At 58.2% G+C, this 219,576-nt stretch overlaps 8 protein-coding genes across 16 annotated transcripts; 4 read left to right on the top strand and 4 right to left on the bottom strand.

The window, feature by feature from the left end:
- Positions 1–22,710: 22,710 nt before the first annotated feature.
- OAT (ornithine aminotransferase) lies at positions 22,711–36,063 on the bottom strand. Of its 2 annotated transcripts, XM_084904560.1 has the most exons (11): positions 35,981–36,063; positions 32,788–32,857; positions 31,531–31,757; positions 30,086–30,310; positions 29,917–30,012; positions 28,749–28,876; positions 28,029–28,151; positions 25,801–25,929; positions 25,078–25,191; positions 24,451–24,595; positions 22,711–23,374 (listed from the first exon to the last, which is right to left on the bottom strand). In XM_084904560.1, the coding sequence occupies exons 3-11, from the start codon at positions 31,727–31,729 to the stop codon at positions 23,214–23,216; spliced, it is 1,320 nt and encodes a 439-aa protein (XP_084760686.1). In that variant the 5' UTR covers positions 31,730–31,757; positions 32,788–32,857; positions 35,981–36,063; the 3' UTR covers positions 22,711–23,213. The 2 variants fall into 2 exon arrangements, with proteins under 2 accessions (XP_084760686.1, XP_084760687.1); XM_084904561.1 differs by lacking the exon at positions 35,981–36,063 and having other exon boundaries at positions 32,788–32,860.
- Positions 36,064–43,366: 7,303 nt separating this feature from the next.
- On the bottom strand, positions 43,367–45,742 carry NKX1-2 (NK1 homeobox 2; the record flags this gene model as incomplete). The annotated part of the gene is made up of 2 exons (XM_084904380.1): positions 43,367–44,223; positions 45,529–45,742. 2 exons carry the CDS (start codon positions 45,740–45,742, stop codon positions 43,367–43,369), a joined length of 1,071 nt encoding a protein of 356 aa, XP_084760506.1.
- A 3,303-nt stretch (positions 45,743–49,045) lies between these two features.
- LHPP (phospholysine phosphohistidine inorganic pyrophosphate phosphatase) lies at positions 49,046–74,306 on the top strand. 3 transcript variants are annotated; one of them, XR_014796822.1, is made up of 8 exons: positions 49,066–49,924; positions 59,143–59,330; positions 59,478–59,631; positions 61,126–61,189; positions 61,834–61,926; positions 65,030–65,121; positions 73,476–73,783; positions 73,975–74,304. XR_014796822.1 is itself a non-coding variant. In XM_084904609.1 (7 exons), exons 1-7 carry the CDS (start codon positions 49,800–49,802, stop codon positions 73,570–73,572), a joined length of 813 nt encoding a protein of 270 aa, XP_084760735.1. In that variant the 5' UTR covers positions 49,066–49,799; the 3' UTR covers positions 73,573–74,306. The 3 variants fall into 3 exon arrangements, 2 of the variants coding, with proteins under 2 accessions (XP_084760736.1, XP_084760735.1); XM_084904609.1 differs by having other exon boundaries at positions 73,476–74,306; XM_084904610.1 differs by lacking the exons at positions 61,834–61,926; positions 65,030–65,121; positions 73,476–73,783; positions 73,975–74,304 and adding an exon at positions 61,285–61,558 and having other exon boundaries at positions 49,046–49,924.
- An 848-nt stretch (positions 74,307–75,154) lies between these two features.
- Positions 75,155–119,469, bottom strand: FAM53B (family with sequence similarity 53 member B). 3 transcript variants are annotated; one of them, XM_084904564.1, is made up of 5 exons: positions 119,280–119,469; positions 107,889–108,112; positions 101,978–102,032; positions 92,532–93,283; positions 75,155–78,784 (listed from the first exon to the last, which is right to left on the bottom strand). In XM_084904564.1, exons 2-5 carry the CDS (start codon positions 107,970–107,972, stop codon positions 78,422–78,424), a joined length of 1,254 nt encoding a protein of 417 aa, XP_084760690.1. In that variant the 5' UTR covers positions 107,973–108,112; positions 119,280–119,469; the 3' UTR covers positions 75,155–78,421. The 3 variants fall into 3 exon arrangements, with proteins under 3 accessions (XP_084760690.1, XP_084760692.1, XP_084760691.1); XM_084904566.1 differs by lacking the exon at positions 107,889–108,112; XM_084904565.1 differs by lacking the exons at positions 107,889–108,112; positions 119,280–119,469 and adding an exon at positions 102,693–102,736.
- On the top strand, positions 85,455–91,618 carry LOC311632663 (uncharacterized protein; the record flags this gene model as incomplete). The annotated part of the gene is made up of 3 exons (XM_084904379.1): positions 85,455–85,543; positions 87,165–89,229; positions 89,423–91,618. 2 exons carry the CDS (start codon positions 85,455–85,457, stop codon positions 88,144–88,146), a joined length of 1,071 nt encoding a protein of 356 aa, XP_084760505.1. The 3' UTR covers positions 88,147–89,229; positions 89,423–91,618.
- An 18,237-nt stretch (positions 119,470–137,706) lies between the features above and the next one.
- Positions 137,707–148,507, bottom strand: EEF1AKMT2 (EEF1A lysine methyltransferase 2). Of its 3 annotated transcripts, none has more exons than XM_084904622.1 (6): positions 148,349–148,507; positions 146,517–146,582; positions 145,586–145,700; positions 144,408–144,515; positions 141,453–141,669; positions 137,707–139,009 (listed from the first exon to the last, which is right to left on the bottom strand). In XM_084904622.1, exons 1-6 carry the CDS (start codon positions 148,474–148,476, stop codon positions 138,915–138,917), a joined length of 729 nt encoding a protein of 242 aa, XP_084760748.1. In that variant the 5' UTR covers positions 148,477–148,507; the 3' UTR covers positions 137,707–138,914. The 3 variants fall into 3 exon arrangements, with proteins under 3 accessions (XP_084760748.1, XP_084760750.1, XP_084760749.1); XM_084904624.1 differs by having other exon boundaries at positions 145,582–145,700; positions 148,349–148,467; XM_084904623.1 differs by lacking the exon at positions 144,408–144,515.
- A 5,024-nt stretch (positions 148,508–153,531) lies between these two features.
- On the top strand, positions 153,532–168,743 carry ABRAXAS2 (abraxas 2, BRISC complex subunit). Of its 2 annotated transcripts, none has more exons than XM_084904544.1 (9): positions 153,532–153,660; positions 157,001–157,091; positions 159,834–159,870; positions 162,144–162,210; positions 162,732–162,922; positions 163,743–163,862; positions 164,526–164,610; positions 166,144–166,258; positions 166,682–168,743. In XM_084904544.1, the coding sequence occupies exons 1-9, from the start codon at positions 153,562–153,564 to the stop codon at positions 167,146–167,148; spliced, it is 1,272 nt and encodes a 423-aa protein (XP_084760670.1). In that variant the 5' UTR covers positions 153,532–153,561; the 3' UTR covers positions 167,149–168,743. The 2 variants fall into 2 exon arrangements, with proteins under 2 accessions (XP_084760670.1, XP_084760669.1); XM_084904543.1 differs by having other exon boundaries at positions 162,690–162,922.
- Positions 168,744–173,406: 4,663 nt separating this feature from the next.
- On the top strand, positions 173,407–217,816 carry ZRANB1 (zinc finger RANBP2-type containing 1). Its single transcript, XM_084904471.1, has 10 exons — positions 173,407–173,552; positions 190,569–191,419; positions 206,257–206,444; positions 208,706–208,859; positions 210,122–210,193; positions 210,674–210,872; positions 214,705–214,825; positions 215,775–215,904; positions 215,988–216,217; positions 216,681–217,816. Exons 2-10 carry the CDS (start codon positions 190,606–190,608, stop codon positions 216,897–216,899), a joined length of 2,127 nt encoding a protein of 708 aa, XP_084760597.1. The 5' UTR covers positions 173,407–173,552; positions 190,569–190,605; the 3' UTR covers positions 216,900–217,816.
- Positions 217,817–219,576: the final 1,760 nt, after the last annotated feature.

Raw genomic sequence — 219,576 nt, 5'->3', positions numbered from 1 at the left:
CCGGCTCCGGCTCCTGGCTCCCGGCTCCGGGCTCTGGCTCCTGGCTCCCGGCTCCCGGCTCGGCTCCTGGCTCCCGGCTCTGACTCCCGGCTCCGACTCCTGGCTCCCGGCTCTGGCTCCTGGCTCCCGGCTCCCGGCTCCCGGCTCCCGGCTCCCGGCTCAGACCCAGCTCTGCAAGGTCACTCCAGCGGTGACCCGCGGGCGCCCCCGGGGAGCTCCGGAGGGGCGGGCTGGCCAGGCAGCACCGTCCCGTCCACAGGCCGGGCGGTGAGCGGTGGCGGCCGGATACGGTGTCCGCGGTGACGGGGAAATTCGGAGCTCGCCCCGCACTGAGCCCCTCCAGGGCCCGGCGGAGCACGGGGCACCCACAGCAGAGGGAGCCCCGACAAGCAGCCTGGTCCGTCCTCCACTTTTGTTGTTGTTACTCCTCCCCCGGGGCTATTTCCCATTGACTTTAGAGAGAGGGGAGCGGGGGTGCAGAGAGGAACAGCGATGGGAGAGAGGCACGTCGGCGGGCTGCCTCCCACACGCACACTGAGCAGGGCCCTGGCCGGCCAGGAGCCTGCAACCGAGGTACAGGCCCTTGACCAGGATCGAACCTGGGACCCTTAGGCCCACAGGCCGATGCTCTATCCACTGAGCCCAACAGGCTCCGCCTCTCCTGCCCCTCCGTGGGCCCATGGCGGCTTCAGCTTGACACAGGTCGCCATGGCGCCCTCCTGGCCACGTGGACCCGCCCCCGGAGCTCTGCCCGCCCTCCAGACACAACACGGAGATAGGCAGGGCCGACCAGCCGCCAGCCTTCGCACGGCCCCTCCGCACCGCCCTGTGAGATGTGCCCGGGTTGCCCCGGGGGTGCGGCACCGCCCTGCCCGCCCTCAGCACCGGCCCGCCCCCCCTGTCCGGCAGGTCTAAGACCGTCCCACCGGATTTCCTCGCAGGGGCTCCTCGCTGCCTGGAGCCCCAACACCACGGTCCTGCCCGTCCCTCCGCCCTGAGGAGCCGGTGGTGTGGACGAAGAACCCGGTCAGGACGGGCACCGTCCGGGCTGGGCCCTGCGGCCCCAGAGGAGCTGTCATCATAGCCCGTCCGGTCAGGGAGGCGGGTGTGGGGACCTGCCCGCCGGACGCCAAGCCCGACCCCCTTCCAGGAGCCCCAGACGGTATCGGCAAATGTTCTTCGGTCCCTTCGATGCCAGAAGCAGGTGCCCTCCTGCCCTGCCCAGACGCCCCTCCTGGCCGGCCCACCTGCAGGCGGAGCGGAGGGCGGGGAGCGGAGGGGGCTCTGTGTTCGCTGCCGGACAGCCTGTCCCAGGAGAGCTGGTCGAGAAGTCAGACGGCCACGGTCCCCTCCGGCCCTGCCCCTCGTGTCCTTCCGTCTCTCTTCCCACGCCGAGGCAGAGCGCCCAGAATTAGACCGCCCGAAATAGACCGGCCGCCCAGCGGCCAGAACCGCTCCGCCGCGCTGGACCTCGGCGGCCCGCGCCCCTGGGAAGCTCGGGGGCCAATCATGGCGGCTCAGGCCGGGCAGAGGGTGAGAGGAGAGGGGCGGCCGGCCAGAGGGAGTTCCTGTCCCCACTCGCCCCACCAGCTCCCCTCCCCACGCCCATCTCCTGGACAGGATGCCGGGGCCTTGCAGCTTCCAGGCAGGTTCGCAGAGCGGGGGGAGGAGGGGGCCAGGCGCCCAGGGGGGCTCCCCGAGGCCCAGCTGCTCCCCCAGGCGCCCAGGGCCGGCGGCCGGCCTCAGTCTGGAGTGAGGTCACACTGCGCGGGACAAAGCTCGCTCTGGTCTTGCCTCCTTGGTGGCTTACGATGGATCTGAAGGCTGAGCACCAGACTAGCCCGCAGGGAACAGACACTCACACCCCAACCCCGCCCCATCCCTCCTGCCTGCAGCCGGGCCTGTGCAGAGAGAGGCCGGGGCAGGGCCGAGGGCTCGCAGGCCCTTCCTGTCTCCCTGAGGAGCCGGCACGCCCGCCCCCCGCCCCTCCGGGCTGGGGATCCCCGTCTGCTCCGAGAGAGCCGGGGTGGCCACGCCACAGCTCGCTGGGACTCCCAGGGGGCCGGGCAGGGCGGGGCCGGCACAGGCCTGGCCTGAGGCTCCGCGCTGCAGGCGCTGCTGCTGGGGAGGCCGTGCGGGACCAGAGGGGGGACAGGGAGGAGGGCGGGGGTGCGGTCTCCGGACAGGGCCCCCGGGGAGGGGCCCGGGAGAGTGGGAGGGGGCGGAGGCTCGGGAGAGGCTGGGGCCAGAACAGAAGCCCGTCTCCTCCCCGTGGGGTTGAAAACCTCGAATTCCTGCTGACAGAGAAGAAAGCAGAAGCCCCAAGCACACCTATCCCATCCACGCCTCCTGCAACCTCACTGTCGGCCTTCCCGGCCCGGAGTCCCCTCCCGCCGGCTCCCCCCTCCCCGCCTCCCCTCCTCCCTGCCCGCCTCCCCTCCGGGGGAGTCCCCCCCATCCCGCTGGCTCCCCCTCCCCCCTCCTCCCTCCCCACCTCCCCTCCAGGGGAGTCCCCCCCATCCCGCTGGCTCCCCCCTCCCCCCTCCCCGCCTCCCCTCCTCCCTCCCCGCCTCCCCTCCGGGGAGTCCCCCCCATCCCCTGGCTCCCCCCTCCCCCCTCCTCCCTCCCCGCCTCCCTGCCCGCCTCCCCTCCGGGGGAGTCCCCCCCATCCCCTGGCTCCCCCTCCCCCCTCCTCCCTCCCCTCCTCCCTGCCCGCCTCCCTCCGGGGGAGTCCCCCCCATCCCGCTGGCTCCCCCCTCCCCCCTCCCCGCCTCCCCTCCTCCCTCCCCGCCTCCCCTCCGGGGGAGTCCCCCCCATCCCGCTGGCTCCCCCCTCCCCCCTCCCCCCTCCCCGCCTCCCCTCCTCCCTGCCCGCCTCCCCTCCTCCCTGCCCGCCTCCCCTCCGGGGGAGTCCCCCCCCTCCCCTGGCTCCCCCCTCCCCCCTCCCCCGCCTCCCCTCCTCCCTGCCCGCCTCCCCTCCGGGGGAGTCCCCCCCATCCCGCTGGCTCCCCCCTCCCCCTCCCCGCCTCCCCTCCTCCCTGCCCGCCTCCCCTCCGGGGGAGTCCCCCCCTCCCCTGGCTCCCCCCTCCCCCCTCCCGCCTCCCCTCCCCCCTCCCGCCCTCCCCTCCCCCCTCCCCTCCCCCCTCCTCCCTCCCCGCCTCCCCTCCGGGGGAGTCCCCCCCTTCCCTGGCTCCCCCCTCCCCCCTCCTCCCTCCCCACCTCCCCTCCGGGGGAGTCCCCCCATCCCGCTGGCTCCCCCCTCCCCCCTCCCCGCCTCCCCTCCTCCCTGCCCGCCTCCCCTCCGGGGGAGTCCCCCCTCCCCTGGCTCCCCCCTCCCCCCTCCCCCCTCCCCGCCTCCCCTCCCCCCTCCCCGCCTCCCCTCCCCCCTCCCCTCCCTCCTCCTCCCTCCCCGCCTCCCCTCCGGGGGAGTCCCCCCCCTTCCCTGGCTCCCCCCTCCCCCCTCCTCCCTCCCCACCTCCCCTCCGGGGGAGTCCCCCCCTCCCCTGGCTCCCACTTCCCTGCCCCCCCCCTCCCCCCTCCTCCCTCCCCTCCTCCCTGCCCGCCTCCCCTCCGGGGGAGTCCCCCCCCATCCCGCTGGCTCCCCCCTCCCCCCTCCCCGCCTCCCCTCCCCCTCCCCGCCTCCCCTCCGGGGGAGTCCCCCCCATCCCGCTGGCTCCCCCCTCCCCCCTTCCCGCCTCCCCTCCCCCCTCCCCGCCTCCCCTCCGGGGGAGTCCCCCCCATCCCGCTGGCTCCCCCCTCCCCCCTCCCCGCCTCCCCTCCCCCCTCCCCGCCTCCCCTCCGGGGGAGTCCCCCCATCCGCTGGCTCCCCCCTCCCCCCTCCCCCCTCCCCGCCTCCCCTCCCCCCTCCCCGCCTCCCCTCCGGGGGAGTCCCCCCCTCCCCTGGCTCCCCCCTCCCCCCTCCTCCCTCCCCACCTCCCCTCCGGGGGAGTCCCCCCCTCCCCTGGCTCCCACTTCCCTGCCCCCCCCTCCCCCCTCCTCCCTCCCCTCCTCCCTGCCCGCCTCCCCTCCGGGGGAGTCCCCCCCATCCCGCTGGCTCCCCCCTCCCCCCTCCCCGCCTCCCCTCCCCCCTCCCCGCCTCCCCTCCGGGGGAGTCCCCCCCATCCCCTGGCTCCCCCCTCCCCCCTCCCCCTCCCCGCCTCCCCTCCGGGGGAGTCCCCCCCCTCCCCTGGCTCCCCCCTCCCCCCTCCCCCCTCCCCCCTCCCCGCCTCCCCTCCCCCCTCCCCGCCTCCCCTCCCCGCCTCCCCTCCTCCCTCCCCCTCCCCCCTCCCCCCTCCCCGCCTCCCCTCCCCCCTCCCCGCCTCCCCTCCCCGCCTCCCCTCCGGGAGAGTCCCCCCCATCCCGCTGGCTCCCCCCTCCCCCCTCCCCCCTCCCCCCTCCCCTCCCCCCTCCCCGCCTCCCCTCCGGGGGAGTCCCCCCCATCCCGCTGGCTCCCCCCTCCCCCCTCCCCCCTCCCCCCTCCCCCCTCCTCCCTGCCCGCCTCCCCTCCGGGGGAGTCCCCCCCCTCCCCTGGCTCCCACTTCCCTGGCCCCCCCTCCCCGCGCTGCAGCCCGGCCTCCCCCGCGCCCCCGGGGAGGAGGAAAAACACAACTTGGACGTGAACAGCAGAAGCAGCATCAAGAAAGCGCCTCAGCCCGGGCCTGTTTGTTTAAGCGCCAACGGGAGATGAATAATTTATAACCAGGAGGGGGCGGCGGACAAACTGTTGACAAGTCACAAAACCGCGGCGTCGCACTCGGGAGCTGCCGGCCGGGGACGCGCTCTCTCTGTTTCCTCTGATCAGACGGAGCGGGTGGCGGCCGGAACACGTGCCACCTGAGCAGAGCTCGGGCTGAAGTCCATCCCCGAGGAATTAAACTGCTGCTCCCCGTGGCAAAGATGCACAGCCACGGGCGGCGGCCGCAGCCTGGCGGAGGCGGGAGCGGGCCTCGGGGGCCCGGCCGGGACCCCTGGCCTCCGGACCCGTGGGGGACGGTCCGTGGAAAGCCCCGGGGCGGCCGAGACCTGTGGCAACAGCTGTCCTCCTCCCAGGTCACGGCCACAGGGGCTGGAGGAGGCGGTGACCTCCGACCCAGCCGCTCGGGGTCAGGCCCCCGCGGAGCCCACGCCGTGCCCGCCCGCACCATGTCCACGCCCGCTCCTTCCTGCCCGCAGGAGCGCCGGCCGCCGCATCTGCCCAGCTGCCCGGCCGGCCACTGCGCTCCCTCTCTTCTCTGGTCCTTTTTTAAAAACATGTTGTCATGGATGTCAGAGAGGAGGGGAGAGGGAGAGAGAAACATCCGTGATGAGAGAGAGTCGCGGATCGGCTGCCTCCTGCACGCCCCCACAGCCTGTGCCCTGACCGGGAACCGAACCCTGACCTCCTGGCTCCTAGGTCGACGCTCACCCCTGGGCTGAGCAGCCGGCGCGGATTCGCTTTCTGGAAAGCTGCGCCCACCACGCCCTCGCCCCTCCCCTGCGCGCCCGTCCGGGCTCCCAAGCGGGTGTGGCCCCGTGTGTCTCCGGCCCAGCGGCCTCCGCCCTCCGCCCCGAGGACACGCTGTGGGCCTCGGCGCCCGGTCTCACCCGCTGTCCGCCCCGTGGCCTCCCCTCGCAGGTGCACGGCCAGGCCGGGCCGAGAGCCGGGCTCCAGAACGGCCGTGGCTGTCAGGGATGGCGGGAGGGGGAGGGGAGGGGCAGAGAGAGGGAGGGGGAGAGGGGGATGACGGCTTAAATCAGAGATCAGTGCCCTCCAGCCCCGGGCCGGGCGCCCGCTCTGCCTGTGGATGAAGCGATTGGCACGTGGACAGGTATCGGCTGCTCTGACGGGCGGAGGTGAGGGAGCATGGCCTCAGCCACGCCGGGTGTGCCTGTGCCTGTGCCATGGAGAAGTACCCGCAGGTGCCGATCGGCAGAACAGCCTCATTCACGCCCAACCAGGCTGCGGGGCCTGAGGGCCGCGCCCGCCCCGGCGTCTATCGGCCTTTTCCTCTCTCTTTTCTTTTAAACCCTCCCCCAAGGAGTGTAGGTATTTTTTCCTATTGATTTCTAGAGAGAGTGGAAGGGAGGGGGTGGGGACAGGGAGAAAGAGGAGAGAGAGACGTCGACCTGAGAGAGACACACTGCTTGGTTGCCTCCCACAGGAGCCGCAACCAGGGCCGGGGATTGAACTTGCAACTGAGGCATGTGCCCTTGACTGGAATCGAACCCGTGACCCTTCGGCCCACAGACTGATGCTCTAACCACTGAGCAGCCCGGCCCGGGCAGGGCCTGGTCCTTTGAGGCCAGTTCACTCAGCCTCGGTCGCACAGACAGGCCGGTTTCTTTACACACGCTCCCTCTTTCTCCCTCCCCCTCTCCCTCTCCATCTCTGTCTCTCCCCCTCTCCTTCTCTCTCCCTTTCCCCTTCCCTCTCTCCTCTCTTTCTCCCTCCTCCCCCTCCCCTACCCCTGCTCTTTCTCTCTCCCTCTCCCTTTCCCTCTTTGCCTCCTTCTCCCTCTCCCTCTCTCCTTCCCCATTTCTGTCTCTACTCCTCACGCCGGGAAGGCCTGGGTCACCCCCGTCTGTCTCTCTCGGAAATGACGGTGAAGCTGGAACCGTGTGCCAACAGACGTGTAAATACAGGGCGAGCGGCACCCATCTCAGACGGGGGTGGAAGTCTCCAGGTCCGCTCTTCCTGCCAGCCACTCGGTACCCCAGCCCAGCGCTGCACCGCACCACAGCCTTTGCCGGCACAGCGCCCCCAGCAAGCCCTCCGTCCGGGGGTCAGGGGTCATGAGAGACAACAGGAAGCGTGTGTGTGAGACACGTTCACCAAAGGACATCGCTCCATCACTGTCCTCTGTTTATCACGTTTGCTCTCTGCTTCATGGCATCTTTTCTGCTGACGGTGCTCGAGTCCGCCAGACCTTACTCTGCCCCGGCTCCTCTTCACGGCCAAGCATTTATTTTTTTTATTTTTTTATTTCACACTTTGTGTTGTTGTTCTTCCCAGTTCTACAACTCCCATGTGTTTGCACTTTAGAGTTTCCACTTCTCTAGCAAAATCCTCCATCTGTCCAACCACACTGCCCACTTTCCCTCTAATGTTTAAAACGTTTATACCCGCGCTCCGTCTGAAAGGTCCTGTCTGTCCAGTCCAGCATCTGGACCATCTGTGGGTCTGCTTCTAGTCACTGTTTTTCCCCTTGATTCTGAGCCTGGTCTTCCTGCTTCGTTACGGGCTCTGTGAGACATCGCACAGTAAAGAAAGGTCGAGGTGAGGTCCGAGAGCCGGTGTCCGTCCCTCTGTCACGGGCCCAAGCAAGGAGGTGGTCACTCGGGTGCAGTCAGGGCTGGGTTGGGTGTGCTCTGGAGTGTACCTCGTTTCTGTTTACTTCTGGCTTCAAAATGTTCGGGATCGAAGCCAGGCCTTGCCGACCGGCACAGCTCTGGGCCAGGCATCAGGAGGCCCTGGGACTGCTGTCCAGCCCCCTCAGCTCTGGGAGGCAGAGAAGATGAGTTTTGCATGTGGCACTCTCAAAATCCCCACCCTCATGCCAGCCCACATGGTGGTAAAGGCCTAGCTATTTTAACTTACAGTCAATGTGTAAGTTATATAAATGTCTGACCACTGTGCTGCACGCCTGGAACTAACGTTGAATGTCAACTGAAATTTACATTTTTTTACATTTTTTTTTAAGTTTTGCTATTTTATTCCAGCAAAAAGCCTTTACCTATAGCAAACTGACTCCTCTGCCCACCGTACGCCTCTGGAGACGCCACCCGTATGCCATCTGAACACCACCTCCCAGGTGCAAAACCAGCCTTGGTCTAGCTCATCCAGGAAGGACTGGTCTGTCTCCCTGGAATATATATATATATTTGCAACCACAGCTCTTCAATGGCTTTTTAAAAATATTTATAAACATTATATTAAAACAACGTTTTTGCCCAGCTGGTGTAGCTCAGCGGATGGAGCCTCATCCCCCCAGACCAGTGTTTCCCAAACTTCTCTCATGATGAGAATCACCTGGTGGAGTTGTTAAACTACAGATTCCTGAATCCCAACTAAGAAGTGCTAAACTAGAATTTTGGGGAACACATAGGTAAAATTATATACTTAACTTAGTGCTCTGTCTTAGAGGGTCACCAGGTGATTCTCATCATGAGAGAAGTTTGGGAAACACTGCCCTAGACCAAGAAAGTCCCGGGTTCGATTCCCAGTCAGAACACATGCCCAGGCTGCAGGCTCCATCCCCAGTAGGGGGTGTGCAGGAGGCAGCTGACCCATGTGTCTCTCTCAATGTCCTGATCTCTTTCTCCCTCCCCCTTCCTCTCTATATGAAAACCAATAACAGCATGTTTTTTAAAATCATTTTCATCCAGTGTCTTCCTAGCATTTCCTCGGGAAGACAGTCTTTATCACGTCCTACGTCCTCATTGAAAGGGGGACGCGCATTGTATTCACTTTCAATTCCAAACGGCCATGTTCTTGGACAGAAAATGAAGCTGTCACTGCTCACGTGTTGGCTCCACTAGGAAAACTACACAATTAATTAAGAATGTGTGTTATCTCGGTGGCGTCAGATTCTTCAACTAGAAAACCAGTTTGTGCCAAAGGTTTCCGTGACTTCCCGCCAAGCCGTGGGCTCGGAATGAAGCTCTGGGGCTCTCTCCCCCCGTGCGCTGCCGGAGAGCATCCCGGCGCTGAGCTAAACGCCCGGCTTTGCCGGGAGAACACCGGTGCCGAGTCTGCGGAGCGCCGCGGCCGGGGAGAGCCGCCTGCCTGAGTGAAGACGCTGCTGAACCGTCGGGGGACGTGGGCGGTGCCCGTGAATGTCACGACCAGACCCTTCAGAGCGCGACCGGCTACCGGCCAGATAAAAGCCGCCGTTGCCAAAGGAAAACCAAAAACAAGAAGCACGTGTCAGCCGTAACCAGTTTGGCTCAGTGGATAGAGTGTCGGCTTGCGGACTGAAAGGTCCCGGGTTCGATTACGGTCAAGGGCATGTACCTTGGTTGCGGGCATATCCCCAGTAGGGGGTGTGCAGGAGGCAGCTGGTCGATGTTTCTCTCTCATCGATGTTTCTAGCTCTCTCTCTCTCTCCCTTCCTCTCTGTAAAGAATCAATAAAATACATTTAAAAAAAAAAAAAAAAGAAGAAGCACGTGTCCGCTCCCTCCTCGCTGCCCGCCGTCTGCCCGGTTTCGGAAAGGGCTGAGCGTTTGAAGTCAGTCAGTGCCCTCCACGGCGAGCCGGGGTTTGGGTAAACGGGTCCTCTACATTCTGGTGTCTGTTGTTCCAAATATTGGCGATCCTTGATCAGACTGTTCAACACGTGGCTTTCGGTTTTGAGGCTTTGAAAGAATCACGGTGATTGAAAACAAAGCTGCCAATTACAGAGACGCTGGAATTCATCCCTGAAAGATAAGGAGAAGCAGAACACGTTATCGAACAAAAGCTCAGTATTGAGAACCTACACGGGTGCTTCCACAGATCTTGATGTACACGAATCTTCTGATGGAGCTCGTTTATTTTTTAATGTGTTTGTATTGCTTTTAGAGGAGAGAGAAACATGGGTGAGAAAGAACCACCCACTGCCTGCCTCTTGCAGCCCCACGGCCAGCGGCCCCGATTGTGAGCAGGCCCAAACCGGCAGTCAGACCTCCCCCTGGGGGTCCCGGATTGGAGAGGGTGCAGGCTGGGCTGGGGGACACCCCCCCCCATGCACGAATTTTGTGCACCAGGCCTCCAGTGTCACAGTAAACCCGGGAAACAGGCAGCCAGCCCAGCCTGGAGGTGCTGTCCCTGAAGCTCTGCTCACACAGGTCTGCACGTTCAACAGTAAGTGGCAGCCCCAGAGCCTACGGACTTACTAGGTGTACTGGTTAGTGATGAGCATTGACCCATTACCGGTTAATAATGAGGATTGGCCCTTTACTGGTTAGTAATGAGGATTGGCCCTTTACCGGTTAATAATGAGGATTGGCCCTTTACTGGTTAGTAATGAGCATTGGCCCTTTACCGGTTAATAATGAGAACTTTGTCATCAAAGAAAACACAATAATTTCAAGAGAAACATCGAAAGTGCTTTGTTCAAAGTAATGTCCATTGCTAGCTACACATTCCCCCATCTTTCAGGTAATTTGCGGGTACTGTCCCCATAGAACTTGTCTTGCTTTGAGGCAGACCATTCAGAGACCCCATTTTCCACTTGTTCATACCTTTTGAAGTGCTGCTCAGAAAGTGTGTGTGTGCCATCGACCGGAACAAGTGGTCCTCTGAAGGAGCAAGACAACAAAGCAGCACACATGTCAAATCCCATGTATGTCAGCATACGTGTGACTCCGTCGATGGGAAGAACCCGCATTATTAACCGGTGCACCCCCACTCCGGTCCTCGGCGCAGGGCAGAGGGCAGCAGTGGGCCCGGAAAGCCTCAGCCCCTCGGCTGCCCAGCCAGACCAAGACCCAGGCCCACGAGCAGCCAGCACAGCCCCCGTCCGCACAGCTCTCTGCGAGCATCCTGAGGTGGTGGTTGGGGGGCGGGGTGGATAGAGGGAACCTCCTGGCCAAATTCCGGGGAGAAGCCGGCCAGGGCCGGTTCCCGTCCAGGCAGGAGCTGGAGCCCCTCTCCCTCCACTGCAGGGTCAGGTGTGCAGCCAGCGCGGGAGCTGGGCAGCCGCCCATGTGGGGTCCTCCTCCTGGCAGGCGGCCGGCCTTCCTGGTGCTCGGGGGCCGCCTCCATCGCTTCTGGTTCTCTAGACGCCTCTCCCTCCGCCTGACCGAGGCGCCTCTCTCCGCACCCGAGACCGGCGTCGCCTGCTTCTCCACACGTCACGCCACGCCCGGCCTGCACCGGCCTCAAGGTCGCCCCCTGGGCCCCATGGAACCGCTGACTCTCCGTTCTTTTGTTTTTATTCTTCCTTTTTAAAAATACATTTTATTGATTTTTTTTTTTTTTTTTTTACAGAGAGGAAGGGAGAGGGATAGAGAGCTAGAAACATCGATGAGAGAGAAACATCAACCAGCTGCCTCCTGCACACCCCCTAGCGGGACATGCCCGCAACCAAGGTACATGCCCTTGACCGGAATCGAACCTGGGACCTTTCAGTCCACAGGCCGACGCTCTATCCACTGAGCCAAACCAGCTGACTCTCCATTCTTAAATCACGTGTGGACCACATGACAGGTACCCCGAGGAAAGTGCAGCCGCATGGGGAACACGCACTCAGACCCCACCCCATGCCCTGCTGTGCTCATTTTCATCGCCCGGTCCCCCCGCATCTGCCTCCCGTCAGCCTGGCATCCTTTCTCTGCGGTCCACCTCCTCCCAGTGTCACCTCCGCCTGCAGCCATTTCTGCCTCCTGTGAAATCTCGCACCCACAGCAGCTTCCGAACTAACTTAATTATAAAAGCAAATTAACGAACGTCCTCTGCATAGCAATCAAATTAACGTATTCGATGCATCCGATGCATCCGAGAGGAAGCCATCAATTACGCGGCTGTGGTCCTTTGTGCGACAGCGTTTATAATCCCGGCTCCTGTAACGTCTCCTCCGGCGAGACCTGCCACCGCGGCGTCTGCGCGGCCGTGATTTACGAGCGACGTGCACCTGCTCCGCCCGTCTCCTCAGCCTGTGTCCTGGGCCATGGTCGGCACACTGCGGCTCGCATGCGGCTCCTTGGCCCCTGAGTGTGGCTCTTCCCCAAAATGCCACGGCCTAGGCGAGTCTATGTTGAAGAAGTGGTGTTAGAAGAAGTTTACGTTTAAAAAATTTGTCTCTCCAAAGAAATTCCGATCGTTGTGCTGTTGGTATTTGGCTCTGTGGACGATGAGTTTGCTGACCACGGCCCTGGGGATCCCCCTCGGTGAACAGTGAGGCACGCTGTTCCCATCGGGGTGGTCTCTGCCCTCGGGGTGTTTCAACATGGGACAGTCTGTGCTGGGACAGCTGCCAAGATCTTAAAAGTGCCTCCCGCCTTCCGGTTCTGTTCCCCGAGGCCCAGGACAAACTCAGCACCATGGCCACCCACCTGCAGCCTCAGACCCGATCGGATTCACTGGGGGCCCACGTGGCCCGTCCCAGGGCGAGGGGGACGCTCAGAAAACCCAGTCTGGCCTCCCCGGGCCCTCATGGCCTTTTCGGGAGCTCCGGTTCCCTGTCCAAGCCGTCCTCACCCCTCCCCTCCTCCCCCCAATCCTACGTCACCCCAAGACCCACAACCAGCCAGACCCCTCCCTCACTGCTCCCCAAACCTCCGGGACCACAGCTGGAAGGTATCTAACCGTCATGGCATCCCGCTGTCTGAGGAGCGCCCGCAGGGCGATGAGAAAAGGCAGACACCCCAACTTCACCGGGGGCGAGGCCCGAGAACAGGCAGAGGGGAGGCAGGCCGCTGCACAGGGAGAAGGTGCCTCGCTTCACCGGTCCCGGGGATTTGTAAATTAAAGCCACAGGGAGACTGCCCTGGCTGGTGTCGCTCAGTGGATAGAGCCTCAGCCTGCAGATCGAAGATGACACCCAGCTCATTTATTTTATACCCCAATACCAGCAAGTAACTCTAACTTATTTGCATTCTTTTTTTTAAAATATATTTTATTGATTTTTTACAGCGAGGAAGAGAGAGGGATAGAGTCAGAAACATCAATGAGAGAGAAACATGGACCAGCTTACTCATGCACACCTCCTACTGGGGATGTGCCCACAACCAAGGTACATGCCCTTGACCGGAATCGAACCCGGGACCTTTCAGCCCGCAGGCTGGTGCTCTATCCACTGAGCACAACGGTTTCGGCTATTTGCATTTTTAAGCGGGCCCTAGGATGCCTGGATTTACATATCTGTCCCGCCCCTGCCGACACCTGGGCGTGATGACGGCCAAGCTGACCACATGTCCGCCGTCGTGGGGAAATGTGTTCCCGGGGCGTGGCTCTGCCCATCGTCTCGGTCTCAGCTGGCAACGATGACAGGAAAAGCCCGTGTGCCTTCCCAGGCGGCCGGCCCTGCGGCCAGGCACCACCTCCGGCCGCAGCCGGCTCCCCGGGCTGCCTGGTCCGCTCCCGCTCCGGGATGGAGCGTGTGAAGGCGTTGGGGGCGGGGGGAGGGCAGGGGGCGATGGAAACGTGTGCATTCTGATCATGGTGCCGCTGCGCAGGCCTGTCCCCATATTAAACTGTCCGCCTCACAGCGGCTATCTCACTGCACAGTCATTTTAAAGTAAGATTTAAAAAAAAAACTATTATAAATATGCTTCGTATGCTCAAATATGTAACAGAAAATAAGAACATGACAAAGAGAGAAATGGAAGATGTAAAAAAGAAACATAAACTCCCAGACACACACACACACACACACACACGCACACGCACACGCACACGCACACGCACACGCAGGCGCAGGAAATAAATGGGAACCGGCGGCACTGATTAATCGCTGCAGGAAAACAGCCGTTCATCCCCGTAAAGCTGTAGCAGGAGAAACGGTCCACAGTGAAGCAGCGAGAGGAAAGGGCTGTGAGTCGGACCCGGGTCTGAGGGTGTGATGGAGCCGAAGGAGAGGGAGAAAGGCCGTTGGGGAGTAATGGCTGGGATTTTCCCAAGTCCATGGAAATTACCAGCTCACAGGCCCCAGTGCCCCTGGCTCCCCGCAGGATAAACGGACGCCCCCAAACGGACACACAGGCACACGGCGGGGACCGGGACTCAGAGGGCAGCCCGAACGCCATCGTCCCCACGTGGGCCCGGGACCGGAGACAAGCCCTCTGCAGGTCACTCCCGCCCCCACGCACCCGCGCCCTGACCCCACGCAGACAAGCCCTCTGCAGTCATTCCCGCACCCGCCACACACCCGCGCCCTGACCCCACACCGCCGGTTCCCATGGGCCGGTCCAGGCGGGGCGGCAGCTCCGCGGTGGATCCCTCTGGCCCTGACCTTGTACGGCTTCCAGCGCGGACATTCCTGGGCCGTGACCTGCGGCTTTCCCGGGGCTTGGCGAAGGCTCTCTCCCGGTCGAATGTTTACTTTCCAAACACGTATGTTTCTCTAGGCACACTCAGCCAGCTCCCTGCTGGCAGCAGGTTTCCAGAGAGGCCTGCTGTGGGCCACAGCTGCTGGGGAGCACCAGCGCCTCGGCCACACACACAGGCACACAGGCACATGTACATACATGCACAGGCGCACAGGCACACAGGCACACACGCATGCAGGCACACGTGCACACAGGCACACACACAGGCACATGTACACACATGCACACAGGCACACGTACATACATGCACGTGTGCACACGGGCACACATGCACACAGGCACAGGCACACAGGCACACAGGCACATGTACACACAAGCACACGTGCACACAGACACACATGAACACAAGCACATATGCACACAGGCACACAAGCACACATACACACATGCACATGTGCACACAGGCACACAGGCACACGCAGAGGCTCACGCGGGGGCTCAGACGGCGCTGGGGTCCCTGGCATCCTGGTGCAGCCAGGCCTCGGTAAAATGGCCCTGGGCCTCGGCGACCCAGGACAGGGAGGAGGCCCGGAAAGGACACTGTCACTGGCCAGGACACCACCCCCTTGGCCAGGGAAGAGGCCAGGCCGTGCACAGCCGGCCCGGGTCCCAGGCCTATCGGCCTGTGGCCAGTGCAGCCCACACAGCTGTCAGCAGCTGGGGCCCAGCTGGCTGCACCCACCACCCCGCCCACCAGCTCTCCCCAGCAGCTCCCCCTGCTCTGTAATTACCGGCCACCCCGCCCCAGCGGACCCCGCCTCTCTCCCGCCCTCCTGCCCTCCTCCTGACCTTACGTGTCCCCCCAAATGTGGAGAAAGCCTGCTGCCCCCGGGGCCCCTACAGCCATGCACGTGGGGGAGCCGGATGCATCCTCCTCGCCTTCTGTCCTGGCTGCTCAGAGCCACGCGGGACGGGAGGAGCGTGGGGGCCCGTGCTGGGCCGGGGCCTCTGGCTGAGCAGAGATAGGGGGCTCAGGGCTCAGGGCCGAGAGGTGGGGAGCCCAAATCTCCGCTGAAAAGGGGTCAGAGCCCTGGGCTCTTCCTGAGCTGCATCTCCTCCCCACGCCCCAGCTGCTCCTCCCCATTCGCCCCCTGCCTGGCCCTTAAATGTTGGGGCTCCCTCAGGGTCTGTCCGTGACCTCCTTCCGCCTCTGCCCTCTCCCTGGGCCCCTGTCACCTGCCCCAGCACCCCGGCGTCTCCCCCACCACAGGCTGCAGACCCACTCCTGCAGCTGCCGGCTCTGCTCGGACCCGGACCCGCTGCCCCAGGGGCCCTGGGGCTCCGCGGAGGCTGAGGGACCCGAGAACCACTCACTGCAGACACCAGACACTCTGGTGGAGGCTGAATAAGTCTCATCTCTCCTGTCACCTCGACGGCTCTTTGGGGTCGAGCTCCAGACCAAGATGCCGCCCGCCGCCCTGTCCACCAGGCGCCGCCCCTCGGGCCAGCGAGCAGCTGCCCACAGCGCCCGGGAGCATGGGCGGAGGATGAATGAATTAATGAGCTGGTCCCACGAAAACCATCCGTGTGGCCGAAGCAGTGAGAGTCACGGGCTGTCCTGGCCGGGGAGGCGGTGGAAGGTCACATGGCCGTGACCTTGGTGATGGGGGGGGGGTTAACACCCGTGGGAGGTGCCCCCGCCCCTGTGGGGCGGTGGGGCAGATTACAGAGCGGAGTGGAGGGCAGGGGCCACGCTCGGCCTGGGCCTGGGACGGAGCGGCCGTCGGTGTGCGAAGAGCCTCCGTCCCCTCGGGTGTGCGGGAGGCCTCCTCCTCACAGAGCACGGACCACGGTTTCGGGAACCTCGGCCGGACAGCGCCTGGCGAAACCAGCGTAGCACCAAGGCAGGTGCCATCACGCCCTCTCCCCGCGAGAGGAGGGCCGTGTCCGGGGCCGCGGGAGGGAGGGCCGTGCGCCCTGCCTGCGGCCGCCGCGGGCTCCCCCAGGGCAGTGCGAGCGGCCGGTCACGTCCCCGTCTCCGGACTCTCCAGCGCTCCGGCCCGAGCTGTGCTCCTTCAGGCCCGGAAGGAAGCTGTCCTGGGAAACCGCGCGGCTCTCACTCCGTGACTGACAGCTCCACAGCCCGGGCTCAGCAGGGCGGGGCCCGCCGTCTCGGTCCCTGGGACTTGACCACCTCGCACCTGCCCTGGCCTCCGGGCCGGAGGCTCTGCCCTGCGGGGCAGCCCCGCGGGGGGCGGTGTGAGGATCCCTGGGAGACCCTGGGGACGTCCCAGGGCCGAGGCCGAGGCCTGGCCGGGCAGACCAGCCTCCGCAGCAGCTCTGAGCACGCCTGGCTGGTGGCTCAGCGGCTGGAACGCCGGCCCAGGGCTGAGGGGTCAGGTCTCACCCTGGTCAAGGGCTGGGGGCTTGATCCCGGCCCCAGGCGGGGTGGTGGCGGGAGGTAACCAACCAAAGTCCCTCCCACATCAATGTTTCCCTCTCGCTCCCGCTCCCTCCCTGCTGTTCTCTCTGGGAATCATGGGAATTTTAAAAAAAAGAAGTCGGGGCGCCACTACTGTTGTTGGCACAGCCTCCTGGGAGGAGCTTCACTCCGGGGTCTGTGGCCCTCCAGCCCCTCCCACAGGGGGGAATCCTGACGCAGGTCCTGCTGATCCCCACGCGCCTCTCCTCAGTCCCTTCCCCCTCCACCCCTCCACCCTCATCCCTCCAACCTCACCCCTGGGCCAGCCAAGAGGACCCTAATTGGAGGCCTGCACAAAGCCTGTGGGCTCAGCCACCCGGCCCCAGCTGCTGTCGGGACAGACTTAATGGCCTGGGCCGGAGGCGCCACCAACAGAAGGTCCCCTTGTTCCCGGCGAGGTTTACGGGTGTTTATGGCCGGGACAGCCGCGGACAGCACTCGGCTTCTGGGGGCGGCTGCCCAGACAATGGGGCAAAGAGGCAGGCAGGTGAGGACAAGGGCCCGTGGTGACGGGCACTGGGTGTTTGCACGGAGCCTGGGAGCCTGGGAGACCTCTGAGGACTGCCCCGCAGCAAAGCACCCTGGGAACACCTCCAGCTCCACAGACCGCCCCGTTGTCTCAGACGGCCTGTGTGCCTCCAGGCGATGGCTCGTAGGTGGGGACGGCCACAGCGGCCCACGGGGTGTGAGCCACGCACACAGGGAAGCCGTTCTGGCCGGGCAGACACATGGTACTTTGTTCCCGGCTCACAAAACTGAGAGATTCCCAGGTCATTTGTACGCAGCCACCATCCACGGAGCGCTAACGTGTCCCAGGGCTCCGTGTGGGCTCCTTCAGGCCGCTCCCCGCCTGGCTGCTCCTCACCCTCACCCGCCCCGGCCACAGGAAAGGGGCAGGTCCAGCCCAGCCCAGCCCAGGCCCCGTGCTGGCGAGGGACAGGCCAGGGTGTGACACATCCGCTGGAACTGACCGCGCAGGTCAGCTTCTGACACGCACCCCTCCCCTTTCCCCGCGGTGGTCCATGCAGGGTCCGAGATGAGGGCGGGGGGGGAGGGGCCCACCTCCCCGCTCCTCTGTTAGTATTCTCTCTTTCCCCGAGGCCAGCGTGGCTAGAGAGAGGTTCATGGATCCTGAGTAGGGGCGGCTGGGGACTGAGAGAATGAAAGAAATAGACTCAGAACTAGGAGGGGAAAGCGGGCCCAGGTGGGAGAGCCGTCCTCTGATGGAGAGACAGTGGCCCAGAGCCGCACAGCACGTTTATTTTCCACACCCTGAAACCAGGAAGTTCTACTAAAGCTTAAGGCACAGGAAATTATGTGAAATCTTGGTTAAAGATCAAACTGGAGTTCTCCAGTCTCGTGGCTTCCCTGTAATCGTCACTCCTGGCCAGGCCTGGATGACTGTGTCTGTTCCTGGCACCCGGCTGAGCTTAGATAATGAGACCTACCCTCTGGGCCCGAGCTAAAGGTCAGGCTGACAACACACCTGCCTGCGGCAAGGTATGTTTCCTGCCGAGGCCGATGCATTCAGATGACAATCAGCTCAGGGGCCGTTCCCAGGCGCGCTCTCCACTCCGCATACGCTCCCCTCGGGCCCTCCGGTGTCCCCCGCCCACCCCTGCACAGAATAAGTCCGCAGTTCCCTGCAGGCGTCAGTGCTGTGAGCACAATACACCACTGGGAACAAGAGGCACCTGCACAGCGGGAGGGACCTGCCATCTGAGCTCTGTCCGGAGGCTGTGACATCGACAACGCCCGTCAGGGGTCAGGGCTGAGGGACAGCGAAGCCCTTCCCACGGAGGATCCTGCTTAACTGAGGCTCCAATTCCTGTGATTAGGTGGCAATGCAGGTGGGAGGGTCATGTGGTGCCGGGGTCACATGACCTGCCACCTAGACACCTGCTGCAGAGCCTGAGGGTGCCGCCCAGGAGGATGCTGCTCAGGACCCCCACCTGCGTGGGCAGGAGGCCCTCCCCCAGCCCCACCCCTCGCACTGCACAGCCCCAGGCCCGAAGCCAGGCAGCTGCGTGCCCTCCTCTTCCCCGCCTTGGGATCCTCGTACCACCCCCCAGACAAGCCCTGCCACGCACCAGCCCGCACAGAGGGCGGGCCCCGTCAGGGGCCGGCAGGATCCCCTCCCACCATCTCCCAGCAAACGGGCCGACGCGTCTCCGGGAAGGAAGGTCCTGAAGTGCGGCTCCGCCACCGCTGCCTGTGGGACAGCCCGCAGCGCCCAGGAAGTCCGGGCCTCGAGCCTGTCCCTCAGCACCTCCCGCCCGGAGCCCTGGAGCAGGTCCTGGGGGGCTGTGCAGCCGGTCCCCGGGGCTGTGCTGTGCCATGCCGTGGGGGCACGGGGGAGGCAGCGAGAGGCTCCAGGCCGGGGGCTGGGACAGGAATGCACCACGGGATCCCTGGGCGGTGCCCACAGCGCCAGTGCCCAGGCCCGGCTGCCCCACAGGCAGAACCATGGGGAAAGGCTGGTCCAGCTCCCCTGTGGGGCCTCAGTTTCTCTCCCCTGTGCACTGGGGATAACAGCACCTCTGGGCTGTGAGGGAGGTGGCAGCTCGTCTCTCCACGCCTTTCTCACCACGGGGCAGGGGAGCACTGAGAGCATGTGCCAGCGCTCTGAGGACAGGCACAGCCGCTGTGGGGTGTGCCCTGCGCCTGGGCCCCCAGCCACCGCAGAGCCGAGGGGCCCCTTCTCAGTGCCTGTGCCCCAGCCCGGCAGCAGGATGCTGAGGGGCAGCAAGCAGAAGGCACAGGCAGGGTCTGGCAGACGCTAAGCCCCGCCCAGCGCCGTGCTCTGTCCACTCATGGGGGATCCCGGAGGGACAGGCCGTCCTCCCGGCTCCCTGCCGGTCTGGAGCTGCCAGCTGGTGGGCAGGGCTGGCCTTAGGCCCTGGTCTAGCTGGTGGGACCAGCGGGCTCCTCCCCACGGGCACAGCGCCCCCGCCCCCCTGCAGCCCACCCACCAGGGTTCTCCCCCCTAATTAGCAGGCGCGTCCCGCCCTGGGAGAGTGAATGGGCCCTTCTGCCGGGCCCACAGTGTCCCTTTGTGGCCGCCCGCCTCCCGCCGCCCGCGAGCTGGGTCCTGGGCTGTTTACTGCGGGCGGCTCGGGCTTGGCCTCGGGGCCCCTTCAAAGCTGCGCTCCGAGCCCAGGGGGAGTGGGCTCGCTTTCCTGGGGAAAGTGTCTGGAGAAGGGTGGGGCCCGGCCGCAGACAGGCCGGCTGGCTGCTCGCAGGGGTGTGCTCACAGGAGTGTGTCCGCAGGGAGTGTGCCCGCAGGGGGGGTGCCTGCAGGGGGTGTGCCCGCCAAGCCGCCTGCTCTGGAGGTGGGAGGGCATCCAGCCAGCCGGGCCAGAGGGAGCCCGCACCCCAGAGCTCCCCAAGGACCCAGAGCCCCCAGCCTGAGACAGAGCAGCTAAGGAGGCCCTCCAGGGCTCCTCCCCCTGGCCAAGCCCTTCCCACCGCCAGAGCCCAGGTTGTGCCAAAGGGCCAGCCAGCAGGTCCTCTCCGGAGAGGGTGACCCCCAGGGGGGCTGGGGACCCTCCAAGAGGGTGACCCCCCCAGGGAGGCTGGGGACCCTCCCAGAGGGTGACCCCCAGGGGGGCTGGGGCTGGGGCACAGGCAGGGCATGGGCAGGTGGAGACTCCCTCCCCCACCTCTGGAACCGCTGGGGGCCGGCTCACCACCCTGCCGGCCACTCGGGTTGGGGGCCTCCGGTCACTGCCTCCCTCCACCCCACAGGCCGGCTGTCTGGCAGCAGGCTCTGTGGGGCTGTGGGCGGGTTCGGGACTGTGGGCACGGCTGGGGGCGATTTGCTTTTACGTTTTCGAATTTCCTACAAGGAGCACCTTTAAAAGTCTTTCCCCTCCTCCTCCTCCTCCTCCTGCTCCTCTTCCTCCTCCTCCTCCTCATCTTGTACAAAACACATTGCATTCCCAGCGCAGTGCCAGGCCTGGGCGGGCTGCCCAGCACCCTGCACCTCCTGCACCGCCCGCCCCTGGCACACGCTGCAGCTCCAGGTCGCCCGAGCAAAGCTTTGCGGACAGCGCCCCCTGCCGTCTGCAGGGGCTCTGGCGCAGGTTTGGTTGGGTTAGGGGTGCTGGATCTGGGGGGTGAGGGGCACCTGGCCACAGCCCTGCCATTCACCCAGAGCCCAGAGCTCCCCCCCGACACACACACACACACACACACACACACACACAGAAATGGGCCTCCCATTTGGGAAGAACTGATTCTAGGGGGAACTGAGGCACAGGAGGATCTTAAACCCTGCCGTCCCTGTGGAAGCCTTCTGCGGGGCCCAGGCTGGCCGCTGGTGGGTCCCAGGCTGCTGATCGGAGTCAGACCCAGACCCCCTCCGGACCCCAAACCAGCTGCCGGACCACTCGTTAGAGATACCAGCCGGCCTGTCCCAGGGGCTGCGCCTCGACCTAGAACCAGGAGGTCCCAGTTCGATTCCCGGTCAGGGCACAGGCCCGGGTTGCGGCCTCGATCCCCAGTGTGCGGCGTGTAGGAGGCAGCTGATCAGTGTTTCTCTCTCTCTCTCTCTCTCTCTCTCTTTGAAATCAATAATTTAAATATTAATTGAACCAATAATTCAAATATATATATATTTTTTTAGGTGGAAGAGATTGGGGCTCCCTTTCCCTCTCAGGGAGGAAGGTCTTCCCACCCCCTCGGGAAAGGCCGCCGAGACCGGGAGCCCCAGCCCTCCACTGCGTTTCCCCGGGAGCCGGGCTCTGCCCTGCCTGCCTCTTCCCCTGCCGTCTGCTCTGTCTGGCGATGCAAACCATGAAGCCCAGATGCTTCAGTAACGACGTGAGGGACTGGGCCGTGCATGGGGGGGGGGGGGGGGGGGGCGCTCGCCGCACGTTCGGGGAGGAGAAGTCTCATTTGCAAGTTCATCAGAGAAAGGCTGGGAGCTGGCGAAGCCCGGAGCTGTTCCCGAGCAAACGCTGAAATGCCTTCTACAGGTTCTCCTACCACTAGGCTGCCCTTGCCTGTGCGTTATTCATTTAATAGCTCCTGGTGGGGTCTTCAGGAACCCAGCCCCCGAGCGAGCACCGAATTGGAATGCTTTTACACCCCTGAGCTTCTCAGCCAAGTTCAAGGCAAAGGGAGCGTGCCCAGCCCCCCTTCTCCCCCCGCCGCCCCCGGGCGCACAGGGACAGCCAACTGCCCGCCCCCAGAACCTTGTCCAGCCCACTGGGGCCCGGGCCCACCGCTCACCATTTCATGGATCCCTGCCTCCTGCATGCCTCTCCCTGGGGGTGAGCCCACAATCTGGGCCTGTGCCCTGACCAGGACTCAAATCCTGACTCCTGTTCATAGGATGAGTTCAACCACAGAGCCACGCCGGTCCGGCTCACTACTTCCTGTTCCAATGACCTAAGGCAAGTGTCCCTCTCTGAGCCTTGGTTTCCTCATCTATGCAATGCCACCTGACCTTCGTGTGTCATGTGTCTTATAACATGTCTAGTCCCTGCAGCCATCCAATCAGAAACCCACCCAGACCACAAGCCGCTGTGAGCGCCCTCCTCCCCACCGGCTCACCTGGCATGCCCAGATGCTGAGAGGCCGCACAGGTGAGCCCCAGGAGGCCGCCCCAGGAGCTGTGCCCCCCGGAGGCCGCACAGGTGAGCCCAGGAGGCCGCAGAGAGGCCGCACAGGTGAGCCCCCAGGAGGCCGCCCCAGGAGCTGTGCCCCCCGGAGGCGCTGAACGGCCCGCCCAGAAAGGCGATGGCCAGGGGAGGGGTGGCGTCACAGAGACTTGTTTCTTTGTTTTGTTTTGTTTTTTAATATATTTTATTGATTTTTCTTACAGAGAGGAAAGGAGATAGAGAGCTAGAAACGTCGATGAGAAACATCGACCAGCTGCCTCTTGCACACCCCCTACCGGGGATGTGCCCGCAACCAATGTACATGCCCTTGACCGGAATTGAACCCGGGACCTTTCAGTCCACAGACCGACGCTCTACCAGAGCCAAACGGGTTTTGGCGAGACTTGCTTTTCAGTGTCTGTTCTTCAGAGATCACCCAGAGACCGAACTGCTCTTAGAAACAGGAAGCTAAGCAAAGCCCATTCTCAAAGACCTGCAGAGCAGCGGTCAGCACATGCACGCTGATCACAAAGCTGATGTCTTAAATATCAGCTTTATTTTAAGTTTAAAGAAAAACTGAAAACGAGTATTTTTTACAAATTATACCAACACTGAAAATGTAATTTGGGAATGTTGAAGATTAATTCTTCATTCAAAATAATGACACATCTTGGTGTTGGCTAATGTCAAGTTTATTTAAACCTTGTACTTTATATAAGCTTAACCATTTAATCCCTCCTAAAACTCAGTGATTATGATTCAACTTTAAAGGTTAAAGCAGTCTTCTATGTAAAACGACATACAACTTTTTTAAATATAGTACATCCACACCAGCACTAACTGATAAAACCTGCAGAACCACACGGGCTTGACGAAAAGGCCGCCTATATACAGAGGGAGCATTTCACTCCGCACACAGCCGTGATCACAGACGGCATCGCCTTCTTACACAGCAGCCAGCGTGGCCATAAATGCCCTGCTAGTGCGTGAGCTAAAAAGGACGTCTATTTAAAAAGGTCCTTGGAGACACGGGAGTGAAAAGTGCCCGCGCTGAGAGCAGCACTGAGAGCAGCGCTGAGGCTCTGAGGATGTGGCACAGCTGCCAGCCCAGCTGGCCCCGCCCCCGGGGAAGCTGGCCCCGCCCCCGGGACGCTGGCCCCTAAGAAAGCAGGGCCCCTCAGAAGGACAGGATGGTCTTGTTGATGATCTCCACGGCCTCCTGGACCTCGTCCTCCTTGATCACCAGCGGGGGCGCGAACCTGATGATGTCGCCGTGGGTGGGCTTGGCCAGAAGTCCGTTATCGCGGAGGCGCAGGCACACCTTCCACGCGTCATAATCTAAGGAGAAAGGCCCGCAGGCGCGGTCAGAGAAGCCGATGGCGCTCAGCACTCCCTGAAGGGCCTCCCGTCCGCTCGAGCAAGGCGGCGCTCTGCCCTGGTCTCAAGGGAAGCTCCGTCACCAGCGCAGACGAGGCCAAGTGGCCTCATCAGACTCAGCGTTCTCGTCGGTTTTTCATAAAGAAGAAACTGCATGCAGGGGCTGCTGCACCCTTTCCAGGAGGAGCCGGTGCAGAGAGAACGAGGGCGACACGGACTGTAACTAGCACGGAACGAGTGATGCCCCAAACCCAGCAGCCACCACCTCAACAGGGCTGCCCCTCCTGGCCTGTGGGAGGGGTCAGGTCAGAGCCAGCGGGCTGGGGTGAGGCCCGAGGCCCCCAGGTGGTCTGGGCGCAGCTGAACTCCCCTCTTTGGAGGAAGCGTTGGCACAGGAGCCCAGCCGGAGCGCTCAGGGCCCGGTGCTCCGCTCTGACCCTCTAACCGAGCAGCCAGGCAGGGCCGCCGCTGCCTCACGTCCTCGACATGGCGCAGGCCCCTCCCGTCCCCGCAGCCTCTGCAGATGAGGTCACAGCGGCGGCAAGGACGGCAGAGGTTACGTAGGGCAGGTGTGCCGCGAGGACTGACAGCACAGCTCCCAGTCCTCACCGGCGGAGGCCAGACCAGCCTTTAGCACAAAAGCAGGGCAGGTGCCATCCAGGTGCCGTCATGAGGGAAAGACTGTTAAGTGCATCAGGGGACCCGCAGCCTGAAGAGCTGGCCCCTAGGCGGCCAGGCAGCGGTCTCCAAGGAACCCCCAAACCAGACAAAACGCCCCGTGTCAGCCTTCCTGTGAGAACAACGCCTTCCAGCCCGGCCGCGTGCTCAGCAGCTGGAGCGCTGGCCCCCGTACCCAAGGGCCCTGGGTTTGGTTCCCAGTCAAGGGCACGTGGCTGGGCTGCAGCCAGGAGATGTCTCTCTCTCACAGCTGTTCCTCTCTCCCCCTCCTCCTCCCTCCTCCCTCCCGCTCCCGCTCCCTCCGGTGCTCTGGGGGGAGGATGGGGGTGGGGGGACTGCAGCAGCTGAAGGGAGGGCACCTTTGGTCTCCCGGATGACGATGGCGTTCAGCAGCCCCTTCCCGCGCACGGCCGTCACGATGTCCGAGGGCAGCTTCATGAGCTCGTTCCGCAGGAGGGCGCCCATGCGGTCCGCGTTCTCCGCCAGGTTCTCCTCCTCCAGAACCTGCGGGACCCACAGCGGGCTCAGCGGAGGGAACGTGGGGCGCGCGCAGGGGAGGGCGAGCAAAGGCTCCAGCTTTTCCTTCTCGAGCCCAGGCCACACCCCTGGGCGCAGAGCCTGCCTCGTCACCACCCACCAGCCTGCAGCAGGCACACCTGGGCCAAATGTGGTAACACAACGAACACAGCTTCTCAGCAGCTGACTAAACCAATGGGCTAGACAGCTTAACTTTTTACCTGTAACAGTTCACTTACACTTTTCTCTAAGAAACCCGCCTTAGGGGTGACGTAACTTTACGTAATAAATCAGATACACACGGAAAAGCGCCATGCGCACGGAGCCAGAGGCCTGCCGGGCCCAGGGAGGCCCCGTGCCCACGGGACCACAGCCGGCACTGTGGAGGGCGATGCCCAGGGGACACCCCAGTGGCTCACGCCAGTCACTGCTCCCTGCCCCGCGGGATGGGTGCACTGCCCCAGGCTCACCTCGAGGGCGGCGATGGCCACGCGGCTGCCCAGAGGGTTGCCCCCGTACGTGGAGCCGTGCTCGCCGGGCTTGATGGTCAGCATGATCTCGTCGTCACACAGCACCGCAGACACCTGGGGGAGAGTCAGTGCTGCCACCCCTCCCACCAACTCCGGGTTCCTGCCCCCGCAGCAGACACCCCCCGAGCCGCAGACACCCCCCGAGCCGCAGACACCCCCGAGCCGCAGACACCCCCGAGCCGCAGACACCCCCGAGCCGCAGACACCCCCGAGCAGCAGACACCCCCGAGCCGCAGACACCCCCGAGCCGCAGACACCCCCGAGCCGCAGACACCCCCGAGCCGCAGACACCCCCGAGCCGCAGACACCCCCAGCTGACAGCGAACCGGACAGAAGCTCCGGCAGCAGGAGCGGCACGTTGCCACCTTCCCTGCAGACAAGCCCGCACGCCCAGCCGCCCCCGGGCACCTCGCACATGTAAGCAGTCAGTCATGTTCTGCCTCTGACAACCGGAGAGAGCATGGGGCCCACAGGGACACCTCCGCGGTGCAATGTCCAACCAAAGCTAATGCCGAAGCCAAGCCCACGGCCCACCGATTCTGCGGTTACAATTGACCAGTGAGTCGCCCACGGGTGGCACGTATTACGGGTGACCGACACACCACGTGGACCTAAACCGCAGGAAAGTCGGCACTGCAGAGGGAAGAGGGTACCGGTTCTCACCGGGTACAAGCCCCCGGAAAGGGCCTTGCCCAGGAGGACGAGGTCAGGCCTGACGTTTTCATGGTCGACCGCCAGCCATCTGCCCGTCCTGGCCAGTCCCGTCTGTATCTCATCGGCGATAAACAGGGCCTGTGGGAAACCACACCAACGTTATCATCCGCCTCCTTCCCCTAGGGAAGTAGTGACCGTCATTCCCTGATCCCCACACAGAGGATGGTGAAAACGCTGTCACCAGCCATGCAATTTCAATCGTGTGCTCTGAGCCCTGGCCACTGCAGCTCAGTGGGCTGGGCACTGTCCTGTGTACCAGTTACATACCAGTTGCCAATTCCATTCCCAGTGAGGACACAAGCCCAGGCTGGGGCTCAATCCTCAGTAGGCGGTTTGGCTCAATGGATAGAGCATCGGCTTGGGGACTGAGAGGTCCCGGGTTCGATTCCGGTCAGGGGCATGTACCTTGGTAGCGGGCATATCCCCGGTGGGGGGTGTGCAAGAGGCAGCTGATTGATGACTCTCTCTCATCGATGTTTCTAGCTCTCTATCTCTCTCCCTTCCTCTCTGTACAAAAATCAATAAAAATATATTTTTTTAAAAAAAAGTTTCTTTGTAGGAAGTGTGCTATGGAATTCAGAGGGAAGGCGGGGTGTGGAGATTGGAGAGGAGTGATTAGCCGGGGAACTTACGTACATACTAGAGGCCCGGTGCACCAATTCATGCACAGGCGGGGTCCCCCTGGGTGGCCTGCAGGGATCAGTCCAATGCCGCCTGCAGCTCCTGCCTGCTGCCCGCTCACCCCGGCCCCTGCTGCAGGCCCGCGCCCGATCAGTCCGATCAGGAGCGGCTCCCGCTGCTACAGCAGTGCTCACCAGCCATGAGCCCTGCGTCTGGTCCCCTCCCACGGGGAGTGGCCTGCAGGATCGGGCTGAAACCAGCTCTCTGACATCCCCCGAGGGGTCCCAGATTGCGAGAGGGCGCAGGCCAGACTGAGGGACCCCACAGTTGCATGATTGGGCCAGGGAGGGACCATGCGAGGCCTCCAGGGCATGTTCTGCCCATCTCGCTCAGTCCTGATGGGCCGGACCACAGCAGCAAGCTAACCTACCAGTTGGAACACCTGGCCCCTGGTGGTCAATGCATGTAATAGCAACTGGTCAACCGGTTGATTGTCTGCCCCCGGTGGTCAGTGCATGTCATAGCAAGCATTTGAGCAGCCTTAATACATTAGCATATTAGGCTTTGATTGCTCAGTTGTTCTGCCATTCAGTCTATTTGCTTATTACCCTTTTATTATATAGGACTAGAGGCCTGGTGCACAAAATTCATACACAGGTAGGGTCCCTAGGCTTGGCCAGTGATCAGGGCCAATCAGGACCTTCCGGCTGCCAGCTGGGGCCTTCCTTCCCCAGCTGCCAGGTGCTGGCTGGGGCCTTCCTTCATTCTGCACTGCCCCCTGGTGATCAGCACATATCACAGCAAGTTATCAAACTCCGGTCTCCTGGTTAAACTCCCAGGGGACACTTTGCATATTGGCCTTTTATATACATAGAATATATGCATAACCCACAGACACAGACAAAGTGGCGAAGGCCTGGGAAGTGGGCACGTGGCAGAGGGGGTCAATGGGAAAAAAGAAGACACAAACAAAGGGACATCTGTAACACTTCCAACAATGAACACCAAATAAAAAGATGCTTTAAAAAGAAAGACAGACGTGTGCTCTGAAACTGGACGCGCCACGACTCCTGGGCCGGCCCCCAGCCCTAGGCCATCCGCTCAGTCCCCCAGGGAGGAGAGGAACTAACGTCAGGTAAGGCCTTTGAGGGCTTTCAGAATAGAGCTAATCTCTAGAAACAATTAATTCTCTTGTTTATTCCACCAACAGTTATTAAACATCAACTTCCTATTAAATATTTGCTAGCTTGGTGGGAAGAGGCGGAGAGAGCTTGAATGCTGGCACAGAGGACAAAGGTTGGGAAGAATCAGGGGCAAATGCTGAGAAGGGGAAGGAAGGGGGGTGGAGGGCTGCAGCTCTGCAGCCCAGGGCCCCCGGTTTCCACAGCCATAAAAGTGGGCTCTGGGCCAGCTGCTCAGAGCTCTGAAGCTCCAGGAAGGATGTCTCCCCCTAGTGGAAGGTCAGGCACTCTGCATGTGTCCCCGCTGAACCCCAAGACGCAGGCAGGTGAGGAAAGGGGGTGAGGCGGGAAAGGGGGTGAGGGAGGGCGGCCCACCTGGTGCCTGGTGCAGAGCTCACGCACGCCCACCAGGTAGCCTGGGTCGGGGACAATGACGCCCGCCTCACCCTGGATGGGCTCCACCATGAACGCCGCCACGTTCGGGTCCTGAAGAGCGCGCTGCAGAAAGCATGTGAACACGGGTTAGCCACTCCCTTCCCAACCATTTCACATCTGAACTCACAGTGCACGTACACAGCTTCCTGGTAAGAATAAGCATACACATTACGTTTTCCCACTAAATTATATTCTAACTTCAAACTATAACACTTCTGACATTCAATTACCAAAAACTCCAGCACGTCAGCCTGAAGTTATTCTACCTTACGTTTTCTAGTAAATAGTAAAATGTTACTAACGTTAGAGAAAGTGGCCTTTGTAAAAGCCATTTTAAGTGAATCCTCCATTGTAGAATCCTCCGCTCACATTTTTAAAAAGCTAGCTGAAAACTGAGTGGTTTTATCTACCAATGGAGCAGCTACTCTGCATGTTAACGCTCACATAGGACACACCCTAACGTGGCTGGCTGGCTGACGGGTTAGACCACGGACCTCGGTGCCCCCACTGGAAACCAGGGACCGTCACAGAGTCTGAGTTCTGGCCGACTTAGTGAGATGGGTGTTCTCGGTCACATGACCATGTGTAACTCACACACACACACACACACACACACACCAAGTTTAAGCCCATTTACTGTGCACAGGCAACGGCCGGTACCTCAAGAGCGGGCAGGTCGTTGTAGGGAATGATCTCGAACCCTGGCATGAAGGGGCCGAAGCCGTCGTAGCTGCTGGGGTCTGTGGAGCTGGAGATGGCGGACAGGGTCCTGCCCCAGAAGTTCCCAGCTGGAGGAGAGACAGCGATTACCTCCGCCCCGCGTTACCAGCAGCCCCAAACGCCGCAGCAAGTCTGAGTCCTGAAAGCCCAGGCTTTGCCGGGAGAGCTTCCAGGAGCTCCCGCTGTGACAAAGCTGGTCTGGGACCGCATGGTAACGGGACACCAGGCCGCCCTGCGAGTGCCAGGCAGGCGCTTCACCGACGCCCGGCGCAGAGCAGCCGGGGCAGATGCTCCCCCAACCACCCGGACCCGAGGCCCACGCCGACACCCAGCCCCCGAGCACCCGTGGAAACGTGTGTGAGGCAGCTCCACGGGGTCTCCCAGCTCCCCCGTCAGCAGCCACGCCTCTGGCCGCTGCTGTGGGGTGAGTGCACACGCCCCGCGGCGCGCTGTCACTGGGGCCGGCCTGGCACAGAACGTCCGCCCTCGGGAGCTCGTGAGAGAGCAAGAGGGAGCCCAGCTCTGGGGGCTCTGCCCCGGGGGCTCACAGACAGATGGAGACTGTGACTGCACGCCTGGCCCCGGGGTCCACGCTCTAGCAGGGAGAAACATCGTGACACACAGCACACGCGTGAGCGCCCTCCACCGGGTAAATGCGAGGAAGAGAAACAATGCGGGTAAGAGAGTGACTTGGAGGTTCTCTTTTCTTTTAAACAGTGATGTGTCACTTTGTATTTTTCAATGATGTCAGAGAGGAAGGGAGAGGGAGAGAGAGAGAGAGAGGGAACCATCAATGAGGAGAGTAATCATGGAGTGGCTGCCTCCTGCAGGCCCCTCTGGAGATGGAGCCAGAAGGTGAGCTCTCAAAGCTCAGAACATCACTCGCCCTCGGGAGAGAGGAGTACGAAGTTATTTAGGAGAGAAAAATCCCGTATGTGAACAATATTTGGAAAGAAACCCACGAAAAGAAAATGTTTATGAAACATTCAACCAGTCCTGCGTCACCCCCTGCAGGAAGCGAGCACTCAGAGCATTCATTCCATCGGGCAAACGCAGTGTGTGCAGTGTGTGCAGTGTGTGCAGTGTGTGCAGAGGCGAGGGCACTGACCTGCGAACAGGATCTTGGCTTTGTACTTGGGAATGCCCTTCACGGTGTAGCCCCACCGCCGCGCCAGCTTGCAAGCCGTCTCTCCGGCCTCCACGCCTGCGAGAGAGAACGGCGTGGTTAAGGTGCTGGTGGCAGCCCGGGAGGGCCCTGGCGGAGGCCCGCAGCTCACCGGTGTTCATGGGCAGGACCTTGTGGTAGTTGAAGAGCTTGGTCACGTACTCCTCGTACTCGCCCAGCACGTTGTTGTAGAAGGCCCGCGAGGTCAGCGTCAGCCGCTCCGCCTGGCTCTTCAGCGCCTCCACGATCTTGGGGTGGCAATGGCCTTGGTTGACGGCGCTGTACGCGCTCAGGAAATCGAAGTACTTCCTGCCTTCCACGTCCCACAGGTAGATCCCTGAGACGCACAGGGACGGATTTAGAAAAACCACAAAGGGGGGAATAGATAAAAATAGGAATGACTTTAGATAATCATACAAAGTTGGAAAATTAAAACTGCCAGCACTGCGGTTAAGGCATGTTTTAGTTCAACTGTAATACACCCTGGTTTATAAAAAAAACTTCTATTGTATCTGTCCAGCTTCAAGTTAACATTGAACAAGAACAGCAAAGCATAAAAGGTTTCATAAACTCCGGAGTAAAAGCTTTACTCCTACAAAACGGGAGTTTGCAATTTAAAGTGAGAATTTCAAGGCAGAAGATAACATAGGAAGTCACGATTAGTTGACTGTAACAACCCATCAGGTAACAAATCGTTTACCTGATCGGGAGCTAGTATCCAGCACTCTTATCACTCAACCAAGACTTACAACCCAGAGGAAAAAGGGCAAAGAACCTGAGCGGACATTTCTCCGAAGTAACTGGCACACAAACACGTGCAAATGCCCGAGGGCACATGGGCAGGTGCTCCACATCGAAATCGCTGGAGAGACGGAAATCCAACCACAGCAGCAGCCGGCTGTGTGCTCAGTGGTTGAGCATCAACCCTGAACCAAGGGGTCGCTGGTTTGATTCTGTCAGGGCACGTGCTCAGGTTGCAGACTCGATCCCCACAGAGGGCGTGCAGGAGGGATGTTTCTCTCTCATCGTTGATGTTTCTCTCTCCCTCTCTCTCTCTCTCTCTCTCTCTCTCTCTCTCTCTCTCTCTCCCTCTCTCCCCCCCTTACCCCCTCTCTAATAATCAATAAAAACATATTGTTAAGCAATCACAACAGCATTCACACCCAGTGAGAAGGTTATAATTTTTAAAAAGGGAAAGCCAGCGTTGGCGAGGTGGAGAGAAAGAAGAACCGTGCCCTGCTGATGGAGGCAGCGGTGCAGAGTCCGGCAGGAAAACCTTCGCCCCGGTGGCAGCTGCCTTCTCTGCGTCTGAGGGACAGTGGCAGCTGCCCAGCCTTTACTTGCATCTTCCTTCTGCCGGCCAGGAGCTCCCCACCAGGACCGACCGAGCTCACCCCTGTGCCCCACGGCACCCAGCCCAGCGAGCAGCGACCCCAACAAACGTGAGCTAACCTCATCCACAACAGAGACACTGAAGGACGCTGGGAAATGCACACGGAGAAAACAGAGCATTTCTAACGAGGTTTCAAAGCGAAAAAGAATGAGTTCAATACGTGCCTTTCCCTCGCTCCAGGGCGACGGGTAAGGGATGGTAGTTGTGAGCGCCGTACTTGGATTCGCGTTCAAACACATAATCGGAGGATAGAGGGCCTTGGACCGTTTTCTTAGCCGCCACCGATGTAGCAGAGGCCGCTGACGTGTGAGCGCCCCGACAGAGCCCTGCCACGGCCTGCAGACGAGCGAGTTTGGAGAGCATGGTGTCCTCGGAGCAGGAACGCACCCACCTGGCCACAGAAGGGGGAGCACCGAGTCAGCATCCTGCCCGCCGGGTATGCTGACTCACTAACCATCACTGAGCACGTGCCGTCATCCACCAAGAAACCAAGAAATGAGAGCACCCTGGCCAGACTGCTCAGTGGTTAGTGTCAGCCTGAGCACTAAAAGGTCAAGGTTCAGATTCCCAGTCAAGAGCATGGACCTGGGTTGCAGGTTCATTCCGGCCAGTAAGGGGGGGGGGGGGGGGGGGCGTGGGCAGGCAGCTGGCCGATGTGTCTCTCACATTAGTGTTTCTTTCTCTCTCCTCCCTTCCCGCTCCCCCCACCCGCCATTCTCCCTCCCTTGCACTCCCTCTGAGACTCAGTGGGAAAACATATCCTCAGTGAGGAAGGAAGCAGACTAGAGCACAAAGCCTCCGGGAAGCGCAAGGTAAGCACGGGAGCAGCATGTGAACATTGACAGTCACGCCTGACACGCACTGCGGTGGATGGACACATAGACACTCAGTCTGTGTCTGACACGCACTGCGGTGGATGGACACATAGACACTCAGTCTGTGTCTGACACGCACTGCGGTGGATGGACACATAGACACTCAGTCTGTGTCTGACACGCACTGCGGTGGATGGACACAGACATGCACTGCGGTGGACGGACACACAGTGCCACGGGCTGGGTCCACAGAGTAAGCAAGATAAACAATGCGGGTACTTCTCAACCCACCACCGCCCCCCCCTCGTGCAGCTGGTAATACACACACACACACACACACACACACACTTTTAAGTCCTTGGTGCTGACAGTGCATCAGGGACAAGAGCGCCCTCTGGGGGTCAGGCTGGGTGACCCACCGGCAGATGGAAGGGCTGGTGCTGACCTCGTGGGCTGAGCAGCCACTCAGAGGCGCTCACAACCGCCCAGCCTTCAATGAGCAGAACGTACCGTGTGGACCCGACGCACTCCCCTGAACCTGCCCCCCCCAAAAAAAAAAAACCCGTGTTCGGGAATTAGGAAGCCCCAGCGCTCGCAGCCACTCACCAGCTGCCCTTCCTTCCGCAGTTCAGATGCAAACAGACTGTGAAGCGGAGACCCAGGGGCCCAAGGATTCCTGAAATGAGACGCAGAGTGGTCAGCATGGCTGGGGAGGAGGCCCCTCAGGTGCATCAACAACAAAGACAGTCATGTGAACACGTCAGCGGCTCCGGCCGGGCTCGGGGGCTGCGCACCCTCTATCGCCCGCAGGTCATCACGCCCCTCCCGGTCAGGGTACAGAGCCAGGGCGGCTCCCCCAGGCGGGGTGGCGTGCAGGGAGCAGCTGGATCAATGTTTCTCTCTCACCAACGATCTCTCCCCCCCCTCTAAGATCAATAAAAACCTATTTTTTAGAGAAACTGTAACGGAATTGAGATGGACTTGAACTAGTCGGATCAACAATCTCCTCTCCCAGAACGCCGGGGAGACGGGGAGCAGAGCCCTAAGCTACCGTGTCCGTCCGAGCATCCTGAGTCGCCGGCCCTGCGGGCAGAGTGAGGAGTGAATGCGATGATTGAATGTTGAGTGCCAACCGGTCAGGTGGCCACTCCCCCAGGGCCCTCCTCCTCCGCCTGTAACAGAACTGGCAACTTCTACACGGTACGTACCACCAGCCGTGGCTCCGACTTTTAAACTAGAGATTTTCTTTAGTGAGAGTAAGATGTTTCTACTGATAGAAACACAGACAATTTCCAGCAATTCCACACTTTGGAGATAACCACTGAGCTTTATCTGCAGAAGGACTACAGAGCTGCGTCTTTTCACCTCCTCCACAGACTTCACCACAGAAACCCTCCTGGGCCCTCCCAGGTCACCTCGCACAAACTCTGTCCCAGGTCCTGCCCTCCCGCCCCCCAACCTCCCAGAATCCCCTAGGCTCCTGAAAAGGACAACACCAGGCATGACATTCCCCCTGCCTCCCCAGAACGCGGCCTGGCTGGGCATCCTGCGAGCGCGGCCGTCCAACGCCTGAGGCCAGAGGAGGCACACGCAGACTCAGGACTCCCAGGGCGTGCGGCGGCGAGAAGGGCCCTACAGGGCTAAGCCATCCGGACACGCTGGGGCAGCCCTAAGGGGAGACCTTAGATTGTAAGTGATTAATCTTTCCATCGAGTTCACTTCAAATAAACACATACATAAAGTTTAAAAGCGTTCACTCAGGCCTGGCAGGTGTGGCTCAGTGGTTGGGTGTCATCCTGTGCACTGAAAGGTCACCAGTTCGGTCCCCGGTGGAGTACAGGTTGGATCCCCGGAGCGTACAGGAGGCAGCTGATCCAGGCCTCTCTGTCTCCCTCTCCCCTTTCCCTTCCTCTCTCTATAATAATAATATATGTATATTATTTTAACATGTATATTTTTAAAAAGAATTCACTCTGTTAGATTTAACGACCTTCATGTGTACAGATGTGAGCATGCCAGGCTACTGTCATGCTTAACCACACCCAGGTCCTGAAGAAGAGAAAAAAGTTGCTCTTGACCGCAAAAATGTTCACCTCGCATGTTTTCAGCAATCCACGGAATTAACAAATCCTTCTTCAAGACACTAAATCACTCTCTCCTGTCTAATCCCTCCTATTTCCATCAGAACATACCTAAAATAGAACTTCCACAAAGGCTGCATTTTGAAGTTAATGTAGCATACACTAGGAAATATTTTTTAATTCACTGGGGGGGGGGGCTGTAAATCCAACAACAATAAAAATAAAAAAAAAACCTTGAACTATCCACTTGAATAAATTTGGCTTACTCTATTTGTCCAATATTTACTTTTCTTGAGGTAACCATTCACAACAAACAGAGTCCTTTTCCAAAAGTCCTGCCAGTAAGCGCTGGGCTTTTACATAACCTGGCTGCCGCTCAGCTGAAGTGCGTCACTGGCAGCAGCACTACTGAAAGAGACTGGCTCAGCCAGACAACACCCTCCACACACCCCCAGCCAGCCCATTCATCACTCCCCGAACGGACTGCCCAGCTTGTGTGGCTCAGTGGTGGAGCCCCAGCCCAGGAACCTCGAGGTCACCGGCTCAATTCCCAGGCACATGCCTAGTATCGGGCCTGCAAGAGGCAGCTGATCAATGATGTTTCTCATTGATGTTTCTATCTCTGCCTTCCTCTCTCTAAAAAAAAAAAAAAAGAAAGAAAAGAAAAATCAATAAAAACATACACTTTTTAAAATGTATAAGATCAACCCATCCTCACAAAATCAGTCAAGGGTGGGGGAAATACAAATAAGTCAGCCTCTTTGAGGGGGAAAAAACGCTTTTAAGAATTTTTACCATTTAAAGATCACTGGGCTTTGGAAGGCAGAGGATGCGAAAGTAATCTCAAACATCATGAAAAACTGTAAACCCAAAACAAGCAACTTTTTCATTGAAGTCTTGTTTTTAATAAATAAAATCTAAAAAAAACACCTTGGCTCGTGTTCTCTGCAGGAGCCGGTGCCCATGAAGGGATCTTTCATTCCGTCCAGTGCTCCTTTCCGGGGTGAGGGGAGGAGTTTGGCTCCTGCGCCTCAGGGCCTGGAGCCTGCAGAGCCCCCTCCTGAACCCCGGAACCTGGAGTGAGGAACCCCCAGCTGCAGCCTTCACCCCAAAGGCACTGCTTAACCCCCTCGGGTGTGACCACGGACCCCTCAGCTCAAACCGGACCCCACGAAGGCCAGCGACCTGGGGCCAGGGGGGCGGGCAGGGGGGCGGGCAGAGGGGCGGGCAGGACAGCGGAAGGACCGGGAGGACCCCGGCGCCCCGGCACCTAACCTCGGGGACCCACTGCGGGCGGCTCCGCCCTGGGGGTCCGATCGGGACCGCGGCCGCAGGAAGGGGCGGCGGGGAGCGGAGACCGCAGGTTGGGCCTCAGGCCCCACGGAGCCGCCGCTACCGAGTCCTCGCCGCGTCCAGAGCGGCCCAGGCCGGCCTCCGGGGACGGGTGCCGGGTGCCCGCGGCCCAACGCCTCCTCCGGGACCCGGGCGCGCGGACACCCGGGGCTCGGGCCGCTCCGCCCGCCGGAAGGCGGAGGTGCCACGTCCACAGCCTCCGGCCTCCCTCCCCGCGGCCCCGGGCCCGTGGCGCCGCGCCGGGTGCGGGGCGGAGCCCGCCGCCCGCGGAGGCCCAGCGCCCCTCCGCTCCCGGGCCCGCCCCGCGGCCCTCGCCTCCGCCGCCGCGGGTACCGGACCCGCCGGCCGCCTCCCCGCGCGGGTACCTGGCGGCGCCTCACTCCCGCTCCGGCGGCTGCGTCCCGGCGGCGGCGGCGCGGCGTCACGCACTTAAGACGCGGCGTCCGCCACGCCCCCGAGACGCCCTCGCCTCCCATTGGCTGACGCGGAGGGCCGCGCGCCAATCGCCGTGGGCCCCGTAGCCCCGCCCGCCCCGCCAGCCCCGCGGGCCCAGCCGGGTCCCTGCGCCCCGCGCCGCCGGCCGGCCCTGCGGACCCGCGAGGAGCGCCCAGCCCCCCAGACGGGCTGCGGGCCCCTGGCCCTCGAACCCCGGCGGCTGCGGCTCTGACCCGTCCCCAGAAGCCACCGGGGCAGCTGGGAACCCTAAATGGTTGCAATGCACCTGCGGTGACAAAACTCAGACTCAATCTCCCTGAACTCGGAGGGGACTGGACCTCCTGTATGGGGTGTTGGGTAACAGACAGGAGAGGACAGGCGGTCTGGCCAGTGTTAACGTGAAAAACCAATGAAACCTGTAAAGAATCTTTGTGAGCTTATTTGAGCCATACTGTCGACAGATGCTAGAAATTGAGATAATGCTCCGGAAAATGGCGGGTTACATCTGTATTTACACATTGCCATCAGAGGAGGGACATGGGTGGGTTACATGAAATCCATTGGTGGTAGATTAAGGAGATGGGATAAAGCAAAGCAGAGGAAACCCCTGGGATTGGATAAAAAGTGAAATGATGGACACATACTTAGGTGGGTGCAGGAACAATTAACATCATGAAGGACTTTGTGGCATCTGGCCTGGCGCCCACCACATTAGGTTGTGCCCCCGAAGGGTCCAGAAAAAGGCAAGTTACAAGTTATCCAGACATTTCAAGGTGCAAAAAGACAGGCTCAGTTAAGGTAAAGGCTGACCTTGTCGGTGAAGATACCGGCCTCGGATGTAATTGATAGTAAGGTTTCATTTCAGACCGTCCTTTGTGGTCCCTTCAGGTCTGAGCTTGCAAGACCGCCATGCAGGCCCCCCTGAGCTGTCAGGGCAGCATGGAGCCCCTTCCGTCCACAGCAGGCTATCCCCAAGGGGAGGCCGGCCCCGCCTGTGTGCAGACAGGGACAGAGGACCGAACTGGGCCCCACGGTCCGCTAGACCCACGTGCTCAGTCTGGCTCCCGGCCGGAAAGCAGCAGGAGCTCCAGAATGTAACTCTGGGTCTGCTTGGTCATCACTTCGCTGGGGACAGGTCAGCCGGGGGTGGGGGAGTGAGCTGGGCCAGTGCACCTTTGTCAGCCCAGGCCTAACAGGAGAGGTTTCCAGAGCCCACACCTGCCTGGGCCTTGCCATGGGTGACCCCCGGGGTGGAGCTGGGCGGTCCCAGGCTGAGCCACCGGAGGCCAGAGAGCCAGGTGCCAGCCCCGGACAGCAGTACTTGCAGGTGAGCCTCCTGGGACACAGACAGAGTGGGGAAGGGTGGGGAGACGACAGGATAGGAGGGCAAATGGAAGACATTGGACATACATAAGCCGCTGAGCAGGAAGTAGTCACAGCTGCACTGCAGGGGCCGGAGAACGGTGTGGGCACAGAGGTGGGGCCGTAACAGCAGGACCAGGTTGGCAGCTGTCCAGAGCAAGACCCCAACGGGACCCAGAGCAAGACCCCCAGGGATTGTCCTCCTGGGCCCACCTGCCGGAGACCAAGGCCACTGACTCCCACGGTTGGGGCCACTGAACTGCTGAGAGCAGGCCTGTGCCTTTTCCTTTCCTTCTCCTTTCTTTTCTTTTTCTTACTTTCTTTTTTCTCTCCCTCCATTCCCTGAACAGTGAGATTCATTACTGGAAGTTAGCTGGCTCTGCCCCAGGGGTCAGAGAGAAATCTTCTCCCCATGTTCCTGCTCTTCCAGCCCGGCCAGGTCTGTGAGCCAAGCCCGGCTCTCGGAATGACGGCAAAGCCAGGGCCAGGCCATGCCTCTGTGGGCAGGAGCAGGTGCTCTGAGCTCACCCGGGGGCGGGCTGGGCCGGCCAGCGTGAGTGGCACAGCCTGGCACGCCCCGGGACGCCCAGACAAGGTGCTCTTTAACAAAAGTGCTTCCGTGAGCAAGAAACGGCTGAGAACGTCTGGGTTTTATCTCTTCTTTCTTATCGGAAACAGGCGGCGGGACAGAGAGCAGGGTGCTATCTCCCCGTTCCTCTCCTAACCGCCTCACTTGGCCTTGGAGACGGAGACTTGAAAGCAGCCTGTTTGCAGCCAAGAAGCAGAGCCAGCGGCTCCGTGGGCATGTGCTTTGTGCACAGCCTGGACACGTGTAAGGGCAGAGCACACACTGCAGAGATTTCCAGCCTCAAAAACTCTCCATGGCCCCAATATTTAACTCCCCGGGAGCCTGAAGCTGACCGAGAGAGACTGAGCCCGTAGCAGATGTCCCTCCCTGCAGTACCCCCTCCGTTCAGTCACACACATCAGGAGAAGACGCCAGGAGAGGGAGGGCGGCCAGCCTGGCGGGGAGGCCCGCTCAGCTGGAGGGGAAGTCTGATGAAGTCAACTCAATAGCCAATGATTAATAAGAGACTGGCTCCTGGAGCCGAAAAGTCAGCTAATTCTTTATGTGAAAACATAACAACTAGGTTGTTTTGAACAAGGGAATTACAGATTCCTGTGCAGGGTAGGTTTTAAAGCTGAAAAGCTATAAAGGCCTAACTAACATTTTTTACGATGGGGAAATCCAAGGTCCCAGGCGAAGGGCCCCAGCCGGTCTTATGAAATAGGACGGAGCCAGGGGGTTTACCCATCATGCTCCCTGCTCAGGGTATTTAATCAGCAGAAAGAACTTCAACTCAGAACAAAAAATGGTTGGAGTAAACATTTTTTTTTTTTTTTTTTTTTTTTACAAAAAGTTAAGGAGTGAGTCAATAGTCAATAGCAACATTTATTTGAAAAATATTTACAGTGCTCATTGACTTAAAAATAAAGTAAGAGAAGCCTCGAGTGCTAGTTAAATATTCACATCCTTATCTGTTCGGGACGAGGTAGCCCAGTGTGTTTTGCAACGACGTTTTACGGACGGCACGGAGGCGAACTCGGAGTGCCCGGAGTTGGATGCCGTTTGTTACTTTTCTCTGCAGAACTCCAACCCTGGCTCTTTGGCGTTGAACTATCGTGAAGATAGTAATTGATTAATGTAAACTAATTCAAAGTTTTCTCCTAAAATTGTTGACTTAAATAAATTGGTTTTTAAGGTGTTTTTTAATTTCGAAGTTAAACGCTATTAAATAAATGTAATGCTGTATTACACATCCTTTCCTCTTTGTTGAAAACACTGAAGGTTTAGCGTGCTCACCGTTTCAGACAGCTGAGTCACAGACACAAGCAGTGCCGCCCTGGGGGGCAGTCCCCCGGGCAGGCTGCATGTGTGGCAGGCCCAGGCTCTGCGTCTGTGGCTGCCACCCCTTCACAGAGGCATCCGGGCTTTCTCTTTTCTTTGGACGTAGATCCTCCCCCCAGAAGGATTTCGGTAATAACGATGAATTAAATCCTTAAATTAGGGCTGAGAAATGGCATGCTTCCCTGCCACCTCAGGTGTGATTTATTGCATTGATTAAACTGACTTACATCTGTTTCTGAGTCAAAATAAAAAATAATAAACAATAAAAATAAAAAGCCCACCCTGGAGAGACTTCCTCTAGCCCACGCCCCTCAGCCCACGCCCGTGAGGACAGCCCGTGTGGACAGCCCGTGTGGACAGCCCTCTAGCCCACGCCCTGTGCATCAGCTTCCTACGTGTCCTTCCTCTGACGGTCCATGCCATAGAAGCTGGCACAAACACACCAGTCTTCACCGCTGTGTGGCACCTGCCCCTGCGGGTTCTGTGGGCTCCGTGGACCTCGCTGCCGCCAAGCCCGCGCTCTCCGCTCTCCGAGGTCCCAGGAGAGGCCCCTGCCGTCTGTTTACAGCCCGTTAACAGCCCCATATTGCAGAGGGCGGGGTGGTTCAATCTTGCTGAGCAGCGCCTCAGCAGATAACCTTGTCTGCGACCCCACACGAAGGCATGTCTGTGGGTTAAAGTCCCAGCAGTGCAATCGCTGGGTCGGAAGCCTGGCTACACGTCCAGTGTCAGGCCGCCTCAGGCAGGGCCGGCGGGGAGGAGAGCGGGTGGCCCGGTGTGGGGGGCAGGATCGGGCTGACCCCGTGACAGAGGTCCCTCACCTAAATCAGCTCCCTCAGTTCCGTCAGCACGTGTGCCTGAGTGCCCAGCGCCAGAGCTGCCAAGGCTTCTCACCAGGAGAGCATGCGGCCTCTAACAGGAGGGGGAGTGGGGAAACACACGGTCAGCAGGTGTGCACGGAAACCTCACACCTCTGATCGTGGGGAGAAACAGATGCCACATTTACAGGAAAAGCATTCTTTTTGGGAAAAAAAAAATGTTTTTATTGATTTCTTTTAGAGAGAGAGGAAGCGGGGGGGATAGATAGAAACATCAATGAGAGGGTCAGAAATGAGAAAGCCAGAGCCGCCTGCCACGGGGGCAGCCCAGGCGTCAGTGTTTCCTATAGAGTCGATGTCTATGGATGCCCTCCCCCCGTGAGGGCGGGAGAGAAAACAAACGCGTCTATGGCAACGGAACTCGGCACCGCTCTCATAATGTGACGCTTCCTTCCCAGTCATTTCAAGCTCAGTACAGTTTTGTGGACTAAAAGGGGGCCCATGCGAACCCTGACAAGCTCAGGGGAGGCCTGTGTGCGGCTGTGCGAACTCAGAGCGCCAGTGTGCCCCCAGGATGGTCTGAACCCGCGGACAGTGAGTCGTGGCAGGTGGTCCTGTGGCGGCCGGCACCCTCCTTGCCAAAGGTCAGCCCTGGCCTCAGCTGCGCCCACCTGTGGTCTCTGCATCTGAGAGAGCGAACCTTTGGAAGGTCCGAGCCACCTCCTTCCCCCACCCCAACCTCCCCAGGGCAGCCACCACAGAGCCCCACCCACGTGAAAGAAGCAGGTGTCTATCATTTTACTCATCAGCCAATCCCAGAGGGTTCCCGCTTGGCTTCCTCCCTCCCTAATCTGCCACCCGTGCATTTCATGGGACCCCTTGGGCCCCGCCTTTCATTCTAAGGTCTAACTGCCCGTCTCAGTCCTTTGCGACTCTGCTTCCTGGGAATTGCCGTCTTTTTCCCTCTCTCTCATCCTCTCCAATCAATACAAACAAATGTTAACAGAAATCAATAAATAATCAGTAAACTCCCATCACCCCAATCAGCGCTGGCACAGACTCGGGGCTCACTTTGTGCAGATCGAGGAGGGGGAGGGGACTATAGAATCACCTTTCTGTCCGGTGCTGACTCTGAGCAGGGAACTACAAAAGGCCCTAACAGCTCTCAGGTCGTTCTTAAAGATTTTAATCCAATATTCCTCACGATCGGCAGCCCCGGGCGCACTGTAAATCACTCTGGAGTTCTCAGGCCACGGCTCAGGCCCTGGTCTCTTCCCCGCGGCGTGGCCCTGGCACCTCGCCGGCCTCGCTGTGTCTGGTTCTTCGGTAACGTGGGTGGCTTTGGACAAGTCACTCCCCTAAAAGTCAGTTAACCGACCAGGAAATGAGGGGGTAGAAGATGTGACGAAACACTCAAGGAGACGGATACGGAAGTGGCCAGTGGGCACAGGAAGAGGCGGGCAATGTCATTGCCATCAGGAGGTGGACAGTGAGACCGCGCTGCGGACTGCCCTGCCTTCCGGTCACCGGGCGGAAAAGGCAGCCAGTCCTCGGGCTGGCAGCTCGCTCGCTCTCCTCCTCCCCCCGGCAGGCTCTGGGCTCTCCTCCCCGGGGCCAGGCCCTCTCTCCACCCGGAGTCCGTGGTCCTGGCACTGAGGGATGCCGTCGCCCACACCTGAGGGAAATCCAGCTCCTTGTCCCCGTCTCGCCTCTGTCCCCTCGGCTGCCGGGACACATGGACGTGACTTTTGAGAAACCAAGAATCGTTCTGAAGGAGGTGGATCCGCATGTGAGAAGGAATGAGAGAACCGCCTCTCTACTGCAGTAACCGCCCTGTCTTTATCTCACCCGGCACCCACTGGCTCTTAGAAAGCACAGTGCATTGTCTGGGGACACTGTTCTCCCTTAGAACAGAAGGAAAAGGGTCGAAGCGGTAAATCTTACAGAATTAAAGAATTAAATAACAGATGTGTTCATACCTCTTAGGTCCCGTGAATAGGAAGTCTGCACTTAATCTGAGAGGAAGGAAGGCTATTTTCTATCGTTCCTGATCATAATAGAACTTGCTATTTCAGGATGGCCAGGCCGGCGTGGCTCTATGGTTGAGCAATGACCTATGAACTAGGGGGTTACGGTTCAATTACCATTCAGGGCACAGGCCTGGGTTGCGGGCTCGGTCAAGTGCGGGAGGCAGCCGATCAATGATTCTCTCTCATCATTGATACCTCTCTCTCTCTCCCTTCCTCTCTGAAATTAGAAAATCAAAACAAAAACAAAAACAAAAAGATGGCAATAGCATTATGGGTTCACACCAGCAGTGTGCTTTACTTGATAAGAATGAAGTCTTCGACGATTAAACGTAATGATTGATGGCACAGGCTACCGAGAAGGAACAGGAGCATGGTATTCCTGTAGATCCCCGTGGACCTCCATCAGCAAAGGCGAGCATAAGACACACATGGCCTCGCTGCCTGGGGACGCCTGGGCTGCGGACTGCGGGCTGGCCACAAACCACATCACCTGGAAAGCCAGCGAGAGGAGACCAGACACGGCCGGAGGCGAGGTCACGGAGGAGGCAGTGTGGGCAGATGGTCACATCGGCAGTGGGTGCCCCCGGGGAGGCGCCTGCAATGGGGTCCGTGAGGAATATGCTTCCGTCCCAAGCAGCTCCCACACCCAGGCGTGCGTCCGTCACGCCCCCTGGAGCCGTCTGCGTGCTCTGCAGCCTCCACGGCGTCCGTCTGAGCCAGACCCAAAGAAAGGTCTCAAGCCGAGCTTCACGCATTGAAAACGGGGTCCGTTTCCAGCGCCGGGCGCGCTCAGGGCCGCAGCGGCCCAGCCTCGGGGTCCCGGGGAGAAACCCCCGGGTTTGGCCGGTGACCCGGTGTGAAAGGGGGACCGTCCGCTGCAAAACGGAGCTCCCCACCCTGCGGGTGAGCTAACATCCCGGAGGACTCGGTCCCGGGGAGCAGCTGGTAGACCGGATGGGGGTGGCGGCTCCCGGACCCCCCAAAGGGGCCCTGGGCGGAGTTAGGCCTGACCGACCGACCGACCGACCGACCGACCGGGGAGCCAGGTCCAGGCGCGGGAAACCCGAGGACGCTAACCACGTGGCCTCGGTGGATCCAGCCGGTCAGCGCCCGGCCTCTCCCGGCCCCTGGGGCGCCCCTGGTGGGGAGGGGCGCTCAGACACTGGGTCCCGGTGCAGCGGGGCGCGGGGCGCCGGGTCACAGGTGCGGGGCGTAGAAGGGGGCCGGGTAGGGGGGCGCGAGGAGGGGCGCGAAGGGGGCCCCGGCGGCCGCCAGCGGGAAGGGGGCGGCGGGGAGGAGCAGGTGGGCCGCGGGGAAGGAGGGGACCGTCTGGAAGGCGGGGGGCCCCGGGCTGCCCGCCGGGCCGCCGCCCCCGCCCCCCACCGCCGCGGGCCCCGGGGATCCGGGCGGGGCCGGGGCCGCGCCGCCGGCGGCCGGGTGCTGGCGCTTCCACTTGGTGCGGCGGTTCTGGAACCAGATCTTGACCTGCGTCTCGGAGAGGCGGAGCGCCAGCGCCAGGCCCAGCCGCTCGCACACCGACAGGTAGCGGCCGGCGCGGAAGCGGCGCTCCAGGGCGGCCAGCTGCTCCGCCGAGAAGGCCGTGCGCGCGCGCCGGGGCCGGGCTGCGGGGGGCCGGGCGCGGGGCTCGGGGCGCCGGCGCCGCGGGGAGCCCGGGGAGCCCGGGGAGCCGGCGGAGCCCGGAGCCCCCGCCTGGCAGAGCTCCCCCGCCGCCGCCGCCGCCAACGCCTCCGGGGAGCCGGGCTGGAGCGCCGCCCGGTGCCGCCGCCGCCCGCCCGCGTCCTCGGGGTCCTCGGGGTCCTCTTCCTCCGCCGCCGCCGCCGCCGCCGCGCCCCGGGCCGCAGCACCTGGGGGAGCAGGGCCGTTATCCGGGGCCGGAGCCCGCCTCCGGTCCCCCCAGAGCACGCAGCTCGCCCCGCTCAGCTCGGCCGGCCCTTCTCGGAGCGGCAGGGGTGAGGTGCGGTGCAGGGGTGCAGGGGTGCAGGGGTGCAGGGGTGCGGGGAAGGGGTGCGGTGCAGGGGTGCAGTACCCCTTGCCTTTCACGGGGGGAGGGGGGAGGGCGGTCATTGCACCTTAAGACGTGGGGACGCTCAGCGCGTTTGGGGCGCGTCTCCGGTTCAGGCCAGGACCCCACCCCCGCAGTTACCCCAGAAGTGCCAGGCCCCCCTCCGGGAGCAGCCCCTTCCATCTCCTCAATCCCGCGTTAATAGAGTTTCAGATTTGTGCAGGGATCGATAGATGTCATCTATTAGAGGTAAGTTCTAATGGAGCGATATTGGGATCAGACAGGGGAAGGGCTGGACGCCGGTACCTGCCAGCTGCAGGCGGGAGATACCGGCGGCCAGTAATAGGATATCGATCATGGGGCGGGGGCGCCCCTCCGAGGGCGGTCCCAACAATTACCGGCTGACCAGCCCCAGCGGCCGCCAGGGGCCCCCGAGCCCCAGGCAATCAGCGCCCCGAGCCCGGACAATCAGCCCAAACCCTAACCCGGGGCGGGAGGGGGGTGAGGGGAGACGGAGAGGATGGTGCATCCAACTCCGCCCCCCCCCCAGCCTGCGCCTCTGACCACGGCGCCCCCCCCTCCCAGGGAGGGTCCTGGGCCCTTTGTCCTTCCGGACACACGTCCCTGGACCCTCCAGGTGTCCACCGGTGAGGAGCAAATCCAAGAGGGACTGGAGCCCTGGCCAGTGTGTCCCAGTGGACACAGCAGCAGCCCGCGGACTAAAGGGTCTTGGGTTCGATTCCAGCCAAGGGCAGGTACCTGGGCTGCAGGCTCCATCCCCGGCCCTGACATGCGGGAGGCAGCCAATCGCTATGTTTCTCTCACAAGATGTTCCTGTCTCCTTCCCTTCCGCGCTCTTAAATAAGGGGGGGTGGGGAGACTAAAAGCCCCCCCCTGAGCTGGGGGTGGGTGGGCAGCGGGTCTGCAGGTGTCTGGGCAGTTGGCAGTGGCCACCAGGATAGCCCTTTTCTAACCCCATCCTCAGCTAGAACTCAGCTTCCTCAGCCGTAAACCGGGGGATGCCGCTTCCCGACTCACCCCGGCCCCGCAGCTCCCGCACGTGGCGGAGCGGACACGCCGGTGGATGGTGGATGGACGGGGCCGGGCCGGGCGGGCGCGGGGTCCGTTCCCACCGCCCTCGCCTTCCTTCCCGGCGCAGAGCCGCCTCCCTGGCCGTCCCCGCGTCCCGGGCCCCCTCCTCCTCCCCGCTCCACGAGCTCACACCTCTCCTCTCCATCGCACCACCTGAGCCCCCCGCCCCCCAGCCCGGCCTCCTCCATCCTTACCGGGGCTCCCCCAGCCCGGGGCCCCCCAGCCCGGCCTCCTCCATCCTTACCCGGCGGCTCCGGCGGGCGGGCCGGGTCCCCGCAGCCGGCCTCCCCCCGCGCTCCGGCCGCCGCCAAACTTTCCCCGGGCGCGCGGGGCGCGGGGCGCGGGGCGGGGCGCGCGGCGCGGGTGAACTTGCGCGGGTCCAGGATGTCCAGCACGGAGAAGGGGGTCCTGTGCGGGGCGGGGGCCGCCTGGGCCCCGCCGTCCTGCCCGGCCAGCATGCCCGCGCTCCAGCTCGCCTCTCCGTGTGTCCGCGGTCTCCCGCCGGAGGGAGGGGGGGAGGGCCGGGCGGCCGGGGGCGCCGGGGAGGGGGGCGGGAGGCGGGGCGCAGGGAGCGGCGGGGGGCTGCGCGCCGATTGGCACCTGCCGGATCGAGGCCCCCGCCGCCCGCAGCCCCGGACTGCCAGCCCCAGCCAGGGCGCCTCGGTGCGGGCCGCTCACGCGCTCCCAGAGCGCCTCCGCGCCCGGCAGAGACCCCCGGAGGGAGGAGAGAGGGAGGTTGGGGAAGGAAGGAGGGAGAGAGGGGGACAGATGGGGAGGGAGGGCTGGGCGCGCACCCACGGACACGCACAGGCGGCTTGCGCCCTCTCCCAAAGCGCCCGCCTCGGCGTTGGGGCTGCGGTGGAGGCAGGACTAGCGACCACGGCCCCGCTCAGCCCCCTCCCGCCTCACCAGGGAAGCACGAGAGGGCCTGAGACCCGGTCACCCCGGACGTGGGCCCTCGCGTCCTCACAGTTCACAGAACCGGGCGGCTGGAGCTCCCCGGGTCCTCCGGGTTCTGAGCGTCCGGGGAGGTGGGCTGGCCTGGATGGACTAGTCTCCCCATTCTAAAGATGAGAACACTGAGGCTCAGGGACACTGCCGGCTGGTGACACAGTCTGGACTCAAACCCCGTCCTCTTCTGGACAGGACCTTCCAGCACCTCCTGCCGGCCCGGCACCGGCACCGAGGACAGAACCCTGCCCGGCCAGGCCTTCCCTCCCCCTCAGAGCGGGGCGTGGAGAGAGACTCCAGGCCCCGGAAGGCGGCCCGCGGCTACGGAGACCGTGGCAGGTCCCAGGTTCAGAGCCGGTGGGCCCGGTGAGCATGGTGAGGGTGGCTACCGGGCTGGCTAAGCCATCACGCACAGCCCTGGCGCCTGCAGGCCTCCCCAGCCCGGACCTGGTCATCTCCAACAGGACCTGGGCCTCCGGGGAGCAGGTGGACTGCCCAACCCCCACCACTCCCAGCCCCACGCAGATGAAGGTGGCAGATGTTTGTCCGGTCTGAGTGTGCGGTCAGGGGCCGAGACCACTGAGCTGGCCCCCATACCTCACCGAGTCCCGTGGGAGAGGGGACATCCGTCCAGGGGAGGCGCCCCTCTCCCTCCTGCCCCTCTGGCACCCCCTGAGGCCGGCCTCGCTCTCACGCCCCGGAGCTTCTCCAGCCGCCCGCCCAGAGGCGCCCCCAGCCCGGGCCCCTTTCTTCCCGCCCCCGGGGTGTGGCACAAAGGCCGGGCAATCACTATTGTCCCAGCAGGGGCGGTGGGCAGGGGCGGGGACCCCATCAAAGTGCGGGCTGCGGACCCTCCTGTGGCCAGAGAGCGGCCTCGTTGCCTTTCTCATTCAAACCCCGGGCTCCTCCCAGGGGCGGCACGGGGTCCCCTGGGGACTTGAAAGCCCTGCCGCCTGCAAGCCGGCCATCCCCAAGCCCAGATGGACGTGCGTGAAAAGGAAACCGGAACTGAAGGACCAGCCTCCCGCCAGAGGGGCCCACCTGTGAGAGCCCGGGACAGGCCGCCCGCCGGCCGGGACCCCGCAGCTGGCCCGGAGCCCCACAGCGCGGCCCTGAGACAGAGCGGGGCCTTCGTTTCTGTTTCACAACTCTCCTCACTCTGTGCTCACTTGTTTACTGTCTTTCATCTTCCTTTTCTCTCTCCCGCCCCACACTGATCTCCCCGCCCCCTTTACTTTTTAACAACCACGTTCATCTTTTTTTTTTTTTTTTTTTTTTACTATATTTTGATTTTTTACAGAGAGGAAGGGAGAGGGAGAGAGAGTCAGAAACATCAATGAGAGAGAAACATCGATCAGCTGCCTCCTGCACACTCCCTACTGGGGATGTGCGCACAACCAAGGTACATGCCCTTGACCGGAATCGAACCTGGGACCCCTCAGTCTGCAGGCTGATGCTCCATCCACTGAGCCACACCGGTTAGGGCCTGTGTTCATCTTTCCGGCCAGGTGCGTCCTCAGGCTGGCCGGAGGTCCACCTCCTCAGGCCGCTCCATAACGGGCCTCTGTGGCTTCCCAAGGTCCCTCTTCCCATATGTCCACCGGGAGAGCGGGGAGGCCGTCTTCACGGAAGGCGGGTGCTTTCCGGAGCCCCCCTGTACCCCGCAACCAGAGGGACAGGGACGGTCAGGACACTTTCACTCTATAAATGCTCAGACTTGTCTGCAGGGTGGGAAGCACTGTCCCCGGAGGCGGGGGCACGGGTGGAGCCACAGGGAGGAGCCGGGAGGAGCCGCGCTGGGAAGGCAGGAGCACTCCCTGCCACGCGCTTCAGACAGCGGGTCCTGAACTCCTTCCCGTCGTTCTAAATGGTGCTCGCCCTGTACGGTGCCTGCATCTCCGACACGTGTGTTCGGGGCAGCGTGAGCACTTGGCTGTGGAAACAGCGGACCCAGAAGAAGCGCGAGGGGTCTCCCACCAACGGGAGGAATAGAACCCCCCTTACTCACCCACTTAGAGAGAGACCCCTCGCCCCCGACCCGCTGGGTTCCGCAGTCCGGTGGGCGGAGAGAGCCTGGGGAACAGTTTTCTGACCACCTGCCTGAGGCCCCGCTGGGATGTGGAGGCTTGTTCGTACCTGTATTCGTACCCGAGGAGTTCTATAATAAACGCATCCGTGCCGGGCCAGCTCCCCCCGCCCGCCCCGCCCGTGCGTGGAGGGGTTTGTTTTCCCCGTGGACATCAGCATTCCGCTGAGCGCTGCCTTCACATCGCTCCCACGCTCCACCCTGGCCTGCGACAGCAAGTGACGGCTGCACCGGCTGGGGATCAATATTCACGGTGGGTGTCCCGAGCCGACAACAACACACGAGACGATGCGCCTGTGACGGCAGCTGAGAGAGGGCGACGTCCAAAACCTCACTGTTACCATTGTAACACTCCCATCCTCTCCCGCCGTTCCCACACCTCCGACGTCTGCAGGGCTGTGGTCTGTGTACTGCGTGGCATCTGCTTATTCACATAATGTGGTAGCATGAGCATTTCCCATCTTGCTACCCAGTCTTCATTTTTAAAATATATATATATTATTGATTTTTTTACAGAGAGGAAGGAAGAAAAATAGAGAGTTAGAAACATTGATGAGAGAGAGAAACATCAATCAGCTGCCTCCTGCACACCCCCTACTGGGGATGGGCCCACAACCAAGGTACATGCCCTTGACCAGAATGGAATCTGGGACCTTTCAGTCCGCAGGACGACACTCTATCCACTGAGCCAAACCGGTTTCAGCCAAGGTACATGCCCTTGACTGGAATCCCACCGGGGGCCCTTCAAACCGGTTAGGGCTTCAATATGTTTTTATTGATTTCAGAGAGGAAGGAAGAGGGAGAGAGACAGAAACATCTATGAGAGAATCATGGATCGGCTGCTTCCTGCAAAACCCCCACTGGGGATCGAGCCCACAACCTGGACCTGTGCCCTTGACTGGAATCGAACCCAGGATCTTTCAGTTTGCAGGCCAACGCTCCATCCACTGCGCCACACCAGCCAGGGTCCCGTTTTTCCTTTTTGGATGGCACGGTCTTTCTTTCAGCAGCCATATTATCACTCCTGGGACCATCCCGCCCTCACACTATTCTTCCGGCTGGTTCTGGCGTCGAGGCTCACAGCCGCCATCCTCTTCAGCATCCCCGCCTGGGCCTCGCTGGGCAGATGCGGGGCTGTGTGGTCCACGGTCCGGCTCTAAGGCTCCCGCTCCCGCCACGCAGCCCGGGGCCTGCGGTGCTCTCACTCCGGCTGCCTCCGCAGGTGTCTGTCTCCTGCGAGCATTCCACATGGTCTGACTTTTACCCCGGGGTTTGCGGAGAGGACGCCCATTTGGGAGCACGTGACCCCCAAGGCCAAAGGCAGAGCCCGCCTCTTCCCCTGGGGACCCGCCCCGGCCCAGCCCCGCGGAACTACACTTCCCAGGCGCCCCTGCGCGGCGGCGCAGCCGCAGTCTGCAGCCGGGGCTGGGACGAGCTGTCGGGCCGGGACACGCAGTCGGGGTTGCGCGGCGGGCGCGATGGCCGCGTGGGGAGACCGGCTGGCCGGCGTGCGCGGGGTGCTGCTCGACATCTCGGGCGTCCTGTACGACAGCGGCGAGGGCGGCGGCAGGCCGATCGCCGGCTCCGTGGACGCGGTGGCGAGGTGAGTGCGCCGCGCGGGCCGCCTGGGGCCGGGCCACCGCTCAGCCCGGTCCGGTCCCTCCGCCGCTCTGATCGCCGCGGGGGCGGGGCCGGGGGCGGGGCTGATGACTTGGCCCTGCCCCTCCCGGAGCCCTAGAACCCGCCTGGGAGGAGCCTGCGCCCCGGGGGAGCGCCGGGCAGGTGGCCAGTCTGCTGGGGATGAGCCGTCCGTGTCAAATCCACGCGGGGCCTATAGTTCGTATTGATTGCATGTTGATATGATAATCAAAGGAATATGTTAGGTTTAAATAAAACCTATCAAGTTGATTCCATCTGTTTCTTTTGACTTGTGTTAAGGCGGTTACCAGGAAACTTTGAATTACGTGTGACTGGCATTGTAATTCAGTGGGACTGTATTTTTTTTAAAAAAAATACGTTTTTATTGGTTTCAGAGAGAGAGAGAGAGAGAGAGAGAGAGAGAGAGAGAGAGAGAAACATCAATGAGAGAGAATCATGGATCGGACACATCCTGCACGCCCACTTCTGGGGATCGAACCCACAACCTGAGCATGTGCCCTGACCGGGAATTGAACCCTGACCTTCTGGTTCAAAAGTCCATGCTCGCCCAGCCACATGGCTCAGTGGGCTGTGTGTGGGCCTATGAGCACAGAGGTTGCGGTTCGATTCCCAGTCAGAGCACATGCCTGGGTTGCAGGCACAGATTCCCAGTGTGATCCCCCGTGTGGGGCCAATCAGTGATTCTTCCCATTAATGTTTCTCTCTCTCCCTTTCTCTCTGAAATCAATACAAATATATTAAAAAAAAAAAAAAAAAAAAGGTCTATGCCTAACCACTGAGCCATACAGCTGGGCAGGTGGACTGTGTTTGATCATCTGTTAGACAGTCGGAGGGGTCAGCGCATGGAGGACGTGCCAGGACCGCGGGGGCACACTGGACCTGGGCTTTGTCACGGCCAGGGCATCGCAGGCCGTGCGCCACGATGGCGACGGGCAGCTGGCCAGGGCTGACTGCACAAGACGTGGCCTCCCACCTGGGTCTGAGCTGGTGGGACTCAGTTTGCCCACCTGTAGACGGCGGCTGAGGGAGCCACCTCCCCTGTCTGTGCCGCAGCTACAGTGCCCTCATGGCAAGGCCAGGCCAGAGGTGCTGGAGGGGCCGGGAACTCAAAAAGGGGGGCATGGCGCCCAGGAAAGAACCCCAGACCCGGGTGCCTCCCCGGGCCCTGGGGGCACAGGTCCGAGGGCCAGGCCAGTGCCTGCGTGGCCTCTGTCTTGGTCTCCGTTTGCCCCACGGTCAGCTTCAGGCTGGCCCCTTCACAGGCACGAGGTGGGGGCACCTGTGGGAGCGGCCAGCGGGCACCGCGCTGCCTGTGGGGGGACCGGACCTCGGGGCCTGACTGAGGCAGACAAGGCCTCGTGGGCGCGTGTCCGGAGGGCAGGTGGGCAGTAAACTGAGCACAGATGAGTGACCAAGTCGCCAGGTTGGCATAGCGACGGGAAGAAAGGGACGCTGAGGAGGGGGGCAGAGTGCGGCGGGGCTGGGCTGGCGGGGAGGAGGTGAAGGGTCTGGGCTGAGGGAGCAGGGCAGTCGTGGAAGATTGAGTGGATGGATGGGAGTTAAGGTTCAAACGCATTTCAATGTGAGAGGGAAACCCTGTAGGAACGGAGCCCTGAGGCCCCAGAACCCACATAACCAGGGCCAGTCTGCACTGTGTGTCCCCTTGGTCCCCCAACTCCCCCTCCACACCCCCCGCAGCTCCCGCTGCCGTGGCGACGAGGCCCTCCCCGCGGCCCAGCCTGGTGGCCGTGCGGGGCCCAGGAGCCCCACACGCTGGGCTGCCTGGGCCCGGGCGGAGGCCAGGGTGAGGCGGAGTGAGTGTAGTTCCGGAAACTTCCCCCAGGAAAACAGGCGGCTTCGGGCTTTTCCCTGGGATGTTTCAGTAATGTTCCCTGGGGAGGTGGGGGGACTATGTCCTTCCGCAGTGGCTGAGCCAAGAGAGGACTCCACCAGGAGGTTTCCGGAGCAGGCCCTGTGTGCCTAGCCAGTGGTCGGCAAACTCATCAGTCAACAGAGCCCAATATCAGCAGCACAATGATTGACATTTCTTTGGAGAGCCGAAATCCAACTTCTGCGCATGGGCCACGAAGTTTCAATCGCACTGTACGTGCGTGGCCGCGCGTGGTATTTTGTGGAAGAGCCACACTCAAGGGGCCAAAGAGCCGCAGGTGGCTCGAGAGCCGCAGTTAGCTGACCATGGGCCTAGGTGAATGGCCCTGGGCATGGGCCTCTGCAGCCCCCATCCCCCTGAGGCCCCTCTGCACCTCCCTCCGCGGCTTTGAAGTCCGGGAACTGGAGGAAGCGCCTGGGGACAAGGCCCCTCCCCAGGACCAGTGTGGTGGGCGGAGGGGGACCCGGGTCCTGGGGAGACCTGCCTCCACCCCGGCCCCCCGCACCAGGCCGGCTCCCCACCCCGGCTCCCCGCACCAGGCCGGCTCCCCGCACCAGGCTCCCCGCACCAGGCTCCCCGCACCAGGCCGGCTCCCCGCACCAGGCTCCCCGCACCAGGCCGGCTCCCCGCACCAGGCTCCCCGCACCAGGCCGTCCATGCACCCCAGGGAGGGCAGTCCCAGCCTCTTCCTGGGCTTTCTGTGTGACAGCTGTCCCTGACTTCCTGAAAAGGCCCGCCTTTGCGGACAGCCCATGGGGAGGATACACTCTGCTCTTTAAAACCGTTCGACCCCAGCAGCCGTCGCCACGGAGTGAGGGCGGCCTGCCCAGCCCCACGCGGGTGCGGGGCCTCACAGCCACCCTCACAGCCAGCCCCAAGGGGGTGGGCCCAGGCTCAGAGATTGGGAACTGCTGGGATCCACCCCCATCTGCCCGCCTGCAGAGCCCGGCTCTCCCTGCCAGCTACACCGCCTTCCTTCACCCCACCCTGCAGGTGCCTGCTCACTCTGAGGGCTCCCGTCCCCCAGCCCCCCAACTGCCGGTCCCATAAAGAGCACCCAAAGGCTGGTGTCTGGGGAGAGGTGGGGGGGGGGGGATGGGGACTCGGGGGGCGTGGCCTCACAAGTCCAGTGATGCAGGGTCTGAAGGCTACACCTGGACTGGCAGAGCCCGGATGGGAGGGCGGGAGGCACTCTGCCCCTGTCCTTCCTGGCAGTGTGGTCCCTCTGGAGCCACCAGGACGGGGTTTCCTGCCTGGACCGCGGGGCGGGGCGGGTCCTGGGACATCCGTAACTGCCTGGGTCCCGGCGGGCGCTTTATTGGGGAGCCATTCAGAGCACAAAGCGCCCCAGCATCTGCATGTGAAAGGCCCGGCTTCCTGCCTCGGGGCGGGCGGCCACTAAAGCACAACTGTCCGGCCGGAAGGTCCAGGCCCTGCGGGGCCCAGGCGGCCTCATAAAGCAATTCCCCCGCTCATCCCGCCCGCCGCAGCCCCTCCTTCCCGGGGCCCTCACAGCCGGGGTGCCCCCGAAGCCGGGCCCCACGGAACTCAGGCCCCGCCAGCAGGTCTGAGCCAGGAGGTCCGGCCCGGGGCCCTGTCTGGAGCCGGGCAGGCGCAGGCCCCACCTCCCCGGTGCTGGTCATCGGCCACTAAAGGGTCCCGGGAGGCGGCCTGCAGGGACCCTGGGCGGCCCGGAGCCTCTCGCCCGCTCCATCCCCCCCCCCTCCGCGTGGCCGGCCCCTGCCTGCGGCCTGCACTGTGGGGGGCGGGCTGGCGAGTTTGTTCAGGCAGCGGGCACCTCCTGACTCAGCCCGGACCTTGGACGGGGCGTTGGGAGAATGTCCTGTCCTGTCTCCCTGCTGGTCCCCGTGGGGGTGACGTGCCAGCTCAGGAGGGAGGTGGCCAGAGCGGGCCGCTCACCCCGCTGTGTTCCCATCTCCCTGCGGTGCCGCCTCCTCTCACATCCCCCCCAGCGTGGATCCCGGCTCCGGCGTCCACACCCCGGTCCCGGCTCAGTCATGTCCTCGGGGGCCACGGGGGGCCTCGGGGCCTGCTCCCCTTTCCCTCAGGGATGTGGGGGCCTCTGGGCCTGCTCCCCTTCCCCTCAGGGATGTGGGGGCCTCCGGGCCTGCTCCCCTTTCCCTCAGGGATGTGGGGGCCTCCGGGCCTGCTCCCCTTTCCCTTGAAAACGCGGAGGGTGCAGGGTGCACCCCCTTTCCCGAGCCCGTGGCGCCCAGCACCCCTCACGGCCCCGCCCTGAAGCTCATGGGTCACAGGTCACAGGAGCCGCCGGAGCCCCCCGCAGATCCCAGTCCAGGGAGTTCACACTCTTATCCCCAAATGAACTCGGGTGGAACCCCCAAATGAAACAAATAAAGGAGCGGTGTCTGAGTAGTGTTATTTTTTAGAAATATGTTTTTATTGATTTTTAGAGAGAGGGAGAAGGAAGAGATGGAAACAGTGATGAGAGAGAATCACGGATCGGCTGCCTCCTGCACCCCCCACACTGGGGATCCAGCCCTCAACGTGGGCCTGTGCCCTGACCGGGAATCGAACCCTGACCTCCTGGTTCGCAGGTTAATGCTGAACCCCTGCGCCACGCGGCCGGCTGAGTGGGGCTGTGTTTGAGGTTCACACCTGCAGCGTTGGTGTCGAGGCCAGGCGGTGAGAGGGCGGGTGTGCGGGTGGATGCAGGATGGGCGCCTGGCGGTGAGAGGGCGGGTGTGCGGGTGGATGCAGGATGGGCGCCTGGCGGTGAGAGGGCGGGTGTGCCGATGGATGCAGGATGGGCGGCCAGGCGGTGAGGGGGCGGGTGTGCGGGTGGATGCAGGATGGGCGCCTGGCGGTGAGAGGGCGGGTGTGCGGGTGGATGCAGGATGGGCGGCCAGGCGGTGAGAGGGCGGGTGTGCCGATGGATACAGGATGGGCGGCCAGGCGGTGAGAGGACGGGTGTCCGGGTGGATGCAGGATGGGCGCCTGGCGGTGAGGGGGCGGGTGTGCGGGTGGATGCAGGATGGGCGCCTGGCGGTGAGGGGGCGGTGTGCCGGTGGGTGCAGGATGGGCGCCTGGCGGTGAGGGGGCGGGTGTGCGGGTGGATGCAGGATGGGCGCCTGGCGTGGTAGACCGCCCGCCTGGTGCAGGCGTCCACGGCTGAGGTTTGTGTGTGTGTGTGGGGGGCCTGCCACGTGTCCCTCAGGGGGGCGACGAGGGAGCGGACTGTGCCCTGTTAGGATGTGGGCTCTCCGTTTGCTGTTGGCTTTGGTTCCTGTGACACGTGCCCGTAGCACGTGACAAAGCCGGGGAGCGATGTGTACGAACCCCTTCTGCTCAGAAAGAGAGACAACAGAGAGGACAGGTAAACCCGCCTGCCTCTGGGGGGGTGACCGGGCGGAGCGTTTGGTCTCCACGTCGGTGGGCAGGGCCACTGGTCAGTGATTCCCTCTCCCCGTTGACGTTGCTATCTATCTATCTATCTATCTATCTATCATCTATCTATCTATCATCTATACCTATCTATCTATCATCTATCTATCTAATCTCCCCCTCTCCCTTTCCCTCTGAAATCAATAAAGACATATTTTTTAAAAAAGAGAGAAGGAACCTGAGGCTCAAAGACCCCCCCAGAGCGGGATGGTGGCTGTGCACTCCCCAGGCCGGGCTGCTCCCCAGAGAAGGTGGGTCACCGGGGCCGGGGTCTGGTCCAGCGAGGCCCCCTGAGGCGGCCACTCCCTGCCCGCCTCCCGCTGGAATTTGTGAACAGACGCCTGAGGTCTGCGGCTCCGCGTGTCTCCGACCTGCCCCAGCGGCTCGCCGGTCAGCGCGGCCGGTCAGCGGGGAGCACTGGGGCGGGGCGGCCACGGGCAGGGAGGTGAGCCTGGTGTCCCAAGGCCCTGCTCTGGGCCTGTCCAGTCTGTGTGACCTCATCACCGTCCTCAGGCCACTGGCGGGCGGCCCGGGCTCAGCCGTGTTCTTACCACCGCCCGTCCCCTCCGCTCTGTCCAGACTCTGGACTCTGCCCACACTCTGCCCACAGCCAGCGGGAGGGGGCGGTGCTGCAGGGAGAGGGGGCACAGCTGGCTCAGCAGAGATCCCGGCAGCCAGGCCCCGCAGTGACCCAGGGCGGCGGTCACGTGTGCCCGCAGTGCCCGGCCCCGGGGAACCGCCAGCGGGGGTGGGGGTGGGGGGCCAGGTGCTGTGTCACCACACGGCCTGGCTGAGGCTCAGGACTCCGGGAGCCCAGGACACGTGTAAGCGCCAGCCCCAGCCCGGGGCGGGAAAGCCCGGGCTCCTGGCCCTGAGCTGCTGCCGTCGGCACGCTCGGGAGCTGGGCCGGACCCTCCGGAGTCAACGTAGGTGTCCCCTGTGGGGGGGTCCCCTGTGGGGGGGTCCCCTGTGTGTGGGGGGTGTCCCCTGTGTGTGGGGGGGTCCCCTGTATGGGGGGATGTCCCATATGGATGTGGGGGTGTCCCTTGTGTGTGCGGATGACTGTATTTTTCTATGTGAAAAACCAGCCTTGGCCGAAACCAGTTTGGCTCAGTGGATAGGGTGTTGGCCTGCAGACCGCAACGTCCCAGGTTCGATTCTTGTCAAGGGCATGTACCTTGGTTGAGGGCACATCCCCAGTAGGGGATGATTCTCTCTCATCGATGTTTCTAACTCTCTATCCTCTCTCTTCCTCTCTATAAAAAAATCAACAAAATATATTTAAAAAGAAACTAAAACAGCCTTGTCTGGCCATGGCTCCGGCCCCGGCAGGGCACCGACCGGGGTGTGGGCTGGACCCCCAGGAGGAGGCAGCCGGTCAGGGATTCTCTCTCATCATGGATATTCCTCCCTCTCCCTTCCTCTCTGCCGTCAAAAAAGACATTAGAACAACAGCAAAGCAGGCAGAGCAGCCTGCCGGTGAGGGCGAGAAGCCCCCTCCCCTCTGGGCGCCGATCTCCTTTGTGACCTGGAGTGTGATCTGCCAGCTGGGGCTCGCCTTCCCCCAGGAGCCCCGAACCTGCGGGGTCTCTCCTCCGGGATGGAGCGGGGGGGGGAGTCTCGTGGGCCTGGTCTCCGGACCGGGTGCCCGGCCCCCTTGGCAGCGGGGAGAGGCTCGGGCGGGAGAGTGGGCGCCTGCCCGCTGCCCGCTGCCCGCTGCCCTCGGCGGCGCTCAGTGCTCAGTGGCACCTCCTGGGTCCTCACGACGGGAGGTGGGTGCTGTTGTCACGCCCAGCTTACAGAGGATGTGCACATGGAGAACTGCCGCGGCTGGTGGGAGGGCTGGCGAGGGGCTGTGCCGGCCCTGGTGCTCGCCCAGCGCTGGTGCTAACCCTCAGGAAACACCGAGGGAGCCCGGAGCGGCGGGAGGCAGGGAGGACCACAGGCCGAGAGCCACGCCGAGGCCGATGGCGCTGCCCAGGCGGCGGGGCCCCGGGCCTTCCTGGAGGGAGGGGCATGAACCAGGCCTTGCTGGATGAGTAGGATGCGGCCCTCGGTGGGGAGGGGGCCGGTCAGCCGGCCGGCGGACCCCATAGGCGCCCCTCCTGACCCCTCCCGGCCCCTCCAGCTCCCCGCGGGCGGGCCCCGTGGCAGCGGAGAGAGCGGGCGGCACGGCGGCCAAGGTCAGCCAGCCCCGCGGCGCCCGGCCCCCGCTCCGCACTGACGGGCTCCATCATCTCCGGGTGAGCGGCGGCAGATGGGCACCGCGGATGGGCCAGGCCGGGGCGGGCCGCTCTGTGGGCACCTAATTGCCCGGCGCCGCCGCTGCCGCCCAGCGGTCCCCCCGCCGCCGGGCCGAGGCGAAGGTCAGTTCGCAGGCAGTCGGGCGCATCCCCGGGCCCTGGGGAGGGGCAGCGGGTGGGGCAGCGCCGAGGTCTCAGGGAGCCCTTGTCCCAGGTTTGGGGCGATGGGGGAGGGGTGAGAACATGGCCTGTCCCGGAGCTCGGCCTGTCCCTGGGAGTCACCCCTGGCCGGCTCGGGCTTCCCTGACCTCCGACTCTCACGTCCAGGCCGCCCGGGGCCGGCGTGTGCCCTGAGGCAGCAGACCCGCGGCCGGGGGGGGGGGGGGGGGGGGAGGGGGCAGCGAGTGGCTGTTCCTTGCTTGGGCGGAGTTCTCTTCCTGGCTTGTAGGTACCCTCCTCCTCCCCCTCCCCTTCCTCCTCCCTCTCCCCCTCCTCCTCCTCCTCCCTCTCCCCTTCCTCCTCCTCCTCTTCCTCCTCCTTCTTCTCCTCCCCCTTCTTCTCCTCCTCCTCCCCCTCCTCCTCCTTTCCCTCCCCCTCCTCCTCCTCCTCCTCCCCCTCCCTCTCTCCCCACTCCTCCTCCTCCTCCTCTCCCTCTTCCTCTTCCTCCCCCTCCTTCTCCTCCCCCTCCCCCTCCTTCTCCTCCTCCTCCTCCTCCTCCTCCTTTTTAATTTCAGAGAGGAAGGGAGAGGGAGAGCAGGAAAGAAAGATCCAGGACAAGAGAGAATCACTGATCAGCTGCCTCCTGCACGCCCCCCACTGGGGATGGAGCCCACAACCCGGGCCTGTGCCCTGACCAGGAATCGAACCCTGACCTCCGGGTTCATAGTTCGACGCTCAGCCCCTGAGCCGGGCGGCCGGGCTGTTCCTGGGTTTCAGGCAGAGGTGTTGGAGAGTGCAAGTTGGCACTTTGAAGGGGACCAGAGGCCAGTGTCCCCACAGGGTCTGCCATCGCGTGTCTGCCGCCCCGAAGCCGTGCGGGAGCAGGTGGCTCCGCGGCTCAGGCAGGGGCTCGCCGTTCTGAGAAGGACGGGGCGTCAGCAGGAACGGCCCCCGGCGGCCCCTCCCCCCGGCGGCTCCGCTAACTGGGTGTGGACCACGTCCCAGCGCGGATCAGGGAGGCTGTCTGTGCGGCACAAGGTGATGCTGTTAGTTCCGATAATTAACTGCCTAATTAAAACGCCAAGCTGTCTTTATGAAGGGCAATTAACCACGCGCACAGCGGGCCACGCACAGCCCTCTGACTGGGAAAGACGGATATGAGAACAGGCGGATCGCGGCCGTGACGAAGGCCCGTCCGCCCGTCCGCGTCCTCGCTGGCAGCAGCTCTGCCTTCCTCCCACTTCCGCCGGCAGCCGCAGCCCGCGGCCGGGACGCTGCCTTCATGCGTGCTTCACCGAGACCCCGTGGCCGGGCAGTGGCAGGTGTGCCTCAGCTGAGGCCCCTCCGCTCCCCAGGGCAGACCCCGGAGGCCCTGGCGGTAACGCCCCCCGTCCCCCCAGGCTGAAGCGCTCCTCCTCCTCCTCACTGCTCCTCCCGCCCCCCCAGGCTGAAGCGCTCGGGGCTGAAGGTGCGGTTCTGCACCAACGAGTCGCAGAAGTCCCGCGGGCGCCTGGTGGGCGAGCTGCGCGGCCTGGGCTTCGACGTGTCCGAGGCCGAGGTGACCGCCCCGCCGCCCGCCGCCTGCCGCCTCCTCCAGGAGCGCGGCCTGCGGCCACACCTGCTGGTCCACGACGGTAGGCCCGGGGCCGTGGGGGCGGCTGGAGGGGGTGCAGACCTCCTCCCCGCGGGCCAGGCCAGCACCCCTCCTCCCGGGCCACAGCACAGGCGGGGCGCAGGGGGAGGGGCAGGCTGCCTCTGACCCTGACCCCGCCCGCTTCCAGAAGTCCGCTCGGAGTTTGACCACATCGACACGTCCAACCCCAACTGCGTGGTCATCGGGGACGCGGGGGACCACTTCTCCTACCGCAACCTGAACCGGGCCTTCCAGGTGCTCATGGGGCTGGCGGACCCCGTGCTCCTCTCCCTGGGCAGCGGGTAAGTGGGCGTGAGGCGCCCGGTCCGACTCACAGAGCCACGTGGAGGAGGAGGAGGCGGCACACGGAGGCCTGGGGACACGGAGGGACGGGGACACGGAGGGACGGGGCACATGCAGGCCAGCGAGGCCTGTCTATCAGGACACCCCTCGTGGCTTTAGAAATGGGCTCAGCCGAAGACGGTTTGGCTCAGTGGTAGAGCGTCGGCCTGCAGACTGAAAGGTCCCAGGTTCGATTCCAGGCAAGGGCATGTGCATTGGTTGCAGGCACGTCCCCGATGGGGGTGTGCAGGAGGCAGCTGGTCGATGTTTCTCTCTCATCGATGTTTCTAGCTCTCTATCTCTCTCCCTTCCTCTCTGTGAAAAATAAATAAAATATATTTAAATTAAAAAAAAAAGAAAGAAAGAAATGGGCTCAGACTGCACCCAGAGGGTGAGGGGCAGGCACTGGTCCTGGAGGCCAGGGCGGGGCTCTCTGCCCGCCCGGGTCCTGGGCTGGGGGAGGGCCCAGCGGGCAGCTCCCGGGGGAGACTCAGCTCTCACAGGTCCGACAGGCACAGCAGCCCGGCCAGCATGGCTCACGGTTGAGGTTGACCTGGAACCAGGAGGTCGAGTTCGGTTCCCAGTCAGGGCACGTGCTCGGCACACAGTCCCAGGACAGATTCCAGCGCAAACTGGGAGACCCGCATCAGCTCCTTCCTCCTGCTCCTCCTCTTCCCCCTCCTCCCCCTCCTGCTCCTCCTCCTCCTCCTCACTGCTCCTCCTCCTCCTCACTGCTCCTTCTCCTCCCCCTCCTGCTCCTCACTGCTCTTCCTCTCGGTCTGGGAATGTTTCCAGTGGTTTGCAGGCCGGGCACACAGTGAGCGCTCAGCTTGCCTCAGCCCCAGCCCCATCTGTAAAGTAGGTCCCGGGGTTGGTTGGTTTGTGGGGGTTTTGGCCCATTTTACAGATTAGGAAACTGAGGCCCAGGGGTCTTAAGCAGCCCAAAGTCCCACAGTCACGAGGACGTGGAGGGAGGCTTGCCCGCCTGCTCTTGCCCTGCCCACACGGTCTGATGTCTCCGGATTTTAGGGCCGGGGGAGGGGAAGGGAAAAGGGAACTGGGGAGGTGGGCCCGAGCGCCCGGCGTCTCGGTCCGCCGCTGTCTTCTCCTCAGAGCACCTGGCGCCCACGGACCCCGCGGGTCTGACCGGCTCGTGGGACAGGCGGCCGGCCCCGGAGCTGCGGGCGTCTCTCCCCCAGCAGCAATCGGGGTAACGATTAGCAGTCAGGGCTCGCACGTGCTCCGGGCCTGCTGTCCTCCCCAGGGCCTGGCCCATCTGCCCTCGGTCCCCGTCCGTCACCGTGGCGAGGCCCACAGAGCAGGCAGCAGGCCGTTCTGACTGAGTGCCGCTGGCCGGGGTGGTGACCACACGGCCACCCTCAGCTCGGCTCCTGCTGGCCCTCGCCCCGGCCCTCCGGAGGGGCGGCATCGCTCACCGTCCCCTCCTCTCCCAGGCGCTACTACAAGCAGAGCTCGGGCCTGATGCTGGACGTTGGCTGCTACATGAAGGCGCTGGAGGTACTGCCCGCCCTCCTCGCGCTCCAGACTTTCTGGAGGAGGGGGCTCAGTGGCCCCCTAGTTGGGGCTTCATGCCAGGCTCCCCTGCGTTGCAGAGCGGTGCCTGCCCCGCCCCCGAGCGCTGCTGCCCTCTCTCCATGCCCGGTGCTGACCCTGGCCCTCCCTGCGTGCCTGCTGCACCTCCTCCTGGGCTCTGTCTGTGGGACCATCACTCCCCACCCTGGGCACCTGCAGCCTGACCTGTCCTGACTGAACCCCTTCCCACCCCCCACCCCCCACTCTGAAGGCCTGGCCCGCTGTCCCGGCCTAGCCTCTCGCCCCGGCCAGCTCCCCTCACCGCTGCCCGCACCGGGACGCTGGCCCTGCCTGTCCGTGGGGGAGGGACAGACGGGACGTGGGGGAGTGTGACAGCGGGCGGGGGGGGGGGGACAGGAATACAGGTGAGAACCCGGTCAGGTGCCCATGGGATGCCCAAGATGGCCGCCTCCCCCAGGCTCGGGGCAGCCCGATGTGGCGTCATCCACTCGTGTCTGTCACGTGTCTGGGGCTCACATGTCCTGGCCCCGAGACCCCTGGCCCACAGGGCTGTCTCCCCGAAGTCGGGCCTGCCGCTCCGCCCATGCCCACGCGCCCTCTCTCCGCAGTACGCCTGCGGCATCCAGGCCGAGGTGGTGGGCAAGCCCTCGCCCGAGTTCTTCCGGTTGGCGCTGCGGGAGCTGGGCGTGGAGGCCCACCAGGTAGGTCGCCCTGGGGAGCGGGTGCCGGGAGGCAGCTGGGCCGGGAGGGACCTCGCCGGCCGCGGGGCTGGGCTCAGGCAGCCTCGTGGCCGCGGGCCGGGCAGCCCCACGCGGACCCCGCACCACGAGAGCTGACTCCGCTGGAAACGGGAAGAGGCAGCAAAGGAAGTCCGCTGAGTGTTTATTTATTTATTGTTTGTTTGTTTGTTAAATATATATTTTATTGACATCAGAGAGGAAGGGAGAGGGAGAGAGAGACACATTTATGATGGATGAGAGAGAATCATGGACCGGCTGCCTCCTGCACGCCCCACACTGGGGACCGAGCCCACAACCCAGGCCTGTGCCCTGACCCGGAATGGAACCAGGACCTCCTGGTTCCTGGGCCGACACTCCCCACTGAGCCACGCCAGCCGGGCAGCCATCCGCCTTTTCGTGACTCCAGTCCGCTCTTAGGGCTCCTGACCGCCTCAGAAACGCGCTCTGGCATCAATGTGTTTTTGCATCAAATCCAAACGCGGTCCTGCCTTCCCTGCGTGTGGCTTTCGCCTCTTAAACCTGTTTAACTTCCATCGAGAATCTTTTCAGCTGTCGGTGTGTCAGGAACCCGGTGTCCTATCACTGAGCTCCCGTGATGACCGACTGACGGAGCACCTTTCTGGTGGTTTCTCACGTCCGTTGGAAAACCAGGTCACATTCGCGAGGAATGTCCCGTGCCCTGAGCCAGCTCCCGTGCTGTGTCACACGGCCGTCACGGCGATCATGACGCACGACGGCAGTTAACCCAGACCTCTGCAGCCGCTGTCAGCCGCCTCACCACCAGCTTTTAAAAATGTCCTAATTGATTTTTAAAGAGAGAGGAAGGGGGAGGGAGAGAGAGAGAGAAACATCAATAGTGAGAGAGAATCACGGATCGGCTGCCTCCTGCACACCCCCCACTGGGGATGGAGCCCACACCCCGGGCCTGGGCCCTGACCGGGAATGGAGCCTGACCTCCGGGTTCCGGGTGGACGCTCAGCCCTGACGGGCTTTCCCGTGAGGACGAGCTCTCCCTTCCCTCCCTTGCCTATTTGCTCCCACACGGCTCGCCGTGCTGGTCGTAGTTCACGAGTGACAGCCCTTCCCCTAGTTGCGGGTCCTGTGGCTTCTCTCGCCCTGCGGCCAGCGGCCAGAGCCCGTTCCCGGCAAGCCGCCTCGGGGTTCATCTGCCCCACCCCCTCCGGGCTGCAGTGACTGGCCCGTCCTCCGTCCCTCCGGCACTCTGGCTGCTTCTCCATAGGAAGCCGTTGCACTCACTGTTGTGACCTGAGTCCGTGAGCTCACAGAGGACACCCCGATAATGGCCGTGTCCTTCGGCTTCTTTTTTTTTTTTTCTTTTTCTTTTTTTTTTCTTTTTTTAAATATTTTATTGATTTTGTACAGAGAGGAAGGGAGAGAGAGAGAGAGCTAGAAACATCGATGAGAGAGAAACATCGACCAGCTGCCTCCTGCACACCCCCTACTGGGGATATGCCCGCAACCAAGGTACATGCCCTTGACCGGAATCGAACCCGGGACCTTTCAGTCCCCAAGCCGATGCTCTATCCATTAAGCCAAACCGGTCCCGGCTCCTTTGGCTTCTTACTCCGCAGAGTGCCGAGTGGGTCCTATAACCTCTCTGAGGTGACGGAGAGAAGAGCAATCCGGTCCCCTGACCGGGTGCGAGCACACGGGTGTCAGTGTGTCTGCGGGAAGCTCTTCCCTGGCCCCGGGCACCCGCCCCTCCGCCTGAGGGTGCTGGGCACAGGGCCGGGCTCTCGGGGGCGGGTCTGGCCCCGTGGGATGCCCCGCTGTGGCCCGCAGTGTCTCCAGGCATCGCCAGCAGAACGCCCCGGGGGAACGCCTGCGGGGGGACCCACAGAGTCCAGCACGGAGCCCCTGGGGCCCTGTGCCCGGTTCTCACGGCCGCGGCCACCGGCGCCTCCTGCTGGAGGAGGGAGAGGCACCTAGGAGCATCATCCTTCCGCTGCTCGCTCCCATTCGAGAGGGGGTCCCCCACCCCCCGCCGCAGGCACGGCCCCGCAGGCTGGCCCCCTCGTCATGGCGGCCCCGCCCCAGCTGTGCGGGCTCTCCTCGCACTGAGGCCGCCGGTGGAGGGGCCCGGGTTCCTCCCCTCGAGGCCTCCGGTGTGGGGTGACCGGGGTGACCGGGGCTCCTCCCGGGAGCCAGGCCTGTGTGCGGGGTGGGGGTCCCGGCAGCCCATCAGCACCAGCAGGCTGCCGGCCGCACGGCAGGGCCGAGGCCGCGGGGGCGCACGCTAAGGAAGGGGGGAACCTGCTCTCTGAGCCCAAACCAGAGCGGCTGCTGGGCCGTGGCCGCCGCCCGCAGCTCCGCCCGCAGCTCCGCCGCACCGGCCCGGCCCCCCTCCCAGGCTGACAGCGGCTTATTTCCCCCGACAGCGCACCTCCTGACCCCCATCTCCTCACCAACGATTTCCCAATCCCCAGCCGTCCGGCAGTAATTGCTGCTCCGCCCGCGATCATTGCCCTTCACCGCCGAGCGCTGTGCATCCCCAGGGATCCGCTGCTCGGCAGCAGGCCGGCCAGACGGGCATCGCTGCCCGCGCTGCACATTGCTGTCAGCCGCCCGCCACGGCCCGCACTGGCAGGCCCCCACCCCGAAGACCCCCACCCCACAGGTCCCTCACCCCCCAGGCCCCCACCCCACACCCCGCAGGCCCCCACCCCGCAGGCCCCGCACCCTGCGGGCCTGGGCTGGACCATCAGGCAGAAGCCCAGCTGCGGCTCCTCCACCAGAGTCCTCCCTGCCGCCCGGGCCCAGGTGTCCCTGTGAGGGGGAGGAGTTTTTTAAATTGGTTTCAGAGAGGGAGGGAGAGATCAATAATGAGAGAGAATCACCGCTCGGCTGCCTCCCGCACGCCCCCCACTGGGGATGGAGCCCACACCCCGGGCCTGGGCCCTGACCGGGAATGGAGCCCTGACCTCCTGGTTCCCAGGTGGACGCTCAGCCCTGAGCCATGCAGCCGTCAGATCCCACGGTTGGCGATGTCAGCCGAGGCCCGGCACCGCTGACGTGGCTTCTGTGGCTGTGGCTTCCGTGGCAGGCCGTCATGGTCGGCGACGACATCGTGGGCGACGTCGGCGGGGCGCAGCGGTGCGGGATGCGGGCGCTGCAGGTGCGGACCGGCAAGTTCAGGTGAGCCCGCGGCTGCCCCGCCCCCTGCGGGTTCCTGCCCGCCAGATAGTGGGGCCCTTCCCTCCCACGTGGGCACCGCTGGGTCTCAGGCCGTCCCCAGGCCGAGGCCGGCCGCGCTGCCTTCCCGGCCGTCCGGGGCTTTGGGGCCGGGGCCGGTCTCATCGGCGTGTGCCATGCTGATGGCAGATGCCACCCTGATGCTGCTTTCACCTGCTGATGTTCATGTTTGTTGAGCAGCTGCAAGAAAGTTCAGGCTGGCCTCTGCTCCTGCTGGGCAGTGGGGCCGCCCTGCCCCTTACCCCCAGCAGAGGGCACTGTGGGCGCACAGGCTGCACCTTGGCTGAGCAGGCCTAGGAGCTCTGTGGCCCCCCCAACCCCTCCGCCCGGGGCCGGAAATCCAGAGGCCCCGTGGCACCTGCTTGGGCACCTGCCAGTGACCGGCCCCAGGCCAGTCGGGCCTCGTCCCCGTGGGGCCAGCAGGTTCTTGACCAGCAGCCTGCCCTGTTGGGGAGCCTCTGGGCCCGGGTTCCCGGTGTCCCCCAGGCGCCTCCGGGCCGGCTCAGGGCGCCATTTGCTCCCAAGCTCCGCCGGGCCCTGCCATTGGGGCCTCCACCCAGCAGGGCGGCCGGTGGGCTGGCTCCGGGTCCCAGCCGCCTTGCACCGGGCTGGAAGGTGAGGGTAGGGGACTCCACAGTGGGCACCCTGACGGGCTGCCCCGACAGCTGCCGCCCGAGCTCAGCCCTGCCCAGGCTCCGTGACGTCCGCCTGTGAGAGGCTCCGGGTTCTGTTCGGAAGGAACGGAACTTCCTTCCAGGGGCGGCCTGGGGAGGCGAGTCACCTGGTGCCCATCTCCCCGCCCCCACTCAGTGAGGCAGCGGGCCGGGCCGGGCCAGGCCGCTCATCGGCCAGAGCGACCCCGGGGCCTGCAGACGGCACAGACCCCCTTCCCACCCCCCCACGCACGCACATACACATACACACTCACGTACGTACGCACATACACACACTCATACATACACACTCGCATACGCACACACACACATACATACACACATACATACATGCACACCCACATACATACACGCACACCCAAGGAGGGCACCTGGGGCCTGAGCGGGGTGCAGCCCAGACACCCCTGGGCGGTCACTGACTCCACCGCAGGGCCGAGGAGGAAGGTGCCAGTGCGGCCCGGAGGTCACAGCTCTGCAGCCGCTCCTCCGCCTGGCTGTGGGAGCAGCTGGTCCGAGCAGCACCGGCCACAGCGGGCCGAGGGGTGAGGGACGGCTCGCTTGCCGAGTGCACCGCGGACGGCCTCACCGCCACAGCCCCGGCCCCGGCCCTGGGCTCTGCCGAGGCCCCAAGGGCGTCAGGCCGCCTGGGGGGCCTCTGAGATCAGAGCTGTTGGCTCCGGGGGCAGGGCTGCGGGCACACACCAGGCCAGGGCCGGGCAGGGGCACAGGGAGCGCCTGGCTCGGTGACGGGCATGTGACCAAGAGGCCAGCGCGGCCAGGACTTCCCAGAAGCCGAGGCCGGTGGCCAGCAACACCTGAGCTGAGAAGCACAGGCGTGACCTGTGACCCCGGGAGCCCTGCCGAGGGAAGCAGCCAGCGGGGCCGAGCCCGGGGCAGACCCCGGGTCGTGCTGAGGCTGGCGCTGCCTCTGCCCCCATCCTTACCGCCCCGCCCCCCCCCCCCCCCCCCCCGAAGAGGGGCCGCTCCCCGCATTGTGAGCGTGCGCAGAGACCGGGACCTCTTTGGGGCAGGGCTGACGGTCAGCCATTGCTGTTTGCTCGGCCTGGTGATTCCCTGAGTCCCCCCCCCCCCCCCCCCCGCCAACTTACAACCTCAGGAGAGCAGGGTTTCCCCAAGTGCTCCTCCACCCCCTGTCCCCTCCCTGCCCGGCAGCCCTGCCCTTGGCCTCCTGCCTGTCCCAGACCTTAGGGACAGGGGCCGGTGCCTTACCCACCCCGCTCTTTGCTGGGGCCACTAGAGGGCGCCCCCCGCCAGGTCCCAGCCAGGCCGGCACCCTCCCTCTTTCCCGGGCCTGGCCCTGTCGTCCCGCCTCAGAGCCGGTGACCCAGCCTCCCAGGCTCACCGCCCCCCCACCCCGCCGCCACCTCGCGTGGTGCGGCCGGTGAGGCGTGGGGACACGGGGTGCCAGCCTGGTGCCGAGGGCGTCGCTCTGCGGGACCTGAGGCAGGTGGACGGCCTCCCAGCCTCACTGAGCCGCCTCCTTCTCCGCCGGTGCCCTTGGCGGGGGCTCCCACTCCCTCTGCTCGGAGGCGCCTCTCCTCTCTGCAAGTAGCCCCCCCCCCCCCCCCCCGCCTCCGGCACCTCCCGCCGCCCCAGCCCCGCTGGGCTGCCTCTCAGTTCCTCTCGGACCCTCTGCCGCCCCAGCCCTCGTGCAGGCATCGGGGTTCCCAGCACCCTCTGCCCCGCCCGCGGGCCCCACGCGGAGAGGGGGTTAATGTTCACCACCTCCCGCCGGAGACAGGAGAGACGCGGGGCTGCTGGGGGCGGAGTCAGAGGCGGTGAGGGCCCAGGGCTCCTCACGGGCAGCGCGGGCGGATGGGCGGATGATGCGCGGCCTCGTCCTCTGAACCGCGACAGCCTCCCGCCTGCCCGCAGGTGCCGGGAGCCGCAGGGGCGGCCGGAGCGGAGGAGGCCCGGCTGATTAACATGCGATACGCTGGGGTTTAATTGGAGCGTAATTGCGATCCATATGCCCGTTAGGGTGATTACACACAAACCTGGTCTGACCCACAGCTCGGCGGGCACCGCTCATTAGGCGCCTAATTAACATTCACGGGAACTCGCCGTCACCGTATACCCTCCACGCCGGCCTCCGGGCTGGGGGTGAGGCCGCCCAGGCCTCTGACGCTGCCCAGGGGGGGCGGGGGGGCTCGGCGACCGGACGGCCAGGGGATTCTGGGGCTCGGAGGCCCGCCCAGCAGCCCCGGGCTCCGCAGACTCAGCCTGAAGCAGGTGCTGACGAGAGACAATGAGAAAAGCGTGTGGAGCGGGAGGCACAGCCAAACTCCCTGCCCTGATGCCCCTGCAGGGCCGCCCGTGCCCTCCCCTGCCCCGGCCGTGCCCACGGTCCCGGGTCCGAGGGAGGGCATCCGGGCCGGGCCGGCTCTCACCGCACTGCCCGCTCCCACGCCGGCGAACACGGACGTGTGGCTCGGGGGCCCTGGTCCCGCGCGTGTTCGGTGTTTCCTCTGCCGCCGCGCGGGGCCGGGCAGTGTCTCTGACGGACACAGCCGCTCTCAGCCCCGGGGCCGCTCCTGCCAGAGCCTCGGAGGATGTTTGGGAAAACGTCCCGGCCTCATTCTTCTCCAGACCTCTCGGGGCCTGGGCGCTGGGATTATAAATAAAGACGCAGCTGCCGGCCTGCCCTCTGCCGCCTCCCTCCGCGTTTCCCCCAGACGGCACGGGTGGCCCTGCCACAGCCCCACCTCGGCGGGGGGGACCACGTCCCCAGCTGGAAGAGGGGTGCCCGCAGGTCCAGGCCGGGCAGTCTGTGCCCCGGAGAGCAGAGCGGAGAGACGGGAAGAGGGGGAGTGGCGAGAACACCGCACTGGGCGGGGCGGGGGCAGCTAGTGGAGACACTGTTCCTTTTCTTAGAGAGAGTGGAAAGGAGAGAGCGGGGGGGAGAAAGAAGCATCCATGTGAGAGAGACACATCGATCGGCTGCTTCCCACACAGCCTGCAACTCAGGTGCATGCCCTTGGCCAGAATCGAACCCGATCCTTCAGTCTTCAGGCTGATGCTCCATCCACTGAGCCACACCAGCCAGGGCAGGGTTCCAGCTCTCATCCTGCCACGTTTATTCAGCCGGGATGGCCCCTCGTGGGTTTTTGCACAAAGACAGACGGGGGGGGACATCGGTGTGAGCGGGTCTCCCGGCTGCGGGGGGAGAGGTTACGGGGAGCGCTCACTGCGCCCACGCGGCCACAGTGCTGAGACAGCCTGTGCCCTGGCAGGGAATTGAACCCTGACCTCCTAGTTCATAGGTCAACGCTCAACCACTGAGCCACGCCCCCTGGTCCACAGCCCCTGGCAGCGCTCCTGCTCGGCGTGAAGGCGGCATTACCCCAGGCCCACGGTGTGCTGGCCGCCGGGGCTGGCTGTGCCAGGAGCCGCGCTGCCAACGCCGGTTGTTTGACTTAATGTTTCCAGGCCAAGGCCTTTCAGGAAAGCTCTCCGCCGTCCTGGCCGGGCACCGTCATTCTTTCCAAATCACTGCACACGGCTCACTCCTCCAATCACGGTGTTCTCCCCGCCCCCCAGGGCAGAGGAAATGGGGGGGTGAGGGTAGGCGAGCACCTCGGGGCTGGGGCTGCAGAGCGAGCCAGGGCTGAGGCCTGGGCAGGGAGGTGCCCTGGCTCCCAGGGAGCCGTGGTGCCACGGGCGCCCGCCCACGGGGAATGCTGGGACGCCCAGACGGGTCCCTGTCGGCATCCCTCATTAGCCTGTGAGATTTTAAAAATATAGACTTCCGTGATGTCAGAGATGGAAGGGTGGGGGAGGGAAGAGAAAGACAGAGAAACATCCATGAAGAGAGAATCAGGGACCAGCTCCTCCTGCACGCCCCACACTGGGGAGGGAGCCCTGACTGGGAACCGAACCCTGACCCCCTGGTTCCTGGGTGGATGCTCAGCACCGAGCCTGCGGCCGGGCTTGGTGAGTCCTTGTCCTGTGTGTACGTGCCCCCTCCCCGCGGGGGCGGGCCGCGCTGGCCTTGGCCTCGCCCTCCGGGCAGCGAGGGCTGGGAGGACAGCCGGGGTCCTCCTCGCGCTCAGGATGTGTCATCGGAGCCAAGAGGCCTCCTGCTGGCCCGGGTGTGACGTGGCCCTGGCACCCCCCTCGCCCCCCGGGTGACCGGGACGTGGCAACCCTGCCCAGGCTCCGGGGCCTCATCGGAACAGCGGCCTGTCCCATGGGCGGCCCGTGACGCTCGGCTGAGGGCAGGGGCCATCCTGCAGGAGACGGGATGGGCCTCGGCCCAGTACCCACCCACCTGCTCGGGGGTAGGGGTTGGGGGGTCCGGGGGGCAGCCCCTGCCAGGCCTGCGTCCTCACCCACACAGAGCAGGACCCACAGCGGCTCAGGGAGGGCCGGCAGCGCCTGCTCCACTGTCGGAGGCCCAGGCTGCCGCGAGGGCCCTCTCCCCGCAGGAAGCAGGATCCTGTCCCAGCACTCCCACCGTGAGGTCCGTGCCCTGCCCGCCGCCTCTGAGGGGCCTTCCTGGCTTCAGGGCGCTCTGCGGAGCCCCAGCAGCCTCTGCACCGTGGGCAGCGCCCCCTGCGGCTCAGGGAGGAAATGCACCTGTGGGCAGTCACACACACAGTGCGGGACACTGGTGCCACCCCCAGGACCGCTGAGGAGGTGCCAGCATGGGGCCCGGCCAGAGTGCCCCTCCAGCACCCAGGCCCTGGCCCAGCCCCCAGGGCGGCGAGGAGCCGGGCCTTCGGAGGGCCTGGTCACCGAAGGGAGGGACCCCCCTCCCCCCCACATGCTCCCTCTCCGGGCTCCTCACGAGACCTCAGAGCCCGGGTGGGGCAGTGGGGCAGCCTGGCGGCCATGGTTCTCCGGACCCCGCGGCCCGGCCTCCGGAGCGGGTGGTGGCGTTTCCGGGGGAAGCGGGGGGAACCCCTGAGCCTGGGGGTGCACGGGGACCCCGGCCTCCGGAGCGGGTGGTGGGTGTCCGGGAAGCGGAGGGCACCCCCTGGGCTGGGGCGCATGGGGACTTAGCAGTTGCCGGCTGCGAGGGGCCGGGCCGTTGGTTTCCACCTGGACGCACGCCAGGTGGCACCACGTTCTCCTCATGGGGTTCGAGCAGCTGCCAGGCCCTGTGGGGGGCGTTGGGGGTGGCAGAGACCAGCTGTCCGGGCCCCGAGGGCTGCCCTGAGCCCCCCACGCCGCCCTCCGCCCCGGCTCCCGGGGGGTCTGGCCGTGCAGCAGGTGCTCCCAGCTGGTTGGGAGCGGACAGGGCGCCGGCCCTCTGGGAGGAGTCCCTCCGGGCGCCGGGCGTCCATCCTGCCAGCACCCGTGTCTCCGTGGTGGGACACCGCCCGCGGGCTGGGCTCCGAGGGGGAGAAGGTCCCCGAGAAGTTTGGCTGCGTGGCCCTCGTCTTCTCCTCCGCAGAGTGGCCCTCGAGGGTGCCCTCCCCCCCACCCCTGCCACCCCTCCTCCCAGCACCCGCCACCCATCCCCTCCTAGGCCACGCTGTGCCCTCCGTACCGTCTCCCCGACCCCCCCGCAGCCCGGAGGCTCTGCTCCCCTCACGGCTGAGGGGACCGGGCTCGGCGCGGCCTTGTCCCACGTCCCGATGGTGAGGCCCCTCCGCCAGGCCCAGGCCGCGTGGCAGGAAGGCCACGCACGCCCAGCGCCCCCCCCCCCACGACGCCCAGACCTCAGGAATCACCCCCCCTGGTGGGGCACAGCTAAGCAGACGGTGCGGTGGAGTGACGGGGCTCAGGGCAGGCACCGCCCGGGGGGAGGTGGGGGTATGTGCCAGGACCGGCTTCTGGGGAGGGGCAGCTGGTGCTCTGGGGCGGGCAGCAGGAACCAGTGGGTGACGGATGAGGGGGACCACAGGGAAAGGGGGGGCACCCAGAGGCCGCTAGCCCATCCGAGGGGCACTGCAGGTGCCGCACCCGATCGCTGGGGCGTGCTGGACCTTCCCAGCCCGAGTCCCGGCTTCTGCTCGTGAAGTCACTCTGTGCCCGGCACCCGCCTGGGCCTCCCCGCCTGTGAACGGGCAGAGGCGGGGACTCAGAGAGACTTTGTCAGGGTGAGGGGTCTCCGGGGACGCCGCACACCGTGGGCAGCACGTGGCACGCCCACACTTTTGGCCACTGCCTGTGCCCTCCCCGCCCAGGTGCCCATGCAGGAAGCAGCTGGCGCTGTGGTCGGTTCTGGCTGACAGGGCGCCACCGGCTGGAACCTGCGGTGAACAGGCCGGTTCCCCCCTCCGGCAGAGCGGTGGGCGGGCCGGGTCCACGGGAAGTCCCTCCTCGCCAGGCCGGCCCCCTGCCCGGGCGGGTGCAGCAGCCCCGTCAGGCCTGGCCTGGGCCCTGGCCGCCGGGCGGCCCAGACCGGGAGGCGCGGGGTGGCCACGTGGCTCTCAGCCCCTCGTGGGGGTCCATGTGACGGTGCCTCCCTCATCTCCTCGTGGGTTTTCCACCAACACCGCGCCCGGCTCACTGCACGGCCAGCACCTGGGCCGCCCCATCCTGGAGCCGCAGCGGGAGGGCGCCCGCCTCCAGCCGCTGGGCCCTGCCGAAGCCACAGCACACGGGGCTCTGGGTGAGACCGTGTCCCACGCGCCGAGGGAAAGGCCGCTAAGATGAGCCCGGGCTCCGCACGCCCTGCCGTGACCGGGCAGGTGCCAGCCCCTGTCCGTGTCTGTGTCCGTGTCCGTGTTCCTGTCCGTGTCCTCATCTGGCGTGGATGTGTCGGATGCCCGCCCCGGGGCTGTGCGCACACATGGGGCCAGGCGTGGCTGTCCCTCGTCCTGGGGGGCAGCGTGTGCTCACCCACCCCCAGGCCACACAGGCCCCTCTGCTCTGCGCCCACTGCAGGGCACACCACTGCTGGGTTTCGGGGTCCAGCCCCCTCGTGTGCGGGATGGAGGCCCCACGGGCCACACACCAGCACGGAGGGGGCTCTGGGCCTTCGGGGCGGGCGGGGAAGGCGAGGAGCTCCACGCACAGGTCCCTCGAGCCCTGAGCAACCTCCTGCAATGAAGACAGAAAGCCCCGATTTCCTGTGCTGGCAAACCCCGCCGGCCGCTCCTGCAATCCTCTTTTAATGGATCCTCGGGTTTAAATGACACGTAATTAAACACGATCAGCCACGTATGCCGATTGGCTAGTACCGTGCACAGAGAGGGCTGGCCAGAGTCTCATCACAATGTGCCTTTAAAAAACAACAACAAAAAACCACATTTTTATTGATTTCAGAAAGAGAAAGGGAGAGGGAAAGAGAAACATCAATGATGAGAGAGAATCATGGATCGGCTGCCTCCTGCACATCCCCTACTAGGGATTGAGCCTGCAACCTGGGACTGTGCCCTGACCGGAATCGAACCCAGGCCCCTTCAGTCTGCAGGATGAGGCTCTATCCACTGAGCCAAACTGGCCAGGGCCACAAGGTGCCCCCTTGGGGCTGCGTTCCTTTGAGGACAGTAAAGCTGGCCGGAGGGCCCTGGAGGGGCCGGGGAGGCGGTCCTGGGGCAGGTACCGGGGACGTGAGGATGAATGGGGACGGGGGTGTTTTCAGGGGGAGGTTCTGTTCTGCTGTGAGCCCTGGCCTCTGGCCTGACGGACGGCCCCCGCCCTCCCCAGGCCCAGCGACGAGCACCACCCCGAGGTGAAGGCTGACGGGTACGTGGACAACCTGGCAGAGGCCGTGGACCTGCTGCTGCGGCACGCGGACCAGTGACGGCTCCGGGAAGGCCCAGGCCACCGGCTCTGCCTCCGCCCCCGCCCCCGCCCCCCGGCTCTGCCCTCCCCTCCACAGGCCGGCGAGGGGCCCTCTCCCTCCCTCCCTGCGGCCTCCCCCTGCCCGCGGCCGGTGGAGCAGGGGAGTGGGCTAGGCCTCCCGAGGAGAAACCCGGGCGGGCTGGGCACCGGGAACACAGGCACCACGTGCAGTGCTCTCCGGGCACCGGGAACACGGGCACCGCGTGCAGTGCTCTCCGGGCACCGGGAACACGGGCACCGCGTGCAGTGCTCTCCGGGCACCGGGAACACGGGCACCGCGTGCAGTGCTCTCCGGGCACCGGGAACACGGGCACCGCGTGCAGTGCTCTCCGGGCACCGGAACACGGGCACCCGCGTGCAGTGCTCTCCGGGCACCAGAACACGGGCACCGGGTGCTGTGGATGCTCCTCCACGTGGGCCCAGGCAGGTCCCAGCCTCGTCACCCACCTTCCTGGCCTTTCACCTCGGAGCCTGGAGGGCACGGCCTTCCCTCGGCCGGTGCAGCCCCAGCCGAGCCACCTGCGGGCCCCGCCCCGCCCCCCCCCCCCCCCCAAACGGAACTGAGTGGCCACTCAGCACCCTAACGTGAACGCTGGGCGGCTGCGGGCAGAGGCGCTTCCTGGAGCCATGGCGCCCACTGTGTGCAGGACACTAACCGGAAATAAACCCCTAGCCTATGGCGACCTGGGCTTCAGCTGCCGGGGCAGAGGGGGCGCGGGGGGGAGGTTGGGGGGCGGGGGCTTGAATCACGAACAGCAGAGGGCCGGCCCTGGGACTCCTCCGCTGCCCAGCCCTTTCATTCACAGACAGGGAAACCGAGGCCCCCAGGACCTCCGGGTCCTAGGCACAGCCCTGCGGGCAGATTGCGTGGCCAGCGGGCTGTGCAGTGCGGCGAGCTCTCCACGGGTGTCAGCCACGACCAGACCTGGAGGGCGGCAGTGCCCGAGCCCCCTCGGCCCCGCTGGGCGCCCAGCTGGGCGGTGAGCCACCCTGTCCTCCAGGGCCACCTCCTTGGCGACCCGGTGGCAGGTGCCCGCAGGGCTCTGGGGGGGCCGGCCGTCGGCAGCACGGTGACGCAGGATCCACCCCGGGGCCTGGCTCTTGGCACTGGGGCCGATCGATGCTCTTGGGGGCTCTGAAAGGCGGGCCCCCCACATCTGGACTTGGAGGTCACAGACGGGGTGTCTCCACGGCTGCCATGCGCGTCCTGGCTCCCAATGGGGTGAGGAGCTGAGCCCTCCACCTCTCTATCTCACACACACACACACACACACACACACACGAGCACGGCCTGGGCACGGGGCTACCCAGATGGCACCTCTAGAATGGTACCCCCACAGCCATGGCCCTGGCCACAGCCCATCTCCCCCTGGGCCCTCACGCAGCCCCTGCCCCGTATCCAGCCTCCCCAGTGTGGAGAGCCTGGTGTCCCACCTCACAGACGGACCCTGAGGCTCCGGTGACGGGGGTCCAGGCCCTGCCTTGCCCCGGGGGCCGCCCGTTAGCCACGCCCAACAGAAACCAGCCGGACAGCTCTGCGGTGGCCATTAAACCAGGAAGCTTTATTTACACAGTAAAAGTAACAAGCGAATTCCTGAGACTAGAGGGCTCTAGTGCAAGGCAGCATGGCCCGAGGGGCTGGGGAGCAGCTGGGGGCGGGGGTGGCCAGACCCCGCGCCTGGGCACACAAGGCTCTGCCGGGCAGGGGCCTGACCCACCACCCACTCAGGCCGCCACCCTCCCTGGAGTTTCCGGAAAACACGCCCATCCCCAGAAACAGGCCACCCCGTCACCGAGCCCCAGGACACCCCACACCCCGGCAGCACAATTTGCCGGAGGCTGTGCCGGAGGGTCAGGCCCCAGCCCCACGTGGCCTGCGACTCTCATCTTGTACTTTCAAGAGGCCTGGTCTTCTGCTGGCGCCGTGGGAGGGGTTCGAGCAGCTGTGTGACCGGCTAGAGGCGGTCCAGGGGCCACACCCACGGCCCGGCGTCAGCAGGGACTGCTCGTGCCCGGGCCACAGCCGGAGCGGTCATCACCAGGTGACCGGCCCCGAGGCCAGAGGGCACGTCGTGACCCTGAGCAGAGGCAGAGGCGCAGGGCCTCCCGGGAGCGGCTGTGGGGGGTCGATGCCAGGAAGGCTGCTGGGACGGCAGCCCTAGGCCCCTGGGCAGCACCCAAGGGCGGGAGCCACGCGCTCTGCGCAGGGACACCCATTTGGACGTCGGTTTGGTTTGATCACGTGGCTTCTCTATTGGCATTTTCCTCCGGATACAAATCCACGAAACTTTCCTGCTACAAAAATCGTGTTGAAAAGTAAGGCTTTCTGAGAGCGGAAGTGTGTGGTCAGAAGCTCGGTGGCCGGGGCCCTGCGTGCCGTGGGCCGGCCACCGGAGTAAGGCAAGAGACGGCGGCATGTAAACGGGAGGCGGGCAGGTTCACCATGCCGGCCGGGAGCCCGGCGGCTGGGGCGGGGAGCCCGGCGCTGGGGCGGGTGCTGCCCTGGGTGAGAGGGGCCTCTCCCCACCGCCGCCCCAGAACCCGGCTGTCCCGCAGGCCCGGCAGCCGCCCTCCCACTCGGACATCCTCGCTGTGCCCGCGGGGCAGGAGGCCAGGGCATCGGCCCAGGGAGGCTCCGGCGGGGCGAGGTCAGCGGGGCCTCCCTCCAGGACCAGAGGGGCGGGGGCGGGGGGGGAAGACGGGCCTCTCCGGGCAGGTGGCAGAACCTTCTAGAAGTCTGCCCTCTCCAACCAAATACACAACCAGCCCAAGGCTGTCTCCTCTGAGAAGGGACCGGGCCATCCCTCCCCAAGCGGCTGAGGTGTGGGTGTGGCCAGGAGCTGCTGGGCAGCACAGTCCCGAGGGCCCGGGAGCCAGGAGCCGGGAGCCGGGAAAGGGCCAGCCTGCCGGGCCTGGAGTCCCTCTTCCCAGCGGCCCCCTGGCGGGCGGACCGCGGGGCAGGGGGGAGGAGGGCTCTGAGGTCACCTGCACTGCAGCCCTGAGACACCTCCCCCCACCCCCCCCCCCGACATGACCCCTCCTCCGCCCCAAGAGCGGCACCTGGGGCCGCTGCCCGGCCCGGCTCAGCCCCCGCCCCCTCGCCGTGGGCGCCTGCTGTGTGGACGGGGAGACGGGCCTCTCCTTCCCAGGCGGGACTGCCTTCGAGCGGTGGGCCCAGTCCTGCCTCCCACTGGCTAGGAGGACACGGAGCACGTGGTCTCTAACGCAGGTGCCGTCCGGTGACCTGACTGTGGCCCAGCCTTCGCGGGTTTCCGCCAAGAACAGGGGCGCCCACACCCACCTGGAGGGGACGGGCAAGATGTACTCATCGACCCTGAGCCTCCATTTCTGGTCTCCACGCCCCGAAGGGTGCGCCCCTCCCCGCCCCCCAGCCCGCCCCCCATCACGCTCCAGCCGGGACCCAGCACCACGGCCACGGCCACAGCCACGGCCGGGCTCTGCCAGCGTCCCGGCCGATTTGCCGAAAAGCCGCCTGTGCGTCTGGGCCTGCGCCACCTCTTCCGATGGAAACAGTGAGGGGGTGGGGCTCCGGGGCCTGTCCTCGGGGAGGCCCTGCCTGACCCACCAGGAGCCCGGGGCCCCGCACCGGCTGCTCTTAGCCGCGGGAAGAGGAGCCAGGGCTCCTGAGCCCACCCAGTGGCTGTGCGGAGGTGCCAGGGCGTTAAGGCCCGATGCCAACAGCCACACGGTCGTCGGCAGCTGGCCGAGCCGGGCGGCGGGGTGAAGTCTCAGGGGGCAGGCTCCTCGCCGCCACCAGGGCTGCCAGGGCGGGGAGCAGGGTTCGAGGAGCGGGGGCGGGAGGGAAGGAGCAGGGGGTGTGCGTGTGCCTGGAGCTCTGTGCCCGGGGCGGGGCTGCGGCAAGGAAGTGGCAATGAGCACCCTCCGCTCCCACCGCCGAGTGGCGGGCTCCGCTCCGGGTGGACGGGGCGCCCGGGTTACAGCCCCAGGGAACGCCCCCCACCCCGAGCACGCGCCTGGAACCCCACAGGGGGCTGTGCCGGCCTCGGCCAGGCCCCAGAGCGGCCGGCGACACCGCACCCTGACCTGGGCCTGGCGGGGGCACCTGCTCACCCTCCCGCCTCCTGAGGGCATTTCCAAGAGGCTGCCCTCCCATGGTGCCATCTCTCCGATCCCGAATCAGCTAAGCCGCCCCCAGTGACCGCGGCACGGGGGACAGCTGCCCCCGTCAACCCCGTGGAGCGGGTCCGAGTGGCCGGGAGCCCGGGGCCAGGCTGGCCGCACACGGGGAGGTGAGCGGGTCTGTCTTTGCGCCCACGTCTGCCCCACCTGATGGCCTCTGCCGGGCACCCAGGCTGTTCCCTGGCCCGCGTTCAGACGGGAAGGCCCCGGGCCCGTCTCTCACTCGGAAGGAAGGCGGGGTCTGTGCTGCAGGAGGAGGTGCTGCCTGAGCCTTCCCAGGCTGCGGGCCCGGAGGCAAGGCACAGAGTGACTCTGAGGGAGAGGAACCTGAGCTGGAGGCCGAGGGACCGGACACCCCGCAGGGCCGAGCCCCGGCCAGGCCGCAGGCAGAGCGGGGAGGAGTGCCCGGCGGGTGCCTGGGACGCGTGGGGCCCGTGTCCTTCTGTGGCCGTGGCCGTGGCCGCGCCAGTGAGGGCCCGGCTCTGTTATGCACCGGGCCGGAGTCTCCGGGCAGCAGCCTCCGGGGAGGAGGGGGCGCTCCTGGGACCCGGCTCCTTCCCGGATGCCTTCTCAGGCCGGGAGTGGGCTCCGCTTCCAGCGCCCGCCCGGCCGCGGGAAGGCGGATGCTGGTGCCGCCCGCCAGCCGCTCAGTTATTCTCTATCTGTTCGATGTCCAGCTCGCCGTCCAGGGAGCAGGGGCTGCTCTCGGCCCCCCGGTCCCGCCAGGCGGGGGCGGGCTCCCCCCGCCGGCCGCAGCCCTCGCCCGGGGCACCGCCCTCCGCCTCCTCCCAGCACAGCTCCTCCGTGCAGGCCAGGGCGTCGAAGGAGGGGGCAGGGGGCTCGGGCACCGGGGTCCCGGCGGGAGTCCTGCCCCCGGGCCCGGCGGCCGCGGCCGAGAACAGGGCGGCCCAGGCCCTGGTGCTGCTGACGTGCAGGGCGAAGGGGCTGTGGGGGGCGCGGTCCTCCGTGCCGGAGCTCAGGCCGCTGAGGCTGCTGAAGGCCTGGCAGTTCTGTGGGGAGACACACAGGTTACCAAGGGTCACGCCCCTCCCGAGCCCCCAAACCCCGAGCCAGGCCAGTGCCCGCCAGGAGGGGGCAGACCCCCCAGCCCCAGGCTCCTCCATCGTCGGGAAGAAGGGATGTCAGCCACTCGCTCTGGAGAAACACCTGGGCCACGGCACCCGCTGATGATGCAAGAGCCCAGCCGCAGGGCACAGGGGCTGAGCACTGACCTGTGACCCAGGAGGTCAAGGTTCAAATCCCGGTCAAGGGCACAGGCCCGGGTTGCGGGCTCCATCCCCAGTAGGGGGCGTGCAGGAGGCAGGCGATCAATAATTCTGTCTCATTGATATTTCTCTATCTCTCCCTCTCCTTTCCTCTCTGAAATCATTAAAAATTTATATATTTTTTTTAAAAAAACAAGAAATACAAAATTCATACCGAGACCAGTTTGGCTCAATGGATAGAGCGTCGGCTTGGGGACTGAAGGGTCCCGGGTTCGATTCCGGTCCAGGGCATGTACCTTGGTTGCGGGCACATCCCCAGTAGGGGGTGTGCAAGAGGCAGCTGATCGATGACTCTCTCTCATCGATGTTTCTAACTCTCTATCTCTCTCCCTTCCTCCCTGTACAAAATCAACAAAATATGTTTAAAAAAAAACAAAAAAAAAAACCAAGAAATACAAAATCCAGTTATTCCCCTGCAAAGTGGCCAAGGGCACAGGCTTGGCAGCACCCACACTGGGGCGGCCACAGGGGCAGCCCTGAGCCTCGGGCACCTCTCCGAAGGGGGCCCTGCTCACAGGAGCCAGGAGCCTCGGGGCAGGGCCACTGGAGGGTTTTACCTGAAGAGCACACAGGAGGTGCGCGCACCCCCGGCCCCAGGACCAGCCTCCCACGCCGGTCAGCGGGGGAGGCAGCCCAGACCGGCACCCGCTCCCGCAGGCCTTTCAGCCGGGAGGCTCTGGAGCCACGGGCAGGGCATTCCGTAGAGAAGCCACTGACGCAAATGGAAACGCGCCAGCTGCCTGCTGACAAAGGGGCACAGTGCCCACCCCGCCCACCGGCCCAGACCGGATCAGGGGGGTGGAGGCGGAGGGCTGAGCTGATGCCCAGCCTGGGGCTGGGTGACACCAGCCAGCAGCCAGCTGGTTTCCACGGGAACCGGCCCCACCTGAGATGCTGGCTCGGGGGCTGACCGCGGGGCTCGGCGGGAGGGCCTCGGGCAGCCCCTCAGCCCCAGGCCCCTGCCTCCTCTGCCTGGCACAGCGAGAGGCTCGGCTGCCGAGCTCCCGGTCCCCAGGGCCCTCGTGGGCCGGCTCAGCAGGGCCCCAGGCGTGGTGAGCGCTCTGCTCTGCCATCTTGAAATCCAGAAGCTTCTACAAAGGCCCCGAGTTTTCACTTCGCATTGAGCCCATGACTTCCTGCAAGCAGAGCTGTCATCTGTGCTCCCCGAGTTAACAAAGACCCCGTTTCCCCCCCACTGCCGCCTCCGTGCGGGCGGGCCTGCGGGAGGAGGCAGCCGGGCCCTGCCTGAGCGGCGGCACAGCCTGAACGCCACCCAGGGTGCTGGGCCCCTGCTCCCAGCCGAGGGCGGGGCTGGGACACAGGCTGACAGCGGGTGCACGCCGCCCGCAGGCCCGCCCAGGCCCAGAGCGGGGCTGGCCTCCCAGGGACCAGGGCGAGGTGTGGGCGGGACCTGGCCGCCGAGGCAGAGCTGCGTCTCCGAGAAGTCCCGGCAAGTGGGGGCCGCAGCGCCAGCCGCCGGCATGGGCAGGGCCCGGGCGCTGGCCCGTGTGCCACGAGGTCAGGCAGGACCATCCGAGCAGCGGGGGCTTCCTGTCCTGTTGACGCCCGTGCTCCCACCATCCCAGCTCCGGCTCCGGGGCAGCCTGCGGGAGCCGGCGTGAGGGCCCGTGTCCCCGTGACCATCCGCCGCCCTTCGGACTGAGGCTGGCGGTGTGACTGATAGCAGGAGGCCCATCGCCACCCGTGGGGTCCCCCCAACTTCTGCGGGCGACAGACGCGGGTTGGCCTGGAAGGGGCACCAGGCCTTCAGACGAGCCCCCCCGACCTGCCCAGTGAGGCGGGCCGAGGGCACCGGGGCCACCTCGGCTCTCTGGACGCACTGGGTCCCTGCTCTGCAGCAGGCAAGACGCTGGGAGGTTCAGCCAGTACAGTCAGCCCCGGCCACCAGGCCCCACCCCACTAGCCCTCAGGCACCTGCTCCCGGGCTGCAAAGCCCGGTCACCTTGAAACCTTGTTGACTCAAAACTCAGCCGCAGGGAACACCCAAGCCGCCTCCTCCATGCCCGGGCGGTGGCACGCCCTCCAGTGGCACGCCCAGAGGAATGTGACGGCCACAATGGGCAGTGTGTGTACTGTCCTGACTCCATCCCCGGGAGGCCACCCACACTGCCCTCCAGGGTGCACACCACGCCCAGCCCTGGCTGCCCCGTGCCCAGCACGCCCTGGAAGCTCAGGCTGCCCAGAAGCCCAGCTCCCAGCTCCCCAGGAGGAAGGCTGCAGGGCTGCAGGAGGCCTGTGTGCCTCAGGGATGTCTGGGGCCCGGCCGGCCTGGCTCAGGGGTTGAGCATTGACCTATGAACCAGGAGGTCAGAGTTCGATTCCCGGTCAAGGCACAGGCCCGGGTTGTTGTGGGAGCCCCTTTCACGTTCCGCCTGGTTCAGGGTTTGGGTTCTGGAGAAGGCCAAACACAAACGAAGAGAGACTAAAAGAGCATTCATTTGGGAAATGGGGGCCTGGCGGGAGCCCACCTCCTCGTCCTGGCTCTTCCATCCCTTTCTTAAAATCAAATGATAGGACACACCCGTATCCCCTAGGCAGGAAACTCCAATCACAGCCAATCAGTGATGCAGACTAACAGGTGGGGGCTGCTTCCACTGCCTCCGGGAACTCTCCTCCTTTTAAGGCCAATGTGACCGCCGGCCGGAGCGGTCAGCGGGTCGGGCGTCGGGCGTGCTGTCACCCCGAGGTCGCCGGTCGATTCCCGGTCAGGGCACAGGTCAGGGTGAGGGCTCGCTCCTCCGGAGGGGTGTGCAGGAGGCCGAGATTGGTATTTTTCTCTCACATCATTGATGTTTCTCTCCTCTCTCTCTCTCCCTCCCCAACCCCTTCCCCACGTCCTCGATGAGGACTAATAAATAAATCTAATTAGCCAAAACCGGTTTGGCTCAGTGGATAGAGCGTCAGCCTGCGGACTGAAAGGTCCCGGGTTTGATTCCAGTGAGGGGCATGTACCTTGGTTGTGGGCAGATCCCCAGTGGGAGGTGTGCAGGAGGCAGCTGATGGATGATTCTCTCTCATCGATGTTTCTAACTCTCTATCCCTCTCTCTTCCTCTCTGTAAAAAAATCAATAACATATATGTATTTTTTAAAATAAATAAATCTAATTGGCCGATCTCTGCTACAGACTCCCGCAGACAGAGGCCTCCAGGCGCCAGGAGAGCCGGCCCGAGCGCCACGGCCTGGAAGGTCCCCACGTCTCTCCGCTGGGAGCTTCCTGGGCGGTTTCTCTCTGCCTGCCTCAGAGAGAGAACTAGGCTATGTGGCCTCTCTCCTCTCACTTAGATAAACCTGACCCTGGATGGAGGCGGGACTCTCACAGGAAGCCGGGCCGAGGGGCCAGGTGGGGCCGTGGGGCCGTTTCCCCGCCCCTCTGCCCCCCCGCCCCCCTCCCCCGGCCGGCGCTGGGTGACCCGGCGTCTGAAACGCTTTCTTCACTTTCACCCTCGGGAGCGAGGGCAGCGACAGCCAGAGCAGAAGAGAAGCTCTGCTCTGAGCCCCGTGAGCCCCTGATTTGGCAACGGAGACTCGAGGCTCCCCCAGGTCACGGGTTCTAGGTGCACACAGCAGCGGGGGCAGGGGGACAGGAAGTGTCTGGGGGAGGGCGGCGCTGGCTGCCATGAGGAAGTCCCGCCCCCCCACGCCCGGCCACCCTGCAGAGGCACGTTCACGGCGCCCGCCCCGAGGCCGCCTCCTCCCACGCCCCTGCTCGGTGCCTGGGTCCAAGGGTGACGGGTCCCCCGCAGGTGGGCAACAGGAACAGGGTCTCGGCACAGCTCTGGGGGCCCTGTCTGGGCACCCGCACCCTCTCCCAGGCCGCCGGCTCCAGCCGGCCACGCACGGGGGGCATCCCGGGGAAGTCCCACCGCCCAGCCCGGCTCCGGCAGGAGCGCCATCCCGCGTGAGCCCGGGTCCGTCCGCCCAGGAGGCGGCCATCCAGGCCGCTCTGGCATGGCACCCAGTCTGACAGAACCCCGCCTCCACGCCATGGCCCCGGAAGGCCCCCTCAGGCCACGTCCTGTCCCAGCTCCAGGCCCAACGGCCCCAGGAGCAGCTCACGAGCCTCGCACCCGCCCAGCACCGGCCCCCAGGCTTCCTGCAGAGCCCTCCCCCGGGGCCTGGGCCGGGCACCCACTCCTGCCACGAGGCTCCCTGGGAGGTCCTCCGCCGGCCGGATCCCCCTCCGTGACCCTCTCCCCCTCGGCCCAGCTAAAGCCCTCCCCCGCCTCCCGCCCCCGTGTGTGCTGGGCCCTGGCCCCCCACGGGCTGCGGGCGAGGCTCTGGGCTCAGACACAGAGCTGCTCGCTGCATCCCAGATGCCTGCAGACAGGAACAGAGCGCCCCAACGTGCCGCACCACCACGGCCACGGGGAACCTGAGGGGGCGGTGACGGACTGAGAAAAGACAGACGAGAAGGAAGCTGGGGCTCGGTGGGACCCTGCTCTCTGACGGAGAGACAGCGCCACAGCCCACAGGCCGAGTCTCCCTTTTACAGCAGATCCCACGGGCAGAAGGAGGGCCTGGTCACAGCGTTCTCTCGGGCTTCGATCCCCTCCACCACACGCACCTGCTCCAGCTTGTTTACCGGCTGCTCCTCCCGCAGCCCCGTCACTCAGCCTCGTGGGGCCACAGGTGCGGACCATAAGGGCAAGCTCACAAGCACAGCCTTTGGCTGTCGCTGTGCTGGGACTTGCACGTGGCTTCACCACGAGAGGAGCTGCCCTCTCATTAGCCCCAGGCTTGAACCTGCCCAAAGCTGTAGCCGCTCTCCACACCCAGATGGTCCGTTTGGGTAGAACCTCTGCACTGGGCCTGGTATTCCCGGGGCTCTGTCTGCAGCCTGAGTTCCTCCTTCCCCGTCTGTGACTCGGAACCAGAACGGCCTCAGGGCTGCGAGGGCTGGAAGGAGGTTGTGAACAGGCCTGCCTTGGTGGGGCAGCACCACCACTTCCTGGTGCCCAGCTTCGCCCCCCAGGGGCCCCATGGGGAACTGCCTCAGCAGGGCTGCTGCCCTGTGTGGGTCCCGCCTGGGAGCAGGCATGAGAGCAGCTACCCCAGGCCTGCGAGGGTAGGGGAGGCGGGTGTCCCAGCGTGCCCCGGCGTGCCTGGGAGGGCAGGTGCCATGGACATGCCCGAGGGCAACGGGCGAGGCAGGACATTCCTGGGCACATTCCGACTCCCTGGGCCCGGCTGTCCCCCCCCCCCCCCAGAGCCGCAGGGAGTGGCAGGGACGTGTGTGGGTTCTGAGCCCCGGGCCCAGAGGACTCGTCAGAGGACTGCCTCTCCACCCCGAGGCAGGGGAGAAACCAGCTCTGCAGCACTCCCCGAAGCTCACCCAGGGGCCCCCCTTGCTGCTGCAAAAACACCGGGATTGCCCTGGCCGGTGTTGCTCAGTGGCTAGAGCATCGGCCCTTGGATTCAGTTCCGATCACGGGCTGGCACCGGGCAGGGCCGCCACCAAACGGCAGGAGTGGCTGCCTCGCGGTTAGGAAGGGCGCCCACCCGAGAGCAGCAGTGCCTGCACCCAGCCTGCGCCCGCCAGGTGCCCTCGTCCTTACTTCGCACGTCAGCAAAGAGGGCCAGGCCCCACCCAAGCCCAAAAGCAGCCACCACCCCGCCCCACCTGCCCCGGGCTCCTCCTACCACCCGGCCAGGCCTGGATTCGCCAGCGGGAGGCGCTGCTGAGCCCACGCTCCACGGCTGTCGGGGGTCCGCCACGCACAGGGCCCGCTTGGGAGGTGGAGGGTTCAGCTGGCGTGACGGCCTGGCAGCCCCTCCCCCACCCTCAGGCTGCGAGAGGAACGGCACCGCCGGGCGCCGGGTCCCCGGAGCCTCGCCGTACGCCCTCCGGCGCTCCGGACGCGCCATGGCGGGCACCCCACGTCCCGTTTCCCAGGGACGCCCCGCAGGCTGGGCTCAGGGAGGCCGCCCTGGGCCCTGCGGCTGGCGAGCAGCAGAGGGAACGGGCTGAGGCTGCCTCCCCGGGCCCCCGCACTCAGCTCCCCGCGCCCACGCGGGTATTTATAGCGCCGAGCGCTGCCCTCTCAGCACGGTGATCGGCCACAGGCACAGGCGCTAATGAGCTGCCAGGCGCCTTTCTCCTAATGGAGCCGGTCCTCTTCGCTCAGCCACGTAGTTAATGGAGGATCATTTTCAGACACAGGCTCTGCCTCGTTCCCAGAACAAACACTAAGATAAGTGAGCCGTTATCCCCGAGCCCCCCAAGGAAGAGCCCGTCCCCGCGGGAGGAGGCCACAGGTGGCGACGCCGGCACAGCGAAGCCCAGGTGCCTGCAGGGCCCACAGATGAAGGTGCTTCCACGTGGGTCAGAGCCAGGCCCGAGGCTGCATCTTCCACAGCTCTGGTCGGCTCGTCATGCTGGATGATGGTGGTGGTGGTGGCAGCAGTGATAATAGCGATGATGGTGATGGTGGCGATGGTGATGTGGTAACAGTGATGAAGTGGTGATGGTGATGGTGATGAGATAATGACAGGGGTGGTGGTGATGATGGTGATGTTGATAATAGCAATGATGGTGAAGTGATAACAGTGATGATGGCGATGAGATAATGATGGTGGTGATAATGAAGGTGATGAAGGTAATGATGGTGGTGACTGGTGATGGCAGCTGCCATGCGCTGGCACCCACCCTGTGACCAGATGTGCCAGATGCTTCCACCCTTCGCTCTCTGCGACCTGCACAACCGCCCTCCGGTGGCTGTCACCCCTCAGCCGTCGGCGCCGAAGAGGCGGAGGCGTCTCAGAGGAAGGAGCTCATTCTGCCAAGGACCTCGTCGCCCAGCTGCGACCCCGCTCCTGCCCTCGGCGTGAGAGTGAACACAAACTCCTCTACAACAAGGAGGGAACAGCAGGGGCGCAGAGGGGTGCTGCCGGGCTCACCTCCCTTCGCCGAGGGCTCCCCGACTCCCGGCAGAGGCTCCGTCCTGCCCCCACAAAGCCCAGCCACAGCAGCAGCGGCGGTCAGGCCGAGGCAGAGGGCAGCTGCACTCAGCACCTGGCTCTGCCTCTGCCCACGGAGGGGGCTGGTCCCTCCGCCCCTCCCCGCCGAGGCTCTGCGGCCCTGGACCAGGCCTCAGACCGTGATGCCCTCCCCACACTCTCTGTGCTCGGGGAGGGCAGGGCTGAGCGGGGCTGCTGCGCGGGGTGGGCAGGGCGGTGAGGGGCACTGGGAGAGGGCGCACAGGGCGTGGCTGTGGCCTTGTCTCCCCCCTGACCCACCAGCACCACGACTGGGTGCCCCGCTGCTCTGCCAAAGCAGGAGCCCACAACACCCAGGGGTGTGGACCGAGCACCCCCTCTCCCGCCTCCTCCCGGGGCCTCCTTCCTTCCTCCTCAGGGCAGGGCCCGCACACCATCAGCTGGTTTCCTGCCTCGGGCCGGCTGCTCTGGAGGGCGAGGCCGTCTCAGGAGAAAGACAGAAGGTGCAGGTCCTGGGAGCGGCGGGCGACCACCCGCCCTCCCCTCCCGGCAGCCGGGCGGAGCTTGCTGGCCGGAGGCGAGGGCCGAGGCAGGGCGCCTTGCCCGTCCGCACACCTGAGACCGCTCCGCCGCCCCCAGGTCCGATTCCACTCCCGCCCGGGGCGGCTGTGCCCCGAGAGGGTTTTCATTAGAGCCTGCTCTGTGCGGTGGCAATCACACATGCGCCTCGGGGTACGGAGCGCGGGCAGCGGGGAGTGCCTGAGCCCCCCGCACCAGTCCCGGGACCCGGTGTTCCTGGGACTCTGTCTGCCTCGTGCCTCCTCCCTGCCAATGTGTCCGTCTCCCTCAGGGGGCCGCGGCTGACGCACACCCACCCGCATCTCGCACACAGTGGGAGCTTTGCTGAAGTGGACAGGACTGAGAATTGGGGTCACCTGTGTGGCTGACCACGGATTCTCCCTGGAAATTCTCTCTCTCTCTCTCTCTCTCTCTCTCTCTCTCTCTCTCTCTCTCTCTCTCACACACACACACACACACACACACACACACAGGCTTCCTGCTTCTTGCCAGAGCCCCGTGGTCCCTGCACAGCTGCCCGAGTGCAGGAGGCGGGAGGGGGCTGCGTGGGAACAGCTCTACCTAAAGGGAGACGCACCCTCCCTCCCTCCTTGCACCCGGTCCCGCCTCGGCTCCCCGCAGGCCGCCAGCAGCGCCGGTCCGGCCGCACTCCTGGTCCCCACAGGCCTCCGCCCCGGCCGCAGCCTCCGGGCCGGGCGGCGCCGGCTCCCAGCACAGGGGGCTTGGCCGGCGGCGGAGCAGGCAGAACCACGCTGTCGGAGGCTCTCCGGTGTCAGCCAAGCCTCGCCCGTCTCCGAAGCTGCTCCAAACCACGCGGCTGAGCGGCCGCCAAGTCAACCTCCTCCAGCGACTTCCGCCGGCCGCCGGCCGGGCGAGCACGTCTGTCTGGCGCTGCGGCTCCCGGGCCGGGCCAGGGCGCGCTCCCGCCGCCAGCTGGAGCGTCCGGTCCGGGTCCACGCGGAGCGGAGCAGCCTCATCAGACTCCTCGAGGGACGGGACAGAGCGGGAGCAGGAGAGAGGAGAGGGCCCCCCTCCCCGCGGCCCCAGGGCCTGGACGGCCGCCCGCAGAGGCGCCCAGAGCGGAAGCTTCGGGAGCGGCCCCGGGAGAGCGGGTCCCGCCGCACAGAGACGGCCGCACGCGGAGAACGCCGCTCTGTCCAGGCCGGCGGCCAAGACGCCGCGGCGCCGGCCGCTCCCTCCCGCAGCCCCGCCAGCTTCGGGCTCTGATCGAGCAGCACAGGAGGAGGCGTGCTGGGGGGGGGGGGGGGCTTGGGCTGGGGGGCCTGAGAGGGTTGGGGGGCCGTGCTACGTCACCCGCATTCCTGAGGCCAGAGGACACGGCAGGCCTCTTCCAGGGAGAAGCGGCCAGACGGAGGTCGCTGTCCCAGGGGGGAAACTGAGGCACGAGGCCACCTGGAGCGGGGCTGGTAAACTGCTCTTAAAGGGCCAGGCTCTAAATAGCCCAGGCGTTGCTGGCCCTCTGGTCCCTGTTGTAACAGGAAACAGGTGGCTGTGTGCTGTGGTCGCCGGCCCCTGGCTGGAGGTTTGAGGTGAGAAGACCCAAGAGCCATCACCGAGGGGAGTCCCGCTGGGGAGGCTCTGGTTAGAGATTAAATCTGTTCTTACAAGATTCTGTCATCCCACACAGGCCTGCCTCGCCCTCCACGGTCCCCGCGCCCCCGGCCCAGGCTCCAGGGCTGAGGCCGGGCAGGCCCGGTGGACAGCGGCTCAGGCTCCCTCCGTCCACCTACACCCAGAGGAGAAGCTCCGGCACTGAGCAAAGGCTGGTCCCGGTGCCCCCAACACCAGCCTCCAGAGAGGCCCCACACAGACTCCGAAGCCCGGGGCGGGACCGCTCTGCCCCTCACCCTCACCCTCCTCCCGCGGGCGCTCCGGGACCAGCCTCAGGCCCCACCCCTGCCCTGGGGAGGCGGGTCTCTCAGGGCCCGGGGTGGGCAGCTGGGAAGGCCCAAGGAGCAGAGGGCAGCGCCTTCATTTTCTCTCTCTCTCACACACCCCCGCCCCGCACGCTGAGCCGCAGGTGCTGCTGAGAACACGGCTCCTCACGTCCCGGCTCCCTGAGGAAGCCGTCAGCGTCCCATCCGGGCCCTGCTCAGTGTCGCCACTTCCACCGGACTTCCCGCCTCGGGTTAGTTCAGCCGACTTCATCCAGAACGGTGACAACGGTCCCCTCAGGCCGGCCGGACAGCGCAGACAGTGGCCACAGCGGCCAGAGGGTCACGTGAGATCCCAGCTGCTGTCCTGGGCGGCACTGACCCGAGCAGCTCCCTGTCCCACATCAGAGCCTGCGTCCAGGGCCGGTCTGTCCCATCACGGCTGCCACGGCCACCACAGCCGCCACAGCCGCCACGGCCGCCACGGCCACCACGGCCGCCACGGCCCACAGGGGAAGACTGCCTCGGCCACCCTCAGCCCCATGAGGCCAGCCCCGCTCCCCCCAAGCCTAAGGGGTCACCAAGATGGGATGGGCCTGGGACCCTAAGCCCCGCCCATTGGAAAAAAGCATGGGCCTCAAAGCAACGCCTGGCCTTGCCGTGGGGCCTGTGAGCTCAGCACTGCACACAGCCGGCGCTCCCTCAATGCACACGGGGGGGGGGGGGCAGAGGGGCCTGTGAGCTCAGCACTGCACACAGCGGCGCTCCCTCAATGCACACGGGGGGGGGGGGGGCTGTGAGCTCAGCACTGCACACAGCCGGCGCTCCTCAGAGCACACGGGGGGGGGGGGGGGCAGAGGGGCCTGAGAGCTCAGCACTGCACACAGCGGCGCTCCTCAGAGCACACGGGGGAGGGGGGGGCAGGGGGAGAACAGCGCCCAGGCTGTAGCTGCCGGAGCCGCTGGCCGCAGAGGCTCAGGCCCGCGCTCCTCTAAGGCAGGGCGCAACCTGGAGCCACGACGCCGTTTTCCAGGAAACCGGAGGCGGCGGCCAAGCCCCAGGACCGGCTCCTCTGGCAGTGCTGCCTGGCCTGTGGCCTCCTGGGCCGTCCCACCGCCTGGCGCCCTCCGGCTGGCGCTCCCTGCTGGAGGCCTGGGGCCTGCGGGGGTCAGCCGTGCAGGCCTGGCTCGGAGCCGGTGGGGACGGACCACAGCCCGGCCACGGGGATCCCGGCTGCCTTTGCTGCCGTGGCCACAGCTCGCCGCTCTCAGCGAGCACAGAGCCCGGCCGCCGCCCCTCCCCAGCCTCCGAGGGCCCGGGTCCCAGCGCGTGGATCTCAGCGGCACCGAGCCTGTGCCCGGGCCTCCGGCTCTCAGCTCCCGTCCCAAGCCCGGGGCCAGAGGACCCTGCTCCCAACCCCGGGAGGGACGAGCTCAGCTCCTCGGCTCCAGCCCCGGGCGTGGCGGCCGAGACCCCAAAGCTGCTCCGGGCCCTCCTGAGAGGTCCCTCCCGGCAGCGCCCGTGGAGCCGACTCAGGAGCGCCGGCCGGGCCGACCCGGCTCCAGGCCTGAGTGTCTCACACGAATGCCCTTTTTAATCCTGCCCCGAGGATATGTCTCCTGTGACTTTTAGAGAGAGTGGAAGAGAGAGGGAAAGACAGAGAGACACACATCGACTGGCTGCCTCCTGCACATGCCCAACCAGGGCTCGGCGGGAGGAGCCTGCAACCGAGGTACGTGCCCTTGACTGGAATCGAACCCGGGACCCTTTAGTCTGCAGGCCCACGCTCTATCTGCTGAGCCACACCTGCTAGAGCTGCACACAGCCATGTCATTATTTCCCAGCCGATGCCACGCGGCACAGTGAGGGCGGGGAGTGTTAACAGCGTTCTCGTGGGTTTCCATCCCACTGCACTCCCTGCACCTGACCCAGCCCTGTCTGCCGCAGCCTCTCACTCAGGCGCGGGGCCGGTGTTCGGACACAGGTTCACGCTCACAACCACAGCCGTTGGCTGTCACGGTGCTGGGGCTCTGCCCTCCGCGCTGGGCCTTGTACGTGGCCCCGAGAGGACTGTGCCCCCTCGTCAGCCCGAGGCCTGACCCTGTCCAGACGCTGTGGCCGCTCTCCACGGCCCAGGACGAGGGCGGAGCCTGTCCCCCTGGCACAGGCCCCGCTCCACCAGCCCCGCTGCAGCCCGGCCCACTCGCTGCCCCTGCCCTGGCAGCTGCAGTGCCGGGCGCCCCCTCCCTCCTCCGTGGGCCCAGGAGTCCAGCTGATCAGAGGCGAAGGCCCGCGGGCCCCCAGGCCCCTCCCGCGGTGGCTCCGCAGAGCGGGGCTGCAGATGCCTCCGACACCGCCCGGCGCCCACAGGCCACGGTGCCCTCGGGCCGCCCGTCTCCAGGGCCTGTGCCCGCACCAGAGCGAGACCCGCCACCCAGGCTGCTCCCAGCACGGCCGGGGAGTGGAGGGCTCCTGTCTGGGCACCTGGCTGAGGCAGCAAAGCCCCCGCTCTCCAGAGAGCCCGGGCACCCCGCGCTCCACGCCTCCACCAATCACTGCGGCTCAGGGAGGCCTCCCGCGTGGAAGCCACCCTGTGGCTGACCCGCCCCCGGTCCCTGTGAGCTCCTCCCTCCTCTCCCGACAGCAAAGCGCCGGGTCGGCATCGGCCGATCGAGTCCAGGGACGCGAGCAGAGGGCGATGCAGCGGGGGCAGGGACCGGGGTCTCCACGGGGCACTGTGGGGGTGCTCCTGCCTGCTTCTGGGTCAGGGTGGGCTGTGGCCCTGAGATCCTGCACCTCTTCTCTCTGGGGGGACGGCCAGGCGGGGAGGGGGACCGGGAGAGAGGAAGCGCTCCGGGATGGAAGCGGCACGTTCCTTCCGGAATGAACCGGGCCGGCGGGCAGAGCAGCCCTGGCCGCCAGGGAGTGGCCTGCCGAGCCTGCCCAGAGGCGGCCAGGCGCTGCCGGGCAAGGCCGAGCGCTCACGGCCGCGGGGCTCCCTCCGGCAACGCCGGTGCTCACAGACCGGGGCGGCCGCGGTCCGGCCAGGCCTCCCGGACGCCGGGGCCTCGAGCGCCTCATTCTCCACTCGCACCTGCCGGCCCCGGAGGGACAGGTCACGGCCGGCCCTGCCTCCCTGCCCTCCCGCCTCCCTGCCCTCCCGCCTCCTGCCCTCCCGCGACACTCCGGCTCAGAGACCTCCTGACAACGCATCGCTCCGAGTTCATCTCGTTCAGGCCAAGGCCAGTGTGAGGCCAGGCAGGGCTCCGAGTTCATCTCGTTCAGGCCAAGGCCAGGGTGAGGCCAGGCAGGGCTCTGAGACGGCGGGGACAGCCGAGTGACGGGCGTGTGGCCTGAGGCCACCTGGCGCACAGCCCGCCGGCACAGAAGGCGGCGCGGGGACCGTGGCCCAGCGCCTTGCTGGCCTCACAGGTTTAACCAGAGAATAAGGCCTCGGCCACCTCCCGTCATCTGAAGCCATAGCCCAGCCTGACCGCAGGACCAGCCCGTCCGAGGGCGCGGGTCCGGCCTGTGAGCATCCTCATGGCCGCTGTGGGGAGGTCCCGCCAGGCCCTCAGCACCCGAGGGAGGGGGCACCAGGGTTTGGTGTCACCGGTCTGCTCGCCAGCACCTGCCTCTCGCCCCCTACCTGTGCCTGCACCCCGCACTGTTCACAGGGACAACCTGATTCCAATGGAGAAAAACTGACACTCGGACAAAAACCTCGCCCGGCCTGTGTGGCTCAGTGGTTGAGCATCAACCAATGAACCAGGAGGACCGGGGTCAGGATTCGACGCTGGTCAGGGCCCAGGCCCGGGTTGTGGGAGGCAGCTGGTCCACGATTCTCTCTCATCATGGATGTTTCTCTCTCTCCCTCTCCCTTCCTCTCTGAAACCCACAGAACATGAATTTTTTAAAATCTCATCTTTCTTTGGACAAGATTTAAGACACGAGGCAAACCCCCACTCCTGAGGGCCTGTGAGACGTGCCCGCCGGCCCCCGCGGCCCCCCCACCGCCCCGGCGGCGCCAGGCCCTTACCTGCGCCATCTTGGCCAGGTCCAGGGAGGGCCTCGGCTCGGGCCCCTCCTCGGGGCGCCGCCGCTTGACGCCGGCCTTCCTGTCGCTGAGGACGCAGGGCTGCGAGCGGCTGCGGGCCAGCCCGCCGGGGCGCCGGGCCAGCTGGGGCGTGGAGGCGGGCGAGCTGCAGGCCGAGAGCGCGGCGAAGGCGAAGTGCTCGTGGGAGCAGGACAGCGGGCGCTGCATGTCCAGCTGCCCGCCCGCGGGGCCCCGGCCCGGGCTCCAGGGGTCCCCGGGGCCGCAGGCGGCCGCCCCCGGGCCGGCCGGGCCCCCCGGGCGGCGGGGCGCGGCGGCGGGGTCGCCGGGCGAGGCGCGGGCGGCGGGCCGGGACGGCAGGCTGAAGCTGGAGCTGCGCTGCACGGGGCCCGGGCCGGCCGCGCGGGGCACGCTGCCCCCGCTCAGGCAGCGCCGCTTCTCCACGGGCGTCCAGACGCGGGAGCCCAGGGGCCGCCAGGACGGCCGGCCGCCGGACAGCCCGTCGGAGAAGGACAGGGAGCGGCACTGGCGCTTGCTGGGCGGCGCGGAGGGGGCGCTGCGGCGGTCGCTGAGGCTGAGGTCCCGGATGAGGCTGGTCACGGTGCCCGCGGAGGCCGCCTCCGGGGGCCACAGCGCGCCGTCCGGGCACCGCGCGGGCAGGCGCTCCCAGAGGCCGGCGCTCGGCCCGTCCATCTGGAGGGGACACTTCCTGTCCAGGTCGCGCCATCTGTCATTTTCTGGACCAAAAGTGACAAAGAGAAAACGGGCGTGAGCGGCCCTCCCGCCAGCCAGCCGCTCCCTCCTCTCCGGGAGCCGGCTTCCCCGGGGAGGCCCCCCTCACGGAGGAGAAACAGGCTCCGGAGGGACCTCAGCCAGGGCGCCGAGCTGGAAGCACAGCGAGGCCCCAACCAGGTCCCGGGCCCCGAGTGGCTCTTCCCAGCACACTGATGCCCCCAGGGGACCCCAAGCAGTCCTTCCCCCCTCACCCCGAGTGCCTCTCCCTTAGGGAGGAAACCCACCGCCCGCCCGCCCCGGGGCAGAGCTGAGCACCGCCCACACCGCCCGCCGCACGGGCAGGGCTCTCAGGCTGGGACTCAGCCCTGGCCGGCGGCCGCCACCAGATGGGTGCCTCAGGGGGTCAGGGTTCCTGGGGCAGGGGATGCTGCCTGGGTGCCTGACCTGAACCCACCTTAAAAAAAATAATAATATATATATTATTGATTTTTTACAGAGAGGAGAGGAGAGGAATAGTTAGAAACATCGATGAGAGAAACATTGATCAGCTGCCTCCTGGACATCTCCTACTGGGGATGTGCCTGCAACCAAGGTACATGCCCTTGACGGGAATCGAACCCGGGACCTTTCACTCGGCATGCCCATGCTCTATCCACTGAGCCACACTGCCTAGGGCCCAAACACTTGCTGATAATAGAAACAGGTGTTCTATTGATTTACGTCCCACCCACCGAAATGCCCCACAGCAAAAAGCCCAGCTGCCAACCATCGAGCCATCCATCCCCGGCCTCCAACTTCTCCTCTGGGACCAGGTGCCACGGGGCCAGACGGCCCGGGCAAGCGGCCAACTGAGGAAGGAGCCACGGTGGCCCCTGCTTAAGCTGCACCCACAGAATGGCCTCTCCGGCCCTGGCACTGGGGAGACCAGAGGACCGGCTTCCTGTCGCGTTTCCCTGGAATTCCCCGTCTCCAGGGGAAGCGCGGAGGAAGGGGGATTGGGAGTCGGTGAGCGTGGCCACTGTGCTCCCGCCGTGCTGTCCCGTGGGCTGGGGCCTCGGGGCCTCTCGGCCTCCTGCCTGGTCAGTCCCACGTCCTCGCCGCCTTCAGAGGAGCTCTCAGGCCCACCCCTGCCATAGCCTGTCCCCTCCGGCCGCTGCCCACGGCCCCGCAGAGAGCACGCCTGTGACGTCAGGAGGCAGCCGAGGATCAGGCCGAGTCAAAACCGCCTGTGAAAATACCCCCCAAAAACCTGCAGAGTCTTCTCAGGCACCAGAAGCTCAGTGTGAGACTGAAGCGCGGCCCGGCCAGGAGTCTGTGGCTGAGCATCAGCTCACGAACCAGGAGGTCCAAGTTCGATGCTGGGTTGCGGAATCCTCCCCAGTCGGAGGTGGGGTGTGCAGAAGGCAGACAACCGATGACTCTCATCACTGATGCTTCCAGCTCTCCCTCTCCCTCTCCCTTCCTCTCTCTGAAATCAATCAATCAATAAACATATTTTTTAAAAATAGAAAAAACAAACAAAAACCCCCTGAAGTTTGATGAACCAACTGCAGCAATGAGGGCGGTTAGTAACCTCCATCGGCAGAGTGGGCGTTCCGTTTGTTTCCAGGTGAACACAAACCCCACGGGGACGGCTGCGTGGCCAATCTGAGGTGCCCGCCGCCTGGGGGAACCGCCCACTCTCCCGGGGCAGCCCCTCGGCCTCAGGGGGAGAGAACCGGTCTGCAGGAAGCAGCGAGTGACAAGTGCAGACAGAAGCTCAGAGCAGGCCCAGGCTGTGTGCTTGGTCTCACCTGTCTTTTTTTTTTTAATTAACATATTTTTATTGATTTCGAGAGAGAAAGGAAGAGGGAGAGACATCAATAATGAGAGGGAATCATGGATGGGATGCCTCCTGCACGCCCCCTACTGGGGATGGAGCCCACAACCCGGGCCTGGGCCCTGACCGGGAATTGAACCGTGATCTCCTGGTTAAACCGCTGGGCCAGGCCAGCCGGGCGATCCGCCCTGTCTTTGCGCCCAGCACACGCCCCCTTCCCGGGCCAGGCCAGCCCAGCCTGTGGGTCCCCGAAGCCCCGCCCCCGGGCCGGGGACAGGTGTGCGGGGAGCAGCGGGAGACGGCTGAGGACCGGCCTCTAAGTACCGTCCCGCCGGGCCCCAGGCGCTGAGCACGGCTCTGGAGCGTCTGTCAACACGGGCAGGTGGCCTGGCTGCCAGCGGGCAGATAACCTGTCATTGTTCTATCTTTATCCTCGGAGGATGTGTAAGAACAGCAACAATGGGCTACGTTCAGCCTGGTGTGTGTGTGTGTGTGTGTCCCTCCGCTCAGGGCACGGAGACCTGCCGGTCGGCCACCAGACAAAGGAGACAGGAACAGAGGTGATTTTGGCCTGACGTCACGTCACGCTGCGCAGAGGAACGGGCGGCTGGAGAGGGGACACCCGCCCTCCCTCCTGTCACTCCTGCACAAACCACAGCGACCGAGGCCACAGACTCGGGTCCGCTGAGCCGGCAGCACGAGGGGGCGGGAAGGGTGCGGCCAGCGCTGAGCTCAGCTCCGCAGTCCTGCAGCCTGGGGCCCTCGCCGGGGATGAGGGGACAGCGGCGTGGTCAGTCCCTGCGGCTGTGGCTGGGACGGGAGCCTGTATGCTGCACACCGGATCCTCAGTGTGGTTTCGGGGCCCCGGCGGGAGCGTATTTTGGGGTGTCTGTTAGAGTGCAGAGCCCTGGCTCAGTCCCTGACTTCCAAACGAGCTCCGGGGTGGGAGCCGGCATGTTAGCTCGCTGCCCAGGCGTCTTCCTGTGAGGGGGCGAGAGCCCACCCGGGACCCCTCAGCCCGCAGCCCGGAGCGCCGCCCCGGGAAGCGTCGGGTGGACGGCCGGTCCCCGCGCAGCTGGGCGCTGAGCCACTGCCCGGCGTCCGTGCTGCTGTCGTGCTGGGCCGATAGCAAAGCAGAACCACGGGGGAACCACCCCACCTCCACCCCAGGTGCCTTTCTCGGCGGGGGGGGGGGGGGGACCCCAGTGGCACAGGTGTTCTGGGGGCGCCCACCGTCTGTGAGCAGGGAGGGACCGCCTGCCTCCCCCCCCCCCCCCCCCCGGCTCCTGTGGCTTCTCAGGGAGGTTTCTGACACCACGCTCCACAGATGTCAGATGTGGGCTCCGGGGCGGGGACACACACACACACACACACACACACACACACGCCACCAGGCCTGTGAGCTCAGGGGGTGGCATGTGGCCTGGGAGGTTGGGCACCCCAGTTCCAGGCCATCCCCACAGGAGCATCGAGTGTCCCTGTTTCCCTGCCGAGCCCATCTTTGGGGGCCGAGGTGTACACAGGAGTGTGTGGGAGCCATGTACTCAGAGGGCCTGCCTACAGACGGGGGGCGGGGGAGCCTGGACAAACACACAGAAAGCACAGGCGCCATCCGGCTCCCCACTGGCACACGGGCCAGGGGCCGTCCAGTGCCTGAGGCTGAGCCTGGGAGCAGCCTCTGCCCCCGGCTCCCCACTGGCACACGGGCCAGGGGCCGTCCAGTGCCTGAGGCTGAGCCTGGGAGCAGCCTCTGCCCCCCCCCCCCCCCCCCCCCCGCCTCCAGCACACGGGGCAGGAAGGTGACGCCAGCACTCACGGGGCTCAGTGCTGAGGCCCCTGACGGAGGGCGAGGCCTCGGGGTGCAGCGAGCACAAGCTCGAAGGAGGAAACACGCAGAGCATCACACGCAGCCTTTAACCCCAAACGCTGCTCCATCTGCCCTGCCCCGGCCAGGGACGTCCCAGGGCCCACACCTCCCAGGTTCCCAGGCAGGGGACGCGTGGCCGGGTCTCTGTGCCCGTCCCGGACGCCGCTCACGGCGATGCCCACGGCAGCACCAGCTGCCAGAGAAGGCCCGCGATGCGCAACTCCAGGCCGAGCTGGGCGGGGCCTCCACACACCCAGGTGCTGACACCTCGGGGAGTTCACACCCAGGCGCTGGCTCCTCAGGGAGTTCACACCCAGGCACTGGCTCATCAAGGGAGGCCCTGCTGGCGTGGCTCAGCTGCTGAGCATTAACCCGTGAACCAGAGGTCAGGGTTCGATTTCCGGTCAGGGCACAGGCCCGGGCTGTAGACTCAATCCCCAGTGTGGGCGTGCAGGAGGCAGCCGGTCAATGATTCTCTCGCCATTGATATTCTTCTCTCTCTCTCTCTCTCTTACTCTCTCCCCCCCCCCCAAAATCAATAAAAAAATATGTATTTTTAAAAGCTACCACATCTCAGAGAGAAATCTTGGTTTCTCCCTAGGACACCAATCCCGAGTGGCCCCGGGAGCCCCTTCAGGCAGGAGGAGATGTCACAGCCACGAATCAAACACGGCCGAACGGGCTTGTAATTAAAACGCCGACAGACTGAGCAGGGCGGCTGTGATACTTTTACGATTCCTTTCTATGCATAATGTATGACCCTCACACTGCCTGTGCCCGCAGCCTGGGGAGTGATTTACATTAATAAATAATTTATTGCCATAACTCCTGAAGTAATTATGGGTTTCCATCCGTTTTTTTCTTTTCGGCGGACGGATGGTTTGCTCTGTCCGCAGACTCGTTTCCACGCCTCTTCGCAGCAGCCTTCGCTGCGGCCACTGGGAGCGCGTCCCGGGACATCGATTCCCAGGCCTTCTCCTCGCCGGGGGCTGGAGCGAGTGGGCCGTGCAGTGTCCACTGTCCCTGCAACTCGGGCCTCATTTAACGGGGGCACTGACGGGGGGAAGGGGGCGTGGGAAGCAGCCTGCTCTCACCCCCACTTGCCATTTCACCAAAAAACATTCAACCAGTCCAGGATGGCTGTGTCATGTGACCAAGCACTTCCCACGGCAAGTGATGGGGGGGGAGCCGAGCACCGGGGTAGGGCAGCCCCTCCTCCCCTTGCCGCCCCCACTAGAAACCCCGCCGGCCAGGCCACACCCAGGAAGCGGCCGCTGGACCGAGGTTTCCGGTATCACACACACTAACAGCGGCGCGGTGGCTCTGGCCCCACAGGTGTGCTGAGGACGGGCTGGTAACCAAGGACCAGAGGCGCAGGTGGCTCTGCTGGAGGCGGCCCCGGGGACAGGCCCCGGCTCCCCTCGGCCGCCTCCCGCCCACACCTCGCCCACCTCCCGCCCACACCTCGCCCACCTCTGCTCCCTCCTCTCCTCCCTGCGGGAAAGCACAGACCACTTCTCTGTATCAAGTTCCCAAAATGTGGGAGGCGGGGGGAGGGGGGCGGGGGGCACAGAGGGGCAGAGGGCCTTCGCCCCGCCCCTGGGACAGAATGGAGTACTTACAGTGACGCGGGGTGAGCCCTGGACGGGGTGAGGGAGGCTTTTCTGTCTGTCTGTCTGTCTGTCTGCTTTATGCTAATCCTCACCCGAGGGTGTATTTCCAGTGATGCTTTTAGAGGGAGTGGAAGGGAGGGGGAGAGACAGAGAGACATGGATATGAGAGAGACACGTCGATGGGTTGCTTCCTGCATGAGCCCGGACCAGGGGCGGGGATCCAGCCTGCAACCTAGGTACATGCCCTCAACGGGAATCGAACCCGGGACCCTTCCGTCCACGAGGCACGCTCTCCCCACTGAGCCACACGAGCCAGGGCAGCGAGGCATTCTGCATTTGGGCGGCTTTGAAAGAGGAAGCGAATAGGCCGGGGCCCTCCAGCCCAAAGGCACCCTCAGGTGACCCTCAGCGAGGCCCTGGCGGACCTCGGGGAGTGACGGAGCTGCGGGCCCAGCTGCCAGCTCTCCCCGGAGACCCCGGGGCCAGGCCCAGGCCACGGGCCCTGTATCTCCAGGAGACAGGCAGGGGTGGTGATTGTAAAGATGTGGCGTTTATCTCTGCCGCGCACTGTCAGGCTCTGGAAGGACCCAGACCCCAGGGACAGTCTGGCCGGACCCGGAGGGGGGGGCACGCCCGAGAGGAAATCGAGCTGCCGGGCTGCCCTCCCGGCCCGGCCCGGGGCGAGGCCGCACCTCCATCCGGCTGAAGCGGGCGGAGGGTCACCGCAGCTGCCGGCACAGGCGCGGGCCTGGGAGGCCGCGGCCAGGGCAGGAAGGCAGGAGGCAGGAGGGGCTGAGCCTCTGGTTCCTGCAAACATCGCCATCAGCACGATGACCAGACCGAGGCTCAGCACACTGGTCCCCAGCCCGGAGGCCGGCTCGCTCTCTCCCGCACCCAGCACCGCCGGCCGTAGCTGCTCAGGGAGCACCTGTGGGCCAGGCCGCGGAGAGGCCCAGCGGAGCAGCGGGCAGCGCGCGGCCGGTGGGTCGGGAGCGCTGAGCAGAGGAGATAAGCTCATGAGGGAGACGCCGAGGGGAAGGACCAGGGCACTCCACGCCCCTGCTCCCCGCGCTCCCTCCTGCAGGCGCGGCCTGTGTGGGCTGCAGAGCAGGAGCAAGGCGGGACCCCGGGGGCAGATCCCCTGGCCGCTCTGCCGGGCCCTGGGCCGGGGGAGGCCTCCGTAGGAAGCAGAACGCAGGCTCCCAGCTCAGCCCGGCTGGCATCCAGAAGGCTCCGTCTCTCTACCTGACTGTCCCAGGGCCTCTGCCGGCTCCCTGGGCCTGAGGGTCTCCCCCACAGCGACTGCCTCACCTACACTCGCTCCCCAAGCCCCTCTGTTTGGACTGGCGTCTCCTGCAGGGACCGGGATGCCTGCCTTAGGCTCCGCCCTCTTCCTCACCTGTCAATCACAGTGCTCACCTGGCCAGCCTCCTCACGTGATCTCACACAGCCTCCCAGCAAGCCCACAGGCAGGTGCTGTCAGAGTAGCCACTTAAAACGTTTTTTGTTTAGTCCCCACCCAAAGATATTTTTCCATCCACTTTTAGGGAGAGTGGAGGAGAGGGGGAGAGACGGAGAGAGAAACATCGATGTGAGAGAGGCACATGGATTGGTTACCTCCCGCACGCACCCCGACCAGGGCCAGGGGTCGAACCTGCAACCTAGGTACATGCCTTTGACCAGAATCGGGCCCAGGACCCTTCAGTCCGCCGGCAGATGCTCTATCCACTGAGCCACACCTCCTAGGGCCATAGTAGCCATTTCACTATGGGGAAACTGAGGCTGAGAAAGCTAAGCCGTTCAAGGCAACTACCGTGTTTCCCCGAAAATAAGACATCCTCCGAAAATAAGACCTAGCGCATGGAAAGATAAGACATCCCCTGAAAATAAGACCTAGCGCAACTTTGGGAGAAAAAATTAATATAGGACAATGTCTTATTTTCGGGGAAACAGGGTATCTGCCCCACCTGGCTATGGTGCTCGCGGCTCTGAGGCCCGGGAAGCCGAGAGGGTGGCCCTGAGGGTGGGCTGGTCCTCCACCACCCGGGTCCCAGTCCAGCCGGCTCAGAGCTGAAGCCCAGGCCAGGCCGAGGGGCCGGGCCCGAGGGGCCGGGCCCCAGGGGCCTCCCTCCAGCCGCACAGGGCAGTGTGGCAGGATGGGCCCTGTGGCCGGGCCGCTGAGGTTTGTAACCACCTGGGGGCCTGTGTGGGGACGGGGGAGCCAGGCCAGGGGATCCCGCGCCACTTCCTCTGCTGGCCACGCCCGCCTCGCTCTCCCTCCCTGTGGCCTGTGACTGAGAAGCAGGCACCTCCTCCCCCCGACCCGGCCGCTCTGCCCACGGGCCTGGGGCACCTGGCGAGGCCCAGGTCTCCCCCAATGAGAGCAGCCGGACGCTGCTGCCCTCATGGAGGCCCTGCGGGAGGGGCGTGGCCCCCGCACCCACCGCCCGCAGCCCCTCGGGAAGTGGCCTCGTGGACCCCCCGCAGGAAGGCTGAGGAGGGGCCCGCGAGGCAAACACATCGGAAAGCCCGGGGCCGCCCTCCTGGGAGCCTGGTGTCCCCGAAGGAGGAGCCGGGCAGACGGGGAGGAGACCGGCAGCACTCCGAGCAGGAGGGATCCCAGCCCCTCTTTTCCCCGATTTTAACCCCCACCCGAGGGTGTTTTCTCTAAAGATCCTTAGAGAGAGCGGAAAGGAGGAGGGGGAGAGAGAACCGAGCCGAAGCTGTGGCCCTTCGGAGTGCGGGCCGACACGCTAACCGCTAACCACACGGGCCGGGCCCTCCCGGCCCCTTTGGAAGAACAGTCGTTCCGCTCCCATGAGAGCGAGGGGGACCAGGGCTCTGGACGGGGCGGGGGGAGGGCGGGGTCCCACGGAATCACCCGGAAGCACACGCAGCTTCCACGCCCCGTCACTGTTACACCAGCCACCCCACGCCCGTGCCACCAACCAGGGGCGTCCGGCCCCCGAGCGATCGGCATCGGCGGGGAACGGCGTTCACGCTGCCGATGACCCCGGCGAGTGAGAAAAGCACCAGGGTTGGTTTCTGTTTGCGGTTTTACGTGCCCCTGTGGTCGCCCTGGGCTGGGCCAGGAAGACAGTGCGAAGAGCAGACAAGCACCCCCGTGGGGTTCCTGCGGGCCGGGCCGGGGCGGGCTGAGTTCTGTGCTCACCGCGGTGCGCGCTCGGCAGCAAACAGCCGGCACCGCAATCACCGGATGGAGGCTCGGTGCTGTCCGCAGCCGGAGCTGCACTGAGCCTCACTCCGGCCCGGGCTCAGCAGCCCGCACCGCGGACCCATGCCGCCGGGACACAGTGAGCCCCTGGCCGCCCGGCCGCCCTGCCCTCCGGAGGACACAGGCCCGGGGGGGACGGGAGGGCCGCCCTCGGTGACTCACCCATCACTCCGCAGGAGAACAGGGTCGGGCCGTGGCTCATCTTCTCCGGCGGGCGCTGCGAACAACCAGAAAAGCCGTCACCCTCCGGCCTCGGAGCCACCCTCCCCCTCGGCGGCCGCACAGCCGGTGCCCGGGAGGGAGCGGGGGCGCAGGAGAGGGACGCCGCCTGCCACCCGCGGCCCAGCTCTCCGCCCGAAGTCTCCGGGGGGTCATGGAGTCGGGGCCTCCAGCACCACGAGAAGGCCGTGACCTCTGACCCGGGCCCTCCGTGGAGGGGTGCGGGAGGACGATGATGTGTGCAGGTGCCGGGGTCGGGCGAAGCGAGGCCCTGCACGGCTCAGGCTGGGAGCGGAGGGACCTCACGGGCAGGACGGACCCCGAGGGAAGGGCCGCGGCCCTGTGCCACCCAGGCAGCCCCTCCACACCGAAGCGGAGGCTCGCAGGCTGGCATTGCTCTCGACACACAGAGTACGGCGGTGGCTCCCTTCCCACCGGGGCTTCTCCCTCGCCCCCACCCCTGGCCAGGGCAGAACGCCAGGGCCCCGGGGAGAAAAGGCCGGGGGGCCCAGCAGAGCCCCCTGAGCGTGGACCACCGGGGCTCCCTGCGCCCGCGGGTCCCCTCAAGAGGCCTGGACTGGCCTCCGGGGAGGAGGTGCGTGTGGCCGCAGGAAGAACCCCCCAGACTGGCACTCCCCCTCCCCACCCCTCCACCCACCTGCACCAGCCGCTGCCCGCGGCCCACTGCCCGCGGCCGGCTGTGGGGCTGAGGGCGCAGCGGAGAGAGAGGGTCCCAGCCCGGGAGGCGCCGGACACCGAGGCCCTGACTCCCGAGGGGAGCCCAGGCCCTGGCCCTTTAAGGCTGGGGAGGACGAGGGCGGGGCCCACTGGGAACACCTGGCCCACCCAGATAAGAGGGGTGCGAGCGCAGGGCACCCCACCCTGCCCCAGGCCGTGAGGGACCTTTGCCCTCAGTGTGTGGCCAGGGGCACAGGGGGCCGCCGGCCACCGTGGCTCTCAGGAAGCTCACATTGCGTGGACATCACAGCCACGTGGACAAACCACGACCCCACAGGAAGTGGACCGGAGGAGAGGGACCCACCCTGAGGGTGCTGGGGGGCAGGGCTGGCTTTTGGGGGAAACTGGTGCTGAGGGACCAGAGGAGTTTACGAGGGAAAAAGGGGTGCAGTCCTCCCCGGCTTTAAAGGGCCAGGGCCTGGGTTCCCCGCGGGAGTTTCCATCTCTTTTTTTTCTTTCTAGCGGACGAGAGGGAAATAAAAAGGAATCGAGGCCCCATCGTGCTTCCTGCGCCCCGTCTGAGGCTGGGCCGCCAGAGCACCCCACCCCACAGCCTTCTAGGGAGCAGGCCAGGCACCCCTGACCCCTGACCCGGGACCCAGCACTGAGGTGCGCCGGCCCCAGGCTGCCCAGAGCGGTCAGACTCCCAGCGTTGCCGAGTGAGATAAAATTCCTGCAGTGTGTTCCTAACGGGGACACCGCGCCCCGCTTCCCCCCGCAGACCCTAACAGGGCGAATGGGGCGACCGGGCGGCGGGAACCAGGGGCGCCCAGCTCTGAAGCGGCACCGGGAGGCCGTGGCCGGGAGAGCAGAGGCAGAGCCGGCCGGAAGAGGAGGAGCTGGGGAAGGAGCCGCCGCGGACATTCAGCGGGGCCTGGCGCCCGGGCTGGGGAATTCTGGCATCTCTGCCCGCCCAGGGGCGGCGGGGGAGGCCTCAGACCCTGCACCTCCGAGTTCAAGCTTCAGGGGTCCTGGCGGGGCGTGAGCCCCATGCCAGCTTGTCTCCGGGAGAGAATGACCGCCGGAGTCCCGGCCGCTGGGGGCCAGGCCTGACGAGGCCGGATTCTCCCTTCGCGGTGCGGCTGCTGCAGGCGGGAGGGCCAGAGGCTGGGGAGGGGTGAGGCCCAGACTTCAGGGGGCCGGAGCCGCGGGGAGAGGGCAGCCTGGCGGGCGATGTCACTCTGAGCAGAGCACCCGGGGGCGGGGGCAGGAGCTGGAGCTGTCCCGGAGGTCAGTCATCCGGGCGGCCGGCCGGCAGCTGACGGGAGAGCGGCAGGAGGAAGAGCCGGCCGCAGGCGGAGGGAAGCGGCGTGCAGTGGGGGAAGGAGAACCGAGCCGGCGGCTGCCATTGTGCAAGCCCCGGGCTGGCCGGGCACAGCGGCCGGGCACAGCGGCCGGGCACAGCGGGCCGGCACAGCGGCCGGGCACAGCGGGCCGGCACAGCGGCCGGGCACAGGGGGCCGGGCACAGCGGGCCGGGCACAGCAGGCGGGCACAGCGGCCGGGCACAGCGGCCGGGCACAGCGGCCGGGCACAGCGGCCGGGCACAGCGGGCCGGCACAGCGGCCGGGCACAGCGGCCGGGCACAGGGGGCCGGGCACAGCGGCCGGGGCACAGCGGCCGGGCACAGCGGGCCGGGCACAGCGGGCCGGGCACAGGGGGCGGGGCACAGCGGCCAGGCACAGCGGGCCGGGCACAGCGGGCCGGGCACAGGGGGCCGGGCACAGCGGCCGGGCACAGCGGGCCGGGCACAGCGGCCGGGCACAGGGGGCCGGGCACAGCGGGCCGGGCACAGCAGGCGGGCACAGCGGGCCGGGCACAGCGGCCGGGCACAGGGGGCCGGGCACAGCGGCAGCCCTCCTCGGGACGGGGACAGGGAGTGTTTTCCTCGCTCCCAATCGCTCCCGGGAGCAGGCACTCCCTCCCGTGGTCACAGCTCCCCTTTTCAGAAAACAGAGTCAGAGCGGCTGCTGGGAGGCGGGGGGGGGGGGGGGGCTGGCAGGCCGGAGCGCGGGTCGCCCCCAGGCCTCTCCTCAGCCAGCACTGCCAGGGCCCCGTGACTCCCCCGAGTTTGTTATTTTTTCACTCTTCCCCAGGACATTGACATTTCCATTGATTTCTAGAAGGGAGGGAGGGAGGAGGCGGAGTGGGGAGAGACACATCCCTGGTTGCCTCCCACACGCACCCCCGCCGGGGCTGGGAGCTCGCAGGGAGGTACGAGGCCTTGACCAGGAATCAGACCCGGGACGGACTGACCCTCAGTCCACGGCGACACGCCAGCCACCGGCCCCCGCCAGGCTCCCTGCAGTTTCACTCTCTCCCCACAGCGGAGCCTCGGCCCCGGAACCCCACTGGCCTGAGGGACTCCCATTTCCCTCCTCAGCTTCGGGCCCACTGCGGCCGGAGCCCGGTCCGAGGAGGAACAGGAGAAAGGGTCCCACTTCCTGCTGTGACCTGACTGCACTGAGGGCGAGCAGCTGAGCAAACCCGGCTGACGCCCTCTCCCCGCCTCAGCGCACACCCCTCCCCATGTCATCGCCAGGCTGGGTGACAGGGTCCTTCCGGGCTGTTTAGTCGGAGCCCACCCCCTCCCCCTCCCCCCCGAGGCCTCGCCAAGCCCTGAGGGCCCTCCCGGGAGAGCCGGCTGGGCGGGTGGAGGTCTCGGTGCGGGAGACAAGGCCGGCACCGTGTCCGGGAGCCGTGACCTGTGCCCCCCCCTCACCCCCGGCTCTCGAGTCACCGATTCCTGTCTGTACGACACGCTGGGGGAGAGACAGCCTCCTGCTGCCCCTGGGAGGGGGGCGGGGGGCTCCAGGGCAGGGAAGGGTGGCGGGACCCCGCCTCCTTCCCACTGCGTGGTGCTGGCGGAAGCAGGCCGGCTGGGCGCTGGCCAGCAGCCTGTGACCCCAGTTCTCTCCGAAGGGGGCGGCCCACAGCTGGCTGTGCATCTGAGAGCCAGGGGAGGGGAGGGGAGGGGCAGTCACGCCCACAGTCCTGTGCTGGTGGGGGCCTGGCTGCTCGCTCTGGGGACAGGGAGTCTGGGAGGAGGAGGCGTTAAGTGTACAGGCACTGCCGCTCGCCCCGCCCCGTTCCCTGGACGGTTCCTTCTCTCTCCAGATGCGCCTGCCTCCCCTGCCCCTCACCCCCGCCAGGCTGGGAGCCGACTCCTCCGGGCAGCCGCTCAGCCCACGGCTGTCTGAGCAGCAAGCTGACCAGGCCACGTGCCCTGGCACCGGCTCCGGGGCCAAGCCCAGCCAGGTCTGCCCACAGACGGGCCCTGGTCAGGGGCTGAGCCCACAGCACAGCTGGCAGCGGGCAGATCCTCCGGGGACCGCAGAGGCCCTCACCCCGAAGGCCACCCCTCCGCGGACCAGACCGAGTTCGCTAGATGTGGGCTCCGGACCCCACAGGAACCACCAGCAGCACAGAGCAGCCGCCGGGACCGGGAACCCGAGTTTCACCCTACCCGTCCCCTGGGCCCCATCGGGCACAGGCCGGGCCTCGGCCTCTGCAGGTTCAGCAACAAGCCTCCGTTTCCCGGACTCTGGTGCAGGGGTCACTCCACACACCAGGCCCAGAGCGGGAGGGGCCTGGGCGAGGAGACGGCGAAGGAGGCAGAGAGAGTGTGTGGGAAGGAGGGGAGGGGAGGGGAGGGGACCTGAACTGCAGGCCGCCTCCTGCTGAGGGGAATCTCCGGGGCAGGAAAGTGGGCCAAGCCCTGAGGCAGCCGAGCCGAGGGCAGAAGCATGGGGAGCAGCAGAGCCGAGGTCCTGGGGCCGGAGCCCGCGGCCGGGACACCCTGGAGGCCGCAGCTCGGCGGGCCTGGGTGGGAAGCGGGGGCAGGCTCAGACGAGGTCCTGGGGCCGGAGCCCGTGGCCGGGGCACCCCGGAGGCCGCAGCTCCCGGGCCTGGGTGGGAAGCCGGGGCAGGCTCTGAGCGGAGGGGCCGGTCGGACTGCGCTCCTGGGGCTGCGGGTGGGGAACGGCTGAAGGAGCCAGCAGCAGGGCCGGTCCCAGTGTCCTGGCAGGGAGGACGGCCCGGTGGGTGCTGAGGCAGCCAATGCGGGCACACGGAGGGCCAGCTGGAAGGCAGCGCTGGGCAGAGCCGCCTCACCCGTGAGCACTTTGTCCAGCCAGGGCCAGGCGCTGGCAGGTGTGGGGAGTGGACACGGGTCCCGTGGCTCCTGCGAAGGCCAGGCAGCTCTAAGCAGGTCTCTGGGGAGCGATAAAGGGGGGGAGGCCACGAGGGTGCTTGTGTGGGAGCTCCCACGGGGCAGTGAGGGGTCCAGGACCACAGGCAGTGGGCGCCCCACCGACCACAGAGCCCGGGGCAGGCCTGTGTACACACACTCACACACACATACTCACACGCGCGCGCACACACACACACATGCACGCATGCGTGCACACACACGCACACATGCGAGCATGCACACACATGCACACACATACGCTCACACAACACACACTCACACTCACACACATGCATGCACACATACATGCATGCACGCGCACGCACACACACACACACACACACACACACACACCTGCAGGAGCGTGTGCTGATGGGACGTCCTGGCTGCTCCACAGGCGGGGCTGCCACCCGAGGGACAGCAGGGCCAGGAGGCCGTTGGGTCCCTCTCACAGCCACGTGCCCGTCTCCCACCCGTCCGCCGGGCCATTTGCTCAGAGCACGAAGGAAGAGGGCAGCAGGGAGAGGGCAGCTGCCACCACGCCAGCCGCTGCCGCCAGCTGAGCCTTCTTTCCCCTGACACCCGAGGGGCCCTCGCCCCCTGCCCTGCGGGGGCCTGGCCTTATCTGGGGCCCCACGCAGGCGCACGCCCTGTCCTGCCCGGAGGAGCCGAGAGGGAGTGTGGGTCCGGCCTGGCAGGGGCGGCACCAGCCGGTATCACCCGCAAGGTGCTGGCTGCCCCACCCTCACCAGAGGGCTCCGGTCCCAGCCGGCTCCCTCCTCCTGGCAAGGACTCAGCCAGGCCCGGTCCTCACCCCCCACCCCCGCCCACAGCACGTCCCTGACCCTGCGCAGGGCCCTGGGCTCAGTCCACAGCCGCGGGCCACGGCCTCCGGAGGCCACGGGAGCCACGGCCCGGCGCTCACCGGCTCAGAGTCGAAGGACCTGCCGGCCACGGGGTCGGCGTCGGTGGCCTGGGCATCGAGGCTCTTCCTCAGGATCATCACCATGGCAGGGCCTCAGGCGCGGGGCGCGGCCCCGGGCGGGCGGCGGCCATCCTCCGCGGGCGGGCGGGCGGGCGGGCGGCTCGGCGCAGTCTCCTGGGCGCCTCCCGGGGGCGGGTCAGCAGCAGCACCCCATCGGCCGCTCCCTGAGAAGACAGAGGCAGGCAGAGGGTTAGGGCGGGAAGATCGGGGCCCGAGAGAGCTGCCCGCTCCCCCCCACGCCGGACCCGCCTCCGCTGAAGGGCAGACACGCAGGGAGGGCCTCGGAGGCCAGAGTCCCTTCTCAGCCCCCCGGCCACCACCGTCCCACCTTGAGGGTCTCCCCAACGCCACCCCCCAAAGGGAACAACCCTGAATATCCTTCAGCCACGTGACCCCTCCCAGACTGCTGCTCCCTGAGTGTGACACCATGCAGAGCTGGCTTTCCTGACAGCTCGGCGCCTGCCCGCCCCCCCCCCCCCAGCTGCGGTGACACAGGCCAGCCTCACAGCGGGCCCGGGCGGCAGACAGGCGCAGACCCACGGTCAGCGCGGGGGCGGGACGGGCCTCCGCAGGCCCCCACCCGGAGCAGGAGGACACGTTCCCACCACGGCGGCCACGCCGAGGGAGTCTCAGCCGAGCAGCTGGGGCTCGGGTCCGAGCCTCCGTTTCCCTCTCTGAGGAACAGAGGGCGAGGCTGCCTCGGAGGGCCAGTGTCCTGTGGAAACGGCCCAGGCCCGGGCGAGGGGGAGGCCCCGCTCCCATGAGGGACGCCCCGGAACGGCGGCTTCACTCAGGCACGGCCGAGTCTGCGGGGCCCGAGCCTCCCTCAGCAGTGGACACCCAATTCTTAAAGGGAAATTCCATCGACTTTACATATATATATTGTGCCCAGCCAGCACGGCCACGGGTGAGCCTGAGGGGGCGGTGAAGGACGGAGAAAAGACAGACGAGAAGGAAGCTGGGGCTCGGTGGGACCCCGCTCTCTGACGGAGAGACAGCGCCACAGCCCGCAGGCCGAGTCTCCCTTTTACAGCAGATCCCACGGGCAGAGGAAGGGCCTGGTCACAGCGTCCTCTCGGGCTTCGATCCCCTCCACCACACGCACCTGCTCCAGCTTGTTCACCGGCTGCTCCTCCCGCAGCCCCGTCACTCAGCCTCGTGGGGCCACAGGTTCGGACCATAAGGGCAAGCTCACAAGCACAGCCTTTGGCTGTCGCTGTGCTGGGACTTGCACGTGGCTTCGCCACGAGAGGAGCTGCCCTCTCATTAGCCCCAGGCTTGAACCTGCCCAAAGCTGTAACCGCTCCCCACAATATGTAAATCTGTACTGATTTCAGAGAGGAAGAGAGAGGGGGAGAGAGAGAGAAACATCGTGATGAGAGAGAGTCATGGATTGGCCGGGGAGCTGGGGCAGGAGCCCCCTGGGCGGCTCCAGGGGGCGGGCTGTGGGACACTCACAGCCCGAGTGCTCACCGGCTCCCAGGAGCATGCGACGGGTGAGGAGCGGCTCAGAGAGGCGGAGGGGCCGGACTGAAGCCACACAGCAGGCAGGTAACGGACCTGCCCCGAGCGCAGGCACGCGCACCTGTGCCCAGCCCCGCCCCAGGAAGGTGCCCTCCAGGTGGCTTCTACTCCCGGGCTCGTCCTTCAGTCAAAGGCCACCCAGGCCACCTGTCCCATCGCTGGCTGTACAGGCACCGCCCCTGCTCCTGGCTGAGGAGGGGCTGGGCCCCGCAGGCCCTCTGAACGGCGGGGGGGCCGCCCGGGGTGTGAGCTGCTCGCCTCGGGCTCTGGGACCTCAGGGCCGCTCTCAGGCGTCGGGGGGACTTCCTGTGGTTCGGGCCGTGACACTCAGAGGAGGAGGACGGCCCGCGGGGACAGGAAAGGGCTGAGATCGGAGCCCAGACAAACCGGGCGTGGGAGGAGGCACCCATGCTGCCGCGAGGACCAAGGCCGGCCGCCTGCGGGCCTGTCGGGAGCCGTCCGTCACCCAGCGCCCGGCCGGAGGGCCTCACAGGCCCTCCCCGGTCCTCACCGCTCCTGCCACCCGAACCCCCGAGCCCGGTGGGGAAGAGCGGCCGTGGGCCGGGTCGGCCGAGGGAAGCGAGAAACGCGGGGTGTGTGTGTGTGTGTGTGTGTGTGTGTGTGTGTGTAACCAGCACCCACACTGCCGCCTCCAGCCCAGGGCGGGGGCGGGGCGCAGAGAGGCAGCAGGGGCCCGAGCTGATCTACGGAACCCTAAGCCACGTCGCCTAAGATGACCATGACCTGGTCTTCGGTGAGACCACCTGCCAAGCACAGCGGGGAAAACAGGAGAGGGTGGACAAATTAAAAGCCAGCACCTGGCTGGAGACACCAGGAGGGCAGCCCGGCCTGGCAAAGGCGGGCTCCTGCTCTCTCCCTCCGGTCAGCTCCGGGAGCCGCGCCCGAGGGGCTCAGGCTGGTGACGGGCCTGGCGGGGTGACCCGCCGCTCCCCGCCCCGCGATGGCAGCGGGAAGCTCAGACACCCCACGGCGGTCGCCCCTGTCTGTCTCCCGGGACGGCCACGGAGCGCCAGCAGACAATACGAGGACTGTGTGCCCTCTCGGCGGGGTGGGGAGTACGCGGCCCCCACGATTGTCCCGGACTCCGAGTCACCGGCATGTGACCCGGCATGTGCCCAGCACACGCTCCCACGTCACAGGAACACAAAGGCGCCGGCCGGCCCGGGAAGGAGGCCACAACTCAGGCCTCGGCCGCGGTGTCCGCCCCGCGCCCACGTGGGGGGAGGGGGAGGGGGCTGGAGGGAGGGCGCTCTGCACACAAAGCTGCAAAGCCCGTGGGGTGGCGGCGGGGGGCGGCCAGGCCCCAGCTGGCCGGTGGGAAGCCAAGGACACGGGACGGGCAGGAGTGGGGTTCCCTCGGGACGGCGGAGAATAGTGAGGTGGCCCCATCCTCCCGGGCTCAGCCCCTCCACCCGCTGGCTCTGTGTGGCTCAGCCCATCCCCTCCTGGCAGGCTGTGCCTCGGTTTCCCCCGCTGTGACATGGGCTCCTTCCTTGTGGCTGCAGAAGCCCAGGCTGGCTCAGCTGCCACCAGGCGGGAGAAAGCACGGGCAGAGCCATTGGGTCTGGGGGAGGCGGGGTGCCCGTGCCCACCCTCCAAGGGGACACGGACCTTGTCAGGCCAGTGCCGGGGTCTGTTGCGGCTGCCAGAACGAAACACCATAAGCGGGCGGCCCTCTCCGTCCTGGAGCCGGGGTCCGAGGTCGAGGTGAGACCTCTCCTTGCTGATGGTCACCCCCTCCTGTGTCCTCAATGGGAGAAGGGTGAGGGCTCTCCCTGGGTCCCTTTTATAAGGGCACTAACCCCACTCATGGGGGCTCCACCCTCATGACCTGGTGACCTCCCGAAGCCCGCCTCTCACACCACGGCCTTGGGCGTAGGCCTCAGCCTGCCAATCTGGGAGGGACCACGCACTCAGCCACGGAAACGGGAATAAAGACCTTTGGGCACCCAGGCCCGGAGTGTGTGCCCTCCACAGGGGGTGGACTCCAGCAGGGCAGGCCCCCGGTGCTGGCTGGGGCCGCACAGGGTGCCCGCCCCCTTCCGTGGCAGCTGCCTCAGCACCGCCCTCTCCCCGGTGCAGTGGTTCTCAGTGTGGCCCCCAAACCCGCGCAGCCTCGCCGGGGCCACACAGACAGAGCGGGCTTTCAGAGCGGCTGCGGGACACCGGGCGCTGCCGGCTCTCTGACCTCCAAGACCCTGTTCCCTGCTCCCGCTTAGCCCCGGTCCGCAGGGAAGCCGGGAGCCTGGTCCGAAGTCGGATGCAGTCAAGTGGCAGGACCAGAGCCCAGGGCCTCAGTGTCCTGGGTCCACGCCCAGCCCCCCTTCCTCCGGCTTTCCCAGGGCCGGCAGCCTCCCCAGCATCCTGCCTGCCCGGTGAGCTCACGGTGCACCTTGTCCTGTAAGGCTGGCTCTTTGTAAGAGACCATTAAGCACACCACAGCAGCCCAGACGGTGCAGCTCAGGGGCGGAACGTCGATCCAGGAACCAGGAGGTCACAGTGCGACCCCGGCCAGGGCACAGGCGGTGGTGGGCTCCATCTCCTGTGTGGAGCGTGCAGGAGGCAGCTGATTGACGACTCTCTTTCATCGTGGATGTTTCTCTCTCTTTCCCTCTCCCTTCCTCCCTGACATCAATCAAAAGGTATTTTAAGAAAAACAAAGCAGCTAAAACCGGTTTGGCTCAGTGGATAGAACGTTGGCCTGCGGACTGAAGGGTCCCGGGTTCGATTCCAGTCAAGGGCACGTACCTTGGTTGCAGGCACATTCCCAGTAGTGGTGTGTAAGAGGCAGCTGATCGATAATTCTCTCTAATCCCTCTCTCTTCCTCTCTGTAAAGAATCAATAAAATACATATTTTTAAAAAAGAAAAAAACAAAGCAGACAGCCTCTTGAGGGCTCCGAGAGGCTGTGCCCTCCTGGCTCCTGTTCCGTCCACCATCCTGGGGCCCTGGTCACCACCCGGGACTATGGCCACCACAGCCGTCCATCACCACGCAGGAGGCTGTCCATGGGGCTCCCCGCACCGGGCCGGGTCGGAGGGGGTTCGGGTGCCACGGACCCGAATGCAGATCCCGCCGGCACCCTTCATGGCGCTGCACCCAGCACGTGCTGACCCCCGGGAACCAGACACACAGGGAGGTGTGTGGCCAGGACCGGCCATCTGCACTCACTCGCTCACTCTCTCTTCAGAACTGAACGCCGACGGGCAAACCCCTGCAGGCACCCGGCACCCCCACCCGTGCCCATGGTTTGCCTCGCTCGCCGCCGGCTGGGTCACGTGCCACCGGCCCGCCTGGCGTCCGGGCTGGCGTCCGGGGGCAGGAGGCCACCGGCGTGCCGGCGCCGGGGTCAGGTGACCCGGCAGAACATTCTCGCGTGTTTGTGTCAGCAGCGCCCCCGCCCTGCGAGGGCTCGGTGAGAACACGCCGCGACATGCCAGCACGGGCACTCCTTTCGCTTCTAAAGCCAGGTGGGGAGCCTCTTTCCTGCCAGGGCCGTCTGGATGTGTATCCCTTCCTCCTCTAGCACACAGTTATCAACCTAGCCCTGGCCTGTGTGGCTCAGTGGACAGAGCGTCTGCCTATGGACCGAAGGGTCCCGGGTTCAGTTCCGGTCAAGGGCATGCACTTAGGTTGCAGGCCCCTCCCCAGCCCGGGCCCTGCTTCTCCCACATCGATGTTTCTGTCCTCCCCTCTCTCTTCCCCTCTCCCTGAAAATCAATGGGAAACAGCCTCAGGTGAGGAGTAACCAAGCCAAACACACCGTTAACCAGCTCACCTGACCCCGGGGCGGGGCGGACCAGGTGGGCTCCAGAGCCGGGGCGGAGCTCCCGCCGTCTTAAAGGGAAAGCACGGGAGCGGCCTCGGGTGGGCCTGGCTCGATCAGGGCGGCCAAGGCGCGCTCCCGCCGCGCTCCCGCCCCCGTGCGGCCCGGCCAGACGCCCTGGGCGGCCCCGGAATCCCAAGTGCCGCTTCAAGCCGGAGCTCCGACGGCAAGTAAACAGGCCGCAGCCCTCGGCCAGGCAGGTGGCACTTGGGAATTCCTGTCGGGAAGCAGCTCTCCCTCCGAGGGGGTCACTTCAAGGTCAAAATGACGAGGCCCTGGCCGAAACCGGTTTGGCTGGATAGAGCGTCGGCCTACGGACTGAAGGGTCCCGGGTTCGATTCTGGTCAAGGGCATGTACCTTGGTTGCAGGCTCATCCTCGGTGGGGCGTGTGCAGGAGGCAGCTGATCGATGATTCTCTCATCGATGTTTCTAGCTCTCTGTCCCTCTCCCTTCCTCTCTGAAAAAATCAATAAAATATATTTTAAAAAAATGACAAGGCCCTAGGCAGCAAGGTGGTGAGGGGCCCAGAGGCTGCCAGGGCCACACCCCGGAGTGAGAGGGCCAGGGGGAGGGCAGGTGCCAGCTGGGGCCACAGGACCGGCACCCAGAGTGCTGGCCGGGCCGCGGGGGGAGGCGCCAGCCGGCTTGAAAGAAGGGGCAGCACCAGGTGAAGACATCGCCTGCGGGCGTCCGAGGAGAACCCCGAGGGCAGAAACGGGCCTCCACCTCAGTCCGGATGGTGCGCAGCCACCAAGGATCCAGAGATCCGTCCCAGAAGCAGGAGAGCGGGGCCAGTCCTGAGGCCCCTTCCTGACACCTCCCGAATTTCAGTTTCTGCGTTTAAATTAAGTCCTTTCTGGTAAAGAGAGATGTTATTTCCTAAAGCGAAAGCTTGAAAGCGCGGACCTATGCACCAGTTGGTCACGGTTCGATTCCCGGTCAGGGCACAGGCCCGGGTTGCAGGCTCCATCCCACTATGGGGTATGCAGGAGGCAGCCGGTCCGTGATTCTCATCGTTGATGTTTCTCTCTCGCTCTCTCTCTCTCTCTCTCTCTCGCTCTCGCTCTCCCTCCCTGAAATCAATAAAAGTATAACAGAAAATAAAGGAGAGATTTCACCCGTCTTCCCTCCTATGGAGACACACTGCGAACTACACACATGCCTTCAGGCCTTCCTCCCCAAAAACTCATGTCTGAGAACCCGGGGTCACCACAGGCTGCCCGTCCAGGCAAGCCCAGCTCGTCCTGCCATCCATGGGCCATGGGCACAGCTGCCTTGTCCTGGCCTTTGTCCCGGGCCTCCTGCCCCAGGGCCGGCTGCAGGCTGCACAGGCCGGTCACGGACGACTCCAGGCCCGCCAGCCTAAAGGGGCTTCGCACAGGCCTGGGCGGGCAGGCACCACGAAACCATTGGCTCTGAGACGCGGAGTCACACACGGAAAACCCAGCGGAGTCTCTGATCGGAGACCGGGATCTGAACACACGGGCGCTCCCTGCGGGCTGCGGGCCACTGCCGCTCCCCCAGAGGCTCGCTGGGAACAATACACGTTCGGGGAGCCTGTCTGTTGTAAGGACGAAGCAAAGCATCTTGGGCTCCCCAGCGGAGGCACTGCCTCTCGTCCCGTGGTCCCTAGAGTCCGACCGCTCCTCTAAGAAATAAAAATAAGAAGGCTGCCAAAACCGGTTTGGCTCAGTGGTAGAGCGTCGGTCTGCGGACTGAAGGGTCCCGGGTTCGATTCCGGTCAGGGGCATGTGCGTTGGTTGTGGGCACATCCCCCAGTGGGGGGTGTGCAAGAGGCAGCTGGTCGATGTTTCTCTCTCATCGACGTTTCTAGCTCTCTCTCTCTCTCCCTTCTTCTCTGTAAAAAATCAATAATATATATATATATATATATATATATATATATATATATATATATAAAAGAATGTTTAAAAAAAAATAAAAAAGAAGAAGGCCCCAGGAGGCGGGCGAAGGGAGAGCGGCAGCTGCCATGTCTCCGTCTCCCCGTGGAGCTAACAAAACCAAACAAAACTTCCGCTGAGACAGAGCAGAAGCCGTGCTCTGTCTGCGCGCACCGGCGGAGGGCATGTGTGTGCAGACCGGGCGGACAGGACAGAGCCGGCAGCCATGTGGCCTGGGGCCAGTGACGATGCCCCTCTGAGCCTCGGTTTCCCCGGCTGGCACGGCAGGATGGCTTTGAGAATTAGGGTGCACGCCACGCCCCTGGCCCAGGGTGAGCCCTCAGCGCCCAGGGGGCTGCTGCTGTCTTTGACCGGCCTGCGCCCACCGCCCGGCACCCAGCTCCCCGTGGCCCTGAATCTCGGGGACTTGGGAGCCACGTCACCGGGCCAGGAGCCTCCGTTTCCGCGCTTCAGGGTTGGAGGGGAAAGGAGCCAGAGCAGCAGGAGCCGGCCACCCCCATTTTGGGCCAAACGAGCTGTTTATCACAATGATGGCGCTGAGCTCTTAGGAGTGACCCAGTGGACAGGCCCCTCCGGGGACAGCGCACGCCGAGGGGCTTCCCAGCGGTCCGGCTCCCCATCCCCCGCTTCCCAAAGGCAGCCCCGCAGCCCCACAGCGGGAGGGGCGGTGCTGTCACGCTGCTTCCAAACCCCTGACGTGATGTGAAACTCGACAAGGTGGACCCTTTGAAATGCAAAGTCCTGCGGGCCTGCCTCTGTGTTCCCTTTGCTGGGCTCCGAGGGCTGAGGGCTGCTTTCAGACCCACCCGGCAGCGGTCCCTCTCCATCAGCGCGGCCGAACAAAAAGGGGAGAGGAGAGAGGCCAGGCAAAGGCCGCTCCGTCTTTTGAAAACGCTCAAGTGTCTCCAGTTGCTGCAGGGAGAACCCTGCCCTGGGCCCAGCCTCCTGGTCCCCTCCTCCGAGCCCCGGAGCCAACTCCCCCTGGAAGGGGTCCTCCCTCCGACCCGCAGGCGGCTTTCTAGAGACAAGAATCCGTGCCCTCTGACCCGCTGCCCTCTGACGCCAGGTCGGGAAGGTCTAGGCAGGCAGCCCGGAGCCCCACCTGGATCCAGAGCCGCACGCAGGAGGTTTGGATTAAACATCAGAGAGGGAGGTGCCTTCACTCAGGTTGTTCGGCAAAGAGAACGGCTCCCTCGCGGGACGGACCCTGGGGGCCGGCAAACTGCTCTGGAATACTGACTTCTCAGCGGCGCGGCCGTTCATCACATCAATGCAAACGGGCTGGAACCAGCCTTTCCTCTGCTCCGGACACATCCGCACATCTGAGCCCCCGGGTTCGTTTCCGGAGTTCCCATCCCGCCGGCCGGCCGCGAGGGGACCGCGGTTAACGGAGTCAGCGGTCACAGTGCGGCCCCTGACCTGGTGGCTCCGCGGGCAGCCAGAGCCCTCGGACACCCGGCAGGAAGCACCCACGGAGGAGCCGGCCGCCGGGGAGCCGCCCGTCTGCGTGGACTCCCTGGGCAAGTTTGAGCGGCAGCTCCCGGGGGGACCGAGACCGTGGGAGGGTGGGGAGAGGAGGGGGGCGAGCGGAGGGCGGGCGGCAGCTGGACGGGAGAGCGGCGCCCAGCCGGGCGCAATTGCCCGGAGCCCGCCAGCCTGGCCATGTGCTCCGTGCTGGCAACAAACCGGCTCTTTCACGAGAGGAGACGCTGACAGAAAGGACAGCTGCAGCCAGGGAGAGGCCGGGAGGCAAAATCCTCGAAAAAGCCCGCCTGGGGATCCTTCCCTGGAGGGAAGGAAAAAGCCGCCTCTGGGCTGGCCAGGGCTGGTCTGTTAAAAGGTCTGTCTCCCCCTCTGCACACCGGCTGATCAATGAGGGAGCCCTCCACATCTGGTTTCCATCGGAGCCCGAAACGTGTACCATCAGCAGATTAACCACGAGCCCTGCCTGCCGGTCTCTTTACTGCACACGGAGAGGAAGAGGTGTGCGTGGTGCTGGGCTGAGTGTTTTCTTATTTCCGTCTTTTCTTTTTTTTTTTACGTTCTCTCCACCCCGTAGGAGACTCAGCACAGCCCCCCGGCGGGGATGAGGCATGCAGGGAACAACCTGACAGTGGCCTGCAGGGCCCACCGCACGGAGCAGCCCTGGGGGAGAGGGCCGGCCTCTTAAAGAGCCAGGCCAGGTGCGCCCACGTGCTCCGAGGCGGCCTCTGCTGCCCGGCCCAGGTTTGACACGGGCTCCTGCAGGCACGGGGGGCTGGCCTTCGCTGGGCTTCCCGGGGCGCCTGCTCCCTGAACCCACTTAGAGGACACACAGCCCACGCAGCTCCTACAGAGCGGGCGGGACGGAGGGGCCGGGGACGGCAAAGGACACCGCGGGAAGTCTCAGCGGGTGGACAGAAACAGCCTAAGAAATAACACCGGGGCGTCCCGCAGGGACACGGAGGGGCTCAAAGCTCTTCCCAAAAGAACTTCGCGTGATTCCGAAATGTTCCACGCACACGACATACCCCCAAGCCGAAACCGGAGGGAGAAATAACCGAGCACCGGGTGCGGTACTGGTCCCCCCGCAGGCCGGTCCCGCCCACCTCTGCCGCCACAGCGCTGCCCACCTGTGTCCTGTCTGCCCTGGTCTTCGCTGTTAGAACGACCGCTCCTCTTACCCCCTCTCAGGGGCCCAGGAAGTCCTGGGCAACAGCAGGCGGGCCCGCCTTCACACCATCTTGCTCTTCGGGTGGGGCGTTTGGGAGAAAAGCACAGATGGGCCTCAAGCTCCCATTTTGCAGACGGGGACGGGGAGCGCCCAGGCAGCTGGCTGGGTGCGCACCCTCGAGGCCTGCAGGGTGCCTGGCCGCATCCAGACCCCGGCCTGGCACAGACACAGGGTCAAGGGCTTTGAACCCTGCACTGCAGACCCAGGCTTCGCAGCTGGGACAGCAGCCGTTTTGTTGATCTGGCTGCCCACAGACCCGCAGTTCAGTACCAAACTGTCCCGGCGAGAGAAGTCACAGCTCCACCGTCCGCCAAAGTGAAACCAAAACCGGCGGCGCCAGGAGCAGGGCTGTCACCCGCCTGCTATCGCCCCCTCCCCCGTCCTCACACGGGGGCACCTCTGCCTGGGTCCCCCCGGCCGGGGCTGCTGGGGGCACAGATGCTGCGGACGAGCGCGGGTGCGCCTGGCCTCCCAGCCGATGCACAATGCCGTGCGCACCCGGCAGGCGATGGGGACGGCCGGTCCCACAGCCCGGTGCACACGCTTGTCCGGTCGGCCGGCTCCTCGGCCCCGCTCCCTCCGGGGCGGCGGGCGGCGGCCCCGCGGCCCTGCCAGGGGTCCCGGCCGGGACGACGGCGTCCGGAGCGGCGGGGCGGCCTGCAGGAGGCGGAATCCGCTCGCCAGCGCCGCGGAGGCTCTTTGTTCCCCGTCCCGGTCCGGTGCGCGGGGCGCCCGGGGCGGAGGGCTCGGCACGGCGCGCCGGTCCGCGCGGAGCTTTGTGGCGGTCTGCGGGGTGGGGAGCGGGGAAGCCCCGGGGGGCGCGGAGCGAGGGCCCCGGCCTCGGGGTGTCCTTGCCCCGCCCGCCCGGGGGACCCCCAGAGGGAGGCGGGCTCCGGTGAGCAATCAGCACCGGGAGCGCCGGGCCGGGCCGGACCGGAGGCGCCTGCCATGTGCGGCGCCCCGCCGGCCCCGCGCCCTCCGCGCCCGCCGGGAGGAGCCTCCGCCGCGCCGCCACCCCGGCCGGTCCCCGCGCCCGCAACCGGGCGCCGCCGCCAACTTCCGGAACAAAGAGTTGTCGGCGCCGCTGCGGGGCGTCCGGGCGAGCGGGGCCGTGGGACGCGGAGCAGGGCCACCCCGCGCACCGGCCCCGCTGACAGTCCCGCGGCACCGGGCGGCCAGCGCCCGGGAGACCGGGCGGCGCGACAGGAAACAGCAACAGAGAAACCAGAAGGGCGAGCCCCGGCCGCCAGGTCCTCCCCGCCGGCCCCGGGGCGCGCTCCCCGGACCCCCGCCCCGCCCGCCGCCGCCGCCCGCCGCCGCTTACCGTGCGCTCCGGGCGGACCCCGCCGCCGCCGCCGCGCACCTCCCCGCGGCGCCGAGCGCGGGTCCCGCGGCTCCGGAGGAAACCGGCTTGTCACTTCCTGACTGTGCCGCCGGCCTCCGACCGCCCGACCGGCCGCCGCCGCCGCCGCGCGCGCCTCGCCGCCGTGGCCGGACCGCCGTGCGGAGGGCGCTGCGGGCGGGCTCGGCGGGCGGGCGGGCGGGCGGGCGGCGGGGAGCGCGCAGCCGCCGGGGGGCGGGAGCGGGGCCGGCGCGCCGCCAGCGGGGCCAGAGGGCGCCCTGCGGGCCGGCCGCGCCCCCAGCCCGCGCCGCCCGGCGGGACGCGGGAAGGGGCCCGGCCGAGCGCCATCGCGGGAGCCCCGGCCGGGGCCGGGGCCGCACCCGCCGGAGTCGCCCCCTGCCCCCTGCCCGAGGCGGGGCCGCGTGCGCTCCAGCCGCCCGCTTCCGGGTTGTGGGTTCCTGAGGTTCCAAAGCGGCGGTCGTCTCCGTGGCCGCTGGGGGTTGGGGGGGTCCTGTGCGTGCTGTCACTTTGGGGCAGGAGCTCGGGTGGGGGTGGATGGATGGATGGGAACAGGGATGTGTCCTTCACAGCCGGCCCACATGCATGCAACTGGTGGAGGGAGGGCCGGTTGCTAGGCAGAGGCGCGTGTTTAGCTCGGTAACTTAGGATGTTGACTTAAGTCCAGGAATGCGGCCCGATACAAGACGCGGTGTTTTCATTGTGCGGCTCACCTGGGGGAGGGGACGGTCCTGTGAAGAGCGAGCTTCCTGTCCCTCCTGCCTGCAGTGCATGTAACTTTACTGACCTTGTGTCCAAGCGGAGATGTTTAAAGACTTTTTTTTTTTAAAGAGAACTCCCTATGCCCGTTTTGTGTTCTCCTTTGCCAAAAAAACAAAACACCTCATTACTTGACATGGATTGTGTCTGAGCCATTTGAATGGTTCTATTCAGAAATCAGGAAACTTTTTCTGTTGCTTCTAGGAACATTTAATTGGTTTTAATCCAACGTTTCAATCCCAGCATCAAACATAAATGAACAATTAACTTTTTGAGCCTGTGTGCACTTGGGAAACTTATATTTCATGGCTATTGCTGAAATATTTCGGTTTCTCACCACACTGGGCCCATTCTTTGCAGAAAACCATGAGCTAACATCTCCTTTCCACTAACTCTGGCCCCAGGAGGAACACGGCCAGCAGCGCAGGGGGTTTGTAGCGGATGTGGGACGGAGTCCTATGGGAGCCAAAATGAGCTAATATGCAGAACACTGACACTGATGTCTGTATGCATAAACACTTTAAAAAGCTAGCGAGGGTCAGTTCTGAGTGCAGCGAGAGCAGAGTCTTCCGAGGCTGGACAAAGGCGGCCCGGGGTAACTGGGGAATGCTGCCACATTCCCCAGCGCCGTCACCTCGCCTGGGAGGGCTGTAAGGATATAGTTTAATTTACTTTTATTAGGAGGCCTAGAGTGACTCCTGGCGGCAAGCATTCCGTTTATTCCTGCAATTTCCAGCTCATCGGTCACCTTAACAAACAAGGCGCAGGGTCGCGAGCCGGGGCCCACCACGCAGCCGTTCCTCTCGCTGCACAGAATTCTCAGGATTGTGGTCACGGCGGGCCCTTTCCAATCCACAGCCTCCGGCTTCTCCGGCTCTGAGACTTCATCGTAGTGAGAAAGTACAAAACCGAAACACGTGGGTACGGGGCTGTGCTCCTCCCCAGTCGCAGCTACTTCTCACTGACTTCATTTCACTCTCCAGAGGCTAAGACCTGTGTCACTTAACCTCCGTGCTGTGAGGCTCCACCCACCGCCTGGAACAAGTCCTGTAGATATTAAAACACCCCCACTTTTTAGAGCTATAATACATAGTTCTAATTATAAAAACTCTACCCAAAAGGTTGTGTATTAAGAGTTTTGCTCAACCCAGAAGAATAAACATAAACTCAGTGGGACTCTGGGTTTACGACAATGTCAGCGGCACCTGGGGGAGGGTGAGCTGTCTACCTTTGTTCAATCCTGAAAGGCCAAAGCCAGGGGTAGAGCACAGACACCTCAACACAAACTCACAGGCCCACTGAGGAATCAATCCGTAAGGAGCGACCAAAAAGAACCACCTGCAGCGCTTCCATTATCCCCGGCCCCACGATGGGGTTAAACCAGGAATGTCCTGGGAGAGAAAAGGTGGAGGCTGCATGCAGTCTCACCCCGAGACCAAGACGGAACCCAGGAGGGAGCCAGCGGCCTGGCTCTCCCGGCCCCGAGCAGAGCTGCCCACGCGAGAGGCTGCGTGCGTGGTGGGCCCCCGCCTCACTGCCTGGGGTTTATTGTTATTCCCTCTTAAGAGCCCCCCCCCCCCAAGTTCCAAGCTCTTAACCAGAGACAAACAGGGTGTATTTTATTAAGAAAGGGTGTGATCAACTGTGACTTGTATCAACAAGCTAATAAAAGTGTGCACCGGAGTAAGCACTTTTGTGCAGAGGAGGGTAAAGGTTGGGTTTGATACGCACCAAGGAGTGTCCTGGGAGCTGGTGGGTGTTCTATTCTTGTGCCTTTAAACAAGACAAATGTGACATTCAGACTAAGCTTTGAAGTCTGGGTGAGGAGTTTTCCCATCAAATCTATCTACATCCCCCGTTTTCAAAGAGCGCCCCACTTAAAAACAGGCACCAGTTTGCCTCTGAGAACAAAGTATTCTTTTTAGCGAAGCCAGTGACAGACAGCAGCCGCCAGATGTGCGTTCGCTCTTTATTCGGCCCCAGCCTTTGTCCCGCTGCCCTGCTAAAGGTCAGGCATTCCCATTCACACTCTCCTCTCCGCATCTGAAAAGACTTTTAGAAGCAGAACCCGAACATTTCTTAGGACAGAGCACAAGAAGGCAGACATCCCCAAGTCCACCTGAGGCCCTTCCAGAGAGCCTGGCCACTGAACATCACCTGGTTCAGAGCGCAAAGGAGGCTTCTTTGGAAAATATGGAAAATTCTGATTACAGATGGAAATCAAAAAACCTGTACTTACTATGGTGGCAATTTTCTCATGTGGATCTCACTCAAAAAAATAACTTCTGGCCGAAACTGGTTTGGCTTAGTGGATGGAGTGTCAGTCTTAGGACTGAAGGGTCCCGGGTTCGATTCCAGTCAAGGGCATGTACATTGGTTGCGGGCATATCCCCGGTGAGGAGTGTGCAGGAGGCAGCTGATCGATGTTTCTGCCTCTCTCTCCTTTCCTCTCTGTAAAAAATCAATAAAAATATATTTAAAAAAAAAAAAAGGTTCTGCCCTAGCCAGTTTTGCCCAGTGGGTAGAGCATCCACCTGCAGACCAAAGGGTCCCGGATTCAGTCTGGTCAAGGGCACATACCTCGGTTGCAGGCTCCTCCCTAGCCCAGGCCCACGTCGGCATGTGCAGGAGGCAACCAATTGATGTTTCTCTGTCTTTCCCTCTCTCCCACTCTAACAATCAATGGAAAGATATCCTCAGGGGAGGATTAACAACAAAAGTCCTGTAATTGTTCCCACATCCACGCTCCAGGTGCAGCTCACGCCCGGCTGACACAGGCCTGCGCGGCAGCCGAGCCTCGCACTCTCCGCTCGGCCTTTCTCTCGTGCTCGGACACCTTCCGGCTGGTGAGGAGGGACAGCCCTTGCTGCAGCCTCAGATGCATGCGTTGTATCTGCGTGTGCCTGCATGTATATACACACACATTTCATAAAAGGCACTTCTGTTCTTGAAGACAGCGTTGCTTTTTGATTCAAGAACCAAATAAAACAAATTTATTTTCATTGAATTTAAGGAAAACCCACACACTAAGCGTAATGACAACACCTGACTCCTCGGACACGGAATGGGAGTGGAGAGCAGCGTGAGGGCCGCTGCTGAATCAGCGCGTGACTGTGGCTTTGTCACAGCATCTAGCGCCACTGAGGCAGGGGGTGCCAGCTGGGCAGGCATTGTGTGCCACAGAGTGGGGTTGTGAGCCCACGGCCGAGCACAAGCCCTGGTTCCTAGCTGGCAGGTGCTGAAAGCAGCTCGGGGAGGACGGGCGCTGGGGAGCGAGCCACGAGGAGCAGCGCACAGCTCACGCTGGTTCCCTTGGCAGCACGGCCGTGTTTTGTGCAGAGTGAACAGCAGCTCCCGGTCAGGTGATACGAGACAGCACACGCCACGCACACACAGACACTGGAGAGTTCAGGCATGACAGAGAAGCACAGACAGACATAATGAAGGCTTTTCACTACATTCAAAGCTACAGGCATATGTAAAACTTACCAAACTATTTTACTTTTAAAAAATGTTTGTTTTTTTAATTTTTAAAAAAATATATTTTATCGATTTTTCACAGAGAGGAAGAGAGAGGGATAGAGAGTTAGAAATATCGATGAGAGAGAAACATCGAACAGCTGCCTCCTGCACGCCCCTTCCTAGGGATGTGCCTGCAACCAAGGTGCATGCCCTTGACCGGAATCGAACCTGGGACCTTTCAGTCCGCAGGCTGAGCTGATGCTCTATCCACTGAGCCAAACCTGTTTCGGCAAAAAATGTTTTTATTGATTTCAGAGAGGCAGGAAGAGGGAGAGAGAGAGAAACATGCATAATGAGAGAGAATCACGGATCAGCTGCCTCCTGCACGCCCCACCCTGGGGATCGAGCCCACAACCCGGGCCAGTGCCCTGACCAGAATCCAACCTGGGACCTTTCAGTCCACAGGCTCAGGCTGTACCCCCGGAGCCCAGCCAGCTGAGGCTATTTTACTATTGAAATGCCGAGATTCAGAGGCTTAATTACTTACTGGCCTTCCCTAATCTGCTCAGGGTCTTAGCTGATGCAGACTATCTAGTATCACACAACACGGTCACTCCACCAAAATCGTAACTAGAAACATTGCTATGCACTGAATTTAACCTGGAAATATTTCAACAGCACACCGAGACTAAATGTTATCTTCAAATGAAAACAATCACAATTTTTTAAAATATATTCTTATTTATTTCAGAAAGAGAAGGGGAGGGGAGAGAGAGAGACTTCAGTGATGAGAAAGAATCATCGCACTGGCATGGAGCCCGCAAACCGGGCAAGTGCCCCGACCAGGAATTGAACTGCGACCTCATGGTTCATAGGTCGATGCTCAACCACTGAGCCAGGCCAGATGGGCCAATTGTTTTTTTTAAAATACTCTCCAGTCCTGGCCGGTGGGCTCGGTTGGTTGGGCATTATCCCATGCCCAGAAAGGCTGCCAGTTCCATTCCCATCAGGGCACATGCCGGGGTGCGGGCTCCATCCCCGGTGGGGAGCATGCAGGAGGCAGCCGGTCCATGTTTTGTTCTTTTTTTTTTTTTTTTTTTTTTTTTTTTTTTTTTTTTTTTTTTTTTTAAGTTTATTTTATTTTATTTTATTTTATTTATTTATTTTTTTTTTAATATATTTTATTGATTTTTTTTTTTTTGCCCCCCACCCTCCCTCCCACACATCCCCTCCCTCCCCAGAGTTTTGTGTCCATTGGTTATACTTATATGCATGTATAAAAGTCCTTCGGTTGATCTATTATCTCCCCCAGATCTTCCTCCCCTCCCTGCTGTAATTTGACAGTCTACTTGTTGATTTACTGTCTCTATATCTATCTTTTGGTTCATCAGTTTATAATGCTCTTTGTTATCCACAAATGAGTGAGGTCATGTGGTGTTTCTCTTTCATTGATTGGCTTATTTCACTCAGCATGATGTTCTCCAGTTCCATCCAGTTTGCTGCAAATGATGAGAATTCCTTATTTTTTATGGCCGCATAGTATTCCATTGTGTAGATGTACCAAAGTTTTTGGATCCAATCATCTGCTGATGGACACTTAGGCTGTTTCCAAATTCTGGCTATTGTAGATTGTGCTGCTATGAACATAGGGGTGCATATATCCTTTCTGATTGGTGTTTCTAGTTTCTTGGGATATATTCCTAGAAGTGGGATTACTGGGTCAAATGGGAGTTCCATTTTCAGTTTTTTGAGGAAACTCCACACTGTTCTCCACAGTGGTTGCACCAGTCTACATTCCCACCAGCAGTGCACGAGGGTTCCTTTTTCTCCGCAACCTCGCCAACACTTGTCATTTGTTGATTTGTTGATGTTGGCCATTCTGACAGGTGTGAGATGGTACCGCATTGTTGTTTTGATTTGCATCTCTCGGACAATTAGTGACTTTGAGCATGTTTTCATGTGCCTTTTGGCCTTCCTTCTGTCTTCTTTTGAAAATGTTCTATTTAGGTCCATTGCCCATTTTTTAATTGGATTATTTATCTTCCTTTTATTTAGTTGTATAAGCTGTTTGTAGATGTTGGAGATTAAACCTTTATCAGTGGTATCATTTGCAAATATGTTCTCCCACACTGTGGGCTTTCTTGTTGTTTTGTTGATGGTTTCTTTTGCTGTAAAAAAGCTTTTTATTTTGATGAAGTCCCATTTGTTTATTTTCTCTTTAGCTTCCATTGCCCTAGGGGTAGTATCAGTGAAGAAGTTCTTTTGGCATACGTCTGAGATTTTGCTGCCTGTGGATGCTTCTAGTATTTTTATGGTTTCCCGTCTGATGTTTAAGTCCTGTATCCATTTTGAGTTTATTTTTGTGAATGGTGTAAGTTGGTGATCTAGTTTCATTCTTTTGCATGTGTCTGTCCAATTTTCCCAACACCATTTATTGAAGAAACTGTCTTGACTCCATTGTATATTCGTGCCTCCTTTGTCAAATATTAGTTGAGCATAGTGATTTGGGTTGATTTCTGGGTTCTCAATTCGATTCCATTGATCTATATATCTGTTCTTGTGCCAGTACCAGGCTGTTTTGAGAACAGTGGCTTTGTAATATAGTTTGAAGTCTGGTATTGAGATCCCTCCTACTTTACTCTTCTTTCTCAGGATTGCTGTGGCTATTCGGGGTCTTTTATTGTTCCAAATGAACTTTTGGAGAGTTCTTTCTAGGTCGGTGAAATATGTTGTTGGTATTTTAATGGGGAGTGCATTGAACCTATAGATTGCTTTAGGAAGTATGGACATTTTGATGATGTTGATCCTACCAATCCATGAACATGGTATGTTCTTCCATCTCCTTACATCTTCCTCTATCTCTTTTTTCAGTGTCGTGTAGTTTTCCCCATATAGGTCCTTTACTTCCTTAGTTAAAGTTATTCCTAGGTATCTTAATTTTTTTGGTGCGATGGTAAATGGAATTGCTTTTTTAGTCTCTGTTTCTGCAGTTTCTCTGTTGGTGTATAGAAAAGCCATGGATTTCTTGGCATTAATTTTGTATCCTGCTACATTACCAAATTCATTTATTAAGTCAATTAGTTTTTTAATGGAGTCTTTTGGGTTTTTTATGTACAATATCATGTCATCGGCAAATAAGGATAACTTTACTTCTTCTTTTCCAATTTGGATGCCTTTTATTTCCTCCTCTTGTCTAATTGCAATGGCTAGTACTTCCAGTACTATGTCAAACAGGAGTGGCGAGAGTGGGCATCCCTGTCTTGTTCCTGTTCTTAGAGGGAATGGTTTTAGTTTTTGCCCATTGAGTATAATGTTGGCTGTGGGTTTATCATATATAGCTTTTATTATGTTGAGGTATGATCCTTGTACTCCCACCTTGTTAAGAGTTTTTATCAGAAAAGGGTGTTGGATTTTATCGAATGCTTTTTCTGCATCAATTGATATGACTATATGATTTTTATCTTTCAATTTGTTTATGTGATGTATCACGTTTATTGATTTGCGGATATTGTACCATCCTTGCATTCCTGGAATAAATCCTACTTGGTCGTGGTGTATGATCTTTGTGATGCTCTTCTGGAGTCGATTTGCTAGAATTTTGTTGAGGATTTTAGCATCCATGTTCATGAGGGATATTGGTCTGTAATTCTCTTTCATTGAGTTGTCTTTATCTGGTTTTGGTATTAGGGTGATGCTGGCTTCATAGAAGGAATTTGGAAGTGTTCCTTCCTCTTGGATTTTTTGGAATAGTCTGAGGAGGATAGTTTTTAGTTCTTCCTTGAATGTTTGGTAAAACTCTCCTGTGAAGCCATCTGGCCCTGGGCTTTTGTTTGCTGGAAGCTTTTTGATGACGGTTTCAATTTCTTCCCAAGTCACTGGTTTATTGAGATTTTTAGATTCTTCCTGATTGAGTTTTGGAAGATTATATTTTTCTAGGAATATGTCCATTTCCTCCAGGTTGTTCAGTTTGTTGGAGTAGAGTTGTTCATAGTATTTTGTAACAATCCGTTGTATTTCGGTGGGGTCTGTTGTTATTTCACCTCTTTCATTTCTGATTTTGTTTATTTGGGTCCTCTCTCTTTGTTTCTTGGTTAGTCTGGCTAGAGGTCCATCTATCTTGTTTATCCTTTCAAAGAACCAGCTCTTGGTTTTGTTGATCTTATGTATTGTTTCTTTGGTCTCTATGTCGTTTATCTGTGCTCTGATTTTTGTTATTTCCTTCCTTCTACTTACACTGGGCTTTTCTTGTTGCTCTTTTTCTAACTCTTTGAGTTGTAGAGTTAGATCATTTGTTACACTTTTTTCTAGTTTTTTGCAATAGGCTTGTAAGGATATGAACTTCCCTCTCAAAACTGCTTTTGCTGTGTCCCATAGATTTTGGATTGTTGTGTTTTCATTGTCATTTGTTTCCAGGATGTTTTTAATTTCTTCCTTGATTTCTCTGGTAACCCAGTCCTTGTTTAATAGCATGCTGTTTAGTCTCCATGTGTTTGATTTCTTTGGATTATTTTTATTGTAGTTAATTTCCAGTTTTATGCCATTATGGTCTGAGAAGATGCTTGATATGATTTCTGTCTTCTTGAATTTGAAGAGACTTTGCCTATGTCCCAAAATGTGGTCTATCTTTGAGAATGTCCCATGTGCATTTGAGAAGAATGTATATTCTGTGGCTTTGGGGTGGAATGTTCTGAAGATGTCAATTAATTCCATCTGGTCTAGTGAGTCATTTAGGATTGATATTTCTTTGCTGATTTTTTGTTTGGATGATTTGTCGAAGGGTGACAGTGGGGTATTAAAATCTCCTACTATGATTGTATTGCTGTTAATCTCTCCCTTAATGTCCTCCAGCAGTTTTTTTATGTATTTGGGTGCTCCCGTATTGGGTGCATATATATTTACCAGGGTTATTTCTTCTTGTTTGATTGCTCCCTTTAGTATTATGAAGTGGCCTTCATTGTCTCTTGTTATGTCCTTCACTCTGAGATCTAATTTGTCAGATATAAGTATTGCTACCCCAGCTTTCTTTTCATTTCCATTTGCCTGGAAAACCTTTTTCCATCCCTTCACCCTCAGTCTGTGTGCATCTCTTTTTCTGAGGTGGGTTTCTTGTAGACAGCAGATGTATGGGTCTTGTTTTCTTATCCAATCTGTTACCCTATGTCTTTTGATTGGAGCATTTAAACCATTTACATTTAATGTTATTAATGATAGGTACTCATTTGATGCCATTTTTATTCTATACCCCTGTGTTCCTTCTTCGCTTCCTATTTATTTATTTTTACAGTAGACCTTTGAGCATTTCTTGCATTGCTGGTTTGGTGGAGATAAATTCCTTTAGTCTTTTTTTGTCTGTGAAGCTCCTGATTTCCCCTTCAATTTTGATTGATAGTCTTGCTGGGTACAGTATTCTTGGATTCAGACCCTTTCTTTGCATGACTTTGTATATTTCATCCCATTCCCTTCTGGCCTGATAAGTTTCTGTTGAGAAATCAGTTGTTAGTCTGATGGGGGTTCCTTTATATGTAACTTTCTGTCTCTCTCTGGCTGCTTTTAAGATTCTAACTTTGTCATTGGTGTTTGCCAATTTAATTATAATATGTCTTGGCGTCGGTCTTCTGGGATCCATTTTGCTTGGGACTCTGCGAGCATCTTGGATTTGTGTGGGTTTTTTCTTCTCTATCTCAGGAAAATTTTCTGTCATTATTTCTTGAAATACATTTTCCATGTCTACCTCGGTTTTCTTTCCTTCCGGAACCCCTATTATTCGAATATTGTTTTGTTTTGCATTGTCCCAAAGCTCCCGTAGGCTCTCCTCCTGCTTTTTAATTTTTTTTTCTAGAAGCTGCTCTAATTGGGTATTTTTTTCTATCTTGTCTTCTAGCTCACTGATGCGATCCTCTGCTTCTTCTAGTCTGCTCTTGATGCTATCTATTGAGTTTTTCATAGTAGCGATGTCATTTTTCATTTCATCTTGAGTCATCTTCATTTCCTCTTGGGTTTTTTTCATTTCCTCTTGGGTCTTACTCAAATTGTCAAATTTGTCTTCCATTCTTTTTAGCCATCTTAAGATCGTTACTCTGAATTCTTGCTCTGGTAGGTTGCTTGCCTCTATATCGTTTACTTCCTTTTCTGGTGAAGCCTGCTTTTCTTTCATATGCGGGCTGTTTTTTGGTCTCCCCATGATCTATGATGTCTGGTTGTGTAGTTCTCTCTCTCCTGCTTTGATTTAAAGGCACAAAATACAACACAACCAGGTACAACACACAAGGCACTGAATCGAAATGTGTTTGCGATATTAATAACCACCAATAAGGGTGACTAGAACCCAGCTAACAAAAACATGCAATCAAACAAAAAGCATAGGCAAATCAATCTTATAAAAGAAAAGCATACAACTTCAGTAAAGTTAACATTCAACATACAACTTCAGAGTTAGAGAGTAAGACTGTTTTGTTTTTTTTTTGTTTTTTTTTTGTTTTTAGGACAATTGCGAGGGAGGTGTGAATGGGTTTGGAGTAGGTAGTTGGAAATTAGATATATACAAGTAGGGTGAAATTTTAGGAGGGGGTAGACAGATGGAATGGGGGAAATCTAGAGCAGGAAAGGGTTAAGATAAACAGGGTATCAAAGGAAAAGATTGGAAAGAGGGTGAGGGCATAAAGGTAGGGTTGAGATAGAATAAAGCGTTGGAGAAAGAAGGATAGATAAAGACTGTAGAACAGTAATCCTGAAATTAAAAAAAAAAAAAATATATATATATATATATATATATATATATATATATATAATCAAATGGAATAAAAATAATAAAAATAAACAAAAGAAAATAAGATGAAAAAGGTAAATTAGTAGTAGTAATAATGTTGATTACATATACAATGTAATAATTATCAAGATAAAATCAAGTGAGGAAAAAGAAAAAAAATAGTTTCTTGAGTAAACGTTGCAAATAATGAAAACAAAAGTAAAAAACAAAAATTTAAAAATTAAAAAAAAATAATAATAAAATTTTAAAAATTTAATTAAAATTAGCAGTAATGAAGGTCATTCGCTTCCTCTATTGTTATGATCCAGTCCTGATTTTTAGGCAGGTTTTGCTTTGTTTTTATTACACTAGAGTCAATTTGTGAATTAGCCTCTGGGGGCAGTGTTTCTAGGTTGACTTCCCAGACTCTAAAGCCTCTCCAGCTTTTTTTTTTTTTTCCGTCCTCTCTGAAGCTGGAACTATGGAGGGGGGGAGGGGGCAGGTCCGAGCAACTGCAATCTCCCGCAACTCTCCGATATCCCTCCGAGCCGGATCCAAATGTGTTGCTCTTTAGATATCTCCCCTGTTAGGAGCCCCGTCCACTTTCAAGGGTGACAACCGCCCAACAGCGGGGGCTTCTACTTGTAATCACCACCCCTGTCCTCCAGCTTCCGGGAGCGCGCTCTGTGCGCACAGGCTTTTTGTTTTCGCCGCGAGTGCTCTCCACCCTCTCCCCGCGAAATCTGACCTTTTCGCTGAGCAGTGGGGCAATCCTGTGAGGGCAAGTGTTCGCGCCGCTTGGGATCCGCGTTCTGGGGGTCACAGATGCTTGGTGGTCGCTGCGGCTGTGGATATTCAGGCCTCTGACACGATCCTATCTTCCTCTCAAGATGGCGAGGTTTCCCCGTCCAAGCCGGTAGGTAGCTCCGGGCAGGGACACAGCCCGCGTGGGTGCTTCCCTGTGAGGGGCACCTCTGTCAGCAGCCCCCCAGCAGTTTCTTCTGGTGTTCGCTGTCTCCCAGCTTGCCAATAAACACTCACAGCACACGACCCTCAGTTGCTCTCTCTTTCTGCTTCGGGAGAGGGCTCAGAATCCGCCCATCTATTCTTCCGCCATCTTACCTCCTCCTGACGTTGAAAGGTCAGGTCCACATTTGCTGACACTTCAATCTGGGGTCCTCACTTCTTTTAGATGCTCAAAGTAATAAAGGAAGTCCAAAGTTCTCCTTTAGTTACACTCTCCCCTCCTGGTCTCTCTCCCGCCACAACCTGTGACTCAGGCGGCCGAGGGAACACTGTCACCAGCGCGCCTGCTCCTGGTGCAGAATTCCTCACGCAGCAGCTTCCGTCAGCAGCTGTGCGCCATCTCCATGTTTTGTTCTGACACTGATGTTTCTCTTTCTCTCTCTTCCTTTCTAAAAATCCACAAAAACATCTTTAAAAATATATACCCTTTAGTAGAATTCACATTTAGTATTTGAGACACAAGCCCAAACTTTATTTTTCTCTACTGTCAACTATCTGCCATATAAGTCTCTGCCTCCAGCACAATCTATTTTTACCTCATCCCTAGTGAGACGCCCCAAGCTACTGCTAGCCTGCCCAGCCCCATAAAAACGAAACCGAGTGAACTTCATTCTCATTAGGCAGCGAAGAAAACTGTTAACTAGATGCGGCTGACGAAGTCACAGAGTTTAAATTCCCCATTTGAAGGCTGGATCGTTTGGATGTGAAATACCAAGGAAGGATGAGTCTCTGGCTCCGCTGGGCGGGACACGCCTGGGAGCAGCCTGCACAGAACGTCTGCCCGCACATTACCCCGTGAGCGCTGCTCCCTCAGCGCGTCCTCTTCCAGAGGAACCACAAGCCAAGGCCAAGGCCACTGCCGTTTCCAACAGGGACCGGCCTTGCCTGCTTGGTGCAAGCATCCCGCAGCTGACCTGAGACAGAAGGAACGGTTACAGGTGCGGAGTCCCTGCTATTTCACATCCTCGCTCACAGCTGGTCTCCACCTTCACAAGGAACAGCAGCCACAGAACGGGCTGCAGGCCTCCCTGCCTCCCCGTGGCGATGCACTGGTTGTGTTCTGTCCTCACGGCGCACACCTTATTGTACTGACCTCAGCTCTATTTTTTTTAAACATTTATATTGATTTCAGAGAGGAAGGGAGAGGGAGAAACATCAATGATGAGAGAGAATCACTGATTGGCTGCCTCCTGCACACCTAGGAATTGAGACTGCAACCTGGGCATGTGCCCGACTGGAACTGAACCCGGGACCCTTCAGTCTGCAGGCCGACACTCTATCCACTGAGCCATACCAGCCAGGGCCTGGCCTCATCTCTACAGAGCTTTTAAATACGGTCAGCAACTCAAGCTCTTTGAGATTAGCTAAGCAAAGGGACACTGGTCTGGCTGCACATCTGCAGTCACATGGAGCACTCCAGGAGTGAGAAGCAGTTCAGTGAACCAGCAATGAAACGGCTCCATGAGCGGATCCATGAGCAGATCTGAAGGGGCCTAGACTGGCATGAACGGCTGCTTCCGACCTTCTCTATCATCCTGTGAGCTCCAGGAGGAACTAAGGTCAAAGCAGACACACTTCTCCAAGTGGTACACAACGGCACACTGCCAAGTGCCACTGCGCATGCACTGCACTCAAACCGAGCAAAGCAAGGAAACAGCTCACCACGGACGTCACACTGGACGGGAGGGGGACTAAACGCGAAGCCTCAGCCCACTGCTCCCGGTGCCGGTAACGACCAGACCCAGTCCCCCGCTGCCATCGAACCGGCGCCACCTCGGGACCTGCATTCGGTTCCGTTTGGTGGCGCTGGAAACCATGACTTGGCATCCAGGCCTAGAGGAGGGGACCTCGGCCTTGGCATTTCTTTCAATCCCAGTGCATCCACGTGAACATTTCCCCCAGACCTGCGTGCGTTACCATCACCACCACGTGGAGGGCCCCGCTCTCACCGGGACCGGAGCCTGCCGACACACGGGACGCGCACTTTGTGACAGCCGGGCACCGGGACTTCCGGTCCTCATTGTTTTGAGTTTTTTCAATCCTCACCCGAGGCCATTTTCCCATTGACTTCTAGGGAGAGTGGAAGAAAGAGGGGAAGACAGAGAGACGTGGATGAGAGAAACACATCGATTGGTTGTCTCCTGCATGCACCCCAACCAGGGCCCAGCCAGGGAGGAGCCTACAGCTGAGGTACATGCCCTTGACCGGGATTGAACCCAGGACCATCTGCAGGCCAACGCTCTACTCAGCAAGCCAAACTGGCCAGGGCTGGTCCTCACTTCTCTTAACCAGCAAAAGGTGCTTCAGCACCTGTGCCAGCGAGAGGCCCGGGAGACCAAGAGCAGGTTCCGGGAGCGCATTCACTCACGCACCCGCGCCCCCCAAGCATCACCAGGTCCGAGGTCCGCGGCCACCCAGGGAGATGGCGCTGCCGACAGGCTGAGAGGAGGCTGCAGGACGAAGCCCACTCTGCTGGGACCTTGACCTTGGGAAAGGCCTCTGGGGAAGGCAGGCTTCATGCACAGTGAGGCCCACAACATGGAACTCCCCTCCGAGTTTAATCCAGTTCGTAATTTTTTAATTAAAATAATAACCACAACAACCTCCACCGAGTGGCTCAGTTGGTCGGAGCATCGTCCTGTCCACCGAAAGGTTTCGGGTTCCGTTCCCAGTCAGGGCACACGCCTAGTTGTGGTTCCATCCCTGGTCGGGAAGCATGTGGGAGGCAATGGCTCAAGGCTTCTCTCTCCCCCTTCTCTCCCCAAAATCAATAAAAACATCCTTGGGTGAGGATTTTTAAAAACACACAACTGGCACTTGCAACTCCAAAGCCCTCTGGAATTCTGTCCTCTCTGAACAAACTACATTATCAACGCTTTACCCAACTGGCCCTCTTCACAGAACCACTGGGATGTCCAGGGGGAATCAACCCTGCGTGTGTGCCCTGCTTACGACTGCTTCTCAGCACACACCCGTCACTCACACCCGTGCACCAGCGCCGCACCGGCCACAATGGACCCAGTTCTATTTATAACCGAGGGACGCGGTTCTCACTCCCACCCCAGGCCTTGCTTCCAAACCTGCGCCAGCTCTGCGGGCAGCCGTTTGTTTGTTACATAAAGGCCGCGTTAGACTTCCCGGCCAGCGGGGCTTCTCGGCGGGCCCTGGAGAGAAAACGGGATTATGGCCGCCTCCGTGCACCGCGTTCTCTCACCGCCAGCGGCAGCGGCGGGGGCTGCGGGGGCTGCAGCAGGGGGGCGGGCCCGCAGGCGGACAGCTTCCCCGCTCCCTCCGCACCCGGTCCAGGGTTAAAAGCCATCCTAACGTGCTCCAGCCCAGCGTCTTCCCAGCCAGGATGCACTGAAACCAGACGGAACAAAGGCCTGCCCTTTCCCCAGAGGAAAGCGGGAGCGGGCAGCACCCCCTCTTCCCCCCGACCAGCCCCCTCGGAGCGGGAGGCGGGCGGGCGCAGGGACAGCCGCCCCTCAGCGTCTCCTGCTGTCGTCACTGATGACGACCTCCTCTCTGATGACAACAGCCGCGCCATCGGTAAGTGTGCTCTCCAAGAGCCACAAGCACGGCTCGAGGGGTCCTTACCCAGCAGCTGCTCAGATTTCCCCCTAAGCTCCTCGGCTGAGACCCAGGCTATGCCAACTGCTGGGTATTTTTAGGGTAAATTCTTAGGTATTGGAAAAACAAATGCATTCGACTGGCTTTTCTAAAAAGATCACTTCCTACAGACTCCTTCCTGACAAGGCCTCACGGCACATGCTAAACTCTGACGTGGAAAACAGCCTTTCTCCCCACGGCGGGAGAGCAGAGAACAGGTTCCGTTCTACATCTTCCCTAATAGACGAGGCCAGCGGTTAGCAAACACTCTCCTGGGTGTCTGTCTGTCTGTCTGTCCGTCTTACAATGGCCTCGGCAGGACCAGGGCCCGGGCAGGTCCCCAGGAAGCGAGCACGGAGACGTTCACGTCGGGTCAGTCCCATCTTTCTCACTCGGTTTCCTGGGCCGACAGCGCAGGCCACGCAGCGGCAGCTCACAGTCCGGCCAGAGCAGCCTGCTCAGTGGTCAGTCCCCGCACGGTGGTCACGACTTAGAACTGGGTGCGGCCCACTCGGCTCCCTTGTTTCCCGGTTACGGAGCCCTCTGCCGTCTGAGCTGGAAAGGAAGCTCTCTCACCAGCACTCCAGGGAACGTGCTCGGGGCACCCGTGGTCACTCGTTCGGCTCGGACCCTCCTCTCAGAGGCCCATGTGGAGAGGGCATTCCGCTTGGAGGGGGCCGGGGGCCTGGGAATTCGCGGAGGTTCATTTCTACGCCCCAACAGAGGAAGCCATCAACTGACCAAACAATCTCACCCTCTTCTTCACTTTCCTAACAAGCTGCATGTGTGTACGAAGAATAAATTAGCATCCATTTTCTTCAATTAACTGTTAATAAAACATGCTCCCGTGCTCCCCCTCCTCCTCAGAACAACTGTTTCCTGCCCAACCGAGACATGGCAAGGGCTTCCCCATTCTCCCTACCCCCCCCCACACACACACACCAAGCACTGACCCCAACCCATCAGGCTGGTCCCACAGCCAAGCGCCGGGAACGCCGCCCTTGGGGAAAGTGCGGGGCCAGCACTACCCCCACCCCCAGCAGCGATGAGCCTGCGCACCCAGGCCCCTGCCGGGAGGCGGCCGGCTGTGGGCACACACTGGCTCCCAGGCACACACGGGAGGCGGCAGGCTGTGGGCACACACCGGCTCCCAGGCACACACGGGAGGCGGCAGGCTGTGGGCACACACTGGCTCCCAGGCACACACGGGAGGCGGCAGGCTGTGGGCACACACCGGCTCCCAGGCACACACGGGAGGCGGCAGGCTGTGGGCACACACCGGCTCCCAGGCACACACGGGAGGCGGCAGGCTGTGGGCACACACTGGCTCCCAGGCACACACGGGAGCCCGGCCAGGGGCTCCCGATGGACCTGTCACCAGCTTTGGCTTAACGCTGTGGCCTCCCAGATACATCAATACGCAAAACAATGGACTTAGGAGAACATAACTCAGAGTCCATTAACATAAGCAGGATATGCTGTTTCTTTACCCAGCAATTTAAGAAAAATTACTCCAAAGCCAAATAAAGGTTCATTATTGACACGAGTCCCTGAAAAATGAAGGTTTCTGGTAGCCTCTGCAAGACAGTGTCACAGAAAACGAAGACTCGGACTGAGACACATCATCCACAAAGACTGGGGTTCCCGTATGTGGCTCCCCACCCCCTACCCCGAAAGCTGCGCCCCTGACGGAGGAAGGAGGCCACGTCCTGCCACAACAGGGACTCGTTCGCCAACAGCCGGGCTTATTCTCCAAGGGCTTCCGCCGAGCTGCCGGGCAGCGGCAGGTTCATTCTCACCACAAACGCCGGTCCCCAGAGCAGCGCTAACCTGCGCCGGCCTCACACACGGCGTCTGAAAGCTTCTGTGGGTTAATTGGCACAGCCACCACTCGGGCCCGGAGCCTCCGGAGGGGCCTGTGCGGTACCAGCAGCATCCTAAGGATCTGTGAGGCTGCACGGAGGAATCTCCTTTGCATTTCAAACAAGTTTCCCCAAAATAAGAGCCTTTTGATGAAATGAAATTCCGATCCCACCTCCTTCTCCGGAGAAAACAGCCCTCGTGGGAGAACCACTGCCGGTTCTCCAGCCCCCACACAGCGGTGACTGACCCCCCATCTCCCGGCACCGTGTACACCTCGCTCGGTAACCCGCGGCACTGCCTGGCCTGGCTGGAAGGCTGGCATTATTGGAAAATACTGACTGACTGTTAGCATTTTGGGACTTTCCGTTTGTTCTGATTTCAAGCTCTGAGGGGCTTCCAGCGGGATTCATCTGGTAAAATACTCCCCTTTCTAACCGTACCCACAGCTCCCATCCCCCAAACCCTCACCTCCGCACCAGACAGCTCACCCATCACAGACCCGAGGAGCTTCCCACAGAGGCCACGCCCAGCTCGTAGTGACTGCAGCCCAGCGTCCCACTGGTCACCCAGAAGCCCAATCTGTTAGGCTAGCGCTTTACAACAGCATATACTTAACAGCTCAAAATTCCAAGAAAGTACTCATACTATTGTATTATCATATTTAAAATCAAGGATTGTAATGTGAAAAGACAACAAAGACAGATCTCCTCCATAAATTAAAAACTACATGTTTCTGGTCTAAGATCCCATGTCTAGTCTGTAAAATCAACATTATTTTAAGTTTAAAAACATATTTTAATTTCTCACTTTTTAAATGTTTAAAAGTAAAGCTTTTCAAAAAATGTTATTTATGTTTATTTATGTAAATGTCTTCAGTTATCTTGTGCAAGGCAGGCAGTAATTTTATTTTATTTACTTTTTTAAAAAAAATATTTTATTTATTTTTGTACAGAGAGGAAGGGAGAGAGATAGTTAGAAACATCAATGAGAGAGAGTCATCGATCAGCTGCCACTTGCACACCCCCTACTGGGGATATGCCCGCAACCAAGGTACATGCCCTTGACCGGAATCGAACCCGGGGCCCTTCAGTCCCCAAGCCGATGCTCTATCCATTGAGCCAAACCGGTCCCGGACAGGCAGTAATTTTAATGGTTGATTAATACTGGTCTTAATCAAACCACCTTCCCTGCTCACACGTGTCAGAGTAACTTCCTCGGCCTCCAGGGGCTGAGGCCCCAGGTCCTGACTGGGCCGGTCCTGTAAGGGAGCGGGGAGAGCCCCGGGCACAGAGGGACACTGGCTCAGAGCAGAGCTCTCCATAACCGCCCAACCTCGCTGACAGTGTTTCTAAGGCGCATCCTACTCCCCCCGAGCTGGGCAGAACTGCAGGCCTCAGTCAGCGCTAGAGAACAGCCCGATCCACCCTGCACGAGCTGCTGATGCGGAGAAGCAGGAAGCAGGAAGCCTGCCTGGGAACCCTGGGAAGACTCAGTAAGACAAGAGAACACGGAAAAGATAAGATACGTAACAGAGCATGGTGCAGGCCGGTCCCTGTATCTCAGCCGTCTTTCTATTTGCTCACCTGCTTCCTATTGTCCCTCACAGCGGCCCCCAGCCACAAAATGCAGCCTCAATTATATTTCTGGTCAACTGATATAATCCCGGATTTTGTTTAACTATAAACATGAAGGCTAGAGGTTTTCTAGATATTAAACAATTTTTTTAAAATAACCACCATCCAACCCAAAATAGTAGGCTCGTGATGTTTCCTACTCGGATAGAACACTAATCAAGTTGTTTTGCTTGTCATTCTGGCCCTGGAATCGTTTGGAAATCTTAACACAGAGCTATCTTCAATTCACCGTTCCCAGGGCACAAAAGTCAGGAATGCAGGCTTTCTGTAAATCCATTTACTGCTTTCAAGCTGTCAACTGGTCAGCAGGTACAGTGTTTTAATCAAGAAGAAAAATATTTACATTTCCAACACAGAGAACATTTGGAGTTACGCTGGCTGGCTCAGGCTGTGTCCGCGCCATGTGCAGCCTGTGTACTCACTGAGGGTCACGGCACCTGATCTCCTCCCGTTTGCTGCTGTGGCTTCTCCAACGGCTCTGCGCATGGCCAGCGGAAAACCTCACGTTTTTTGGAAAACCAATGCAGCCACAGTGTTTCCAGACCGGCCTCCAAAGCTGAACTTGGGTGTTGGCAACACTTCGAAAAGTTCAAATCCTGCCAGACAAAATCCAAACACTCTTATTAGGACTGAATTGCAGTTAGCAGCAGCCGTGTGAACAGTGGACTTCAAACCCTTTATAAAACTGCGATTCCTCTCGGAATGTGACGGCATTCCCAGTTCTCCTCCTGTAAGCAATGTGTCTTCACCCGGGACACTCTGACTTGAACAAGAAACAGACCAGACTGAAAACCACCGCAGAGGCGGCTTCTCAGGCACCCGTCCCTCCGCCTCCCGGGCCGGCCCGTCCCCCCCGCACCCCTGTGCCGGCGCCACCTGCTCACTCAGTTGTAAGAAAGACAAGTTCCTTGGACATTAAGTTAGGACATCTAGTATCTGCCAAATGTTTCAAGGAATCCTCATCAGATCAAATGACAGCACTGACGTTTACGTAACCAGGCTGTGAGGGAGAAATGCACGCTTCGTTTCAGTGGTTTGAACATTCATGTTTCCAATAAGGAAGGAACCGTAAGGCTGGGTAGCAAGCCCCCGCTGAGCAAAGGAACCAGGCGCAGGTCCTGAGGCGCGGGAGGCCGCGCGGGGTGGGGGGCAGGGCGCTCCCATCCGCCTCCAGACCACGCTCAGGAGAGGCTCTGGCGCCGTCTGCAGTCGGACGTCACTATTTCTCTCTCACTTCCTGTGGCAGCACTGCACTCATTGAATATATACATGTTTTTCTTTTACAATGATTACAGAGAGGAAGGGAGAGGGAGAGAGAAACATCAATGATGAGATAGAAACGGATCGGCTGCCTCCCGCACACCCCACACTGGGGATGGAGCCCGCAACCCGGGCGTGCACCCCTGACTGGAATTGAACCCGGAATCCTTCAGTCTACAGGCTAACGCTTTATCCACTTAGCCACACCAGCCAGGGCCCATTTCGCTTACTAAAATTCCGTATTTTGCTCTAAAACGGAACCTGAGTTAGGGACGTGGCCGAGAGTTCTCAGCACGAGCCCGCAGCACTCTGCACGGCAGGCCTGCTCCTCGCACACAGGCTGCCCGGCCCAGCGCCGCCCAGCACTCCCCGGCTGCGGCCTCAGGAGGCGGGAGGAAGGCCTCTGGACCCGGCCTGGGCGGTTCGAAAGGAACTGCGCCTCCCGTGGGAGGTAATCAAGTTAATGACATGAAATAAAGACCGCAAATCACAGGGGCTTCTTGCTTCCCGGGGCAACAGCCATGAAGCCACCGGCTCAATGTCCAGCCTCACACACTGCAGGTTGCATGTCGTGAACCTGCTGGAGCCCCTGTGCGCACGGGATGTGCTCAGTGTCCTCAACCCTACCCTTCACCCCTCACCCTCACCCCTCACCCCTCACCCCCATCCCTCACCCCCACCCCTCACTCCCACCCCTCAGCCCCCACCCCTCACCCCTCACCCCCATCCCTCAGCCCTCACCCCTCAGCACCACCTCTCACCCCTCACCCTCACCCCACCCCCACCCTTCACCCCTCACCTCCACCCCTCACTCCCACCCCTCAGCCCTCACCCCTCAGCCCCCACCCCTCACCTCCACCCCTCACCCCTCACCCCCACCCCTCAGCCCCATAAGCCACCTCTGAACTAAGTGCACACTCCGCCCATAAGCTCACTTCCCTTAGCTTAGAACTGAGGTTCAAAACCTAACCGCAAAGCAGTGCCATCACTTATGCTCCATCCTGAAAATCCCCATTCCTCTAAACCCTCACTCCTAAGCCGAGAGGATTCTAAGGAAAAAACAAGCCATGGCCAGAGGTGAACTCAGGGAACTTGTCCAGAAAGGCCGTGCTCGACAGGAATGAACCAGCAGGCACGGGGTCACAGAGAACACGCGAGGAACATGCCAAAGAGTGAAAACCATTGGTGAGCAGACGATCCCCTCAGTTCTCACAAAAGCCGCTCAGAAGACGGCGCCCGTTATTCTTTGGTCCCGGGGCCGAGAGGAGCCCGTCCGGGCACCAACCACCTGGAAAAGGCAGATTCCGCAGATGAACAGGCAGCATTTCTACCACCGAGTCCGTGTGCTGTGTCTGTGCGATGTTAGCACGGTCCCACAAACACCGCACTGGCCACTAGAAAGACACGTGTGTGAAATTAGCACGCATGCAAGGCTTCAGGAACACGGCTTCTGTCTGCTCGGCTGCTGGCAGCCAGGGTAGAGGCGGGAGCACAGAGCATGAGCTTTCTTTGTTTGCTTCCAAGGCAGAGATTATGCAGCTTAAAGAACGAACTCCATGTTTATGGGCTCATAAAGTTTAGTGCTTAACTGCAGGGATTTCTTGGAAATTTTCACAGGACTCTGGATCCCAACAGTATTACCTCTCTGCTCTTTGCATGTAAGTGAAAAGCAGGACCAAGTTAGGGACAGAGAAAAGCCGGAGTGGAAGCAGGGCAGCACCGGGGAAGCCGGGGGCAGGCCTCCCTCCCGAGGAAACACTCGCCCAGCACGGCCAGTACCTTCCCGGAACTCGTTCCGCAGCTCCTCCGCCGTCCAGTTGCAGGAGGTGATCAGGAAGAAGCCTTCCGGTCGCAGCACCCTGGAGAGAGCGCTCACGTACTGCCTCCTCTTCTGGGCGGCGCCGTCAGGACTCAGGCTTATGGCATCCAAGGTCCCTTTGTCCACGCAGACGTGGAAGCCAGACAGCTCCGCGGGGAGATGCAGGAAGTCCTCCACCTGCACGAGGAGCGGGCCGAGGTGAGAACCACCGCCACACCGTCTTCGCCGGCTTTCAAAGTGATCCGTAAAGCATCATTCGTTCCCATGGCCTTTTACACGTGAAAACATACTTCCAACTTCATAGTTCACTTTTATGTGCTTCGTTCCAAGATCACGAAAGCTAAGATTAGTGAGAGACGGTGTTTCCTGGACATCCCACATCTATAATATAAGACGTGGAAGCAAATCAAAGCCGGGTGTGGTGCCCAGTCGGCCAGCTCGCACCAGAGCCCGCGGGGACTTCTGCTGAAAAGCGGAGTATCTGAGCTATTCCTAAAAAGACAACAATCCTGGGAGCTCAGACAGGCCGCTGGGAATAAGATGGTTTTCAGCGAAGATGACAGATTGTATGACCTGAAATCAAAGGTAAATGCAAGTTCTTTTGCTTTGACTCAGCAGCTAACAGAGCAACGAAGGGACGTAATGACCAGCATGAAGCTTACGAAGTTCAACGGCTGTCTCCACCGCAATCACTTAACTTCAAACACGCCACTCACTTTAGAATCCGCTCCCCGGCATCGCCTGTTTCAATAACCGATGGCATTACAGGCACTTGAAACAGGGAGCTGCCCCACTTCATCAATTATTCAAAGTAATCTGCCAATAAACTTAATTCTGAAAAGCTACTTTGAAAAAGTAACCACACGATTAGCTGATTATTCACAGAAGCTAACTAGCCATAATGTATTACCCAAAGAGCCCTTGGTGTCTGCCTTGAAAATGAGCCCTTATGTGTGTATCATGGGTTTCCTCTCCCTCATGCCCCAGTAGTCATTGTACCGGAAGCACTAATGGCCACCGCTCCTAAGAGCTAAGTTTGGAGAATTCGCTATCCTAAATGCCTGTATGAAAGTACACATTTATTCAACAAATATTTCATAGACATCCATTAAATGGAGTTTTTCAGGCTCTGGGAATGTACCCGCAAACCGGAGAGAAAAGCTCACTCATGAGAACACACTGTCTGTCCTCTCACGGGGAGAGCGGCTGAGGGGCGAGAACTGCTCTGGAAGGGGGTCAGGAAAGGCCTAAGTCTGGGGCAACCTCCGAGCCGAGACGCAGGAGGAGGAGCCGCACAAGCTCACATCCGGGCAAAAGGACTGTGGGCAGAGAGCAGCGGGGATGGCGCCTGGAGGACAGGCCTGACGTGTTTGAGAAGCAGAGCTGTGACTCAGCCCTGGGATAAGGAGGGAAAGAGGAGAGAAACGGGAAGAGCAGTGCTACAGGGAAACGCCTGGAGGCTGGTGAACAGAAGTCCCAGTGCTGATTTGCTTTTGTTTTTTTAATTGGTGTCAGAGAGGATGAGAGAGGGAGAGAGACTTCAATGATGAGAGAGAATCATGGATTGGCTGCCTCTGGCACACCCCACACTGCAGATCGAGCCTGCAACCGGGCATGTGCCCTGACCAGGAATCAAACCCCGATCGCCTGGTTCCTAGATCAATGCTCAACCACTGAGCCATGTCCGTCAGGCCTGATTTACACTTCAAGCCACCACACTGATGCTGCTTTGGCAGCACATATGCTAAAATTGGAACAATACAGAGATTAGCATGGCCCCAAAGCAAGGATGACACACAAATTTGTGAAGTGTTCCATATTCATAAATAAATAAATAAACAAATAAATAAATGTTTTTAAAAAACGCCACGCTGGCTGCCCTGTGGCAGAGGCCAAATAAGAGGCTACTGTAGTTGCCTGGACAGGAAATGGTGGCTGGGATTTGGGAGGGAGCATTGGAACTATCCAGGAAGAATTACGTTCCTGATTGGCTTTGAAGATAAAACCTGGCTGGTTTGGCACAGTAGACAGAGTGTCGGCCTGTGGACTGCAGAGTCCCGGGTTCGATTCTGGTCAAAGGCACATGCTCAGGGTGCAGACTCGATCCTCGGTAGGGGACATGCAGAAGGCAGCCAATCAATGATTCTCTCTCATCACTGATGCTTCTAACTCTCCCTTTCTCTTCCTTTCTGAAACCAATAAAAATATATTAAAAAAAGAAAGAACCAGTCACTGAATTTGACAGTTCTTTTAGGAAAAAACAAAAAACAAACAGAATTGGATACAGAACTTAAAGGAAAGAGAGGAATCCAGGAAGACTCTTTGGGTTTTGGGTTAGTGCACCTGGTAAATAAATGATGGTATCTTTAGAAATGGGAAGGGACTTGGGGGGGAGTGGGTGCAGGTTTAAGTATCCTTTTGGACTAATTGAGAGCTTATTAGCTCTCCAGGTGGATCTGTAAAAAAGCAGCTTTTACAAAATGCTAGAGCTCAGAGCAGATGCCTAAGCTAGAAATATAAATGCCAGACACGTCATCTCCTCAGAGATCACAGAAATAACCAGAGTATTCTTGGGTGGCATTATCCCGCTTTACACATTTCCAACTTTCTGATCTAACTCAAACTCGGGCATTGCCTGTGTGTCCGCAGACACAGGAAGTGGGGGGGACGCGCACAGGAAGTGGGGGGGACGCGCACAGGAAGAGGGGAGGGACGCGCACAGGAAGTGGGGAGGGACTCGCACACCTGCACAGGAGGAGGAAAATGACTTCCCCTAGCCGATGAAACTAAGCAGTTTAATACGGTTCTTAACATCATTCCATTTTGGACTGTTGGATTGACATACATTAGAAATATTTAAGTTTTATAACTTTTATTAGAAATAAAAATAACATAGTAATGTAAGTAATACTTACCTTCAACGTGATGTTCGATAACCCTTCTCTCTCTATAATACTTCTGGAAAGCTGTATCGCAGAGGGTGAGTAATCGATGCCAGTAATGTTAGAGAAACCGAGCTTTGCCTGGAGACAAAGAAGCAGTTTTAAACTTTAGTTTTAAAATGTTTTAATATCCTGTTTTGCCTATGAATTATAATATCCCTTTAGGACTGGGACTGTCATTCACTTTGAATAGATCAAGTAATGTATACAATCCAATAATCTATAACGCTTAAATTTTATGTAGAATCAAAACAGAAACTGGAAATTTAAATCTATAGAATGTGACAAATCCTTTGCCTTTATGTTTTATTTCTTTTTTCAAAAGGACATTCAATTTCTCAAAGCCAATGAGAATACTTGTACGTTTATTTCTGCCCTCAAGCAGAAAAGTATAGTGTTAACTTCTGATGCTAACATGCTCTGGTTCACACACATAAATCGAGCATAAATTTTACTTAACACAAATTAAATCATATGACTACATTTATTGCATATGAAATAAGTCCTTGATTTAAAAGTCCCTTTAGCCCAGCCAGTATGGCTCAGTGGTTGAGCACATGCCCAGGTGTGGGCTTGATCCCCTGGTATGGGGCATGCAGAAGGCAGCTGATCAACGATTCTCATCATTGATGTTTCTCCCGCCCCCCTTCTTCTCTGAAATCAATAAAAATATATTAAATAAGTAAATGGTAGAGATTGTAAGAATGGGTTAAAAAATGTGACCTAACTATGTGCCAGCTATAAGAAACTGACGAGTGGCTCCCTGGGGGGAAGGGTGTGGCCATACAGATGGCAGAAGAGAGGTTCCTGGGAGGAGCTACTCTGTATCCTGTGATGATTACATGAATCTCTACCTGTGTTAAAATTCATAAAACTGTAATAAAAAAGAGTCAATTTTGCAATACGTTAATTTTTTTAAATTTAAAAAAATTATGAGCAAATTTATTCTCATAATAGGACTCGGATCCTGTAGCTTTTCATTTAGTTCCTTCACCCCGTCCAGGCGGCATCCCTTTAGTACCCTGTGACTTCCCAAAGTAGGTGGTATGCTTGCTTTACTACTTTAATTTAAATGGTTAGTATCCTCCACTGCCAGTTTTCTAATTTTCACTTTAAAATTGGGCTGTAACACAAATAATAAAAGTACCAACAAGTTCAACCAGGAGAGCACCATTTCCGGTTCCAATATCAAGCACCGAAGCATCCGTTGGGATCTTGTGTTTTTGCATCCACCTTATGAGTCGATTCATACTCTCCTCCCCAAACCTATCAGAAACAGAGAGTTGGTTAATCAAACAACAGAGGGTGCCGAAATCAGTTTGGCTCAGTGGATAGAGGTCAGCCTTCGGACTGAAGGGTCCCAGGTTCGATTCCGGTCAAGGGCATGTACCTTGGTTACGGGCACATCCCCAGTGGGGGGTGTGCAGGAGGCAGCTGATTGATGATTCTCTCTCATCGATGTTTCTAACTCTCTATCCCTCTCTCTTCCTCTCTGTAAAAAAAATCAATAAAATATATATTTTTTAAAAAGCTAACATTTAAATATATATATGTATATATATATGTATGTATATATATATATACATATATATATATATATATATATATTTAAGAGGGATATACAGCCAAGTTACAATGACAATCCATTGAAGCAGATCAGCCATATACTCCATTAAACCATTTTGGAAAGTAAAGGGTATTAACTGTGACTGCTTAAGCTTCATCTTTACTATTATTTAGAAAAGACACACAGAAGAATAAACAGAATACATAAGGTTGGTATATTACTTATTAATGTTTCTCTCCATCAGCATTGACAATTGTATGTATTGATGGCTCAACATTTTATTGCTTATTTAAAAAGGATAATTGTAGGAAGAGAGTAATTTCCTAATACTATCATCAAGTTTAAATCCAGGTCATTAAAAGACAGAGGTTCTTTAAATCCAACAACTAAAGCCAGAATTGGTTCAAGGTTGCCAAGATTTTCAGCCTATCCTCTTTGGGATACAACTTAAAACAAAAAGACAGACAGACACACACACACACAGTCTTCGGATTCCACTGTTTTCTATAACTCACCAGACTTCTCCCGTGTCTCCATATTCTTGGAAAGTGTGCAGTTCCCGCGCATACACAGCATCCCAACTACAGAAATAACCAAATGCAAAGCAAGATTCTTCAGTTAAACGGAATTAAACTTATATTTCTAATAGGTTACAGAGGTTTATGCCCGATCTGTGTGGCTCAACCCATCCTATTCCAGATCAGGGCATGTGCCCGGAGTTACAGGTTCGATCCCCAGTAGAGGGCGTGCAGGGGGCAGCTGATCCATGATTCTCTCTCATCATTTTTTAAAAAATATATTTTATTGATTTTTCAGAGAAAAAGAGAGAGGGATAGAGAGTTAGAAACATCGATCAGCTGCCTCCTGCACACTCCCCACCGGGGATGCGCCTGCAACCAATGTACATGCCCTTGACCGGAATCGAACCTGGGACCCTTCAGTATGCTGGCCTATGCTCTAGCCCACATGTGTCAAACACAAGGCCCGCGGGCCAAATCCAGCCCGCCAGGCCTTGCAATGTGGCCCGCACAGCGCTGTCATCACTGCACTCCGCTGTCAGTTTATGACATTGTCAGTTTATGACTGTTCAGTAAACCATTCGGCCCGCGATTTAGGCTGGATTTTAGATTTTGGCCCCTTCTCTGATTGAGTTCGACACCCCTACTCTAGCCACTGAACCACTCCGATTTCGGCTCTCTCATCATTGATGTTTCTATCTCTTTTCCATCTCCCTTCTTCTCTGAACTCAACAAAAATATATTTTTAAATAAACTAATACTTATTTTTTAAAATTAAAATACAGCCGGGACCGGTTTGGCTCAGTGGATAGAGCGTCGGCCTGTGGACTGAAAGGTCCCGGGTTCGATTCCAGGCAAGGGCATGTACCTTGGTTGCGTGCACATCCCCAGTCGGGGGTGTGCAAGAGGCAGCTAATCGATGATTCTCTCTCATCGATGTTTCTGGCTCTCTATCTCTCTCCCTTCCTCTCTGTACAAAATCAATAAAATATATTAAAAAAAAATTAAAATACATTCGTGTTATCAATGAGTTCACAATAACTCAAATCTCAACATCTCAGTGTTTGAAAAATGAAAGACAGACTAGCATCACAAGCTTACACAGGTAAAGCACTCAGAACAACATGTGACACACGAAAAGGCTGTGTTAGCTTTAAAAAAACAAAACAAAAAAAAAAACAAATTTGTTCGAGGATCCCTTAGTCCCAAACACAAGTCCAAACTTCCCGTTTAAAATGTGGGGAAACGGGGATTTTTCTACCAAGACAATGGAACTCACCCAAGACAAGCTCAGCTCGCAGGATGCGTAACGATTTACTCACACCTTTTCAGTCCAGTCCTCTTCTTCCTACTGCCCCCCCCCCACCCCTCTCCCTTCTCATCCCCCCCCCAGTCCCCTGTCCTCACCGGCCCCTCCACCACCCACCCCTCCACCACCCACCCCTCCACCACTGATTCCTTATGCTCACGGGCCTCCGCTCCAGGCAGGTCCCTCTCCCCCACCCCCACCCCCCCCCCGGGTCACCCGCGGGGAACCCCGCTCCCCCCTCGGAGCTCAATCCGGCCGGGTCCGCCCGGCCGGTCCCTGTCCCGGGCCCAGCCCCCCCGGCTGCCCCCGCCCCTGGGCGCCCCCAGGGTCCGGACCTAAAGGCCTTCCCGGGAGCGGGGCGCCCGGCCCCAAACCCCCGAGCCCACCACAGGTCAGCCCCCTCCAGTCCCCCATCGCCCCAGGAGGCCGGCGGGTCCCCGCCCGCCACGGCCCCGCGGCTCCCCAGCTTCCGAGCCCCGGCCGCCAGCCCTGGTCCCCCACCCGGGGGCGCCGCACTCACTGCTCTCGGGTCCCCAGCGCCGACGGGGCGAAGCCGCCCGCCCCGGGACTGCCCTCCGGGGCCCGCGCCGCCCGCGCCGCGCCGCCGCCCGCGCTCATCCCTCTCCGGCCGGGAGCCGTGGCCGCCATAGAGACGGCGCGGGGCAGAGCGGCGCGCGGAGGGCGCCTCTAGGCGGCGGGAGGCCGCCCTCTCTACTGCTCCCGGCCGCGTGACCTCCCGGCCCCGCCTTCCTCCCAAGTCTGGGTCCCGAACCCCGGCCCGGGCGGGGCTGGACCCCGCCTCCCTCCCCGCCCCTCACATGACGGGGGAGGCACCCCTCCTTCTTGGAGGTGCTCGCCGAGGCCACCAGATTTGGGAGCTGCTGTTTGTAAGGTCTGGCGGTGGGTAAGCCACGCCAAAAACCCAAATGCACAAATCACGTGGTGGGCAGATCTGGGAACTTTTTAAAAAAATATATTTTTATCGCTTTTAGAGAAAAAGGGAGAAGGAGAGAGGGAGAGAGAGAGAGAGAGACATCATTGATGAGACAGAATCACTGATCCGCTGCCTCTTGCACACCCCACACTGGGGGTGGAGTCCGCAAACCAGGCCTGTGCCCTGACCGGAGTGGAACCCTGAGCTCCTGGGTCACAGGTCCTCCCTCAACCACTGAACTACCGGGCTGGGCAGATCTGGGAATCTTTATTTGGCTTTCGGCTACTTTCCTTTGTGGCTGGGATTCTGCCTTAAAAATAACATTCTGGTAAGAAGAAGAAAAAAGTAAAGATAAAAATTATGAACAACAAATACATATCTATCAACAAGTGAACCTAAAAATCAAGTGAATTAAAAATCTGAGGAACAGAATAAATTGGTGAATATAATAGAATCAGGAGCATAGGAAGGGAGTGGACTGATAATTCTCAAGGGAAATGGGGTATGGGGGTGCAGGAGGAGACTGGACAAAAATCATACACCTATGGATGAGGACAGTGCGGGGAGGTAAGGGCTGAGGGTGGGGTGGGAGTTGAGTGGAGGGGAGCTATGAGGGAGAAAAGAGAAACAATTGTAATAATCTGAACAATAAAGATTTATTACATTAAAAAAAAATAACATTCTGGTCTCTTCTAACAGGAAGTCAATAGGAGACATGGGGATTTATGCCCAAAGTAAGGAATGCCCTAGGACCCCACCCCCAAATACGCCCATCAAGGGGATCAGAGTGATGTGGAGGCAAGAGTGCTAAATGAGAGACAAGATGGCGCTGCCCCTCCCCGGGCACCTGGGCACACGCAGACCCCTCACCTCCGTGTGTCTCCGTGTCCTCGCCTGTACCTCGCCCTGAATGGATGGTGTCCGTTCTACCAGATCGCTCCCAGCCAGTGAACTTGAAATTCCTTGGCCTCTTGCTCTAGTTGTGCAGTATAATGTGGAGAGGGCTTACCCACCAAAGCCTGGGGGTGTCCGTAGCAGCGATGAAATGCTGGCAGGTCCGTGTCCCAGGCAAGGATCTCAAAGGCCCCTGGCAGGGCTGCTTCCCACGAGAGGAACGGGTCCTCGGCCACTTTTCTGCTGACTCTGCAGACCCAGGCCTCCGAGGTAAACAACCTCAACAGTTGCCTCTCCAGCCAGAAACCCCAGTTAGGACCGAAAGTGCCTCTTCTCCTCACAAGGCGTCCCCATGGGCAGCCACCAGGGATAGAGTCGGGGGACAGGGGAGGGAGGCCATGTGTGCGGTGATTAAAAAACCCTCCAAAGAGGAAAGTGGCCTCATTACGGAGGAATCAAACCACCAGACACCGTGGCCAATTAGTGCTGCCGGCGAAGGGCTGTTTTCCTCTTCTCTAGACCCAGATGCCGGAGAAAGCAGGCTTGAATGTTGCTGAGTGGGTCTTAGGAAGTTCTGGGTTATAATTAAAGAGCCATGAAAGATAAGGCCGTCTCGTCTGCAATCTGATGTCCTCCCCGCACTGAAGTGGTTACTGCTGTGTGTGATGAATGCTCTAAATTAGGCTTGTGGTATGCAGCCCTGGAAAAACCCTGTTTATGCAGAGTCCCTCCTCTGGTCCAGGATTACCCTGGCTCTTTAGTCCTGGAGGCTGGGAGGACACCACCTCTGCTCACCCAGGGCAGCGGGATTCGTGGCGGGAGGTGGAGAAGCTTAGTCCCAGCGGGCTGCCCATCACCAGGGAGAAGCTGGATCAGCCAAGGGACACAGTGCCTCCCACCGGGGCCTGTTCCATGGGGCAGGAGGGCGGCTCTGAGAGTACCCTGGGTGGCCTCTCTCTCCCTCCACCTGCAGCAGGGTGCCCTGCTGGCTCACAGCAGCTCTGACACTGGGCTCCCAACAATTCTCAACAGCTTCCTCGTTCACAAGGCAAGGGCCAAGTTCCAGGCTTCTTTATTTTCTCTCTCTCTCTCTCTCTCTCTCTCTCTCTCTCTCTCTCTCAGAGGAAGAGAGAGAAACATCAATGTTGAGAGAGAATCCTGGATCAGCTGCCTTTTGCATGCCCCACACTGGGAATTGAGCCCTCAACCCAGGCCTGTGCCCTTGACTGGAATCGAACCTGGGACCCTTCAATCTGCAGGCCGACACTCTATCCACTGAGCCAAACCAGCTAGGGCTATCGCTATCTCTCTCTCTCTCTCTCTCTCTCTCTCTCTCTCTCTCTCTCCTGCACGCCCTATTGGGAATCAAGTCCACGTCCCCGGCATGTGCCCTGACCGGGAATTGAACCGTGACCTCCTGGTTCATAGATCGACGCTCAACCCCTGAGCCACACCAGCTGGCCAGGCTTTACCTCTCTTGATTGACCCTATAGGGGTTAACAAAGCTTAGCACATCCCTTTTCAAAGCCCCTCCTTCCCCACAGCACTACCTGCTCTTAAGTGAACCTTGTAAAAAGGGCAGCTCCAATAGAAACCGTGCGGCTCAGTGGACAGAGCAGCGGCCTGCGGACTGAAATGTCCCAGGTTCGATTCCGGTCAAGGGCATGTACCTTGGTTGTGGGCACATCCCCAGTAGGGGGTGTGCAGGAGGCAGCTGGTCGATGTTTCTCCCTCATCCATGTTTCTAGCTCTCTGTCCCTCTCCCTTCTTCTCTGTAAAAAATCAATAACATATATTTTTAAAAAGGGCAGCTCCAGTTGCACTCCCAGGATTTGGGCCTTCACCTTATCCTGTGTGAGTGCGGGGAAGCTTCTTAACTTCTCAGGCCTCAGTTCGCCCATCCTATAACCAGGGTAATAATGTTGCCCATGGCTAGGGCAGCTATAGAGGTTAAAGGAAATAATTTCTGTAAAGTCCTACATGCCTGATATATAAATACTCAATAAGTGCTACCTCAGTGCTCGCTCTGGCAGCACACATGCTAACCTTGGAACGATGCAGGGATTAGCATGGCCCCTGTGCAAGGGTGACATGCAAATTCGTGAAGCGTTCTATATTTTTAAACTAAAAAAAATAAATAAAATAAATGCTACCTCAGTTTCTTCAGCCATAACTGTCATTTAAAATGGGTTTCCTTCAGTGGCTCAGAGGTTGAGCATGGACCCTTGAACCAAGAGGTCACCAGTCTAATTCCTGGTCAGGGCGCATGCCGGGGTTGCAGGTTCGATCCCCAGTAGGGGGCGTGAGGAGGCAGCTGCTCTCATCAATGTTTCTATCTATCCCTTCCTGTCTCTTAAAAAAAAAAAAAAAAGCAATAAAAACATATTAAAAAATTTTAAATCCTCCTGTAGAGGATTGTTAGCAGGATTAAATAAGTCTGTACAATGTAAAGAGCTTAGAACAGAGCCTGGCATACAATCAGTGTTCAGTAACGGTTAGCCATCCTATTAGTAACTCCCATCCCCTGCCCTCAGCTACAGACTTCTAGTGCAGTTGCCTAGATGGCCCTTGTTACATTCAGCTCAACCTGCTGAAAACCGAACTGTCTTGCAGGGCCTTCCCCCATGACCCCTATCCCTCCATCCCTCTTTTCCCTCTGCTCTCTACCCCCCTGGTCCCAGGCCATCCTCCCATCATTCTGTCCTCCCCTCCCCCTCCCCACACAGCTCCTCCTGGTCTCTTGGCTCAGGGACCTTTCTCAATCCTGTCACCACCGCGCTGTGTTCTTCGGGCCGCTCAGGCTCACAGCTCGCGGGAGCCGGTTGTTTGGACACATTTTGAAGAATGCTGACTGGCCCAAGTGGGGTGTCAGGAATGATTCCAAGGCTTTCCTGCCCAGTTTTCAGAAAACGGTCCTGTTTGCTTGGAAAGAGTGGTAAGAGTTTTGTGGGAGATCACGAGCCTCATTTCGAACCAAAAAGATGGAACACATGGAAGAATAATGATTAGAAAGGTGAGCTCTTCCCTGAGTTTCTTTCCTTAACTCTGTTATAGTTTATTTTCACTTCTATTTGTTATTTATGTTGCTTTTATCCTCTTTCTGTTATATTTCATTACATTTGTGTTCCCTTGTATCCAGAATCCAATCGCTTCTTACCACCTCCCCTGCTACCACCATTTCACTTCTAACCACCGCCCAACAACCGCCATCCCGGCTCTGGATTACCATAATACCTCCTTCTCCCTCCCCTGGCACTATATTATTTTTTTAAAATATATTTTGATTTTTTTTTTTTTTTTTTTTTTTTTTTTTTTTTTTTACAGAGAGGAAGGAAGAGGGAGAGAGAGTTAGAAACATCAATCAGCTGCCTCCTGCACACCCCCACTGGGGACGTGCCCACAACCAAGGTACATGCGCTTGACCAGAATCGAACCTGGGACCCTGAGTCTGCACGCCAATGCTCTATGCACTGTCCCAAACGGGCCAGAGCTGGCACTATATCCTTGTGATGGCAGCCAGAATGGTTATATGGAAATTGAAATCGCATCATGTTAATTCTATATCGAACCCCAAACCAGGCAACTGCTTGAATCACCTCCTTGCATTCATCCTTGAGCATGACAGATGTTGGACTTGAACACTAACCATTTTACTTAAAAACATTTTTTAAAACGGTTTGCGCAACTATCAAGGGCTATGCAGAAGAGGCGATGTCTGGGGAAGGCCGGGCGCGAGACCCACGGGTGGACACGGTGCGGGGGCGTCGCTCTGACCCCTAAAACTTGCACTCGTCACGCCTCCGGCCCGGGCGCCCCGGCTTCCGGCCTCATCTGCGAAGAAGACTTCATTTCCCAGGATGCCTCGGGGCGGGGCCGGCCGGAAGGCCGCGTGCCCTCCGCAGGGCATGATGGGGGAATCGGAGATTTCCATCATGGCGGCTTCCATTTCGGGCTACACCTTCAGCGCCGTGTGTTTCCACAGCGCCAACAGCAACGCCGACCACGTAGGTGCCGGGCCCCCTGCCCCGGCCGCTGGGGCCGAGCCGGGGCCCCCTGCGGCCCGTCCCCCAGGCTCCCGGACCGGCCCTGCTCCCGCCCCTGGCGAGTCCCGCTGCCCGGGCTCCTTTGCCCCCGGGCCGGGCCCCCTGGCTCGGGGCCTTCGGCCGCCCGGCCGGCCTGAGACAGCGGTCCCCGGGGCGGCGGACCCGCCCGGCCGGCCTGAGACAGCGGTCCCCGGGGCGGCGGACCCGCCCGGCCGGCCTGAGACAGCGGTCCCCGGGGCGGCGGACCCGCCCGGCCGGCCTGAGACAGCGGTCCCCGGGGCGGCGGACCCGCCCGGACGGCCGCCGGCGGGGTCGGGGTCGCTCCGGGGAAGCCGAGCGTCTGCCCCTCCCTGGGTGTCCGGCCTCGGGACCTGCGAAGGGCCCCGTGGGGGGCCACGGGGCGCCCAGGGAGGCCGCGGCTGTCACTCCGCACACCTGTTCGAGGAGACGGGCGCTCCCTCCTCCCTGGGGCCGGGGCAGGCCCGCGGCAGGCTTCGGCGTGGGGGCTCCTCGCCTGGGAGTTGCGAGCTGAGCTCCCGGCAGAGGTTCCGGGGCCGCGGAGCTGAGTGGCGGGGAAATGGGGAAGTGACAGGCCGGCGCCGGAGCGAGCGGGGCCGGCTGCTCCAGCGTCTGTCTTCATCGCACGGGTTGTCTTGTCGCGTCCCTGACCTCTGAACGGAAATTCTTGGTGGAACTAGATAATGTTTATCTTTAAGGCCGTGTTTCGTTTGCCCACCCCATTGGGGGATTATCTGAAAAGATGCCAAGCGTGCATTATTCAAAGTCAGTAAATAAGTGTGTGTGTGTGTGTGTGTGTGTGGGGGGGGGGGGGGTTGTGCTTGTCATTACAAAGCAAAATGAGACAATGCAGAAGGAACTGGATTTGGTTGGATGTCAGCCGGCTCAGCTTCCATTAATAACTTCTAGAGAGGCGATCCCATTAGTAAATTGGATGGCATTAAATAAATGTGCCTTTCTCCTCTCCTCTGCGGATGGTAGAGAGATTAATGATAAGAATACACACAACGTGGCTCTGTCCAGAGGCCGCTCGTGTGTCTCTGACACGAAGGCTTTTTTTTACTGCAGCCAGCTATTTAATAATGTAATGCAGCCCCAAATATAGTGGTTTGTTACACTCCCGGTGCCCGTGGGAGTGTTATAATACATACGTTTAAATGAACTCATTTGTGGAGGGCCTCATAATATCACCGTTTACGTGTAGGACATACGATTGTTGTAAGAATCAGCAGCTACCTGTTGAAAAGTGGGTACGTTTTTCTACAAACGCAGTGAGATGGCCACGTTACTGAGATTGTTACTAATTTAATGCAAGAGACATCTCTTTAATATCTACACGTTAATATCTTCAGGTCTGGTGGCTAGACTTCTCAGAAATTATCACCAATGACAGTAGTTTGCAACTGTATTGGATATGACCATACTTGCCCATGTTAACCTTGCCACAGTTACACATGTGGAATGAAGTTGTTTCAATGTTATGTATTTTAAAGTGGAAGAACCAAGAATTTGCTTTTGTAGCACATTCTTTTTTTTTTTTTTTTAAATATATTTTATTGATTTTTTACAGAGAGGAAGGGAGAGAGATAGCTAGAAACGTCGATGAGAGAGAAACATCGACCAGCTGCCTCTTGCACACCCCCCACCGGGGATGTGCCCACAACCAACGTACATGCCCCTGCCCAGAGTCGAACCTGGGACCCTTCAGTCCGCAGACCGACGCTCCACCATTGAGCCAAACCGGCTTCGGCTGTAGCACATTCTTGTTTCCTTCAAGCAAGAAATGTGTTGGGAGTCATATAGTCTGTGGCAGTGACTCCACCCTGCTGTTGTAGAGAGAAGGCAGCTATAGACAATAGATAAGTTAGGGTGACTGTTTCCAATAAACTTTATGGACACTGGAATTTAAATTTCATATACTTTTCACTTCATGAAATATTCCCATTTTAATTTTTTATTTATTTTTTCATTGATTTTAGAGAGAGGAAGGGAGAAGGAGAGAGAGACAAACATTGATCTGCTGCCTCCCATATGCAATTGGGCTGTACACACCCTGACTGGGGATGGAACCCGCAATCCCCGTATGTTCCCTGACCCAGAATCCAACCCAAGACCCTTCGGTGCACAAGACAACACTCCACCCAGCTGAGCCCAGCAGCCAGGGCTCCATTTCCATATTTTTTTAAAATATATATATTTTATTGATTTTGTACAGAGAGGAAGGGAGAGAGATAGTTAGAAACATCGATGAGAGAGAGTCATCAATCAGCTGCCTCTTGCACACCCCCTACTGGGGATATGCCCGCAACCAAGGTACATGCGCTTGACCGGAATCGAACCCGGGACCCTTCAGTCCCTAAGCCGACGCTCTATCCATTGAGCCAAACTGGTCCCGGCCATTTCCATATTTTTTCAATCATTTAAAAGTCTAGAAAGTACTCCTACAGCAGGTTATGCTGAATCATCCAGAACTGTTATGGCGGTGTGTGTTCTCCAGAGGTGAGAATTAACCAGCCTCTGCATTTATCAAAGAAGCACTTTCATGTGAATGATAGGAACTGATTCGCTGAGACCCTCATTTCCCACGCCAGCTCCAAGAGCAGTCAGTTGTGCATTGTGTCAACTTACTTAGCTTTCACCATTAACAGTGTTTTTAATGCAGTGCAATGAAATGAATTATATGCTGTTTCAGGAAAACGAGATTTTACCCGAATCTGTGTTGCTCAGTGGATAGCGTCAGCCTGCAGACTCAAGGGTCCTAGGTTCAATTCCGGTCAAGGGCATGTACCTTGGTTGTGGGCACATCCCCAGTAGCTGATCGATATTTCTCTCTCATCGATGTTTCTAATGCTCTCTCTTTCCCCTCCTCTATGTAAAAAATCAATAAAATATGTATTTTTTTTTTTTTTTTTAAAGAAAGCAAGCTTTTATCCCCCTTATGCACTCCACTCACCCACCTGCACCCACTTCCAACACTGGTGCTGCTACTTGATAGGATTCAGGTGATGAGTTCACTCTACTCGTTTTTACTTCAGAGACACAGGGAAGACTTCAAGGGATTGAAGTATATTTCACCCTGTATGGAGTCCTTTTCTCAACAATATAGCTAATGGGTATATCTCATGTTGGTCTAGTCAGATTGCTCTAGTCTTGTTGGTCTATAGAATAGTAGTTCACCAGCCAACCTTGTTTGGATTATTGTTAAAAATTATTATGTCCTAAATTTCTCTTAATTCCAGTAAAAACCATCTTTATGTGTAACTCTTTTCTTTCTTGCATTTAGGAAGGATTTTTGCTGGGAGAGGTGAGACAAGAGGAAACCTTTAGCATCAGTGACTCCCAAATCAGCAACACAGAGTTCCTGCAAGTCATTGGTGAGTTATACCGACCACAGGAATACTCCCTGTATATTTTGTTAGTTAATTTGTTCTTTGGCCCTTAAAAGGTTCGAAAAGTCATAGATAACCACTCACATTACAATGCCAATTACTCGCACTAATAAATGACGTGAACTGTTTTTAGAGGTCAGTGTAAGAATACAGTGCCTAGCTGTAGCTGTAGCTGTAGGCTTTCTATAACGCTATCTATCCCTTACCCACTAACTGATCTGACTTTGACTGGATTCTGTGTTGTAGCACTTGGTAGTCTCTCCAAAACCACTGAGAACCTCAGGGTTGCAAATTCGGTGTCCCCATTGCCGTCACCGCCCCCTGAAATAAAGGTTGTGTTGTGTGGGCCTTTCTAAAGGGTCTGGCACGTTGTTCGCACTTATTTAGCGAATTGTACAGCCTTTGTCAGTTCGGGGAGATTTTGGGGAAGCCTGAATATTTATAGATGCACTGACTCATAGTTTTTTAGCTGCACGTCAGTGTCATCAAACAGCATATCCTGACACCCAGAGAAAAGGCATTTTATTCAGTTGTGCAGCCAATATTTATCGAAGCGTAAGGCGTGTGCGGGTAGTGTGAGGAGCATCTATTGGGTCGGCAACTAAGTAATTGCGGATTTTTTAAAGAAAATCAAAGACAATTTTTTCATGGAACTAAATAACTTTATTCTGTAATGTATTGCCCATTTTGATCAATGACCTTTTGCCATCTTTCAGGCAGCATCATAATCCCACGTTCAAAAAACTTCTGGTTTTTATTAGCAAAAAACTGAATCAGGTACGATTTGACATCATCATCATTATTGAAATTTTTACCATTCAAGGAGTTTTGTAAAGATCGAAACAAAAAGTAATCAGATGGTGCAAGGTCAGGACTATATGGTGGATGTGGCAAAACATCCCAACCAAGCTCCATTAATTTTTGCCGAGTGACCAAAGATGTGTGTGGCCTTGCATTGTCATGATGGAATACAACACCTTTTCGATTTGTCAATTCGGGCCGCTTTTCTTCAACTGCATTGTTTAATTTCGTTAGTTGTTCAATGTAGACATCAGAATTGATCGTTCGGTTGGGTGGTAAGAGTTCAAAGTAGACAATTCCTTTGTAATCCCACCAAACTGATAACAAAACCTTCTTTTGATGAATATCAGCTTTTGATGTTGTTTGAGTTGGTTCACCTGGCCTGCTCCACGATCTTTTCCGCTTGATATTGTTGTAAACAACCCATTTTTCATCGCCAGTTATCAGTCGTTTTAAAAATGGATCATTTTCATTACGTTTCTTTAGCAAATCGCAGCTGCTAATGCGTTGCGTTAACTGTGATTCTTTCAGTTCGTGAGGAACCCATGTATCGAGTTTTTGAACATAGCCAAGTTGTTTTAAGTGATTTTCAATGCATGTATGTGATACATGAAGCTTCTCTGCAATCTCACGTGTTGTACTGTGACAGTCTGAATTGATTATTGCTTTGATTAGGGCGTCATCAACTTCAACTGGACGACCAGAGCGTTTTTCATCTTTGAGTGAAAAATCACCAGAACGAAATTTGGCAAACCAATTTTGACACTGCCATTCTTTTAAGGCTTTGTCACCATAAACAGCACATAACTTTTTATGAGCTTGCGATGCGTTTTCCCTTTGCGGAAATAAAAAAGCAAAATATGACGAAAATGTTCCTTTTGATTTTCCATTTTTCAACGAACGCCAAACGAAAACTACAAAACAGATCAAAAAACTTTTTTTACTGATTAACAGCTGAATAGCCAACTATCAAATAACAAAATGTGTTTTACATTTGTACTACATCTGCAAACCTAAAAATTCAACTGAAGCCATATATGTGTGAAACCCGCAATTACTTAGCTGCCGACCCAATAGATGCATTTCTGCCTCCTGGGAGTGTGGGAGGATGAAGCAAGTCACAGAAGTGCCAGCAGCGCAAGATGAGTGCTGGGAGAAAGGAGCCAAGGCAATCCCATAGATTAGAGGGGAAACTGCTAGTGGGTGAAATCAGGGAAGACTTCCTGAAGGAGGTGAGCTCAGGGCTTGGGTGGTGCATTCAGAGGAACACAGAAAGGAGTGCCTAAAACACACGGGTCCTGGCCTGTGTCTGTGACCAAAATGCAGTGTGTGTGCAGGTGAGAAGTTTGAAATTCTGCTGGAAGGTCAGGTCTTACTGGGGCCAGTCACCAATTTCAAGCCTGTTCTAACAGCCTAGTACATGGATGGGGGGCCAGGGTGAGGATTGACTTAGGGTGGGTTTGGGGGAAGAGGCTGAACTCTATCCTTTGGTTTGCTAGGACCAAAACTATAAGACCCCCTCCACAGCAGCGACCGCTAAATAAAGACGCGCTGTGTCCGGGCATAGCTGCTCTGTCATTGAGGTGTTGTCTTTGTTCGTTTTGCTTAGTTCTTTAAAATCCTGAGGTGGAGAATTTGGTTTCTTTGGACATCTGTGGAATTATTTATTGTTTGCACCTGAATTTCAAAATTAATTTGATAGATGAAGGTTAAAATGCCAGATTTAGTTTACCATATAAGAAAGAGCTCTCTTACCCAGCATGATGAGAAAAATAGCATTTCTGATTAATATTCTAGCTGTCTATATTTACCTACTTATTTAAATAAGTATATATATATATATATATATATATATATATATATATATTTATTTCCTGGGCTATTTTATATGATTAGCTAAGATGTATTTTCTTTTTCTGATTACAGAAATCCATAACCATCAGCCTTGTTCAAAGCTTTTTAGGTAAGTCACACTCTTCTCTGTAGCTTTTAGCTCTTACTGAAAGACTAATGCTTAAAAAGTAGTGAATGTATGCCTATCGCTGATAATGGCTAGAAAGTCCCAAGTGTAACTGAGGACAGCCAAGTCCTCTTCCGCGTTGAGTGCCAGCGGGCGCGCTGTTAGGTCAGGGAGGGAGAGGCGGCAGTCCTGCTTCCGCCCGCCGCGCGGCCAAGTGCAGATCCGGCCGCGGGGGCTCAGGTGGAGGCTTCCCCCCGGGAAGGAGCTCTTGGGATCGCGCAGGGACCGTGATGGGAAGGTGTTTTTAAAAGAGGAAGGAAAGAGTTCAGTAGCAGAGAAAACAAAAAACTTCCTTTTGGTGTTTATTTAAGTTAATATCCACTGGTTGCATATTACAATCAACTGAAAGAGAAAACATGGGAGGAGAGAGAGAGCAAATGACAGAAACACAGGGAGGGGGAGGGGGAGGGAGAAGAAGGCTGGTATTTCCACCCACAGGCCTCCACCTCCCTCCTGAGCCCCAGACCCTCCTCCTGAGGCGGTCTGAGGCTCAGGAGGATGTCTCTGTTTCTTAAAATCCCCCAGGCCTGTTCTCCTGCATTCCGGAAGCGGGCATGCTGCTCTCACTATTCAGTTCAGGCTTCCTGGTCAGCACTTCCTTCTTTAAAAAAAAAAAAAAAAAAAAATATATATATATATATATATATATATATATATATATATATATACACACACACACACACACACACACACACACACATAAACATATACTGATTTCAGACAGGAAGGGGGTGGGAGAGAGAGAAGCATCAATGATGAGAGAGTATCTACTGAGCCAGCCTGCCAGGCAGCACTTCCCTCTTTAAACACCTGCCAGCTCCTCACACCGCTGTCCTGCTGTGTGTTCCCTGCCTCCTCCCCAGCCGCTCTTATTCTCAGCTGGCAGGCGCCGGCCCCCTCCACCCCGAGCCCCTGGGGACTTGTATTGGTCACACACACACACACACACACACAACCACACACCCCTACCCTCGTTATTTCAGAGCTCTGTCTTCATGTACGATGGCTACCTGAGGACAAGGTCTGAAGGAGCCAAGTTGCTCCTCTGCTCTGGATTTACACAGAAGCGAGAGGAGTGGGCAGCAAGGTGCGCAGCCAGCAGTGCCTTTGAGAAGAATCTCAGAGCAGACATGCTGATCGAGGCCGGGCCCACGCAGTGCCTGTGTCTGGTCCGTGAAAGCGCCCGTGCGGCCCTCGCCCTCCAGAGCTGTGCTAGGCGGCCCGGCCTCGCCCTTCTGAGGAGTTCCTCTAAGCATCGGCGGCAGAGGCACCCCAGACAGAATGGAACTCAACTCCGATCATAGACTCAAAGTGCTTAGCGCTGAAAGCAACCTTAGACATCACCCTTCTACCCCAGACTGCTTTGCCGAAAGGGGATGGGGCAGATAGGGTTAGGGAGGCGCTCAAGGTCACTCAGGGAGAAGCAGGACTGAGCCCGAGCTCCTGACTCCCAGCTGTTCTCGCGGCACCTTGAACTCCTCCGTGCCTTATAAGGCCTGGGCTTGTGCGGGAGGAGGGGGAAGGGCGGCATTCCTAAACCCCGACCTGGTAGGAGAGCACAAATCCTGTGCGCTGTGCGGCAGAGGGCCCTGGTCGGGTGGGTCTGTGTTGGGGTGGGTGCATTCAGTTTGAAGCTAGCCAGACCTGGCTTCAAATCCCAGTTCTTCCAACTCCCAGCCTGTGGTTTGGGCAAGCCACTTATCTTCGGTGTCTGTAGCCACGGAAATGGAAATCAAACTTGACTTGTCGGGCTGAACTAACACCTCCGTCACGGAGGAAGGACGGAATAAAATAGCACGAGGAAGCCTGCGGAGGGCTTTCCGGTGAAGCATTAACCAGTGCGCACTTCCCTTCCTCCTCCTCAGAGAAGCTGCATTCTTCTGTTTCCATAAGTAACTGATGCTTAGACACAGGGAAAGCTGCCCAGCCCACGTGTTTATACTTAGCTGCTGTCAGCACCTCCCGCAGGGAAAGTGTCCTTTGAACGTAACCTGGTCCTGAGTATTCTTTGATGCAAAAGACACTTCCTGTCGGTAAAACACTTAGATGGGTTTCTCTTCATATACCTGGTGACGGCAGTTCTGTCTTTGTTACCAGGATAGAACTGGGCTAGATGACTCAGACACACGTAGCTAAGCATGTCCATGTCACAATACCATGTGATTTTAATACAATATTGTTTTCTCTTTTGAAAAAAAACCCAAAAAACCCAACAGTTTTTATGACTACGCAAGCAAAGTTAACGAAGAGAGTTTGGACAGGATTCTTAAAGATCGGAGAAAGGTAGGTCACATTTCTTGCCCATTCCGACTTGGAAATCACTCCTTATCTCATTGCCCGCACTTAACACAGGAAGGACTGGAAATCAGCAATGCATTGGTGTCAGTGTAGATGAGTTCTGTTACCTTGAGTAAATTTTACGGGCAAATTACAGATGTGAGCCAATGTTTACAATAGATCACTAGAAAAAAGTTTAGATGTTTGTAGTATGACTCCATTATGTAAAAATCAGGAGAAGAAATGAATTATAATCCAAAAATTAATAACAGTTGAGTCGAGGTGGATTTATCTTCTACTTTGTGATTTAGAAAAAGAAGACTGTAATTAACCCACATGCATTAATTTTATGATTTTTACCTTGGTATATAAATTCCAGAAAAATAGATCACACCTTCGCTCAGCTTTGAGCAATTGCACGTAGAGCTGCTTTGAACATTCGTGCGCAGGTGTCTGCACGGACACCTTCAGAACTAAATCTCTAGATTTCACACGACCTGTCGCCCTGCCCTCCGGTTCCGCTGCAGAAGGTGATCGGGTGGTACCGGTTCCGGCGGAACACGCAGCAGCAGATGTCGTACCGGGAGCAGGTCCTCCACAAACAGCTCACCCGCATCCTCGGGGTGCCCGACCTCGTCTTCCTGCTCTTCAGCTTCATCTCCACTGCCAACAGCTCCACACACGCTCTGGAGTACGTCCTCTTCAGGCCAAACCGGAGGTAAAGCTCCGTTCCCCAGCCTCACGGAGCCAGGACAGGCGTGGGCACAGGCATGGAGATCTGTGACTTTGAAATGTGCATTGTATAGCATCTGTACAGAAAAGCTTCTATAATTCTCTTAGTTTTTTTTTGTCGTTAGAGAAGGTATTTTTCTGTCAGTTGTAGTATAAATTAAAATTGTTTTGAATCAAAAAGAGTTAGCAAGATGTATGGATGATGCATAGTGCTTATAGGACTAAACCGCTGGAAATCACCATTTGCTTCTCCATAATCCACTATATAGAAATACAGTTTTATTGCTCTGGAAGTTTGATTATAATTGTAAAGCATAGATTTCAGGCAGAAGTGTAAAATTGATCCACCTCCTGGCTAATGAGGGTTTTACATTGTGAACGTCTTTAAAAAAAAAATAAAAATGAAAAGATGATCCTGTGGCCATGGTCTGCTGTAAACAGAAAGGCCTCTCAGGAAAGCCACTTGTAGGAGAATAGACGGAGTCGCCTCGGGGAAGAGCGTTGCTGTCGGTAGTTATGGCAGGTTACAGGGCTTCTCAGCGGTGTGTCCTGGGCACTTTCGTCCTCCTCAGCCCTGTCAGTCCCTGGGTGCAGATGTAAGACGACCTCTGCCCTGGAGTTTGCAGTCGAGTTTCCACTTTAAGGGCAGGACCCACCCTCATCCGTGCATCTCAGGCTGACGTGGCAGCAGGTCCTGGTGAGACCTGCGAGTCCCCACTGTGGACCTCCGACTCCTGTTGCCATGGTCAGGTCTTCAGCCCGGGCAGGGCCTTTACCAGGTTCGCTCTTGACTCTTCCTCCCGCAGGTACAATCAAAGGATCTCCCTTGCTATTCCCAACCTGGGCAACACCAGCCAGCAAGAGTATAAAGTGTCCTCGGTGCCAAACACGTCTCAGAGTTACGCCAGAGTCATTAAAGAGCACGGGTGAGCGGCCAGTCCAGTGGAAGGGCTTCCTTTTCTTTCGTTAAGATGGAAGGGGTGATGGGAAATGGGAAGTCAGGGTTGAAACTGAACATGCAGGGCTGTAATTCTGTAGACCAGGGGTCTTCAAACTACGGCCCGTGGGCCACATGCGGTCCGCAGAGGAGTCTGATCCGGCCCGCCAGGTCTTTTGGGCAGTGAGCGCAGCCGAGGTGTTACAGTAGGAATTAGTAGTTCATATAGTCCGGCCCTCCAGCTCTCTGAGGGACCGTGATCTGGCCCCCACTTTAAAAAGTTTGAGGACCCCTGCCAGTGTAGACCGTCACCCTATAGATCAAAATGTTATTCGTATTGAAAAGACAGTTCGCATTTATCATTAGTTTTTAAAAAATCAATTGCCTCAACTGTTTTTGTAGTTGATATAAAAGTTTGGCTAGAGAGTGTGTATTTCTGAGATCCTAAACTGTGGTCACTCTTATTTTTTAAATGGCCTTAGTCACGTGGGTCCTTTTTATTTCTCTCCTGTAAGCCTAGTGGGGTGACACTGTGGCTGAGCACTGTCACCTGGGAGCTCCCATTAAAGACCAGATGACGGTCGAGGGCAGGAAGTGCCTTTCAGGGTCATGGCGGCTGCCTTCCCATGACCTCTCTCCTGCTGTTCTCTAGCACTGACTTCTTTGACAAGGATGGAGTCATGAAGGACATCAGGGCCATCTACCAGGTTTACAACGCGCTGCAGGAGAAGGTGCAGGTACAGCTACTTCTCGTTTTTGTCTTTCTTGTCCTGCCTGAATGCCCTTTTTTTTAAAAAAAAAATATATATTTTTTATTGATTTTGTACAGAGAGGAAGGGAGAGAGATAGAGAGCCAGAAACATCGATGAGAGAGAGAGTCATCGATCAGCTGCCTCTTGCACACCCCCTACCGGGGATGTGCCCACAACCAAGGTACATGCCCCCGACCGGAATCGAACCCGGGTCCCTTCAGTCCCCAAGCCGACGCTCTATCCATTGAGCCAAACCGGTTCCGGCTGAATGCTCTTAATTTTACTTTAATTTTTAATAATCTTCCTGCGTGGAGCCCTGACCAGTGTAGTTCAGTGGATAGAGCGTTGGCCTGCAGACTGAAGGGTTCACTTCCGGTCAAGGGCATGCACCTTGGTTACGGGCACATCCCCAGTCGGGGGTGTGCAGGAGGTAGCTGATTGATGTGTCTCTCTCATCAATGTTTCTAACTCCCTTCCTCTCTGTAAAAAATTAATAAAATATATTTTAAAAATGAAAATTAAAAAATAAGATAATCTTCCGCCAGGAAAGTGAGTTGTGGTCCCCAAGTCAGCGTGCATTTTCTGCACTGGCCTCGGCACGGAGAGGCCGCCACGCCGTCCTGGGCGCCGCCGCCAAGTGCCTGCAGGGGCTGTGAGCGCGGCACGCTCTGCGTTCAGAAAGGGGCCCCCGCTCATCACAGCGCGTCTCCTCGGGTGGAGAGAATGTGCAGTGAAAACCAGTTTTTTTGCCCTGAATTCATGAACAGGATTTTTTTAAAAAAAATATATTTTTATTGATTTCAGAGAGGTAGGGAGGTGGAGAGAGATAGAAACATCAATGATGAGAGAGAATCATTGATCAGTTGCCTCTACCTCCCAGGCATGTGCCCTGACCAGGAATCAAACCGTGAACTCCCAGTTCATAGATTGATGCTCAACCACTGAGCCACACCAGCCAGGCCAGGCTGTTTTCAGACTCTCAGCTCTGTCCAGGGCCTGCAGAGTGGCTGGTGCACATCTCGTTGCCAGCTTTAGAGGCCTCTGTGAAAACACCAGCATCACTCCGCGCCCCGGTGTGAATATTTAATTACACAGATGGGCCTCAAATGTTATCTTTTATTAAGTCTTGACCAAAACCTATTTTCTTTTTCAGCTCTCCCTAATTATGAATAGTTTCTATGAAATGAATCTTTTTTATGTCGTCTGATTTGTGATTATTGATTATAAATAAGTTAAAAGCATCTCATTCCTGTCTTTTGTCCATCCTTTGTATGCTAGACTAGTATCAAAAATTCTTTTCCGTTCAATAGAAATGAATAATCCAGAGAAAATAAGTCTGTCCCAGCTTACACTTATTTTTCAGGAATTTATAAGCGAAATAGCATAATCATCTCAACAAAATTAAGAAAGCAAATCCGTGCATAAGTACTGCCTCCCAGGCTCGGGGGGACCCTGGCGGCCCGGCCTGGAGTGAGGCTGTGTGGCCGGTCCGCGCTGACTGTCCGTGCCATCCCCCAGGCAGTGTGCGCCGATGTGGAGAAGAGTGAGCGCGTGGTGGAGTCCTGTGAGGCCGAAGTGGACAAGTTGAGAAGACAAGTCACTCAGAGGAAAAACGAGAAGGAGCAAGAGAGACGTGAGTGTCCTATTTATCTTACCTGTCGGTGTCAAGGAAGTGTCTGGTCTCAAACACCAGGCGGTACGTGAGTTACACATCCTTCTCTCAGCCCTGCCAGGCGGGTGCGGGCAGAGTCCACGTCTCTCAGGCTTTTCAGAGGGAAGGGCCGTGTGAACGCCGTGCGCTCTGCCTGGGCAATGGGAACAGTAATAGTAATGGTGACGGTACCGCAGAGGCTGTTTCTGAAGTTTCAGTGGATTCACGTGACGTGTAGGAAGATATTTTATAAATTAGGAAGCACTATTCAAACATAAAACAACTGAGAGTAATAATCAGTCTCTGCTTTGTTGCTGTTTTCCAGAACTTTCAGGTTGACCGTGTCATGCACGGAGACGCGGCGGGAAGTGCAGACAGTCGTGACCGTGTCTTCTCTTCCCACAGGGCTGCAGCAGGCGGCGGGCAGCAGGCAGGGGCCGCCCGAGAGCCTGGAGCCGGCGCTCAGCCCGCGGACGCCGTACCCGGGGTTCGCCGCTGACAGCGGAAGTGCACTGGCAGAGGCCGAGGCCTCAGATCCCCCACCCCCTTATTCAGATTTTCACCCAAACAATCAAGAAAGTACTTTGAGCCATTCTCGCGTGGAAACAAGTGTCTTTATGCCTCGACCTCAAGCTGTGGGTTCCTCCAGCTTTGCCCCCAACAGTGCTGGACTGAAGTACCCCGGAGGTGGAGCGGGGCTCCCTCCCCAGAGAGCCGCGGGGGACAGCGCCGAGGGGACAGACGACAGTGATTATGAAAACCTGATCGACCCAACAGAGCCCCCCAGCAGCGAGCACCCGCCCTCCAGGGATTCTCGGCCCATGACACATCCCGACGGGGGCTCCAGGAACGCTCAGACCTCCCATATTTAACTCCCAGAGGGAACTCCATCAGCACTGCTTCTTAATCACGACTGGAGAGTTTTGTGAGAACTAAACCCAGCGGGAGAGCTGTTTCCCCAGACCCCGGGCTCCTGAGGGCGTCCTGGGCACAGAACTGGCAGCCGCGCTTCCCCGGGCTCCCTGGGCCTCCCCGGCCACCGCGCAGGTGTCCCGACAGAATCACTAAGATAATCAAGTTGCCCTACTTCTGGTGCGATCATGGAAATCCTGGTAAATTCAGGCAGAGAAACCTGTCGGCAGTTTCTGTTCTTTAAAATAAATTGGGAATCAGAGACTAAGCACAATTAGTCTATCAATGTTCTGTAAATCAAAACTTACCTCTTGCACTATCATGCCTTGAAATTCACTTTTTCAAAGGGAAATGAGTTTAGCAGCAGCCTTGAAAGAACCCTCTTTCTGTGACGAGCCAAATTCATCTTTGCCAGAAAAGAAATTGTGATTAATTCCATGAAGCCCGATCGGAACAGACCGGCTGTACCTTCTCTTGTCTGCATGACTGTAAGGTCAAAGGGAGGGCTTAGTTTTACCCGTTTTCCAGTAGCCTGGTACGTATTGTCACTAAAAATGGTTGCCTTTAACAACACGTAGAAGTACTAATTACCAGTAAGTAGCCACCCAAATAAGTATGTCCTCAAACTCCTTTCTCTGGTGGGATGACAGTCACTCTGTGTCACACCGGCCACATTACGGTCTCTGTTCTGGAGCCTTAGATGAAGGACACGCGGTGGCCACGGGAGGGAGCGCCATCGCGAGCTGAGCTTGGTGATGGACGGGACCGGCGCGGGTCAGCCGTCACGCGGACGGGACGGGACTGCTCTAGCCCGCCTGACAAATCTCAGCGTCAGCTTTATTTGTGGAGGGAAGACATTTAATAAGCTGTTTGAGAATCGTGGTGAATAAAGACTTATTTTAAGTCTGAATAACCATACTTTTTTTTAAGCTGCCATTTGGAAGAGAATTGTGAATGTCGGACTTCCTGTTAGGATGCTCCTGTATTTTTATTTAATTACTGCTTGTTTCCTAGTTTTGCCCAGAATGTGTGAAACCACGGAACACATCCTGAGCCTGTCAGGCTCCTGGCCAGGGAGTGACCAGACGGCGTGGTGCGGAGGCAGCCACGAGCTGCTGTGGGCCATCACTGCCTTCGCTGTGGACCGGAGCCCGTGGGAGGGAGGGGGCAGCGTCCGAGGCTTCGTGGGGAAGCAGTTCCGTGGCCCGGAGGGAGCTGACTCCCAGCTCGGCTCCAGCGCTCAGTGAGCCGTGCGGACTGAGGGAGCCGCCGGGCCGCCCTCCGTCCGTGTCCGCTTTGTGGCCTGGTCCTGCCGTCCGGCGCCGGCCTCGAATCACCCCGTGTGGCGGGAAGCGTCCCAGGCGTGTTCTGGTGGATCAGCCCCCCTCCCCCTGTGGCCCAGGTCCAGGTGAATTTAAGTTAATTTCTGTAAGTGCCATTGCCATCTCTCTGTTCATGTTTGACCTTCGGAAATATGTTTATTTTATGCCATACTGAGAGCTACGGTGTACACTGACCAGCAGCTAAATGTGACAATAAAGCCCATTTAATCCTGGCACCTCTGTCTTCACGTCTGTCTCGCATCCACACTGTTTACCCATTCTGGCAGTTCTTAGGAGACAGTACGGTTTTTTAAAAAAAAAAAATTTTATTTTTTACAGAGAGGAAGAGAGAGGGATAGAGAGCTAGAAACATCGTTGAGAGAGAAACATCGACCAGCTGCCCCCTGCACACCCCCCTCCGGGGATGTGCCCGCAACCAATGTACATGCCCTTGACCAGAATTGAACCTGGGACCCCTCAGTTTGCAGGCCGACGCTCTATCCGCTGAGCCAAACCAGCTTTGGCTCCACTGTATTAAAATATATATATATATATATATATATATATATATATATATATATATATATATTTTATTGATTTTTTACAGAGAGGAAGGGAGAGGAATATACAGTTAGAAACATCGATGAGAGAGAAGCATCCATCAGCTGCCTCCTGCACACCCTCTACTGGGGATGTGCCCGCAACCAAGGTACATGCCCTTGACCGGAATCCAACCTGGGACCCTTGAGTCCCCAGGCTGACGCTGTCTCCACTGAGCAAAACCAGTCAGGGCTCCGCTGTATTTTTTGACCCTCCCGCCCCCTCCATCCCTTGAAAGTATGATGCAATGGAAAGAGGATCTGACTGGGAAATCTAGAGCTTTGTTTTCTAATTCCAACCTAGATGGCCTGGCCTTTGTAAGCCACTTACCATCTCTAGGCCAGTGTTTCCCAAACTTTTGACATATGCGCACCCCTTCTATAATTTTCCTAACGCTGAATACCCTCGTACTCATGAGAACGCAGAATTAGGCGCAGCTAAGCACAGTGCAGTGCATATCCCACCAAACTCCGGTGCAACGTGTACCCCCACCAGACTCTTCCTGTACCCCTGGGGGCACGCGTACCACACTTTGGGAAACACTGCTCTAGGCATTTGTTTCCACACCAGCACAGGGTGGGCGGGACTGCCAGGAGCTGGCTGATGGCAGTCGCCTGGGGGGGGGGGGGGTGTTTAAGCAGAGCCGGGCCCAGGCCTCCGGCGATGGCCTCCTGGGTCTGCGCTGCGGCGGCCCAGATCTCGGTGTGTGGAGAACGCTGCTCTGGTCATGCTAATCACGTGCCCTCAGCCCTAACCTAGTCCTTCTGGGGCTTGCCCCTCCTCTCAGTCACAGGTAACGTTCCCTGGCCTGTCCCGAGCACGTTCCGCCTCACGTGCCAGGATGGGCATTTCTGTCTGCCCCTTCCGAGGCCGCAGGCTCCCCAAACACCTGTGCGCTCCCGGCACTCCGCTCCGGGCACTCCGGGCAGGCTTGTTAAATGGGGTGAAGTTAGCAATATCCTCCTCCCTTAACAAACCAACTCGGCTCAGCTCACCCACCGCCCGTGGCTCTCCGGAACTCGCGGGGGACGTGCTCTGCAGCTGCGGGTCGGAGGGGGAGCTGAGGAACTCAGAGGCTCTTAAAATATTTTCCAAGCGCAACGTTGGTTGAACCACTGTTCTTACACAATAACATGGCATTTAATTTGATCTACACTTACGTTAATTACGTGTAAGAATGTGTGTTACGTTTTATAAGCAAGTGGCTGTTGCAATCTAAACTGGATTTATCGAGGAGTCCTGGAGTAAATGAGGTTGCTCTGGGAAGGGGGATTACTGACAATTTTCATCACAGGATACAATGTACCGGTGACTGTGGAAGAGGTGTCACAGGAGAGCTACTAAGTTGTTATTCTGCATTGCCCACAGTGAGGCCGCCTCCACAGCCTGCTGTATTTATGCATCCTCTCAGAATAACACTCGGAATAGTTTTACTAAGTGAAGTCTCCAGGCGGGTTTAAAACCCCATTAACCTGAGTGACAGCCTTCTGAAGGGCAGGTGTCCAATGCTGGATGCCTCTGAGGGCGCCAGCTCTTCCTCACTAACTTAAAAGGCTTCACAACTGTTCTCCCTTTTGCAATAAATGTTATTGTGTGTTCCAGGGGAGAACTGGAGCCTTCCTGTCCCCCAGAGGCCTTCCTGCCTGGGAGGCTAGGGCTTCTGCCTCAGAGGTTACCGCAGAGACAGCGGGGAAAGTAGGAACAGGGAGAGGAGGAAGGGGAGCTGGGAAGAGGGTAGAAGGCAGGGGAGGCAGTAAGAAGGGGAGGGAGAATGAGGGGAATGAGGAGGAGGGGGCTGAGGGAGTTTCTCCACTGCTTCCCCTCACCTGTGAGGACCTGGGGGAACCCATGTCCTAAACCTTCTCCCCCTTTCCCTCCCTCCCCCTCATCTACAGGTATCCAGAGCCCTTAGAGAGGAGAGGAAGGGACGGAGCTTCAGAATGGGGGACGGAGCCTGGGGGACACAGGTGGGGTTCTAAGGTGACGAGGGCATCTGTACCTGACTAGGGAAGGGTGTTGGGAGAGGAGGGAGATTTAGGACTGGCGGAGAGTAAGGACTTAGGGTACACGGATGGGGTAGGGGAGAGTGAGTGCAGATGAGGAGGAGGTCGGGGCTGTGACTGGGATGAGGGAGGAGTGGTTAAGAAGTGGTTTCAGCGGGGGAGACGGAAGAGAGAATGGGAGGAAGGCTGTGGAGGAGTTCTCTAGGAGGCAAGGAGGCGGGTGGTTTGGGGGCTGGCTGCAGGTGAAGGTGAGGAACAGGCAGAATGGAATGCTCACAGGAAAATAAAGACTAAGGCTGAGACCCAGGCAAGGATGGGGGCCTGTGGACCTGAGAGAAGCCATCTAAGCACGAGGGCTGACACAGGAAGGGGTATTGGGATAGAAGACAGCACTTCTGGTTTTCACAGTAACTGTCGGTATCAGAACACGTGTGCTCCACGAATTCTACAGGTTTGGAGAAGGTAACAGGTTTCCCCGAGGTCCGACAGAGGAAGAGCCGGGTCTAACTGGGACTCCAGATGGTTTCACCCAAAGCGGGAGGAGGATGGAGGTCAGAGGACGGTCAGGTTTTGCCCAAAGAAACCAGGACATGGAGCTGCATGAGACCTGGGCCATCTCTGGAACTGGACACAGTGCAGGTGGTGCCGTCTAGCTGCCTGGGGCAGTGTGGGGGGGACAGGGCAGAGCTCACACCGGGACAAGGCCACCTCAGGCCTCTGGATGTGTACCTCATACTGGCGTCCCGTCTCCAAGGCCACGTGGAAGTTTTCCTTTTTGACTGTCCTGCCATCTGCGAAGCCCACGTTTATAGAAGTCCCCACGGTGTTCTCATCACACATCTCGGACCATTTCCTGTCGCCATGGTCCCAGGACCAGACTCCGCCCTGGCTGCGCCTCTTCCGGAGCGGGAGAGCACTGGAGATGGCACCAGCACCGCCACGGCCCCCGCTGGCCCGCACCAGTGCCTTCCAGGCAACCGACACCTGGCAGCGTGGGCCCGAGAACCGGTGCATGTCCGTGGACAAGCAGCTGGAGGAGGGAGCCACAGATCACAGACCCTGGCCACCTCCCTGGGTGTTCATTCTGTACCCTAAGGCCAGGCTTCACAATTTTTAAAGAGTCGCTACGTTTTAAGGTTTTTCTAATTCTTGGGGGGAAAAAATCTGAAGTATGAAAAATGCAAGGCGACATCACGCTGGGAAAAGACCAAGCCCACTGGCGGGAAAATGTGGACATACCTGCGGGGTTTCGGCAAATGGCCACGTGGCTGACTCTGGCCATAGGCACAGGAATAAGAGAAACATGCGAACCCACCACCAGTAACATTCTCCTTAGAGCTTGTGCTCTGGGCCTTCTCCTGCAGGATTTCCTTCCGTGCTGTTATTTATTCTCCGCTTAAACTTACAATTTAAAGAAAGGTAAAAATAAAATAAAATAAAGGGTAACCACCTCCGAGTTAGAAAATAGTAGAAAAGAGTTTTTTAAAAAAGTTATTTTATTGAGATACCATTGGCCTATAGCTCCATGGCTTTTCGTCTTGCAGGTATGTGCATACACACGTACGAAGATTAGAAACACGAACACACACCCGGCCCCGAAGGTGAAAAATAGACAATAGGAATGAAACGGAAACAAAAAACCTCAGCCTTTATCTTCTGGTGTGAGCGACAGTGAGCGAGAGTGGAGCGGGCGCCGCTAGGAAGCCGTCCCTCCGAAGACGGAGCGCCGGGCGCCGGGAGGACCTTTCCCGGGGGCTCTGATGCCGGGAGGAGATGGGAGGGCCCGGCGCCTGCGTGCCCCGTCCAGGCCCCGCCCCGCCTGCGTGCCCCGCCCCCCGGGTGCCCGTCCAGGCCCCGCCCCGTCCCTCCTGCGTGCCCCGCCTCCGCGCCCTCCCTACGCTCCCGGCGTCCCCACACCCGCGAGAGTCAGCAGCCCGAGCTCGCGGCCGCCTCACAATCAGGGCCCGGCGCCGGCGTGACGTCACCGCTCCGCGGCCCGCCTCCTGCGCCCGGAAAGAAGCGGCCGCCCATTGGCTGCGCCGCTGGCGGCCTCGGGGCCAATGACGGCGCGGCGAGCGGCGGGGTCCGGCCTTGACGTTGTGCTGGTCGCCCTAGGGTTTATTTGGCTCCGGGGCCCCGCACCGCCGCCATTACGATCCCGCAGCGTCCGAGGTCGTCCCCCCTCCTCTCGCCCCCGCCCCGCGGCGCCCCGCCGCCCGCTCTGCGCCCCTGTGTCCCCGCCTCCGGCGGTCGGGAGCCGCGCGCGGGCCCGCGGAGACCATGTCCTGACTGAGGGGGCGCGGAGGCGGCGCGGAGGGAGGCGGAGAGGGGCCGGGCTGGGCTCGCCACCGAGGGCAGCTCGGGGGGTCGCCGCCGGGCTCCGAGGCTCGGACGGAGAGGAGGAGCCGGAGCTGGAGGAGGAGCCGCCGCCGCCGCCAGGTAACCGGGCCTCGGGAGGGCGCCCCGCGCAGCCCCGCCGGCCGAGGCCTCCTGCCGCCGATCAGGCCGCCGGGGTCCGGGCCCCCGCCCCGCGCTCCGCGGCCGGCGCGGGGAGGCCGGGGCCGGGCCTGGTGCCGCCGCCGCGCCCCGTTGTGTGCTTCCCGGCGCGGGCACAGGCGGGCGGCGAGGGTGGGTCCGCCGCTTGTTTACAGACCGCGATGCCCCGGCTGGACGCGCCGCCCGCCGCCGCCTCCGCCGGCTCCCCGCCCCCAGGGCTCCCCGGCCGCCCGGGGCGGGAGCGGGGCCGCCGTGGGTTTGCCCCCCACTCCCGGCGGGAGGCCCGTCACTGCCGGCGCGGCCCCCGAGCTCGCGTTCCTGTCTCCGGCGCCGCCTCCGCGCCCCGCGGCCCCTGGGCCGCCGCCAGCGCCGTCTTCGGGAGAGAAGGTGGGGGCCGGGCCGGAGGAGCCGCGGCCTGGGCGCCGCCGTCCGCCCCGCCGGGCTCTGGGGGCAAGCAGGCGGCTTCCTCGGGCGGCCGGCGGGACCTGCAGACAAAAGGGCCGCCAGCGGCACCTGCTCGGCGCAGGCCGGCGCGAGGGCCCCTCCCCGGGAAGTTGGGCCGGGCCGGCGCCGCGGACGCGCTGGTGCTCTGAAACGGGCTGGTGGGGGGCTTTGCATCCCGGAACCCCGCAGGCTGTCGGGGTAAGCGCCACCCTCTGCGCCCGGGTTTGGGTCTGTCCGGGCTGCGATGCCGGCAGGCAGTTGTGGGGGGGGGGGGAAGGCTGTGCCGGGAGCACCGCCGAGGAGACCTCCCCGCCCCGGGCCGGGCCGCACAGGGAGAGGTTCTGTTCTGAGCGGTGCTGCGGGGCCCTTTTGGGTTGGCGGCCTTACCCCTCGTGTGACCTCCAGGGGACCCCTGTCTGGACCGAGCGTGGATGACTCAGTGTACAAGCCACAAGCCAGGGGAGCCATTAGGAGTTTTGGTCTTGGCTTGTGCCATGGGCCTTGGGAAAGTCACCCGAACTACGTGAGAAGTCCAGCTGGGTCCCCCCTCTTCTTTGTTAGTTGGATGAGGTGGTTTTTGAAGAAGTGGGCAGCCGGGCTCCTCCTCGAGGGTGGGTTCTCAGGACAAGATGTGCAGGCAGCCACCTCCTTACGCTGAACTCTCACAACACTGCTTCTGTTGGGTGTTGGGAGACCAAGAGGACCGTCCTGGTATCTCCATTTTGGGGCGGATGCTATTTGTCATGGGGGTTTCTGTTTCCGTGGATGTTTCAGCACCTTTTATTAGAGCTTCAGACACCCGTGTGCTTACTCGTGGTATGTGCTTAGGGTAATGTCCAGCTCCGGTCTGGACCCAGCTCTGTACACTGGTAAGGTAATGGCCGAGCTCACATCCAGAGTCTGAGGCCTGACATGATGTGGGAGCTCACAGCCTGGTCGTACAGTATTGGGCCCATTGCCTCCGTGTGTACCATCGATACTGTGTACCATCGATACAGTGAGCGCAGTGTCCCCGCTCTGTTCTGACTGTGCTCTGATGCTGAATGGCGGCTGTCGGTGAACGGGAGCTGAGGGGGCAGACCCTGGCACCTGTTGAACACCCACTGGCTTTGGAGGATTGCTGCTCATGCCCCTCCCCCCAGCAGCCTCCTTCGGGTTTTCCCCTGATGCGGTGCTTCCTTTGGAATGTTTATGCTCTGCTTATGCTTTGGGTAAATAAGATCCTGCACATCTTAACATTCTCACCTCCTCGGATCATAACATAAAACCTTCCAGAACACTCCTAACCACATGCAGAGTCCAGTGTAAGCTCCCTGGTGTGGTGGTCAAGTTTCTCTATAATCTGGTTCCTTCTCCAGACTTAACTCTTCCTTTTTCCCTGTGTGAATCCTTAGTTCCAGCAAATGAACTTATTTGTCGTTACTGCAGAGGGTCTCCAGTTGGCCTTTCTTTATGCCCTTTTCTCTGTTTTAAACCCTCTTCCGCTTGTCTCCATGGATATGCGTTACTCTGGGCTCAGTTGATGCTTGTCTCCTGAGAGAGCTTTTTGCCGACTTCAACCCCAAGGGATCTATTCATTCCTCTCTTGTGTAGGACTTTCCTCTTTCTTCTTCTTCTCGCACATGCCAGCCTGGATTTCAGTTTGTCTTTTTATGAAGTCTTTATTCTGCTTCCTAATAGATTTTTAAGATCTCTGAGAAATGGGTACGAATCCTAAACTCCATAGAGACAGACCATATATCATATATTCAGCAGTGAAAATGTGCAGGCTTAGTCTCAGGAAGTATTTTTGGTCATGGAGGTATTTTAGGATTGCAGTTTGTATTGAAGTTTCTGGAACTTTGATGATTTGTGAGACAAAATATTTGAAATTATGGCGGTCTCTGAAAATGTTAGGGTGTGTGTGTGCTCAGTGTGTTTATATGTGTCATCAGCACGGTTTTATTCCTGTGCTCACCATTTTGATAATGGTCATGTCTAATGAAAAGTACTGCAGTTCATCGTTTGCTTCGGATTTGAGTCTGGGACAGTGGCTGCTGTTGGAGGTTGGCAGCAGTGACACTCGGGGTGTGTGGGTAATGTGGAGCCTCCTGGGAAAGCAAAGGATCTGCAGTCCCAGTTTCCATCCTTCACCTCAGATGCTGGGGCAAGTGTCACTGATCACGAGGCAGATGAACTCCCAATGTGTGATTCACGGCTACCTGTCAGCAGAGTGAGGAAAACACGGCCAGCTGGGCCTATGCCTTTGTGTGCCGCGGTGACACATGTAATTATGGAGCCCATGGGTGGATGCGGATGTAGTTGGAAAACAGGAGTGTGTGTTTCTGTTGTGCTGTGGGTGTGAGTAAAAGGCCTGGCATTTGATGGCACATTTTATGCATTCATAATCTCAGCAGTAAACCATCTTGATGCGTCTATGTGGAGACGTGTCCTCTTCCTCCGGTTCATCAAACTATTTATCCCTTAAAACTGACTGGTTTTTAGGAAGTAGTTTACATAACTTTTAAAGCTTCAGAAACCTTTTAGCCTAATTGAAGCTAAAATTAGCCTGTTAATAAACTTTACAGAAATGCTAGACATTTTTACATACACTGCTTGGGTTTGTAAAAGATACTTTCATAGAATTATACCAGTAATTTGCCTCTTGAGAAATCTGGATCAGTTAACATTCTTTGCTTTCTGGAAGGGTGGTATTTTGAGATTTTTGACACGAACCATCAGTTTGAATTTCAAAATGGATTTGGTCTGGTAAATTGAGTAGAAATTTGATACTTTTCAGCCTAGTGAAATTGAACTTTTTAGTAGTGAAAAAAATGAATTCTCTATTTTTATAGTTCACCCCCTCCTCAACCAACACAACACAATTTCTTTTTTTTTTTACAACACAATTTTTGTCACCCTTTGTCAGGTCAGATCTTTATGTGGATTGAATTCACATAAATAAAAAATATTTGGCCCTGGCTGCTGTGGCTCAGTGGGTAGGGCGTGGTCCCGTGCACGGAGAGGTCCTGGCTGGATTCCTGGTCAGGGCGCATGCCTGGGTTATGGCCCATTCCCAGTAGGTGGTGTGCAGGAGGCAGCCGATGGAAGTTTCTCTCTCTCTCAATCTCCCTCTCTCTAAAATCAATTTAAAAATCATTAAAAAATATTTGGGTGGATAAGGCATTATTGGAAATCAGTTGAGGATTGTGGGGAAGGGGGAAAACTCTCCTTTCCCTCCTCTGGTTCTTTTGGCTCGCTGAATAAGCACATCAACAGGAGGCAGGTTGGCAATATAAAACACATTTAATCATCTGCAGAGGTTCAGCGGTAATAGAAAGGCTGGTTGAGGTGTCAGGCATTCGGAGCGAGGGCTGAGGGAAGGTGCCTTGGATTTGAGTTAAGTAGAAAGATCACCTGCCCTGCAGATGGGTGGGAAGTTACCTCTGATAATTTTTCCAGTTCCGGTTACCTGGGCAGCCCCGGGGCTGTGGCAGAAGCTTCTCCTGAAGCTCACATTGCTTTAGCCCACAATAATCTGCATGCCACTGAGGCCTTTTGTGGGGCTTGCTCTGTTCCCCACAGGATCCATTTGTTTCTTTTTAAATAACGGCTTCATTGAGGTTTATCTCATTCACCCTTAAGTTCACCCTTTTAAAGTATGCTGTCATTGGCTTTTAGCGCACTCACAGAGTTGTGTGGCCAGCGACACTGTACAGAACATTCTCATCCCCTTAAAGAGACCGTGCCCATTAGCAGTCGTTTCTTCCTTTGCTTGAGCTCCTGGCAACACGACTCTCTGTCTGTCTCTGTGGGTGTGCCTATTCTGTACATTCTTATATGTGGAGTCAACAATCTATGACCTCTTCTGTCTGGCTTGGAAGCTGTAGCATAATGTTTTCAGGGATTATCGGTATGACAGCATGTATCAGTGTTTCATTCCTTTTTGTGGCTGAATAGTTAATATTCCATTGAATGTTTATCTCTTTGTTGATTGGACATTTAGTTGTTTCCACTTCGTGTCTGTTATGAAATGTGTGTACAGTTTCTGTGTGGGCACGTGCTTCATTTTGCTGGGTCAGATGGTCACTGTTTACCCTTGGAGGGACTGCCAGGCTGGGCTCCAGAGCGGCTGCCCCATTTCACCTGTTAGCACTGAGGAGCCACATGTCACCGTCAGTCTGTGGCAGCCTTCCTAGCCCAGGGCCATCTCCCCGCTCCGATTTGCATTTTCTTCCCGGTACTGAGCATCTTTCCATGTTCTCACTCGCCATTGGTGTCTCTTCGTTAGAGAAGTGTCCATTGTAATCCTGCTCCATCTCTCAGTTGGGTTATTTATCTTTTATTGTTGAGTTGTAAGCATTCTTTATATATTCTGGATAAAAGTCCGGTAAGTGATTTGCAAATATTTTCTCCTGTGTTTTGGTGGTCTTTTCTCTTTCTTTGGAGCACAGAGGTTTTAATTTTGGTGTAGGCCAACTTACCTTTTCTTTTGTCATCTCCAAGAAGCCATTGTCCAATCCATGGTCCAGAAGATGCACATCTGTTTTTGCCTAAGAATTTTACTTCTTACATGTATGTCTGTAATAATTCTGAGTTTTTTTTTTTTTAATATAGTACGAGGTATAAACATGCAGACCCCCCCCCCCAATTTTGTAGAGACAGCCATTATTTCAAATATTTATTTTGTCCCATAAATCATCAAAGTCCCAGAAACCCCAATACTTAGAAGAATACAGACTGTATATCCCAGAATGCCTGTATAACCAGAACTGCTTTGTCAGAGTAGGTCTTCACGTTTTCAGTGCTGGATCTATGACATGTGGTCTCTATAGGTACAAGGTTTATCGTGCATACCCATTACCCAGAGTCTTAAAAATCTAATAGGAGCAGAATAAGGAATTAAAAGGTACAAAGAGTTCCAGGCCAGCACGTGAAGGAAACCGTGTGGGAGGGGAGCACTCAGTGCCGGAGCAGTGCTGTGGGCTGAGGGCCGGTGAGGGGAAGGCACTGCTGGCCGGGCTGGGCCCGCCTCACTCCTCCCCAGGCCTGGGCCCGTCCCTCACAGCTGGGAGGGGGGCGGGATTGAGGAAGGAGGGTCATCCTCTTCCGTGTGGGTCCTCTTGACACCCAGGAAGAGCACTAGTATGAAGTTGAAAATCTGAGGCCATATACTTTATAGAAATTCATTCAACAAATTAATAATTACTGGGTATCTACTCTGTGATCAGAGATTTAGGATTCTCAAAAAGTACATTACAAAAACTGTTCCAAAGGCTCCTGAAGTTAAAACATTGAGTTATGACGCGTTCAGTGTTCAGCGTTTGCGAAAGTAACTGTACATACTGGATGTTGAGATTCCCCCTGTGAAAAGACATTACGTTACTGGTATTTACACTCCAGTGTGAGAGACATCAAGGAGCACATAGAAGCTGAAACCGGTGTGGCTCAGCGGTGGAGCGTTGGCCTGCGGACTGAAGGGTCCCAGGTTCGATTCCGGTCGGGGGCATGTACATTGGTTGCGGGCACATCCCCGTGGGGGGTGTGTGGGAGGCAGCTGGTCGATGTTTCTCTCATCGATGTTTCTAGCTCTCTGTCTCTCTCCCTTCCCCTCTGTAAAAAATCAAAAAAATATATATAAGGAGCACATAAGAAAAGGGAAGACAAGCAGGTGGGGATGAGGGCTCTGCGGAGAGTGAAAGTGGGGTGATGTGGTGAGAATGACGAGTGTCAGGGCCCGTGCTCTGAGGACAAGCTGGGTAACCAGGTCTCCGGACAGTGGCTGGCCTGTCAGTCTGTGCAAAGACACAGAACTCTTCAGCTGAGGACGAGCTTGCTGGGTAAGGAACAGCAAAACCCACTGTTGTGTAAAGATTTGCAAGAAAGATTGGGGAATTGCAATTTTATTCCGAATGGCTTGGGGAGAGAATTTCATGTCCTTGTTTGGTGAATTGGTTTATATTTCTAAGGACTCCTCTAGCTTCTATGTAAGGCTGTGAAAGTATCTTATAAATTGTTAGTTTATTGTGTGATGTGCCCACACACACACACACACACACACACACGTATTTTCCCTAGAACTGTTTGAAAGTTGTTTGCAGACTTGATACTCTTTTATCCTTAGATATTTGTGTGTATTTTGTAAGAATAAGGGCTTTCTCTTACATAACCACAATACAATGATCAAAGTCAGGAAATTAACATTGTATAATAGTATTATGTCATTTTTAATAAGAATGAGTTTCCGAAATCATATTCAGATTTTGTCAGTTGTCCGATTAATGGTTTTTTGTTTTGTTTTTTTAATATAAAGAAGAAAAAAAAACCTTAATTTTTTGTGTGTGGCAGTTAGTTATCAAGCTTCTTTAATTGGGATAGTAATGTCTGTGTTTTTTATGATAATGTTTTCTTAAAATATATTTTATTGATTTTTTACTGAGAGGAAGAGAGAGGGATAGTGAGTTAGAAACATCGATGAGAGAGAATTACCGACCAGCTGCCTATTGCACACCCCTTACCGGGGATGTACTCACAACCAAGGTACATCCCCTTGACCAGAATGGAATCCGGGACCTTTCAGTCCTCAGACCGACGCTCTATCCACTGAGCCAAACCGTTTTCGGCTATGATAATGTTTTTAAAAATATATTTTATTGATTTCAGAGAGGAAGGGAGAGGGGGAGAGAGAAATATCAATGATAAGAGATAATCATTGATTGGCTGTCTCCTGCACACCTCATATTGGGCATTGAGCCCACAACCTGGGCATGTGTGGCCGGAATCAAACCTGGGACCCTTCAGTCTGCAGACAGACGCTCTATCCACTGAGCAAAACTGGCTTGTGCTGCCCACTATTTTTAATATTCATGGATGATTATTTTATGAATCTGTTGTATAGATTGACAAATCGTGATTTTCTAATCCAGTTATTCTTTTCTTTTACTAGTTGGATTTCTACTGTAAAGAAAATCTATTTGTTTATTTATCTACACCTGTGTAGACATGAAGTTTTGTTTTATTTTCAATGCTTTAATATCCTTTACTGTTATTTTTTATGTGGATGTCCAACTTGATTCAGATTTGGCCAGTGGGAACCCTTCATGCTAATTTCAGTGTCCTTTTTAAAAAAATTTACGATATTAGGTGTGAATATATTTGAAAATGGATATTTCTTAGAGCAGTTTTAGGTTCACACTAAAATTTCCTCTACCTTTTAAAAACTCATTTTTTTAACTCATTTTTTTGAGAACTGATGATATTTTTAAAAATGTTTCCTGTATATTAATGACTAAACAACTTTGTTAAGAAGTAGATTAAAAAAAATAGACAGGTGTGTATAGCTTCGGTTCATAGCAAAATTGAGCAGAAGGTAGAGTAGTCATAGCTCTCATCCCCACACATGCACACCTGCTCCGACTGCCAGCACCCGGAGCAGAGATGTGTTTGTTAAAGTGATGAAGCTCCTGGCACATCACTGATGGGTCAGAGCCCAGTTCACATTGGGGCTGATTCTTGGCGTTGCACATTGTGTGGGCTTTGACAGTGTAAATGACAGGTAACACATTGTCATGTCATATGGAGTCTCACTACCCTAAAGCTCCTCTGTGCTCTGCTCTTCATCCTTCCCTCCACCCTAACATCAACCCATCTTATTATTGTCTCCATACGGGCCTCTTCTAGCATCTCAGATAGTTGGAATGAGTTATAGAGTATTTCAGATTGGCGGCTTTTCTTAGTAACATGCATTTAAGTTCCTCATGTCTTTTCATGGCTTGATAACTCGTTTCCTTTTAGTACTGAGTGGTATTTAATTGTTTAATTGTTTAATACTACTACAATTTACGCATTCACCTGCGGAAGGACGTGTTGGTTGCTTGCACGTATAGGCAGATATGGATAAAGCTGCTGTAAATGTGTGCAGGCTTTGGTGTGGACATAATTTTTCAACCCTTTTGGGTAAACACCAAGATGCACAATTGCTTACGGTAAGAAAGAGCAGGTTCCGTTTTGTGAGACACTGCCAGACTCTTTCTAAGCGTCTGTCCCATTTGCATCCCCACCAGCAGCGAGTGAGAGGACTGGTCCACGTCCCTAGTCAGCGTTTGGTGTCATCAGGGTTCTGGGTTTTGGTCATTTTAGTAGGTCAGCAGTGGTGTCTCATTGCTGTTTTAGTTTGCAGTTCCTTACTGACATAAGATACTGGGCATTTTTTCATGACTCTTTGCCATCTGCATATGTTCATTGGTGAGGTGTCTGTTCAGGTCCTTTACCCATGTTTTAATTGGGTGGTTTTGTTTGTTTTCGTATTGTTGAGTTTCAAGAGTTCTTTGTATATCTTGGATAACAGTCTTTTATCAGATGTGTCTTTTGCATATATAGTCTCCTATTCTCTGGCTCTTTTGGACATTCTTTGGACAGTGTGTTTTGCAAAGCAGTTTTTTAATTTGAACCAATCCCACCTATCAATTATTTCTTTCATTGGATTGTGCCCTTGGTACTTTATTTAAAAAGACATTGTCATAGCCAAGGTTATCTAGATTTTCTTTTTATTTTCTAGGAATTTTATAGTTCTGCATTTTACATTAGATCTGTGCTTAATTGAAAAAAAATAGATATATATAGACTTCAGAGAGGAAGGGAGAGGAAGAGAGAGATAGAAACATTGATGACGAGAGAGAATTATTGATTGGCCATCTCTCACATGCTCCCCACCCGGGATTGAGCCCACAACCTCAGCATGTGTCCTGACTGTGACTTCTGGTTCATAGGTTGATGCTCAGGCTGTGCTTGATTTTTTGTGTGTGTGAAGGGTGTGAGGTCTGTGTCTAGAGACTTTCTTTTTTTATTGCATGTGTATATTTAACACCACTTTTCGAAAGGACTACCTTTTCCCCATCGTATTGCCTTTACTGCTTTCCAAGATCAGTTGACTCTATGTATGTGAGCCTATTTCCATTGATCTATTTTTCTGTTCTTTTATCAGTATCCCAGTCTTGATTACTGTCTATAATATAAAAGGCTAATATGCCAAGTGTCCCCTCGGGGGTTCAACTGGGAGACTGGGTGTTTGATCACTCGCTATGATGTCCGCTGCCATCAGGGGCCGGCATGGAATGAAGGAAAGCTCTGGCCAGCAGCTGGCAGCCTGAAGGCCCCGATTGGCCCCGATTACCAGCTAGGCCTAGGGACCCTATCCTTGCAAGAATTTCATGCACCGGGCCTCTAGCAGCTTTATATTAAGTCTTGATGTCAGGGTAGTCAGTCCTCTTTATTTTTTTCTTCAGTACTCTGTTGGCTATTCTGAGTCTTATACTTCTCTATATAAACTTTAGAATTAGTTTGTTGCTAAATAACTTGCTGGGATTTTGATTGGGATTGCATTGAATCTTTTGATCCATTTGGGAAGAACTGAGATTTTGACAATGTTGTCTTCCTATCCATGAACATGGAATGTCTCTTTAGTTCTTCGATTTCTTTCATTAGAGTTCTGGAGTTCATATATATTTTGTTATAGTTAATCTTAAATATTTCAACTTTTGAGGATGCTGATGTTAATGTTTTAAATTTCATATTCAATTGCCGGTATATAGGAAGGTAATTAACTTCTGTATATTAACCTTGTATCCTGTAACCTTGCTGTAATCACCTGTTAGCTCTAGGAATTTTAAAATATATATATATTTTATTGATATTTTACAGAGAGGAAGGGAGAGAGATAGGCAGAAAGGTCGATGAGAGAGAAACATCGACCAGCTGCCTCCTGCACACCCCCCACCGGGGATGTGCCCGCAACCAAGATACATGCCCTTGACCGGAATCGAACCCGGGACCTTTCAGTCTGCAGACCGACGCTCTACCACTGAGCCATACCGGTTTCGGCAGCTCTAGGAATTTTTTTATTTTTTAATTTAAATCATGAATGAGTGTTGGATTTTGTCAATGCCTTTTCTGCATGTGTTCATATGTGGGTTGTTTTTTTTTTTGGGGGGGGTTGTATCCTGCTGATATGATGGATTACATTATTGATTTTTAAACTGAATGAGCCTTGCATATCTGGGATAAACTCTACTTGGTTGTGGTATATAATTGTTGGGTTAGATTTACTACTATTTTGTTGAGGATTTAAAAAAAAATAAATATATTTTATTGATTTTTTTACAGAGAGAAAGGGAGAGGGATAGAGAGTTAGAAACATCGATCACTTGCCTCCTGCACTCCTCCTACTGGGGATGTGCCCGCAACCAAGGTACATGCCCTTGACCGGAATCGAACCCGGGGCCTTTTAATCTGACGGCTGATGCTCTATCCACTGAGCCAAACCAGTTAGGGCATTGTTGAGGATTTTTGCATCTGTGTTCATGAGAGACATTGCAAAGACAGATTTTATTACGTCAGTTTAAGTCTGTTTTAGGTTTTCTGAAGTGTGATTCATTTTGCAAGTTTAGGATGAAAGAAACTTTGATTCATATTTTGACACATTTCCTTTCTTTTGTGCATTGTACCTGTGAGTTGGTGAAAGGAGCTATATTCTTGTTTCCAAATGTTTCAGCGTTGCTTCTCAAACAGTTCTGAGTAGCATCTGAACAGTCTGCAGTATGCTGCTTCCTGCTCCTTTTCTCGCCGTGGCAACCTAGGCCTTGGTGTTCAGCCTAGAACAGCATCTGTCACCTTTCTGATTTAAAAACTTTTCCCTGTGAAGAATCACATGCACACAGAGGGATCAGCAGTAAAATTCGCAGGTATCTGTCCCCAGCTGCAGAGTTAACCACAGCATGAGCCCTGTGGCTGACATCTCGTTATTAGTGGCAGCCACTTTGTTCTGAGCTCTGGCCACGGGAGTGGATCCCACCTTCCAGAATTCCTTCCGTTCGCCTGAGATAGCTCAGAGCGCTCCTCTCCTTCAGGCACTCAGTGTGTCTCTGCAACGGCTCCATTCCATGCCAGGACCCCTGAGCCCGAAGTTTTGAAAGCTTGGCAGCTTGATTCCAACTGAGGGGAGAGAGTGGTACAGGGAACTCACCGTGTTCAGACCCAGCCAGGCCCAGAGGAAATGCAGGAGTTTCACATGTCACTCGCAGCGTGATTGCTTGGACCTGATAAGAACTTCATGAGAGAGAGGAGCCGTGAGCCACCCTTACAGGACTGAGGTCCACACCAGCAGCACTTGTGTTTCTCGGGTGGTGCCTGAAGCGGCGGTCGCCAGCCTTTCGGACCTCGGACCACCATTGGCGACCGCTGCCTTAAAGTGCCTATTATTGGGGGGTGGTGTTCTGTTTGGGCGACAGTGAGTGTCAGATGGGGAGGAGCTGAGGGTTTGTGCCACTGCTTCAGGTGGTCTTGCTATTGGGAGATTTGTGCTGATGGCCGCGCCCTGATGGATTTGGAAAGGTGCTTAGAGGTGCTCGCAGTTCTGACCTGGCCTGAGGCAGGTGGGTGCAGTTGGAAGGGAGGAAAGAGCTGATTGGACAGAGACCACTAGAGAGAGCATGCGGGGAGAAGGCAGAGGAAAGATGATTTTGAGCTTATGCTGGTGCAGGGGCATTGGCGGTGTCCTCGGTGGGGAGGGAGAAGTCCGGTGGGAGTGGTTGTCAGAGGAAGATAAGAGGGTTCCTGTGGGATGTGACCCCGATTGGAGCCCTGGGATGAGGTCAGATCGTAGACAGAGGCTTCCGCGTATCGACAGTCTTCGGGGTCTCGCTCAGACCAGTTATTTTTTCGGTTGACTGTGGTGAGGAAGACAGTGATGTAGAAAGATGCTGAGGAGAAAAGAGGACTTAACTGGAATTTTTGGCTTAAGAGTTAAGTAGTACTTTAGCCGAAACCGGTTTGGCTCAGTGGTAGAGCGTCGGTCTGAGGACTGAAAGGTCCCGGGTTCGATTCCGGTCAAGGGCATGTACATTGGTTGCGGGCACATCCCTGGTGGGGGGTGTGCAGGAGGCAACTGGTCGATGTTTCTCTCTCATCGATGTTTCTAGTTCTCTATCTCTCTCCCTTCCTCTCTGTGAAAAAATCAATAAAATATATTAAAAAAAAAAGAGTTAAGTAGTACTTTATATAAATATTATAATTCACTATTAATTACCTTGCAATATTTTAGCAGAACATGAAAATTCAGCATGTTTGGAATAAATATCCTTTTAGTTTTTAGCTTCATCTATATTCCCCTAAGATGCTTTTTGAACATTTGTAAATCTCTACAGGTTTATTATATTAATACTATGTCAACAATTACATTAACAGATACTTCTGCTACTAAATATAGACTGATATTACTAAAGCTAACTTAGCGCCTGAAAGACTGAGATCAGTCCTTTCTTTGGGTAATTTGTCATTTGGAACTGGCAGCTGAGCTTCTCTCTGTTTCCTAAGGAGCTGGTACTTTAGGGTTATTTCCCTTCTCTAGTTCCTTCCCAGGGTGTCAGTAGGTTGGGGGAATTTGTAGTATAGACTTCAGCATAGATATGTCTTCTACAGTGTTTAAGTAGAGCTTCACAAATATGGCCTACTTAATTGTTATTAAGCATGACAATATAAAAGATGTTCAATTATTAGCCCCCCCCCCGCCCCCTCCCCCCCCCCGGCCACTAACCATATACCCATAATTATTGTGCTTTTATTATTATTTGACCCAGGAAGGATAGAACCCACAGCAGTGAGGGACTTGTACTGGACACGGGGGATGTGCTTGGAGACGTGCGGAGAGTTTGATGCACAAGTGGGTTCCTGGCCTTTGTTTCACAGGGTGGGACCTGCTGCAGTTCCATTGGAGCCAAAGAATATATGTTCTAAGGGTGGCAGTTGTGTCTGGTTTCCTTAAATAAGGTCCAGATTATGCAGAGTTTATTGTTGCTTAATTGTACCAATTAATTGAAGTATGATTAATTGGATAGAACCGGAAGTTTGCGTTAATATAAAATCAGACTTGAAAATTAAATTTACTTGGGCATCTGAATATATCTTAATAACTTAAAAAGATATTTAATAATGGTGTTGTTTTTCAGTGTGCAATACTTACAGAGCTGGTTGCTGTTAAAAAAGATTTTATGTCCTTTTAGGGATGTTGACATCTGGAAGAAAAAAATGTACTTAGTGTTAGTTTCATCTCAATAATGCAAAATCACATAGTTGAGCTGTTGCTATCTTTTCTCTTACATTCCATTTACTGATTACCCCTGGTATAAATGGCTCTCTCAGATAATCCTCTCCAGTGAATTTTAGCTTTCTGCTACCAAAAAGCAGTATTTTCCCCAAGTTTCAATTTCTCATAGAGTGGATATTGTTTCTATCATTATCTAATCCTAATATATAAAAACCCAGGGTCTGTAACATCCAAAATGACTGAAGGCTCGACCCACCTGAAGTCAGTCCTGCAGTCAGTGCTGGGTTGCCATGGCGACTAACACTGTCTGCCCCTGGTGCGTGCGTGGCAACCCAGCACTGACTGCTGAGGGGGCTGCAGATCAGGCCCGGAGAGAGGCAGGGTCTGATCCACAGCCTCCGTGGCAGCTGCTGATCAGCTGATGCCTCTCTTTCTCTCTGGGCTTCGCCCGCAGCTGTGCCTCTGTTTCTCTCTGGGCCAGCTCGGGGTCTGCTGATCAGCCCGCCTCTCCGATCGGGCCTGGAGATAGGATTTTTGGAAGGGAAGGGCTATAACCATGCACATAGGGACACTGATTCTTCAGTTTTTTATGCCAAACTTTTTTTGTCAGACAGGGACATTTAAATATGTTATGCTGGCACATTTATTCTATGAAGATTAGCTAAGATAATTAAGGTAAGCTGTTCGGTTGAACCTAAAAACATATCAAAGCAGGGAGTAGTCAAAGGATGCATGGACTTTTGAATGTGAATATTGTAAATGAAATACTGAGATTACTTGCAGTATCCCTGTCATTTGTTCTTGTCATGTAAGTTTCTACTGTTCATTTTAACTCCCAATAGCATGAGCAAGTGATTATTTTCCCCTGAGAAACTAAAGGGAGAAACTGCCTAATTAATATGAAAACTGCCATTAAATCTCAACGGTCCACTGTAGGGATACTTACATGATTCTAGTTCTCTGGCTTTTAAAACACTTGTCACGTCGTGTGTGATCAGTGTGTGCAAACTAAATTTAAAGCTGTAAGCAAGGCAGATACAAACCAGCGAGGCCGGGGATACCGCTGCTGAAGAAAGCCTTCGAAACTAAATAGAAGCAAATGCTGTTTTGTGTTCGTTTTCTCCTGGGTTCATACCAGCTTTCCCCCATCGGTGAGCACAGCGTGCCAGGTGGGAATTGACTAGCGCTACTAAGTTATGTGAATGTGCATTCAGTGCTCAGCCGGTTAAGGGTTCATAGAAAAATGTCTTTCCATTGTCTCATTTGACCAGCCCAACCAGCTACTTTTATTGCTGTGTTAAATTAAAATTCTAAATATAGTTCATTATTAAAAGAAATGAGCAGGGTTAAAATAGAGAATTGGTTAAAATAAAGCCTTTTCAAAATATTTTGGGTACAGTAGCAGGCTTCAAGTGAAATTGAGCTTTGGCCTCCTTTACAGGACTAGAGCTGTCCACAGTTAGACAGACTGACGAAGTCAGAATCCGAGCCACAGCTATTAAATGGCAGCCTTTCCTTAGAGAGTTTGTCCTCTCACCAGTTCCCACTGCCCACGGAGGGAGGCGGGCGAGCGAGCGCACTGGGCCCTGGTACAGGGGAAGGCTGCGCCTCCAGGGTCAGGAGACGCCGAGAAAGAGCGCCCGGAAGAGCCCCCGCACTCTTTCTAGGATTCTTTCACTTTTCTGGTTAAAAGCAGGTGAAGGTGATGTTAATTTAGTTGAGAAGGGATTTAAGAAAATGGAGAGGCTGGCTTTATTCGCCAATGACTACATTCAAACCATTAAAAAGAAAGTCATTCCGAAACCACTTTGGCTCAGTGGTAGAGCGTCGGTCGGCGGACTGAAAGGTCCCAGGTTCGATTCCGGTCAAGAGCATGTACATTGGTTGCGGGTACATCCCCAATAGGGGGTGTGCAAGAGGCAGCTGGTCGATGTTTCTTCCTCTCTGTAAAAAATCAATAAATATATTTAAAAAAAAGAAAAAAAGAAAGTCATGATTAAATTAGTCTTTTAAATTGCATCATTCATAAATTAGTTAGCATTAAATAATGAAATCTTCATTATAGTGTAGTTTTAGGCCCAGTGTTGAATCCTAGGAAACTTTTTAATAGTTATGTTTTTATTTTTTATTTTATTACTTTTTAAAAATATATTTTATTGATTTTTTTTTTTTTACAGAGAGGAAGGGAGAGGGATAGAGACTTAGAAACATCGATGAGAGAGAAACATCGATCAGCTGCTTCCTGCACACCCCCTAAAGGGGATGTGCCCGCAACCAACGTACATGCTCTTGACTGGAATCAAACCTGGACCCTTCAGTCCACAGGCTGACGCTCTAGCCACTGAGCCAAACTGGTCAGGGTGTGGATATGTTTTTAATATGAATTTAATTTTTGGTATATTTCAAATGCTGAATATTTTGAGTATGAGTATTCAAAATTATATTGGAGTGATATGCTTGTAGTTACCTCAGCGGCATTCTGTCGATTTCATTGTCTCAGGTATAGGTGACCTGTACTTTTTTAAAATTTTTTATTGATTTCAGAGAGGAAGGAAGAGAGATAGAAATATAAATGATGGGAGAGAATCATTGATTGGCTGCCTCCTGCACGCCCCCTACTGGAGATCTAGCCTGCAACACGGACATGTGCCCTTGACCTGAATTGAACCTGGGACCCAGGACCCTTCAGTCCACAGGTCAACGCTCTATCCATTGAGCCAAACTGGCGAGGGCCTGTACTTGTTATTTTATGTGTTTCAGACAGAACTAGACTTGAGGATATGTAGGCTCTCAAGCAGCTCTTCCTCTAGCTCAGTGTTACTTGGTAAACTTTAAGGATGACTCCTCAATATCTCCTTTTCACTCGTGCTTATTAGGAGCAGTGTGCAGTTAGCACTTTCCTGCTGTTTTTCTCCCTTAGCAAGGAGAAGAGAATTGTCTTTGGTCTTCTGAATTCTTTAGTAAATCAAGCATTATGGTGCTATGCCTAGATAGCATGCTAATCTGTGTTCAAAATTTGAGAATGGCTGTGTGTTTGAGATAGTTGGTTTCCGTTCCTTTCCCTCCCTTTGAGTCCTTGAACTCCTGGTTCCTTTTCTAACTTGACGGTGATTCCTGGCTGAAATGAAACATGCGTTAGTGGCTTCCCTGTTTTAGGCCCCCTCCCTCCTACAGCATACCTCTTAGTTCCTGCCTCTCGTGCGTTCTGAAATACCATTTCTTTAAATCTTGAGAGATCTAAGGTTTCTCTTTGGGAATTTATCTCCAGTGCCTGAAACTGAAAAGAGAAAGTTGGATAGTTCACTATGACATCGTACATGCATCTTTGGAAAAATATGTATTTTGTAAATGAAAGCACACTTTTATTTTGGGGGCATCTTTTCAGAGGTGGAATTACATCGTTATTGTTTTAATAACCATGTCCTAATTATTTATAGCTTCCTGCTTGACATAACTCACTTCAAGAAGTGCACAATGTCAGAACGTGGAATTAAGTGGGCTTGTGAATATTGTACGTATGAGAACTGGCCGTCTGCAATCAAGTGCACTATGTGTCGTGCCCCGAGGCCCAGCGGGACGATCATCACGGAGGATCCATTCAAAAGCGGCTCCAGTGACGTCGGTCGAGACTGGGATCCTTCCAGCACCGAAGGGGGCAGCAGCCCTTTGATCTGCCCAGACTCCAGCGCGAGACCCAGGGTGAAGTCTTCGTACAGCGTGGAGAACGCCAACAAGTGGTCGTGCCACATGTGCACGTACTTGAACTGGCCGAGGGCGATCCGCTGCACCCAGTGCTTGTCCCAGCGCAGGACCAGGAGCCCCACGGAGTCTCCTCAGTCCTCGGGGTCTGGCTCCAGGCCGGTGGCTTTTTCTGTTGATCCTTGCGAGGAATACAACGACAGAAATAAACCGAACACAAGGACCCAGCATTGGACTTGCTCTGTTTGCACGTATGAAAACTGGGCCAAGGCTAAGAAATGTGTTGTTTGCGATCATCCCAGACCTAATAACATTGAAGCCATAGCCTTGGCAGAGACGGAGGAGGCTTCCTCCATAATAAACGAGCAGGACAGAGCGCGGTGGAGGGGGAGCTGCAGCGGCAGTAACAGCCAGAGGAGGTCGCCGCCCACCACGAAGCGAGACTCGGACGTGAAGATGGATTTCCAGAGGATTGAGTTGGCTGGTGCTGTGGGCAGCCAGGAGGAGCTGGAAGTGGACTTTAAAAAACTAAAGCAAATTAAAAACAGGATGAAAAAGACCGATTGGCTGTTCCTCAATGCTTGTGTGGGTAAGTTTTTGCATTTTATTGAATGGGATGGGAAAAGATATTGACGGTGACATGAAAGAGACAAGCGGGTCAACATTACCTAGCATTTAGTTCATGATCTCGTTATAACGTGGCCCTAAACCGCCTCCGTTTCACTGTGCACGTGTCCCCATCAGTAGGGACCAGAACTGTCACGGTAAAGCAGTGTTCTGCGCATCCGCAGTAAATGTACCTGGGATGGAAACGCTGCTCGATGCACTGGAATGGGCTGCATCAGGAGCACAGCGGTGCGCAGGGTGGTAACTGCGAGCACCTTGTGACGATGGAGCTGTAGTCAGATGTTAAAAATATCACAAAGATGTGTGACTCCGAGGAGTTACACAAACATAATACTGACCTTGAAAACATGATGTCATTTCAACATGACTGTCAGGCAGTAAATACTTAGAACTTTGTGGAACTTGATTTCACAAGGCCAGCTGATTCCACAGGTTCAATCATGATTTGCATATTTTGTGGTTTTAGTGCTTTTCCAAGGAAGTTCTGAATATTGGTCCAGTCACTGGCTAAGAGCTGTTAAAAGGGTAGACATGTTATAAGTTAATTATTTGTTATATAATTTCACAAAAGCAGTTGACTCTTTCATGTTTTCTTTTTCTTTTATTTATTTTTAATTTTTTCATTTTATTTTTTTAAATATATTTTTTGATTGATATTTTACAGAGAGGAAGGGAGAGAGGTAGAGAGCTAGAAACGTCGATCAGAGAGAAACATCGACCAGCTGCCTCCTGCATACCCCCTACCAGGGATGTGCCTGCAACCAGCGTACATGCCCCTGACTGGAATCGAACCTGGGACCTTTCAGTCCGCAGACCGACGCTCTACCACTGAGCCAAACCGGTTTTGGCTCTTTTATTTTTTTAATCCTCATTGAGGATATGTTAATTGATTTAGAGAGAGAGAGAGGGAGAGAGAAACATTGATGTGAGAGAGGAACGTCAATCGGTTGCCTCCCGTATGCAACTTGACCAGGGATTGAACCTGCAACCTAGGTATGTGCCCCGACTAGGAATGGAATCGGCACCCTTTGGCATATGGGAAGAGGCTCAACACCTGAGCCACATTTTTTCTTTTGTTTTGTTTTGAGAAGGTTAGCTACCTGAATTTGACTTTGATTATTTTGATGGGGTGCTTTACATTGATATTTGGCTATAAACATGGCTTATCTGTATATGTATTTTCCCTAGTATTAATTTCTTTCATTTATCCCCCTGAATATAGCCCCTAGAATACAGAAGATATAACTGTACGAAAGCTGCAAGTCCTAAAAGGAGATTTTAAAAGCCCAAAGCAGCTGAGTGTTTTGTTTGAGTTTTGCCCTGGCACAAAGAGCGGCTCGCAGTGAGCCCTCCGACCCAGACGCCGTGGCGCAGTGCCTCAGCCCGGGCACTCCTGTGTGAGGGCCGGGGAGCCTCAGCTTCTGTCTGTGTCCCAGTTCATCCCAGGCTTTCTTTTCCCTCCCGAATTGGGTAACACTTAGAGAGTGGTTGTCCTTTTCTTTTTTTTTAAATAAGGAAACACAAAAGGGTTTTATTTATTTATTTTTAAAAGTTTTTTAATTAAGGTTAAAATTTTTTTTTTTTTTTTTTTTACATATTTTTATTGATTTCAGAGAGGAAGGGAGAGGGAGAGAGAGACAGAAACATCAATGATGAGAGAGAATCATTGATCGGCTGCCCTTTGCACGCCCCACACCGGGGATCAAGCCCACAACCCAGGCCTGTGCCCTTGACAGGAATCGAACCCAGGACCCTGCAGTCCGTAGGTCAACGCTTTATCCACTTGAGCCAAACCGGCTAGGGCAAGAGTTTTATTTATGATTAATTTTTAAAATTGAGGTCAAATTCACAGAGAAAAATTCACCATTTTGAAAGTGCACGAGTCAGTGGCATTTAGTGCATTCACGGTGCTGCGCCCCCCTTTGTCTGGTTCTGAAGTGCTCCCTTCACCCCGAAAGGAAGCCCTGGGCCCAGCACGCAGCTGCTCCACAGCCTTCCTGGTGGCACAGTGCGTGCTTTCTCTGTGGATGGCTCTCCTGGCTGTCCCGTCTGAAGGGACTCGGGCAGGACACGGCCTTTCGTGGCTAGCCTTGTCTTAGCTTAGCTGGGTGCCTTTTGGAGCACTTGTAACATCACCTTTGCAAGCATAGCGTGCTGCGCACACGTTACTGCAGGTGGTGGTGAGTGCATGCGAGCTTATAGGTGGACGTGAACTACATCACAGCGATTCTGCACCTCCTGTGGGGCCGTGGGCTTCTTTAGGCACCGGGTTCATTGTTTCTTCAGGGGAGTGGGTCTCAGCCCGGGAACCCCTGCTTTGAAGCAGTTTCTCTCCTTGAAACACAAGTTAGACCAGTGAGTATTACCTTGTCTTTATGGCTATTATTTCTTGTCTTACGACGACTCTGTCTTCTTGCTGCTACCTTTTATTTCTTTACATATACTTTTCCTTTTTCCTTTTTAAAAAACATTTTTATTGATTTCAGAAAGGAAGGGAGGGAGGGAGAGAGGGAGAGAGAACCACTGATGAGCTGTCTCCTGCTTGCCCCACACTGGGGATGGAGCCCACAACCCAGGCCTGTGCCCTGACGGGAATCGAACCTTGACTTCCTGGCTCGTAGGTAGAGGCTCAACCACTGAGCCATGCCATTCTTCTTTTGAAGAAACATCCTTGTCCCTCTTCAAATTCTGAGCGCTGTGAGCTCATTTTAAAGGTGGAATAAAAACTATACCAGCATGACCGGTAGTGGATCTGGTCCTGTATTGACAAATCAGTTTTTTGTCATTAAGTTCTTGCTCCCACCCACTCCAGAGTTTCTAGGTGCGTGGGCCACAGATTGATTATACTTGGTTTTGGTAATGTGGATTCTGTCTTTTCTGACTGTTCACTGCACTATATGGTGCCGATCTGTTGTATTATCGTCCTCTTTTATTAAGCATTCACGTCCAGTTCTCTATAATACGCTAAACACATTATTCCGTGTTATATTTTGTGGGTTAATTAACAGAAGTTCACATTTACTGAAATTTGATCTTTATTTTTCTGCTGGCCTCATTTCTTCAGCTTTCGTTAGGTATGTTGTAGGATGGCTTGCTGATACATATGCATGTAAAAGAATCGTTTCAGCACTCACTTCGGCAGCACATGTACTATTATAAAAAGGAAATCTCCAAAGTATGTACACTAAGTCTAAAATGTATACTTATTATAAAACTTACACTAAGTAATAAGAAATTGGAAAACAAAAGCCAGCTCGGTAGCCGGTGAAATGGGAATGCCTCGTTCCGGTGAATGGAGCCCCCGCCGCTCTCAGCGAGGCTCCTCCCGGACGGCGGGAGGGAGTACTGTTGCTTGAACTTTGGAATCACATTTGACACCAGGTCGACCAGGTGAACGTGCCTGTATGAAGCTGATGGCGGTTCCCAGGGAGCCTGTCACCTACCGCTATTTCCCAGCACTCCGTGGTTCGGCCACAGTATGTGAAACGGGTTTTAGTGTAGCATTTCTGTAGTGCTTGGTCCGTTTTCTTTGCTTGTGTTTGCCTATTTTCATGTTGGTATACCACAGCTGTTTGCACAATCAACTTTCTATCTTTAGATTTTTTTCTACCTATGGAATTGCTTTGTGCTAATTACCACTTCTGAGTTGCAACCTCAGTAGCAGATCGGTGTTCTAATATTTAATTTTTGAAGATAATCTTTTTGGGACTTTAGAGAGGAAGCTAATGAAATTGTTCATTGTTCTGATAGATTTAAGTTATGGTTATTTTTTAGTTTTCTGAAAAGGACTTTACATTTTGTTTCAAAAAATATATATATATTATTGATTTTTTACAGAGAGGAAGAGAGAGGGATAGAGAGTTAGAAACATCGATGAGAGAGAAACATCGATCAGCTACATCTTGTACACCCCGTACTGGGGATGTGCCCGCAACCAGGATACATGCCCTTGTCCGGAATTGAACCTGGGACCCCTCAGTCTGCAGGCTGATGCCACACCGGCCATACACATTTTATTTCTCAATTACAGTTTACATTCAGTATTATTTTGTACTGGTTTCAAGTGTACAGCACAGTGGTTAGACAGCCACATACTTTCGGAGTGTCTCCCCGTTGTTTCCAGTGCCAGAGGGCTAAGTCGCGGTGTGTTTTAGGGGCTGGATTCACTCGCGGGCTCAGGGGCCGTGCTGTGATTGGGGATGGGACTGAGTGTTCTCCGGGAGACCCTCCGTTTGGTGCCCTTCCCCCTCAGCACGGCTTCTCTTACCGAGTGAGGCAGAGCCGGGGAAGGGTCCTGAGTCCTCGACATTTAGAATGATTAGATTTTTAAGTAACATTTTAAAACACAAAAATGGTTTGAGTTAAATATTCTATAAAAAGCTTTTAGTGGAATCCAAAGTACACACAGACTGCAGCAGATAGATCTTTGGCTGCATCCATAAAAGGAGAACAGAGCCAGCGTGCCCAGGGCCTGGTACGTCCTGCTCGCTGTGTGCCCTCTACCTGGGCTGTGTGTGCCGCTGGGAAAACCAGTGTTGTCCTGGCCATGTGGCTCCGTTGGGTGATCATTGTCCTGTACCCCAGGAAGGTTGTGGGTTTGATTCCCAGTCAGGCCCTGTACCCAGGTTTTGGGAAGCAGCCTGTTGCTGTTTCTCTGTTACATCAGAGTTTCCCTCGTCCCTTTCTTGAAAATCAGTTAAAACATAAGCGTGGGTGAGGATTACAAACAAAACCAAACCTCAGGTCTTATCACCCCATCCCCTCCTATCCAAGGCGCTGATGGTACAGGCAACAGAAGTACCTCAGCACAGGGACGGAGTGCTCGCTCAGGACTTCCTGGTCTCTAAGGGTTTCCTCCTGTGGTGTTGGAAGTCTGGCTATAAAATCGCATGCTTTGTCCTGGTTTTTAAGTGAATTGTGATCATTCTCAGCAACATAAACATTCCCGTCTGGGCGTCCACACGCATTTTCCTTCCCGGGCCGGCTCAGCCTGGGGTCGGAGGTGCGGGAGGCTCCGGAGACAGGGGCTGTCAGGAGGGCGTGTCAGGCAGGTGGACGCGGTGGCTGAACCGGAGCACCGTGCTCCGCCGCCTTCCTCCTCCCGGGCAGGAGTGACGGCTGCACTGGCCGCCAGCGGCAGGGGCTCGGGCGCTGGGGAGGAGTGTGACGCGGAGGCTGCTAGGGGACATGACCCTCGAACACGCATCATTATTTGGTGAAGGCGTCGTTTTCAAAGGCAACGCTTCACACGAACACTCTGAATGTGGAATCTGGACATGTCATTTAAACATTAATGTAGAAAGATACTTAGGCTCCAGAGGACTCTAATCTTAGACATTTACTGAACTGTGCGCAGGCTAAAAATGGAGCGGTGTGTAGATAAAGAGTTATAAAGAGAAGCAGGTGTTTTCCCCACCGTCAGCCCTGCTGTGCAGAGGCCACCTCTCCCCGTCAGCCTTTTTCTGAGAATGTCACCCCTGGGAAGAGGGACACGTCTGTGCATGGACACCACATGCCTCTGGCCAGACTGACCATGTGACTGCTCCGCACTGTGCTCTTTCCCGTGAGCTTCTCCTGAACCCGGGGTGGGCGAGGCGCTCTGTTTCTCCGGGCCTACCTAAAGGAGCATTTTTCCAAAAATCTAAAATTTGGTTTCGAATTCAGCCAGGATAACTTGGCAGCATAGCAGGAGAAGATTTTTTAAAAATGTATTTTTATTGATTTCAGAGAGCAAGGGAGAGGGAGAGAGATAGAAACATAATGATGAGAGAGAACCACTGACCGGCTGCCTCCTGCATACCCCTTTCCCCGCCCCCTCCACCAGGGATGTGCCCTGGATGGAGTCAAACCCGGGACCCTTAGGTTTGCAGCTGACGCTCTATCCATTGAGCAAACCAGCTAGGGCGGCAGGAGGAACTTTTGCTTGAAGCCAGAGAGCTTTGGTTTGGTTTCAGTGGTGACTGAGGTTCTCTGACAGTTTTGTGACCAGAGCGCTAGGGCTTTAAGAGCCACAGGATCTCCCAGTGACTCCCATGGCGCTGTTTTAGTGAACTGTGCAGTCTGAGCGCACATCATCTTCCTACCCCATGACAGCGTGGCCACATCTTGGTCACCGTCCGCAGGGCTTTGTGGCGGGTCCTGTGAGGCCTCCGCTGCGCCCAGCGCTGCGCCCGCTCCCGCGCCCGCTTGCCTCTGGTTCCCAGGGAGCCCCGCACGCAGGCCTGTTTCCGGGGTCCGGGCGTGTGTTCCCACAGCAGCTGGTGGTTCTACTCTGAGGAGGTGAGGAGGAGGAAGGCTCCACAGGAGAAACTGTGCCCGGCATGGTTGTCATGATTACTGATAGAGCGTGTAAAAGCCAGTCAGCACCTCTGACTTCCTGTCATTGCCTCATATTTCTGGAGAGGCTGCTGTCAGAATGGGTGAGTTTATGGAGTGAGTTGAGTGGACGCTCATCTTTTTTTTTTTTTTTTATTAAATATATTTTATTGATTTTTCACCGAGAGGAAGAGAGAGGGATAGAGAGTTAGAAACATCGATGAGAGAGAATCATCGATCAGCTGCCTCTTGCATGCCCCCCACCGGGGATGTGCCCGCAACCAAGGTACATGCCCTTGACCGGAATCGAACCTGGGACCTTTCAGTCCACAGGCCGACGCTCTATCCACTGAGCCAAACCGGTCTCACCTGGACGCTCATCTTGATACAGTATAGGTTAGTCTAAATTAAGGACTTATTTCCAATTGTGATGTCCATCTCTTGGCCTTTGGAAGGGTTATGGTTTATAGCACTGTTCTGGGAATAGAAGTGGTGGATTGAATGTGTTGCCATTGGTCAGTGTATGACAAATACATGGAAAGGCGGTTTGTTTTGTCTGCCAAACTACTTTGGGGATTGCCGTGGAGCTTGCACCTGCCTGCAGGTGCCCTTAAAAACACTGCCCTTCTTTCACAGAGCAGCCCGTGTGCAAGCCATTTGGCTGGTTGGAGAGGGCATTGGCCTGTGGACTGACACGCCCTGAGTCATGCTCTGGTCAAGGGCGGGGACCTTGGTTGTAGGCTGGCTCCTGGGCCTGGTCGGGTGCGTGCAGAAGGCAACCAATCCGTGCGTTTCTCTCACATTGATGTCTCTCCCTCTGTCTCCCCCTCTCCCTACCACTCTCTATAACAGGGGTCTTCAAACTGCGGCCCGCGGGCCACATGCGGCCCGCAGAGGAGTCTGATCCGGCCCGCCAGGTCTTTTGGGCAGTGAGCGCAGCCGAGGTGTTACAGTAGGAATTAGTAGTTCATATAGTCCGGCCCTCCAGCTCTCTGAGGGGCCGTGATCTGGCCCCCACTTTAAAAAGTTTGAGGACCCCTGCTCTATAAAAACCAATAGAAAAATATTCTCGGATGAGGATTAACAAAAACCCAAACGGGTGGGGGTGGGGGGGAGATTGCTGTGACTAAGCCAAGTTCCTGCTTGGATGACAGCTAAGTAGGTAGGAGCATGAAGGAGAGGCGTTCAGGGTGGTCTAGTTTCCTGTTAATATGCAAGCCAGCCATGGGAGTGAACCTGCCAGAGAAAGAGGTGCCCGACACTGGCAGCCGCAGCCATAGCTTTCTGCTGCCCACGGGCAGGGCGTCCTGAACACCCCCACTGAAAACGCACTTTTCTCTTCAAGGGCTCCTGGCAGAGTGCAAGCTGACTCCAGTGCACCCTGACCCCCAGCATAAGCAGCTGTGCTCTCACAGCTACCATAGAACTCCAGGGTAGTGGTGGGCTGGCCCGGTGGGCTCAGGTAAGTCCTGGCTTTTTTTTAAACCATTTGGCATTCTTTTCAAAGTTAGTTACCATGATGATTTTGTCATAAAAGAAAATAAGGCAGAACTTTGAAAACTGTGCCATACATGGGGAAAAATAAGTCTGCTTTCCAACGTCTACAAGCCAGCTCCAGCTCCCGACCAGGAGTTCCATAGTAGCTGTGAGGTCCCTGCCAGCTACGCCTGTGGCTCCAAACACAGGGAGCCGAAGCAGGTGCACAGCTGCTCGTGATAAAAATACAGCAACGAATAAGCCCCAATGCAGGGATAACGGCTCTGCATACTCACAGTGTCAGTCTCCTTTTGCCCAGCCCGTTTATGAAAGTCTGGCCCCGCTTACAAACAGGAATATGCTGTGTGCTCTCTTTACAAGTTTATAGTTTCCTGGAGGCCCAGAGCGTGGAGTCCGCGCAGGAGCAGGCCTGCCGGCTCCCTCCGGCACCCGGACCGGGCTCCCCCACAGCCCGGCTAGTTCGTCCGGAAGGACGTCCTTCTAATTACATACTCCGCTTTTAGGACTATAGATAACCTATACCATATAAATCTTTCATTTACTCTCTGGTCTTCATGTTTTTAAAGTCTACTAACCCCTTTCTTCATCTGTACCTGCTCCCTGCGCAGCCAGTCCGGTGTGCGTTCCGTCAGTTTTGAATTAGAGCCTTACAAGTGGATCTTCTAGGAGCGGCTCAGCTGTCCTTTGCCGGCCTCTGAGCCTCTGAGCCCCCCGGGAAGGGCGGGGGTGGGGAAGCGCTTGGGCGAGGCGGGCGCTCAGCTCTGGAGGCAGGTGAGCTGTCCGAGCAGAGCCTCTGGGCTCCGGCCAGAGCGACCCTGACAACTATTTGCTCTTTCGCTGCCTGCCACCTCTTCCACCTTCCTACTCCCTTTGTTCCCTGAAGCGAAGAAGGGGCAGGTGTGCTGTTTGTGAGGAGCTCCAGGCTTTCCTAGGTTACTGTGCACGGACTGTTCACCCCTCAGGAGAGAACATGTGGTAGCTGTGACTTTAAGTTATCCGAGGGTGGGCCCAGCCCTTTGACTCCATGTGAGCAGGGACGCCACTTTCAAGAAACTGTCTGAACTTGACAGTGTGGACTAGAATATACCAGAAATGAGGACAGTTCAGTGATTCTCTTGTGAAATTTTATTTGTAATGAATTTACTCATCTTTGTAGCTGAAAACTCACCAGTAACTAATGAGCTTTTAATTATAGTTCATGAAAAAAATGATATATTCCCCAAACATGGGATAATAAATTGCTTTTCTTTGAATATTACCTTGTGCCTATACTTAGCTGTGTTTCTCATGTTCTGAGGCGTTGGAGAGTTTCTGCTGAGGGATGGGGAGCAGTGTCTGCGCGCTCCCCCTCTGCCGGACGCCCCGCGGCCGTCAGAGCGGGGCGGCCGGTGGAGCTGTCTGTCTGTCCGCTCCGGGGACACACAGCTCACATGGAAGTTCTGTGGACAGTTTGAACCCTGTATTTGGAGGCAGACAGTGACGTTGTAAAGGATGACACTGTGGTTTGGGGAACCCCCTCCCCCAGACAGAAGCAAGATCGCTGGTGAGCTGTAGTGCCCGTCTGTTCAGACAGAGGAGCTGCGTGTGTGTGGTGCACACAGCGGTCTGTGCGCCTCCGCCTGTCTCCGCAGGCCCGGGCTGGGCTTTCGGGCCCTGGGTCTGCCCGCAGAAGCGCGGGAGCACGTATGTCCCGCAGATACACACGCACGGGTGGTCTGAAGCCCCGTCTGTCTGGGGTGGGTTCCGGCTGTCCGTGGCCTTTACATGGAGGAACGCTCGTCTCCGCGGCTGCGAACACAAATGCCTCTGGGAAGGCGTTCCCGTCTGACTCCACGGCTCCTCACCGGGGACTCCGTGCGGCTGGAAGGGGGATTCTCCTGGGGACAGGCCGTGATTTCCAGAACGGGTTTTGGCCCCGAGTTTGAAACTTCAGTGCAGCCTTTTCCAGCTCCTCGATGTGGTGGGAAAGCCCTGAGCTGAGTCTCGGAGTCCTTGTTACCGTCTGGGTGTTTCTCACGTGGCCAGCGCAGCGCTCTGCGAGTCACAGGCATTGAGTGGTGTGGGGATTGAGTTCCCATTTTAAAGCTTGGTCATTTTTATTTATTTATTTTATTTTTTAAATATATTTTATTGATTTTTTTATAGAGAGGAAGGGAGAGAGATAGAGAGCTACAAACGTTGATGAGAGAGAAACATCGACCAGCTGCCTCTTGCATACCCCCTACCGGGGATGTGCCCGCAACCAACGTACATGCCTTTGACCAGAATCGAACCTGGGACCCTTCAGTCCGCAGACCAATGCTCTACCACTGAGCCAAACCGGCTTTGGCTGCTTGGTCATTTTTTTTTTTTTTTTTTTTTTTTTTTTTTATTGTTTCTTTCTTTATTTATTTATTTATTTATTTATTTTTTTTTTTTAAATCAATCTTTATTGTTCATATTATTACAAAGGTTCCTCATTTCTTCCTCCCTCCACCAGGTTCCCACCCCACCCTCTGCCCCCTCCCCATCCCCCATTGTCCTCATCCATAGGTGCACAGTTTATGTTCAGTCTCTTCCTCCCTCCCTTTCCCCGATAGTAAATCCCTTTTCAGATAGTAAATCTGTTACTTAGCATTTTCTCATATCAATAATACCTCCACATGCCCAATGATACACTTCACACAAAAGACATTTTCAAATAGGTCAACCAGCCTCATCCAAGCCCCACCCAAGGCACTCACAGATCAACACCCCAGCGCTATACTAACTCAACACATCCAGATCTAAGCCTTCATCACTTGATTCAGCAGACCCTCAAGTTCCCGCAAAAGTTTCCAGCCATGTCTGAGAGGCAGCCGTGGGCAGGTACAGGCGAGGAGCAAGCTGTTTCGGGCCTGGCTGCTCCGGGCCTGGCCTCTGTTGCTCTGGTTCGTTCCACAACCAGCTGCTCCGGGTCTGGCCACTGCCGCTCCCGACCTAGTTGCTCTGGACTTGGCTGTTGCTGCTACAGGCCTGGCCGCACCCGACCCGGCTGCTCTGGGACCGGTTGCTCCGGTCCCGGCCGCTCCGGGCCTGGCCGCTCCCAGCCTGTCAGCCGCTGCTCCGGGCCTGGCCGCTCCCAGCCTGGCAGCCGCTTCTCCAGGCCTGGCCACTCCCAGCCTGGCAGCCACTGCTCCGGGCCTGGCCGCACCAGACCCGGCTGCTCCGGGCCTGGCCGCTCCCAGCCTGGCAGCCGCTGCTCCGGGCCTGGCCGCTCCCAGCCTGGCAGCCACTGCTCCTGGCCTGGCCGCACCAGACCCGGCTGCTCCGGGCCTGGCCGCTCCCAGCCTGGCAGCCGCTGCTCCTGGCCTGGCCGCACCAGACCCGGCTGCTCCGGGCCTGGCCGCTCCCAGCCTGGCAGCCGCTGCTCCTGGCCTGGCCGCACCAGACCCGGCTGCTCCGGGCCTGGCCGCTCCCAGCCTGGCAGCTGCTGCTCCGGACCTGGCCGCTCCCAGCCTGGCAGCCGCTGCTCCTGGCCTGGCCGCACCAGACCCGGCTGCTCCGGGCCTGGCCGCTCCCAGCCTGGCAGCTGCTGCTCCGGGCCTGGCCGCACCTGACCCGGCTGCTCCGGGCCTGGCCGCTCCCAGCCTGGCAGCTGCTGCTCCGGACCTGGCCGCTCCCAGCCTGGCAGCCGCTGCTCCTGGCCTGGCCGCACCAGACCCGGCTGCTCCGGGCCTGGCCGCTCCCAGCCTGGCAGCTGCTGCTCCGGACCTGGCCGCTCCCAGCCTGGCAGCCGCTGCTCCTGGCCTGGCCGCACCAGACCCGGCTGCTCCGGGCCTGGCCGCTCCCAGCCTGGCAGCTGCTGCTCCGGGCCTGGCCGCACCTGACCCGGCTGCTCCGGGCCTGGCCGCTCCCAGCCTGGCAGCTGCTGCTCCGGACCTGGCCGCTCCCAGCCTGGCAGCCGCTGCTCCTGGCCTGGCCGCACCAGACCCGGCTGCTCCGGGCCTGGCCGCTCCCAGCCTGGCAGCTGCTGCTCCGGGCCTGGCCGCACCAGACCCGGCTGCTCCGGGCCTGGTCGCTCCCAGCCTGGCAGTCGCTGCTCCGGGCCTGGCCGCACCAGACCCGGCTGCTCCGGGCCTGGCCGCTCCCAGCCTGGCAGCCGCTGCTCCGGGCCTGGCCGCACCAGACCCGGCTGCTCCGGACCTGGCCGCTCCCAGCCTGGCAGCTGCTGCTCCGGGCCTGGCCGCTCCTAGCCTGGCAGCCGCTGCTCCAGGCCTGGCCACACCAGACCCAGCTGCTCCGGGCCTGGCCGCTCCCAGCCTGGCCGCCGCTGCTCCGGGCCTGGCCGCACCCGACCCGGCTGCTCCAAGCCTGGCCGCTCCCAGCCTGGATGCTCCGTGCTTGGCTACTGCTGTTCTGGGCCTGGCTGCTCCCAACCCGGCTGCTCTGGACCGGGCTTCTCCGGGCCCAGCCACTCCGTGTCTGGGTGTTCCTGGACTGGCCACCCTGGGCTTGGCCGCCTCTGCCTCAGGCCTGGCTGCCACTGCCCCAGGTCTGGCTGCTCCAGTGCTGGCCGTTGATGCTCTTGTTCTGGCTGCTGCTGCTCTGGGGCCTGGCCACTGCTGCTCCGGGCCCAGCTGCCACTGCCTTGTGCCTGGCCACTCTAGGCCTGGTCGCCGCTGTTCCAACATTCTGTCCCTTTTTTCTCCTTTTTTTTTTCTTTTTTAAAAAAAAAACCAAAACGCATTTATGTTGCAATGTTGGCTGGTGCGTTGAGTTCTGACTTAGTCTTTGATTTTTCAAGATCTTCTTTGTATTCTTTCTTAAGTAATTTTACTATCATTTGCTCTCACTTGATTTCTTCACATTGAGAACTTCTTTGGTTTCTTCCTCCTTGTCCTGGGAGCTCAGCAGGTTGGCCTGTGGCACCCCTTTGTTCTCCGTGGGCTCCCGAGCTGCTCCAGCCTGTTGCCGGGGTCGGCGCCGCCCAGGAAGCAGCCCCCGTCCTTGGCTCCGTTGCCAGCGCTCAGCAGTCGAAGGCTCAGGGGCACCCCCCCCACTGGGGGCCCCGTCGCCCGGCTCCTTGCTGGCGCCCGGCTGGCCGGTGTCAGGCAGGGGCTCCTGCTCCTCGTGGCGTTCCTCCAGTCTGGAGCTTTCTTTCTCCCTCCCACTAGGGGAGTCCAGGATCAGAGTCAACAGACTGTCCTCTGCGCACAGTGTGCGCGACTCCGGGGGCTCGGCCTTTCGCCGCGCTCCCAAGACTCCACCTCACAGCTCCGTCTCCCCCTGCCCGAGCCTGGGTCCCCAGGGACTGGCCCAGACCTGGAGTTCGGGGCGGTCTGGACTGAGGCTCAGAGCTGCCGCCGTAGGCTTTGTTTCTTCCGGCTAGGGTAATCCAGCATCAGAGTCAACATTCAGTCCTCTGCGCGCCATGTGCGCGCGACTCCGGGGGCCCCGCATTTCGCCGTCCCCCGGGATTGTCTCCCCCTGCCGGAGCCTGGGTCCCCAGGGTCTGGCACATAACTTTGGGCTCAGCGCTGCCGGTTCGGGGGTTCAGCCCAGGCTGGGGGTTCTATTTCCTTCCTGCTAGGGAACGCCAGGCAGCACCCAGCCCTCTCCTCCTCTCCGGCTGCGACCTCTCCGCGCGCGCGTGTGTGCGAGCGCGCCGCATGTCTCCGTACCTTAGGCTTTTTTTCAGCTCCTCTGATTTTCCTTCTGGTTTTCTCCCTCCTTCCTATTGTAGAGTTTTCAGTCAGTCGACTACCTGTAGCTCTGGGCAATGTCCACTCTACATTTTAGTTGTATTCCCTTGAAATTGTTGTGAGCTGCTGCGGCTAGGTGTATACCCGAGCAGCCATCTTGGATCCTCTGCTTGGTCATTTTTAATAACTGTGTCAATGTCATACTCCAAGGACAAGCTCCTATCTAATTCCTAATTCAAGAGAGCAATGAAATTCTGTGGAAATGCACTGAGAATATTTTGAATTAGTGTTAGTATTCCGCCGCCGCCCCCCCCCCCGCCACACACACACATGTGTTCACTGTCCTGCAGTCGTGGTGCTTTGCTTTGTTCTCAGGCACCGTGTGTGGTGCATTGGAAGCTCACCAGCACCTTTATCTTTTGTCAAGGCTTCATAATAGGATTCCTGTTTTATCCCACGTTAATTTGTATTGAGATTAATAACGTGCTTCCATGGAAATGGAAAGTTCTTTACGAATTTGGTAAGGTATCTTTCCACTTGCTGTTTTTTTTAAAAAAAATATATATTATTGATTTTTTACAGAGAGGAAGGGAGAGGGACAGAGAGCTAGAAACATTGATGAGAGAGAAACATCCATCAGCTGCCTCCTGCATGCCCCCTACTGGGAATGTGCCTGAAACCAAGGCACATGTTCTTGACTGGAATCAAACCTGAGACCCTTGAGTCCTCAGGTGGGCGCTCTATCCACTGGGCCACACGGCCTCCACTTGTTTAATGTTTTGTTTTAGCACGTTTTTGTTCAAAATCATTCGCTTCAAATTTTACTGAAGTTTTAATAATTCTTAATGGGTGTAAGAAAGACTTGAGAGATCCTGGAATCAGAATATTGCTAACTTGCACTTAACATTGAAAGTGGTTGTAATTGCTCTGAATTGTCTCAGAGCTGCCCAGTGGGGAAGGTACAGCCTTTGGTTTGATTGGCCTTTGAAAAGGCAGCGTACAGGGCCGGGCGCCCAGTGCCAAAGAAGAGCCTGTCTCTGGCTCCTCTCTGGATGACCGGTCTCCCCTCCTCCCCCCCATTCTTATCCCCCTGACCCCCGCGAGCGTGATGCACACTGATGGGAAGGTAAGTGCCGGTGGCTGGCGAGGCAGTCCGTCCTGGAAAGAAAGTGAAGGGAGGGAACCCAGGGGTTTTACTTGGCTCGTAGGCTGTTTGAAGGGCGTGCAGGACCCGGGGCCACAGAGGAGGAGCTCGGAGTGAGTGCTGCAGGCCCCTGCTCTCAAGAAGCCAGAACTGAGCCTGTCTGTCTCGGTGCCGTTTCAGGGGTGGTGGAGGGCGACCTGGCTGCCATAGAAGCCTACAAGTCATCGGGCGGCGACATCGCCCGGCAGCTCTCCGCGGACGAGGTGCGCCTGCTCAACCGCCCTTCCGCCTTCGACGTTGGCTACACGCTGGTGCACCTGGCCATCCGCTTCCAGAGGCAGGACATGCTCGCCATCCTGCTCACCGAGGTGAGTGCGTGCAGCACACCCTCCTCTGCGGACAGAAACGTGTTCTTGTTTTCTTCCCCCTCTGCTGTGTGTGCTTTTGTCCAGTACTGAGTTATAATGTGACTTAGAAGCTGGGATGTATCTGTTATTCACTCCACTAATATTTATTGAGTACCTACCATGTTCCAGGCACCGCTAAAAAAGGGTATGACTGTGTGCACGTTTACAGTACTCACTGAAAAAATCCAATGTAAGTGGACCCACGCATTTCAAACCTGTGTTGTTGAAGGTTCAACCGTATATTGAAATATAGCTCTCACAATGCTAAATCAAATTTGTGATATATAAAAAAATGCCTTTTAAATTTAGGCAGAAGGTTAGTAAAAATGGAGGATTTAAATTTAATTAAAATTGCTATTCAAGTTCATGGGCCCTTGCCAAGTTCACTGGCCCGAAGTTAGGGCTGCTGGCCTACGGAGATGGCTGAGTCCTGTGGTGGAAGAGGCCAGAGGTGGGGCAGGCGCAGGGACGGGCAGGCCTGGAGCCACTCCAACCGTTGGCAGTATTCCTGTTTTAGTCCAAGTCGTGTTCTGGAAAAATTTCCCCAGGTTTTTGGAAAGGGGCTGAAGGTTAGCTGATTGGAATAAGCTAATTTTGAATTTTCTTTTGGGATCCATTTAACACTGGTGTGAAACAGGCAATAATATTCTGAACATATTTAATATTCGGTTTTATATAATTCATTGTCACGTCAAGATTCGGTTCCTGGAGTGAAGATGTGAGAATTTCATCACATCAGGTGAGTGGGACCCAATCTGTGGAGAGTTTCAGATGGCACCCTGGAGGCTGTGGGGGAGATGCACTGAAACATTTACTCCCGGAAGGGCAGTCCCAGTGGAGTTCCCTCCACGTTACGTGGGTGACGTGACCCATAAAACTGACTCTGGGCGGCTTTAGAAGATTGGCTCCAGACCCCTGCCTGGGAGCCTCCCTTAGGGAGGCCACCCCGGACTCAGCATTACCCCCTGCCCAGCCTCAGCCTGACCCACGTTCTCTGCATGCAAGGAGCCCAACTTCAATGGGAATCAGACCTTCCGTCATTTGCTGCTGTTGGTCATTTATTTATTTATTTTTTTTTAAAGGAATTTTCACTTCTCTTAACAGAGAAGAAGGGAGACGAATAGAGAGTTAGAAACATCGATGAGAGAGAAATGTTGATCAGCTGCCTCCTGCATGGCCTCTACTGGGGAAGTGCCCACAACCAAGGTACATGCCCTTGACTGGAATGGAACCTGGGACCCTTCAGTCTGCAGGCTGACGCTCTATCCACTGAGCAACACTGCTCAGGGCTGCTGTTGGTTATTTAAAAGGAGATGGGAACCTTTCCTGGCCGCTCTGCGGTGCGCACTGCCCAGCGCTCCTGTCCTGAGGGCAGGGCTCCCGGCGTCTGCCCACGCCCGTCCCACATACGGAGAAGCCAGAGCTTTGGTAAAAATCCAGGATCATAAAAACGGGAGGGGTTTGCAGTCAGCAGGAACTAACCCGTTAGAAATAGCGCCTTTTGCCGAAACCGGTGTGGCTCAGTGGTAGAGTGTCGGTCTGCGGACTGAAAGGTCCCAGGTTCGATTCCGGTCAGGGGCATGTGCATTGGTTGCGGGCACATCCCTGGGGGGAGGTGTGCAGGAGGCAGCTGGTCGATGTTTCTCTCTCATCGACATTTCTAGCTCTCTATCTCTCTCCCTTTCTCTCTGTAAAAAATCAATAAAATATATATATAAAAAATTAAAAAAAAAGAAAGAAAAGAAATAGCGCCTTTTCTTTTTCCAGGTGAGGGTACTTGAAGTACTCTCAGCAGAGCAGAGGGAATGCTGCTGCTTTCCCCCAGGAGCTGGGATTCCCCGTTTTTAAGAGTTTTTATTGGGGCCTGATGGTTAGTCGTATGCAGGCTGTGCACTGTCCTCCCTCCTCCTAGGATGAGCCTTTGGGAACAGCAGCGTTTACATACGTTTTCATATGTGCCTCTTTGTATGTTTCCTTTGGAGTAAATTCTTAGGGATTGCTGAGCCAGAGGCTAACTGGCTCTTTTCCTGGAACGATGTACTGGTGCACTGTAAGGAAATGATACCATACCCAATGCAGTTTAAAGTAAAAAAAAAAAAAAAAACACAACTGAAAACCCACACAGAATGCCACAGCGTTCCTGGGCCTGCTGGTAACGCCTGCACACGGTGTCCCGGCCCCTGCTGGCACGGGGTGCGAGGCCCGTGTCTTTTGTGTTGCAGGTGTCCCAGCAAGCAGCCAAGTGCATCCCCGCCATGGTGTGCCCCGAGCTGACGGAGCAGATCCGGCGGGAGATCGCCGCCTCGCTGCACCAGCGGAAGGGGGACTTCGCCTGCTACTTCCTCACCGACCTCGTCACGTTCACGCTGCCGGCAGGTGACGCCACCTCTCCTGGGAAGGACGTTTCCGCTTGTTACAGCGGCTTCTCTGAGGCCGATCGCGGTTCTGTTAGGAAGCCGTTCTGTGTGCGCCTGGCAGGACTGGGCTCCCCTGTGTGTACGGAAGTGACCAGTGACCTCCGGGGCCCGGGAGGACAGCCGCTGTGACTGGCTGCTCGTGGGCCTCAGACATTTTAAAAACCTGCCTAGCCCATTGGTTTTTCCCTTTGGTTTTATTTTAAGTATTGTCATTTTCCTTTGTTTTTCTTCTTTTCGTGCCTAATACTTTGAAACTAAGAGTTAAGTTGTTTGCCTAGCCGGTTTGACTCAGTGGATAGATACAGTGTCAGCCTGCAGACTGTAGGTCCCAGGTTCCATTCCGGCCCAGGGCACATACTTGGGTTGCCGGCTCAATCCCCAGTGTGGGCGTGCAGGAGGCAGCCAATCAGTGATTCTCTCTCATCATTGATATTTCTCTCTCCCTTCCTCTCTGAAACCAATAAAAACATATTAAAAAAAAAAAAAGATCAAGTTGTTTGAATCAAAGATACTGGCATTCTTTTGAAAGGATCATTGACTTTCTTTACTCGTTGCATTTGTTTCTACTGTATCTTTAAAGCAGCAACTTGTCATTTTTCATTCAGTGATAATTGGGAAATGCCTGAGATGTTGTTAGTTGGCATGGGTGCACCCTACTCCAAAAGTTTCTTCCTTCTGAGTGTTTTCAGCTTTTATATCTAGATGTGAACAGGAGCATTTACAAATGGTAGGAGATAATAACTAAGCCTTTTAAAAAGAATGTTTTATTGATTTTTTAGAGTGAGAGAAAGGGTGAGGGAGAGAGAGAGAGAGAAACATCAATAATGAGGGAAAAACAATGATTGGCTGCCTCCTGCACACCCCCTCCTGGGGATTGAGCCCACAATGTGGGCATGAGCCCTGAGAATCAAACCCCTTGGTTCATGGGTCCCTCAACCACTGAGCCACACTGTGTTAGGGCTGGGTTAGTAACTTTTATAAGAGGATTCTAGAGTCTGAAAAATTAACAGGCCTGCACAGAGATTGAGAATGTTGGAAGAGAATAGATATAACTTTGTGTCATTAATTATTACTATTATTTGAATATCAGATAGCCTTATTATTTTTTGTCCTTTTATTTCATGTTTATTGAGCTATGATTGCCATGAAATGAACAGGTATTTAAAGAGGCAGCTCGGATGTGAGCCTGTGCAGACGTCCTCAGACGCCTTCTCTTTGCAGATATCGAAGACCTGCCTCCGACAGTCCAGGAGAAGGTGTTTGACGAGGTGCTGGACCGAGACGTGCAGAAAGGTGGGCGTGGTGCGGGGACCTCGCCTGGGTTTCAGGAAACCGCCCTTTGTTTTGTGCTTTACTGGCAGCTGGTTTCAGAGTTCAGTGTGGCCTACTCGTTTTATGTTCACCTGAAGCTAAAAGTGTAGAAGGCGTAGGAGAGCGCCGTGGGCGTGTGGAAACGCTCTGCTGTGGGGTTTCCGCCCTTCGCTGTGATCCTGACCAGGCCGCGGTGTGAAAGGTGCTGAACCGGCCCGTTGCTGCTTATTCCACACCGACCTTAGGAAATAAACTTTAAATACAGACCTTAATCAGTCAACACATGATCTAGAGCCACAAGCAGTGTGGGCTATTCAGAGGGTAAATAGTCCATCTGACAGGTTTGTTAGGGGTTTATTGTAGATGACACTGAACCACGAGCACCTGGAGAAGCTGCTCTGCCTCCATCCCGTGGCTCTGCTCGTGCGTGTGGAACGAACGTGCTTCTCCCTCCCTCGCTAGAGCTCGAGGAGGAGTCTCCGATCATAAACTGGTCCCTGGAGCTGGCCACGCGCCTGGACAGCCGGCTCTATGCCCTCTGGAACCGGACGGCGGGGGACTGCCTGCTGGACTCGGTGCTGCAGGCGACCTGGGGCATCTACGACAAGGACTCGGTGCTGCGGAAGGCCCTGCACGACAGCCTGCACGACTGCTCCCACTGGTGAGCCCGCCCGGCCGGCTCCGGGCGCTCCGCCGGAGGAGGACGCTGGTGCAGGGAGGCGGGCCACCTCGGTGCTCTGCCTTCCCGCCGAGCGTTAGCGTGGAAATTCCTGAGGGTGTGGGAGGAGCCGTATGCACGATACCGTCTTCGCTCCTGTGTAGGTGGTTACGGTTTCCTTCCTTTAAAAGAGAGCTGACGTCATATTGTGCGTTCTTTTTCTTCTGAGGCAGGAGTTTGGAGACCAGGTTTTGTGTTGTACACGGCATCTGGTAAAACACAGGCCTGAGCTCAACCTGGAGGTCCCCCGCTGAGGGGTCAGGCGCTGGAAACCATGACTCAGGCTGTTTTCGAGATTTTGCACGTACAGTGTCAGTCAGTTGTAAATGAGAAAACGGGCTGAGGCTAAATTAAACTTACACTGTCGAAGGTAGTAAGTAGTAAGCGTCATTTGAAAATGTGTCCTCTTTTCCCTACCTCAGTATAAACATGAGCTTTTTCCCTCACACACCCCAGTGCCAGTGGCTACTCCACACACCTTCACTGCCTCGTCTCTCTGTGTGCTTCCTGAGCCGCACTCCGGTACGCAGGGTGACATGGAGGCCATTCGACTAACTCCACGGGAGGTGTGGCGGTCTCCTTGGGGAGTCTCGGTGCCGGCAGGGGCTGACAGGCAGGAAGTGTGCGGGAGCACGGCGGAGGGGACACCTCGCTGTGAGAGCACAGGGGCAGCGTGATTCCTGAGCGGAACCGCAGCTGCGGGCACAACGCCACGGTGGCACCTGCGGGCGGGAACAGCCGTGCACCCAGGGGACGTGTGACGGCCCGAAAGGGTGTCCTTCAGAGTAGTGGTCTCCCTTTACCTTCTCTGTGGCTTTGCTGTTTGATGCTCTTTATTAGCTCAGAGCTTCTGATTTGTAGACAGACCTTCTAAAGAATGCTCAGCTTTTCTTGTGAGGCAGGAGTCCGGCAGCAAACTCTGGTTTTGTCTGGGAAAGTCTTTGGCTCTTCCCTCCTGAAGGAGCCTGTGCAGACGTCCTCAGACGCCTTCTCTTTGCAGATGCCGAAGACTGGCCTCCGACGAGAACTGCACGGGATGAGTTCTAGGTGGTGTTTTTTCCTCCAAACTTTAAAAACATTCCTTGTAACTGTCCCGGCGTTTTCCTCTTGGTGTCTCTGAGCCTCGGGGATGTGTGATGTGGACGGGCAGTGGGGGGAATTCTGTCTTTAGTGTCTCGGTATTTCTGTCCCCGCCTCTCCGTTATTTCCATGAGGCTGCAGATCACAGTGTCTGTACCCTCAGTTGTTTGGAATTCTCTTTTTCTTCTCTCCATTTGCGTTCTCTTTCTTTCCCCTTCTGGAAGTTTCTGTCGTCATGCCCTCTAGCTGAGGGTGTCAGCCCCTCAGAGGCATTCTTCATTCTGACTGGGGTTTCTCATCTCTGGCATTTCCATCTCTGTTTACATTGCCATCTGTTCCTGCATGCGCGCCCTGCTGCCCACGGGAGCCCTGAGCGTATGAGCCGTAGTTGTTTTAAATTTAAAAGTAACACCTGGAAGCAGCTTTCCTGTTCTGTCTAAGGACTTTACGGGTCTAGCTTTACATGTGGTGTTTCTGATCTGATTGGGGGTGTGCGGTTTAAAACCACGAGCTTTGCCTGCGGCTGTCTGATGGTGCCGGCGTCATTGAGGGAAGAGATTCTGGTTTTCCCATTTAATTGCCCTGGACTGTTGTTGACCATCATCTGACCACAAAGCCAGGTTGTCTCTGAGCTGTTTCCTCCGGTGGCCTGTCTGAGGAGGAGGAGCTGGTGGCTAGCTTCAAGCTGTGCTGTTTCCCACTGTGTCCGTGCTGTTCGTGCGGTGTTCTTTCTGCTGTGCCGAGTCCTCTGGTTTCCATATAAACGTGAGGATCCGTGTTACCCATTCCGCCAAACCCTCCTCCGGGCCTGGATCGGATTGCCTCACCCCTGGGGGGAGTTGTGGAGCGCCATCAGGGCGGGTATGAGTCCATGGACGTGGAGTGGGGTTTTGAATGTTAAACCACACTCGCGTCGCCGTCCCTGGACTTAGTTTGGTTGTCTGTTCTTAACGAGCTGGTATTTCAGTGTTTATGTTTTTGTGTGTGGGCAGGATTATTTGAACTTTCTTGTCCTACAGTCTTCTTTGAGGAGTTTTGACTACCCCATCATCACTTAATTTCATGCAGATTTAGCCATCTCATTTTTATTATAAAATGATTCTGGGACCTAACCAATTACTTTCCAACTGTGCGCATCTTTTGGTTTGTAGCAACTTCCTATGTTTTTATATTTCTCCTTGAACTTTTCAAAGCAATGTATTTGTTATTGGTGCATTCAAACATACTTTTGCATTTCTTAGGTATTTTAAAAGAGGGATATCCATATTTTATTTTTAAGACACTTGACATTTAAACTTACACTCCTGGTAAAAACCCACCTTGATTACCTGGAGTAGAGAATTCTTTCTAACCAACCAAGTGTTCGACCTGTCCCATCTGTTTGGGGCGGTTTAGAAAATCTAAGCTACAGGCACTTCCTGTCTAGAGTCCCAGGCAGCGCCTGTGGAGAAATGGTGACCTGCTTTGTGTGTGTGACTGATGCTTTCTCTGTCACTTGGAGTTCACACACGTACAAGAACGGGCCTGGGTTTTTAGCTCTTTACTAGTGGCCTGGTGCACAAATGCGTGCACCAGTGGTGTCCCTCGGCCTGGCCTGCGGCATCGGGCCAAAATGGGCTCTCTGACATCCCCAGGTTGTGAGAGGGCACAGGCCAGGCCGAGGGACCCCACCAGTGCATGATTGGGACCAGGGAGGATTGTGGGAGGTTGGCCAGCTGGAGAGGAACCATGGGAGGCTCCAGTGCGTGTCTGGCCCATCTCTCAGTCCTGATCAGCCAGATCCCATGAACAAGCTAACCTACCAGTTGGAGCGTCTGCCCCCTGGTGGTTACTGCACGTCATAGTGATCAGTTGAGTGGCCTTAGATCATTAGCATGTTATGCTTTGATTGGTTGAACAGACATCTGGACGACCAGACACTTAGCATATTAGGCTTTTATTATATAGGATGAGAGAGAGAAAGGTGATGGGATAGGTTCAATGTCTGTCCTTACTTCAGAGGTCTTAGCGGGCTCGTTTTGTAAGACAATGAGTCACAATTTGAGCCTAATTGTATCTTGTTTTGCTTAATTTTATACTTGATGTAAAGAACAATAGATTCTGTTTTTAGTAATTCAGTCTACCAATGACCCAGTTTGATTTTCAATCTTCTTAATTTATTAGGCTGAAGTATTTAAGGGGCATTAAATATAAAGAAGGAATTGTTTCTGTGTGTGTGTGTAAGGACCGTGTGTTTAATAGATAATCTTAGAGAAATAATTCTGTTTAGCACAAGAAATCTCAGCGAAGTGGCATTGATGTTCTCAGGGACACGAGGTGTTTCCTGCTGTTGTCAGCGACCAGGCGGGAACTCCAGGTGCCCACGCAGAGGCATGTCTGATTGGACTCAGGGTCTCGGATGGTTTTGAGTGTTTTTTGCTTTGGTTTTGTTTAATTTGTGGACCGGTAGTAGACAATTGAGGTGAGCTGTTCTCATCACTGACAGAAGTTTTGGAGGTCGTGAGCCACGTTATGGGTGAGGATGTGTTAAAAGATGGCTGCTAGCAGAGTGGAAGCATTTTTAATTTGAAAAATATATTGCAAGCCAGGTGAACTGAATAAAAGGGGTAATCTTTTCACTCTAGACATTAAATAAACAACAGGATATTAAACGTGGTGTTTATAGAGGCTTGTCTGTACTGTCTGCTTGTCCTAGGTTTTACACACGCTGGAAAGATTGGGAATCGTGGTATTCTCAGAGCTTTGGTTTGCACTTCTCCCTGCGGGAGGAACAGTGGCAAGAAGACTGGGCCTTCATCCTCTCTCTCGCCAGCCAGGTAAGAAGCTGAGCGCCCGCTGCCCGCGAGCAAGGCTGCGGCCTGACCCTGGGTGCTCAACTCTGGCCAGAGCCCCCGCGGGCGGTGACAGCTCCTCACCGGGGAGGAGCTGCGCCCCGGTGTGTGTGTGTGTGTGTGTGTGTGTGTACACTGTGTGTGTAAAAGTACTGCTCGTGTGTAAACACTGTAAGCACTGCACGTGTGTGTAAACACTGTGTGTGTGTGTGTAAACACTGAGCGTGTGTGTATGTACTGTGTGTGTAAGCACTGTGTGTGTGTGTGTGTGTGTGTGTGTAAGCACTGCGTGTGTTCAGGTTGCTTTTCACTTGTGTTTCCTCTCAGAAGGCGGCTCTGTGCCTGTCTTCCACGCCTGCTGGCGAGCTCCCATCCGTGTGTGAGGGGACCTCACTGGGCCATGGGCTGGCATGGCCACGCTTGGGCTGCGCTCTGGCCTTGAGATCTGGCTAAGATCTGGCCAAGCGGCCAGGAAGGCTCTTCCTGGGACGTGGCCACCGAGAAGGTGCCCAGACAAGAGTCCTCTCCCAGCAGCTGTTGGGGGAGCCGTAGGTGTGGCTGGTGGTCTGGAGGGGGCCTCCTGAGAACGAATGGTCGGAGTCGTGGTCGGGGTGTTGACAGTGAGTGTGTAACAGACAGCACGTCTCTCCCGGGCCTGTGGCCGCTCTGGGGGGCTGCCCGGAGGCAGCTGGAAGCGGGCCCCGGCTGTGGGACCTCGCTCCTGGGCACCGGCAGCCTGTTGGACTCGGGCGGGAGGTCAGGGGGCCTGCGCAGACGGCTGTGGGAGGACCCGGTGCAGCTTCAGCGGACAGATGGGCTTTTGAGAAGCGCGTGGCATCGAGTGTACCGGAGGCGCCGCGCTGTGTGACATCGGTGCCCGGGGGAGGGGAGGGTCAGTTCTAACGGGAAATGACGCTCCGTTTGGTCTGCGCAGCCGGGAGCAAGCCTGGAACAGACGCACATCTTCGTGCTCGCACACATCCTCAGGCGCCCGATCATCGTGTACGGCGTCAAGTACTACAAGAGCTTCCGGGGCGAGACGCTGGGGTACACGCGGTTCCAAGGTGAGTGGCCAGCGGGAGGCCCGCTCAGTGGTGAGCGCAGCACCTCGCAGCCACATCCTCACACCGCGTGCCTCTCTCCCCAGGTGTGTATTTGCCTTTGTTGTGGGAACAGAGTTTTTGCTGGAAAAGTCCGATTGCTCTGGGCTACACGAGGGGCCACTTCTCTGCTCTGGTTGCCATGGAAAACGATGGCTACGGTACCCGCGGCGCTGGTGCTAACCTGAACACCGACGACGACGTCACCATCACCTTCCTGCCTCTGGTGGACAGCGAGAGGAAGCTGCTGCACGTGCACTTCCTGTCCGCCCAGGAGGTGAGCGCCCTGCCTCCGCCGCACGTGCACGCCTTGGTCAGTGGCGGTGATGGCCGCTCTGGGCGCCGTCAGAGCTGCCCTCAGGCGTGCTGTGGGGACGGCGTGGAGCGGGGACGGGAGCCCTGCCCTCCCTCGGGCGGGTGAGGGGACCAGGCAGCGCACGGACACGGGGCTTCCGGTTTAGGAAGCTGGTGGGGGAAGTGACCCCGAGTCAGGAGCGGGAGGAGCCGGGCAGGAGGGCGGTCAGCGTGGCCTGAGCCTCCTCTCGCAGGATCGGTTCCGGAGACGGTGGCTGGGGCGTCACCAGGGTTTTCCCTCGCGGTGTCTGCATGTCCCTGCTGCTGCCTCCTGTGGCCACGGAGCTGGGCTTTCTTAGAAACGGAGGAGGCTGAAGCCACGTGCCTGTGGGCAGGGAACCAGCAGTCTGATCTGCGTTGTCTCCTTTCTCCCCTCCGCCCGGAAGCTGGGCAACGAGGAGCAGCAGGAGAGGCTGCTCCGCGAGTGGCTGGACTGCTGCGTGACCGAGGGCGGCGTGCTGGTGGCCATGCAGAAGAGCTCCCGGCGGCGCAGCCACCCCCTGGTCACGCACATGGTGGAGAAGTGGCTCGACCGCTACCGGCAGATCCGGCCTTGCACGTCCCTGTCTGACGGCGAGGAAGACGAAGACGACGAGGACGAGTGAGCAGCAGGGAGAGGAGACCAAGGTATCGCTCTGGTGATCCCAGCGAGTGCTGCTCCGGGCAGAGGCCTGGCCTGGGACCGCGCGGCCGCAGGACCCGCCCGGGGCTCTGACCACACCCAGTGGAGGTGGCGCGTCTGCGAGCGAGAACAGCTTCGCTCGGGCTGCGGCCTGTGACACCGTCTCATTCAGACAGAACTCTGCCTTCCGCCGTACCGTCTATAACGTAGCGCATGTGGTGTGAGAACTCGTGTATAGGACAGTCGTACCAGCATCCATGTCCCTGAGGAGTTTCAGCATGGGCACCTCCAAAGCACAGGCACATGACTTTGTTCCTTTGAGATGTTTTTAAGTAGAACCGGCATCCTCTTTCCATCCTAAAAGATTCATTTACATCGAGCCTCACTCGAGCTCCCTAGAGATCGCAAACTTTTTGTACAAATTGTCCACAGCAAAACATTAAAATAAAACACTTATTTTATTAATAATTTAGTTCCTGTTGTGCCCAATAAAACCCGATCTTTAAGGAACAAACTACAAGGAAAGAATTTTTATTGAATGAACTCCATGTGGACGCTGCTCCCTTGTTTGGGTTCCTCTCGTACGTGTGCTGTTCGTTTTGCTCCTGTAGCTGACCTGCCTGTTCCGTGTTTGGTATTTATTTGTGTGGAGGGCGCCCTGGACCAGGGTGCTTCTGCCCGACGCCAGGCAGCCTCCCGGGAGCGGCTCTTCGGGACGCAGGCAGAGGCGCGCTCACGCCTGCCCACTGGGTGCAGTGGACAGCGTGTGCTCGGCCCCCGTGGAGGCTCGGGTCCCGGTGTCTTGTACCATCAGCTCTGCTTGAAGCAAACTGTGTTAGAAGGCATGCCTTTGCCTCGCCCACGTGGGAACTCAGTTCAGTACAGAATAAAGATTTAAAACGCAGCAAGGTGGTCAGTGCATTGTCTTAATGAATTTTGCAGTGAGCAGTCTAGAGCCATTCTTATTTAAAGTTAAAATTATAATCTCAGGTAAGAAAGACTTCCTGTCAGGAGAATTTGACCATCAGGTTCCCCATCCATTCAGACGGGTCAGGATCTCAGACCGTCTCAGGCACAGACATGTCCCGACCAGTAGACGATTGAAGTGGCAGAGAATTCATAAAGCAGCCCCACAGCGCGTGCACACACACGTTTTCCTTCCTTCTGATGAAGAGGCTGTGAAAGCCTTAGGATATTTGCTTGTTTCCAAGTCCTGGTTATGATGCATCAGGACGTGTGAAGCTCGAACCATAAAGCCAGGAGCATGTCCTGGGCTGGTGTGATCGGTGCTTCGGCTCTTTCCCCCTGTGCCCAGGATGAAAGGACCTCTTGCTGCATGCAACAGGACTCCACAGAAAGACCGTCACCCCAACACACAAGATGGCCACCCCCATGTGGACACAAGATGGCTGGCATGGGATGGCCCAGGTCTGCAAGGGAGGGCAGTTGGGGGCGATCGGGTCAGCTGGCAGGGGAGTGGTTAGGGACAATCAGGCAGGCAGGAGAGTGGTTGGGAGCCACAGTCCTGGATTGTGAGAGAGATTAGAGAGTGCAGGCTGGGCTGAGGGACAGCCCCACCCCATGCACAAATTTCGTGCCTCTAGTATTACAGTGAAGGTGAATGTGTTATTCCGAGTGGTCAACCTTTTCTACAAACGGACTTTTTGTGGTTTTCACGTTGGTCAGTAATTGTTTTAGCAGCTGACACTGACTACTTAGCACTAACATCTCTAAACTCGCCCCACGTGAGCCAGGCTCACGGGGGGGGGGGGGGGGGGGGGGAGAGGGGGGGCAGTCCCGGGCACAGTGCTCTCAGCAGACTGCCTTCCCAGTCGCAGCAGAGCGCTGCTGGGGGTGAAAGCATGACCTTCGCTGCCTCGCTGCCTGGAGAGTCCCCGGAGGAGCCAGCGTGTGGCCAGCAGTCCTGCTTCCCGAGGTGCCTGCCCACCTCTGCTGTCAGCAGCGCCCTGCCTGTGGGGAGGACTGCCGTCCCAGGCCTGCGCTCCTTGGCCTCCCAGCAGGCTGGCTGGAAATGCCAGAATTTGGGGAGTTAGTGCCATGTTCAGCTCCTCAACAGCCTGTTGTTTTCCTGAGAGTGTGTCGTCCTTCCCTGAAGTGTGTGTGGCCAGGACTGCCGTGCGTGCGAGCCTGTGGGTGGACTGGCTCTTTCCCGGGAGTGGTGTCGCTCTAATGAAAACGCAGGCACACGGGAACGGCTCCTGGTGCCCAGGCCCGGTCTGTGCAGGGAGTTCTGCCGGCCCAGTCCTGGCAGCCGGGCTCGCTCTGCCCTGCCCCCATCGCCCACCTCTGCTGCCTGGGGTCCCAGGACTGACCGTGGGCTGCTGCTCCTAGACCTCCCGGCCCTGTGGGATGGTTTCCACGTGGCTGACCACGGAGGGAGGTGCTGGGGCTGCACCTGAAACCCAGCGGGAGGCTGCTGCTGCTTAAAGGGGCAGGGGCGGGCGGGGGGGACCACAGGAGGGCCCGGCAGTGTGGGCGCCTCGGACGCACCAGCACAGAGCGGGTGGTGGTTATGTCCTTCACATAAGGAACGGCTGTGGTAACTGTTTTGCAACGTTTCTTTGTAAGTGTTGTAAGAAGAGAATGTTGAGATTCACCTTCCTTCCTGTGTCAATGCTTGAGCCAGGTGATTTTGTTTT

The sequence above is a fragment of the Pipistrellus hanaki genome, assembly GCF_964339955.1.
Source record: "Pipistrellus hanaki genome assembly, chromosome: 14".
Taxonomy (NCBI): domain Eukaryota; kingdom Metazoa; phylum Chordata; class Mammalia; order Chiroptera; family Vespertilionidae; genus Pipistrellus; species Pipistrellus hanaki.
The sequence above is the reverse complement of the archived record's forward strand: the minus strand, read 5'-3'. Positions and strand labels throughout refer to the sequence as shown.

Excerpts from the sequence above, each read along its gene's own strand:
- EEF1AKMT2 (XM_084904622.1), bottom strand. The coding sequence starts at position 148,476 with ATGGCGGCCACGGCTCCCGGCCGGAGAGGGATGAGCGCGGGCGGCGGC. Across the intron at positions 146,583-148,348 it reads GCGCTGGGGACCCGAGAGCA|TTGGGATGCTGTGTATGCGC; the intron begins GTGAGTGCGGCG and ends TTATTTCTGTAG. Across the intron at positions 145,701-146,516 it reads GGAGACACGGGAGAAGTCTG|GTTTGGGGAGGAGAGTATGA; the intron begins GTGAGTTATAGA and ends TGTTTCTGATAG.
- LHPP (XM_084904609.1), top strand. The coding sequence starts at position 49,800 with ATGGCCGCGTGGGGAGACCGGCTGGCCGGCGTGCGCGGGGTGCTGCTC. Across the intron at positions 61,190-61,833 it reads GCTACATGAAGGCGCTGGAG|TACGCCTGCGGCATCCAGGC; the intron begins GTACTGCCCGCC and ends CTCTCTCCGCAG. Across the intron at positions 65,122-73,475 it reads GTGCGGACCGGCAAGTTCAG|GCCCAGCGACGAGCACCACC; the intron begins GTGAGCCCGCGG and ends CGCCCTCCCCAG.
- ZRANB1 (XM_084904471.1), top strand. The coding sequence starts at position 190,606 with ATGTCAGAACGTGGAATTAAGTGGGCTTGTGAATATTGTACGTATGAG. Across the intron at positions 191,420-206,256 it reads GTTCCTCAATGCTTGTGTGG|GGGTGGTGGAGGGCGACCTG; the intron begins GTAAGTTTTTGC and ends GTGCCGTTTCAG. Across the intron at positions 210,873-214,704 it reads CTGCACGACTGCTCCCACTG|GTTTTACACACGCTGGAAAG; the intron begins GTGAGCCCGCCC and ends TGCTTGTCCTAG.
- ABRAXAS2 (XM_084904543.1), top strand. The coding sequence starts at position 153,562 with ATGATGGGGGAATCGGAGATTTCCATCATGGCGGCTTCCATTTCGGGC. Across the intron at positions 153,661-157,000 it reads CCAACAGCAACGCCGACCAC|GAAGGATTTTTGCTGGGAGA; the intron begins GTAGGTGCCGGG and ends TCTTGCATTTAG. Across the intron at positions 159,871-162,143 it reads CCTTGTTCAAAGCTTTTTAG|TTTTTATGACTACGCAAGCA; the intron begins GTAAGTCACACT and ends AAAACCCAACAG.
- FAM53B (XM_084904564.1), bottom strand. The coding sequence starts at position 107,972 with ATGGTGATGATCCTGAGGAAGAGCCTCGATGCCCAGGCCACCGACGCC. Across the intron at positions 93,284-101,977 it reads GTTCTCCTGCGGAGTGATGG|AAAATGACAGATGGCGCGAC; the intron begins GTGAGTCACCGA and ends CTTTTGGTCCAG. Across the intron at positions 78,785-92,531 it reads ACCTGGCCAAGATGGCGCAG|AACTGCCAGGCCTTCAGCAG; the intron begins GTAAGGGCCTGG and ends GTCTCCCCACAG.
- OAT (XM_084904560.1), bottom strand. The coding sequence starts at position 31,729 with ATGCTCTCCAAACTCGCTCGTCTGCAGGCCGTGGCAGGGCTCTGTCGG. Across the intron at positions 28,877-29,916 it reads AGCCAAGATCCTGTTCGCAG|CTGGGAACTTCTGGGGCAGG; the intron begins GTCAGTGCCCTC and ends TCTCTCCTCCAG. Across the intron at positions 25,930-28,028 it reads AGCTCTGCACCAGGCACCAG|GCCCTGTTTATCGCCGATGA; the intron begins GTGGGCCGCCCT and ends GGTTTCCCACAG.